The 224,686-nt window shown below is 38.2% G+C and overlaps 1 protein-coding gene across 1 annotated transcript; it reads left to right on the forward strand.

Moving 5' to 3' along the window:
- Positions 1 to 13,531: 13,531 nt before the first annotated feature.
- Positions 13,532 to 204,049, forward strand: LOC137023965 (thyrotropin-releasing hormone-degrading ectoenzyme-like). Its single transcript, XM_067391096.1, has 19 exons — positions 13,532 to 14,220; positions 18,555 to 18,828; positions 25,311 to 25,437; positions 105,310 to 105,464; positions 118,562 to 118,675; positions 136,053 to 136,190; positions 138,651 to 138,716; positions 153,195 to 153,260; positions 160,462 to 160,649; positions 170,523 to 170,611; positions 172,138 to 172,271; positions 172,427 to 172,482; positions 183,265 to 183,412; positions 185,792 to 185,889; positions 186,116 to 186,223; positions 192,067 to 192,234; positions 198,212 to 198,352; positions 198,582 to 198,663; positions 203,906 to 204,049. The coding sequence occupies exons 1-19, from the start codon at positions 13,532 to 13,534 to the stop codon at positions 204,047 to 204,049; spliced, it is 2,985 nt and encodes a 994-aa protein (XP_067247197.1).
- Positions 204,050 to 224,686: the final 20,637 nt, after the last annotated feature.

Here is a 224,686-nt window from a genome sequence, read left to right on the forward strand (position 1 = left end):
CTGCTCTCAATCAGATGCACCTCAATCTACTGGTGAACGAAAGCATTTGCATCAGCCTCACAGTCAGGTTGTATCATAGTAGCAGGTAAAAATACCAATTCCCTGCTGTCTTACTGTGTTATTCTCACTGCTGATATATGATATCATATCCAATTGACATATGAATTATGAATGAGTGTCAAATGTGTGTGTGACTGAAAGTGCTGACGGATGAATTCTAGACTGATGATAAAAAAAAAAAATAATAATTACCACCTCCCTGGACAGAATCAACTTCCCTTTAGCAAAACACTCACAATTACATTAATCACAGTTTTCAGGATATGTGTTATTCTGTCCATCAAATCTGACAATTCTTATTTTTTAATGGAATATTGCAGTATTTATTATGAATGATTGATCTGTGCGTATCATTATTATTATTATTATTATTGTTATTATTTTAATTAATGTGCCCTCATAATCTTTAATCAAAATAAACTGCAGTGACGTCTCTTCTCTGATGAAGCATTTACTGTCGTGAGGGTGGGACAATCTGTCACTCACATTTTGAAGGGGGGGGGGGGGGGCATTTTGAAGCAAAAAAAATAAAAGAAAGAAAGAAAAAGAAAATGCACCATGCATCATAAAAGTGATCCGTAATGCTCCAGTGGGTTAAAAAATTTTAATTTAAAATTGTATTAAATATAATAACTAGCTTTCAAAAATGGCCGTACATATGTATTTGTGGCGGAAGAGTAACTTCTGACCCGATGCATGATGTAATGATGAACACGGAAGCACAGAGGATAGAGCAAAACAAATCACCAGACGAAGTCTAAAATGATCATTTTTAAAGAGAAATTTCAGAAGATTTCGATATAAGAGAAGAGGAGCTTGAGTTTGCCCAGCCATAATTGTTTGAACCATGAGAGGTGTCTAAGCTTACGATACTCCTAAATCCTATATCATACATCGCGTCAGGGGTAACTCAGTTCGCGCAAGTCGACTTGCGCAGTATGCGTACGTCGTCCACCGGAAGCATGTTATTTGAATTTATAAAGTTTCAAATATGGATATTTTTCTTACAAAAATGCATTGCTTTGCTTCAATAGGCCTTCATTGACCACCTGGAGCCATATGGATTACTTTTATAATGGATGGATGGATTATTTTTGCAATGGTTGGATGAATTTTTTGGGCTTCAAAATCTGGCCCTCTCCTTCACTGCTATTATAAATCTTGGAGGACTAAGGATATTTTTTTTTATCTCCGATTGTGTTAGTCTGAAAGAAGATAGTCTAGGATTGCTTGAGGGTGAGTAAATCATGGGATCATTTGAATTTTGGGTGAATTATCCCTTTAAGGCCAGAAATAAGCACTACAAGTACGCAAACGTCACTGTGGTGCTTCAGTAACAAACCTCTGAAAGCAGTAGAGTTACCGCATTGGTATTAAAGGGTTAGTTCACCCAAAAATGAAAATAATGTCATTTATTACTCACCTTCATGCCGTTCCACACCCGTAAGACCTTCATTAATCTTTGGAACATAAATTAAGATATTTTTGTTGAAATCCGATGGCTCAGTGAGGCCTGCATAGGGAGCAATGGCATTTCCTCTCTCAAGATCCATTAATGTACTAAAAACATATTTAAATCAGTTCATGTGAGTACAGTGGTTCAATATTAATATTATAAAGCGACAAGAATATTTTTGGTGCGCCTTATATAGTGAAGGCCGATTTCAAAACACTGCTTCACGAAGCTTCAGAGCGTTATGAATCTTTTTTGTCGAATCATGATTCGGATCGCGTTTCAAACCGCCAAACTGCTGAAATCACGTGACTTTGGCGCTCCGAACCGCTGATTCGACACGCTGATTCATAATGCTCCAAAGCTTCCTGAAGGTGTGTTTTGAAATCGGCCATCACTATATAAGTCGTTATTTTGGTTTTTTTTGGTGCACCAAAAATATTCTCATCACTTTATGATATTAATATTGAACCACTGTACTCACATGAACTGATTTAAATATGTTTTAGTACATTAATGGATCTTGAGAGAGGAAATGTCATTGCTGGCTATGGAGGCCTCACTGAGCCATCGGATTTCAACTAAAATATCTTAATTTGTGTTCTGAAGATTAACAAAGATCTTACAGGTGTGGAACAGCATGAGGGTGAGTAATAAATGATATTATTTTCATTTTTGGGTGAACTAACCCTTTAAGGTGTGGTCATATTCACTGTTGTTTATTGAATTTCAATAGGAATCCACACAAAGGATTTTCGGGTGAGGGCAAAAGATTTTCCCATGTACATGTTTACAGCATATTCAAGTTCATGCGGAAAGCTGCTAAAAAGTGATTTCTGTGTGAGCTTTGCTCACTACACAATATTGACAATAGACAATGGAACTTTTTTTGCCTATGAGATTTCACTGAGATTTTGAGACCTCATGCAGGTAACTGGCTATAAATCCAGCAACAGTTACTTACCTTTAACTAAGATGTTCAGCTAGATTTTCTTCAAACTGTTGCTCCACCATGACAGCAATTTCCTGAAAAAGAAAAGAAATCATAGAAAAATACCTGCTACAGCACCTCTTGTGGCAAGGATGACATGCAGTGTGTACTTACCAACAGTTTTACTCCTACACCTTTAAACAGCTACAGTTTGTCACCAGTAGTCAAGCAGGTGTTTGAGGAACGATTCTCAATGGCTCTGCAGATGGGCTCATTCATTGCCTGAAACAGAACAGCTGTTTAAGTTTGTAGAAGTTCCACTGGACAAGGACAGCTGCCTGATCACTGAGATGATGAATAACTGCAAATTTTCACAGGTTTTACTTCACCTTGGATAAGGGACACTGCGCTTCAATAGAGCAGATCTGGAGACTTATTTCAAAGTTTTATTAGAAGCTTATATCTAGTGGTCTCAGCTAAAGTTAATTTGAGAGAGAACAAAGAATGTTTCATAACTTTATCATCACATTATTTGGTAATATCAGGTCCTGAGAACTGACACTTATGATGAAATCAGTCAGGTTATCAACTTCCATTGACTTTTATTGGCAAATTCTTCATGGTGTAATTTTTTTTTTATCCTCTTCCTCTGGTTCATAAAAATTAAGTATCATTTATGTGGCATTAGGAGCATACAACAGAATTGCATAAATGATGGTTTCCAAACAGGTATCTATTACCAACAAATATTTTAACATCAAGTTGTCAGGGATATTATCGTCGTTTAAAACTGTGTTGTGTTTATCTCTGTCCAGTGTTGATTGTGATACTCTAACGTTACTTACGGACCGCAGGGGGTGATGTGTCTCTGCTCTGCTTATATTTTCTCTCTCTGTGAGAGTGTTTCTCTTCATCTTTCTTCTCTGAAATGGCCCTCTATGTGCCAGCAATCACAGCTGCCCTCGAAGAAGTTTTTTTTATTTTATTTTTATTCAATTAGCACCTGTCACAGTCCCTATATGTATGTTTTCATTCAACTGGAGACTCATGGTTCACACACATTTCCAAAACCATGACACAGGCTTTTGTGTTCAGATGCCACCTTGAAATTGCTTATTTTTCTCTTTAAACGCACCTCCATTTTCATTTGATCCAAAGATCTCACAATCATTCTAGGACTTTCCATTTCTGCCCCATTATTTCATAAAATAGGTTTTAAATTCCACAGAGGTAGAGGAGCAAAATCTAAACGCATTTTCAAGTTTGGAGAATTTCAAATGTGAATAAAATCATTTGAACTAGAAGCCCCTGTTCTATTTTTCACTTTATCCTAATCATCTTTTCACCTCGTCTTTTCTCTCCTGGCTCCTTCAAGGGTCTCTTCACACGTTCATCGCTCTCCTCTCGCTGTGCTGTTTAACCAGCCATGCCAACGGCTGCAAATTGAGAGTGTTATTTGGTGTTTGGAGCCGTCACTGCGTTCAAAGATATGCCGCTGGTCTTCCTTTATGAAACAATGACAGATGTACTGAGACGAATGAGTGGCGGAAAAGATGGAGGTGGTTTGTGAAGGCAGAAGTGTTCACACTATAAATAAATCTACAGACAAGACAAAGTACAGGAAGTACAACAGGGATTCACATACTCTTAAAAATAAAAATGAAGAACCATTTACATCCATAGAACCTTTCCACTACACAAAAGTTCCTTTATAGTGGAAATGGGTTCTTTAGATTATTAAAATGTTCTTCATACTAAAAAAAAAAAAAAGTCCTGAGACTTTATTTTGAAGAATCTAAATGGTCACCCAACAACATGCCATTAAGCGTGTTAATGGTCTTCTCCAAAGCTTCGAAGGTGGTGTGGATGAATCCGTAGACTTTAGACCTTTTTTTATCAATGACAAACTTGATGAAAAGGTATTTGCACATGTAATTGACCCGCCACCCCTAGTTACTGTTGCTTTGTCTGACAAGCCATGGCACTGTCACGCCACACAGAGTGAAAAATACATTGCGGAGCAAAGAGGACACTGACAACAAGTCGACAGACAAGACAGAACAGGTTATTTATGATATTAAACAAAGTCCCAGCTTTCAAACTGTGTAATCTTTTAAGAAATTCGAACAATGAAAAACGTTTTGTGGCTCTTTAATGTGTCGTGTCAGATTGCTGTAGCGCCTCAGATCAAACGGTTCATGAACCGATCATCTCTTCTTACTAGTTAATTTATAGCATCAAATAAACATGAATGAACATGAGAAGGAATGTTGTTTAAAAGACGTAAATACACACCATTTTTCTAGTTCAAGTCCACCAAGGTTAATCTTCTAACTCCTGACTGCTTTGTCGGACAAAATTGCAGATTCGGCGTTATGATTGGTTAGATCGCTTGTCAATCAAACTCCCGGCGAAGGGTCAATTCACACAATATCGTCTCCTTGGAATTATAAGGTTCTATCTGCATTCTGAGCAGTTTTGAGATATTGAGCTTCAAAGTTTTTGCATTCCATTCAACTCTGTAGATAGAACCTTTTTGTTTTCTAAATAAAAAGTCCCAAAATGTTTAAAAAAAAAAAAAGTCACAGAATAAGAATATGTGAATAACTCAATTTTGACAAAAATGTCAGATATAAGCTTATAATTCCAAGGGGACAACATCTGCCATTGTGCAGCTATTACTTTGCATGACAAAACATATTTTCTAAAGACTGAGAAGATGTTGTAGAATTGAATGCAGATGATGCTCTTGGCCAGGATGAATGTCCCATGAACAAGAAGGCCAAGGAATCACAATACTAATTTCTTACTAGAGTCAACCCTAAGACATACATCTCGGAGATGTCTATTTGATGCGCCTGTTTGCATCTGGAAGACATATTTTTAAGAGTGTTTGCTCTATCTGTAATACGTCTATAGGACGTTTCCTGTCAGATGTAAAATAGACGTTTAGAAGATGACTTTAAGATGTTTATGATTTAGAATGTATGTAAAACTGACATCTTAAAGGTGCCCTAGATTCAAAAATTTCATTTATCTTGGCATAGTTGAATAACAAGAGTTCAGTACATACAGTGAGTACAGTGAGTCTCAAACTCCATTGTTTCCTCCTTCTTATATAAATCTCATTTGTTTAAAAGACCTCAGAAGAACAGGCGAATCTCAACATAACACTGACTGTTACGTAACAGTCGGGATCATTAATATGTATGACCCCAATATTTGCATATGCCAGCCCATGTTCCCAAATTATGAAAGGCATTACACAAGGGCAGAACGTCTGGATCTGTGCACAGCTGAATCATCAGACTAGGTAAGCAAGCAAGGACAATAGCAAAAAATGGCAGATGGAGCAATAATAACTGACATGATCCATGATTACATGATATTTTTTAGTGATATTTGTAAATTGTCTTTCTAAATGTTTCGTTAGCATGTTGCTAATGTACTGTTAAATGTGGTTAAAGTTACCATCGTTTCTTACTGTATTCACGGAGACAAGAGATCCATCGCTATTTTCATTATTAAACACTTGCAGTCTGTATAATTCATAAACACAACTTCATTCTTTATAAATCTCTCCAACAGTGTAGCATTAGCTGTTAGCCACAGAGCACAGCCTCAAATTCATTCAGAATCAAATGTAAACAATATAACAGTATACAATTCTCACATAATCCGACGCATGCATGACAAACACTTTGTAAAGATCCATTTGAGGGTTATATTAGCTGTGTAAACTTTGTTTAGGCACTGTTTAAGGCAAGTGCGAGCTCCGTGGGCGGGGAGCGTCAGCATTTAAAGGGGCCGCACAGCATAAATCGGCTCATATTTAATGATGCCCCAAAATAGGCAGTTAAAAAAAATGAATTAAAAAAAAAAATCTATGGGGTATTTTGAGCTGAAACTGCACAGACACATTCAGGGGACACCTTAAAGGTACAATTTGTGATATTTTTTTCCGCTAGAGGTCGCTAGAAGCCTATTCAAAACAAAGGCGTAGTTTGATGACGCCAAGTTTTAGAGAGGAAACTTGGGACATGTGGTCTCCATCTCAACGGACGGTGCAAAAGAATAGGGATTGGAGTCTGGAAGAACTCATGTTCGTGGATGCGATTATTAACGTTACTGTAGTATGAAGCAGAGCAGGACCGAGTGTTGCGGGAGCTGAACGAGGATCTGGAGCGATTGATCAACACACGCCTCACGAGCAGCGGGACTTTTATTATGAAACAGTCGCCGGCGCCGCTTCCGCTTTTCCGGTCATGAGTTTACGGGAGCTGTCCTTGTCGACAGAACCAGCGGCAGATGGTAAACAGTAATTATGTTCCATAAATAAGTAACACAATCCACCATAAAACGTGCAAGAAGTAAATAAGGAACTGCTTGAAGCAAGCTAGTGGTTTGCTGGACGCTAGACTCTACTTCCTCATTTGTCCACGCCACTGTTGTCATGTGGTTTCTACGTCAGTAAAGGCGGTAACAAAGGTAACTGACGTCATTGACAGGCGACTGCACTGCCCCGTGTCACTGTTTAGAATGGGGATTTTCTCATGATCTACAAGTTGAAAACATTAGAGATATTGTTAGTAATCAGCTGGACAAAATATATAACACTAGCCTAGTGGTTTTTGGATATTTTACTGCAAAAATTTTACATATTGTACCTTTAAACTTATATTACATCTTTTAAAAAAAAGTTCTAGGGCACCTTTAAAGATGTCTGTTAGATGTTTGTAAACAGCAGATACTTTCCAGATGAAGTGATCTTTAACAGACATCTTGCAGAAGGTACGTGTGTTAAAATGTGGAAAAAATGTACCTGATGTACACGTACTGAGTGCCAACTGCAGCTTTCAGGTGCTATTTTTGTCCTTTAGCTCAACTGTCATGGACCTGCACACACAGCAGTGGGATATTGTAGGTGGAGAAAGATAAATCTATGCTTCCTTCAAAAACTGATCAGATGGAAATATCTCAGCTGATGAGACATGACATGATCATTGGATTTGGACGTGCCTTGTTGCCTTCCTACCTCCATATGCTGCTTGCGGAGGTAGTATTTTTCAGTTTTCAAATTAAGAAAATATAAAAAATGCCAACGTCCTTATCACTGGAAATTTTTACCACAGTTGACGTGACATGTCCAAACAAGGCACGAGTTCATCCGTCAAATCTTAATTAACCTACAGCAGCTTTTATACGCGAGTCTACTACAGATTGCAGCGTTTGAATCCCACAGATCACACAACTGACGGAAGTGACTCCGGTGGATCAGTGACTGGATATAAATGTGTGTTCACAGCATGTCATTATTAACATAATTATACTGTCTTCAAGTGCACCAGGGAAAATGCGTACCTTCGAGTCAGGCATTCGTTATAATGGCAATTCACGCATTCAAGATACATAACAGCCAATACATAAGTTAAGTGATTATCTTTACAATTGTTATTAGCTGTTTTGTAGATCACACATTTAAAATAAGTGAAATACAGCATTAAAAATATATAGATTTATTATATGATACTATCTGTATTATATATCAGTGTTTAGCAATTTGTAAACCCAACATGCCCCTTCCAAAGTCACATCTCGGCAACTACTTTTCCCACTCGTGAATACAACTTTTGTTGGTCATTCATGTGCTCAGAACTCGTAATTATGATATTTCTGACACTTAAAGGGCACATTACTAGATGGCAACCTAGACATTCTACTCACAGCTGTTCACTTCCTCTGATTCTGAATTATTAAACAGAAATATTATGAGATAAACTCTTCACAACATTTTACTGCTGAAGTCGCTGCCATTTTGAGCATTTCTTCATGCAGTCAAGTTGTAATTATGAGTTCGACAAGAACCTTTTTACAAGTAATGTAAAACAGAGTGAATGTACCTTAAAACCTCAGATGATGCACAGATCATATAATTTAATGTAAATACTTTTGGTTTTAGGAGAAAACACAGCCTGTACGTTTTTCTAAATATCTTATTGCGCATGTTACTTCAAAGAAAAAAAATCTTTACAGGTTTGGACTGACATATGTCTGAGAGTTGATGACAGAGTCTTCATTTTTTGGCTGATCTAACCCTATAACGTGTCTAGTTTGACAACAAGGACTGTTTCTTCTGCAGAAATGACAGAGACATTGTGTTCCAGGATCTGCACAACCAAAGACTTCCTTCTGTGATATAAAGAATGTTTATCTAATGTGCTTTAAAATCAAGAAAAATATATAGGCATACATACAATCATTACAGAATTTAATCTAAACTGAATTTAGATCCTGGTCCTGGAGAGTTACTGAGTCAGTTAGGTTATCCCATTGGTTTTGACTGGCAAATACTAATGTTACTTTTGAACTGCAGGGGGCGATGTCTCTCTGCTCTGCTTCTAGTTATTTCCACACAAATCTCATGTATTTTTCTCTCTCTGTGAGAATGTTTCTCTTCATCTTTCTACTCTGAAATGACCCTCTATGTGCCGGCAATCACAGCTGCCCTCAAGGACGTTTTACGGACGTTTTTATTCATTTAGCCCCTGTCACAGTCTCTCCAGACTGATCTTGTGTTGCATGTTTTCATTCAGCTGGAGACCCATGGTTCACACATTTTCACACAATGACACAGGCTTTTGTGTTCAGATGCCACATTGAAATTGCTTGTTTTTCTCCATTTTCATTTGATCTAGAGATCTCCCAATCATTCAAGGACTTTCCATTTCTGCCCCATTATTTCATAAGAATAGATTTTAAATTCCAAAGGGGCAAAGAGGATCTTGATCGGATGGAATTGAAATGCATTTCTTGCCCGTTCTAGTTTGGAGAATTTCAACTGTGAATAAAATCAGTTGAACTAGAAGCCCCCGTTCTATTTTTCACTTTATCCTAATCATCTTTTCACCTCGTCTTTTCTCTCCTGGCTCTTTCAAGGGTCTCTTCACACGTTCATCGCTCTCCTCTCGCTGTGCTGTTTAACCAGCCATGCCAACGGCTGCAAATTGAGAGTGTTATTTGGTGTTTGGAGCCGTCACTGCGTTCAAAGAGCCGCCGCTGGTCTTCCTTTATGAAACAATGACAGATGTACTGAGACAAATGAGTGGTGGAAAATATGGAAGGGATGTGAAGGAGGAGTTAAGGTCACTCATAAAAAGCTTTTGAGAATGAAAGCTAAATGAATAGGTAGAAAATGTAAATAAAAGCTGTTTTACTTCCAATGGGTTCAACCATTTGGGACATAGAGTTTGTGGGAGAATTTAGGAAACCTTGTTGGGAAATGGTCCTATTTGATTCAGCACCATGGACAGCGGCTTTCAGTTTACAGCTGCAGAGCACTGTTACGTGTAGCTGGTAGAAGGATGAGGCAGATACGGATTTCCACAATTAGAGACGTACTTTAAAAAACACAAGCAAGGAACACCAATCATACACTAAGCAAAACAGAGAACGGACAAGGAGTGCAGGGAGTGAGTGCCATATAAAGGCAGTGAAGATAATCAAGTCCAGGTGCAGGTGATGAGTGATGATGAGGAGCTGACGAGGGAAGTGAGTGCAGGTGACGAAACAGGAGGATCATGGGAAATGGAGTCCAGGGGAACAAGGGATCTGTAACAGTACCTCCCCCTCCCGGTAGGCGCGTCCTCGCTCCGTAGATGGAACAACCGGGAGGGGGGTGGGCGCCCTGGAGACCTCAGCCGGAGCAGGGGGAGGAGTAGACTGGAGTGGAGGTCTCCAGGGCGGGTTCAAAAGCCATGGCGGGTCAGGGGCCGAAGGCAGCCATGGAGGGTCAGGGGCCGAAGCCTTCGAGCCGTTGAGCCCAGGCGGCGCTGAAGGACCGGCGGGAGATGGCGGAACCAGCGGCTCTGCCGACCGAAGCGCATCCAGGGCTCCAGAAGGCCGCAGTTGAACACAGACGACATACAACAAAGTGATCACCAGGGGGAGTGAGGAAGCCAACTGGAACGGAGGGACAGAGGGACGGAGCGAAGACGGAGGAGTGCAGTCCAGAAGTGAGGGCAGGCTGACGAGGGACCAAGGTGTGAACGGGGGCAGGATGGAGACTTGTGAGACTTGTGGACTGATGGACCATGGTGGAGACGAGGGAGGTTGGAGCCAGGGTGTAGGTAATCGCCCAGAGGTCCGAGGTGGAGATCTGGGCGAGGGGGCTTGAGGTGGTGGTTCAGTGAAGACGCAAATGGATGGAGGTGGGAGAGGGAGGCAGGGAGGGTAAACAGTTTTAGGGCTGGAGACTTCTATAACAGTTCATAATAGAAGTGGGCTCGGCAGTGGCTGGAGCGGCTGGCTCGGTGGTGGCGGCTGGAGCTGAGGGCTCGGAGAAAAAGTCTATAAGCCAGACCGCATCATCTGGCGGCTCGCACAGGGTTGGAGTGGCAGGCTCGGAGAGGGCTAGAGCGGGCTCTGAGTTCATTCCCTCAAATATAATTAAAATTCCCGTAGGAACGGGGGCGGGCTCGGCGGAGACTGGAGAGCTTGGCTCGGCGGAGACTGGAGAGCTTGGCTCGGCGGAGACTGGAGAACGTGGCTCGGGCTTTTTCTTCTTCCTCCGCCTTCTGGACCCAGCAGAGGAGTGTGGGTCCAGCATGGAACAGGCAGGAAGTTCGCTGGAGGAGTATGCAGAGGAAGACGGAGACTGACTGACTGGCCCGGCCAACCGTGTTTCTGGATGGACCAGAGATAAACACCTATCCTGAACCCAATCAACATAGAATTTGGAGTCATTTAACCATAAAATGGAGTTGATAGTTTCGCTTAAGGAGAAACGATAATCGGGTTCATCAAAAACGGATGGTTTCATCATCTAGTCCATCCAGAAACAAAGAGATCAAACATGCTTCAGGCCAGTCCGACAAAAAAGCGAGCTCAACGAACTCCTCCACATACCTCACCAGCGAACGACCCACCTGAAGAAGCCCAATGAGACGATCGCCAGCTGTTAGAGGTGTTGGAGGAGCGGAAGCTGGAGCCAGGGAACTAATCCAAGAGTCCATATTTCCTTTGTGGAAATCCAGGCGTTTTTTAAGGTCCGTTCTTCTGTTACGTGTAGCTGGTATAAGGATGAGGCAGATACGGATTTCCACAATTAGAGACGTACTTTAATGAACACAAGCAAGGAACACCAAACATACACTAAGCAAAACAGAGAACGGACAAGGAGTGCAGGGAGTGAGTGCCATATAAAGGGAGTGAAGATAATCAAGTCCAGGTGCAGGTGATGAGTGATGATGAGGAGCTGACAAGGGAAGTGAGTGCAGGTGACGAAACAGGAGGATCATGGGAAATGGAGTCCAGGGGAACAAGGGATCTGTAACACGCACGTTGTGAATATGCTTTATTATTTGGGTTTATAAAACTGAAACCATGCACCTTCTAGCGGGCGTAAAAATAATGACAGTGTTGCGTTACGTCTGTCGTCATGAAATGACGTATGACTGTCATTACCAATCAAAATGCGTGTTCATTTAAATGCAATGTGTGGACTTTTTACACCATTTGTACTTTTTCAATTTAGCAAAACTAATTTTTTTATTAACGACTACAGCCACCCCACCCCTAAACCTAACCTTAGTGATTTATAGTGCATATACACTTTATGAGCACATGCGTTCCCAACTTCCCTGGGATCGAACCCACGATCGCATGATCACATGATTGTATATTATTATTATTGCAATGCTCTGCCAATTGAGCTACGCAAAACCTGAAATATGATGCAGATAAAAGGGAACAATGCATTAAAATGAAAGTGTCCTGTTGTCGAAAGGGGCGCTACTTTAGTAAACGCTCCTATGGGTCGTATTTCAGGGAAGTGACAAAGACCTATATGGTCGTATTGGTTGGAGAACATGTTTGATTTCTGCACAGAATGCTATATTTTAAAGTGATATAGAGGAGATTAAGAGGAGAAATGGTTAGAGATTAGAAGGAAACTGAGGTTTTACCAAGCTCAACAGCTCTGGCCGAGCTGTGATATAAACAAAACGCTATTAGCTGTTCGATATATCCACCCCGCCTTCCTGTTTCAGTTGAAATTACGTCAACACATTGAATAATGCTGCAAGTTCCAAGACACTTTAGTGGGCCTTTAAATCCCCCTCTTGCTCATTCTGTCTCCTCGACCGTCATATGCCCCCTAATGTTGATTGGCTATGCGTTTGTTGTTGGTGTCCAACTAACTTCCAAACAGTGTTTTTGAAATATGACTTACCCCACCTTTAAAAGGAAGAAGGGCTCAATGCAATTGATTGAATTAATAATCACCTCCATTTCATGCTTTTGTTGTGAAAGTACACAACAGACATGCTCTATTTGTGTGATGAGTAATAAACACTGTGTTGAAAACACTGTCACAGCGTTGCTGTAAAATTTTGACATGCACAAGCCTTAAATGTGTGCCTAATTTTTCCATTTAATTTGTTCCATTATTCTGTTTAATATTCATGCAACTCAGCAATTTTGATTTGTGTGAAAGAGGAGAGTCACATCAGCCTGTCTGAATATTCCACTGTTTAATTAAATGTTGTTTGACAGAATTACTGGACTGAATTTCTGAGAGAGAGAGAGAGAGAGAGAGAGAGAGAGAGAGAGAGAGAGAGAGAGAGAGAGAGAGAGAGAGAGAGAGAGAGAGAGAGAGAGAGAGAGAGAGAGAGAGAGAGAGAGAGAGAGAGAGAGAGAGAGAGCGCACAGCCCACTGGCTGAAAGAGAGGATGCATCAGAGAGCGAGAGAAACTGTGATGATGATGGAGGAAGGAGAAATGAACAGAGAGAAGAGAGATTCACAACACTCTCGCGATTGACCAGAAAGCAGGTGTTGGACCTTCATCCACATCAGACTGAAGTCAGAGGAGAGATGGATGTGCGGTAAGACTCGATGAGCTCCAGCATCTGACCGACCGAACTTCTGATTCACCCGAATCTAGTCTCGAGATCATCGATCATCAGTTTTCCATTCTGTTCCAAGCTTTGCGTGTTTCTTTTCCTCATTTCTCGCCTTTAAATCAGTTTGAAGCGGCAGCGCGCGAACGGAGGCTGATCATGAATATAAAACACATCAGATTCGTCATATAATGGGGATCGAGGACGCGAGCATGAGGAACGGACGGGCTCTGTCCGATCAGTGGGCCGACAGCGTGGTGGTCCGGCCCCGGACGACCGAACAGCACATCACGGTGCATAAGAGGCTGGTGCTGGGCTTCGCCATCTCCATCCTCACCCTCATCATCGTCACGGCCATCGCCATCACGCTCAGCGTCAGCTTCGAGAGATGCGCCGCGGAGAGCAGCGGGGCTCTGGCCGCGAACGGGTCCAGCAACAGTAAGTGGAAACAGTCCCGGGACGGGAACATCAGTCACAGGGACACAGAGGACGGCCAGCAGCCCTGGAGACATCTGCGCTTACCGGCCACCCTGCGCCCTCGCCACTACGACCTCCGACTGTCCGTGTACATGGAGAACTTCACCTTCTCCGGCGAGGTGAACATTGAGTTTGAATGCGTCAACTCCACGAAGTTGATCGTGCTGCACACGGACCGGCTGGAGGTGGAGAAAGTGCTGGTGTATTCGGACAGTAAGAAAGCGGGCGCCATGAGGATCCAGCGCCGCTTCCACTACCAGCCCAAGCAGGTGTATGTGATCGCGCTGCACAGAGAGATGAAGCCGCTCAGAACATACAAGATCAACATCACTTTCCACGCGCACATCGAGCACGAGCTCCTGGGATTCTTTCGCAGCTCGTACTTGCTCAATGGAGAAAGAAGGTAAAGGCGGTTCAGTTCGTCTAAAAAAGTCTCTCATATGTCGATCAGGTGTTGATATAATGTTATGCTGTTGCCATGGGAACTACTGATGTTGCGTTACGTTCATATGCGCAATTAAACACAACTTTTTGGCTGAATTAATCAAAATACTAAAATAATACAGCAGTTAATACTAATGTTAAATCATAATAAATGAATATGGGAACTCATTCAAATAAGAATGTCATGTTTTAATTCCAAGTTACCCAAGTAGGCTAAATGTGTTATTTTACTAGAAATGGTTACACCCACATGGAAAAAAAAAAAAAAAAAAAAAAACTATAGTAATTTATAGTAAATACTATAGTGTTTTTGAACCACAGTGAAGTACTTGAATGAATTTGTTGTGGTAATTCTATAGTTGCTGTGGTAATATAACAACTATAGTAATATAAACAAAATACTCTACCCAATACAGTACTAAGTTTTCTACAGTTATAGGGTATATTATGCTACGATGCACTAGTTTAGTAAAAACTAAAGTATACTACAGTATTTATTACAGTTTATCAGTTCACTATAGTTAATACTACAGTATGCTGTAGCATTCATTAACAAAGTGTTAATGAATAATATATATATATATATATACAGTAGGCTATACTACAATTTACTATAATATGGTTCAAAAACACTATAGTATTTACTATAAATTACTACAGTATTTTTTCATGTCGGTTTTTAGGGGGTAAAAAGTTTAAACAACATGTTATAATCTTTAAAAAGTATATTTAGTACTGGTATGAGGTTTTATTGCAGTAATATTAAACATTAAAATATTTGTGTGGTTAAGTTATTAGCAGTATATTTTGTGAGGATTATTTGTTCTAATGCTTATCATACATGTTATGCACAGATGAGTGCCAGTAAACTGTCAAATACAACACAGAGGTGACATGTTACAAACAACCATCAAGATAGAACCATATGTGCCAAAAGAAACAAGATATAATCTCTGAATCTTCAAATCTCTTGAATCTTCGGTCTGAGACAGTAACTGTTCCTCAGTGTTCAGGGAGGTCAGAGGTCACAGATCTGAACGCTAGTCAAACCTCTGGGTACTGAAGTCACAGCTGTCTGTCGCTGCACTCAGTGACTCATTCACTGTCAGACACTGACTGACACTCACATAATCATGGGAAGTTTTCCAGCACAGTGATAAACGTTCATGAACCCACACAGAGTTAAATTTACATATATAAACTATTTATGCAGCTACTACCATAATACATCAATACTAGTGAGATTAGAGAGTTAGATTAAGGTGTTCAGTTCATATGTGCTCCTGTTTATGCTGAGAAAACCCATTGTTATGTTTGAAAATCTTCAGATCAGTAGTTATAATCTTATATAACTCTTTAAGATGCACCATTGATTATCAGAAGCTCATATATGTGTATTGACTGTAGTTTTACAGCCTCATATTCACAGTGATTTCAGTGAATATCAACTTCTTGCTCTTATTTTCTGGCTTCTGACTCTTTGTCCTCTGAGGGAAAAATGGCTCATGTCTGAATCTTTGCCCCAGGTTTTCTGTATTTGACACATGTTTAAGCCTTGTTTTACCCTGAAGGGTTCGCTTTCATGGACAGGGTTCACAAACTTTTAGTCAGTCCACCAGTTGCCTTCTTGTTTTTTCAATAACTGTTGAACCTTTTACTTCCTTTCAGCTGTAAACAGCATGTTAAGGGCTCAGGGCGATTCTTTCTTTTTTTAAACTGTATTGTGAGGTGGTAATTGAAGAGCACGTTTGAAATAAATTCAGTAGATGTTGATGTTGTTCAGACAGCGTTCTTCAGCAGCTCTCAGCTCCACAGGCTGTGAAGATCATTGAGTTTAGTGTAATCAGCGCCTGCTGGCTGCTCGTATATTCATGAACACTGAGCGGCGGGGATCTCGCAGGATTGAGAAAATAACTGTGTTTATGTAGTTTGACTTGGGCACATGGTCTAATCTTTTCAGAAATGTAACAGTTTTCCTTCAGCCTCACATTGCAGGTCAGTAATGTCACAATAAGCAGGTCTAAAACATCTCCAACAAACTCAAACACTGCAGGGATTTTCACTCTGACATCCCAGTCGAATCTCCTCCTTTGTGTCTGTTAGTTGTTTGATTTCTCATCACCTCCTGCCTGCATCCCAATTGTGATATTTAAATAGTGTGAAGATGTTTACATGGTACTAGCATCTATAAACGGTGAATGAAAGGTGGTAAACAGATGGGACATTATAGATTGTTACTGCATGAATGGCTGCTAACAAGAGTAAAAAGTTGTGACAGAAATGCAGGAGTGAGCAGAACACCCCTCCTCCCCCGTCTGCTGGTCATGCTGTGGGTGGCGAAGACAAAAATGCCTGTGAGGTTTGAAACTGGCTTTAATATCCGCTAATGCAGCTGTCTGGAATGCAGTTTACTCTTTCTTCTCCAGAACCGCTTTTCCTGCTCTCTAACTAGATTTTTACTTTGATATTCAACTCAGTTCTCATGTCCTCAATGTGTCTCAATGTAGATTATTAACGCTGCATTACTACATGTAAGATCAATTTGACAGCTTTTTATTATTTTTTTGCCATCTAAATTGGTTCACGCTGTCAATTTGTTGACGTTGCGCTGTCACAGATGGGTTTAATGTTTGCAGCTGTGACAAGCAGATATCAGATATATCATTATTTCTGTGTAGTGTATCTTATGATATGTTGACGTTTGATGTGATTTAGTTGCGGTGGTTAAAAAGCTCTAACAGTTTCGTCCATCTTCACTCCAGAAAGCTCATTAGTGTGTGTAACACAGTTCGTAAATGTGGGAAGAAGGAGGCGGGAACCGGCGAACATTCAACGTAACTTTTAATTCAAAATAAACATAGAACAAAACGAAAGTAGCCTAATGCCGGCAGACCCTCGCGGACGTCTGCCGGCCACACAAACATAATAAAACATAAAATAAAGTCCAGGCCTGGTCCTCTCTCGTCCTTCACTGATGTCGCTCCTCCTTTTATGCCTCCGGAGCTCCTCCGTGAGAGACTCGAGGCCGGCACGCCTCGCAGGTGACGCTCATTATCACTCGCGTCACCGGCCTCGCGCCGTTCCCTCACGGCTCTCGCCCGCCCTGCTCGTCACATACCCCCAACGCCCCTCGCAGGCCGGGGGGTACCTCCGAGACTGCGCTTTACTCCCCCCCGGGGCCTGTCTCGGCGGCCGCAGCACCTGGGGGTAAGGACAGACGAGACGAGAGAAAGGAGACGGAAGCAAGGGGAGCGACAGGACGAGAGAGGGAGAGAGGAAAAAGAAAGAAAAAAAAATGCTGGGTCCGGCTCCCAGACACACTGCCGCTCGGTCCTCAGCCTGCCAAGAGGCTCTTCTTCGCGGTGCCATGCGGTGGCACTGGACGCTCGGTGGACGGCCCGATCCTCGACCGCCTCCTGGCGGCCGGCGATGGCTCCTCCGACTGAGGGCAGCCGGCAGCGAGTCCCCCGTCCCCTGCTCCTCCCCTTCATGGCGGACGGCAGCAGGCTCCGGCCCACGGCAGACGGCGGCGACTCCTCCGCTCCCTCCAGGTCCAGGACGGCAGCCACCCCACCTCGTCCCAGGAGCACGGCATCCGGGTCTCCGTCCCACCTTTCACAAGGCTCCAGCACCACCGCCTCGGGCAGCCTTTCGCGGTCTTCACTTCCGCGCTGCCCGAACTCCGCAGCACCGCGATCCCCCTCAGCAGCGAGGGCTCTCCGACAGCATGTCCCTCCTTCCTCCCGGGTTTCGGCACCAATGTAACACAGTTCGTAAATGTGGGAAGAAGGAGGCGGGAACCGGCGAACATTCAACGTAACTTTTAATTCAAAAATAAACAAACAACAAAACGAAAGTAATGCCGGCAGACCCTCGCGGACGTCTGCCGGCCACACAAACATAATAAAACATAAAATAAAATCCAGGCCTGGTCCTCTCTCGTCCTTCACTGATGTCGCTCCTCCTTTTATGCCTCCGGAGCTCCTCCGTGAGAGACTCGAGGCCGGCACGCCTCGCAGGTGACGCTCATTATCACTCGCGTCACCGGCCTCGCGCCGTTCCCTCACGGCTCTCGCCCGCCCTGCTCGTCACAGTGTGATAAAAATGCACAGCGATGAGAACAGGGATGGCAGACAGAGCTAATTTACATTCAGGAAAGTCATGTGACAACCAATGTAATGAAGTTATGGTGAAATGACTTTCCACTGTGGACTAGTTCAATAGCATATATTTCAGCAGAGGTTTCATTTATCTTACCTCTCTTATGTTCTTATCCCTGCTGTTATTCTGCAGGTATCTTGCGGTGACGCAGTTCTCTCCGACTCACGCTAGAAAGGCCTTCCCGTGTTTCGACGAGCCCATCTATAAAGCCACATTCAGAGTGAGTCTGAAACACGAGAGCTCGTATCAGTCGCTGTCCAACATGCCAGTGGAGGCCTCAACATCTGACGAGGACGGATGGGTGACCAACCATTTCTCCAGGACGCCCCGCATGTCCACGTATTACCTGGCCTGGGCCGTGTGCAACTTCACCTACAGAGAAGCAGTTACAGACAATGGAGTCGTGGTGAGTCGCATTTTCAGTCTCAAAACTCAAAGTTAGAAACAGTATACTGAGATTTTATTATTTTATAACTCTTTTCTAAAACTTAGTGAGCAGAATTTTAAAGCATCATCACAGATGCACTTCTGAAGGCTGTTCCAGAAGATTTTCTGTCTGATTCTCCTAATTCTAAGGCAGCATCTCATGTATGCTTCAAAGTGAAGGCAATCCCAGAATGCATTGCACTGAGATCAGTAGATAAAGTCAATCCAATGTAAATGAGCAAAGAAACCAATGAAGAACATACATGACAGTAAAGACATTCGTAATGTTACAAAATATTTGTATTTCAAATAAATTCTGTTCTTTTGAACGTTCTACTCATCATATATATACCAAAAATTATCAGTATATATTTTTACTAGTGGGTTCAGGACACAATAGTTCATTTATGTAAGTGAGGATAGCAAAATAAAGTAAACTGTGACATATTATACCCAAAAATTATTCATACAGTGGACTACCAGTAAAATTTGGAATAAAAAATTATTCACACACTTTGACCTGACCATGTTATGTTTTGCTTAAGTGGTATCTGACATAATTAAGATTTTTTTTTTCTGACACAGTTTATCTATTTTATTAATTTTATTTTATTACCTATATATATATATATATATATATATATATATATATATATATATATATATATATATATATATATATATATATATATCATGTTTTCAACACTGATAATAATAAGAAATGTTTCTTGAGCACTAAATCATCATATTAGAAGGATTTCTGAAGGACACCTGCATGTGACACTGAAGTAATGGTTTTGAAAATCCAGCTTTGCCATCACAGGAATAAATTACAATTTTAATATATTAAAATAGAAAACAATTAAAAATTAATAATATTTCACAATATTACAATTTCCCTGCATTTTTTTTTCTTTCTTTTTTTTTTTTTTAAATCAAATCAGCATTGGAGCATAAGACACTTCTTTCGAAAACATTACAAAATATTACCAATCTCAAACTTATGAACAGCACTTTATAAGAAAATATATTTCATTAAATACTCAAAAGTAATGATAAAATAGTGTAATTTAATTAAAAAGGGACTACGCAATATTTGTGTGTGCTATGTAGTTCATTAGCGTATTGAATCATTAGCTTAGCCACAGACTAACATCAAAGTCAATTAATATCAATTGTGAGTCGAGTCTTGTGTGTATTGTATTGTGTGTATATATATAATGTAGCTGTGACCTGTGAGGTTAGGATGTTCCCTTAGAAGGCAGCTGCCAAGACATTAAGTTTTGAAACAGAGCTATTATCTTGCTCACAGTCGATATGCTTATGTTACTGTACATTTCTATAGTCAATATATAACGGTTACACAATGGATAATGGAAACGGTTGTCTCCACTAACATTAGTCCAGCATCCACAAAGTCACATACGTGCCTTTTAAAAGGTTATGAATCATGTGTGCAACTGGTGTCCACTTATGTCACTTATGTGTCCACAGGACTGTGTTCAGGTTTTATAAAACACACAGGAACATGTTTGATGTGAAGTTTAGCCATTAAGATATAGTGTGCGTTGTATCACTTTCATCACATGCACTTAAATGTTTTTTTGACACTGAATCCTCACATTCTAAGCAGCTTCATCTGTCTGCCATTAGAGAGATGCTGTTTATGAGTTGTGTTACTGATATCATGTTCAGTCAAAGTCCTGTTGTCAAATTAGACACTTCCTGACGGCTTCCTCAGTGTCTCCTGTTGTGTGCCCTTGGCCGGCCTCCTCCTCCTCATATTAGTGTAATTAATCTATCTCCTTGTGCATGACCGCGCTCTCCTTTATATCAAATCAGTGGAGTGTGCTTCTATCTGGGGCATTTATACCCACACTGTGGCTTGTAGCGGTTAGCCGTGCGCTAGCTTCCCCCATCAATCACATTAAAGCGGCAGGGTAGCCCCCTCGCTCCATTCATCATACAGATTCGGCTGTGCGGAGCGAGAGGAAAGATCGTGGGAGAGGAACGTTGGAGAGGAGAGTGGAGTTATTACTCTGGGTTTAGGGGAAACACTGATCTACCACACGCACGTGTGTAAAGATCACGACAGACCCAGTAGCAGTTGTTGGGCAATATGTATTACGGTTTTTAAGGCTCTAGTTGAGGGGTCTCAAACTCAAATTACCTGAGCCAGGTGGTGTTCCTCATTGGGGGCCGGTTGAATAGATTTACTTTGGGTTTTTACACAGTGAATTTTAATTATATACATTTATTGCCACAGTTATACAGTTATTGACGCATTTGATATTTCCCTCATATCTAGTTTAGTAGAGTAATGATGCCTGCGATTGTATTTCTTGAGAACTGCAGGCTTCTTGTTTGTTGTTGTCATTTAACCTACAGCTGTGCATTTATACTTGTTTATATATATATATATATATATATATATATATATATATATATATATATATATATATATATATATATATATATATATATATATATATATATATATATATATATATATATATATATATATATATGATTAGTGAGATGGGTTTAAAGATAAACTAATAACTTTAGAAGTGCTCTTTGGAGCTTTATATTAATGACAAAATGAAATACTCTTCACTTTACTTGCATATAATAATTGTGTAGGATTCATTAGTGCTTGTTTTTCTGAAGAAAAACAATTATTGTTATGATTTTTCTTCTAAATGATCATCTCTGCCTTTAAAATAGCTTTTTTTGTAATGTAAACAAGGTTGCATGATTGGAGAAAAATAGTATCCAATAATATCATAGTGTAACATGTTGCCATCCATGTTTTCAATCAAATCCTTAAAGATAAAATCAAGTTCCAGTTTTTTTTTTTTGTTTTTTTGTTTTTTTTAATTCTGTTTATTGCTTCTGTTTGCTTATTGATTCAATTTTTGTTTTCAGTTTATTAATTTGTTTCTGTTTGTTTAGATTTTATTTCTTTAATGGTTGCATGTGTGTTTTTGTTCTGTTTAGATGTTGGTTCTGTTTGTTTTATGGTTTTGTTTCTGCTTGAGTCTTTGGCATGTTTGTTATTGTGTTCTGTTTGGATGCAGGTTCTGTTTGTTTATTGGTTCTGTTTGCTTAATGTTTTTTTATCTTTGTTCTGTTAGTTTAAGTGTTCTGTTTGTTTGTTTGTTTGTTTTGTGGCTCTGCTTGAGTCATTGTCAGATTTGTTATTTGGTTTTGTTTGGATGTAGGTTCTGTTTTTGAATTGGTTCTGTTTCGATCTTGGCTCTGTTTGTTTAAAGGATTTGTTCAGATTTTCGTTCTGTTTATAGGTTTTTCTATAGTTATGTTTTTTTTTCTGCTCGGGTATTTGGTATGTTTGTTGATTCTGTTGGATAAATGTTTTTGTTAGGATGTTTGTTCTGTTTGAAGGTTTTATTTGTTTGTTTGTCTATGGTTGTTATGTATGTTTGTTATTAGGTTCTGTTTGGATGTAAGTTCAGTTTGTTGATTTTGTTTAGATTTTTGTTCTGTGAGTTTAGAAGTTTTGTTTTTTCTCTGCTTGGTATTTGATATGTTTGTTTATGGGTTCTGTTTGTTAAATTGTTTGTTTGGATATTTGTTCTCTTAATTTAAAGTTTTTTTTTGTTTGTTCTGATAGGGTGTTTTAGTTCTAATAGGATGTTTGGTATGTTCGTTTTTATTCTCTATGCTTGAATGTTTAGTATGTTTTTTATTGGTTCTGTTTGTTAATTGGTTCTGTTAGTTTATTGGTACTGTTTGAGTATCGGGCAGCTCATTCATTTTGATGGGAATTTAAGTGGTTCAGCTCATTGGTTTAAAGGTGCTTAATTTGTGCTACAGTCTTAAACAATCCCTCAGAAAACCTGTTCTATTAACATATAACTGCAAATTGTTGATTGTATTGGTTGTTCTGCTATAAAAGCAGATTGCAACTTGAATGCTCTCTTAAGACTAGTATAACTAGCAATTTTGAATGAATTCAATTTAACTTTAATGTTCCATATCTCACATTAATTTCAGTTATGACCAATCCATTTCAGATACAACCCTATATATTCTGCAGCCTCTGGGAGTGATGTCTAATGTACAATATCTGGAGAAAAATGTTTTTCCCAAACCAGACAGTAATTGATTGTTCCGTCTGTGGCCCGCTCTCCAAAATGATTTGAAGTCTGAGCTTGGATTGTTTGTTTCATCTGTCTTCACCAGCCTACATGGTTTAGTCAACCTGCTGCTGTGTGTGAATAATGCAGAGTCTTTGTCATCACACGCCTCTGTTTTGGTGAACGTGACCTTTGTTCCAGTTGTATTGACCAATGGACTCTCTAGTGCATCACATATTGCAATTTGACCCTCAGGGTCTTCAAACTCGTGATTTCTCAAACATACTGACACTCAACTGGATTTCCCTTTCTGACCATGCATAATTTTTACTTAATGTATTATATTAGTAAAAGTGCTAAAATGAGAGAAACTGGTTATTTGATTGTCTAAAAGCAGTATATTCCATTTATAACACTGTAGCAGCCATTATGAAATCCACTGGTTTAGTGTCCATTAGTTTTTATTTATCCTATCAAGAAAGATGACAAATGTTCTTGTAATATCTAATCAACATTCAATTACATATTCATGAAATTACTCAGCCTGATCAGAAAAGCATGTTTACTGCATTTAATGGACCAAATTATGGTTTTAGCAGTAGAATACAAATGCCTTGAAATGTCTAGGTTTCAAAGTTGAAAAACTGATTTATGCTGGTTTGGTGCTGGTCAAGCTGTTAAACCAGTCTAAACAACACAAGCTGGTGACTAGCCAGACTTTCTAAGAGGGAATCATGTTTTGTAAAATTAGAAGAAAATTTCACATATTATACACATTTTTGGCACAGTTTACTTTGGAAATTTATAGAAATTATTATTATTTTTTTTGCCTCAAGTATCTCTCACATACAGGCATATATTAGTGTAATAAGTCAACAAGTTGTTAATATCAAGTCAAGTGCTCCTTGTCATCTTAAGTGTGCTGACTAAACCTTCATCTTTTCATCAGAAAGAGCTTGTTAGCGGATAAAATGTTGAGCAGCCGCTCATTGAGAAACTCTCCAATAAAGTTTAATTAACCCCATTTAAGTCTCTGTCAAGCTGCCTTCATCAAAACCAAACAAACAAACAAATGAAGCAGTCAGACTAGAGTCAGATTGAACAATCTTCACACTGACTGATTAATGAAGCTTCTCTTAATTGTCAACTTGAGCGCTTTGTCTAATTACAGGTTGTTTTAAAATCACATTGATTTGATTGAGCTTTGAATCATTTCCACAGCCCTAAGTGCTGTCCATTCATCTTTATATCAGACATAGAGCTGATCGATACGGCAGCAACATGTGAGGTAAACAACACATAATTCAATGTGCATTGCTGCCAGGCTCTGAAACAAAGGCTTTCCTCCTGCTTGTTTTGCACGGTAACTCTGTTAGTGTAGGAGGACATTCATTCTGACTAGATGGATGCCCATTCAGAAAGCCGTGCCATGCATCAGCCTTCGGCTAAAAGAGACCAAGATCATTTTTGCTGTGAGAATACATTTCCCACAGAGCCACACCTCACACACTTTCTCTTTCACACTTGTTTTTATGCCCCCTCTCTCTCTTTCTCTCTCTCTCACACACACACACACACACACACACACATATAGTACTTCAGTGCTAACACAGAATAAAGGATCTCACAATAATGCAAATGTTTTGTCTGCTTTTTCCTGGAAATCTAATTTGTTTCCAACGACAAATATCTAAAAATGCTATTTTAATAAACTACAGCTTTACAATTGATTGAAATAAGCACAGATATTTAAAATTTTAAAGTATTTAAAGTTTTTCATAAGCTACAATCTAATAACATTATGGTTTATGAAAATGTAAACAATCCATTTAAAGGTGCCATAACTCAAAAACTGCCTACTTTTTCAATGGTCATGGTTCTAGAAGTCTAGAAGTACAAAATATTCATAAATATAAAAAGAATATATATTTAAAGTTAATTTTGTCAGCATATTATGTCATTCTCAATGCATTATGGAAGTAGATACCTCTTCAGGGTATTAGATAGTGTAGTTCTTCATTTGAGTGTAATTAAAAACACTGAATATGAGCTCATCTGCCTGCAGTCTACAGAAAATGAAAGGGTTTTTTACATGTGGAGTAGGTGACAGTAATACTTTTTATGCCTCACACACTGGATGAGGGATGGCAAAAAGTGCACTTGAAAGATAAATGCAAAATTCACCAGCCAGATGAAGGCATTTGGCAGATATATTCACCAAGGATTACTCTTTCAAGTCCATAACTGTTATCCTTGAGGGAATTGAGGTTAGGAATAAACCCAGAGCCGTACAAGAGTTCATTCAGCACCTGACACAATTTGACTTTTCTTCTCCCTCTCTTCCGATGTTGTGTTGATGTAGATTCGGCTGTATGCCAGGCCTGACGCCATCCAGAGCGGATCGGGGGACTACGCTCTGCACATCACCAAGAGACTCCTGCAGTTTTACCAGGATTACTTCAAAGTCAAATATTCCCTCCCAAAATTAGGTAAGATGGGCGGTGAAATGTCTTCAGCTTTGTCTGGCTTCAGTGAAACGGGCAATAAATGTTCATGGGAAACTGAGTGATTTTTTTATTGTTCCATTTGTACTGCCAACCGGTTCTGTGTGATTTAGTGTTTTGTACTTGTGTGAAGAGGTGAAAGAGAGTCAATAGCAACTCAGTTCTTGCATTTATTGATCCCAAAAGCGGTTTGGTCTTAGGAATTAGAGCACACACACCGTTTTTTTGTGTGGTAGTGTATGTAGTGTGGTTGTGGTGGACTGGCTCACATCAGACCGTGTCTCGCTCCAGCTCTCTGTATTCATTTGAATATAGCCATCAATCTCTCTGGGCGTCTATCCGTCACTCTCTTCCCCCGCTTGCCTACTTCCTCTCTAAATGTGTATGTTTGTATGTAAGGATGTGTATTTCAGAGCACATGTAATATTAATCATGTTCCTCTCTTAAACGCTCTCTGGGAAGCATTTGCTCTTTTTCCTAACAGGGTTAAGACCCTCTGAATATTCACACACAGACTACATTTCAATTATTTTCTTTCTGAATTTCTTTCATTCTCATTTCCACCTCTTAGTAAATCCAGCTTAAGCTATTAGCTGTGTTTGGGAACATGACTGTCGGTCTGCTAGTTTGGAGCAGCTAATGATCATCCTAGACCAGCTAATATGTTCCAAAACACAGTGACCAGCTTAAGATGGATTTTCCAGCAGGATTTTCTAGGACTTTAAGGGGTGGTTTCCTGGCCTGGGTTTAAATTAAGCCAGGAGTAAGTCTTAATCTAGAATAGTTAATCATGGTTTAAAAAATGGCTTTCTGAAACACATCTAAGTACAGATTACCAAAACCTGGACTATGGAGTCCTGAATTAAAATAAACCAGATTAATTTAAAAACCAACTGTGCTAATCTGAATTAGCATGAGAGAGGCTGCCTATAAAACATGTAATGAACCAAGAAAAGCTTAAAATTGCTTGGAACTGAGAAGCAAATCAAGGGGGAGGGGCAGTTCTTTTAAATCGAGCAAAAATACATCAGCTGTGAAAAAAAAAAAGTGCCTGGAAATCTGTTTGTAATGAATTCTATATATAATAATCCTATGATTATTAAGGCTTCTTGTTTTGTCCTGTGATTTACGCTGCAACAAACTAAACGTAACTATTTTTTTTACACATGTGATGTTTGGTGTTGGCAGTCTAGAAATGATACTGGCTTAATCCAAAACATAGCAGTTGATTTATTATTAAATCAAATTTTGTTAGCAGGTCCTCAACTCAAGCACAAGCTCAACACTTCACCACAACGGTAATCTCCAAAAAACCCTAACATAACAGAAACTTTTAAATAGCAACATAATAGAACATTAAACATAAAGAAGTCTCTCCATTTTCTCATCTTGCTAAAAATGCATGTAATGCCAAATATTGGCTCATTTTGGATTTCATGAGAGCTACACATTCCAAAAAAGTTGGGACAGGTAGCAATAAGAGGCCGGAAAAGTTAAATGTACATATAAGGAACAGCTGGAGGACCAATTTGCAACTTATTAGGTCAATTGGCAACATGATTGGGTATAAGAAGAGCCTCTCAGAGTGGCAGTGTCTCTCAGAAGTCAAGATGGGCAGAGGATCACCAATTCCTCCAATGCTGCAGTGAAAAATAGTGGAGCAATATCAGAAAGGAGTTTCTCAGAGAAAAACTGCAAAGAGTTTGAAGTTATCATCATCTACAGTGCATAATATCATCCAAAGATTCAGAGAATCTGGAACAATCTCTGTGCGTAAGGGTCAAGGCCGGAAAACCATACTGGATGCCCGTGATCTTCAGGCCCTTAGACGGCACTGCATCACATACAGGAATGCTACTGTAATGGAAATCACAACATGGGCTCAGGAATACTTCCAGAAAACGGTGAACACAATCCACCGTGCCATTTAGCCATTGCCGGCTAAAACGCTATAGGACAAAAAAGAAGCAATATCTAAACATGATCCAGAAGCGCAGGCGTTTTCTCTGTGCCAAGGCTCATTTAAAATGGACTGTAGCAAAGTGGAAAACTGTTCTGTGGTTAGACGAATCAAAATTTGAAGTTCTTTTTGGAAAACTGGGACGCCATGTCATCCGGACTAAAGAGGACAAGGACAACCCAAGTTCAGACGCTCAGTTCAGAGGCCTGCATCTCTGATGGTATGGGGTTGCATGAGTGCATGTGGCATGGGCAGCTTACACATCTGGAAAGGCACCATCAATGCTGAAAGGTATATCCAAGTTCTAGAACAACATATGCTCCCATCCAGATGTCGTCTCTTTCAGGGAAGACCTTGCATTTTCCAACATGACAATGCCAGACCACATACTGCATCAATTACAACATCATGGCTGCGTAGAAGAAGGATCCGGGTACTGAAATGGCCAGATCTTTCACCCATAGAAAACATTTGGCGTATCATAAAGAGGAAGATGCAACAAAGACCTAAGACAGTTGAGCAACTAGAAGCCTGTATTAGACAAGAATGGGACAACATTCCTATTCCTAAACTTGAGCAACTTGTCTCCTCAGTCCCCAGACATTTGCAGACTGTTATAAAAAGAGGAGGGGATGCCACACAGTGGTAAACATGGCCTTGTCCCAACTTTTTTGAGATGTGTTGAGGCCATGAAATTTAAAATCAACTTATTTTTCCCTTAAAATGATACATTTTCTCAGTTTAAACGTCATCTATGTTGTATTCTGGATAAAATATTGAAATTTGAAACTTCCACATCATTGCATTCTGTTTTTATTCACAATTTGTACAGTGTCCCAACTTTTTTGGAATCGGGTTTGTAAACCATGACAGAGAAAGCAGATTTCTGTTAATCTGGTTTAAAGGGCAATTTTATTCTAGGACTATATCTCTGTCCGTGAAACTGCCCCTAAATGTGTAACTAACTATATCTACAATTAAATCTAATTCTAATGAGGAAAATGTAGCACACTTGCTAGTACTTTCAGCATGTTTTTAACTGCTTAATTGTACTGCATGTGCACTTGTAGTGTACTTCAATCTTATAAGTATATTTTTTAAAGAAAAACAATTGCAGATAATATAATATTAATGAAATTAAAGGCAACTTGAATGTACCTAAAGAGAGTACACTTTAATAGCTGTTTCTTTTGTACACATTTATGATGTCAAATTAAAGGTTTTACTTTAAATTACATTTTAAATAATTATGCTTTAATAATCTTTTGTCGTGCTTTAAAGAAGTACACTTATTTCTATGTGTTGACTAAAATAGTAAAGTACATATAAAGTCCTTGATTATAACTATAGAGGGTTATTTTATATTAAATTTAAAGTTATTATATTGTAAATGTTCTAAATTGGAACTTCATCATTACAAATGTGTATTTACAAATATATTTAAATACATGACATACAAGTTTCAATAGAAATGGCATTAAAGTACAGTTTAGTTTACAATAAACACTTCTCAGTACATTCAGCAATTTTATAATTTTGAAATTACATATAAAGATGTATCTTAGTTCTACATCGAGTGGGGCAGAAAACTCTCTTAGGTTGAAATAATTGCATTCCTTATAAATTATTCTCATTTAATTGTAAATAAAATGCAATTAAGTATCTGAAAACATTACATTCAGTTAGTACTTAAGTATATTCTTTTAAAGCATATTATTTCCGTAATAAGTAATCTTTATAAAAATATGTTAAAGTGTTCTTTTTAAAAAGGTTAGCATATGACATACTGGCTCAATAGTCTCTGGTCTAACGCTTCCTACAGCTGGACGTTCTGTGCAGGATATGACATAATCATCAATAACTTATATACAGTATCAGAACAGGATTGGCATCTTTTAAAACCTTTCAACAACCCTCGTGCCACTAATGAGTTTTTTTCATTACTGTTGCTCTATTGATTGACGTCCTGCAGGATCGTTTCACTGAATCTTTTCAAACATGTTGAACCCTTTAATGAGGCTAGAGATTTTCACGACCTTCATTTTGTCACCTGCTAAAATGATCGTCACGTCTGGCTGTTAAAATGTCACATCAAGGATGCTGCTTGTGCAGAGAAACAGTTTGTTTTCAACTCAGTTGGTGACCTTAAGATACTTTTGATGTGTTAACGTTGCTTGTCACTGCTAAACTGAGGGGTGAGACGGTTTCAGCATGAAGTGTGGCTTCATATGAGAAATGATGTGGACATAATTAATGCGTCCGTTACGTAAAGACACCATCTGTGTGTTGAGTGTTGGAGCAGTTGTTGCCCCTCTGGTCTCGAAACAGGGACATTCTGTCTTTCTGCTCATGCAAACGAGAAAAATACAAAGAAATTAAATCAGAGCGTACAGGTTGAGGACGGCACGCTATAGTAGCAGATCAAATCTCGAGTCCATGAAGCCTTGTTTTAAAAGCTTGATATAGCTGTTGAAAGCATTTCCTAACACTCCTGTTCTTAAGGTTTATGTGGTCGGAAAGATTTTAGGCCGTTTGTTTGGTTCCTTCTTTGACTTAAAGACTAAAGTTCTTTGTATCTGTGGCTCTTGGCATGTGATTCGTCGCTAATGGCATAACGATTTCTCTCAGAAGAAACAACGGCACAAACCGCAACACGACCCATTCATCAAAGCGGCCCATTGTTCGCTCGCCGAATCCGTAGCAGAGTCCAATTAGAGCAACTTAATCAGAGCCGCCATTTACTGTGACTGGCAAATGAGAGACAAAGAGCCACTGCACACTTTCTTTCTTTCATTCACTCTCTCCCTTTCAAAGAGGGTGAAAAAAATGAATGACAGTAAAGGGATTTAAAGAATGATGCAAGCCAGAGGAGAAAATGGACTTGTTGTCGGGTAGCAGTTAATACCTTCATATGATGATCAGTAATCGGTTTCATGCCTTTGACGCAAAAGCTTCCAGAAGCTTCATCATCAGTGAAGAGTCACATACAGAATGATAATAAGATGAAGAATCAGAGCGGAGTGTGTTTGCATCCATGACACCCTTCATCCATTTAGCTTTCATTACATCAACAAGTGTCTTCAGCTGCAAGAATCAACCCGTCAGATGCTTTTGGGAGTTGGTCCCAATGAACTGAGAAATAAATAAATCTGTCGTAAGTGAGCATTTGCATCAGAGTCACTTTCACTGTCTGGTGCTCAAGCATTGAGTTTTTGTATATCAAATGAGATGTGCATACTTCACAGTACACATAAACATATGTGCAATGATAAACGTTCAAATATAGCATGTTACATGAGTGGCATCCAATTAAAAACTATTTTAAATATAATATTAATATATATTATTGTATAAATAATATCAAATAATCAATCAAATAAATACAGATTGAATAGGATATGGGATACCGGTTGCAGGTTTGCTGTATCCCAACATGGGTTGCTGGAGTGCTGGTGAACCAGCATAAGGAATGTTTTGCATGCTGGGACCAGCTTGGATGCTGGTGTGATGGTGAACTAGCATATGTTGTCTTTTGGGTGCTGGTATGATCCCAGCAAAATCACAACAAAACTTAAGCAATGTTGCAGTTAGTGAAATAAAGTAGATTCACTCTACAAGTGATGATTGAGCATTGGTGATGACACCTGCGGTTAACAAGCAGAATCACTGAAGATAAGATGAACAACAAGAACAGAAAAAAAAGAGATGAGCATAAACACAACAACTACAACTGATTTACAGCCACACAGCCTTAGATGGAATCAACTTCTAATAAAATCAATATCTGACCAGAGAATAATTAAACAACACCAAAAACAGCATTACTATATTCACTTATTACAAAGCAGTTTGGCTTTATTTCTTTTATGGTACATGTACAAAGGTTGTTGAACTCTGTTTGAAATCACTAAAATGGGGATTAGTGTTCTGTTTAGTTAGGCACACTCTAAAAAATGCTTGGTTAAAAACAACCCAAGTTGGGTTGAAAATGGACAAACCCAGCAATTGGTTTGCCCAATCTGATGGGTAGTTTTATTTAACTAAACTATTGTGTAAAAATTGCTGTATTGCTTGCTTAAAATGAACCCAACATATGTCGGAAATTAACATTGATTACTCTCTAAAAAATGCTGGGTTGTTTTAACCCAAATTTGGGTCAAATATGGACAAACCCAACCGTTGGGTTAAAAAATGCATTTAAAAATTTAACCCAATGGTTGGGTTCGTCCATTTTTGACCCATACTTGGGTTGAAACAACCCAGCATCTTTTAGAGTGTAATAAATGTTAATTCCCAACATATGTTGGAAATTAACATTTATTAAATATAATAATTAAACAATAAACATTTATTAAATTGTTTATTAATAAATGTTCACCTTTTGATTATTATTGTTGCCTCTAGTATGTGTCTGATTTTTAATTTCCAACTTATTTTGGGTTCATTTTAAGCCATATAGTAATTTTTAAACAATAGTTGAGTTAAATAAAACTACCCAGCAGGTTGGGCAAACATTTAACCCAACCACTGGGTTAAAACACCCCAATCGCTGAGTTTGTCCATTTCAACCCAACTTTGGTTGTTTTTGAACTTTCATTATCAAGTTTTTAACTCTCATTGAAAGAGCTCTTCTCATAACCCCTTTTATTGAACAAAATTCTAATGATTATGGTTTTAATGTAGTTCTAAACATAGGTTTGGGAGGAGCCTAAACATTCAGTCCTGTCAATCATCATTACGAGTATATAAAAGCAGCAGTCACTGCGTCATCCCAGCAATAGTTCTTCCACCATCCCTCCACCTCCCCATCTCCTTCTCTATTTCTCTCGTTCTCCCTCGGCACAGTACCGTCATGAGGGGTTCAGCTCGGAGCTAGAGCCGAGCCTCCTTTGAGGACAGCAAGCCAAGTTTGTTTAGGATTAAATATTAAGACTGAATGGGGAGGCGAACTTATGAATTAGACATTTTTCTTGGTTTTCATGTCTCTAAATGTTTTTGTTATGCAATGTACACAAGTTCTTTTTAACTGATTTGTATACAGATCTTTTGAAACAGGAGACCATTGATGGTGATTAGTGTTCCGTTTAGTTAGGCACTTGGCTATTGACTTTGGTAGAATTGATTCTCTTTCAGCAATTGTTAAAAGTGCATGCTATCACTGTTTTCAACAATATTTCATGCTCCTGACTGCACTGACATACCTTTTACTATGTGCACTTTTTGGAATCAGTGACTTACAGCTGAATTTTGACATATGTGACTTCCCAAATAAGTATGAAAGTCTTTAAATACAGCAACTTTTTGAACTTTTTTAGTAAGCTATTTAGAACATATTCTTGTTGTTAAATTTTACTTAATAAAAACATGCTTCACTGTCAAATTTATTTATTATTTAAAATTTGACTTGACAGCTGGTCAGTCAGTCAATATCAAAAGTTGAAGACTGTAATGGAGCACATCATCTGTTTGTCAGAATAAAGAGGCGTGTGAGCGTTTGAAGTAGCATTTAGCGCGTCCTTTGAGAGGGACGTGATCTTTCTTAGATATTGATCTACAGTAAGTGCTTCTCAGAGAAAGATCAATGATCTATCAAGATGAGGCCGAGTCACTCCAGACACTTCTTAAGTCTTGACAGCAGCATCTGAGTGACAAATATGGATGAATGAAAAAGGAAATCGAATGCATGACAAATGTGGACAGGGTTCATGTTCCTTAGCTGTTAAAACTGCAGAAGGATCAGCAGAGTGTGTGTGTGATGAGATGGACACTGGGAAGAGATCCAGTCCATCGCCATCTAATCAGACCAATCAAATCCCAGGCCCTGTTTCCATCTGGTATTAAGATGCGATTTGGTCCATCAGAACACAAGTGGATGAGGAAGACACATACCCATTTCCATCTGGTATTTTAATCCGTCTCTTTTGTCCACTTTCAACCACTTTTGTCCTGATTTCTTTAAAGGTGCCCTAGAATCAAAATTTAAATTTACCTCGGCATAGTTAAATAACAAGAGTTCAGTACATGGAAAAGACAGACATTGAGTTTCAAACCCCATTGCTTCCTCCTTCTTATGTAAATCTCATTTGTTTAAAAGACTTCCGGAAAACACGTGGATCTCAACATAACACCGACTGTTACATGATAGTCGGGATCATTAATATGTATGACCCCAATATTTGCATATAAGCCAGCCCATGTTCAAGGCATTACACAAGGAAAGGCAGTATTAACGTCTGGATCTGTGCACAGACAAGGTAAGCCAGCAAGAACAACAGCGAAAAATGGCAGATGGAGCAATAATAACTGACATGATCCATGATAACATGATATTTTTAGTGATATTTGTAAATTGTCTTTCTAAATGTTTCGTTAGCATGTTGCTAATGTACTGTTAAATGTGGTTAAAGTTACCATAGTTTATTACTGTATTCACGGAGACAAGAGCCGTCGCTATTTTCATTTTTAAACACTTGCAGTCTGTATAATTCATAAACACAACTTCATTCTTTATAAATCTCTCCAACAATGTAGCATTAGCCGTTAGCCACAGAGCATAGCCTCAGACTCATACAGAATCAATGTAAACATCAAAATAAACACTTTACTCACATAATTCGAAGCATGCATGACGAACATCTTGTAAAGATCCATTTGAGGGTTATATTAGCTGTGTGATCTTTGTAAATGCACTGTAATATAGTCGAGAGCTCATGTGGCAGGGAGCAGGCGAATTAAAGGGGTTGCGCGCTGCCAAAATCAGTGTATAGTTAATGATGCCCCAAAATAGGCAGTTAAAAAAAAATTATAAAAAAAAATCTATGGGGTATTTGGAGCTGAAACCTCACAGACACATTCAGGAGACACCTTAGACTTATATTACATCTTGTGAAAAAGCATTCTTGGGCACCTTTAAGGGGAGGGTCTATGGGCAGGTAAATGTATGGGTTTTTTCAGATCTTTCAATCTCATGGACAAAAATAAGCTAGCACAATTTACATAAGAATGCGACAAAAAACATACAGAGAACAGCAGCTTTCCTTTCTGCTCTGATAGACACAAGACCAACCGAAGGCTGTGAGTGCGTGTTAGAAATCAGGAATGGTGAGAGAACATTGTGCTTGGTACATTTTTCATCTTCAAATCAAACTTGGGTCTTCAGCCAGCAAAGTTTAAATCCAGTCTGGCTAGCGTGTTTCCCATAATGTATATGCATTAGGTCAGTATAGGTGGAGAGCAGGCGGTCTTTAGTGGCTGTTTGAACACATTCGACCACATGAGCGTTTCCACTACAAAGGCAATTTGTTCAAATGCATTTTCGACTACTTCTGTGGTTGAAAGTGGACAAGCTCAAAACGTTTTACACCCCATTTACACCTGTGTTTAGCATTGTCCACTTATGATTCGATTGACCAAAACGCATCTTAATACCAGATGTAAACAGGGCCCTAGTGTCATTGATTGGCTGTCATTCCTTTTGAACTTCCAGCATGTTGATCCAAGAACAAGTTCCTCTTGGCTGAATAGTGTAGAGCACAGGTTTCCAAAGATCAGATGCAGCTCAGAATCACACATGTGACCTTAAGATTTATTTGAACCCACTGCGTGATGGGAATGATGCCATTTATCACAATCACCCCTACTTTAAGAGATTACAGTGAGAAGAGAGCATTCTGGGTAATTTGCTCAGTCTTGGGAGATCAGTGACAGTGCCAAAGCTGTAGAGATCAAATTAATCTGAGAGAATGAGACATTAAAGACTGACAGCAGGACGTCTGAGGACATCTGATACACTTTCAGATGCTGCGTATACAATGTTTTCTGAGGTGAGTGATTGATTTTGAGGAGCATGAGAGCGTGTTTATTATTTCCTTGTTTTGAATGAGTCTACTTCTTCACTCATTTTTGCAGTTCATGTCCTCTGCAAGGTCACCTTTCACTGAACCATTCCGGCTCTATTCTAACCAGCATTATTATTTATCATCAATACAACTGTGACCGTCATTTCTCTTTTAGTTTAATCTCGCTCTTTTATTTCTTTCTTGCTCGCTCTTTCAGTCTCTTTCCTCCCCCAATCTTGGCATACAAAATCTACTCATCATTCCTCACTACTTCTTCAAAAATTGAAGCATAAGCTGCAGTTTTTAAATACCTGTTTTTTTGTGTGTGTGTCTCGATCGCTGTCTCTGCCCGTCTCTCTGTGTGAATGCTCTGGGTCGGGCCCTTAATACAAAAAATCCCAAGGATAATGGTAATCTCTTCTAGAATTCATTAAAACTAATCATCAAGGTCGGATGAGGGGCGTTTTGAAAGCGCCTCACCATCTATGTGAAAGTGACATAAAACTGAAGGGTATTTCACTAGAGATGAAAAATGAGGCACATTATAAAAGAATCACAAAGCCGCTGTATGTCTGATGAATGTTAACAGAGTGACGCTCTCCATCCCTCTTCGTTTACTGAGGAACAACTTGTATAGTGTTTGCCAAGTGTTTCTCAATCCTGACCTTTGACCCTTCAAGTTCTCTAAGGAAGAAATGGAATAATAGCATACTGCTAACCACATACTGTGCAGTATAGACTGCATACTGCCTGCCATTTAAAACATGCGTGAAGCAGTATACATTATGCACCAATAAACAATTAGTCATCCAAATATCACATAGATGCAGAAAATCTCCATACTGTACACAATACATGCACTGCACACTGCAAAAAGAAGTGTGTACTTACAGTACTAGTATGCTTTTCAAAAGAAGGAGGTTCAAATTCAATAATTCCAACATTACCATTATTTTAAAATGTGCCATTATGATTTATGAGCTCATTTTGTTTATCGATCGCTCCTTATTAGAGCACAAAATCATAATCCTCATCACAAGAATCAGAAATCTCCATTTCTCGATTCATCTGGTATAAAATGAAAAAATCCAACCATTATTAACTTCCTTTTTCTCTCATTTTAATGAATAACTTCCCAGCACTGACTGAGACCTTTATGTTTTTTCCATTACCAGCCTCTCAAAGCGAGAGCTCATTCACAATGCACTAATATGATAAGAGCGTGTGTGACTGGATCTGCTTTATGTTGCTGTTTATCATAGAAAGCTATTAAATCGCACAAGGTCACATGATCAAAGAAGACGTCTTGACACTGCTGGTGTCATAAACCACATGAGCTGTCACGTTCATTTTTGGATGGTGCTAAGAAACATACAGGTGTCTGCAGCTTCTCTATTAATAATAGATGAGCTTTTGTTTGCATTTCAGTACGAGCTAGAAGCCTTCATCATCTACATATAACAGCGAGAGTGTGAAAATGCTGCTACATTTACAGATATCATTGGCATATGAGAAATGTTTACTTATTTATTTAATAATAATACATTTATTTGATGATATTTGTCTTTTTGTTATATTATTTTTATATTTTATATCAACATTATTTTGCCTTTTTAGATTTTTTTTCCTAATATTGTATGTAACCTTCACAAAAAAGTAGAATCCTAAAATGCATTGCAACAGTTACAGTTTTCTTAATTAATATTTTGAATTCGTTTTATAAATATTGTTACCATATAAAGAGAAATGTTGACAGTGAATATACTTACTAATCTAAATAAAATACACTATTTTTGTCAATATTTGTGTATTTGTAATGCATGTTAAGTGCATAATGTCTTTAGCAACATGCTAAAGTGTATTGAGTTATTATTTAATTGATTAATTGACTCTAGTATGAAGAGTGATCCAACATTTCCACAATGTTGCAATATGTAATTTTTCTCACTTGTCATTTCTTGCGTTGACTTCTTCGGTCTTTATTTTCTGCTTTGAGAGCTCTAGCACCAGCAGTGCGGCTGTATTCAAGGAAACACACTAACCTTTAGTGTGTTTAATCATAGCTGTCTGTGTGTGTGAATTCGGCCCTGTCGAGGCATGATGAAAGCTGGAGCCGTGTTTTGCTCTTTCTGCTGAGTTTCACTCTTGCGATTTTTGGAGGCCGAAGACGATGTCACGGATCTCGTGTCTCTTCATCTATCAGCCTCTCTCTGAAATCTACAGCCCTCTGCTCTCTATCGATTCTGCCCATCATTTTTGTTCGCCTCCTGCTGAGACTGAAACCTGAAGCTGAGGCAGAGATGAAGACTCAGAACAGCAAGGAGGAACTCTGATGTTTCCTTTAAAAAGATTAAGAAGGAAGTTTGGGATCCAGACATCAGACTATACTGAAAACATACAGCAGGGGAACACGGCTGTGATGTTTCTGCCAGCTTGTGATGTCAGTTGAGTTTGTGTAATCTTTTCCCCAGTGTGAGCGTCTTTCCCATAATCCTCAGCTATGATTCTGGCCAGGCTGCAGGTGAGCTGTAGCTGCTCATCACTTGCTGTCTGACTCAAATTTACTGACCAGGTAGTTCAGACTGGTGTGTGTTAGTGCTGGTCTGGTGCTTTTCATAATGTATAAGTTCTTGCTGGCATCCAGTCCAATATTATTATTATTATTATTATTATTATTTTACACAAACTGTATGCAGATATGATTTTATTAGTGGACCTGGACCCCAGTTTGAAAACCCATATGGTAATCATTTATTACCATGATAAATATGACTCATAGAAGTGTGGTGGTAGTATAACCTGTCACTGCACAACTACCAACACAGAAATTTCAGTGAAAGAAGCTAAGGAAAATTAGCTGTATTGACTGCACACTAAAGAGCAAACACCCTACTGAGTGTGTGTTAATTATTTTGACCTCACAGTTAAACACAAACGTGCGTCACGCTGTTATGGCTCATGGTTCTGCCGTCACTCCAGACTTCTGCCACTGTTTTAAATCAGTTTTAATTTTTGTTCACTACCGTTCAAATGTTTGGGATTGGTAAGATTTTTAATATTTTAAAAGAAGTTTCGTCTGCTCACCAAGATTGCATTTATTTCATTAAAAATACAGTAAAAACAGTAATATTGTGAAATATTATTACAATCTAAAATAACTGTTTTCTATTGGAATATAATATAAAATGTAATTTATTTCTGTGTTGGAAAAGCTGAATTTTCAGCATCATTACTCCAGTCTTCAGTGTCACATGATCCTTTAGAAATCATTTTAATATGATGATTTGCTGCTCAAAAAACATTTATTATTATTATCAATGTTAAAAACTGTTGTATATGTTTTTTTTTTTTTTTCAGTATTCAATATTTTGTACACAATAAATGTTTCATGAGAAGCAAATCATCATATTAGAATGATTTCTGAAGGATCATGTGACACTGAAGACTGGAGTAATGATGCTGAAAATTCAGCTTTACCATCACAAGAGTAAATTACATTTTCAAATATTTTCAAATAGAAAACAGTTATTTAATAATATTTCACAATATTACAGATTTTACTGTATTTTTAATTAAATAAATGCAGCCTTGGTGAGCAGATGAAACTTCTTTTAAAGACATTAAAAATCTTACTGATCCCAAACTTTTAAACGGTAGTGTATGTGGTGTTCAATGTGTTTGGTGTTCAGTTTCACTCACTTTTGTGTCTGATTGCAGCATCCCGCATCATTCCTATTACAGGTTTAATTCAGCCTCAGTTTGTGCTGTAGATCAGAGTCATTTGTCTAAAAAAGCAACTCTGTCACTGGTTCAGTCAGAGCCGTACTGGAGACTCATTCATCACCTGTCGGACAGCCGGCGCCTCGTGCTGATTGGACATGTAGGATCAACTAGTAAAAAGAAACAGAGAAAAATATAGCTGCAAGCAGCAATTCGGGGCCAAGCCCCAGAAGGGGCAGTAGCGCAATACGGAGCAGGAAGAGCAGAAACAGCAGAAATTGAATGTACATGCTAAACAGCTCGTTCAGAAGGACAGGTGGAAATGAAATGAAAATCAATAGAAGTTCAGAGAATGAACACGGAATGAACTAAAAACACTTGTATCTCATTCAAGAGGAATAAAGATTAGTACAATGCTTATTTGGATAAAAAAGGTATCAAAATGACTCATTACACACAATTGTATAAAGGCACCCCACACGGGATTCGAACCCACAACCTCCGGGTCCAATGTCCATTTCTCAACTCATTGCGCCACTGTGCAGGTGAATGTTGGCACACCTGCCGAAGTTCATTAGTTCATGTGAAAATGAACTCAAAATGAAGAATTTTTATAAAACTGCACTGAATGTTATATTTAATAACTACTTTAGATCATTCTGCAGCTCATCATGCTGTAGCGCAATACAGAGCAGGAAGAGGAAAAACAGCAGAAAATGAACAAACATGAAACAGCTGGTTCAGAATTACGGGCGAAAATGAACTCAGAACTTATGTACATAAGCTTAGATGAAAATGAACACAGCATGAAACAAAAAGCATTTATTTCTAATCCAAGAGGCAGTAAAAGAATCAAAACACACTATTTCATAAAACCACTCCACCTGGGATTCGAACCCACTATCTTGGGGTGCAGAGCTCATCAGGTAACTGGCTTTACACATTGAGCTACTTAAGGATGCACATGCAACAATCTGTGGAAGAGAACTTTTAGTGTAAGAAAGAATTTACAAAAAAGCATTACTTAGCATGCTAACCATATTAGCATGCTAAGCTAACTTAATGCTAATGAAGCTCATGGTTAACTTGATAGCTGAAGAGCCACATTAAAGAGAATGACAACTGGTTAGCATGCTAAGCAATTAGCATGCTAAGCTAACTAGCATAAGACAACAAACACAAGCAAGGTCACATTCAGAGATGAATATCTTGGGAATGGTAGCGAATATCAAAAATCCATTCAGTCATTTCTGTGCGGCTCAGTCCAAAGATCACCTGAGCTGATTTTGGACAAAATTGGACAAAAATTGTAGGAGGAGTAGTGAAAAAATGGAATACTGTACTTTTCAAAATGGCCACTACTGTACTGGGTGGAGTCTTAATGTAAGATATTGAATGTGATCAGTATGAAGAGAGGAATCAGTTGTATTGACATTCATTTTTCTGGAACAAAGGGTTCAAAAGTTATAACCTTTACAAAAGTGAATATTTGAACTGGTGGTGGCGCTATAGACTTAGTCCTAGATACTCCAAAGTTGGTCAAATTACTTTTAATTACTATCACTACAAGCATGCCAAATTTGATAATTTTCCTTCTTATGGTTCATTGATTACCATACAGGGGGAAGAAGAATAACTACGAATTTGGACATAAAGGAATTGCATGTGATAGCTTCAGATTAGACCAGTTTTAGGCAGAATGCCTAGAACAGACACAAGTTCTGCATCTTTTCCTGCCACAGTACCTCATGCAGTCTGGGCATGTGTCACACTGAGTTTCGAACCCACGATGCAGAGCATTCGGGATCTGTGGCGTAACACATTGAGCTAATCAGCCATGCAAGTTCATCAGTATGCTAAGCAGAGGTTTCAGTGTGAGAAAGAGTTCACAAAAAAAAAAGCTTCATAGCATGTTAACCATATTATTATGCAAAGTTATTTAATGCCAACTAAGTTTTGGTTAACCTGTTGACTGAAGACCACATTAGAAAGAATAGCAATAGTTTAGCATGCTAAGCAATTACTGTGCTAAGCTAACTAGCATAAGACAACAAACACAAGCAAGGTCACATTCAGAGATGAATATCTCGGAAATGGTAGTGAATATCAAAAATCTGTTCAGTCATTTCTGTGCGGCTCGGTCCAAAGATCATCTGAGCTGATTTTGGACAAAATTGACCAAAATTTGTAGGAGGAGTAGCAAAAAAACTGTTTTTCATTTACTTCAATACAGCAGACAGGTACATTTAAGGAAAATGACAAATGATACATTGTCGGAATTGGCATAAGCCAGGGAATAAAATGACATGAAGCATACACATTTTGGAAAGTGTTTTCAAAAGTTATAAGCGTTTTTGAAATAATCATTACATCTGTGGAACAGTAGGTGGCGCTGTGCTGAAACTTCTCAGGTACCTTCACGACCTTCTAAAGGTCATACATACCAATTTTTGTGAAGATATGTCAAATTGTTTAAAAGATATCGCAATTTATGACAAAATTCAAAATGGCGGACACGTGATTCATCCAATATTGACAGAATCGGTATCGTCGGATTCGGCATGATCCAAGGAATCCATAGACATCTTGATTTTCTGACAAACTGTTCAAAAGTTATTGGCCAAAATAGCCATTTTTCATATCTCATGACCTGTAGGTGGCGCTGTTCCCAAGTTTGGCATAGACCCTCAGACCATGGTTCTGATGAAGCGTACCAATTTTTGTTTCGATTGCTCAAAGTTTGGCCGAGATACAGCCTCTATACTAATTTTGGGTCGACCTCGTTAACTTCGTGACATCATAACCTTTGAACAAAGATGAATAAAAAAAATCTGTTCAGTCATTTCTGTGCGGCTCAGTCCAAAGATAATCTGATCAAAGATTGGACAAAATTGGACAAATTTTGAAGGAGGAGAAGCGAAAAAAACAAATACTGTACTTTTCAAAATGGCCGCTACTGTAATGGGTGGAGACTTAATGTAAGAAGTTGAATAGCATCAGCATGAAGAGACGAATCAGATGAACTAAATTTAATTTTTCTATGACAAACAGTTCAAATGTTAAAACCGTTAGAATGTTGAAATTTTGAACTGGTGGTGGCGCTATAGAGTTGGTTCTAGAGACTCCAAATTTGGTCCAATCACTATTCATGAGCATCTCTACAACTGTGCCAAATTTCATCATTTTCTCATGTTCCGTTGATAGGGCTGCCATAGACTCCCATTCGGGAGGAAGAATAATAATAATAAAAGGGAAAACGTACAATTACAATAGGGGCTACAGCCCCTTCGGGGCTTGGCCCCTAAAAAAAAAATAAAAAATAAAAAATTATATATATATATATATATATATATATATATATATATATATATATATATATATATATATATATATATATATATATATATAAATACAGAGAGCTGTGCCTTTATAAATCCTTCATTTATCCACACATCATCTACCAATCATAAGAAGCTGCAGTTTAATAGCCATCAGTCTATTTGTGCTGAAATATTAAGCTCTATGGAAATGATGGAAGTTTTTAAGCATTTATGGTCTCTTCAAATGGTTTAAAGGATAAAGGCCCTCAAACGGACGGTGATGCTGCTCAAGAGGGATTTGAGGGGCTCAGTGAGCAGAGCAAAGTGAAAAACTCAAGAATCCTTCCTCTCACAAATAGCAGAAGGCATCTGATTTTATAATGCGGATTAGATCTGGACAAACTGGCTCTCAGAGGACTGTTCAATAAAGTGTGATGTAATCCTATAATTGGATTGATTATGACAGAGAGGCCAAATGACATGCCGGCCGTCACACTGTAGGAGCACGCAAACACAACACAGACAAATACATATGGCAGGCCTCACGATCTGACTACACTAAATGGACTATTTTAGATGAAACCTAATACTTCAATTTGTTGAATCTGACCAGCATTCTTTTTTAGACTAATTAAATAAAAGAAATATAAAAGTGAATTCATCATTGTTCATGTTGATAGGCCAAAGAGAAAGAAGTGTATCAACAATAAAAAAAATAAAAAATGGAAACATTTTTAAAAATCTATTCTTTATAAATGTTGCTTTTGAAAAGTTTCATTTTAATCACTATAAAAATGCCATGTGGTATAACCATCAAGTAATAATAAGTAGTAATATATTTGCATTATATTTGCATTGCATTTTTCTTTTTAAATGTCATTTACCCAGCAACAGTTTTAAGTAATGCATCAATTAAATGTTTGACTAAGGTGTCCACCCTTTTTTGAGCAATGATTCACACTATTTTCTAAGATTTTCCTCCTCTTCACACAAGATGCATCGTCTTTTGCTGATATCAGTTGAAACTGATTGACAGATGGAATATGTAGTGAAATGCTCCAGAGTGGCTCCTTAGTGTACTTCAGAATTCAAATCTCCTGATAATTTACTCAACGTCAAGTCATCCAAGATTATTATGCATTTCTTTCTTCAGTCAAAAAGAAATTAAGGTTTTTGAGGAAAACATTTAAGGATTTTTCTCCATATAGTGGACTTCAATTGCTACCAATGGGTTGAAGGTCCAAATTTTAGTTTAAATGCAGCTTCAAAGAGCTCTACACGATCCCAGCCGAGGGTCTTATCTAGCAAAACGATCTAAAAAATCAAAAAACAAATTCTATACTTTTTTTACCACAAATGCACGTCTTGCACTACGTTCGTGAAGCGCTACGCATTACGAATCACGTTCGAAAGGTTACTTGTGATGTAGGCGGAAGTACCGAGCAAGTGTTTACAAAGCGAACGTGAAAAGACTAAGTCAAATGGCCTTTACAAAAAAGAAAAAAAAAAAAAAGGCAAGACAACGATGTTGGACGATTTTGAAGTTGGAGGAGAAAATGAGATGGAGTTTTTCACCCTACCACGGTACTTCAGCCTATGACACGTGTGACCTTTCTTACATGATTACGTAATGCGTGCCGCATCGCAGAGCTAGTGCCAGATAGGATCCGTATTCCTAGTCTGGGATAATGTAGTGCCCTTTAAAGCTGCATTGAACTGCAATTTGGACCTTCGACCCATTGGTAGCCATTGAAGTCCACTATATGGAGAAAAATCCTGGAATGTTTTCCTCAAAAAACATAATTTATTTTCGACTGAAGGATGAAAGACATAAAAATCTTGGATGACATGGGGGTGAGTAAATTAACAGGAAATTTTAATTCCGAAGTGAACTAATCCTTTAAAGATGAACTACATCAGCAACTGCTTTTAATTAGTCTGGGTTTGAGAGTAATTTTCACAGTCTTCTCACTCTCTGTTGCTTGTCTAAAGTGTTTCCTTCACATCTGAGGTGGGTTGGAGTCTCATTGGATCTGCAGTGAAGTTACTGATTTCAATCACATCTCATTTACTCCAGATATGCCATGAAATGAGAGTTTGAGCAATAACATAATCAGCTCTTCTGTCTCGTCTGGGCTGGTTTTATTTGCCCAATGATTAAAACTTCATGAAAGCTCCCATTTTTCAAACAAGCAGTTTTTAGGTGAACATTTTCAACTGAGAGAGCGTTTAGTGATGGTTTTTTTTTTCTGTAAAAAGCAATTTTATGTTTAAACAAAGTTCCTCCCTGCAGAGTTTGTTCCTTGGGCTATTTCCTCAGGGTAAGTTGGTCGATTCTTTTATAAAATGATTAAAAAAGAGCAGCTTAGCATTACAGGATCTCTTATGTGTAAGTCACCTCCAGTTTTATTGATCTTACACTTTCTGCTCTGAATATCTTTGAACTGAACTCTCAGCTGAATGTTGAGTCTGGTTTATTGTGACAAATGGCTTGATTAGATGCTGGTTTATGCTGAACATGTTGTTTTATTCAGTCTGTAAAGGGTGTCATGATTGATGCTTTTGTGCTAGTTTAGATCTGAGATGCACAATACCTGATATACTTACTTATAACTATATTTATATATATATACACACAGTATAATCCTCTCAATGAACACTCAAGAGGTTCGCAGGAGAATAACTAACAATACTCACATACACCACAGACGATAACAGACAGTGAACTGAACAAAACAATGAGTACTCATACAGAGAACTAACCGAGACACAGGTGGGATTAATCAGTAACCTAGGGAGGAATTCGTAATTAAGGAGACAAGAGCTTTTTTCATGCTCGTTCAATGAACCATAAACAATTTTTGCACATGAACCTGTGGAACAGTCCTTAAGACGCTAACAGTTTACAAATGGTAGACTATTAATGTCACAGTTCCAATAACTTAGGACGCTAAAGAGATCTTCCTACTGACTCTGAAAAACACCAGAAGAAAGATGTCCAGGATCCCTGATCACCTGCGCCATAGTCCTACTGCAGGAGGCATGAGGACTGCAGATGTGAACAAAGCAATAAACTGCAATGTCTGTAATGTAAGACGCCTAATGCCTGGTACACACTGTATGATTTTGAGCTGTCCCAGGCGAAAGATGACCAATCGTGGCGATGTGGCAGAAGTTCAAAGACGGTCACGATCTTGCAATCAAAGATAGCCTTCAATAATTTTCTGACAGTGTCAGAAATTTAGCATGATCATCTCATAGGGCCCTATAATATATACCCCTTGCAATGCAGCAGCAGCTGTGGCGCAAGTGATTTTTTGTAAATGATTTGATCATTTACACGTCATGCTCCACATTGTTTAAATAGCAAATGCATTTGCGCCCCTTTGTGCACCCATGGGCGTGCTGGTCTGAAAACGAGGTGTGTTCAGGCGCATTGAGGGCGCGTTGTTATTTTGAGGCAACTGAAATAGACTGTGCCATTGACCAACTGAAACCTGGTCTAAAGTCAATGGCGCAATATTTGTTTTGTTATTTAAAGAGCGCGTTAGTAATATGCGGGTTCCTAGATGCAGGTGCGCAATGCGCGTACACTCTTTATTACACAGACACAGCACACAAACATGCCATATATTGAAAAGAAACGGATTACAATGTAAAGGATTATTATTGTGTGCATAAAGATAAAATTGCTTTGGTGCAATCCGGCTTGTCCCGCAGATGGTCTGCTCGCACGCTTTAACCTTGTGCACAAGCAGATCCGTTTCCTCGCTATAGAGAAGCGTACAGTTTTTTCGCTTGCAAATTCCGCCATGTAAATAGCAAAACCATCATGGCACAAGTGCCACTGGCTTTTAAAGGGAATGGGAGATGAGACTCTGAATGGTTTATTTAATGTTATGCCCAAAACACTCCCATTATTCATTAAGAGAATAGAGACAATCCTTTTAGATCATGTGCCGGGCTCACCAACCATTTTTCCCTTCGTTAAACTATAGCCAAAGTGTATTCGGACAGACCCTAAGCGCACTCGTGCCGTGTGCTTTAGATCATTAAAATAGGGCCCACAGTGTGTTTTCTGCCAGCCAATAAATATGCAACATGAAATTGTCAGGCTCTGTGAGAGAGGATCCAAATGCAGAATGAACAGAAACTGGATTTATTAACACAACAGACAGAGTACAAGAGTTTAGGTGAGGCGTGAAACAGTCCAACAACAGGGTACTCAGGAAACGTTGACAGGACACCTGAGGATGACTGGAACTAGCCCAGGATGACAACAGGTTGTTAAACTGCAGAGGAAGTAGCAGGGCAGGCAGAAGGTAACGGTGAAGACCAGGCAAGGCACAATGAAGCAGAGATCTTGGCACTTGATGAACACAGGCTCTGAACCAGACCAGCTGTCAGGCAGAGGGAACCAGTGGGTAAGGAAATCTCAGGTAGCAGGCCAGAACTTGAATGGGAAACACTCACAACATGATAGACCATAAGACACGACTCAACAAGAACACAGTCTACATATATGTCGTACCTAAGTTTATTAGATCCAAGTCGAACAGTGTGACTTGTAATGATCTTATAGGTTTGACAAAATCAAATCAGGCTACAGGGAGACAGGAAGGCCAGCTGATCGTCCTCGCAGTGCCAAACCACTTGTAACCATGTGTCCCCCCCATATGTGTTCGAAAGCTTGTAAGTGTCTTGGTTGAAAAGTGGAGAAACATCTCACAGCAAGAGCTGGCAGATCTGCTGTAGTCCATGAAAATGAGATGAACTGTATGACTTAAAGCAGCTGGTGGAAACACCACATACTGACTGCTACTTTTGATATCGACCGCCACTCTGTTCAGGGACTCATTGTTCCATTTTTTGTTTACCAATTGTCTGTGAAATTTGGTCTGTTTATGTCTCAGTTGTTGAATCTTTTTATGTTCATACAAATATTTACACCTAATAAGAAATTTGGTGGAAAAAAGCAGTTGAAAAAAGGAAGAACGTTTCTCTCTTTGCTGAATACATATACTTTATAGCACAGCCTTCAATACAATTATCCCTGACATTTATTTCAAACTAAGTCAGCTCTCTGTGCCAACTTCCATTTGCAGCTGGATCACTAACTTTCTCACTAACAGAGTGCAGCAGGTGAAACTGGGGGTATTTACATCCAGCACAAGCATCCTTAGTATTGGTGCCCCTCAAGGGTGCGTGCTTTCCCCCTTGTTATTTTCCATATACATGAATGACTGTACTTCTTCAGACTCCGCTGTCAAGTTCTTAAAATTTGCTAAATAAACTATAATAATTGGCCTTATTCAAGATGGAGATGAGTCAGTATACAGGCAGCAGATTAAATAATCTGCAATTAAACATCACTAAGTGTGTGGAGATGATTGTTGATTTTAAGAAGAGTCCTTCCTGTTTGTCTCCACTCATAATCAATGGTTATATAATGAACAGCATTGAATCTCACAAGTTCCTTGGCACTACCATCTGTAGTGATCTGACGTGGGAGAGTAATGTTGTCCATATTATCAAAAAAGCACAGCAGAGATACTTCCTCCATCAATGAAGGAAGTAGAATTTGTCAAGGGGAATCATGAGCAAATTTTACAGGGCTACGATTGAATCGGTCCTGTGTTTATCATTCACTATTTGGTACAGTTCTACCACTCGACGGGACAGGCATAGGCTTCAGAGAGAATGGCAGAACGCATTATTGAGACTGACTTACCCTCACTTCGGAATCTGCACTTGTCACATGCAGTGTTGGGGGTAACACATTACAAGTAACTTGAGTTATGGAAGTAATCAGTAATCAGATTACTACTTCAAGTAACTAGTAAAGGGGGTTTGTTTGAGCTGTGCCCACTACTGTACAGGCATAAATATGCATTTCCTTCAGCCTGAGTCTTATTCATTTCACTTTTGGTGTAAAAGGGCCTTAACATTTTTTGTTGTTATTAAAAAACAAACAATCAAGCCCAGCCCAGGTTAAAAAACGTAACGCAAAAGTAATGTAACACATTACTTTTCATAAAAAGTAACTAATGCAATTAGTTACTTTTTTAGGAAGTAACACAATATTGAAATGCATTTCTTTTAAAAGTAACTTTCCCCAACACTGGTCACATGACATGACACGGGCGGGGAAAATTGTCCGTGACTCTTCTCATCCTGCACACAATCTTTTCAGACTTTTACCTTCTGGAAGGCTTTAAGGGCCAGATATACTTCAAACAAAGTTCTTTTTCATTCTTCATTTAGGAGTTCACAAGTTTGTTTCCTCAAAATCTTTAAGCTAATAAGGTTAAAAGTATTTGGTGTCCGCTGTGGAGGGGCTCGAGGAAGCAGCTTCAACTCGAGCTTGGATATACCCCCCAGGGACTACTAGTGCCTGGAAGAGGAGTATGATGGATGAGATGCCTAAATTATGTGGTGGAGATGGGGAGGTGGAGGGATATCGAAACAACTGATGCCAGAGCAGGGTGAGTAGCTGCTTATATGCTCTGGATGTAATTGAAAGATTAGGGTTCCCTCCTCTTGAGATTATGTTTGAGTTTCACTGACTGAAAGATTAGATGGGTTCACTCCTCCTGAAATTACGTTGTGAACTTCACTAAAATGAAGTTCGAAATGTGTGAGCAGCGATATACTGTAATCTAACATCTGAGTCTGACGCCACCCACACTGCTGAGAGCGACGGTTAGATGAATATGTATACGTGCTGTACACTTTCTTCTCAGCAAAAATGAGAAAAAAGCAAGCATTTTTTTATAGAAAGCATAAGAAAACCGTCTTATCATAACAACATTGGTATGTTAGCACAAGCTCTGCAAATTAGCACTCCAGTCACGTCACGTTTATTTATATACTGTAGCACTTTATTTAATAGATTGCTTAAAAACAAGCAGCTTTACAGTATCAAACACGAAAAAAGTGTAATGTCCTCATTTCATCAGAAGCACAACTTCATTTTGTACTATAAAGCGGCTATCCAGTGTGTTCATGTTTTCACCCGCTGAGATCTTACCTCAACAAACTCAACAGATGAAATGAGTCAGAGAAGACTTCCTCGCGAATGAAGGCGGAGCCGCAGCGCACACCTCATATTACGTTATCGCCACAGACCAATGGTAGTACAAAGGTGTTTTGCAGCTGAAGCGAACTTTTCCTGATAGTTCGCTTTGGCAAGCTATTTCGAACTTCCAAAAAGAACACAAATCGAACTTCGTTTTGGCCTGATTTTGTTCAAAATGATGTCACATCAGTTCATTCTTCGATTTCGTTTGAAGTATACCGGGGCCTTTATAGTCTGGTTCAAATGAGAACTACTGTACCAGTTTTGTACCTGCAATTATTATACATTGCGTATACATGTGGGATGCCTTATCCTGGTGAAAAATTCATTGTATGCTAAGCATACTTGACCAATAAATGCTGACAGGTTGATTTATGTACATTATGACCCTTAAATATCAAACAAATTCATCCACAGTGCTGCTGCTACAATTCACTACCACCATTGTGGCTACATTTAATGAAAGACACAGAAATAAGAAGAACATAAACAAAAATAGATCTGGCCTGAAGTCGTGTCCTTCCCATCACAGCATGTGTTTTTGTTTTGCAGAAAGATTTGCTTGGACACAAAACCCTGCATGTCCAATTAAAAGCGTTTATTTTGTGTGTGTACATGTATGCATGTGTTTGTGCAGCGCACGTGTGTGCGTTTGTGTGTGTGTGCACGCATATGAGCAGAATCAATGAGGTATATTCCCAGAGCAGCGTCAGTCAGTCCAGCCTCATCTGTTGCTGTGTGGTGATGTAACAGCATCCAGGGAGCCACAGGCTGACAATGAGAGAGAGACAATGGTGCATGATTATGAACGATGGAGGGGAAAAAAGCGGGAATGTTTGGATGGACTCATGGTGAAAGCTCGAATGGATGGGGTGAATGAGCTCTGGTCTGGTGAGCAAGGAAGACTTTATAGTTTTAATTGTCTCGACCCTCAGAGGGCAAACGGCCGGCCTTGACCAATCACTGTGCTCTGTAAGCCAGTGGCTGCGGCCTGCGGCTACGGCAGCTAAATCTATAACATGCTTCTATAAAAAGCACATCACACACACTGAACTCTGACAAAACAATGAGAGAGCAATGCTGACCGCACCGTCATCCTCCCGAAGATTGATAAGACAAGCTTCAGCAAACTGTTCTGTTCAAAGTCTAATACTGTTTCTGCTAATGTTTTATTTGAATGAAATGCTTTGAAGTGTGAACGAACACCTGACAGAAAGATTTGAAGGGGAATTTATGTTTCTAATTGGCTGTGTGGTTGGACTGAATTAGCCAATCAGCAAGCAGTATGGGTGTTTTGTCAGCAGTGTAGTGCTGAACATATACAGCTATGGAAAAAAAATAAGAGACCACTTAACATTGATTTCTGATCTTGGAGTGGTCTCTTAATTTTTTCCATAGCTGTATATGTTTTGAATTGCTTTGAACCGAATGCTGCGATTTTAGATCTACAAAAGTTATCATGCAATTATTATTATTTTTTTTATCATGTTGTTTTCCCTTTTTACCTTTCAAAAGTAAATAAAACTTTTATTCAGCAAAGGTTCCATTAAATTGATCAAAAGTTTGCCATGATAAGAATAAATTCGACTTTAAAATATAAATTAATAAGTTATTTTAAATTGTAATAATATTTAAATTTTTTATTAAATAAATGCAGCCTTGGTGAGTGTTATACAGTTCGTAAATGTGGGAAGAAGGAGGCGTGAACCGGCGAACGTTCAACAAAAGTTTAATTCAAAATAAACAAAGAACAAAACGAAAGTAATGGCCATTAAAGCCGGCCACACAAACATAATAAAACATAAAATAAAGTCCAGGCCTGGTCCTCTCTCGTCCTTCACGGTCGTCGCTCCTCCTTTTATGCTCCCGGAGCTCCTCCATGAGAGACTCAAGGCCGGTGCGCCTCCCAGTTGATGCTCGTTATCACTCGCGTCACCGGCCTCGCGCTGTTCCCTCATGGCTCTCGCCCGCCCTGGTCGCCACATACCCCCATCGCCCCTGGCAGGCCGGGGGGTACTCCCGAGACTACGCTCCACTCCCCCCCAGGGCCTGTCTCGGCGGCCGCAGCACCTGGGGGTAAGGACAGATGAGACGAGAGAAAGGAGACGGAAGCAAGGGGAGCGACAGGACGAGAGAGGGGAGAGAGGAAAAAGAAAAAAAAAAATTCTTGGTCCAGTTCCCTGACACACTGCCGCTCGGTCCTCAGCCTGCCGAGAGGCTCTTCTTCGCGGTGCCATGCGGTGGCACTGGACGCTTGGTGGACGGCCCGATCCTCGACCGCCTCCTGGCGGCCGGCGATGGCTCCTCTGACTTAGGGCAGCCGGCAGCGATTCCCCCGTTTCCTGCTCCTCCTCTTTATGGCGGACAGCAGCAAGCTCCGGCCCACGGCGAATGGCGGCGACTCCTCCGCTTCCTCTTGGACGGCAGCCACCCCACCTCGTCCCAGGGGCACGGCCTCGAGCTCTCCGTCCCACCTGTCACTAGGCTCCAGCACCGCCGGTGGTGCTGGAGCCTAGGGTTTCGGCACCAATGTAACACAGTTCGTAAATGTGGGAAGACGGAGGCGGGAACCGGCGAACGTTCAACAAAAGTTTAATTCAAAATAAACCAAGAACAAAACGAAAGTAATGCCGGCAGACCCTTGCGGACGTCTGCCGGCCACACAAACATAATAAAACATAAAATAAAGTCCAGGCCTGGTCCTCTCTCTTGTCCTTCACGGTCGTTGGGGAACGTTTTATACTCCTTTTATACTCCCGGAGCTCCTCCATGAGAGACTCAAGGTCTCGCAACAGCGCGCCGTTCCCTCACGGCTCTCACCCGCCCTGGTCGCCACAGTGAGCATAAGAGCTTAGGTGATATTTGGGGATCCCTGACATGCAAATTCAGAGCTGTAGATAACTAAAAAGACAGATTAATAGAACGTGATTCATGAAAATCGTCACACTGACTCCAGCACAGCACATTAATCTCTTAACAGGCTAGGAATAATTAGCCCTTTAGCTTGTGTTTTGTGATTTATACACCAAACAGCTCATTGATTTATTCTGCTGAAAAATGCAAAAAGAAAGACCTTAAGGGCCCAAGCGTCAACACATATTTGTTGAATCACTCAGGAACTTGAAGCAAATAATCAGGCTGGTTAGATTTGAGAGTAATTATATTAATAATTTCATGTGTCCTGTGTTATTAGAATAAGCTTGCTGCTGGAAGTCAAAATAAACTGCTGTGCTGCTGTACCGAAATTATTTTATGAGGAGTTGTGATTTTATAACAGCTCAAAAAAACCTCAGAAACTGTGATAAATATATACATAATTGATGTTCGAAGTGTTGTCAAACAAAACAGAGGCTAGCTAGACCCTCCCTCCTCCCCCTCCCCCTCCCCTCCGTGCTTCCTGAAACAGTCATGAACGCGCATTTAAAATAATTCTTGTCGGTTATTGGCTGGAGCATGTTTATTATGTTTTGTGGTCTAGACTGCACCAGTTTGTTTTTATTGCCGTTTTCGGAGCTTGTGGCGACTACAGAGACCGCATTTTTTAACAGCGTGTTCAGGGGACAGGCAGCTAGCGGATAGTGAGGATATGTTTGCTGTATGTGACAAAAAATGTTTTGGCCTAAAATCGCGTGACATCATTTAGAGCACCTTTAACTAAACATTGTAGTTAAAATTGTGTGCGCTCAGAAAATAACATTTAAAAATATGTTACTAAAACACTGAAGGGGATTCTTTTCTAATCCGAGAAAGGTTTGAGATCAAGGAACACTGTTTCAAATGAAGTGTGGTGAAATTTGTCTTTATTAGTCACTTTACTTGTTATTATTTCTCTTTTTCTTCTAAATGTGTTGTTGTGCAATAAGAATTATTCAGTCTAATGAATCAGAAATTGAGTATAAATCAATATTTGGCTTCAGTTCTATGAACACACAAACACTTTCACACACACAGAAACTGTCTGATCAATAATTGACTCTGAACTGGTTTCCCAAATTGCTTTTTAATAAATAAGTGTCTTTTATAATTGCCAGATCAGTCTGGAGATTAAATCTCAGATTTAAAACCGGCTCCAATATCAAACACTCTCAGACTCCATCATTTCATATAAAGATCGTCATTAAGATATGATCAGAAATAGTCTTCTCTCGGATTAGCCCAAATAACACTTGACCTCTGCAGTTCTTGTCTAAACCGATGAATTCACATGTGGCATTGTGGTCATTCTCCCTGAGGGTCTTTTGTTTTGACTGTAATGAACTATTTCATACTTGCTTAGCTTGACTGTTGCCTTGAGCAATAAATATTATTATTATCATCCTCCCTGAAATCATATTAAGTGTCTGTAGTGCTTTATAATTCTCTCTAACAGAGCTATATATCTGTCCCTCCCGCTTTTCTCTGTCTGGCTCATAAATTGACACTCAGTGCACTGTGGCATTATTCTGGGAGTTAATTGCTAGTTTTGTGTTAATTCTGTCTCAGTCTCTCTGAGCATCCTGATCACTGTCTGTGTCCTCACTGACCTTTTTTCTTAAAATCTAATCTTGACGTGTCGTTTATAAGATGTCAGATTTGCACGACGATCTGCCAATCAGATTGCATTTAAGCAATGATAAAATGGCAATAAAATGGCCAACTCTTTTGTCTTGCTAAGGCTAATTTCAGAGCTAGCATTTTATATGTATCCTAAATATACACAAATAATATTTTCACACTTTTTCCCCACACAGTTTGATTAGAAAAGACACAAAAGAAATATATTCCACTCACAAGTGATATTTACCTTGATTTTTTTTCTCATATTCTCATATTTCATCTCAAGTTCTTCATAGAGTACCCCAGGGATGACGTGTTTTTTGGCCAACCCGGAAGTTAGCGGCGCACAGGTTCCCTCGATTGAAAGCCTATGCATTTTTCCCATAGACTTTTGGAAAATCGCAGAAAATAAGCTGTGTTTAACAAAGGGTTATGACACTTACACGTTTTGTCTATCAAGATAATCTTTACAAGTTAACACAACATTTATAGATTTTGAAGCCTAAATAAAGTCGTCAGATATTAAAGGCTAACAGTAGGCTATAAACGGACTACAGCACACCATGGATGCGGATCAACGTCATCACCACCAAACTTCCTCAAACTTTATTTAAAAACATGCTCTCTGTTTATGATCTACACTGAGTATGAATACTTATCCACTTTTTCATGAGAAATGCTGTCCAAATGTCCTGTTTGTCATGATGACGTCTAAAGTCCCCGCCAAAGGAAGTAGTCCCTTTTAACAATTTGTTAGCAACCACCGATTTTAAGACACAGTAAAAGTTTAAAAAATCACAAGTGGGTTATAACTGGTGTGTTTTATGTCATAGATCAAAACGTGAAAGTATTTAGAGGCTTTGTTAACCACAGACCTTATTTCAGGCGATTTAGCAAAAACCCATTAAAAAAACCCATAGACTTTACGGTGTTGGAACCGGAAGTCCTAAAATGCTAACTCGCTTCCGGGTTTTGCCTACAAAAATGCGTCATCCCTGAGGCACTCTATTGACACTGTTGTCTCCTTGTTAAAGAAGTACACAAACTACAAAGAAAAAAAATGGAAATTCAGTTTTTTCGTTAAAAAAGAAAGAAATATAAATTGTATAAATAATATATAGGATATAATCATCTAAATAAATATTCAAATATTTTGTTTATTTCTAGAGGTTATCATTGTTTTAAACGTGCAATAATTCATATATTTATAATGATTTTTCATAGTTAAATGACAAGATCTATAAATAAAATTCATTTGAAAAATGGCAAAAATAAATTAAGACATGATAAAGACCGTTCCAATGTAACAGATAAAGAAAAACTGTTAGTCTTTGTAAAAATCAAGAACTGGGATGTAAAACATCCAGAAATTGAAGTAACACCCCTTAACCATCTTCAAGAGGTGTTTCATTAGTATTTCATTAGTATTTTTTGAAAGTGTATGGCCTCTGTGTCCCAGGAGTCTAATTATTGCTGAAACACACGTAAGCAGATCGAACTTGCTTCTCTCTGTGTATGGCCGCATGTCTCTACCATCTGCGAGACTCTCCATATGTTTCTCTGTCTCACTTTTGCCTTTCTTCATTCTCTGTGTCCCTGTCTCTTCATTTGCATGTTCCTCTCAAACACTCTTGTCCTTTTCTCTCTTGAGTGCTCCTCTCGTCTTCCCTATTTTCTTTTCCTGAATCATTTTTTATGTGTTTTCATCTCCATCCTCCTTGTCAAGTCCTCTTGTCTTTGACCTGGCCTCTGTTCTCTGAGGAGAGCGGCTGTTGAGTTAGAACAGAAAGTTTTGTGGACTTCACTGTGGATTTCTCCGCCTGTCAGTTTCCAGGCTCAGGGTCATTGAAGGTCTCTAGGGGTCAGTGGGGTCAAACCTCTGTTGCGCTCCCGTGGCTTTTGACAGCTCTACTGCAGTCAACGCACATAGACGCCTTGGCTCGGCATGTTTAGGCTTGTGTCTTGTTTTCACTTGATGACAAAGACACTGATTCGAAGGAAACTCTTGTTTCTGTATATGTGTGTGTCGTCTAACCTCTTTCATGGTTGAAGTGTTGTTCGCTCCTTCTCAACAATAATAGACCTCTCCAGATCAGTCTTCACTCCAGGGGACTGTCAATACGTGCACTGAAAACATGCTTCTGTCTCAACCTGGCCATCAAATCTCATCTCTTGACTCTTCTTCCCCTCCTAAATCAGCATTTCACGAGTTCACACTTACAAATAATCATAAATAGTATGCGTATTTGGCATGCTGTCCGAGGAGTGAGCTCCAAGGTTGGTATTTGGCCCGAACCCAGAGTACTTCCCCCGTATTTCTGGTTAGGAATGTAACCAGGCGAGTGTGAGGAGACGGGGTGGTGGAGGGATGCTGAAAACTGTCGACAAACATAGGTGAGTTGACCGCATAAACATTTATAAGTCTCCACTCGTGCTGATTGTTGGTTGGAATGATGTGATGATTAACTCCCTCGGGTCGGCGGTCACGCCAACGTGATCACCGCGTTTTTTTTTTCTAACCAGTGTGAAAGAGACTCAAAATACTCTGTCAATGTTGCACAAACAATTAAGAATTATACTCCATTTTAATCTGTGGAATATCTTCTTTTATTTGTGTACACTCAGAGTAACAACAAAATGTTGTGCTTTAGTAAAATAAAGAAAACTAACATGATGCGTGATCTCTCGTCTCCCTCTGAACAAAGTCCAATCTGATAGTTCTCAGAAAATGAACTGTAACTTAGTGAATACTAATAACAAAAAATAGACTTATGTCTAAAAAAACGTTGAAATGTCAGGTTTTAAATTGTGTAAGTCAAATTGAAAACAAATATTCTGTGTTTATGTAATCTGTATGAAAAGAGAGCCATGTCAGAAGTCCGTGATTCAGCTCATTATCCGCTAATGCGGAGCCAGCGCTATTCAGACGCAAATTCAGTCAATACATGCAGACATCGTCTGAATCGTGTATTTATTGTCTTGAAAAGTGTTTTGAATAGCCATAGTTAGCGATCTCTGGTCTCTGTTAGTTCGGTTAGTTCCTGGATTGCCTATTCTTCTTTAGCAGGCATTTGTGGACTAAATGTGCACAGAACGCCCTCCGGCTGCAAGTATGAATTGAAAACACAGTATCCAGCACTCATAGTAATGACAATAAATCCTGAATAAATATTACTCCTCTGTATAGAAAATTGACAAACATATGAGAATCCATCAATATTTCTCCAAATGTGCATGCTTTTAAGCTAAAAGCCTATATGAAATGCCATAGAGGTAACAAAATTGTTCAGACACTTTGCATCACAGAAATACATTATATTTTAAAGAATAAAATAGAATACCATTATTTTAAATTGTAATAATATTTCACAGTATTGCTGTTTTTTCTGTATGTTTGATTTACACCATGATGAGCTGAGACATGATCAACAGAGGGTTTTTTCACAGCCTGACTGAAAGAGCTCATTATTTATGCAGGTCATTAGAGCTCTTTATGCGATTCTTTTGTCTTCCTAGGTGAGAATCATCCATTACTCATGATGATCCACGCCTCCACGCATACTGTGTTTCTTGACCAAAGATGTTTTAGAAAATTTAAATCTCTTTTTTATTGTTTTATATGAACAAGCAGGCAGCATAATTTTTACCTCATTTTGAGGCAAAAACTCTAGTCTATAACCTCAAATACCCAGAAGACTTGTGAACAAAGATTTAATATATATGTTTTGGCTTTATTTCAGTGACTTAAGTTTTTTGTTTTTTCAATAACCACGCATAAACGTTATTCCTTCAAAAACACAAACATGTACATACATGTTCCTCACATATTATTGTAGCCCAGTTTGTGCTGAATACAGTGTAATGACACTTTTTGTCAAAACTTCTCCAGGCCCCAAAAAACCTCAGACCCCTGAGGGTTAATCAGATCATTTGAATGTGTTCCTCCCAAAATTTGAATTAACAAATGAAACTTATTGTAAAGTGTTACCACAAATTCAACACAAATAAGAGGTTTGAACACACATGTAAGATACAGACAGCTGAAATGGAATTTGAAAATACTATATGTGACCCGTCACGGAAACCAGGGACACAAGTCGGCAGCACAACTCTCAAGCAAAAAGAGAAAGAAGCATTTTTTTTTCAAAATTGGTGATTTTTGTTTTTTGCAAAATCTGTTAGTTGACATCATGAAGAAGCCTTTCCATGTTTGAGATAGCAGTACTGGTATATTTTTTTTTTTTTTTTTTTTTTTTTCTTTTTTTTTAATGATTGAAAAGGTGACATAACATAACAAGGTGACATAACATAAGAAGTCTACATACAGAGAGAGATGGAAGATATAGAGAAAAGATAACAGAACAAACATATTGAGAAAAAGAAAAGAAAAGGAAAAAAAAAGAAAAAAAAAAAAAAATGATGACAATGAAAAATGATCTGGTAAGTATATCTAGTATAAATGTCATTTATCACATACTGAAGTGTGGAGGTTATTCCACAGAATATAGAAATGGTAAATGTATAACTATAACATACAAAAATACATACATATACACCAATATACATATATATACACATACAAACATATATTAGACTCATACATACATATATGCCAATATGCAGGGATACGGTATATATGTCTTCTTTATAACATCTATTGTTATTAACATGGTACATTCAGTCAGCTTTCTTTTTGAATATAATAGACAAAATTGAAGATATAGGCTATTTACTGATATAATAATGTAATAATAATAAGAAAAAATGTGTATATACTTCCATATATTTCTTTTTACATATCTATTTACAAAGGATATCTATTAATATGCAAATTCCTATTAATATCAAATACTATTAAGATATTTTCTCATTATATTGAGAATTATATAAGAAGAGAAGAGAGGTGAAAAAGAAGAAGAGGGAACAAATAATTAAATAAACAAACTAATTAAATAATTAAAAAAAAAAAAAAAAAAAAAAACTTTGGGTGGGAGCGGAGGAGAGAGAAGTACTAAGGGAGAAGATAGAAAGAAAAGTAGGAGTGAAATAGAGAAAATTAAAGAGAGAGAGAGAGAGAGAGAGAGAGAGAGAGAGAGAGAGAAAGAGTTGTTTCATTCTAAAAATAGAAAGTCACTGCGATATATCACTTGAGCACCGTTCTTACTCATTTGTAGGTCATTGGCAGGCCCTTTCTAAGCCACTGGAGTATGACCTGGTTACGGCCTCGCCTTAGTTGGTTGACACTACAACACCTTAGTTAATTTTTTAACAGTTCGTGGGTCAATGGCAGGCCCTTTCTAAGCCACTGGTACATGACGTAGTCACGGCCTCGCCTTCGTTGATTGACCTTACCACATGGTGCTCAATAGAAATGATACTGAAGTCTAAGCTTCAGCTAGGTGTCATCTTTTGACCAATCAGATCTTAATAACTTCTGCACATGGCAAGGCACTTTAGTATACTTTTTTCTCTCTTCGATTCGAAATAATAAGAAGGAATAGCAACATACAGATGAGAGGAAAAGGTAGAAGAGACAAAAAGATAAATAAGGAGATTGAAAAAGAGAGAAAGAGACAAAGATAGAGAGAGATAAAGAAGGTTATGAGAGGGAGAGAAAGAGGAGAGAGAGAGAAGAGGAAAAAAAAAAAAAAAAAAAAAAATAGATAAATAAACTAAAATAAATAAATAAATAAAATTAAGAAATTAGTGACAGCAGTGCTTGCACCTCTACTAGTTTATAGATACAGGTAGAAACTTTGGAGGGGAAGTAAGAAAGGAATTAGCAGAATATGCTTGAAAAGCAACATAGTACACTCAATGGTAAAGGAACAAGATATTATTATAATGATTATAATAATAATTAGGAATGATTATATATAGTATACTGTAGTAGTGATTATAGTAATAGTTATAATATTCAACAAAAGAGCATTCTATCCTTTTTACATAGTTACGAGAGGAGATAACGGGTTGAAAAAAGGAAAACAATTATTGTAACAGTAGTGCAATATTTGAGATATGGAGGGGTATAGGAATATAAACAGGTGATATAAAATAAATAAGATTGAGTGTGCATACATATTTATATACATATTTATATATTCATACACAAATATTCATACATATTTCCCCCTCTTTCATACATAGTAAAGAAATATATTATATGAGGGGCATTTGTTCACCAGTCAGGCTAGTTGGATGTTCAAGTGATAGGCAATAGTGCCATATTGTCGCGTGAATTCTGATACTTTATATTTGAGTATGGCTATCTGGTTTTCATTATTAATGTAGTCCTTTAATAGTTGTACCCATTGTGTAATTGAGATTTTGTTTTTGTTTTTCCAGTTGATTAATATTGTTTTCTTAGCGATAACTAGAGACAAAAGTATAGGTTGGATATATTCCGGTGAGGTTTTTATTTGTGAGTGATCACCTAAAAGACACAATAAGGGGGTTGTTGGAATTTCACAGTTAAAAAAAATAGAGAGATTGGCAGTAACGTCTTTCCAGAATGGAATGACTGTTGGACACGTCCAGAGTGCATGAAAATAATTATCTTGGGTATTGAGAGTGCAGTGGATGCATTGGTCAGACTCCGCTATACCCATTTTAAACATTTTATACTGTGTTAAGTGTGTTCTATGTATAATCTTGTACTGAATTAGTTGAATTTTGGTATTTCGACTTGTATTAAATGTGTTATTGCAAACCTGTCGCCAGAGATTATTATCTGTGTTTATGTTTAGGTCCTTGTCCCATTGCTTAATTGGAATTGTGTATATTGTATCTATAGATAAAATTAAGGTGTATAGTTTAGATAATAGCTGTCTTGAATTGCTTATTGTATTTATTTTCTCGATAAAGAATGGTGATTTTTGATAATTCTTATCAATTTTAGTTTCAATTACATTTTTAATTTGTAAATAGAACAAATATTGATCTTTGCCCAAGTTATATTTCTGCATTAATTCTGGAAAATTGAGCAGTCTGTTGTCTGTTACCAAATGATGTAAATGTGTAATTCCTGCGTTACTCCATTTTTTATTTCTAATCGGTGATTTATTGATGGTAAAGTCTGGATTATGCCATAAAGGAGAAAAATAATTTGGTATTAGCTGATTCTGGGTTATTTTATTTACACTCCACCATGCATCTAAGGTATTACGAATTACTGTATTTTTGTATAAGTCATGATGTTTAATTGAGTTTGTCATAAGGGGCAAATCGGCTAATAAGATGTTTTTACATTCGGACTGTTCTAATTGTAGCCAAGTGTTATGAAAGTGATTACCATTGATCCATTTGCAGAGGTATTGTAATTGTGCTGCTATATGGTAAAGATAAAAATTTGGAGCACCTAATCCACCCATTGCCTTACTTTTTTGGATAGTATTAATGCTTATTCTGGGGTTCTTATTTTTCCAATAGAATTTGTTAATTGTGCTATTTAACTTTTGAAACCATTTTTTAGTAGGTTGAATCGGAATCATGGTGAACAAGTAATTGATTCTGGGTAATACAGACATTTTCACTGTTGCAATTCGTCCTATGAGAGATAGCGGTAGATTCATCCAGCGATTTAAGTCTTCCTCGATTGCTTTAAGTAACGGGATAAAGTTAAGGTTAAATAATTCAGATAAGTGAGGGGATATATGTATTCCTAAGTAAGTGATATTACCCACTTCGAAATTATTTTTAATAGACCCTGTTCTTTGAAAAGATTTATTTATTGGTAAGATACTAGATTTGGACCAATTTATAGTATAATCCGATATTTTCGAAAATCTATTAATAAGGGTGATAACTTCTGTTAGTGATTTTTCTGGGTTTTGTAAATATAGTAAAATATCGTCTGCATACAATGATATTTTATGGGTAGTTGTGTTTATTGTGAAACCAGAAATACTATTATTTTGTCTTATTGCCGCTGCCAAAGGTTCTATAAATATGGCAAAAAGTAATGGAGAGAGTGGGCATCCCTGTCTGGTCCCGCGTTGTAATGTGAATGATGGAGAGATAATGTCGTTTGTGATTACGGACGCTTTGGGGTTGCTGTATAATGTTTTGATCCATTGAATAAATGATTCTCCAAATCCAAATTTTTGCAGTACTGTAAAGAGAAAGTTCCAATTTACTTTATCGAAAGCTTTTTCCGCATCTAGTGAAACAATAATTGTGGAGCTTTGTTTTTTACTGATATTCATAATGTTAAATAAGCGGCGTGTATTATTAGCTGCATGGCGTCCCTTTATAAAGCCTGTTTGGTCTGGGTGAATGATATCGGAAATAATGGTTTCTAAGCGTGTAGCTAAAGCTTTGCTAATTATTTTGATGTCTGTATTAATAAGTGATAATGGCCTGTAACTTGTGCATAATGAGGGATCTTTATTAGGTTTGAGCAATACGGAAATTAATGCGGTATTCATGTGATATGGAATAAAAGTTTTATTTTGGATTTCGTCTGTCATTTTTATGAACAGTGGTGATATGGTAGACCAGAAATGCTTATAGAATTCAGGTGGGTAACCATCTATACCTGGAGCTTTGTTGTTTGATAGGGATAATAGGGCTTTCTTGTAATCGTCACTAGTTAGTGGTTTATCTAAATCTTCTTTCTGCTTTTGATTCAATTTTGGTAAATTTATATCATTTAAGAATTGGTGGGTATCTATATTGTAATTTTCTCTATTATTGCTATATAAGTTTTTATAAAATGTTTGAAAGGTTTCATTTATTTCTTGTGAAGAATGAACTATCTTATTTTCAACATTTTTGATGACAGGTATCAGGGTTTTTTCCTTATTTCTTTTAAGCAAGTTAGCTAAATATTTTCCCGCTTTGTCATTATGTTCAAAGTGTTTGAGTCTAAGGCGTTGTTTTTGAAATTCTATTTTTTTATATGTAATATTATCATGTTGACTTTTAATTTGATTTATCTCTGTTAATATGGCTTCATTTGGTTGTTGCAAGTATGCCTGGTGCAACCTTTTTAATTTATCTTCAAGTTTTTTTTCTAGATCTTTTGTTTCTCTTTGTTTGTATGTGGAGTAAGATATTATCTTCCCTCTCATTACTACCTTTGCGGTTTCCCAAAGTGTTGTTGCGGATATGTTATGTGTGTTGTTTAATTCTATAAAGGATGCCCACTCTTTTTCAAAATATTCATTAAATTCTTGTTCTTTAAGTAAAGATAAATTCATTCGCCATCTATATGTGTTTTTTTCAGTATTTAAGTTAATACTAAGAGTAATTGGCGCATGATCTGAAATTATAATGGGTTCGATTGTAGTGTGTGAAACAGCCGAGTTAATAGAGTTACTTGTTAAAAAGAAATCGATGCGTGAATATGTTTTATGAACAGGAGAAAAATACGTATATTCTTTAATTGTAGGGTTTTTCTGTCTCCAGTTATCGCTAAGTCCATACTCTGTCATATATTGTTTAATGATATCTGTAGTATGTCGGGCTTTAGTTGAGTCTGGATTATTAGATTTGTCTAAAACTGGATCGATAACTGTATTAAAGTCTCCTCCTATGATTATTGCAGATTGTGAAAAATTAGATATTGACGAAAAAACATTGTGAAAAAAATTTCCATCGTCTTCATTTGGCCCATAAATATTGGCAATTGTAATATCTTTATTATTAATAGTGACATTGATGATAACATATCGTCCTTCTATGTCAGTTATTGTATTTTTAATAATAATTGGTTTGTTTTTTCTAATGAGGATAGCTACACCTCTTTTCTTTGAGTTGTAAGATGAAAAAACTATCTGTGCAAATTGTGAAGTTTGGAGTTTTTTGTGTTCAGAGTCTGTTAAGTGAGTTTCTTGTAGAAGACATATGTCAGCATTTAATTTTTTGAGGTGACTTAGTATTTTTGCCTTTTTGATTGGTGAATTAATGCCCCGTACATTCCAACTAACTAGTTTCATGCATTGGGTTAAACTTTCTTTTGTTAATGCCCTTTAGATCTGCCTTTCCTATATTCTTCAAACTTTTAGTACCATTATATGCTGTAGTAGACGAATTAGAATAATGACATTTAGTACATAACAAACACAGTTTAGACAGTTGAAAAAAAACAATGAGATAAGTGAAATATATAGAAAACATTTATTTGTGTAGTGTGACATGCGGACGTTGGCTTTTTTTTTCCCATGCACTTAATTTGGCAACATGTTGGTCTTACGCTGTCGATTTAAATCCGGGTAGTGTCAGTATCTCTGTAGAGTTGTCCATTTACATACAGTTTGTCTATATTGAGTGTTGCTCGTTTGCCTTCTTTCCGTAGCTGCTTCATTATTGGAATTAGTTTCTTACGTCGTTCTTGGATTTCTCGGGGGAACTGGTCATTCAGCCCGAACTGTGTGCCTCGTAATTCCCGTCCTTTGCTTTTCACCAGTTCTTTATGCTTGTAATGTTCAAACTTTACTATTATTGGACGAGGTCGTTTATGATCCGTGTTTATTTGACCAATCCGGTGTACACGATGAAAGGAGATTGTGTTTACAGTTGTCATGGGTAATTTTAATGTGGAATGTATAAATTCTTTAACAGTCTCTTCTGTTTTTTCTTGCGTTGTTTCGGGTATGCCTGAGAATATCAGATTGTCTCGCATGCTACGGCATTGGAGATCCAGGATAGTTTCTTTCATTTTGATATTCTCTGAGGTGAGGTTGTTGACTTTTGATGTTAACGTCGCAATCATAGTTTGTAATTCGTTGTTTTCTTTTTGAAGGGTTTCAATTTGAGATTGGCTGAATTCAAGGCTGGTCTTTAATTCCTTAATGTCCTGGTGTAACAATTCGAGAATAGCAAGTTTATTATTAATGGATTCCAGCAGGCTCACCTCTACTGTTGTAGTGTTGTCCTCGGCCTCTGCTGAATCCTCGCGACGCGGGTGCTTTTTCTGTGGTTGAGGCATGATGTTGTGTCCGTAAAAATAATAGTCTAAAAATTGTTCCAAGTTTTCGATGCTCTCCACAGTTACTGTGAACCGATTTCACTATATTTGGATCACTGATGAACTAAAAAAGGAGGGGGGAAAAGCGTTTATCCTGTGCTGCTTGAATGTTTGGATATTTACAACAGCGACGCCGCCATCTTTGATCTCGTCCGTAGTCACACGAGAATTACGGTTAGAGCGCCATCTCTCTGTAGTTCCCTGTAGTACTGGTATATTTAAAAGCGTACATTTTGAGGTTGAAATCGGCTTGTTTTTCGGCTTGTTTTTTGTAAGTCAAATCGAAAACAAACCTTCTGTGTTTATGTAATCTGTATGAAAAGAGAGCCATGTCAGATGATTCAGCTCATTATCCGCTAATGCGGCCACGCCCACAGAGCCAGCGCTATTCAGGTGCAAATTCAGTCAATACATGCATTCATCATCTCAATCGTGTATTTATTGTCTTGAAAAGTGTTTTGAATAGCCATAGTTAGCGATCTCTGGCCTCTGTTAGTTCAGTTAGTATCCTTTATTATTAATAGTATGCGGTCCATGCAGCTTTACAGGGGGTATGGCTTATCTAAATGAGATGTAAATGAGCCCTATTGTCACTCCCAGCATGTGAGAACAGGCGAGAACTGCAACTTTAGAGGCGTTTTTCTCCCTATAGAGCTTTTTTGAGTGCCTACCTTCAAATGGCCACAACTTCTCCAAATATTATCAGATTTTCATGTGTTACACATCGTTGGAAAGCTCGGAGACTACCCTTTCAGAATCTGTGAATAACTCAAAATGCCCCAGAACCGACTTGTGTCCCTACTTTCCGTGACTGGTCACATATATTGAATAAAGACTTCACTTGTTTCTGAAAGAATGATTCAGTGATAGATACATTTTTAACAGTAATATGTTGCCACCTAGTGGCATAACAATGCAATCGATACAGTAGTTATTTGAAGCACACAGTTACTTTCAAAAGGTGATTTATCCTATTTTGATAATATATTTTCGGTAATATAGGCATCAGCGTTTATATCTAAATAATAAACTTTTTTATACTTCTGTGATAATTGGAATATTTGTAACAGAGTTAATGATACTGTGTGTTTGAAAAAAAATTTTGGGAAGCTGTTTATATCTGATCATGACAACTGCTCTCTCTAGATCAGCAGCAGCGCGAACACATTTGAATGTCGCAATTTTATTTTTGTCAAAGGTTTTATATGCACGGGCGAATCGTTGCCATTTAGGAATTAGATCATGTGGTTGATGAAATTGAGAATGCGATCTTTTAAAGATTAATCATGCAGCTTTGTGCATCTCTCTCTCTCTCTCTCTCTCTCTCTCTCTCTTTCTCTCTCTTTCCCTAAATTATATCTGACATATATGAGTTCTGTGAGGGCTTTACAGCGCATTCATTGCTAAAATATTCATGAAGTGAGACGTCTCTATTAAAGGATGCGGTCCTCGCACTTCACCCACCCATCACACCAGAACCGTTTTCGGAACTGAAAACACGGTTCCATTACGTTTAAAAAAACACTACCATCATTACTGGACACAGCACAAGTTCCCTTTGAAAGGGAACATCTCAGGTTACGCATATAACTATGGTTCCCTGAGAGGGAAACAAGATGCTCTGTCCCCTTGCCATACTTCCAGCATGCATGGGAGTGGCTTGCTTGAGCCTATCAGAAGCTGATGTTGCTGTGATGCTGGGCTTCCCTTTGTAGCTTCCTCCTTACACCGTCACACAACATGAGGTGACGCAGAACCAATCAAAATTGGACTAGTTGCACATGTGCTTCAGACGCAGTCATGCAGAGGCATTCTGCAAAGCGTCGTCATTGCATACAGTGTCTCGTTCCCCTCTCAGGGAACCATGGTTAGGCTACATGCTATCATCCAAACTGAAATTGTTTTTGTGCTGGGTAAATATGCTAATGCTTTTATGCATTATATACATTTTATACTCTGACAACTGTATTAAATAAAGATTAATTTATATAAATAGCTTCAAGTTGCTTCTTTTTGTTTGTAAGAGAACAACTATAACTGAGCAGCAGACTGTAGTTAAATGTAAATCACGAGTAGTTTGTAGCTTGTCAAAAGTTTTAAAGCTCAGTTCATCACACACAAACACACATATGGACAGATGGACATACAACACACACACACACACACACACACACACACACACACACACACACACACACACACACACACACATACACACACTCTCTCTCTCTCTCTCTCTCTCTCTCTCTCATATAAAGATGAACTTGTAAATTGAATTTGCTGCTTGATTCCACAGGATTTTATGTGCTGGATTCAGTGTTTTAGACTAACAGCAGGTCCATGTCAAAGTTATTCAGTGTGAATTGTGACATTGGAGTCGCTCTAGAAGTCAAACAGCTAAAAAAGCTTTTTGCCTTCAAATTTCTAATACATATTTAACAAAGAGCCTGAAATTCACCAGTTTGGCTTACGCCAAACACGCCAGTTTTGGTCTTTTCTCCTTTCCTCACTCATTTCTTTACGTTTTTTCTTTTACAGTTTTTTCCAATTGCTAACACACAATTTTTCAAACTAGTCTGGTTTTATCAAAACACTTAACACAATTCACAAAACCACACACCCAAACTGCAAAATACCTCATATATCCTGCAAAATGAAGCACTGCAACCGAAACTACACAGAGCATTATCAAAATCAAACTTTTGCATGAAATGGCACACACTTCATTCATATTACCAGATTTTTGCCTAAGCACCTACACACTGTTGGGCATAATGAAAAGCACCCCCATCTTTAGTATGCTTTGCCATAATACTAAAATATGTATCAGATTGTTCACATGCACAGAAATATTTGCAGATACACACACATGCTGTTGCAACATTTTTTATTTTTTTTCCTTCACTACAGTAAACAAGTCAGTACAACATAAGCACAGCAGATATATTTACATGGGACTGAACAAAAATATTCTTACAAAAAAAGTAAACTGAAAAAGAAAATTTCTGAAAAAAAATATATTACAGTAAAAAAAACAAAAAAAAAAAGGCAAGAAAAATAATTAGGCAGCATCTTGCCGCACAGCCGGTTCTGGCCACAACGCCTCGTCAACATCACAGGCAATATCTTCCCTTGCCAGACATCGAGGGAAGAAGCGCCTTGAGTGCCTTATCCATCCCTGAATTGCACCCACATCAATCTCATCACATGCCTCTTCCATGGCCTGCACAAGAGGCATGCGCACAAAGGGCTGCCGGTCGTATACCTTCCACCGCCATGCCGAAAAGAATTCTTCTATGGGGTTCAGAAATGGTGAGTATGGTGGGAGGTATTGCACGAGAAATGTTGGGTGGTCAGCAAACCAGTTTTGGACTGGGGCTGCACGATGAAAGCTCACGTTGTCCCATACTACAACGTACCGGTTTCTTTGATGGTCTGCATCATTCATACGCTCTGGTGGTATGAGAATGTTGTGAAGTCTGTCCAGAAATGTGAGAATATGGGCTGTGTTGTATGGTCCAAGTTTGGCATGACGGTGGAGGACACCATGCATATTGGAGATGGCAGCGCACATTGTGATGTTCCCACCACGTTGGCCAGGAACATCTATAATGGCTCTGTGGCCAATGAGGTTTCTCCCTCTTCTTCTGGTCTTTGCTAGGTTGAACCCAGCCTCATCTATAAAGATGAACTCATGTGGGATTGCATGAGCATCCATTTCCAGTACTCCCTGAAAACAAAGAACAAAAATCACTCAATATGGTGTTATCCAGTACACTGGGAAACAATGTTGTGTGTAGTGTACTGCAGTCAATATAGTACTTACATCCACATATGCTCGTCTGAACTCTTTGTTTCTTTGAGAGTTTCTCTCAAACGGCACCTTATAAAGTTGTTTCATTCTGATTTGGTTTCGCTTGAGAATGCGAGCCAATGTGGACAGACTAACTCGTTGAATGTTGTTGAATAAGGTGTTGTCTTGGATGATGTGGCTTTGAATTTCTCGTAATCTGATTTCATTATTTTCCAAAACCAAGTTTACAATGGCAGCTTCCTGTACCCCGGTGAACATTTGGCCCCTTCCTCCACCATGGTGTCGTCTCTCAGTCCTTTAGAAAAAATAAAATAAAAATATATATAGGGCTTGGACAATGCAGCCTAAATATTTTCCCCCACAGTAGAGTACATTGTACAGGAAACTTGTACAGTTCATGAAAGGCTGATGTCATACACTAAGTAAACAGGTGTCACCCAACTGATACACTATGACATGGGGTATACTACATGTGTACTACATGAAATTTTGGTTACATACCTGTTCTCCAGTCTAAAGGTCCGGATGACAGAGGCGACAGTAAAACGGCTCAAGTTTGGCTGCACTCTCTGTCCAGCCTCACGCATTGTCAGCCCATGGTTGATGACATGATCTACTAAGGTTGCTCTGATTTCATTTGAAAGTGTTTTTCTTCTTTGGCCATGAACTCCTCTACCTGCTCTACCCCTACCTCTCACTCTTCCTCCCCCTCTTATTCTCAACCTCCCTCTTCCTCTTCCTCTTCCTCTCTCTGCAATGTCTTCCATTGTTGTTGTAAAAAAAAAGGTTCTCACCTGTGGTCTTTTCATAGTGCTTACATCCTGATTGAAGTGTTAACAATTAACCACTGAGGTGTTTGGCCAGGTGGCACATGTAATTGGCCAATTAGCTCATGTAGTGTCATTTTGAATGCCAGTGTTTTGAAATGGCAAACATGTGACTTTATGTCAGATTGTTGTGTCTTATGCAGAGAACTGTATTTAGTGAATTTAAAAAGTGCTATTTTGAAATGCAAAATGTGTGTAAAACAGAAAAGGTGTTTAGACTTTTGGAGACTTGAGAAGAAGTTTTGCTCTCTGTGTGTCAGTTTAAATAATTGTGCTGTGCATGTCATTTTAGTGTGTTAGCAATTGGAAAAAACTGTAACTTGTTCTTCCACACTCTTGCTCCATTTCACGCATAGTCAGCAGCCTTCTGGACCCACAATCCCTTAGGGCCTGAGAGTGCTCAAGCATGATGGGTGCACAGGTGCTCTGTGATCCATCCATCCATCCATCCATCCATCCATCCATCCATCCATCCATCCATCCATCCATCCATCCATCCATCCATCCATCCATCCATCCATCCATCCATCCATCCATCCATCCATCCATCCATCCATCCATCCATCCACATATTCTCTCTCTCTCTGTTTCTCTCTCTATATATATTTTCTTTTTGATTTTTTTCTTTATAAATCTTTTTTTTAAACTCCTGTTATATTTTAGTCAGATAGCGTCAATCTGTTTACATTGCCGAAGTGTCTGAACTCGTCAGTGTTTCACAAAGAGCAAATTCTCTTTTTTAAATGTTTTAGCAACACACGGTTGTTATGTTCTTAGCTCCGAGTTGAGGACCCTTTTTTCTCAGATTCCACACAAAAACAGCTGAAGTATCATGGTGATAGTCTGTTTTTGTCAAAGCGTCGGTGGGTTTGTCGCAGCGCAGTAGATTGATCCCCTTACTGTCAATGTGAAGTCAGTGAGGAGCTGTTGCAATGTGCTGCTAAAAGCAAACAGATTTCTGCCGATGACAGAATGACACATCCAAACAAGACAAAGAAAAGAGTTTCAAACCCATGGCTTGGGACAAGCAGAGATAGAGTTTGTTCATTCTGTCACAGTCTCAGTATGTATTATGTATGTAACATTAATATAATATAAGGCACTCATTTTAATTTCTTCAATCTCTTCAATCTGTTTTCACATTGTATTACTTGGTTTGAAGTGCATTACGTTTGTGTCATCAGTGGGAATGTCACTGTGAGTGCTAGCTGTTTAGTTACTGGAGCTAAGGAGCTACTCAAAAAGTAGTTGCACTTCACTTTTTACTCATGATTTTGTTCTTTTTGTTTTACTACCAAAACGTAGCAGGCACAGAATGACAATTGCGACAAAAAAACTCCTGCGGAGGTTTCAAGAGATGTGAAGAATGTGAGCTGCTGGCCAAAGACAATTTCTAAAAAGACAAACGGCAATGAATTAAACTACATTTGCATTTCCTGAAAGAAATACCAGGGATTGCAAAGCAGCAACACAGTTTGGTTACCAGTATTCTTCAAAGTATGAGGGTGAAACAACATGAGGGTGAGTCAATGTTGGAAGAATTTTAATTTTTGGGTGAACTATCCCTTTAAAGTTTTGGGTAAGTTTGGGTTTGAGGTTAAATGTTGGTTACAGTTGGAATGCTGTACAATCTACTAAACTTTTGTCATTTTAAAACTTTAATTTTAAATTTCTTAAAGTAATACATTTACAAAAAGGTTAATATTAATACTTATGAACTGCGTATTAGAAAAAAAAAAGTAAAATAAATTATATATAATTATATATGAGTTGTTTTTGCAGCTGACCTTATTGCATATGCATGTGTAGGAGTTTCCTTTTCAGATGCAAAATTTATGGGAGGAGTATTTAAATGAATCATGCAACAGTATTTACTAATGTTTGCGCTAGTCAATTTACTGATATTTACATCATTATTTACCACCCAAAAACAGCACGTTTTAACCCATTTCGCTAAATGGTCAGATATGGAGCTTGCGTGTCATCTAGTGAAAAAGTTTGGTACTGCGCCCAAACAAAATCTTACTGAAAGCTCATTTTTGAAATATTTCAACCTAAAATTTGGAATGTTTTATTTTCTTGCAGTTTGAGTAAAACATACAGTTCTTTGTAATATATTATTATAAAATGTAAACAACTATATATTTACATTTTCATAAACTTAAACTTATATAACTTTCATAATTTATTTCACTTCTACAATAATCTGACTAGTGTCTTCTTTAAAACAAGACCAACCTCAGGTCTATATTCCAAAGCATTCTTGAATTACAACCATTTAAGTTTGGATAGTGCATTTTCATGTCTATGCGAAAAAAGGGGGTGACAGTTATTTAAACCTGTTTTTCACAAAATTCCGTTCCTGAAAATCAGAGCGATCAGCTGACTTCAGATAACCTTAAGTTTGGTTACAGACAAGATATGAAAGAAGTAAAAACAGATTTGGAAAGGACTCGATTTCAAATTCAGGAAACCTGTGATAGGTAAAATTTCACCATGTGAAGGGTTTTCGCAGATCATATCACATACGTGTTTGTCAGATGTAACAAATGTGGCCATACCATTAACACAATTCATGTCGTTTTCACACAAAATGCAGTCAATTAACAAGTTTCTAAAATGCTTACATTTTCTTACCCCATACCAAAATCATGGATCTTTCTCATCTTATTTGAAAATGCTTAAACACAGCAAGTCATAAATAAAGACCCAATATTATTATATTGTTATATTGTTATTAAATATGGTTATGGTATAAAACCTATACTTTTGCAGCAACAGCAGTTTAAAAGTATTGAAAAAATGTATCAAACAAATACTGAAACAATTGATAAGCATCACAGTCAGGTGTTGAAGTTCTTTTCATTACATGGAGATACAGTAAAATAAAACTGGATTTGTTCAGTGTGAGAACAACACAGAGGAACAGAGAAAAAAAAAAAAAAGAATGTCTAGGTAAGAGAAAGGAACAGATGAAAGAGCAGTGGAGTAGTTGAATCAGGACAAGGGAGAGTCTTTTGTGTCTTTTTATCTCACAAGTCTGACTTTTTTTCTCAATTCCTATAGTTTATATTTCACAATTCTGAGAAAAAAGTCAGAATTGTGAGATGTAAACACACAATTGCAAAAAATAAAATAAATAAAACAATAAATAGAATTTTGAGTTAAAAAGTCACAATCACCTTTTATGCTTTTTTTAAATTCCGTGGTGGGTAAAAAAAGCTTCCATAATAACCAAAGGTCATGTGTGTTGGATTTGTTGTTGATCAATGGCAGCAATTTCATGTTTTCTTTTCAGTAAAAGCTTTATACAACAATTTTACTACAACGTTTCCACTACCACTGTTCCGTATGCAGAATATGTGGTCTGCGTAGGGCACTAGCTACCAAGGGGACACCATCCCACCCTCTATGGGATTACCATCAACACCACACCCCCAGGGACTCATTTGACAAAGTGGCTGCCTTGAGCAATTCTGTTAATTTCTATTTTTTTTCTACAGCACATTCTATAAAGTAATGACTCTTTCACTTTTAGATGCCAAGAACGCACACATTCAGCACTCAACCAAAAATATAGAATGGCTTACTTGTAAGGAAACTGAATTTTAAAAATTATGGATTCCATATTTTCTGCAGGTAGAACCGAAACATGACAAGTAATGCAGTTTTCGTAATGCTATCAACTGTTAGTATTTTGACAGTCATTGCAGTATGGTTGACTATATGTTCATGTTGGATAGAAAACCAGTGCTAGTGTTTTGACAGAATGACTTTATTATTAATCAAGTTAGTGCAAAGACCTTGTGTGAATTTGTAAGGCAATGTAAGAGAGGCTTAAGCAAAGCTGAGGGTGAAATGCTACATGCACAGTGGGAGAGCAGCAGGTAGCCACCAAATCCTGCTCACATCCCAGTCAATTAGCTGAGATTCATCCAGATCAAAGAGTCATAAGGTTTTCATTGGTACGCAGAGAGAAACAGCCGATGAGAGCCATTTGAATCAGATTCAATCCAACCATCATCCAGGATTCACAGATACATCACTCAAGCTGTGAACACTTTGAAAATCCTTCTGTGAAACAAACCCCCTGTTTCCCATCTTTAGCCCGTCCAGCCAAAGCAAGCGAAAATCTCGCGGCACTGATCTGAGAGCAACAGTTGTGACTGATGATGGCGGCTGATCAGTATTCACTTCACTCTCATCGTGCTGCAGATCCTCTGCTGACTGTGCTGTCTCCGTCCAAATGAACCAGCTTGTGTTTTAGGCCACGAATAAGCTCATTCAGCACTGAGCCGTGACGAACCTGCTGCGAATTACCCTCTGTGATCTGAGCATTCAGATTCAGTGACAGATTAGAAGATCCTCATGAATAAACCCACATAGACACAGATCCAATAAGGAACAGTGACAGTGTTTAATAGAAACATTATATAAACTCACTGAGTTTGTTTGAATGCGTCTTTATCCTAATGACACTCATCAGGTGCAAGAATTCAACAATAAGGTGCTTGTTCACGTCTGAAATGCCTCTTTCCCGACCCTCATGAACAAATTAGAGCGTCTGCCAATACCATCGACCGTCTGAAGCATCTGCCGTATGAACGCTGTAAACAAAAGACAGATTTCTTTATTGAATACGAGGATACGAGGAGAAGAAAAGAATGTGTCATAAATGGAGGATATTGATTGGATGGTTTGTTTACCAAGCATTTGTTCTGCTGCATGACAGAGAGTGAAAATCAGATGTTTCCCAATGTGTGTGTATGTGGAAGATTAGATATTTTTTAAGAAGCCTTTGTGTTTAAAAGTCCTAAAAATCATTAAAGGTGCCATCGAATTGAAAACTGAATTTATCTTGGCATAGTTAAATAACAAGAGTTCAGTACATGGAAATGACATACAGTGAGTCTCAAACTCCATTGTTTCCTCCTTATATAAATCTCATTTGTTTTAAAGACCTCCGAAGAACAGGTGAATCTCAACATAACACCGACTGTTACGTAACAGTCGGGATCATTAATATGTATGACCCCAATATTTACATATGCCAGCTCATGTTCAATGCATTACACAAGGGCAGCCAGTATTAACGTCTGGATCTGCACAGCTGAATCATCAGACTAGGTAAGCAAGCAAGGTCAACAGCGAAAAATGGCAGATGGAGCGATAATAACTAACATGATCCATGATATCATGATATTTTTAGTGATATTTGTGAATTGTCTTTCTAAATGTTTCGTTAGCATGTTGCTAATGTACTGTTAAATGTGGTTAAAGTTACCATCGTTTATAACTGTATACACCGTTGTTATTTTCATTTTTAAACACTTGCAGTCTAATTCATAATCACAACTTCATTCTTTATAAATCTCTCCAACAGTGTAGCATTAGCCATTAGCCACGGAGCATAACCTCAAACTCATTCAGAATCAAATGTAAACATCAAAATAAATACTATACTCACATGATCCAATGTATGCATGCAGCATGCATGATGAACACTTTGTAAAGATCCATTTTGAGGGTTATATTAGCTGTGTGAACTTTGTTTATGCAATGATAGAGTCGAGAGCTCTTGGGGGGCGGAGAGCGCGAGCAATTAAACCACAGCCTGAATCGGCGCATTTCTAATTATGCCTCAAAATAGGCAGTTAAAAAAATTTATTAAAAAAAATCTATGGGGTATTTTGAGCTGAAACTTCACTGACACATTCAGGAGACACCTTAGACTTATATTACATCTTATAAAAAAACGTTCGATGGCACCTTTAAGAGCAGCTCAAAGAGAAAATGTCCGTCACATTACTGCCCTTGTGTTCACCCCTGAATCCTTTGTCTAAACTTTTTTTTGTTCACTTGCCTTCAAACCGAATGAAACTGAAAAGTCCCTGATTAGCCGAAGCCTTTTATATACACCCTGATATTGTGTTTGTGCTTCAGTCTTTATCTAATGCTGGCCATTTCTTTTCATGTGCTTTTGAATATCGCCAAACAAAACAGAACAAAGGCAGCAAAGCCTGAAACTTGCCATTATAAATTTGCCAAGAAACATTCATATAAAAGCTTCACAAAAACAGCTCAAGACCTTTTTCTTTGTATTTCTCTTTAAATGTGCCTGTCATGGCCATTTTTGTGTACCGACTTTACAAAACTATGGTTTATTCATCCTGTTTTTATGTTATTCTGGTTTTTACTTTTAAGATTATTGTTAGTATACGTTAGTATAACAATGTTTATAAATAAAATGAAAAGCGGGTGAATGAAATCTGAAGTTTAAGGAAATAAAATCCCTAGGCGATGACCGGCCAAATTTCATCATAAACTGAATTATACTGTTTAAATTTTACAAGCATATTGCTCAATTTTCCATTATTAAATACATAACAAATATCTTTGAGCTTGTTATCATCTTCTGATTCGGTCATATATTTCATAATTATTTATTTATTTTTATTTGTTTATCCCAAAGTTAAATGTCCAATGGACAAAAAAATAGTTAAAGAAAATCAAGTTTTTAATGTTGTTTATACAGTACAGTCCAAAAGTTTGGAACCACTAAGATTTTTAATGTTTTGAAAAGAAGTTTCGTCTGCTCACCAAGGCTACATTTATTTAATTAAAAATACAGTAAAAAACAGTAATTGTAACGTAGCGGGACTCAGGCGGAGATCCATTTGCAAGCTTTTATTCAATGTGAGCATAGTCGTACAGGCTGGGTCGATCAGGGGCAAACAGGAACAGCAAGGAACAGGCAGAGTCGTAATCAGAGTACAGGCAGTAGATCGAGGACAGGCGGATATCATTCACAGAACAGTATAACAGGCAAGGGTCAGGACAGGCAGCAACAGGTCAAGAAACAGGAACAGGCAGTAACGGTAACAGACAGGCAGACAGGAATAATAATGCTCGGAAATGATACAGGAGTAATCAAGACTTCGCTATAATACTGTAATAATTATTATTACAATTTAACACAACTGTGTACTATTTAAATATATTTGACAAAGTAATTTATTCCTGTGATGCAAAGCTGAATTTTCAGCATCGTTACTCCAGTCTTCAGTGTCACATGATCCTTCAGAAATCATTCTAATATGCTGATTTGCTGCTCAATAAACATTTATGATTATTTTCAATGTTGAAAACAGTTGTATACTTTTTTTTTCAGGATTCCTTGATGAATAGAAAGTTCAAAAGAACAGCATTTATCTGAAATACAAAGCTTCTATAGCATTATACACTACCCTTCAAAAGTTTGGGGTCAGTAAGAATTTTTATTTTTATTTTTTTGAAAAGAAATTAAAGAAATGAATACTTTTATTCAGCAAGGATGCATTAAATCAATCAAAAGTGGCAGTAAAGACATTTATAATGTTACAAAAGATTAGATTTCAGATAAACACTGTTCTTTTGAACTTTCTATTCATCAAATAATCCTGAAAAAAAAATTGTACACAAATATTTTGTACAATTGTACACATTAAATGTTTCTTGAGCAGCAGATCAGCATATTAGAATGATTTCTGAAGGATCATGTGACACTGAAGACTGGAGTAATGATGCTGAAAATGCAGCTTTGCATCACAGGAATAAATGACTTTAAGTCAAGTCAAGTCAAATTTATTTATATAACGCTTTTACAATTGGTAATTGTTTCAAAGCAGCTTTACATATTAGAAGCACAGAAAAAAGGGAAGTGGTTAAAAATAAACTGTACAAACAAGCGTGGTAATATGTAACATATACAAGATGGTGCTACATTAAGCCAATGTCGGCTGACTTCCAGGGGTGGAAAAAAAACCCTAGGAGAAAAACCCAGCGTGCTAGCACTGGGAAAAAAGTCCTAGGAGGGAAAAAACCCCTTGGAAGATATATATAATATATGTAAATGTATATGGAGATCAAAATCTGAATTGTACATTTTTATTATAGAGATTAAAAATAGATTATATATAAATATATGTAAGCGGATATGGGGATTAAAAATCTGAATTGTAGATGCAGCCAGAATTGGATCTTTAGGCCCATTGTCTCCTGGGCTACGTTGTAGTCAGGTCCAGACGCAGGTTCTCCATCTGATCTGGATACGGCCTGGATCCAGCACCCGGCAAACCTCAGGATAAGCAGAGAGACAGATATTAGCGTAGATGCCATTCTTATTCTGATGTACAGGTATATCTAGTGTTATAGGAAATGTTCTCGGTTCCGGCCGACCTAATTATTGCAGCGTAACAATCCTTTAACGGATTTGAAAAATGTTAATATACTTTATGAGATATATTCAAATAGAAAACAGTTATTTTAAATTGTAATAATATTTCACAATATTACTGTTTTTACTGTATTTTTAATTAAATAAATGTAGCCTTGGTGAGCAGACAAAACTTCTTTTAAAAACATTAAAAATCTTAGTGTTTCCAAACTTTTGGACTGTACTGTATGTCTATGTGGTGTTTGTAATATGCTTTAAGACAAACAATGTGCAAATTCATCAGTCTGCAACATTGCGGAGTATCTTCTCCTTAAAACGGCAATGAACTAAAGCCAGTCTCAAAAACGCAGTTTGAAATCACTGGTGTTCCTTACATCACAAACTACCATGTAACCAATCACGTCAATATGCCTGTGGGCTTTAGCATATCATTAACTATGCTACAAACCAGGGGAGTCTCAAGAGAAGCTAGGTTATCCCAGTATATTTTTTTCTGTTGATATGAAAAATCATGTATATTTAGCAATATAGCGGGTGAATGATTTGATGTGTACATGATGTATATTACGATGTTATGATGAACTATATGCCTTTCTCCACTGATGTTCTGAGTTATTCAAAGCATTTAAACCAGCATTTCCACTTGCCATTGTGCAGCATTTACTACAGTAAAAGTGACCGAGTGGATCTCTGAGCTAGTGTGATTGAGTGGAGGCGGGGCTAATTAGCATATTCATGGTCCATGTATATTAAATGAAGCAAGGGTGTAAAGTTACATTCAAGCTATTTTAAAAGATTAGCTCACTTTTAAATAAACTTTTGCTGATAATTTACTGACCCCAACGTCATCCATGATGTCCATGTTTTTCTTTCTTCAGTCGAAAAGAAATTAAGGTTTTTGATGAAAACATTCCAGGATTTTTCGCCATATAATGGACTTCAATGGGCACCAAACAGTTCAAGGTCCAAATGACAGTTTCAGTGCAGCTTAAAAGGGCTATAAACGATACCAGATGAGGAATAAGGGTCTTATCTAGCAAAACGGTTGGTCATTTAAAAAAAAATAAGCACAAATGTTTGCCTTGCACTGTTCTGCGATGTGCATTCGTGACGTCACGTAATATGCAACTACGTTGAAAAGGTCACGCTTGACGTAGGCGGAAGTACCGAGTCAGTGTTTACAAGTTGAACGTGCAAATTCTAAGTCAAACGGCATTTACAGAAAGAAAGGTGAAACAACGATGTCAGACGATTTTGAACTTTGATGAGTTTTTTGCCCTGCCTTCCCTTTTTGAACCGGAATACACAGAGGAAGAAATTAGGCAGAGGGAAGAGATTGCTGCGGCGACACACACCTCTCAAGCATCGGGCAGACGTAGATCTAACGAGACATGGTGGTGCACATGTGGCAAATGCCAACCATTGCCAACAAAGGAAGAATCTCAGTGCTGCCTCGACTGGACCATTTCAATCCGGCCATTAGAATCAGTTGGTGAGTCCCTGTTTCCATCTTGTTGCATTACTGGACAAAATGGATTTCCACCGTTACTGAACAACAGTGTTTTAAGGGGGTCGCACACCGGACGCAAAGCTCAGCGCCGTGCCACATCTTTAAAATTCAAACGCATTGTTTTCTATGAGTGTACACACACCGGCGGTGACATTCGGCGCCTGTCCGCGGCGCCCAGCTATGACTCAGGAAGCTGTTCAAAATCCTGCCGCGCCACAGAGCACCATGTACATTGTTTTACATTAAATGTGTATTATATTTTTCTCAAATCGTCGTTAATGTACATACTGATTTCACCCTGTGCTGGTACTTCCGCCTATGTCAAGCGTGACCTTTTCAACGTAATTGCGTATTACGTGACGTCATGAACGCACATCGCAGAACAGAGCAAGGCGAGCATTTATGCTTATAAAACTTAAACTTTTTTTATTTTATTTTTTTAAATGACCGATCATTTCGCTAGATAAGACCCTTATTCATCGTCTGGTATCGTTTAAAGCCATTTGAAGCTGCACTGAAACTGTCATTTGGACCTGGAATGTTCTTTTCGACTGAAGAAAGAAAGACATGGACATCATGGATGACATGGGGATGAGTAAATTATCAGCAAAAGTTTATTTAAAAGTGAACTAATCCTTTAAGGCATGAAGATTTTTTTTTATCAAAAAAATCTTTAATGATGTCATTTTGGTGATCCAAGAGGGGATATAATTATTGACTACAGGTGGACTTTAATAGTTATTTTTTTTGATGTTTTGAAATTATTGTTATGCTTTACTGTGTCTGGACAGACAAATAACTGAACAATACAACAGTATGTTTACTATAGTTTTGGGTATTTTTGTCCTCGCCTAATTGTTGAAATTTATCCAAGAAGTATCCATGTGGGAAATAGAAGCATGAATACACATTTAGGATTTCAGTCAGTTGGCATTTCTCAAAGCTACTGAAATTTTAGTTGTGATTAAATCAGGAAGCAGCTAAGTTTACATTCAAATACATTTTAGTGAAGTGAAGTTTCCTCTCTGCTTTCACTCTCTGCTCTCAGTGCAGTGCTGAATGTGTCAGTTTGGCAGCGTCTGTTGGGAAAAGCATCTCAGTGCTGCATTTTGCTTTTCATTCTATTTTTAACAATGTGACATTTCTGAAAGATGTGACAAAACACGGAAACCAGAGCCCAATGACTGACCAGTCGGAAACTCTCTGGAAAATGACAGCTCTCGACTGGCAGAGGTCACGTCACAACTTCCCCTGAGACTGTAGATCTGAGGACAAAAATCAACACTGGCTAGTTCATTTGGGAGAGTGACTGAATTTAATGAAGAAAAGTCTAAAATCAACAACTATGACCAAAACACACCAAACTACTGAGAATTTCCTTAAACTTCTATATTTTCTATTTTAGAGAGAGAAAAGGAAGTTAAGGAAAATGTTTCTCACTATTTTTTATCTTTGACTTGAAAAAGTGACAGTTTAAGTTCATGATCAAACAGTCTCCGGAAAAGAGGAAAACTTTGTTTTTGGAGAGGAGGGTCTCTGCACTTATGATGTCAACTGAACACACACACGAACACAACACTGGGTGTGTGAGGACGGTATTGAAGCTTGTGCTTCATGCTCGGGAGTTTTCCCACAGCCAAATGTATTGAATCTGCTTCCACATGTACAAAATCAAAACAAAGTGAAGATTTCAGTATCTTTGAGACTCAGATACAGTGAGAATCTCCACTGGTGGATTTTGACATTCTGAACATTTGATAACTTCCTCAACTCCCCTGCTCTTATGCATACTGCATGGATGGGCAGGGAGTTCTTTCCCAAAATCATACCGCCAATCCAAACTCTATGCTAATTGTCAATCATGTTTGACGATAGTGGTCCTGACAGAATATGAGTTTGGGGTTAATGACCATAAAACCTCAGTTCATCAAGATCATTTATTGAAATGATGATTATCATTATGGCATCAAGATCATAAGCTCATTAGTGCATGACTGTCCAAATTTACATATTTTCTCTGATATACTGTATAACAGTGTGAACTACTGAATGAAAAAAATCACATCAGGACTTCATAGACTTCAGAGAAAACAAAATGCTAGAAAAGTGCAGAAAATGTCCCTTTAATGTTTTATGTGAAGAACTGATGATATATAAGCAAAATCTTCATCCATGAGCAGGTTATTATCAATGATCTTGTTTTTCAACATTAAAAATGTTTAACGTAAAGTATTTAATTTTTATATTTAACATATTGTTCACCCTGATGAGATGAAGACACTTTAACCTCTATACTTTAGCTCTCATAGTCGAGTGTTCATCTTTACTGAAGTGTTGTGGGTTTGAGAGTCTCTATAATGATGGATCTGATCTCAGACCTGCTTTTAAATGGAGCACCAGCAGACACTAAACTTAATGGCCATTGACATGCTCACATCCAATATCTCACTTGGTGGGATTAAATGCTAAGATGAATCAGCAATAGTTTCCAGAATCAAATCTGACATGGTTTCTGTGGAATAAACCAGCCGTATTATATGCTGCTGTAGATGTTGTTGTATGTTGTTTCCTCTAATATCAACACTGACATTTAACCAAAGGTCAATCGTGAGGTTAGAGTAGACACTGTGGAAACTAGTTACCTACCAAGTGCTAATGAGGTCTTTGTGTTGTTGTGGCCAAAATTTGTGTGCCAAAATTTAGGGTGTTGAAATCCCCAGAAACACCATCTCACCATCAAAACAAACATGACTTGGGTGCTGTTTGATAAGCTACTACAGAAATATGCTAACAAAATCTCAAAACACTATAGCAAATGCATAGCAAAATGCAGAACATATTAACAACCACAATGCAACATTCTAATCATTCAGGACAGTTTAGCTACTAGCATCATGGTTACACATTTAACTCATATATCACTAATTTTTCTTGAAAATGTAAAAATCTGTTTATAAAATGGATAGTTCTGGCCCTTGATTCTGATTGGTTGAGCCGCGTTCAAAGCCGTTGTAAAATTCCCGAAAACATACAGCTGACCGCATTACATAAGTATCGCTGTGCTACTGAATGTGTATGTTGCTGCGTCTGTCTTAGCAATCATTCTTAGCAACATAAACATATGTTTGTTCTCTATTGATTTTGTTCATTGAGGCTTACCGCATTATGTAGAAGAGTATTGTGAGAGAGATATCGAGTGTGTATTACCATTCAGATTTAGCATTTTCCTTCAGGTCAGTCCTATGTTCTTAATAAAAAATCTGTTTGAATGTCTGCTGCGATCTTGTCCTTTTAACATTTAATGGGTTTTTCCGTGCCCTGCTGACAATGACAGTGCTAGTCAAAGCATTTGTCAGTTGCGTCTTGTTTCATGTTCACAAAAAGTTTCAATATAAAAGTCTTTGTGACTGAGTGACTTGCTCATAAAGACAATCTTTGCCACCATCTTATCATGTAATAAATGTAACTTATGTTGCTGTTCATGGTCAGGGACTTTTTTTTTCTAGCGGAAGGAAGGCTTTTAATGATTTTACTTACATTGATACATATTTTTTTGGCTTTAATATTTGTATTGTGTGGTTACCGTTTTAAAAAAGCAATGAGCCCCGTGAAGCCGTGGTTTACAGTGAATTTATAACAGCTAAGTGGGTTTTAGGCACTCCGTGTCGCGCCTAACAACGCCCATTATCTGTTATAAATTCACTGTAAACCATGGCTTCACAGAGCTTATTGCTTTAATATATTGTGACTTGTGGTGGTCAGAGCAAAATAACAATCTGGCCTGTTTTCCTCTACATTTGCTACATTTATTTTGACGTGAGAATGTTTTGGGTGTATGAATGTTTTATAATCAATTCACCCTTCGCCTGGAGTTTGATTGACATGTGATCTGACCAATCTAAATGCCGAATCTGCCAACAATCCGCAAACAAAAGAGTTAATAGATTAACGCTGGTGGACTTGAACTTGAAAAATGGAGTGTATCGACATCTTTCCGTGGTTGAAACAACATACCTTCTGATGTTCATTCATGTTTATTTTGTGCTGTAACTAGTAAGAAGAGATGATCGATTCATATTCAGCTTGAACTGAGGTAGGGATGCACCAATACCATTTTTTAAGGACCGAGTACAAGTACCGATACTTTTTTCTGGTACTTGCCGATACCGATGCCTATATACATTTATTAATTTCTTTTTTTATTGTTTGATGTGGCAGTTTTCCAAGCACAACACAGTGAAACTAATGAATATCATGACAGCTTCTTAATTAAGTAATTATTTTTATGTGCTTGTCACAAACTTGATTCCGCCTATCCCGCCTTCATTTGCAGTTCGCAATGTGTGGGTTGTCATCATTAATTTTGAAGTATTTTCACACCCCTGAAGCTGACATTGTTTCTGTTGCTCCCGCCAGTGTCTCTGTGCACAGAAAATTCTGTAGTTACGTCACGTGAGGTATTGGTCTTTTATATCAGGGGTATTTTTTATGAGTACGAGTACAAGTACATGAGCTTGGTATCAGGCCTGATACCGGTGCATCCCTAAACTGAGGTGCTACCGTGATCTTTCACAACACATTAAAAAGACACAAAGCGGTATTTATTGTTCGAATTTCTTAAAAAAAAACATTTAAAAAGCTGAGACTTTGTTTCATACCAAAAGTAACCTGCTCTGTCCTGTCTGTTGGCGCAATGTCAGTGTCCTCTTTGCTGCGCATTGTATTTTCACTGCAGGAAAACATGATGTGTGGCGTGAGAGTGCCATGGCTTGTCGGACGTAGCAACAGTAACTAAGGGGGGCGAGTCTTTGTGAATTAAAACCAAGTTTGGCAGGAATAAAAGAAGAAAGGAAAATTCTGTGCCATGAGGAAGAGAAAAATGAAGCAGCCAAACTCGCGTTTTTAAACTAGCATGGTTTCTGTTCCATTTCAGCTTTTGACAAAACAGCATATTGTTTTTCATGGACTTTTCAGGAAGTACCTAAAGAAAAGCAACTATTAATTATCCCTACAATATGTTTCCTGTAGCACATTGTGTGTTTTCGTCTGAACACGCTGCTGTGGAAGCGCCTGACGATGCAGTTTAATAGTTTACTAGAACTGAGGGAATTTTCTCAGAGACACTGAGAAACTCTTACTTTCTGTTCAACAGTCCCTTGACGCTTTGCTAAATATGCTGTGTCTTCCCAGCAGTCTCTGCTGATAATTTCACAGTCGCACATATTAAAGTGCAAGTTCACGGTTTTGAATATTTTTTCGATTTCTGCCGCTCGTACACTTTCCATCCCGACGTCAGCAAAGAGACAAAAAGTCCAATAACAAGCAGCTTCGCCTTTCCTCCTCTTCCAATTACTGATAAAGACGAATAGCAAATGGAGAGCAGAAAACTGCTGGAGTGTTTCAGGACAATGTCTGAGGCTCACTGATCTGTGTCATAATAATTCCACCCGGCCTGTCTGAACACTCTCTCCCGGGAACCGAGAAGAAAAAAAAATGTTTGTGTCCCTCCGTTGTGCTCCGGTGCTGCTCTGATTTGTAGTGAGCACCTGAATTTGACCACTTCTCACTGTTATTGCCTCTCGCCTCTAAAGACTGATTTGTGGAAGAGCAAAATGGGCCGCAGACATCATTAGAGAGAGCTGATACTAGCGGGACGCTCCAGCTGGAGCCGTAATAGTGCTTATAGTGGCTCTCACTGGCTGAAATTGCGATTGATTGCGTTATCAGGTTAAGAACGGGAACGCTGTGGGTTTGATCCACTGTGAGGAGAGAGACCAGGAATGTGTTAGTGTGAGGAACGTCACAGGTGTTGAGTCTGGGAATGGCACGGGCACTAAATAAAAAAGGGTTATGAAACGGACAGGACATTATGTTACATAAATAACACAAACCTCAGTGACTGAGAGAAGACAAATCCTTACAGAAAACAAAGGTTTTCTTCAGTTTCCTGCTCTTCTTACGTTTTAGAAAAGATCTCAATAATGTCTCAAACTGTGCTCAGATTTGAGCAAAAATAGTGGCAGTCTGCAATCAAAAGTCAAAGATCTCAGTATGAACTCAAACATTTCTCGTTTAATAAGACCTAAGGATCAGAGCTGCTGTCCACATTCTTTTAATAGCGCTATACTCTTCTTTCACATCAACATTGTTTCATTTGTGTTTATTTTTTTTGAGGCTAGTCTAAATAAAACAGATCTAGTACTCCATTAGGACTCTTGAGGTATGAACGAGCAACTCTGAACCATAAAATTGTATAATACTATTGCTATAGTGTAGCAGTTTGACTCCAAACAGTTTTCAGAAATCTGATCTTGAATGTTTTATTGGTTGTCAGTATTAACAAAATAATTTACAGCAACAGCTGTCTTGTTAAAGGGGAGTAAATGTTCACATGCAGTTCTGATAGTTTGAGATAACAGAGGGAAAACACTGAATCTTTAGTGAATGATGAGCACAGAGCATCATGGAGAGGTGGAGTGAACTGTGTGGTAATGAGATGGGCTGAGAGCATCTGTTTGACCCTCTCTGGAGGCTTTTGTCCTCAGGCACCACTGCAGCTCCATGAAGGGCTGCTCTCTTCTGCCCCGCTGCCTGTGTTAAGAGCTCAGATGTGAGAGCAGACCGCAGGGCGTCAGGGGTGCTGTGGACCGAGAACGAGTCTCTCCACTTTACCATGAACACACACACAGAGACCCAAATGCTTCCCTCTCTCCTCGTATTCAGCTTCATATGCTCCTGAGCTTAATGAAAGTCAGTGGTAAATGAGGGTCGACATTCTGCTGTTCACTGTTTCAGGACATTTTAAAAGATAATTTTTGTTGGTTTCTGTGTAGTTTGAGTGTGTCTCTGAAGACTAAGAAATTCGTGTATTGACTTCTCTACACTGTGTTCCAAATTATTATGCAAGTGACATATCAGTAAGATTTCATACAATAAATATTAAGACTTTAGTTTTTCTAAGAAAATGTTTGTTTGTTTGTTTCTTTATCCATGTCTTTTTAGATAATTGGTATCAATCTCAGACAAAATAATTTGCCAGATCTATGGTAACCCTACTTAGAGGTTGTTCCACATTTTTAAGCAAGTCACAGTTCTCATGCAATATGGGGAGGAAGAAAGGGTTTCCATAGATCTGGCAAATTATTTTGTCTGAGATTGATACAAGTTATCTAAAAAGACATGGAAAAATAAACAAACATTTTCCTAGAAAAACTAAAATCTGAATGTTTATTGTACTGAAATCTTACTGATATGTCATTTGCATAATAATTTGGAGCACAGTGTATGCAGCATTGGGAGTTCAGTGCTGTTTGAACCAGGTGCAGGAAGTAAGAACAAAGATGACTTAGACTCCAGGTGAATGTAGGAAACACAAACTGTGCACAAATGAACACAACAAACCCACCTAAACCTTAACAAGGCTTCATCAGGAAGTCACAGTGTGTCTTTAATACGAGAAAAAGCCACAAGAGCACATATTTCATTTGTCTGAAATAAAAACAGTAATTTTAGGTCTGCTGCAATTTATTCAACAGCATGATTCAGTCAAACTGCTTCATACTGAACTGAAATGTGTGGCCCAATTAGCCAACAAAACTGCACCAATTACGGCAAACTGCAAACCGAGTCTCCACATGCAGAAACATCTAAAGAAAATCAATGCAAATTGGGCAGATAATTCTGAAAACTAATATCCAGGTGAGAGACTTTAAGGTCTGGAAACATTTCAGATCAAGCCTTCATGATTTACCTCAATAGAAACCACTGGAACACCTCAACATGAAAGTCTTTTTGATCAGCAACTGATGAAACTCTCTGAACCTGTTCTAAATGCAGACCAGAATCACACCAGCACCACTGACGAATAAAGCACAATTCTGTGTCCTAACATGAATAGAGCTGTACAAAATATGTAGAAATTATTGACATATCGTAAATGTACAAATAATGTGTGTGTGTGTGTTCTGATGATGTATCTGAAATGAGGCTGTTGTGACAGTCTTATAGTCTGTAAGCAAGTCACATGAGGAAAGACAATAATGCTACGTTCACACTGTCAGTCCAAATCTGAATATTTATGGGATTGGAATCTGATCTAAAATTATTGACTGTCCAAATGTTTATCGCAACTGTTCAAATCCGATTTGTGTGTCCATGCCTCTCTTTTGTTTTCCGGAATATACAGTGGGTACGGAAATTATTCAGACCCCCTTAAATTTTTCACTCTTTGTTATATCGCATACATTTGCTAAAATCATTTAAGTTCATTTTTTTCCTCATTAATGTATACACAGCAGCCCATATTGACAGAAAAACACAGAATTGTTCACATTTTTGCAACTTATTTAAAAAGAAAAACTGAAATAGCACATGGTCCTAAGTATTCAGACCCTTTGCTGTGACACTCATATATTTAACTCAGGTGCTGTCCATTTCTTCTGATCATCCTTGAGATGGTTCTACACCTGTATTTGAGTCCAGCTGTGTTTGATTATACTGATTGGACTTGATTAGGAAAGCCACACACCTGCCTATATAAGACCTTACAGCTCACAGTGCATGTCAGAGCAAATGAGAATCATGAGGTCAAAGGAACTGCCTGAAGAGCTCAGAGACAGAATTGTGGCAAGGCACAGATCTGGCCAAGGTTACAAAAAAATTTCTGCTGAACTTAAGGTTCCTAAGAACACAGTGGCCTCCATAATCCTTAAATGGAAGACGTCTGGGACGACCAGAACCCTTCCTAGAGCTGGCCGTCCGGCCAAACTGAGTTATCGGGGGAGAAGAGCCTTGGTGAGAGAGGTAAAGAAGAACCCAAAGATCACTGTGGCGGAGCTCCAGAGATGCAGTCGGGAGATGGGAGAAAGTTGTAGAAAGTCAACCATCACTGCAGCCCTCCACTAGTCTGGGCTTTATGGCAGAGTGGCCCGACGGATTCTCTGGTCTGATGAGACCAAGATAGAACTTGTTGGCCTTAATTCTAAGTGGTATGTGTGGAAAAAAACCAGGCACTGCTCATCACCTGTCCAATACAGTCCCAAAAGTGAAGCATGGCGGTGGGAGCATCATGCTGTGGGGGTGTTTTTTAGCTGCAGGGACAGGACAAATGGTTGCAATCGAGGGAAAGATGAATGCGGCCAAGTATATAGGGATATCCTGGACGAAAACCTTCTCCAGAGTGCTCAGGACCTCAGACTGGGCTGAAGGTTTACCTTCCAACAAGACAATGACCCCAAGCACACAGCTAAAATAACAAAGGAGTGGCTTCACAACAACTCTGTGACTGTTCTTGAATGGCCCAACCAGAGTCCTGACTTAAACCCAATTGAGCACTTCTGGAGTGACCTAAAAATGGCTGTCCACCAACGTTTACCATCCAACCTGACAGAACTGGAGAGGATCTGCAAGGAGGAATGGCAGAGGATCCTCAAATCCAGGTGTGAAAAACTTGTTGCATCTTTCCCAAAAAGACTCATGGCTGTATTAGATCAAAAGGGTGCTTCTACTAAATACTGAGCAAAGGGTCTGAATACTTAGGACCATGTGATATTTCAGTTTTTCTTTTTTAATAAATCTGCAAAAATGTCAACAATTCTGTGTTTTTCTGTCAATATGGGGTGCTGTATATGGGGTGCTGTATATATATATATATATATATATAATATGCGCCTTGGTTTCTATGGCAATGATGTTGCATTGGTAGGCATATGCCAAAAACAACAACCGCAACATGGAGGGGTTTGCAATAAAGATGTTGTCTTATTTATAACATGACAATTTATAACAAGACTACTGCTTGAGACTCTGGCAGAAATGAAGGAGACTGGTATTCATAGCTTTATTACGTGCTGTCTTCTCTGCTGGTCTCAAAATGTCACCATTATATTGTCATTTTTTGCTCGTCCAGCACTTTGCAACAACACAACCTTGTTTCTGAAGTGACTTTTAGCATGTCTCCTATAACAACGTCTGACGTTCATGTTTTCCATGGTGTGAGAAATTCACATAAACCACACGAAATCCGATCAGAGTTGTATTTCCCAAAACCATAGTTATCCAACTATGGTCGCAAGTTCCATTGAATCTATTGGTAACAACGGAACTTGCGACCATAGCTGGCTTTGGGAAACACACCACAGAGCAGTCAGACTGAAACAGATTTCCAGAAATGCAATTTGAATAGGATTTCAAACAACACATGAATGTAGCTTGAAACAGATTTGTAAAAACTGCATTTCATGTGGATTTCATTTCCACTTTTTTCACATTTGCTAAATCTGATGAGATCTCAATTGGATGTGCACAAAAATCAGTTTGAACGTAGCCTAAGAGGGAGACAAAGTGGTAATCTCAGTTTCTGGTGTTTTTGTTTAACTGGATGTTCTTTATGTTAAGTTTTCAGAATGATATAACAATACATTAACAAACTGAGCAAAGAGTTGGTTGATTTTTTTGTTTGTTCACATTGATGACACTGTAATGTTTTTAATGTTACAGTAAAGTAAGTTTTAGAAGCTTTCTATTCCCAGAAAGAATGTTTTTATAATTGCCATTATATAAAAATAATGTTGGTTATATAATTTTCTCTTTTTATTTTTAAATAAATATAATATATAAATATAATATACTTTCAACTGATTGTACTGAATCCGGTAAAACACATTTAATGTTTGCATAGTCCAATAAAGGAAAACTTAAGGAACTTTTAAGGAAATTTATTTTAGTATAACATATTATTAATACCTACTAGCCTGTAACTCAGTTCATTTTATGTATTTAGCAGACTGAATAGGTCCTGTGGAATAAATAACACTGTATCACTCGAATCTGGGGAAATTGGGCCAGTCAGAGAGCCTGTAAAATATATATTTAGTTAGTATAATGGTAATAAATGTATATTACCAGTTTCTGCCAATCTCATGTTAATCTTGAGTACCTACAGAGTAGTAGTGCATCCTTCATATCTCTGAAAATGTTTATAGTTTTATCATATTTATAAAAGATAGATACGCTGTACCGAGTCTGAAAAAAAAGCCGAGCTCCTAGAGGTGTGCCTGCCTTGGGCGGAGCTAAAGAGTCACAAGCGCACGCATTATATTTTGCGTAGAGATCGTCTGCAAGCTGCGACATCATTATAAATAAAAAGGGAACAAAAAAGTTCATGTTGTTTACATTTTACGCACTTGCGCGCCGATTGCCAACAAAACACAGACATCTAATGCAGCTTTACTCACTACCCACGATCAGCAAATCCAGAGCCGAACTGGGATTTGTTTACAAAGCATTCATCACTGAAATTCCGAGTACAAACAAACATACGTGCACAACTCCGTTGTTGCCCTGGAAAAAAAAAAACTTCATCCTCTGTTCCCTTGATGCTGGGTTCTTTGGGAAGCTGAAAAAGGTCATCTTTCCCTCACAACCAAAAACACACTCGCCCCGTCTCCTCACACTCGCCTTGTTACTATCCTATTACCAGAGATACAGAGTTGTCCCCTCGGACAGCACACCAAATACACATACTTTTATTCTATTGTTTTAGTGTGAACTCATAAAATCAGGCACAGACTTGAAAACCACAATTGAAAGCTGGATGTTTAAAAAACGCAGGCACAGAAAGTTCTGTAAAATCAAAGGAAAGATCTGTGGGAATTGCACTACAAGACAAGACTGAAACATCAAAATGTCAAATAGCAACTGAAACACTTTATACACTCATTTATCTCAGTTTAGTGCACTTTCATGTACATCTATTTGCTAATTGGTTTAATCCATTGATGAATGTTCTGTCAATACTGTAATCCTGTAACACTGTTGAAGGTGAAACTAGATGTATATGACGATAGAGTGTGTGAAAGTGAACAGCTGCTCTGTCAGTCGTCCCCACAGACCTTCATCACATCACATCAGTTCAACATGCTAAACAGACTCAAACTACAAGAGCCCAGCACTGCAGTCAGGCCAGTTAAACTCTTATCTGAGTTATAAAACAGAAGAAACAAGACACAGCTTATAGCATTAACAGCTGAAGTGTTTACAGCCTAAAGCGTTGACCGTGCTAATGCTGGATTGAATGTTTTCTATTGCTGTTTCGGGGCTATTGAGAACTTTTTGGCTGGTTTAATAGGAGAGATGCTATCCTGTCAGCCATGACTATTGGTATAAAGCAGGGGTGCAATATGAAATTCATCTTCTATTTAATTAAAAAATAAATAATAATGTTCAGCGTTGATATCATTAATTTTTTACACTAAAATCAAAACACCTACAGAACAAAAGATTACATTAGCCAGGGCATGTACCTTATTCTGATGACTTGCACTAAATGGAATCAGACAGTTTTGCATAATCTGGGCAGTAGCTGCTTGTAGCAGGCCTCAAAATTGTCATTAGTCATGGTGGACCGGTTGATTTAATAATCTTCATGTGAGAAAAGGCTGATTCACATAAGTAAGTTGGGCCAAACAGTGCAGTCAATAAGGTGGCATATTTTCTGGTATTTGGATACTTGTCTTCTGCAAGAAAGTTTAAAAACTGTCCATAAGATGCCCTCGCCCTCACCTGAATGTCAGTCTGCAGTACTAAAATATCCTTCTCCAATGCTGATGGGTTCATCTGAAACAGCTTTTCCATGTCCATTTATGCCTCATGTTCATCTCCAAATAGAAAGCACATGAATGTAGTGACTGGCCCTCAGCAAAGCAAAGTCAAAGTCAAACTTAACATGCTCAATAGCATTCACTGTTAAGTTGTGCAAGCTCCTTTCTTTGCTTATGCAGTTCAAATGCAAAGTTGTGGAAGTTCCCTAATTAGGGTGACCAGATTTCTCATGGTGGAATACGGGACGAGTGCGCAATATGACCATGATATAAGAAATTTTATTTCACTATATATATATATATATATATATATATATATATATATATATATATATATATATATATATATATATATATATACACACTGCCCTCCAAGAGTTTGAAAACACCCCTGGAAAAGTCTGGTTTTGGACGATATCAGCATAAATCCTTATAATTTTTTGGTGCAAATACATTACAGTAACGGCATTATCCAGCAATAATAATTTTCATGTGTTCATTTCATTTCATTACATAATAATGGCAGTATATACATGTCAAAGTCAGACATGCCCCTTTGCCAGCTGTGATGCCTGGTTTAAACTTGGCCCAGGTTTGTAAAAGATTTTTAGGTCAGCACACCTTAATAGCTTCAACAATTGATTGCCAATTAAGTTTAGAATACAATGAAATAATTAGAACCCAGTTTAGGTCAGATAGCTGCTAATGCTGGATATTTTGATGAATCAAAAATTTAAGTTTTTTTCTATGTATAAACTGTTTATGTAATAAAATGTGTTTTTATAATTTGTGTTGTCCCTTACCAGTGCAAAATTATCACAAATTAAAAAGGATTCATGCCAATATTGTCCAAAACCCCACTTTTCTAGGGCGTTTCCAAACTTTTGGAGGGCAGTGTAGATATAAATATTTGTTATATATTGTTATATAAAAAGAAATTTACAAACAAGTTACAAACAATACAACAAATACGACAGAGATTAAACTTGTTTTTTCACATTTGAATATACTGACAAATATTTAATTAGGCTACTGTCCCTTTAAGACCGAATCCATGGATGTAATATAGGCTACTGACACATTTCTTGTTTTTACCCACCTGTTTACGTCCACTTAACCGACTGTATTTATGTGAGATACTCCACACGATGGACATATTGAAAAACTATGTGTGCGTTTGACCATTCAGGCGCGAGGAGAACTGATCGCGCGAAAGAGAGAGAGAGAGTGCGTGAGAGAGAGGCTTCTGGTCTGTGTTATTCAGCGTGATTCCGCCTATCCCGCCTTCACTAATCGATAACGAATTGTGATTGAATGGTAACTTTGTTCTATGACGAATTGATTAGGCTGTTCTTGTGTGACAGAACTCCATCACCCAGTTGAAAGATGAAATACGGGACAAAACATTATTTTTTTCTTAATAAGTCGGGACACTAAAAATAGAGCTGAAATACGGGACTGTCCCGGGAAAAACGGGACGTCTGGTCACCCTATCCCTAATTCGTGGCACTGCAGGTGTGAGTAACTGTAGTTTTATTTGAAAGACCTTATCATGTTGACCACCATCTTCTCTTTCCCTTGGAGCTCTAAGAGCATTTTCACACTGGAAGTTTAGTCTGGAACAGGGCACGGTTCGCATGAAAAATTGGTGAAAGCTGTCATGCGGATATGGGTATGTACCGAACCCCAGACTATACCCGAAGGAGGTGGTCAAAGTTCGGTTGCGCTTGAACTATGTTAATGTGAAAGCAACACAAACTCAGGTACATGCCTGTTCAGGAAGTAAAGTAACCTGTGCATGCGTTTTAGCTGATTACAATGCATTTAGTTAAATAAAACATATGTAAAGGATGATAGTGTTGATGATTTACTTTAGATACAAGCGAGAGTGAGCCTGCAGTGTATTCATGCATAGCGAGTGCAATCAGGGCAACAAATTAATGGCAATCCACTGTACCGCAGTCATTTCGCAGCAAACGTGCCCAGTGTGAAAACGTCCTAAATTTAGCTCATGCAGCATGTTAGTCAGGTCAGTCAAAAAAGCCAAATCTAAATGCCTTTGCTCATCCTCAATTTGTTTGTATTTTGTTTTTTTTTTTGTTTTTTTGTATATAGAAGAAGCTCCTTTATCTCAGCCAGCAGCTTGCAAAATCTTTCAAGGAATTTTCCCCTGCTTAGCCATCTAACATCTACATATAGAGCTTGTTGGTGTGTAATACAATGATAATAAAGAAAATCTGGAAAAGCATGCTCCTCCTTGCACTTGGCAATGAATCTGTTTGAACGGTCGGCGTCAGTGGTGATTGACATCAATTTAGACATTGCTAGCTGTGTTTTGCCGATTGTCCTTAGGTGTCCGAAAAATGTCCCCAAGTGAGTTCTTTCTTAGGCAAAAGTGTTTCAGTATGTTAGCATGTTTAATGATGGAGTGACTCACCCAGAATGATGCTTCCATGGCCGCCTTTGCTTTTAGGCCTGAGCGAGAAAAAAGGTGATGTTTTTCAGTTTTTTTTTCACTTTTGATCTTCTAAATTTGCTTCTTTGCCAGGAAATCATTGTCATAGTTTTTGTGAAGTGTCCAATCCACATTTCCTTTCTTTGGAACAGCTATACTTGTTTGGAAGATCATAAAAATGCATTTAGAAAAGAACATAGTAAAAAAAAAAGTCTTCGTAAAACCACATGGCTGGAATTTATTTTAGATTTATGGTTTGGTCGTTTGTGTAAGCTACCGAATGCCGCATGCTTCGCAAGTTTGCGCTCCGTTCTCTGAAGACATTGGAAGGTGCAAAGTAGGCTACCTAGTTGTCATGGCAACTCAATAAACAAATACGTCGCCTGGCCAAAATTTATTTGTCAAGTGCAATTCAGACAGAAACTAAAAGGTGAAGGAAAGACAGTTTTTATTTTTATTTTTATTAAAATTTAACAGCAGCATATTTAAGTTTTGTGTACTCTACCAGCATCACCTTTGCGATCGACTGGTAGACTGCAATCAATCTACGGAGCACCCGTGGTAAAAAGCTTCTATTCCTTAACAAAAGTCAGATGGTGAAGCCAGATGTTTCTAATGATACACACATTTTTAAGATTTAATAAGGATATTTTGGCTATATAGTCCAGTGAATCAAAAAGATCAAAGCTATCATGTAGTGCAGTTAGCATTAGCATGGTTCCTCACTGAACGTGCCTGTACTGCAGCAGCTGGTTCAGGTGAAGTAAATCAGGATAAACAGAGTAAACAGGTTTATGTGTTTCTGTTTCTCATAGTGTATTTTCAGTGTGTTGATGGTAAATAAGGATGTTGCTAATGAACAGTCCTCAACCACTCACACATAGAACACTAGTGCTGCTCATGTTAATGGACAACTACTTCAAACACAGATGCTTGATAGTCATTAAGTGTAGTAATCTAATGAAGAAACTTTATTAAGTCTTTTCAGTGGTTTGGGATTCAGCGTTGCCCTCAGAGCTCTGCTTCCTCTGAGACAAATACAGTGTAATCATGGAATTATTAATGGAGTCTTAATTACATCAGGCGACATGTACAATAACTACAGTATGGAAATGTCTTCGCCCGAAGGGAGAGCTGCGCTCTAGATTCAAGGTGATATTTGTTAACAAGGCTTTGTGTGAACAGATTATGTGAAATATGGCAGTAATTTCTGCACTTCAACTGTTAAGAAACAAAAGCCTCATTTTTATTGATCTGAACAAACTTGGTGTATTGAATTGGAGTGTTTATCTCTTCCTGTACTATTTGTACATAAACGATGCCTCAATTCAAGTCTTGTTGAGGAGATTGTACTATTACTTTTCTAAACTATCAGAGAGAGAAAAAATATGCCCCTGTGATAGGAAATATTTTTGAAGATAGATAGATTGATGGACAGATAGATAGATAGATAGATAGATAGATAGATAGATAGATAGATAGATAGATAGATAGATAGATAGCCATCTCCAGCATCTTTTAATAGCAAATGTGAAACAGTGAAACAGCTAGACAATAGCTTTATATATCAATTTCAGGTCATACACCCGATTATCAGTGACCTAGGTGGCAGTGTCTGTTTTATGTGTGAATTTCATTTATCCAACCGATTCGTTCCAAAACACTCATTCATTCATGAACGAATCAAGTATGAATGAGTCATTGAATCACTCAGTTAACTGATTTGTTAAAAAACGCGATTCATTCAGGAATGCCACTACTAGATTCGTCCAAAGACTTTATATATAGCTATATTATATATGACTTGTCTTAAAGGGACTTTGGTGCGTCCCAATTTGCGTACTTATGTACTATTCTATGACCTTTTTTAAGTACAAATAGTGTGAGTAGTGCGTTTACACAGAAAATTCCAAAAAGAAAAGGTTTACTTTACATACCCGAAAGGTTGCAGTAAATTATGCACTAAACTAATGGAAAAAAATGAAGTGTAGAATGTTGGGCACTTCATGCAGGGAGAGTGGGTACAGACTCCGATGTTTAATGACAAAATAAACTTATAAAATTCATACACTACATGGATGGAGTACATAGTGCATAAGTATAATGTATTTAAGTGCATAGTGTATAGTGTGTCATTTGGGATGCAAATGCTGTGTGTTAAAAGCAGACACAACGTTCTGCTGCTTTGTTTGGAAATATTTTCGTTAATGTAGCAAAAACAGACAACGTACCAGACATTAAAGTGTCTACTCTGCAATGTAAAGGCCTGTACACATTGGGACGAATATCGTGCATGATAATAGCCAACGTTTAACGCCTCATGACTAAACAAAGGGCGCCAATGTCAGTGTGCACACCGACGTGAAAAACACAAGGCGTAAAAGCGTCATTCTTTAAAAAATGCCTCGGGTTCGTTTTTTTTTTTTTTGGTTTGACGCGCCGTGTTAAAAACTGCAGGACCAATGAGAGTGGTGCTTTTGTTCACGTGTGTGGAGATGCTGAAGTTACAGTAAAACACGACTTGGTGGCGCTCAAGCACACAACGGTCTTGCCGAGCACACACTGATACTAAGACAACGAAGAGAAAGTAAGTAGACGAGGAAGACCCCTATAAACTATGGCTGCATCCGAAAACCTAGGTAGCTGTCTTGCTGCCTCGCTGTCTTATAAGAGAATGACTTGTACGGCAGCGTTTGTGCATGAAGGTACCTCACGAAATTGATTTCGGACAGACTTCTGAGGCAGCGTAACAGTTTGATGATCTACAGCAATATAGCGCGAGCTTTGGTGAGAACTAAACAAAGATTTAATTATTACAGTAGTAATTTCTCGATAGAAATTATATCAAAATTGAAATATGTTGGTCAAAATCGTACATTTACAAACAAACTGAGCAGCAAACGCAAACTTCGGATGCCATCTTTATTTTTCTAGCTCAACTGTCACAGAATGGAAAGCACAGGATTGTAGGATATCAAAGGCAGCTAAGGATACATCTATGCTTCCTTCAAAAATCGATCTGAGGAAGGTATCTCTTGAGACAGGAAGTGAAGCTAACATTGGATTCGGACATGCCTTGATGCCTTACTACCTTGAAATGTGTCCTCAGAAGGCAGCATTTTCCAGTTTTCGGACGCAGCCTATCTCTGCGTCTCAAACAGCTCCCTAGCTTCCTAGGTCGTGTATCAGTATACCGTGTATGAATGTGGCTGACTCCCTGATCAGTGCCCTGACTAGTGAACCAGGGAGCTGATTGAGACGCACGCTATGGGTGCTCTGCCAGTTCTTGGCCACACCAATAGATGTGTATTATATATATATGTGTGTGTGCCATTTTATATCTGCATTTTTGTCTTCTTTAATTTTATTAATATTATAAATATGTTTATTTTCACTACCGTTAAGCACAAGCGCCACATACTGTCAGGGAGTGAACTTGCACATTCACTCTGAGTATCGCCAGTGAAAATTGCTTGGGTATGAACACAAAAAACGTCTCGAAAAACGCTAGCAATAAACGCGTGCGATATTCGTCCTGGTGTGTACAGGCCTTAAGTTTCTTGATATTACCTTAATGTTTACTAAACTTGTATAAAAGCAACCACTCTTGCTTGTGTGCTGTTTTTCCGGATATCATTATTCAGTAAACAAACGCTAGTTATTGTGATATTTATTAAAATTATGCATTACATGTGTTACAAAAGGTTAATATAACTTACAAGTCTAAAAAAAAAAAAAAAAGTGCTATATAGCACTAAAAGGGGTTCTTGGCTCGTAATCGTAAAAAATAGGGGAACCACTTTTGGTACTATGTAGCACCATATCTTTCCGAATATAATTATTCGGTAAACAAACGCTAGTTATTGTGATATTTATTAAAATTATGCATTACATGTGTTACAAAAGGTTAATATAACTTACAAGTCTAAAAAAAAAAAAAAGTGCTATATAGCACTAAAAGGGGTTCTTGGCTCGTAATCGTAAAAAATAGGGGAACCACTTTTGGTACTATGTAGCACCATATCTTTAAAGGTGCTATGTAGAAGCCATAAGAGGTGCCATCTCGCATTTTATTTCTTCAACAAAAATGATGCTAAACAGCACCAACAGTGGTTCTTTGGCTTGTAAAGAACCTTTAAAGGGGCTTAACAGGTTCTTTACATGGCAGTGGTGCTATATAGCACCTTAACCACTCTAAAGAACCACTGAAGAACCGCTGAAGAACCATACAGGGGCTTAACTGTAACAGTAGTGGTGCTATATAGCACCTCAGTCATCCCAAAGAACCGGCGAAGAACCACTGAAGCACCATTGGTGCTATACAGCACTAAAGTGGTTCCCCTATGATTATGAGCCAAATAACCAATTTTAGTACTATATAGCACCATTTTTTTTTCAGTGTACCTCAAGTTATAGTAAACATGTGTGTCCATATTTGCCTCAAAATCTCTTTGTTTCCTTTACAAAAAGTATTCTTAAGCCTACTTTGATAAGGATTATTATATTTACTTGGTTCTGGGCATTGAGGTATCTAGACGGGGGTATTGACCAGGCTTTCTTGAAAGTTCTAACGGAAGGTGGATGAGTTGAAGTACATCTCTGATTAACATGGTAGTTTTGTCTCTCTCTTCAAGACCATCACTCGTGTAATTGCCGTATGCGTCTGTATAAAAGCCCAATTAAAAGAGCATCAAGTCTCTCGCCCATAAAGAACATTAAAAATGCCCGATTAAACCTGCACTGTGTGCTTTTAATTTACTTTTGAAGTCATTTAATAGAGCAGCTCTTTCTGTCTCTCACCTTTGCGCTGCTGTTTTCATTGTTCTTTGCCTCTTGAATGAGCTCGCGCTCCATTATCTCTATTTAAAAGTGAAATATTAATCGTGTGTGAACGTACAGTCCAAATGGGGACTCGTCATTATCAGTAAAGCGTTTGAAAGCTGTTCACTTTTAACGCGGCTTTTTTCCCGCCGCAGCCCTGCAGCTCTATCTGTCGTCGTGACGATTGCAGCTTCCCTCCAAAACTCCGCAGCTGCTTTCATTCAGCCGAATTCATAAAACATGCAAATAAGGCAAACACGCACACCAGCCCGGCGGATAATCATGTTACAGCTTTCAACAGTTCCTCTTCCTCTGTGGCTGATTATAAGACGTGGATTTAACAGCGCCAGAGGTTTAACCGCTTCTCTTCTCGTTCTTGAGATGGGCTGATGGAGGTGGAGGAGGCGTATAAAACAGCTGATTAACTGCTGTCTGCTGTCTCACTGATACACTGACTTGAGTCAAGCTGTTTTAAATATGTTTGGGGATGATTATAGAGCTGTATATCTGTGTCTACGTTTGGGTTTAAAATTCAATGATATTGATTCTAGCAATTAGATGATAAAACCCTATGATTAAAGGCTAATCCACATCACTTGATAGACTATTTTGGATTAGAAATGCTGCCAGTTAAATAAGGTTGACCAGGTAGGCTACAGTTGGTACACTTTTTGCTTTTTTCATTACCACACCAAAACTAGGGACTGAAAAGAAGTGATTTTTCATATGACATTTCCTTTACTTGTCTACTAAAATATTAATAATTATTAGCATCAATAAGTAGGTCATATTTGCCAAAATTAGCTCTTAAACACAAGAAGCATTCGGAATGCTGTAAAGCTGCCTAACCATTCACTGCAAATGTATAATAGGCTACGAATGACAATTCAACAGTTTTTATTTTCATTTAGTATTTTATTTGATAATTTGTTTAGTTAAAGGTGCCGTAGAATGGAAAATTGAATTTATCTTGGCATAGTTGAATAACAAGAGTTCAGTACTTGGAAATGACATACAGTGAGTCTCAAACACCGTTGCTTCCTCCTTCTTATGTAAATCTCATTTGTTTAAAAGACCTCCGAAGAACAGGCGAATCTCAACATAACACCGACTGTTACGTAACAGTCGGGATCATTAATATGTACGCCCCCAATATTTGCATATGCCAGCTCATGTTCAAGGCATTACACAAGGGCAGCCAGTATTAACGTCTGGATCTGCACAGCTGAATCATCAGACTAGGTAAGCAATCTAGGACAATAGCGAAAAATGGCAGATTGGGGCAGAGAGCGCGAGATTTAAAGGGGCCGCGCGCTGAATCGGTGCATAGTTAATGATGCCCCAAAATAGGCAGTTAAAAAAATGTATTAAAAAAAAAAAAATCTATAGGGTATTTTAAAAGGTTAGTTCACCCAAAAATGAAAATTCTGTCAGTAATTACTCACCCTCATGTTGATACAACCATGTAAGTCTTTCTTTCATCTTCGGATCACAAATTATATTTTTGTGATTAAATATGAGCGGTGGAATACTCCTCCATTGGCTTTAAGGGGGCCCAAACTTGTCCGTCCAGAAAGTCAGTGAAGAAAATGTTTAACCGTACGTTTCTCAAGCGACGATAATACTTTTCGTGCGAAAAAAACAAACAAAAGAACGACTTTATTCAACTATTCATTTTCTCTCTTGTAGGCCTCTGACGTAGCTCCATGACGCATGCGCGAGAACTAAACTGACGACGGTCTTCTTCTACTACTACTTGTTACTGGCTGCTCACTCCTTAGGAGTATTACCGCCACCTAGTGTTCAAGATGAAGTGCTGGCATAGCCGCGCTAAACTTTGTTTACAAGCAGGTGAACGCGCACGCGCGCGACATTGATCGTGCTTTTGGTCTCGCTCTAAGTAATTGTTTACAATGGTTAGAAAGTGTGCATTTCCTGGATGTCCGAATCGTGAAAAACTAAGGAGTAAACGTAAAGGTGCCTTAACATTGCCACAAAATGAACGGCTTACCTTTCACCGTTTCCCATCAAATGATCGTGAGGGACTGAATCTATGGCTGCTGGCTGTTCAACGGGATGTTAATTTACCGATTAATTTCGTCAAGCACATGAAGTTGTGCAGTGAACATTTCTCCCCAGACGACTTCAAATCAGTTCAACAAAAAAGATTACTGAAATCAACAGCTGTGCCCAACTTGTTTATACAGACCAACAAGGTAAGTGGAAGCAGTATGTGGTAATTGTTAAAGTCATGATACACTCATTTAGTTTTGTCTTTATTTGTATCTGGCTATATATTAAATAAAAAAAAAAAAACAATACATGATACAGTGAATTATCTTTCGGAAGCTTGAGACTGTGGTTGTGTTGCAGCGGCAGCCTCTTCCATCTCTTGCATTTCAATGTCTGTGTATTCAGGTTCGAATAAGTAAGGTTGGTTAAAAAAATTAAAGTCTTCATCTACGTCAAAATCTGATATTTACAAATAATGGTTTTTACATACAGCGCGCGCGTTAACCTGCTTGTAAACAAAGTTTAGCGCGGCTATGCCAGCACTTCATCTTGAACACTAGGTGGCGGTAATACTCCTAAGGAGTGAGCAGCCAGTAACAAGTAGTAGTAGAAGAAGACCGTCGTCAGTTTAGTTCTCGCGCATGCGTCATGGAGCTACGTCAGAGGCCTACAAGAGAGAAAATGAATAGTTGAATAAAGTCGTTCTTTTGTTTGTTTTTTTCGCACGAAAAGTATTATTGTCGCTTGAGAAACGTACGGTTGAGCCACTGTAGTGGCATGGACTATTTAAACATTTTCTTCACTGACTTACTGGACGGACAAGTTTGGGCCCCCTTAAAGCCAATGGAGGAGTATTCCACCGCTCATATTTAATCACAAAAATATTAATTTGTGATCCGAAGATGAAAGAAAGACTTACATGGTTGTATCAACATGAGGGTGAGTAATTACTGACAGAATTTTCATTTTTGGGTGAACTAACCCTTTAAGCTGAAACTTCACTGACAGTGAAGTTTCCTACGCCCAATGAGGCCTTGCGTCAAACATGGGAGCGTCTTCCGGTTCGAACAAGCTGGACGTGACACTCATTCATTCAACAGTTGACAGTCATTCAAGATTTAATGATCCAAACTTGCGAACGTTTGTTTTTTTACTTAAAGATGTAAGATTCCGGCATCAATATTTGAACAATGTTTTACAATAAAAAAATGTTACAGTAATAGTAATGTATTAATTTATGTCAGGAGTGCACATCAATCATGCTAAATCTAACTGATCCTGGGACCCAGGAATAGACTTCTGTCCTCTGTAGTGGACATTATATTTTAGTGGTTTTCTCTGACATCATACATGTCACAATTTTAAGTCTGGATGTCCTGTAAAGAGCACATTCAGGGCTTTGCAGAGATACCAGATTTTTAGAGGTTTCCCCATTACAACAACAACTTCTTGGTCTTTAAATATGACTAAAAAAATGAAAATTAGCACTCTTATGGAAATATGATAATATTTTGTGATTATTTAAATCGGATTAATTTTCAAATTGTTTATTATAAATCAACATCTCAGGAAAATGTTATGGGGTTTCAAATCAAAATATTACTTTCTGTTATGAAACAGAACATTGATTTCATACATGTCCACTGTAGAGGACACCGGGACTTAAATCATGTTTATCAGGCATTTCAGGAGACACAACAAGTGAATATAGGGAAAGAAATTATATATCAATATTCCTATTAATTATTAGATATTATGAAAATGTTGCCAATTATTGCTCCCATTATTACACTTCTTTTTTCATTGCATATTGCTCCAAAGAACACATTAATATGCAAATTAGATACAGTGTATAGATACATTGTATTGAATGGGAAAACCCATGTATGGCCATTTTACCCTCATACTGCATAAAGTAAAATGGTATATCAATTAATTCCATTATATGTTTCATAACATAGTTGAGAATCATCTTTATACAAAGTTTGGTTAAAAACAATCCTGAAGCCTAAAAATTGATTGGTGATTAAAAAAAAAAATCCCATTGTTTTTGCCTATACATGTCATTTCATGTCATTTTATTTTTTAAACAACTTAGTCCTGGTGTCCACTACAGAGGACATAGCATAACATATGAATAAAATATAATTTTTTAAAAATGTTATTTTTTCATTTGTTTCTTATGCTCTAAACAATATAATGACGTGAAAAAATACTAAATAATAATAATAATAAAAAAAAAACATTTGGGGGTCTCAGGAGGTTAACATAAAAAGAAAACACAGACCTATTCAGTTGCGCATGCTTCCATTTATTTGCGATCACAAGAACGCAAAAAACAACTCCACTAAGGCTTTTAAATCCAAAGGCTTACACATTTAGAAATATATTGATAACATACGCTATGTTTACGTCACTTTTCTGAGCATTTCTATTTATTTTCCTCTAAATTATGCAATGATTGCTATCCGAGGATGTTTGCGCAATCTCTCCGTCTATCCAGAGCCGGCTCTGCGTCTATCTATCCTGATCCTTTCAGCCAGAGCAACAGAGGGAGCTCATGAGAAGACAGCAGGAGTTATGAGTTATACGAGTTAACAGGAGTGTGTGAATCTGTGAAAGATATGCATTTGTCAGGAATCAACAGGCACTGGGAACAGATAAAACATTAAACCAAATAAATACACGATTATAATCATATAAGAATTGTCTTCATTCCTCAAGCAGTCTGATATTTTCCATAAACGTGTGTATTTACTATCGCAATGGTTAACATAAGTAGCCTTTAGCATCGCATACAGTGGAAACGCGACTGGCTCAGGCACGCACGATACGTTAGGAGTAAAATATCACATCATCTGGCCTTGGTGCATCAGTGACAGGTGAAGTACAGACAGCAGGTTGTTCATGTATTCCAGGGTCAGGATGCTCTAGTCATGCAGCAGCACTTTTCTGGAAGGTCAGTAAAGTAAAGAGCAATTAAGGGCACGAAAACTGTTTGTATTGTGATATTATTAACTAGTAATGTAGTAAACTGAGATGTTGTCCCTGAGCACTGTAACGACATCTCTCATAAAGATTTGCAACTTTACAACGTAAATAATGATCCAAAAAAACACTTAGCCTCTTCGCTAATTAGCACACTAAATACCATTAGTATGCTGCTTCCGCCGCCTCACCGGAAGTTGTACCCACGTTCTCTTTTACAGTAGCGCCCCGCGGAAACAGGTGGATATCTTGTGAAAGAATGTTATAGGGCACGTTTAAAAGTAGTTAATTTGTTAAACATTGTACAGTAATGGCAAACAGAGATTTATTTAATTTCAGTTCATAATTTTATTATGAACAGTTGAAATGTTGAGTAACAGTAAAAAACATTAAACAATTGCAAACAGCAATAATAAAACAGATGAAATCTATTAATTTGTGATCTTACATTGTGCAACTAAACTACATGTGCCGCAATAGAGGTCTATGGTGTGGGTACATTTGACACATTACACTGTGTCTCAACTGTACCCCGCTGACCACCTTGAATATTTCTCTAGATTTTATGATGACCTTGCATGACACAAAGTCAGTTTTTAGAGCACAGATTAAGGTTTACGAAAATGTAAGGTAAGGATGAGAAGCTATTCAATGTGGAAGGGACGTGGTGAAGTGAAAAAAATACCTTAGAAAAAAAACTTTCGCCAATATCTTTGGACTGGAGAAGCGCATGTACTTCAAATTTCCCATGATCAAAGAGGGCGCTAATACACATGTGTGAAGCAAATTTCACGGATCAGACTTGTTGTGTACGCATGTTATTTAAGGTGTTTTTTAACTGTACGTGGTCTACCTACAGAAGAATTACTGAATGCAGCTTTAAACACATTAGTTTATTAATGGATGATGAAAATTCAACTTTACATCACAGGAATTGATTACATTTTAAAAATAGGCCTATATTGACATAGAAAACAGTAATAATATTTTACAGTATTACTGTTCTTACTGTATTTTTGATCAAATAAATGTAGCCTTGGTGAGCAGAAGAGACTTATTTTAAAAACATTACAAAATTTGAATTATTCCAAACTTTTGACCAGTAGTGTATATGCTTATAAGGACATTCTATGTAAATTGTTTCACAATCCTGTTTTCCTGTCGTTGAGCTTGAATCCTCCTCACTGTGTGCAGATCTCCTGGCAGTGCCGAAGCATCCGTATGCAGCTATGGAGAACTGGGGCCTGAGTGTGTTTGTGGAGCAGAAGATCTTGTTGGATCCTGACGTCTCCTCCTTCTCCTATCAGATGGAGCTCACCATGGTGGTGGTGCACGAGATCTGCCATCAGGTATAACACATTTATGGGAGTAACGGGAACATATCTGCTGTGTGGTTTCACTGCGGTCACGGTGCTGGTTTAAAGAAGTCAATACTTAATATATATGGGTGATCCTACAGAATTGGTGCAAACTTCTGTCCCACAACCAAAAAACAACACATTTTAAAAGTATTCAAATTTTAGACGTTTACTATTGAATCCCACAATAATATTTAAAATATCAGTAAGCTTAATATATACTGTATATAAAATCATCATTTATTGGGTACTTTAAATTGGGAGGTGACTGTCCCGAATCCTAACCCCTAAATTTCTACTTTTGGAAATCATATTAAAATAATATTTGCAATTTTTTTCCATTGTTTTTTTTTTTTAAATATATTTTTAGATTTTTGTTAAAACGTGAAGTTTGTATATTTAATTTTAAATCATAAAACTATAAAAAAAATGTGTCCCACATTTTCATGTCACTACTGAAACAGTGTACGTTTTAGTCCATTGGCTGAGACTGAGTTTAACCACACCCCTACATTTTTTATCAGGAAATATTCCAGTGTCCCTCCCTCTTTCATAGTAGGTAACATCATTTTGAGTTAATTGTGTTAAAAAAACTGAAAATCTGTGTGTAGCTTTAAAGGGTTAGTTCACCCAAAAACAAACCAAAATTAAAATAATGTAATTTATTACTCACCCTCATGTCGTTCTACACCCTTAAGACCTTCATTCATCTTCGGAACACAAATTAAAATATTTTTGATGAAATCCGAAAGCTTAGCGAGGCCTGCATAGACAGCAATGGTACTCCCTCTCTCAAGATCCATAAAAGTAACAACATATTTAAATTAGTTCATGTGAGTACATTGATTTTACCTAAATATTATAAAGCGATGAGAATATTTTTTTGTGTGCCAAATGTAAAATTCTCTGAATTTACAAATTCTTGGAAACATTTAGGGTAATGTAATTACACAATAGAACGAAATATATAACACTGTGCAAGTGGTTTTTGGTTTTTAATATAAAATCTTACATAATGTGCCTTTAATGAACGTCACAACCAAACACCTTTTTTCTGCAATTAAGCAGACTTTGGCTGTTATTTAATTTGTTTTATGTGTGTACAAATGTTCAGAACTGTGCTAGCTAGTAGCTAACCATGTGCTGATTATCATCTTTGAGCTAGGCTCAAAAGTATCTAAAATTGTCACTACCGAAACAGTCACGACCAAAATATGTGGTGAAGATTTGGTTATGACAACATTGTTCTATGAGTGTTATTCAAATTTAGGTTTTTTTTTTTTTTCCCTTCTCTCTGTGTACAACTGTTCAGAACTGTGCTAGCTAACCATGTGCTGATTAGCATCTTTGAGCTAGTATCAAAAGTATCTAAAATTGTCATTATCATGAATGAAACGTCATCGTTGTTTTGGTAATGACAAAAGGGAACAGATAATCTACAGTTATGCAAATCATTTGTATTTTAATATGTTTTACTAGTGTTTTAGTATGTGAGTTAACATTGTGACTGATGTGGTGGCTACCAAAACACTACTGCCACTACTGAAAATGTGCAGTCATGACCGAAACATGAGATATTTTGTCAAAAATATAATATATTGAATCATCAACTAAGATGTTATTATAGAGTTCAGTTTAAACTAATGAGTCCTTAACTTTGAAATCAGTATGATAAACTTTATGTCTTTAACAAAGAAAGATTGGATTCAAAATACAAGAAATCTCATAAATTGCACTTGAAATATTGTTAAAATTGTAATTGTTATTGATTTACCTTTGAAAACTATATATACTGAAGATAAGCAGTAACAGTATTAAATGTGTTAATAATAAATGGACTAATTTAGTCCTATTATATCAGCAGATCATTCAGGGTCACTTTTCTGACATCTTGTGTTGTTCATTTCATTACTGTCAAAGAGCTGCACCTCCATTTGAGAGGCACAACTTCAATCAGGCCTGAAAATTACCCATTCTGTTTGAGGCATCTCATCCACGCCTGTTCCAGCTGTGATTCAGATCATGATTCAGAAGATCTCTCTTTTAAAATATGATACGTTTCCTGTTTAACCATCACACACATTAAAAGCTCTTCTTGACTCAGCATGTCCCATCATTGCTGTTTAATGTCCTCTGAGAAACATAAAGCATCTTTCAGTCTTAGAAAAAAAGAGGTTCAGTGGGGTTCTATATAGAACCCTAGGGTTCTTGACTCAGTTTTAAAGAGAACACCGGATGCCAATTTTCCACATGTTAGTATGATTCTTTAGGGCAGGGTCTTCAAGAAAACATACTTTGATTAAAATTTCTTAATGGTTGTGTAAAAAACACCCACCTTGTCAAAAACATCTCTGTTCACAGCAAGCCATTTCGCTGCATGTCCCTTTAAATGATAATAAGCTATTGTTCACCCCACCCCTATCTTCCGGGGGACTGTAAACTATGGAAGCCCATTTCCACCTCTAAATAAAAAAATAATTGCGACTTTTTATCTCAGAATTCTGACTTTTTATCTTGCAATTGCGAGTTTATATCTCACAATTGCGAGGTATAAAGTCACAATTCTGAGATATAAACTCGCAACTGGGGATATAAAGTCACAATTCTGAGATATAAACTCGCAATTGCGAGAAAAAAAGTCAGAATTGTGAGAAAAGTCAGAATTCTGACTTTATATCACACAATTGCGAGTTTATATCTCGCAATTCTGACTTTATATCACGCAGTTGCGAGTTTATATCTCACAATTCTGACTTTATATCACACAATTGTGAGATATAAATTCGCAATTGTGAGATAAAAAGTCAGAATTCTGAGATAAAAAGTTGCAATTACTCTTTTTATTTTTTATTTAGTGGCGGAAACGCCCTTCCATAGTAAACACTATTTGGCAGGTATTGATCTCAGATCCCGTGAGAATTTGTTGCCGTTTGTTAGAAAATTATACCACAGATATATATCATATATATCATTTATCATATGCTCAGACATTCCCAACCCAACAAAAGCCGATTAAACATGTTCAGTCGGGTAAAAAAACAAACTCCGACGAACGGCAACAGATGCCGACAGGGGTATCACACTAGCTACATCTAATTTCGGTGGCTGCGTGCTGATCCAACAAACTCCAACAGACGTGTTTGTTGGCGTTTATCTGTGCAGTGTGAACTGACCTTTAACTTTAGCCGCATTCATCGTGGATCTTGCCAACTAGCGCATTATTAGTAACGGCAATTTGCAAAGATTCATTAAAAAAAATATATATATAGCGTTACTGAAGTCTTCTGGAGGTACTGATCCATCCTTCAGGAACTTTTTAATAAAACATCAACTTTTTAGCCCAGGCATAAACGCATATAGGTAGATCCGGTGTTCTGCCGAATTTCGACTACCTGCCAAATTATTACCCCCCTTGTTGAAGTCGCTATCTGATTGCCTAATCCTAACTCCACCCCTAATTCTAAACCCTCCCCCACACCGATATCCTAAACTTACCATTACTAGGGGGGGTAATAATGCTGCGTTCCAGGCAGGTTTTTGAGCCCGTAAGTCACAACTTTAAATCCCAACTCACGACTTTGTAGCGTTCCAGGAAAGTCACGCCAAACTGCATAAAAGTGTAAACAAACCAACATGGCGGACCGTACGGGGCTTATGCTCATTAGCAATTATTTCTATCGCCAAAGGCGCTTACTCCTTGCATATTTGAGGGAAACAGAAGAGGAAAACGGCGCATAAGGAAAAAGAAGCTGTTATACCCTTTATTTTACGTTATTTTACCATGCACTTGCATAAACATTGCATCTGTAGGGGTTTGCAGGCTATGTGATGTCAGAACCCGTAACTGGGAGTACATCTATCTAGTACGAGTTCATGGGTGGGAAGTCACGGGTTTGACTGCCGTTCCAGTGCACTCTCACGGGTAGAAGGTTGGAAAAACACGGGTTACGGGTTGCCTGGAACACTGCATAATATGGCGGGGGTAGGAATTCGGCACAACACCGGGGCGCATTCCCTTCAAAAACAAAATTAATCCACTGCGTCTTCAGCGGCTCAGATGTTGGAAGTAAATGATGACTGATATTTTCATTCCTATATCCAATAACAAAATGCCTCAGTTGTTTTGGAGACATTCTTGTCTACACCTGTGCGTTGTCAAAACATGGCAGTCTGTTTACAGCTCACTCAGGGTGGGTCTATGCTAAAATGGCAGTGTTGGTCAACAGTCGTGGGAGGGGCCTGTGCAAATTTACGTCACTTTGCCAAGAATCTGTGAACAGCTTGATCTGACAAATTGCTTATGATTTGTGGGGATTATAAAAAAAGCACTGGGTGGATTTTTATCATTATAGGGTGGTTGTGTAGACACACTGCCAACACACATTTATGTCCAAACACCATGTAAAAATGAATTTTGCATCTGATGTCCCCTTTAAAGAACGCTTAATGCCAAAATGGAGAAATGTCTTAAATGATTGCAGAAAATTTTCATGTTTAACACATTTAATTTTGCAACTTTGGATGCGTTTTGGCTGTTCATTTGCACAACAATGGCGTTTTGGTGGCCTGAAAATGCAAACTTTTGAAAAAGGGTTTCAAAGTGCAAGATTTTACAAAAAGGATACCATTGTCATCTCCGTGTATGCTGCAAAAATGCTAATCTGTGAAAACGGTGACGGCATGCACATGCGTATTACGTGTTTAGTCTATCCACCTTATTTGTCAATTAAGGTATTTCTGTGAATATGTGAGACATCTAATTTATTAGCTATTTTAGGGAAATAATGAGAAGAATATAAAAGTGCAGTGAACTATAAAAATAAGGTGGATATGCATACACGTTTGGCGCGAGTGCTCTGTATAAGAATGCATATGTGCAGGCGCATAATCTTTCTTTACAAAGTGACACCGCCAACTGTCTGGCATGCGTAATACACCGTTTTTAGTCATTTTCACGGATCCGTGTGAACGGGTATAGTTTTGATGACGTTGACATCTGTACAAAGAAAAAACTTTTCCGTTTTTAGTAAATTATTGTTCTGTAAACTTACCCTGAGTGAAGATTCATAATTATATCATTATGAATTATCTAATTGCAGAAGACAGAGAAAGAAAGGCAGAAAGAGTAAAGCTCCAGAAGTCAGAGAGTAACAGAGAGTGTGAAGATGGTCCGTTGTTGAGAAAAGTGCAGCAGATGTAATTGGACATCTGGAGAATTTGATATAAAAAGAGCTTCACACATCACCTCCATTGGGATTATGAAAGTAAAGATTCCTTTCCTTCATCCCTCTTTCTTTCTTTCTGTGTTTTGCATTTTCTCTTGAGTGTTTCCCTCATACACAAGTCTTTCTTGTGTTAAATAACCTATTTTTCGTGTCTTTGCATCATTGCAGACTATTAGATGCAGATCAAACAAGCAGTCTGGGTCAAAAAGTGTTTTTTTTTTTTTCTTTTGGCATTGAAAAAATGTTCAGTAAAGGACTTTAAGCCCACAAATGCATCATCGGCCTGATTTGTAAAGGAAACGTTGGAATAATTCATTGCATATGCTCATTTTTCACCAGCTTTTGTTTGCAGCTCTTGTATTCTGAGAACCTTGGATTTTAGTGCCTTTTGTTATGGAGGATTATTGATGAGCGTGTTGGAGATGTTCTGCACTCTCCAGTATTGTTCTGGATTCATAGTCTTCCTCATTTGCTGCTGAATCACAGCTTTGCATTATGTTCTAGCTCAAAGCTCAATGTGTGGAATGAAACAGCATGTCTGCAGTTCTTTCCTCTTTTCTTTTCATTTGTTTTTTGTTTTATTTTTAGGGAGAAGAAAACAATCCCCTCATCTCTCATTTCTGCACAGATAATACAGCTCTGTCTGAACTCAGTCTGAACCTTATACAGTAAAACACTCTCACAGGGAGCATGAAATCATGATATTATTTCAGAAACAGCAATAATGCGCATATTTGATAGTTTTAGAGCTGAAATTCATGAGAATAACCTAGATCAGGCTGTTCTTCACATATGTTTTATGATTCAAATAATTGAAAAGAAGCAGCAGTGGAGGCTGGAACTGTAATATTGACCAGTGATGATGTTTACAGGCACAAAACTGAAATACGTCCAATACTATCCTGCAGTACATTAACATCCCCACTGAATTCATCACACTGTAAAGCTGAAACCTAGTGTAGGACTTCAACTTAACAACATATACATTTGTACTGCACCCTACTGATTGTAAAAGCTGTGAAACAACAGAAAAGATTCTCTATATCTTTGAATTCAAACTCTATGTGCCCAGTCATACACCCGGTGCAATTCGGTGCCATGCATTTGCGCCAGTATGTCCACCCATGGGAGTGCAGGTCTGAAAACGAGGTGTGTTTAGGCGCATTGTTGGAGCATTACTATTTTGAGGCAACTGAAATAGACTGCACCATTTATAACTGAAACCTGGTCTAAAGTCAATGGCGCAATATTTGTTTTGTTATTTAAATAAGTTAGTAATATGCACCTATACGCGATATGCTTGCAAATTCCACCATTTAAATAGCAAATCCGCCATGGCGCGAGCGCAACTGGCTTTTAAAGGGAATGGGACATGAGACTGTTACACCCAAAACACACCCATTACTCATTAGGGACAACCCTTTTAAACCATTTTCCTGACGCGCCAACCATTTTTACTGTCCTTAAACTAGCAAAAGTGGATTTGGACATGCCCTAAGCGCACTTGTGCCATGTGCTTTAGACCATGCCCTTAGATCGTTAAAGAATTAGTCCAATTTTAAATACAATTTTCCTGATAATTTACTCACCCCCATGTCATCCAAGATGTTCATGTCTTTCATTCGTTAGTCGAAAAGAAATTAAGGTTTTTGATGAAAACATTCCAGGATTATTCTCCTTATAGTGGACTTCAATGGCGTCCAAATGGTTGAAGGTCAAAATTACAGTTTCATTGCAGCTTCAAAGGGCTTTAAACGATACCAGACGAGGAATAAGAGTCTTATCTAGCAAAACGATAAGTCATTTTTCGAAAAAAAATACAACTGTATATTCTTTATAAACACAAATTATCGCCTTGCACGTGCTTCCACTTTCTGTATTCTCCACAACGCTACGCTTTCCCTATTCTACTTACGGAACGAACGCAGCGCCAGTTTCGTTTTTTTCCCTAAGTAGAATAGGGAAGGCAGAGGACATACAGCGTAAGTGTTTTGGAGAATACAGAAATATAATTTAAAGCCCTTTGAAGCTGCACTGAAACTGTAATTTTGACCTTCAACAGTTTGGAGGCCATTGAAGTCCACTATAAGGAGAATAATCCTGGAATGTTTTCATCAAAAACCTTCATTTTTTTTCGACTGATGAAAAAAAAGACATCTTGGATGACATAGGGGTGAGTAAATCATCAGAAAAATTTTATTTAAAAGTGGACTAATCCTTTAAAATAACGCCCTATATGTTTGAAAGTGGACTATTTTATGATTGACACTGTATTCAAAAGATGGATGCAGTATACATACTGTGCATATGTGCATTCTACTAACTATAAGTAACTTTGCAACAACATGCTAACTAATTCTCATTAGAGTAGCCTATTAGTAGACTGACTGTTAGGTTAGGGTTACTGTATGTGTTAGGGTTCGGGTTTGTAGAAAAAGTTGACATGTTGCAAAGTTATTTATAGTCAGTAGAATGTCTAAATTGCACCATCGTAATCAAGTTTATATGTGTTGTGTACTGAATTGTACACTATTTCATAAAACTAGTATGCAGTATACACTATAAACTGATGTAGAATGCAGTAGGCTACAACAGAGCAAGTACAAAGTCTTATTAACGATGGAGTAACAACATTGGTTAGTCAAACAGATAGTTCAGATCCAATTTATAGTGAATAAACCAATAAAAAATTTGTAGTTAAGGTTCTCGTTTTAAGTGTTTAGTTGTGTCCCAAATGACACACTATACACTATGTACTCAACTGTGTAGTGTATGAATTTTATGAGGTTATTTTGTCATTCAGCATCAGAGTGTAACAGCCACTCCCCTCCTCCAATCTTCCAGACTTAATTTTTTCGGTTGATTAAGTGCATCATCCAAGTATTTAAACTGTACTTTAACTTTTTGGAATTTTCAGTGTGAACACACTTCCCACACTACACACAAAAGTGCGCACATTGGGACACGGCACTTCATATTATACATTTTATGTGTTCTGACAAATCTTGTACTCCATGTACTACAGTCCATGCTAACCAAATAGACCTCATGAGAAAGTAATTTTATCAGGTCGCAATTTCTCATAAATTTGTACGGTGTGATTTATATGGAAATGTACAAATTTTAGAAGAAAATAAATGTAAGCATGAAGGTCTATACCTAAACCTAACCATCACTAGGGCGTTAGCAGATGTACAAGAAGGCATGAAAAAGATTGTGCAAGTTCATACAAACTAACCACCATTTTGTCAAAACATGGTTACGAATTGGCATGAAAGTGTGTTGATGCTACATTTAAGTGTGTAGTCAATTCAAATTATTTTTAAGTGTGTGCATATGTGAGTAAGTGTGCTTACTTATGAATAAGAGAAAGAAGGATAGACAGAGAGAGTAAAAGACTAGATTAGCGTCACACATTTCTGAATTCACCGCAGGCTGTTTCACCCTTTTGTGTCGCATTTCTCTGGAGCTTCTGCTCATCTTTATGTTTTTAATTAAGACTTCCATTTTCTATTCAAAATTTTTTCTGTTTCAGTCTCATGCCCATCATATTTCATATAGAGTTAAATAGCACATTGCTAATTATTTTCCACTGTAAATTACCTCAGATCATAAGAGTGGGCGGAGCTTATGCTCATCTGATATATTGATTGGCTCCTTCATTTGAAAGCATTACATCAGTCCTCATCCAGCACATATTTTGTCATACATTAAAAAGTCTGTCTGCGTACTAATAACTCGAGCTGGTGGCAAAGTGCCGGCATCTTATAAATCACATTTGTATCTGTTGCTCATGCTGACTGCCTGCAGAGAATTGATTAGTGGACGACAGGCACTGTTTGCAATTGTATAGCTTTGTCCTGTGGACTCTGCTGGACTCATTTTAATGTCATATAGTGTAGCAGCAGATTGTTAGTAGATTTGCCGCCGCCAGCAATGGGGTTTATATGTCACAAAAGCTCAATCACTGTTCATTTCTCATCTCATTTCAGCTTCTCAGAATTAAATGATGCTGCCGCGGTCATTCATATGCAGTTATTCAGCCATAACATAAACCTAATAGAGGCCGATGCCGCTGATGTTGAGTTTCTTATTTTCCCACAGATTGGAGAGGTCACATACTGCCCTCTGGATATGAATTTGTTTGGAGAGTGAGGCTTCGGTTCTCATTCGTCACATACATCTTATCACAGTTGCTTCAAACATACAGACATTAAATATGAGTTACACATGAGGATAAATCTGTCAGTGAAACTGAGTCTTGTCTAAATGACTCATGTCTGTTGGCTGGTGTTTTACTCTCTGCTCATTTATAAAAGACAGCATCCATAAACACATGTGAAATTGGGGATTTCACACTCTCACTCTGAATTCGGACAAATAAATGAATTTTGTCACTGTAAACAGAGGTTTTCAAATTCTCTTATTGTGATTTAGAGCTAGTTTTATTTCAGATTTAACAGGATAAACAGTCATGTTTGTTTTATTAGTGCAGACAGGTACTGTAGTGTGATAACGGCTCTGTTCCAAAACCTAGTGAACTGACTTGCTGTCTACTGTCTACACAGGCAGCTGCTTTAAAGGATTAGTCCACTTTCAAATAAAATTTTGCTGATAATTTACTCACCCCCATGTTATCCAAGATGTTCATGTCTTTCTTTCTTCAGTTGAAAAGAAATGAAGGTTTTTGATGAAAACATTCCAGGATTTTTCTCCTTATAATGGACTTCAGTGGCCTCCAAATGGTTGAAGGTCAAAATTACAGTTTCAGTGCAGCTTCAAAGGGCTTTAAACGATACCAGACTAGGAATAAGAGTCTTATCTAGCGAAACGATCAGTCATTTTCTAAAAAAGATACAACTGTATATGCTTTATAAACACAAATGATCGCCCTTCTGCCTTTCCTATTCTACTTATGGAAAAAATTTAACTGGCGCTGCGTTCGTTCCGTAAGAAGAATAGGGAAGGTGTAGGACATACAGCGTAAACTTTTGAAGAATACGGAAATGCGGTTTTGGCGGAAGCACGTGCAAGGCGATCAATTGTTTTTATAAAGCATATACATTTAAATTTTTTTCAAAAATGACCGATTGTTTTACTAGATAAGATCCTTATTCCTCGTCTGGCCCTTTGAAGCTGCACTGAAACTGTAATTTTGACCTTCAACCGTCTGGAGGCCATTGAAGTCTTATATAAGGAGATATAAGGAGGATAATTATAAGGAGAATAATCCTGGAATGTTTTCATCAAAAACCTTCATTTCTTTTCAGCTGAAGAAAGAAAGACATGAACATCTTGGATGACATGAGGGTGAATAAATTATCAGGAAAATTTTATTTGAAAGTGAACTAATCCTCACACATCCTCACTGAAACTGACATTCATAAGTGACTGATTTGAAAGGCTGTACAGGCATTAACTCAGTTAAGGTAAAGAGCATGAGAAAGTTGATGTTCATGAAATATTCCAATAGACTGTGACGTTAACATGGTGTTAAGCTGATAACAAAATGCTGTACAAAAAATATCTTCACTCAAATAGTGGGTGAAATATATATTTTTAAGATATTTTGCAGTATTAAATTAGTTAAATATACAAAGTACACTTAAAAGTTAACTTTTATTAACTAAAAAGCCAATGTATCCCCAGTATTGAAAAAGTTCACTTAAATCTGTACTAGTAGTGCAATGATATTAGTATAATTACTACATAAAGTATACTTGCAAAACTTTGGCTAGTTGAACTTACTTAAATTTGTAAAACAAAAAAAAAAAATAATAAAACAAACCTAAAGTATACTTCCTTTTTTGTAATGGATTTTAGACTATGGTCCTTGTGCAGGAGATGCAGGTTTGATCCTATGGGCCATATAACATTTGAACTTCTACAACAATACAGCTTCAGGACTTCTTTCTTGTGGTTTTCCAGTTGAGAAGATAATGAACTTTGCCTTGCAGTCACAAACCTGATCCAGCAGGCAGACCTTGTCTGAACCTCTTCGTTAAATGTCTATGTAGGACATTTAAACTCAGTTATTCAGACGTTTACTTTAAGAACAAGACTACCAGTTTGGTTGAAGGTCTTTGGTCTTCATGTTGGTCTTGAAGGTTTTCTCCTGCCCCAAATATAATGAATATGCTGCGGTATCGAGGTACAGAGTGAACTCTTCCCTGCACGACTTCAGCCGCATCTGTTAATAAAGCAGGTGGGCTGCAGAATCCCTCTGTTTATGCTTTCATCTCTCAGACATTGTTGAATGCGCAATTGAGCGATGGTCTCACGTTTGGTACTGTTCATTGACATTCTTGCTTTGATGAACTGCTTAATCAGGCACAAACACAAAACGCAAGCTGTCAGACCCCCAGACGGATCTCTTACAATGCTTTTTGAACTATGTTCACGTTGCTATCATGGCTAATGTGCTGTCAGAATGTAATAGCAATATAACGATGTGAGCAGTAAAAAATATACTGAAGATTCTTCCAGCTTTTAAAGGGATAACACAATGATAAAAATGTATCATTTTTACACTTTTATGGGTTACTTTCTTCTGTGGAACACAAAAGATGAAGATTTTTTTCCCCCATATAATAAACATGTCTAATGGATCCATCCATCCATTTGTCCATCCATTTGTCCATCCATTTGTCCATCCATTTGTCCATCCATTTGTCCATCCATTTGTCCATCCATTTGTCCATCCATCCGTCCATCCATCCATCCATCCATCCATCCATCCATCCATCCATCCATCCATCCATCCATCCATCCATCCATCCATCCATCCATCCATCCATCCATCCATCCATCCATCCATCCATCCATCCATCCATCCATCCATCCAATCTGTATGCCTGTCTATCTCAATACATTTACTACATTTGCTCTGCAGCTTCTGTCACACAATAAATGACGTGATGTGACTCACCGTCCTGGTTCACTGTCATTAGCATCAAAACATCTGACAAATCAGAAGAGGGCAGAAAAAGTCACTAGACCTTTGGGAAGCCACTTGAAGTGTGACTAGCCGAGAGTTCCTTTGAGAGGAACACAGCTGTTTCTCTCCACGCTGTGCCTCTTCTATCAGTCCGTGTGTCTGAGTCACAGATGAACGTCCCATCATGTTCGGATGAAAGAGGCACGACTCCCACAGAGGTTTGTGTGCTGCAACAATGAGATCCGGCATTCAGTAGCACACCTGCTTGAGCCTGTGGAAAATATCCAGCCCATTCACAACTGCAGCGTTGCATCTTTTCCAGTCAATAGCCCTGTTTTGCACACTGTCATCTGCTCACAATGGCAAGGGTCATTTGAATACTTTCTACCTTCCAGATGGGACGTTTCATAATCGAATCCTTATTTTTCTCTTTTCTGTTCATTTACGGTGTCTTTGGCGGAGCGCCCAGATATGAATGCTGTGAAACAGAAAAATTTGTTTTTAATTGTGTAACTGTAGGTAATTGATTGTTTAGGCCGCTATTAATCATAGTTCAAAAGCTCTGCTGGTTTTCAATGTTCTGTGAAGCCATTTGTGAGCAACTTTTGTTGAGCCAGAGTGCAACTGTTTATTAGAAGTGTTTGTTTGTACTTCTGCTTCTGAAGGAAGAGAGTTATTTTTCCTGTATAATGGCCTTTTTCAAATAAAATGTGTTTGCCACTATGCTTTTGCAGATATTGGATGAATAGGAGATTGTATTTTTTTCTGATGGTTTGTCCAAATAACGTTTGTTTTCAGTTTAACCATAAGCACGTTTCTTGTTCAAAAGTTTGTTATAATTCTTCACCGGTGAACATGAAATCGATCTTTGTAATGGTCACTCTGTTTCTCGGTTGATGATTGATGGTTCATTTCTTCTCTTCTAGTGGTTTGGGGATCTAGTCACACCAGTTTGGTGGGAGGATGTTTGGCTGAAGGAAGGATTCGCTCATTACTTCGAGTACATCGGAACTGATTTCCTCTTCCCAAAGTGGAACATGGTGAGTCTGTTTGTTTATTTCATTTTTCTATTGATCTGAAGCAAGCACTGCAATAATCTTTTTTTTTTTTTTTCATTCAGTGTTTGTATAACTTGGATGAACATCTATAATGAAATGTAAATAGAAATTTCTGCTTTCTGTAATGTGAAAAAAAGATTTATATCATACTATATACACAAATAACAACACTATATAGAGTGAGTTTTGATGGTTTTCATGCTATTCAGATCTGAATCTCTTAAAATAAGAGCAAATCTGTAATGTTTTTCACACAAATGAGATCTTGAGCATTTCTTCTTATACCAAAATTGAGAGCAGAAAACAACAATCCTCTTGAAGTGCATTTGAGTGCTATAAATGCTGATAACACTCTGACACTGTTTTTAATTTGGTTCTGATTTCTTTAGCCTAGTGGTTAAATCATGACACTTATATTGGCAATGTGGGTTCAAATCTGGCTTGTTGCATTTCCTGATCCCCCTTTCCCCATGCCTTTTAAAATAAGCAAAAACAAAATGTTTGCATAAAAGTAAAATATCATACATACATACAGTCAAACCAAAAATTATTCAGATATTTCTGATATATTTTTACTAGTGGGTGCAGGACACTATAGTTCACTTATGTAAGTGTGGATAGCAAAATAAAGTAAACTGTGACATTATTTTACCCAAAATGTCTTCATACAGTGGATTACTTGTAAAACTGATAAAAAATTTGGAATAAAAAATTATTTGACCTGACCATGTTTTACTTAAGTGTTATCTGACATAATTAAGATTAATTCTGACACAGTTTAACTCTGAGATCTCGTCATATTTTATTACCATTTTTAAACTATAGCGAATAAACTGTATTAATGAATGAAATGTTCAAGGTGTCTGAATAAATTTTGGTTTGATTGTACATAAAAAGTGCTTTTTAGTTTACATGTAGAAATTTTCCAACACAAAATTAGCTCAGATGACATTAGTGGGCTAAATGGAGGCATGCAGAGACTGGTTCATTATGAGCTTGTAAAAACAAATTGTTCCAACAGTTGTAATGGTTATTATGAGCACAGTTTGAGTTTGAGTTCATGTGCAGAAAGAGTCATATCTAATAGTGTTGAGCTCTATTTTTCAGTCCTGATGCATTGCCACAGCAACCGGTGATTATGCCATCATATTTTGCTGTTTTAATGAAACTTCAGTCTATATGTAGTCTTCTCCAGATGTTCAATCATTTATCAGAAGAGAGCTGTGAAATGAAACCACAGTGCCACAGATTAAATTGGTGAGCTTCTGATCATAATGCATTGTGAACAACACGTTTAAACATTCTAGTTTGCTAAAATTATTTTAAAGTTTGCAAAAAATATATTCAGTGGGAAAAGACAAACTACATTATTAGTGTTACACACCTCTGTGTCAGTCTGATCAAAAACTGCTAATTTACTGCAGAGCTTCACAGAGCTGGAATCTGTGCCAAAGCTGCCATTGACAAAACACTTGAATTCAAGGCGACACAAAGAGACACAAAAGCACAAAATCCAAACGCCTATAAATAAATTGCAATAATAATAATAATAAAAAAAAAAGTTTAATGGTCTAATGATTCATCCACATCCATTTCCTCCATCCAGATGGGTTCACGTTTGGAGGACAGTCAATAGGTTCAGTGATGCTCTGAATGGTTGAGTAAAAGCCAAGAATTATGAGGCTATTTGACCAGACCAGGTGCGCCAAACACAATATCATCTCGTGATATTCCTGTATTATAGGATGATAAATAGATCCAGGAGTGTTTGTGAACACCAGGAGGAAGTCAAACACCTTCAAAGACATCTCGAGTCACTGAACATTATTAATATTTTATGAGAATTTCTAGAGTCATGATGATAACAGGACTTCCACCTTCTTCCCCTAAAAAAAATCCTTTTGAAGAATGATGCAATCCTACAGTTCTTCTGAAGGCCATTCTCGTCATGAGGAACTGCATATTAGTTATTTCAGGTGTATCCATGACCATCAGTTTAATTCATGTAGCATAAGTAGCATACATTATGATAACTAATTTCTTTGTTTGTTAACTGCTTCATGTTTGTGGATCGATTACATTCCATAGTAAAATCCACTTTTATGTGTTACTGAAAAAGCAGCCTGACAAAACTATACAAGTACAAGGTTTGTTTGAGCATAAAGCATAATTGAAAACAATTAGTATAGTGCTATTCCAGCTTTAGTGGTCTGTTGTGATACACTTGAAGTTTCACTCATAAAATGAAATAAGTTTGTAGATCATCAGCACAACAAAACATACCACAGTTTTCCAATGTTGACACTGTTGTTGACACACTGATGATCTCCAGTTAACAAAAATATGTTCTTAAAAACGTTTTGCCAATGCCATTGAGTTGTCAAAAGTACCGACTTCGGTACCAATTGGTACTGAAATTTTATAAATGTGAGGCTGTTGAGCGGATTCGTAAACACCTCTGATTGGCCATTGTGTTCATGCGCTCATTGGATATGTCATTGATTATCTTCAATGATCAACACACAGGAGTGTTTGAAAGCACATGGAAGTGTTTGAATTCGAAAGCGCGAGCATTTGAAAGCAGGCGTCTATCAGCGGTCTGGTGCTCGATAGAAGCCTGCTTTCAAACGTTCCCATGTGTATCTGTGTAAGCGCTCGGTGAAGAGCGTCATTGATGACTATTTACAACGTTTTTGAAACGTAGATCATTGAAGTCAATCACAGACGTCACCACAGTGGCCAATCAGAGGTGTTTACGAATCCGCTCAACAGCGCTCAAAGTGTCACAGTTTTGAAATTTCAGTAACGACGTGGTACCGAGGTCGGTAGTTTTGACAACTCTAGTTCCCAATATGAAAACACTGTTTTTAAATCCAATTTAAAAAAAAAAATGTTTTAATTAGCATAGCATTATAAATCCTTGCGAAAAGGGACGCGCTCTAGTTCACGTGCAACTGATTGCGCCGGCGCCCCATTATATTGTCTGCTTTATTTGTTTCTTATTTATTAAATCCAGGTAATTGGTTGATGAAACATTGATTAAAATTAAGATCCAATTTATACAAAATGAAAATCACTTTAACGAAAGGCTTTCTACAAAACAAACTTAATGAAGAGGTCAAAATCATGTCTGACCCACTCCATGTCTCTCGATATACTGCACATCTTATGATGTAGCTTTCCTATCTTACTCGTGCTGTTCACTTTTCATAATCAACATAGACTAAATAAAAATAACATTATACTATTTAAAGATAAATATCAAACTAAAACCATTTCCGCGCACATGCTCTGCTGTGCAGAGTCTTATCAGACGACATGATTTTACATGGCAGTAGCAGCTGCGCATGCTGCATCTTCTTCTGTTTTATGTCAGATGGCAGCGTTAAGGTGCAATACCGCCACTGTACTTTGGGATGTCTACCAGGTACTGGCGCTGGATTATTTACGTGTTATATTACTATATCATGTGTAGTATTCATTTTAAATATTACGGTTATCACGATATATTGTCAGACCCTGAATTAACACAATATCGATTTTTCATGTTTTAAATATCACGGTTATCGTCAATACCGGTATATTGCGACACCCCTATTTTGAATATTCTGAAACAAGCAGCAACATTTAAAAAATGTTATACAAACGTCCAACTAAAATGTTTCAGAAACAATGCTCCATGAACAATGTATAGATAACGTTTTGTGATAACATTTTGAGTAGACCAGATAACTTTGAACAAACATTCTATGAACGTTACTGGAAGAATGTTTGTTCATAACTTTGAAAGAAAATTGCCAAAACGTTAGGGAATTTTTGAGAGTGTCCCCTGTTAGCTCAGTCTTTGCTATGAATTAGCTAGTGTGAAGATTATTGTGCGTTCATCACTCTATGTCTTAGTCTGAACAAAGTGTACACTAAGGGTGGTATATTCTAAGTGTAAGTGCTGAAGACTAAAGCACCAAATTTTGCTCCTGTTGAGCCTTAATACTAAAGGTTTATTATTTTATTTTTTATTTTATTTTAAATGTTTATTTATTTGTTTAATTTGAGTAGGATAAATGCCAAAATATAACCCTTATTTAATACTTGTGTGCTTTCTGCTCACGCACTCACATTCTCATTCACATAATGACCTTCCTGTCTCGTCTGTCCCAGTATTTCATACCTCTCTGCTCCAAGCCACCTTGGTTATGGGGCATCAGCCAAGCAGAGAGACCATTTAGTGAACATCATTTCAGGGAGCAATTGGGTCTTTCTCATCCGATAAGTTTTGATGGAAACACTTCAGCACGCTGATAGGATGACGCTAAGCATTTCCTTCCCAATTTGGATAATATTGCACATTTCAAGGAGTCTAAACCAGGACTGAAAACTCACAAATGCACAGAGAAATGTGGGAATGGATTTGACAGGAGTCCTTAATAGGTCATTAAAACAGCCTATAGATCCTTCACCTGCTCATATACTGGACTGTTGGCTTTCCTCCTTTTTCTCACATCCGTCATGCTTCAGAAGCTCTTAGCGAGGTTTGGTTACCCACCATGCATTGCTCCAAAGCTGCTGACCTGAACGCTGCTGTGATCTCTGGCCTTAAAAAGGTTAATCAGTGAGAAACTTCAGGTGATGATGTTGAGACGTTAATAAGCAGGATCTAAATGAAGTATCATTGGATGTAAACACCTTGTTGAGAGGACAGATGGAAGCTCTTCTCATTGCACTCATTTTATAGTGCCCACTTACGTGACTTGCATAAAATCGACCAGCTGTTCTCTTTCTGTCTTTCTCTGTATTCACATTCCGCTTAATGTAGGTTGTGAATTAACATGACTGACTCATTCGCATATATTGATTCCGTCAAGGTACAGTATTTACATTAGCCTGTGAAGCTTATATTAGTCTAGACTTTAAAGCGCCTGTCCATCAGGAAATACTAATAAGACAAATGCCATACTCTGCTCTCTACAAGACCGCTTAAGTGATGATATAAATAGCCTGAGAAATTAGGACAGTAATTTCAAAAAGTAGCTACTTCCTCTAAGATCTTCTTTCTGAAGTTAAATATGAGGAATACATTATTGCAGCAGTCCATTAAGTGAAGCATGTTTCAGTTTTTATATATGACACAAATATCTAAAGATAATTATACTTCAGATGTAATTCTATTGTAGGAAATTTCACCCTTCATTAGCTGCTCAAAAAGAAAGAATTCATGTCAAAGCCATAAAAAATAGACTTTCTTTTTTTTTTTTTCAAATAAGTTTTTTTTATTCAGTCATCGAATAACTTTGCAATTATCACAAGTTCTAGGATTAGTTTTCTGATATGCACAAAAACTTACAAAAAAAAAGAAAAAAGAAAACAACACACATTAAATGTAACACCCCTTCCCTAGCCTGTAAATTTACAATACAGTGACAATCAAAACAGCTTTAAGTTACAATACATTGCGTTAAGGGATAGAATTCCTCTTGAGGTAACAGAAGAAAGGGTCCCAGATCTTGTGAAACTGTCCAATGTTGCCTTTTAAAAGGTATCTGGTTCGTTCCAGGTGCAGAGTAGATATCAGTTCCTCAAGCCATAGTTTAGCAGTAGAAGGATTAGAATGTCCTAATATAATGAGCACTGGGTTTGGGTCCAAGTATACATCAATGACATCTGAAAGCACTTTAAAAACCTCACACCAGAATCCCTGTATTTTATGACAGAAAATAAAACTATGAGCTAAATCGGCATCCTCTGATTTGCACTTATCACAAATAGGAGAGACATTGGGGAAAAAAGAAGTGTAATCTATGTAGGACCTTAAACTGAATAAGGCATAATCTAGTGTTGATCGATTGTTTATCAATATCCTCCAAGCCACTCTGCCAAATCTCTTCTGAGATTCCAATTCCAATCTCTCGCTCCCATTCCTCTCTGATCAACTTTGTAATGGGGGAAATAACTGTTAGTAACCTTTCATAAATTAAAGATAGCTGACATTTGTTTCCCCTGAATCAATGAATGAAGGTGGGATCTCGTCTAGGGAAACATTATGTGTACGCAAGTAATTCCTTATTTGTAAAAATCTGAAAAAATGTTGTTTTGGGAGGTTGTATTTCTGCTGTAATTGCGTAAAGGAAGCTAACGCCCCGTCCAGATAAAGATCCTTGACTGTGCAGATACCCAATTCCTTTCATTGATTAAAGGTTGTATCCAACCTTAAAGGGGGAAATAATGGGTTATTTGCAATTGGAATTAAGAGAGAGAGAGTGATTTTATCTTAAGGTATTCTCTTATCTGTCTCCAAACACGTAACTGATTCTTAATGACAATACTGCTGCTTGATCTAATATCACTGGGGAGAGTAACACTGCACCAATATCATAAGGATGGCAGTAATCTCGCTCTATCTGAAGCCAATCTGGGGCAATAGCCTATTGTTCCAACCATAGTGCAAAAACTTGTAAGTGAGTAGCCCAGTAGTAAAGGCGAAAAACCGACAAAGCCAAACCCCCATGTTTGGGTTTACAAAGATGATTTTTTTGATTCTGTGACTCTTATAATTCCATAGAAATGAAAGAATAATCAAGTGTAAATGTTTAAAGAAGGACTTGGGCAAAAGTATTGGAATATTACGAAATAAATATAATATTTGAGGAAGAAATATAATTTTTATCACATTTATTCTGCCAATTAGAGAGATTGGGAGAGTCCTCCAATAATGTATACAATTCTGTAACTTAGATAATAAGGGGTTGAAATTAGCTTTGAAGAGCAGAGAGTATTTACACGTAACCACAATTCCCAATTATAATTTTTTTTTCAGTGGAAAAAAAATGGGGAAGAATGTCTTACAGACAAATTCTTTAAACCAATGGGCATGAGTTCACTTTTTTTCTAAATTAACTTTAACCCTCTGGAGTCTGAGGCTGATTTGGGGCCTGGAGAAGTTTTGACATGCCCTGACATTTGTGCTTTTTTCAGTTGTTCATAAACATATTAATGGAAAAAGTGTCATTACACTGTATTCAGCACAAACTAGGCTACAATAATATGTGAGGATGAAGGAATATGTTTTTGAAGGAATAACATTTATGCGTGGTTATTGAAAAAACAAAAAAACTTAAGTCACTGAAATAAGGCCAAAAAAAGTATAGTAAATCTGTGTTTACAAGACTTCTGGGTATTGGAGGTTGTAAACTAGAGTTTTTCCTTCAAAATTATGTAAAAATTATGCTGCCTACTCCTTCATGTAAAACAATATATTGATTTAGTTTTTGTAAGACACTTTTTGCCAAGAAACACAGTATGCGAGGAGGCGTGAATCACCACTGAAAATGGGCCATTCTCAACTGAGAAGACAAAAGAATTGGATAGTAATGAGCTGAAATGACTTGCATATTAATGAGGCATTTCAGTCAGGTAGGCTGTGAAAAAACCTTCTGTGATGTCTCAAGCTCATTATGATACATGAAACATACAGAAAAATATTATTACAATATAAAGTAATGGTTTTATATTATACTTGAAAATATAATGTATTTCTGTGATGCAAAGAGTCTGAATATAGGCTTTTAGTTTAAAAGCATGCACATTTGGAGAAATATTGGATTCTCATATGCTTATGTCAATTTTCTAAACAGAGGAGTTATATTTATTTAATATTCATTGTCATTACTATGAGCGCTGGAGTTTTCAATTCATCCTTGAAGTCGGAGGGCGCTCTGTGCATTTTATTCCACAAATTCATCTAAAAGAAGAAGAGGCTATTCCATGAATGGAGTTTCCAATTCATACTGCAGCCGGAGGGCGCTAAAGAAACAAAAACTCGTCTAAAATTCATCTATAGAAGAAAAGAAAACAGGAACTAACTGCATGTGTTCTAGAGATCGCTAACCATGACTTTTACATCCAGATAAACACTTTTCAAGACAATAAATACACGATTGAGACGATGAATGCATGTATTGCCTCTGAATTTGCGTCTGAATAGCGCTGGCTCAGTCAGAAAATTTCCCAAAGGTAGTAATAGTCTTGAGTACCACAGGAACCTGTGGTTGAGTAATATAAAGCAAAATATCGTCCGCATACAGTGATATTTTATTAATGGTATTTGAAGTATTGAAGCCATGTATGCAAGAGTTAGATCGATTGGTTTCTGCAAGGGGCTCTACAGTTAACACAAACAAAAGAGGTGAGAGGGGACAACCCTGTCTAGTTCCTCTTTTAAGAAAGAAAGAGTCTGAAATAGTTTTATTTGTTAAAACACGTGCTGATGGACTACTGTATAAAATTTTAATCCAAGTTATAAACTCATCTCCCATATCAAATTTCTCAAGGACAGCAAACAAATAACGCCACTCCACTCGGTCGAATGCCTTTTCGACATCCAACGAGATTACAATCAAATTGTCTCGGCTTGCCTTATGGTGATAAATTATGTTAAATAGTCGTCTAATATTATGCATAGTGCTTCTTCCTGGAATGAATCCATTCTGATCTGTGTTAACCAATTTATTAATGGATTTACTGAGTCTATTTGCAAGTGTCTTGGATAATACTTTTTGATCAACGTTTAGAAGCGAGATAGGTCTGTATGCCTTCTGTCACGATCACCTGTGAGAGTGCCTTCAGCCTCTAGAGGGCACTCCTTCCCGGACTCATTGTTTCACTCATTTCATGAACTACATTTCCCATATACACTCCCTGGACTAATTACCATTTTCATTGCACCCAGCTGTTTTGTGTTTGTTAATTAGTGTTTGTCTATTTAATCTCAGTTGTGTCTGTCCCTGGTTGTGGTTCGTTGTTTCAGAGCCCGTTCCAGTCAGTGAGTCCACTCCAGAGCCCGTTCCAGTCAGTGAGTCCACTTCAGAGCCCGCTCCAGTTAGTGAGTCCACGTCAGAGCCCGTTCCAGTCAGTGAGTCCACTTCAGAGCCCGTTCCAGTCAGTGAGTCTACTTCAGAGCCCGCTCCAGTCAGTGAGTCCTCTCCAGTCAGTGAGTCCACTACAGAGCCCGCTCCAGTCAGTGAGTCCACTCCAGAGCCCGTTCCAGTCAGTGAGTCTACTTCAGAGCCCGTTCCAATCAGTGAGTCCACTTCAGAGCCTGTTCCAGTTAGTGAGTCCACTTCAGAGCCCGCTCCAGTTAGTGAGTCCACGTCAGAGCCCGTTCCAGTCAGTGAGTCCACTTCAGAGCCTGTTCCAGTCAGTGAGTCCACTTCAGAGCCCGTTCCAGTCAGTGAGTCTACTTCAGAGCCCGCTCCAGTCAGTGAGTCCGCTCCAGTTAGTGAGTCCACTTCAGAGCCCGTTCCAGTGAGTGAGTCATCTTCAGAGCCCGCTCCAGTCAGTGAGTCCACTTCAGAGCCCGCTCCAGTCAGTGAGTCTACTTCAGAGCCCGCTCCAGTCGGTGAGTCCACTTTAGAGCCCGCTCCAGTCAGTGAGTCCACTCCAGAACCCGTTCCAGTCAGTGAGTCCACTTCAGAGCCCGTTCCAGTCAGTAAGTCCGTTCCAGCTCGTGAGTCCGTTCTTGAGATCACTGAGGAGGTGGGCGCTGAATCTTCGCTTCCCACACGGAAGAGAAGGAAACGGAGGAGGAAGGCTCCAGCCAGTGAGTCCGCTCCAGCCAGTGAGTCCGCTCCAGCCAGTGAGTCCGCTCCAGCCAGTGAGTCCGCTCCAGCCAGTGAGTCCGCTCCAGCCAGTGAGTCCGCTCCAGTCAGTGAGTCCGCTCCAGCCAGTGGGTCTACTACAGAGGCCGCTCCAGCTAGTGAGTTCATTTTGGGTGTGCCACCGCCTCACCCTCATAAGCAGAGGAGGAGGAGAAGGGCTTCCTCCATCCTACAAGGCCTGGAGGCCACTCTAGAGGTTGTTCTTTGTTTCTCCAAGCGCCTTGCCCTGCCGGCGCCACCGAAGCGCCTTGCCCTGCCGGCGCCACCGAAGCGCCTTGCCCTGCCGGCGCCGCAGCCCCAGTCTGAGCACGCTGCCGTCCCAGAGCAGCCCCAGTCTGAGCACGCTGCCGTCCCAGAGCAGCCCCAGTCTGAGCACGCTGCCGTCCCAGAGCAGCCCCAGTCTGAGCACGCTGCCGTCCCAGAGCAGCCCCAGTCTGAGCACGCTGCCGTCCCAGAGCAGCCCCAGTCTGAGCACGCTGCCGTCCCAGAGCAGCCCCAGTCTGAGCACGCTGCCGTCCCAGAGCAGCCCCAGTCTGAGCACGCTGCCGTCCCAGAGCAGCCCCAGTCTGAGCACGCTGCCGTCCCAGAGCAGCCCCAGTCTGAGCACGCTGCCGTCCCAGAGCAGCCCCAGTCTGAGCACGCTGCCGTCCCAGAGCAGCCCCAGTCTGAGCACGCTGCCGTCCCAGAGCAGCCCCAGTCTGAGCACGCTGCCGTCCCAGAGCAGCTCCAGTCTGAACACGTTACCGTCCCTGAGCAGCTCCAGTCTGAACAAGTTGCCGTCCCAGAGCAGCTCCAGTCTGAACCCGCTGCCGTCCCTGAGTACTCCGCTCTCCCTGATACGGCCACGAAGCACCCTTGGCCAGCCCTGTCGCCATCGTCCAAGCCTTCTGCCCTGCTGCCGCCGTCCAAGCCTTCTGCCCTGCCGCCGCCGCCCAGATCTTCTGTCCTGCCGCCATCATCCAAGCCTTCTGCCCTATCGCCGCCGCCCAGGCTTTCTGCCCTGCCGCCACTGCCCAGGCCGTCTGAACCGTTGGAACCAGCCTGGTCAGTTCCTCCGCCACCACCCTGGCAATCAGCCAGGATTTCAGAACTGTTGGAACCAGCCTGGTCAGTTCCTCCGCCACCACCCTGGCAATCAGCCAGGACTCCAGAACCACTGGAACCAGCCTGGTTAGTTCCTCCAGCAACACCCTGGCTATCAGTTGGGCACCCTGGATCTGGCCCACCATCCCTCCCCCTGATCCTCCTCCTGTCCACCTCCCTCCTGAGTTTTTTTTTGTGTTTTTGTTTTTTGTCTGGTGGAGCGTCTGGTAGCCGCTCCTTTGAGGGGGGGTAATGTCACGATCACCTGTGAGAGTGCCTTCAGCCTCTAGAGGGCACTCCTTCCCGGACTCATTGTTTCACTCATTTCATGAACTACATTTCCCATATACACTCCCTGGACTAATTACCATTTTCATTGCACCCAGCTGTTTTGTGTTTGTTAATTAGTGTTTGTCTATTTAATCTCAGTTGTGTCTGTCCCTGGTTGTGGTTCGTTGTTTTTTTGTTACGTGCTCTTTGTTTCTCTGGCTTTTTGTTTTATGGACTGGGATTCTGGATTTTGACCCCTTGCCTGGCTTTGGATATATGTTTCTGGATTCCCCAATAAACAACCGCTGCAATTGGATCCTATCTTCTTGTTTTTTTATGTGCACCGTGACACCTTCACCTCTTCAGGATTTTTACCTTTTTTAGGAATTTCCGTGATAATAGCCTCAGAAAAAGTCAGTGGTAATCCAATTGTTAATGCTTGCTGAAAAGTTTTAAGAAAATATGGAGTAAGGATATCGCTGAATTTTTATATAGTTCGACTGGCAGCCCGTCAGGACCAGGAGTTTTCCCGCTCTTCAAAGTATTTATTGTGTTCTTTAATTCCTCTAAAGTAATGTCTTTATTAAGAGATGCCCGATCTTCTGGAGATAGCGTGGGGAGTTTACAATTATGTAAAAATGTGTCCATTACTTGTGGGTCCAACTCAGAGTCTGAAGAGTATAACTTTAAATAAAATTCCTTAAAACACTGGTTTATCTCTTTAGTTGCGATAGAGTGTGTCCCACCTTTGGTTTTTAGTTTATGAATTGTCCTTTCACTATCTATTTTACGCAAATGTCTGGCTAGTAATTTATGGGGCTTCTCTCCAAATTCAAAGTATTTCTGTTTAATGAAATTAAAAGTTATATTAATTTTAGTAGAGACTATATTATTGTATTTGTACCTTAACTGTAAAATGTTCTTACAAGTATCTAATGAGGGGTTTAGTGCATTTTCAATGTCTAGCTGATGAATTTGTTTCCCTAAATCAATTAATTTTGTTTTGTATAATTTATTCCGATACCCATGATATGATGAAACACAACCTCTTATAAATGCTTTTAACGTTTCCCAGAGCAGTCCTGATGATGTCTCTGGCTTATCGTTGCTATCGAATAACTCATGAAAATCAATGAACTTAGGATCATCGATTAATTGAGGATTCATCCTCCATAAAGGGTGGATAAGAGATGTTTGATCGAAAACAACTTCAAATGAAACTGAGGCGTGGTCTGAAATCAGTATATCATGAATTTTATAGTTTAGAATATTGGAAATAAGGTTGCTGTCCACTAAAAACAAAACAAAAAAACAATACGGGTGTATACGTTATGTACATGTGAGTGAAATGAATAATCTCTTTCGGTTGGGTACATAAGTCTCCATATGTCTACCAAATTAGAATTATTAATAAAAACATTCAAAAAATGTCTTTAATTAGACTGCAGATAAATTTTGAGCGATGATCTATCAAGATATTTGTCAAGGACGCAATTAAAGTCCCCACCTATAAAAAGATTTGTTTGAGACAATTTAGGGATGAGAGAAAAGACCTTTCTAAAAAATTCTGGTTTGTCATAATTTGGACCGTACACATTTATTAGCGTAATCGGGAAACCATAAATCTCACCAGATAATAATATAACGACCCTCCCTATCCGTTTTCAGAGTGTTTTGTTTAAATGGAACCCCTTTTTGAAATAAAATAGCAACCCCCCTAGATTTAACTGAAAAATTAGATTGATAGACCTGTCCTATCCAACTACCCTTTAGTTTATCTTTAGAGTCCTCTTTGAGATGAGTTTCCTGCAGAAAGATTATATCTGAGGAAAGAGATTTTAGATGTGATAATGTCTTGCTTCTCTTAACCAGATGATTTAATCCTTTAACATTCCACAAGATGAATTTGAGACCTTTTCTGTTACTTTGAGTTGTTATTTTTTGCTTGAATAGAAATCAGGCCAATCATCTTCACTGCATGTATACTACTTTGAGGTATTTTAAACAGGCCTCCATCCCACATTCCCCAAAACGTAAACATTAATCCCGTCATCTAACAGACCAACTAGAACTTGTGGCGCGATACGAAATTACACAAAAAGTAAAGAAAAAATATAATAACAAATGATATAAAAGATAGTCAAATAAATCAGATTACCTTCAAAAAGTGTCAAACCTTAAACTTCCAAAAAGCACAGCTCCATAATAAGGAGTTCAAGGGGAGCATCTCAACATAACATAACATAACATAACATAACATAACATAACATAACATAACACAAGTCAAGTCAAGTCAAGTCAAGTCAAGTCAAATTTATTTATATAGCGCTTTTACAATTGGTAATTGTTTCAAAGCAGCTTTACATATTAGAAGCATAGAAAAAAAGGGAAGTGGTTAAAAATAAGCTGTACAAACAAGCGTGGTAATATGTAATATATACAAGATGGTGCTACATTAAGCCAATGTCGGCTGACTCCCAGGGGTGGAAAAAAACCCCTAGGAGAAAAACCCAGCGTGCTAGCACTGGGAAAAAAGTCCTAGGAGGGAAAAAAACCCCTTGGAAGATATATATAATATATGTAAATGGATACAGCCACGATCGGATGATAAGAGTAGATCGTTTGTAACTCTAACGAGAGCAGTCTCAGTACTATGGTATGGTCTAAATCCTGACTGGAAATCCTCACAGATTCCATTTCTTTCTAAAAAGGAGGACAGTTGTGTTGAAACTGCCTTTTCTAGTATCTTTGACAGAAAAGGTAGATTCGAGATTGGCCTGTAATTTACTAAATCTCTCGGATCTAGTTGAGGTTTTTTAATAAGAGGTTTAATAATAGCCTGTTTAAAGGTTTTTGGCACGTATCCTAGTGTTAAAGATGAATTAATTATATCAAGAAGTGGACCTATGACCTCTGGAAGCATTTCTTTCAGTAGTTTAGTCGGCATTGGGTCTAACATACATGTTGTTGATTTTGATGATTTGATCAATTTAGATAATTCTTCCTCTCCTATAGCGGCGGATGATTCTAGTTTTACCTCAGGGACACTACAGTGCACTGTCTGAAGCAAAACTGTAGATGGTTGCATGTTTTTAATTTTCTCTATAATATTGTCAATCTTGCAAGTAAAGAAGTTCATAAAGTCATTACTGTTGTGCTATATGGAAACGTCAGCAGTTGAATCTCTGTTTCTAGTTAATTTAGCCACTGTGTCAAATAAATACCTAGGATTATGTTTGTTTTCTATTAAGAGATTTGAAAAATAAGTAGATCTAGCATTTCTTATAGCCGTTCTGAACTCAATCATTTTTTCTTTACACGAAAGGCGAAAAACTTCTAGTTTTGTTTTCTTCCAACTATGTTCAGCTTTTCTAACAGCTCGTTTTAGAGCCCGAGTGTGCTCATCATACCACGGCGTTGGATTAGTTTCCTTAATCTTCTTTAGACGTAAAGGAGCGACTGCATCTAATGTGCTGGAAAAGAGAGACATAACATAACATAACATAACATAACATAACATAACATAACATAACATAACATAACATAACATAACAGTGTCAAAGAGTCATGTAAAGAGTCAGTGTTTAAGATTAAAGTTCAGCAGTTACATTATCTTACTTGACTCAAAAGACATCCTTTACACTGGTCCTGAAACTTCAAAGTTGCTTTCAGCAAACCTGACTGCTTTATCTGGATCGGTAAAGTACAACTCTTTGCCGTTGTGCGAGACCCTCAGTTTAGCAGGGTATTGCAATCCGTATTTGACTCCGGGTTTATCCTTCAGCAACCCCCTTGTGCGTTTGAAAAGTGCATGTTGCTTTACCACAGGAGGTGGATAGTCCTAAACGATGTTGATTCTTTGGCCCCTGAAGACAATCTGCTGCATCCTGGCGGCCTTTTGCATTATTTCTTCCATCTCGTGGACATAATGCGAGTGCAGAATGAAGGCTGGAGGTGGTTCATCACTTCCAGGACGGGCGCGTAGAGCTCTGTGGGCTCCGTCCACTTGTGGAGGTTTCTCTAACGACAAGGCCTCTGTGAGGAGTTGGGCAACGAAATCTTTAGGCTTCACTCCAGATTCAGCGCCCTCTTTAATGTTGAGCATGTGAATATTTTGTCTTCTGCTGCGGCTTTCGAGATCTATGCATTTTTCAGTAAGTTGCTCCACGGTACGCTTTAGCTTTCCCAAATCTTGTTCCATCTTGACCACTGTGTCAGAAGAAGTAGAAGCGAATCGTAACCTCCGAAATTTCCGCGCTGGCCTCGTTTTTAAATTCTGACAGTTCTCTTCTGATAGTGACATCAAGCTGTTCGATCTTTGAGTCTATGATTTACCCAATGTCTGAATTGATTGAAAAAAGTTCAGAGCGAAGGGAAGAGATCGCGTTGAGGATGACAGAACTACCCGCCTCTGGAGCATCTTCTTCAGGTGTTTCTTTCACATTAGAATTAGAATGTAAGACTATAATTTTATCAGTACTCACATTAACTGAAAAGATGTTCTGACGAAGTTATATTAGATTTTTTACGGAGCCGTCGTGAAGTGCACGCCACTCTCTCATATCGAAACCAGAAGTCAAAATAGACTTTCATTTACAAATATGATAAAAAGCCACCCAACAATCACACATCAATCTTAGTTTGGCACTCAGATAAATATTCTCTGTATTGATTTGTGTTACAGTACCTATGGTGTATAAAGCACACGACAAGGAGATTATATCAAACAAGTCTTTTACTAGATCATCCAACTGGGGAATACAGGAACCGGACAGGAACATACACCAAAACATACACAAACGACACCCGACAACTAACTGAACCGATACAGGAACTTAAATAGACAGACTGATGAACTCAAATGACAAACAGCTGTGATGAATCGATTAGTGTCCATGGATTCTGATAGTGGCGGGAAACTAGAACAAAAGAACATGTGACAGATGACAACAAACAAACTGAAAGTCCATGTGACTGTGACAATTTGTATGACTTCTCACTTTTATCTGAGTCGGTTTTATGTCTCATGTCATTTCATTAATCTGCTTTTAGCAGGACATCTGAATATGAGATTGTGATTGTGGTTTTGAACACATTGCATGAAACCAGGAATCACTGGGTTAATAGAATATGCCTCATTATATTGACATGAAATGGTTTTGATGAACATTTGTTTCTGGACTTATTTCCATATGTTGTTTGTTTGAGCTTAAATCCCTTGATTAAAATATCCTGCTTTATTAATGTCTTCAACAGGATTTTTAACCAAGCTGCCAAAAGCTTTAATGGGTAAGAATTATTCATAATGATGGAGAATGAAGGTGTAATAAAGCATTCAGAGTATCAAAACCAGACATGTTTAAAACAGCTGGTAGTTTGGTGATTTCTCTTAGTCATGCACATTTAATAAATATATAGATGAGAATGAAAATAAAATAATAAAATGTTAATTTAATGTCAATTTGAATTTGATCAGTCAGCGCATTTTGCCAAAGGGCCCATTATGAAGATGTTCAGAATATGAGCATGCAGTGTAATGCTTTCATATATAATTCATGTGATTCGTATTTAATCCATTTTCATATACGGTAACTGGCAAACCGCCACTACTAAATGAGTAACAGGAAAACAGTGTCACATTTTACTGAAATGTATGTGGTTTTACATAGATGGTGTGTCTATTAAGCTGAACATCTTTTGAAAGTTGATCTACAAAACTGGAGCAAGTGATTATCAGTATATCCAAACATATAATAATATAAAAAAAAATACCGTAAAAAAACGTAAAAATACATTACCATGGCATTTTTATTGCTTCATCGTGATGTATTTTCTTATTATGTTACTTTTTAAACAGTTAAAAAATATTTGAGACTTCCTCCTATAAATAGGAAATAACCTGATATCAGAGTAACTTCCTCATGTGGCCCTGAACAACTGACTGTATTTGAGACTGAGACTCTCTGCTGATCCGCAGACACAGGGAATGATGAGGGTCTTCTTCAACTGACCCAAAACATCTACCTGTCTTTATAGTGAATCCTACAGAGAGACAGAGAGACTCAAACACACACACACACACACACTGAGTGTATTTTAGCTCAAGTAGCAGCAGTGAGTCGTGTTGGTGTGCGTGTGGCGGCAGTGAATATTCATCAGATCAATGAATTACGGAAGCTTCTGCAGGTATAAAGGCTTCGGTCATAAGAGATATGAGCTAGAAACCACTTTCTGATTTCATTTATAGAGCAGCTCAAAGTTATTTTTACTTTTGAAAATAAAACAAAAGCTTTTATGAGACAGGTTTATGTTTGATAATGTAAAAAACGAATAAAGTCTCTCTTTCTCATCCATAGGAGAAGCAGAGGTTTCTGACTGATGTTCTTCATGAGGTGATGTTATTGGACGGTTTGGCCAGTTCTCATCCGATCTCTCAGGAAGTGTTTGAAGCCACAGACATCGATAGAGTGTTTGACTGGATCGCATATAAGAAGGCAAGAAAATCACAAACTCCTACAGGCTTTATCTGCATGATGGAAAAGATTATAAACCTGTAATGTTGAGCTGAACTAAATGAACTGGGGCTGTATTCACAAAACATTTTATCTTAAAAGTTTTTAGCTAAGAGTTTTCTCTTAAAACCTATTCACAAAGCTGCTGAGACAAACTTTTACTAAGGAATAGACTGAAGTCTTAAGCTAAGAGTAAGGGCGGGGTTGACCTCGTTGCTATGGAGTAAACACACAGTGATTGGCTGATGGGGGAGGAGTCAGTGATTTAATCATAGAAATATTGTAGAATGAAAAATAAAGGTTTTAAAATACAAATGTTACCCTATTCAAATAAATATTTTTTTTATAAAAATGTTGCCAAAGTCAAAATAAAATGTTGCCATATTGTTGCCATAAAGGTTTTAGAATGTAGGCTAAGTGTCACTAATTAAACTAGTATATATGGTTAATTGTCTGCCTCTTGGATGCAGAATTCAAGTGACAAATTATGTTTTATAAACAAAGTTTGGGAGAAACACATTCAAACGGTCTTTCTAATCAGCACGAGAGGAGGAATATATACACAGACGGGAGCTGACTCACCTATAGTTACTTCAACAGTTTTCTGAATCCCTCCGCCACCCCGTCCCTCACTCTCGGATACGGAGATAACTTTGGGTTTGGTCTAAATTCCAAGCTCAGAGCCCTCGATCCCCTTGGACAGCACACCAAATACGCTTATTATATATATATATATTTTTTTTTTACTCTTTTCAATCGTTTGTAAATGTGAACTCATGAAAACCATTGTCACAGGTTATCAGACAATATTTTTTTATTTGTTACATTTTTTTTTTGGTGTTTCATCATAGATTCAAAGCTATAAATCAAAATGTATTGCATTTATGAAGAAAAGGTTCAGCATCTAAGGCTCTATCGCTATTGCCTCAGTGGTGTACAGTGTCTTTAGGTGGATTAGGATTGTTTGTGATTTGGTTTTAGTGACTTAGGAGTCCTCCTGACTACTCCTAATGTTTCACAGACTTAGGAGCTTGTATTAGTGCTAAAATGCTTTGTGAAATACTCTTAGAGCAAAAATTTAGGACTCCTAAAATTAGGACTGACACACACATTATTTTTAAGAGTTTCTCCTAAATCGGCAAGTTAGGAGCTACTTTTAGCCTTAAGATGTTTTGTGAATACGGCCCCTTGGTTTATACTCAAAAGTAAACATGAATAAACAAATTGCACTTCTCTTTTATACAGCAAGACAGTAGAAGAGAAACAATGACTTTGTAAAACAACAGTTTCGTCGGTCTAATCAGTCAATTAATTATGTGCAGACTTCACTGTTAACTTTATCTTTTATTAAGTACAGTAAACACCTCAGTTTGCTTTTTATTTTTCTCCCAAGTAAAGAATTCTCAGTTTATCTTTGTGAATTGTAAATTGAGTCGTGCTGTTATAAGCCTCTTCACATACACAAGAAAAACAGTTTAATTAAAAGCTTGTTTTGTAGTAAGTCGAGGACGGAAACTGTTACACCGAGAGATTGTGAGGTTTTGTGTCCTCTGGAGACTTATGTGGCACAATAAACATTTCATCTTAGACCATACAACATCTATTTAATTACCTCTTTCTCACTGGAACACACTTTACAGCACCCAAATATATCCTCTTATCCTGAACATCTGAAAGCCATTAAATCACAAAGAGCAATGAAGAAAAAATCTTTGTCCTCTATCAGAGTTCAATTGCAGATAAAATCATGAAGATTTCAGTTCTGCTTCAACTCTCCCTTGAGCTGTCAGTCAGCTCAAAGCTGGTTTGTGATTGGCTCTTGCTCTTTCTTAAGCCCCTCCCCCGTTTCCCCACAGGTTCTGTGATGTTATGAACTCTGTCAGTCACACTGCAGTGACCCTGACACCCGGCCGACCCTCGTCACTTCCTCCTCACACTCTAAGGACTCTGATATCCCACAACATCCCAGCGCTAACATGAAGTGACACTCATCACACAGATAGTGGAGGGAGGGATGGGAATTAGATGCTCTCAAATGAGCATGTCAAAGTCACTCAAAATCAAAAAAGATACAGACTCATAAAACAGCAGAAAAAAAGTGTCATGGAGTCCTTGTTTAGATGAACAAGCAGACCTGGAAAAAAAAAAACTTCAGTAGCTCATAACCATAAGTTCAGAAGATCATCCGCTTTGAACAGTCGCACCACTAGAATTATGATTTTGACAATTTTCCTGTTCAAAATTTAACACACATTTATGTACAGAATTCATATAAGTGCTTTGATAAAAATACAAACTTCACATTTCTGCGTTTAAACCCTACAGAATGTATATTTATATATGTATATTTATATTTACTATGTATATTTTGTTGGGTTTTGTATGTATGTGAACAGAAGCCGTGTGTTCTTTATTGAACGTGAGTTTATTGTGTGTCTGCAGGGAGCCGCTCTGATCCGTATGCTGGCGAACGTCATGGGACAGATGCTATTCCAGAGAGGCCTCAATGTAAGTCAATAGTTTTCTTTCATCTTCTCTCTTTGTGGACACGGATGATTTCACTCTCATGTTTTTACTCCTAAAATGTCTTGTGAATATGTATATAAGGCTCTACATTATGTATGAATTATACATTCAGCTTCATAACAGGATTGTGGCAAAATACCTATAAAACTTCTCTTTTTTTTCTCCATCGTCATTAAATCCTGTAAATCTCACCATTTAAAACTTGAAAATTGCAACAAATGTTCATTTCTCAAGCCACTTCAGGTTGTTCTGAGTGTCACATATGTTATTTCTACGAGCGTTTGGGAGATTATTCAACCAACCGTGACGGTTTTTACATGCGCTTCTTATCTTTAGAGCTACAACAGCTTGTTGTCGTGTCACTCGCTGCCAACACGCTTGAGGTGAAAGTGACACAATCAGACAAGTGTGTTTGTGTCAGAAATTAATTTCATATCTGAAATACTCACAATCAGAAGTTTCAGAATCATTCTCTGTGTTAAACTGGTTTACAGTCATAGATTCGTCAAGATGAAACACATCAGCTGTATTAAAGCACAAGTGTCTTGTATTGTATTTTCAAAACACCCATAACTTCTCATTTCATTTCTTTATGACTGAGTCGCTGTAAAAAATCTGTCAGTTTCTGAGTTTCTTTCTGGGTTATTTTTGACGCTGTGGTTTAATGTTGCTCTTAGTGGCTGGAAGCACAATCAGGTCATGTTTTCTGCAGAACTGCAGATTCAATGCTTCAGTTACAGATGTAAAAGCCACACATACAAGCTTTATATTGCAGCACAAACACACGTCTGACCAGTCGTTTCTAATGCACACGTGGTTTACATATCTTGGACTGGCTATAAATGTAATTAGTGTGTTTGGTTTTGTCCAGTAGGTCGTATCTACTGTAGTAAACCTGTGTTATCATTAGCAATGTCAATATACTGATTAGTGCAAAAGCAAAAAATTGTGCCAATCAATTCTGTTTAAATCTTGGTTAATCAGTAAACCAATATATGACATTGTGGGGTTTGGGGGTGGTCTGAAAAATATTCCCTTACCATTATTTTTTTTTTTCTATTTAAGTTTAATCTTGTATGTCTTTATTAAATTTGAAATAAATAGAACACAATAAAATAATCTATGATTAGTCTTACCAATGTGTAGAAAGAAGATTGAAACAGTTATCATTTTTAATTAAATGAATACATTTCAAAATATTATTTTTTATTATTATTATTGTTGTTATTCTGGATCCTGTTAATATTTTTAGTTCATTTATAAATCAATGATTGATTTATTGATTTGTTGTTTTATTTTCTCAAAATTTGTCTGTATTAATCAGCAATAATTTAAAATAAAATTACCATGTGCTGTATGTAAGTAGAAAGGTATTTATTTGGTATTATTTTGTTGTATTAACCATAGTTTCTGCTTGATGAACTCCTAAACCCCTCTAGATCTGCAAGTCTGTAGCCTGGATGCCAGCCGAACTTAGCCCCGCCCACAACATTTTGAGGTCGGGGATCCGTAGAGGAGTAATTATGCCCGAACAGAAACTGTTCGGACCACTCACATTTGTCAGGGCTATGATTGACAGATTATCACCAGAAACGTAATCAACCACATCATCAAAGAGCGCATGGGTTGAATTAGTTTACAACAATGATGGCTGTTGTTGAAGAACTGAGATGTGTAGATTCCGCCATCGCGTCCATTATAGAAGATATCGACAGCGCATTAATTGGCAAGTACTCTGTGTATACTTATTCTTTTTACAACACCAGCAAAGATTGTTTACGCTCATCTTCTACTAGTTCCAGCATGTGTGCAGTTGAGCTCTGTTGACAACTATGCGTCGCTCAACATACATCACTTACTCTGTAGCTCTGATTGGTTGTAGGTCTATCCAATTGAGGTCTTTCCTGGATCGGTTGAAATACGCCCCCATAATCAAAGCCCAATGGAGCAGTATCAGACTCATATTCTGACTAGAATTGAGTATGACCACGTCAGGCTAGCAAGTGTGTGTATTTAATTGGAAAAATACAACATTACACCTCTTCCAGGGATTCATCTCTCCTCTCTCATCTGCTGTCTGTGTTTCTCTGTTCACTGAAGCTCATTTCATTCTCTCGGTGTCTTTTGCTCTGTGTGGCATCTCTTCTCCTCCTCGTGTCTCTGCATAATTGAAGCAGCAGACAGCCGTGAATGCTGAACAGTTCAGAAGCAGCAGACGGGCTGGAGTCCCACCCGGATCAGCATTTACCATCCCTCCCTCTCTCTGTGAGGATGAGGGCGTCTTTATTGGTAAATGGCGGATGGACTGGTGAGGCCGTCGGATGAATGTCTCTTATAAAAGAATAGTGGGAGTCATAAATGAAGTCTGAATGGTTCTGTGGCTCATACAGCTACTGGAGTGATGAAGCGCTCCCGTCTCATTTACACACACTGCCCATCGCTTTTAAAGCCACTTTCAGATGGATCATATTATGGGATGTTGGAAATATTCATTCCGGCTAGAAAGCTGAAATGCTTGACCTATGAATAGCAGAGGACAAGTGCGCTACTGCCCTGGAGAAATAAACTTCAGCATATTACACTCCATCTTCATCCTCTGGATGTGATTTGGAACAGCGGGAAGCTTCTTCCCTGGATTCAGGGCTTCATAGTCCTGTTTTTCACTCTCAGTGGGATCCTGACTTGGAGAATGACAGTTCGTCAGATCCCTGTGGATATTATGGGCTAATAATTCGTTCTGAACACAGAAGAAATAGCCAGATACTCCTTGATTCAATTTCCCAACATTCTTGAACACAGAGAAGATCAATTTTTCCCATCTTCCTCTTCTTCTCCCAGCAGCCCCTTCTGGCTTGGCTGTTCCGCCTCATTATCACTGTTTTCTCTCTCTCTCATATGGGAACTTTCAGTATCTCTGTCTGTCTCTGTGTGATTGATGGGAAGAAGAGGTAAACACAACACCTCACCAAACAATCTACCTCCATTGCCTCAAAATTACTTTCATATGCAGAGAAATTGTAGACATATTTCTTCTTGTATTACTTTTGAGGGAACTCATTTAGAAGGATGAATAATGAATTATTTATGATCTGCTTTGACTGTTGTGATGAAGGCTCTCACAGAAAACTTGTGTTTTAGCTCCAGGGGATTTACATATCGAAAGCGATCAATCTTTTGTCTCCCTTGGTAAGTAATTTGCCTTAGCAGAATGAGGAACCAAAACTGAATGTGGTTATAATATCTGATGAAGGGACGTTCAGGATATTACGCTGTCCTGAAGAGTGTCAGAAGAGTAACTAGCCATTGCTAATTACATGAAATTACTTACACACACAACCATCCCAATTGAATCTGTTTAGTTATGAAGTACGCCTTTAGATCTGAACCCATCTAACTAGACAGACTTTTCGGCATCATAAGAACACTGTCGACATCAAGGCTTTTCCAGCATAATCTCACAACTAAAAAAAAAAAAAATACAAGACATTAAAGGGTTAATTCACCCAAATATAAAAAATTATGTCATAAATTACCCACCCTCATGTCATTCCACACCTGTAAGACCTTCATTCGTTTTTGTAACACAAATTAAGATATTTTTGATAAAATCTGATGGCTCAGTGAGGCCTCCATTGACAGCAAGATAATGAACACTTTCAGATGTCCAGAAAGCTTCTAAAGACATATTTAATACAGTTCATGTGACTACAGTGGTTCAACCTTAATGTTATGAAGCGACGAGAATACTTTTTGTGCGCCAAAAACACTAAATAACGACGTTATTCAACAATATCTAGTGAGGGGCGATTTCAAAACATTGCTTCATGAAGCTTTGAAGCTTTACAAATCTTTTGTTTTGAATCAGCGGTTCAGAGCGTGTATTAAATAATCTCAAACTGCCAAAGTCATGTGATTTCAGTAAATTTAAGCTTCGTTACATCAAAATTGTTTTGAAATTTCAATGGTTTACCACTGGGGGGTGTGACTTTGGCAGTTTGATACACGCTCCGAAAAACTGATTCGAAACAAAATATTCACAAGCTTCGAAGCTTCATGAAGCAGTGTTTTGAAATCTCGCATCACTAAATATTGTTGAATAAAGTCGTTATTTTATTTTTTATTTTATCTTGTCGCTTCATAACATTAAGGTTGTTTTAAATATGTCTTTAGTAGCTTTCCGGGCATCTGAATGTGTTAATTTTCTTGCTGTCAATGGAGGCCTCACTGAGCCATCGGATTTTATCAAAAATATCTTAATTTGTGTTCTGAAGATGATGGTCTTACAGGTGTGGAACGACATGAGGGTGAGTAATTAATGACATAATTTTCATTTTTTGGGTGAACTAACCCTTTAAAGACTATTTCACCCAATATTTTTATATGCTATGTATTATTTAGTCTTATTAGAGCATCGCTCAGTCTGTGTAGATAGTTGAAAGCTGTTATTTCTGAAAGCTGATTTCACTGTATGCGTGTTTTTCTCTTTTTCCTGTCTCTCTATAAGAGCTTTTGGTCACTAAACAGTGGTGGGTAGCAAAACAGTCATTAAAATACACACTTTTAAGTCAAGCAGACTGGAAAATGTCAACACAAACATCAAATGGCTCTTGGTGGTCCCTCGCTGCTATGCAAATGTATGCAAATGAGCAGAGTAGGTATTTCATACTACAAAAAAACTTCATTCAGTAGGCAATTTCTACCTGCTGAATGCAGGGACAATGGTCAAATATACAAGTTGGCATCTTTATACAATCACAAAAAAGCCACATTTAAGGCACAAGTTCAGTCTTATATTAGATAACGTCTCGGTTACAAAGGTAACCCTCGTTCCCTGAAGGAGGGAACGGAGACGTACGTCGGACAGACCGACGAATAGGAATCTCGCTAGAGAGGCCAATCTACTTCGAGTGTAACTAAACGAGCCAATGCACATTGGCATGCAATCATATGCATCAGCTGCTCGCCTCGCAGCGCGGGTATATAATGAGCAGCAGGTGCGTTGCATCTTCAGGTTTTCGCTGAGGAGCCGAACCGGATAGGCGGCAGCATCAGCGGGGTACAGCGACTGTGGCGACGGGACGTACGTCTCCGTTCCCTCCTTCAGGGAACGAGGGTTACCTTTGTAACCGAGACGTTCCCATTCAGTCGGTCACGTTCGACGTACGTCGGACAGACCGACGAATAGGAATCCCTACCAAAGCGCCACAGGAGCTGCCCCCTTCCAGCGCTCTGTTGCAAGCCACCTGAACCCCCTTGCCTGAGGATGGTGGGACAGGGCTAACACAGAGAGAGTCGATCACTGCTGTTCCCCAAAACCCATTCAGTGAGACTATTGGATAACGCTGGGAAAGCGTACCCTTCGCTGGGAAAGGAACGCTGCGGAAGCCACATCCTTCCCCGAAGGAGTTATGTGGAGAAGTACATATGGACTAACCCTGTAGGGCTGTGCTACATATGGAAGAGCTGGGGTGACTCCAACCCGATGAAGGGTAGGTTCTCCCAGAGGGAAAGACACGGGCTTCGTTTAGGAGCAACCGTGGAACCAACCATATGGGATCCCCGTAGGGTCACACATATGGAACCCAGCCTAAACCCGGTTCTCAAGGATACAACGGAGTATAGGCCTGGCGCCAGACGCTCCGCCACGTCGGCTGCCGAAGGGATATTGGAGGACTCGACAGGGTCTGCCTTGTAGGGACTCTCTGGAGAAAAGAAGCGCATGTAGCGCAGCAAGCCGACACTAAGCCGGGGCCTCTCCGTGCCTCTGACCTGTGGCGAGAACATGGGAGGAGACCGGCTCGACACGAAGGCTATAGTATCTAGCGAACGTGTTAGGTGTCGCCCAGCCCGCAGCTCTACAAATGTCTGTCAGCGAGGCGCCACGAGCCAGCGCCCAGGAGGATGCGACACCTCTCGTGGAGTGAGCATGCAACCTGAGCGGGCAGGGCACACCCTGAGCTTGGTAAGCCAGGGCGATGGCATCCACTATCCAGTGGGCCATCCTCTGCTTGGAGACAGCCTTTCCCTTCTGCTGGCCTCCATAACAGACAAGAGCTGGTCTGAGGTCCTGAGGCTTTAGGTTCTGTCTATGTACAGTCGCAAAGCGCGGACTGGACAGAGTAAAGCCAGGGCTGGGTCTGCCTCCTCCGAGGGCAGCGCTTGCAGGCTCACCACCTGGTCCCTGAAGGGAGTGGTAGGAACCTTGGGCACATAGCCAGGCCGGGGTCTTAGTACCACGTGGCTATCACCCGGCCCGAACTCCAGGCACGATTCGTCGACCGAAAATGACTGCAGGTCCCCTACCCTCTTGATGGAGTCCAATGCCACCAGCAGCAAAGTCTTCATAGACAGAATCTTTAAGTCTGCTGACAGCAAAGGCTCAAAGGGAGCAATCTGAAGTGCTCTCAGCACCAGAGTGAGGTCCCAAGAGGGTATGGAGAGGGGACGAGAAGGATTTAACCGTCTCGCCCCCTAAGGAACCTGATGACCAGGACGTGCTGACCAACAGATTTGCCATCTAAGTGGTCGTGGTAAGCGGATATAGCAGCAGTATGGACTTTTGAGGGTGGAGGGGGACAGCCTACACTCCAACCCTACTGCAAGAAGGAAAGCACGACTCTGATCGAGCATCTTCGGGGGTCTTCCCGGCGAGAAGGGCACCACTCGACGAACAGGTTCCACTTTGGAGGCGTAAGCACGTCTCGTAGACAGTGCACGTGCCGAAGTGATGGTGTTAAGTACCTCAGGGGGTAAGTCACCTAGAACCTCCGCATCCCGTCCAAGGGACCAGACATGGAGTTTCCAGAGGTCTGGACGCGGGTGCCAAAGAGTGCCCAGTCTCTGAGAAAGAAGGTCTTTCCTCAGAGGGATGGGCCAGGGAGGGGCTGTCGCGAGGAGTGAGAGTTCTGGGAACCAGGTCCGGTTGGGCCAGTAAGGCGCAACTAACAAGACCTGCTCCTCGTCCTCCCTGACTTTGCACAGGGTCTGTGCAAGTAGGCTCACTGGGGGAAACGCATATTTGCGCAGGCCCCGGGGCCAGCTGTGAGCCAGTGCATCTGTCCCGAGTGTCCCCTCGGTCAGAGAGTAAAACACTTGGCAGTGGGAGGTTTCTGGTGAGGCAAACAGGTCTACCTGAGCCTTTCCGAATTCTCTCCAGATCAGCTGAACCACCTGGGGGTGGAGTCGCCACTCTCCTGGCAGCGCAGCTCATGATAGCTCGTCGGCCACACGGTTGAGCACACCGGAGACATGAATGGCGCGAAGCGACCTCAGATGCTTCCGACTCCACAGGAGGAGATGGCGGGCGAGTTGTGACATGCGACGGGAGCGTAGACCACCTTGACGGTTGATGTTCGCAACGGTCGCAGTGTTGTCCATACGGACCAGTACATGCTTGCCCTGAAGCAGGCCTTTGAGGCGGCTCAGAGCAAGGCGTACTGCCAGCAACTCGAGGCAATTGATGTGCCAATGCAGATGGGGTCCCGTCCAAACCCCTGAGACTGCATGCCCGTATTACGTGGCACCCCAGCCGGTGGCAGAAGCATCTGTGAACACCACAGCATGCCGGGACACCTGTTCTAGGGGCACTCCTGCCTGAAGAAACAAGGGGTCCGACCACGGACTGAAGGTTCGGCGGCACTCCTGAGTGATTGGCACCCGGAATGTGCCGCGCTGCCACGCCCATCTCGGGACTCGGCCGTGAAGCCAGTGCTGAAGCGGTCTCATATGAAGCAGACCGAGCGGTGTTACAGCCGCAGCAGCCGCCATATGCCCCAGGAGCCTCTGAAAGAACTTCAGCCTCTTGGGTCAGTGGCGGAACAGAAACAAACCCAATAAAGGATTTACCACCTGGCCCTCCTCCAGGGGTGGAAGAGCAGCCCCACCCATCTCTGGGTCGCCCGTCTCAGGGGTGATTCTCACCAACCAGTTAAACAGCTGCAGAGACGGGAGGCGTCATCTCCCCGCAATGGATACAGCAGAGCCTGCTGGGCCGGAGTTTCTTGCAGGGGACGACACCCTTGGCGACGAGCAGACTGAGGGGCGGCCCAAGAGGAACTCAATGGTTTGTCATGGGAAGCTCCCCTATCCGCAACTAACTGAGGAGAACCGCTGGGCTCAGTCCTCGACAGTGTCACCGAAAGGCCACCTCGTAAGATGGGAGCATTGAGAAAGCATTTAGCTTGACAACCTCTCACACCTCACAAGGTAAGCCAGGGGGCACTTCTGGACCACGGAGGTGGACATCGTCTGGCTGAGGGCCTGCGCCGTGACTTTGATCACGGTTAGTCAACAAGCGCAGCTCAACCCCAGCACAGAACTACCCTCCTGCAAAAAGAGTGCCTTGGCCTCACATGCAGGGTGGGTGTGGTCTGTGTACAGCCACCCCATCCAAGAGGGTAGTGAGAGAGGAAAAACTTATGCAGATTGGCACCTTTGGCATTCCATATTTATGGCACCAATATACCCCCATACTGCCAAGTTTTCCATGCACATCTGGAAGACCCAGGAAAGCATGGCTGTAAACTCTGAATCTGAGTCAGCATAAGCACACACCATTACAGTGGGCAGCGTCACCCTAATTTCCAGAGCATAACAGCACTCTCTCCGATGCTGCAATCGACGTCTGTCCCTCAGCTGGAGCTCTGAATGAAATGCTAGGTTCCCCTATGAAAAGGACCAGCAATTCAATCCAGAAACTGCACAGCTTGCAATGCGCTAGAGAGGGAGGGGCCCTAGGGGGTTGGTTCCCCGAAGGAACCCGTCAACCTCATGTCACCCAAGCCATATCAGCAAAGTAGACCTCTTCTGGTGCACCAGAGAGGGCGCTACAATGGAGATTACGCAAGGGAACCGCGCATCTAGAGCGCCGAGCGAGCGCTGGGTTGCCGTGACAACCCGCGCTGCAGCCCGGCAGCTCGACGGCACACGACACGCAGAGGAGCGAGAGGTTTGCTCTCGCTGATCTCCGCGGTCTCCCAGAGTGTCGGGCAGAGCCGCGGCTGTGCTTTTACACACAAGCGGCAGCTGGCCAACAACAGAGGGGACTCAAGCTTCCCGGAGAAAGAAGAGTCACGACCGGCGTGTCGACGTGATCATGTTCTCATATGAAAACATGAACACCCACGAACATAATTTCAGCACGCGCCCAGACATGCGAAACTGTGATCGTGGCCGTCAGTGAGGACAGGAACGATCGCATCCAGAAACACAAGTAAGATGTCGTCTTTAAAAAGACGCGAATCTACTTGTGTAAGCTCTTTCAGGGACTTTACTCTTTTAGAAGTGCTGAAGCACGCAGGGGAACGGCCACCGCAACACAGACAGGGATTGTGTGCAGCCTGTCATGTGCTTTCTCTCTCTTTGAAGGCGCTCACTTTTACCAGCCGTAAAAACGGCTTTTCAGCGCTCAAAAGCGCACCGTACCGGCCGTGAGAACAGCCTTCTGACGCTGTCAAACAGCTATTTGCTCAAAAACGGCAAACGAAACAGAAAAAGAGAGGACGTCGACCCCGCTGCTGTGCTGTTCGCCCGCACTCGGAAAAAAAGAGAAGTTCAACCAAAAGCTTGACTCGTCTTCTAGCAGACACTCGCTTGTAGAGAACAGGAACATACACCGTTCGGCTCCGAAGCGAAAAGCTGAAGATGCAACGCACCTGCTGCTCATTATATACCCGCGCTGCGAGGCGAGCAGCTGATGCATATGATTGCATGCCAATGTGCATTGGCTCGTTTAGTTACACTCGAAGTAGATTGGCCTCTCTAGCGAGATTCCTATTCGTCGGTCTGTCCGACGTACGTCGAACGTGACCGACTGAATGGGAACCATAAATACATTATGTACATATTTCAATATAATTATATTCATTTTACATGACAAAAGTTTTATATTAAAATAAAAATATTATTCTCACTATGTAATAGCATTTTTTTGTTTCAAGTTATGAATCAAAAATTGCTTCAACAAATGGTATGATTATGCAGTTTTCCACGTATTTTATTCTTTTAAATCAATAAATTCAAACTGTCTTCTATATAATTAGAGATATTTAGAGTATGTATTCACACACACACACACACACACACACACACACACACACACACACACACGTTTGTTTTTGTGAACTGTGGGGACTTTCCATAGGCCGCAATACATTTTATACTGTACAAACCATACTTTCTATCCCCCTACCCTACCCCTAACCCTAAACCTAACATCACAGGAAACTGTGCACATCTTTATTTTCTCACAAAAACATCATTTAGTATTTTTATTAATTAATTTACATTGTGGGGACCGGTGGCTGGTCCCCACGATGTAGGTGAACTCAGGTTTATATTACATCGTGGGGACATTTGGTCCCCACAATGTAATATAAACAAACTCACACACACACACACACACACACACACACACACACACACACACACACACACACACACACACACACACACACACACACACACACACACACACACATGTTTGTTTTTGTGAATTGTGGGGACTTTCCATAGACTTCAATGCATTTTACACTGAACAAACTGTACATTCTATCCCCCTACCCTGCCCCTACCCCTAAACCTAACCCTCACAGGAAACTGTGCAAACTTTTACTTTTTCACAAAAACTCATTCTATATGATTTATAAACCCATTTACATTGTGGGGACCGCTGGCTGGTCCCCACGATGTAGGTGAACTCAGGTTTATATTACATCATGGGGACATTTGGTCCCCACAATGTAATATAAACAAAAGCACACACACACACACACACACACACACACACACACACACACACACACACACACACACACACACACACACACACACACACACACATTACTCATTGGCATCTGACTGACTGACTGACGTGGCAACTAGATTTATTTTTACTCTTGCTGTGGCCGTCAGCAGAACACTTCAGTGTCAAAATAATGACAACACACTGTGACGGCCCTATCAGAGGAGAGATTGGGCCACATGGTCATTTTGCTTCAGGGCGATAACTCTACTGGTGGAGGAGAAAGAGAGAAAGAGTAATTGCACTGGTTTAAAACAGATTCATCAGGGTGGTAACATGAATCTGGTTCAGCTCCAGACTCAAATCCCAGACTCTCTGAGAGCTCAGCAGAGCATGTAGAGAGATGGCGGCCAGCTGGATTGGGTCACACTTTCAGGATCCCAATGCAATTTGCTCAAACCTCTCAGCATGAAGCCTGTCCACATTTCAACAAGTGCCCATTTTGATTTGATTCATGAAGCAAAGGCTAAAATAATTACCTTATTAAAGGAATAGTTCACTCCAAAATAATAACCCTGCCATCATCTGCTCAAAGCCAGTAGTATTGAGTGCAGTGAGTGCTGGCATTTAACTGTGGAAATCTGCCTTGTTTTGTTCTTTTCATCACAGAAAGCTATATATAGTTATATAGTACAGAAGTTCATATATATATATATTTGTATGGACTACTATTATTTATTTATTTGTGGTACTTATTTGTATTTTTGAAGCTTGTCATCCACTAATTATTGTGTATTTGTGATGTAAAAAGAGCAGCCTGGGCTGGATTTCCCGATAACGTTGTCTCTAAGCGCGCTACGAAGACTCTAAAGGTTGACCTTAACTGAAGATATACCGTTTCTGTTCCCTGAACTATCCCTTAGGAGGTTGCTTAAGGTATATCTTCTTAAGTGTGACGTGACCAGATGCTGTGCATGGCGGCGGAGCTGAATTGTTTGATATCGATGGCTTGAGAATCAATAATTCACTCTATACAGGGGCTGCTTCACTGCATTATGTGAGAAATGTTCTTTATAAAAAGAAGCTCTTCAGAAGTAGAAATTGCATTTATCAGGACTAAAAGTAATCCAAATTGCAAACTAAATCTATATTGTAAATATTCTGGGGGCGCAGAGCCCTCATCAGCCTGACTTTAAGGCGAACGTTATTTTAGAACAAAGTCTTAATTCCTTGGAGACGCGTCATGCAGCTGACAGACATGTAGGTATCGCGTTTATATCTTTTAAAAAAATTTTTATTCAAAATATTCACAAACTTGTTAACTATAGCCTATCATGAATTTTATGATGTACTCCGATTGTAAAATATGTGGAAGTGAATATGTTTTGTCACACGATGAGTTTGCACGGCAAATCAGAGCTGTCGGATTTACGAAATCTTCCCCGAAATACATAAAAGTATGTGGCCGGAGAACTGGTAGAAGATTAAAGTAAATTTTTATTGTTTCATACACAATGTGTATCTGATATGAATAAAACACTTCATCAAATTATATAATTGAAAAGGTTATTGTTGCAGCTTCCGTAAACATCATTGTATGGAATTTAATGAACTATAAATGTCTTTTTTTATGCAGTAGCCTACTTAATTCAAATGTGTAATGTATTTAAAGGTGATACAGAGGATCTTTTCATCGACTGAGAAACCAAAGACTGTTACTGAGTTTTTGAAATGAGCGCATGCGTAAGAACAACCCCCCTCCTTCAAAGGAACGCCTCCCAAAACTCGTAAACACTCGTATTGGAACACGAGTGTTTACCACCGGCATTCGCTGTGTCGTGACTTTATGTCGGACTCACCGCAGGTAACTCATAATCTGCAGTTGTTATTCCTGTCTCCTGACAAAAACATTGCATGCGCCGCCTGTGGAGTGTGGGAAATTACTGGAGCGCGCATCCGCACTCGTCTCTCACAAGGAACGTCACGGCAGTGATTGACAAGCCAGAGGGCCAATCGTTTACGCGATGATCGCGTAAGCGATTGGCTGATGTTTTTAAGGCCCTACCTCGTGCACAGATGATGAATATTAATATTATTCCTTTCAGTGCACCTAATAAATAGTCTTTTATCAGTTAGTAAAGACAGTTTCAAGTAATATTGCAAAAATGTATAAAACAAAACATCCTCTTTAGCACCTTTAAATGTCTGAAACCTAAAATAAACCTGATGAGGTTAAAAACATCGAATAGTTGTGGTAAAGAACAGCGGTAAAGAACATTTGAATTTAGAAGTGAATCTTTGCATTTTATTTTTTGTCATTATCCTAATCGAACACTAGGTGTATTACAGCTTCAGGATTATATTCGTATAGACTGTCAGTAGTGATAAGGTAGCTAAGAGTGGTCCAGACCAACCTTACGAAAGTATGACTTACAGAAGGTATACTTAACTAAGAACGTTTCAGGAAACATGTATTAACGTTAAGGTACAGCTTAAGGTATAATTTAAGAATGATGTAGAGTTAAGAAGGTAAGCCCAGGACAATATCTCCATTTGTATTCATAAGTTTTGAGAGAATTATTCCTTTAAAACACATATGAAGGAAGTGTACTCTAACCAGTCTATTGTGCCCTAGAATTAACAGAAAACATGCTGTTTTTTGTCAGCATGTTTTCTTGACTCCAGCAACAGGAAGAGGATTACAGTTGACGGGTTTATCGCTCACGGTCACTCAGGGAAGTGCAGGGGAAAGGCTTCCCACCAGATGTTCTTATCAGATGAATGTAAATGTGCTCTCCAGGATCAGACTCCTTCTTCATGTCGCTCACCACCTGTATGACTGAGACTGCAGGGCAGAACAGACACACTGATAATGTAGCGTTTGCCAGATTAAAGGATGTTCACTTTCAAATACATTTTTTCTGATAATTTACTCGCCCCCATGTCATCCAAGATGTTCATGTCTTTCTTTCTTCAGTTGAAAAGAAATAAAGGTTTTTGATGAAAACATTCCAGGATTATTCTCCTTATAGTGGACTTCAATGACGTCCAAACGGTTGAAGGTCAAAATTACAGATTCAGTGCAGCTTCAAAGGGCTTTAAACGATACCAGACGAGGAATAAGAGTCTTATCTAGCGAATCGATCGGTCATTTTTGAAAAAAAATACAACTGTATATGCTTTATAAACACAAATTATCACCTTTCACGTAATAATAGGTAATAGCTAGTGGTGCATGGGAAGTACCTTGGAGCATCAAGTAAATACAACTATGGTATGGTGTGTGAATATGATTACCATATATTGTCAAAGTATTTTAGTTTTTAGTCACTGAATGAATGAATGATTTTTCCCCTCTTATTATTATTTTTTTTCTCAAAACTCAAGGTGTTTATTTCAATATGCATAATTTGACCATCATCTTGAAAGAAACTCCTGTAAAATCATGTTTCTGATTTGTATGTTACTCATTCTGTGACTCGCTGATGCAGCATCAACTTGAACAACATAATCAGCCTCTAATTGGCCTCCTTATGGTCCTCCTTGAACTGACAGCCAATCACACCCAAACATCTGCTGCTAATTTACATATGTTCAGCTTGAATTGAGCAGATTAGTAATGTTATTGTTTGGGCTTATTTGGTTTCCCAAGTTGACCGTTCCTGTCTGAGTCCATTTTATTTCTCTTCCAATATTGATCTGTCTCTGTCTGTTTGCAGGATTACTTGATGACGCACATGTATGGGAACGCGGCGAGAGATGACTTGTGGAACAAATTCTCTGAGGTAAGATCTTAAGCATCTTCTGGGCGTGAGACCTCCATCCATGAGCAGGAATCATTGCTGGGGTCAGTGAGTGGCGAGCTGACGAGTGAAATTGTTTGTGTTCAACCTACTTAAATTCACCCAGTGCGTCTCCTGCAGGCAGGTGCTCAGAGATTCATGTAGGTCAGAGGCCATTATATAACTTCACATCATCAGCGGTGCACAAATTCATGCCAATACACCACCTACTCACATCAACGCATGAGGGTTTTATGGAAATGCCACATGGGAAGGAGTTTGATGCGCAAGCTGGGTTGTGTTTGATAGTCTTGCTTTTACACTTGAGGTTTCACTTAAAGGAGACCTATTATGCTCCTTTTTACAAGATGTAATATAAGTCTCTTGTGTCCCCAAAATGTGTCTGAAGTTTCAGCTCAAAATACTCCACAGATAACTTATTATAGCATGTCCAATTTGCCCCTATTTGGGTGTGAGCAAAAACATGCCATTTCTGTGTGTGTACTTTTTAAAGCTGCTGCTCCCCGCCCCCTTTCCAGAAGAGGGCAGAGACTTTACAGCTCATGCTTCGGATTCTCTGCCAACAACAAAACTGGAGAATCTCACTTAGCCAAAATTGTCAGTAGCGGTGTTCAGCCTCATATGTTCGAACCGGAGTCAGTCACAGATGGAGAGACTCAGGAAAAAGTTACAACTTTTAGAATGCATTTGGACATTTCTGAATGGCTAGTTGATGAATGTGATGTCACAGTAGGAGGAAATTTTATCATTATAGGCTGGTTATTTACACACACTGTGGACACACAACAGTGTTCAGTGAATTTTGCGTAATATGTGCCCTTTAAAATGAAAACGTTTTCCAAAGGGGAGGGTCACATATTGATCTAGAAATCTGATCGCTGTAACCTGCTAAATGCAAATGTTCACAGATACTGATAATGAAGTCTTGCTGCTGCTGATTCTGGTGGTTTTAATTAACTTATAAATTACATGAGTCTTATCAGAACCGATTAGTGAAGTGTCACATAATTGCTGACAAGCCTGATGAGTCTCTCAGATTAAACATGAGCATCTACCCTTCAGCTCAGGTGTAGCCGAGAATAACCCAAGAAAAATCTAAAAATGATCTATTGCTGAAGGAAAGTTGACCTATTTAGGTGCGTTACTCGGGCATCAAAAATACAGTTTTATTGGGTGTGGCATGACTGCCCCCCTCCTGACAAAAACAATTTTTAGTACCACAAAGGTTTAGCAACCACATAGTTACTGTTGGACTTCATTTCCCATAATTCCTTCAGTTTAGCATTGCAGCTTTAGTTGCTCTGTAACTAATACAAAGCTCCTATATTAAATGACAATAAAACCTGTTTGATAAAACAATTTATTTATTATTATCACACACATGCAAAAAAATAAATAAAAAATGCTAGCATTGCCATTTTGTTTCTTATATGCAATTTTCATATTGACAGAGGTATCAAGTAAGGATATCCTACATCTAAATGATTAGGTGCAGCTTCAGATGTAATTGCTAAGATAACAATATAAATTAAAGGGTCTGTTTTAGCCTGGTTGTTCACACCCCTGAGCTGCAAAAACTCTGTTAAAACGGGCGTGTAAAGCTCTGGAAAAGTGGGAGTGTAGAGGGGGGAAAGAGGGGAGAGAACAACATGAAGCACAGACATAGAACACACTCATTATACAGAATAATGAATATTAATATATGAGCATGGAGAAAATGTCAGCAAACTCCCAAACAAGGGAGAAATGTGAAAGTATATTTAATAATAACTTTGATTACGTTTACGAGCACTGTAGTCTCAAAATCAGTCTTTGTCTATTCGAATAATCGTGTTGTCGCGTTCAGATAGGCTACACCACTGTATCAGTGTCCAGTTTGCACATATAATTCATTTGAAGAAGACTTGATGAAATATGTGTGCATAACTACACCGTGCTGGTTAATGTTTGGTGCAGGAGAATGTGTGAAATAAAAACTTTAAACACGGATACTTTATTCTGTATGAGCTATGTTCCACGTGGCTAGTGTTGTTAAACTCATCGCGGAGCTCCGCGCTGAAACCGATCATATGCGCGCTACGTGTCTATATCAGTCGTATCTTGCATGTGTTCGTATTCAAACTCCAGTTCTGACCGCATCGCGAGCAAAATACAAACAACACACGTGCTGTGCTGAAGGAAATGGCTCGCGTGTTTGAACGCAGCTAGAGCAGGCAGAGGTGAATGAACAGCACTTTTGTGACATTTGAATTCTCTGCTGTAATGCGATCTCATGTGAACATATTTTCCATTTGTGCTGGTAGATTACAGCAAAACAATCTACATGCACACAAACCTCTGCTCTGGTTTGACCATGCCCATACTTGGGCCGAAAGTACACGATTATGTCAGATTTTGTGACGTTGCTCCGACTCCGCTTTTCAAACCGGAAGACAGAAATCGCTCTGAAAAATGCAAAAATAACTATTTTTCACTTATGAATAACATTAATGAGTACCTTTAGTGTTTTCAATGATGTGCAGCCTATACATATCTGTTTACATCTCAAAAAAAGTGTTTTGGGGTTTCATGACCCTTTAAAGCTACGAGCAGCGATGAAAGGGCCCTCACACCCGGGGCCACAGCCACCCAGGGGCCTTAGGAAAACAGTGAACAGTGGCCAACATGCGTTTTAGCATATAAATATAGGAGAAATATGGCAAAGTCATCTTAATGTGCAACATTTCCTGCTACCAGAAGGTGACGCTTTGACTATAACTTCAGGCCATGACTATTATTAAACATATGAATTTTGGGAGCAGTTCAGACATTGTATGCCTGAGTTACAACAACTTCCTGTTTCATGGCGTTAATCACATACATTAGCACTTAGCCAAATGTTGCATGATTTAACATGTTTCTAGCATGTTTGGTACTTTGTGGCATATTGAAATGTGTTTCTGGGAGTGAATTACAGTGTAAAGCATGCCATTTCCTTTTTCCATTGGGTGGCGCTATGACTAACTGAATACTGGCATGTGGATGTCTTCAGGCCAGGACTCTTATCAAACGTGTGAAGTTTGGGGTAGATCAGACATTTTATTCCTGAGTTACACCAACTTCCTGTTTCATGGCGAAACATCGAACTTTGTCAGGCCGACGCGGACACGCCCTTCAGCGAAAACTCAAGATCTCCGCAATTTAACTTCGCAAAGGCCTTTAGATTAGACTGACCAAATATGATGTTTACCTGATAAAATCTCTAGGAGGTGTTCGTGAAAGTACAACGTCTGGAAATGGCAAAAACTGCAAAAGATTTACAGAGAAAATTCAAATTATCTCACTTCCTATTGGGTTTTCCGATTTTGCACCCAGTGACTTTTTTGTAGGTACTGGGCTGTTACATCGGTCTACCGAATTTCGTACTTGTATGAAAAACGTAGCGCAAAGGGCGTTTAATTGAAATTTTTTAGGTGGTGCTATTGAGCCATTTTGCCACACCTAATTCTGAAACCCATATGAAGAGGGCGGGCGAGAGCTGTGAGGGAACGGCACTAGGCCAGTGACGCGAGAGATAATGAGCTCCACCTGCGAGGCGCACCGGCCTTGAGTCTCTCATGGAGGAGTGAAGGACGAGAGAGGACCAGGCCTGGACTTTATTTTATGTTTTATTATGTTTGTGTGGCCGGCAGACATCCGCGAGGGTCTGCCGGCATTACTATCATTTTGTATTTGTTTATTTTGAATGAAAGTTTTGTTGAATGTTCACCGGTTCCCGCCTCCTTCTTCCCGTATCTACGAACTGTGTTACACCATATCAGATGTAAATTTTCACCACTTCTGACGCATATGCAGAGTTTTCAAGCATGTATAGGCCCTCAAAAATGCGATTTGTTTCGGAGAAGAAGAAGAATTGACCTTGCACCATCTGTGCTCGGGCCCTAATTAAGGCTAGATGTGCGGTGCTACATGATGCTAATATGTTAACTCACCTGTGCAGTGCAGTTGTAAATACAGAGTTAATATAAAAACTTAACTATCTAATATGTAAGATTTCAGCTTTTTAAGAGGACATAAAAAAGTTTAAGACACCGAGAGCAATGGGAACTGCTGGCCATTGTTAGGAAATATCGTAGCCAACATCCATAATCACAGTGAAGTCTAGCGTTGGGTTCAAGTTATCAGAGCAGATATGCACTTTTAACGTCAGATGACTCTCAGCAAGTCCTCTCAGTACTCATCTCACAAAGTGTCATGACTTTAATGAGATTACTTTCAAGCGTAATCTTGAGGTTATTATAGTTTGTAATGGAACAGCAGGACATTTAGCAGCTATCAGCACCGTATGAAGCGGTTTGTCATTCACATCACTCTCCTAAATGCCGGCTGATGGTCGACTGCTTCTTCATTTTCTCTTTCTGCACAGAAAGGATTTAAAGGTGTATTCATGTGAAGGGGCCAAACCAGGACCTCATATCCTCTCAGTGACCGTGTTTGTGAGGCACTGACGAATTTAGCTACGTTAACAGTCCATGACAGCCCATCATCTAATGAATACTGATATGTGCAGTGTTCATTAGCTATTCATGAAATCCAATTTGCTGCAATAATCTGGCAGTGCTTAGCACCCACAAAGCCCTTTGTCATGCTCACGACCCATCGCCGGACCGGCCTTCACTTCCTTTAATTATTTCTATCAGGGCAAAGGTACAGTAGCTTCCTGAAAGGGTCAAACAGAAAATGATTCATAATGTAGGGACATCAGCTGCCTCATCAGCAGAGCCTCTTCTTCTATATTCACATAAACAAACTGAGTCATTGACAGATGTGAGAAGTTGTCTAGTTTCACTTATCATTTTATATAATAGGCTATCCTAGACACTAATCAGTTAAAGTCATCTCATGCAAGCTTAGTTAGTCTCATATTTTAATACTCACAATGGTCATAATAAGTTGCTATAAGCAAGAGTGTCCCAGTTACCCTGGAAAAGGGAAGTTCACATGCTCGACTGATCTGGTCAAGCTGTAGTTTGCAGAATGCAAGAGAGCCTGACAGAGCACTTTGTTTCTGCCCGCCACATTTCTCTTCCAATCCCACGGGTCTCCACATCACACTGACTCTGTACTGCTGCAGCACTGTAGTTCTCCACCGGTTTACAACCAATTTCATACAAAATAACTCCAGTAAACTGCCTCCAGTAAATATGAAATACTTCACCTCTTTAGAATGCGGTGAATGGAGATTATTTGAGATATCTGTGGAGGCAATGACATTTGCTCTGAACCAAGACCTAGCATGTTGCCTCACTGTCCAGCTGAAATGAAACCTCAAAATACTGACTTTACAAAATACTGTCAGTGATACAGAAATACGTTTTATATAGAGCACACGGAAGACTCAACTACTGATTGAATCCAGTAGAGTTGCAACCAGTTCCGCTCGGCCCACTTAGATCAGAACTCAAATCAGCAACAGCCAACAGGAATTTGGGGTAAAGCCTGAAGCCTCAAGCATCAGTCACTAGTATGCCTCTGCTAGGGCAAAGGAGTGAGGTTTATCTGCACAAGCCTCAGATTCACTCACCCCCGAGCCTCATTTGCATCCGGGTCACGCCACCAATGTGAATGGTTTTACTCGCACTGTTCCAAGGAATTCGAACCAGCATCATCTGCCATATGACACAGGCCAGCTAACAACAACCTGGTCTCATGGGAGAGACGTACCAGTGGGCACGTTTTGGCGAAACAAAATTACGCACAGGCGAGTACGTCTCGCCGCAGTTTCCGACAGAAACGAACGCTAGAGGCCGGCAAAACGTCGATTTCACGCACGGTTTGGACGACGGCCGGGGTCGGATTATGGATTCGTAAAGACTCGTTTTGGCATCTACTCGCGCAATATCACGCCGCGGCTTCAAAACGATTCCGACCGGAGTGCCCGATTTGTAAATGAACGTACTTTGGACTCTCCGGCTCTACGCGTTTCGCTTTTTTTGAGCGTGACCAAGCTTGTTCGGTAGCTCAGCCGATACGGAGTCGGACTTAGGGCGAGGAGTCGACACCCCCTGCCTGCATGGGTACGAATCCCGTCGAAAGGCGACTGACGGCAAAAAAAAAAATAAGAGCTCAAAGAGGGATCTAAACGAGCTAAAAAACGGACGCTTCTTAAGTCACGTTTGCTTTTGTTAACATTATCGAGTAGGTTTAGGCGTGGCGTCGGTGGGAAGTTATTTTAAAACGAAACGGAGCACAAATGTCAAATCGAGAACCGCGGCGATTCGTCTAAAAAGCAACGTCATAAAAACGTACCGCATTCACCCTATTATCTGCTCCGGCAAAAAAAACAACAAAGAAAAACACGCTTTTGGCGCTGCTCAGTGGACATTTCAGAGCGAAACTGCAGCGATATGTACTCACTGGTACGTATTTCGCGACTCGCGAAAACGTGCCCACGGGTACGTTTTCGTCATGAGACCAGGTTGGCTAACAAGGATGTTAAAGACAGCAGTCTCTAGCACACCTCTTGAGGGCAGGGGAGTGAGGTTTACCTGCACAGCCCTTACTAGCTGGCCTCTGTTACACGCACCTCTCCCATCCGGGTCTCGGCACCAATGCAGCTGGTTCCACTTGGCCTGCTAGTTTTCATATAGAAAACTGCCACTTGTCCAGTGTGCTGAGTCATTTTCAAAGAATAAGTAGAAACAGTTTGCAATATATTTCCCCCATGGGCAAAACTCCCTTCTCCTCATTAATGAGCCGTGAGATCCAATTTTATGTTTTACTTCTATAAAATAGGAGGAGAAGCTTCCTCTGAAGAAATCAGACTTATAAATCTAATTCTGCTCCTTTACAAGCATCTCTCTTGTATAAAGAGGTTAGATAACTGGAAATTGCCATGTGATGTTCCTCCATTTGCAGTGTAAAAGAACAATGGATTTTAATTGTGTTTCTATTCACTGAGAGTTTTTAATTAAAAATCCTGGATGGATTTATCCGTTTTAGTTTTGCAAGACAAAAAAAAAACCTGTATCAGTCCAAATATGTGCATAAGAACCTATTAAAAACATCAAATCTGAATTAGTTTATAAATATGTTTCATTTTCATGTTTCATTATCAGACACAATCTATTCTACTCTGAGCTGTTAGATGCCACACATGGTGATCTGTGTATGATGTGTTTTGATATGATGTTTTGTGTCGCAGGCCATGCAGCGGGAGGGAAAGGACATCAACATCACGCAGGTCATGGACCGCTGGACCCTGCAGATGGGCTACCCTGTCGTCACCATCAGCAAGAACGACAGTCTTGACGACAGTGTCTCCGTCTCCCAAGAACACTTTGTCTATGACACGGACGCCAAGATCCAGAATCCTGAGCTGTTCAACAAAAGGTAGTGTGCTATATGTCAAATGCGACAGGTTGTTGCATGAAAATTAAACACCATCTGTAAACTGACCTCTTAATATTGATTTTCCATGAGCTTATACATCAGTGCAGAAAATACACCATAATACGCAGAGGCCTGTATGTTTGCTGAACACTGCAATGCTGAATAATGTAATGATCCCACACTGTAAGTGAATCTCCTCCCAGAATGCTCTGATAGTTTCCTGTGATCAGATCAAGTTCAGAGAGGAAAAGATCCTACAGTTGTTCTGCATCTGAAGAGAAAAATAAACCATTTTGATTAAAAATGAGATCAAACTTTAAGATATTTTGGAAGAAATACAGAAGAATAGACCATCTGGAGATTATAAGCAGAGCTAGACAGCTAAAGACTATCATAGCGCCCCAAAAAAGCATGAAGACCCAAAGGATTTCCTCACTTATCCAAAGGATGTGAACAGTTTACTACTTAGCACGTCTTTAGATGTCTGCCTTTACCACTGCTGTTAAAAGAAACAGCTTAAACCAGCCTAAAATGGTTTGCTGGTTTTCACTGGCCAGCAAACTATTTTACAACACAACACTGTTTGTATGAATTAGATCTCACATCATATTCATACACACAAGCTGTCAAGCTGCTATTAACTGAGCGTTTCATTTATTATTAGCGATTTATGCTAACCCATCACCGTCACTTGCCACATGCTGTTTGGCACCCGTCTGCGTCGTCACAGAAAACTGCGTGTGTCACTGGCAGATAGATTAGTTTAATTTTTTGTTAGAGTGAAATGAATAATTCAGTACTGCCTCTGATCCGTTTTCAAAATCCTCCTTTTGTTTTGGATCAGACACTGTTAGTAGCACAAGAATTGACTTAAGAAATGAATTTTAATGCTGAACTGTCAGTTTGAGTGTGTGTAGTGAGGGTTGTTAAGCAGTATTGCCATTTAGATTGTAGTAATAAAGTTTCTCAAGTTGAGAACAATATCAGTGTCAAACATCTGCAATTTCAGAACATGAGAAAAAAAGTCCTGAGCTTGTAGCTTGTTGCTTGTTTTTTGACTAAAGATGTTTAAAAACTAAATCTATCCATTAGAAATGGGAGAAAATATTAATTCCAGAGAGATTAAAGCATCATTTCTGTCATCATAAACAGAAAATCAAAGGCATTTTGTTTTTGCGCGGCTAGGCTAGCTCTCAACGTGTCATCTGATTTCAGAAATATGAAACATACAGGTAGAAATCTGTTAGTCCGCCTTTTTCCTGAGATCATTTGTTCAGAGCAGACAAAGCCACGGTCTTTTGAACGTCTCCTCCTACATGAACGTGTTTTCTGAGTGCTGCGGTCTTCTGCAGAGGCGTTCAGAAGCAGAGCCTCTCCAGGAATCAATAGCAAAGCTGTGTTGTGAGTAGGGGGCGTCTCTTTCCTGTTTTGCCCCTCAGGCGGGTTTTCAGCTGAGCACTAGACAACCTGCCAGAATGCAGGGGGATTTGGCACCTTTGTAAATGCAGTGTAACACCTCACTTGAGGCTTTAGGCCAGCCTAGCAAAATGTGCTGACAGAAACATTGGCTGCAACAAAAGGAAAACAGAGAAGGTCAGTTTGAATGTATTTCACACTCCTTCTGTGTGTTTCATGTCCACTGCCATCTCATTAAAGTTCATAGAGGGTCCAGAGTCTGTTTGGAGGTGTCCAAATGTCCACAGAAAAATACTTTTTTTTTTTTTCTCCACACTGTACTCAAAACACATGCAGACTTTAATGCTACACTTTGATATTCTCTTGAAGCAGCTCCATAATCTGGCTAGCAAAGAGCCACACACTTGATATGCTAATCCACGTCTTCTTTCAAATTATTACACTTACATTATAGGAATTTTATTTTGGGTTAAATACAGTGTCAGCTCTATTGACATCATATTTGGTCTGTTATTTATTACCACAGTTATTCATTTTGACTTGCCCTTGAGTGGAAGTCTAGCATGCTAGCATTCTAAAAGTTGATAACTAAACATTTTTTGCTTATTTTTATAAAGTTAGGGTTTTGTATAGATCTTGTAGTAGTCAGTCTGGTTATTGTAGTATTGTACAATTGTATTGCAGGTTTTATAGTAGCTAATCTGGGGTACATTTCCCAATGCGAACTATGGTCGCAAGTTCCGTTGTTACCAATAAAGTTCAATGGGACTTACGACCATAGTTGGCAAACAATGCTTTCGGGAAACGCACCCCTGATTGTTAGCTTGTTAGCATATTAGCAATTAGCTTATAGGCCACAGTTTTCCTCTCCATTATAAAACCTCAGTATTAAAGGTAGAGTAGGCAATTTCAGAGAGGCTAGAAAAAACAAGCTAGCTTTGAAAGAATAAGATCCCACCCTCCCTTCAGAGCCACACCTCCTCCACAAGTCATGAACGCGCACAGCCAGAGCAGAGTCTGGTAAGCATCAAGAGACATGGATGAAAATTTTTTGGTCCTGAGACTACCACAAAAGATGTGGTATGTATGTATATTTTGTAATGTTTAGAACACTTCTATTATTGATTGCTGTCAGCATGTGAAGAAGGTTTCAACCAGAATAACAACAAGTGTTTATAAAATAAATTGCCTACCCTACTTTTAATCTAGTAAGATCAAATAAGTCATTAGAAAGTGGCCTTAAGTGTGAATATTAGAGAGAAGTGAAGTTTATAGCTTCAAGTTGTGATGCTGTACTTCAACACACCTCATCTGAAATCATCAAAGGACCATTTGGCACGTCCAAGATATTTTTCAGATGCTGTGCTTATTTTCACAAGTGTAAAAAGTCTGGAGCTGAAACGTTCCTTCATTAACACTCGTATCTTACCTGACTTCTGTTTGGATTTTCACAGTACATATTTTGTGCTGAGGCGATGTCACAGAGAAAATAAACATCTTATTAGCACTTAAATGCACAAATTAATTTTCTCATTGCAGGTTTGACTGTATTGGATAAGTGAAGTGAATTATTATACAGTCCCCAGGTGGATCTGAGCTTTATAGAGTGTAGGTTTATGTGAGGTTGGTTTGTAACTTTGTAACACGTCTTAAAACGTATTTCGTAAAACTGCATAAAAAATATTGCTCAAGTTAGATACTTCAGTCATCCTTGGGGGGAAAATTAGCATTACTGCAATAATTCAAAGCATAAAACACAGAAACAGTATATATACTGCTCAAAAAACTTAAAGGAACACGTTTTAATCAGAGAATAGCATCAAGTTAAACTCCTGGGATATTGATCTGGTCAGTTCAGTAGCAGAGGGGGTTGTTAATCAGTTTCAGCTGCTTTGGTGTTAATGAAATTAACAACAGGTACACTAGATGGGCAAAAATGAGACGACCCCCAAAACAGGAATGGTTTTACAAGTGGAGGCGACTGACATTTTTTCCCTACTCATCTTTTCTGACTGTTACTAGTTTTGCATTTGGCTAGGGTCAGTGTCACTACTGATAGCATGAGGTGATACCTGGACCCTACAGAGGTTGCACAGGCAGTCCAACTCCTCCAGGATGGCACAGCAATACGTGCCATTGCCAGAAGGTTTGCTGCGTCTCCCAGCACAGTCTCAAGAACATGGAGGAGATTCCAGGAGACAAGCAGTTACTCTAGGAGATCTGGAAAGGGCCGTAGAAGGTCCTTAACCCATCAGCAGGACCGGTATCTGCTCCTTTGTGCAAGGAGGAAGAGGATGAGCACTGCCAGAGCCCTACAAAATGACCTCCAGCAGGCCACTGGTGTGAATGTTTCTCACCAAACAATCAGAAACAGACTTGATGAGGGTGGCCTGAGGGCCTGACATCCTCTACTGGACCCTGCGCTCACAGCCGGCACCGTGGAGCTTGATTGGTATTTGCCTTTGAACACCAGAATTGGCAGGTCTGCCACTGGCGCCCTGTGCTTTTCACAGATGAGAGCAGGTTCACCCTGAGCACGTGACAGACGTGAAAGTGTCTGGAAAAGCCGTGAAGAACTTTATGCTGCCTGTAACATCGTTCAGCATGACCGGTTTGGTGGTGGGTCAGTGATGGTTTGGGAAGGCATTTCCATGAAGGGACGCACAGACCTCTACAGGCTAGATAATTGCACTCTGACTGCCATTAGGACAATGTATGTAGTATGCAGGCATTTCCTGGAGGATGAAGGAATTGATACCATTGAATGACCCCCACGCTCTCCTTACCTAAATCCAATAGAACACCTCTGGTGTTCCAATAGAACATTATGCCAGGTTGCACCTCAGACTGTGATGCACTGGTCCAGATCTGGGAGGAAATACCCCAGGACACCATCCGTCATCTCATTAGGAGCATGCCCCGATGTCGTCAGGCATGCATACAAGCACATGGGGGCCATACAAACTACTGAGTACCATTTTGAGTTGCTGCAATGAAATTTCAGCAAAATGGACTAGCCTGCTGCATCATTTTTTCACTTTGATTTTCGAGGTGTCTTTGAACCTCTGTAGGTTGATAATTTTCATTTTCATCAAATTATGTGGCATCCTTCTGTTCCTAACACATTACCCAGTCCATATCAGTATAGATGTACAGCATGATATTTTTCCCCATTGAGATCTGATGTGTTCAAAGTGTTCCTTTAATTTTTTGAGCAGTGTATAATGCAATCATGTAATGCAATCATGCAACATCACTGGAATGTGTCTAGACAGTTAACAGTGCAAAACATACATATACACATCTGAAATGCAATTAAACATTTTTTGTGAACATGCAACAGCTGGAATGCTTCTGGGCATGTGAAAAAAGTAAAAAAAAAAAAAAAAAGTAGTATTTAAAATCTATATTGTGCTAAACAATGACTTTTGAAAAAAAAAATGTGTTCTGTGAAACTAAATGTTTTCTCAATTTTCTTTTTTTTCCTGATGAAAAAAAAAATACAAAGTTCTGTCATGACACAGATGCAGGCTGATAGGTCCTTAACTCAATCTGCTTTTACGTGCAATTACATTGTTCTCTATAGAGCACAGCTGAATGTTTCCTGCTGTATAGCTAATGAGCTCACTGCTCAACATTCAAACACTTGCTCAGCATCTGCTATAGCAGTTTGCAGTGTGCTTTCAGAAACCCTCCTTCTTCCCCAGCTCCACCTGTATATCTGCTATGGGTAAATCATGTATTTTATTGTACAGCAGCAGTATGTCACATCAGCGTGTAGTGTATAAATTGGCAGTAGCAAGTCCGTACTTGCTCTGCAGCAGCAGCGCAGCAGATCTATTCCGCCAAGACCAAACACATTAACGTTTTCATATCCATTACCATGCCAAACACTCCGAGAGTTGTCATAAAGAAATGATGGGGAGATAGGAGAGATATTTAGCTATTAAAAGGATTTTAAATTGTTAAAATGTATTTGCATTTTCTTTAAATAATTTACCAATACAAATACTAAATCTAATAAGCACAAAATAACATCATATTTATTTATTAGTCTTTGGTTTTGTGACTATAAGTCTCTTAATACATTAATGTGTCACTGAATGTTGATGCCTTGATTTGGCACTTTAAGTGTTCAGAGAGAAGACGATTCTTCAAAATATTCACACTGCATCAAGACACATTAACGTTTATGCTACAAATGCAATGTGTGATCATATTAAATCCTGTTTACCTGTATTCATATCTGACCACTTGTGACTGGATCACTTAATGGTATTAGCAGGTGTAAATATGTCTGTTCGGGTGAATTATTAGACTTTACTACCTCCATGTTCTCCAACTGAATGAATCCCTGGACTTCCAGAAATCCATCTCAAACGTCAGCAGATGTTTAGCTGCATGTTGCTCTCTGCGGGGTGAATAGTTTTCCTCAATATCCAACACATCCCAGTCTTTGTTCTCTAACCCACCCAGCAAAACATTCTCATCTTCTTTTGTCCAGTTCCTCACGGTCTCAGTGGTTTCAAACCGCCGCTAGATCTACAAAACATAAATGAACACAACAGCTCAAGCTCAACACAAACTCCAGGCTGTGTGGACATCCATGGAAGCTTTCAAATGAAAAAAACTTGTATTTTTTTCTTCTCTTCAGTGCGGCTGGTGTTGAATAAAAATGTTTTGCAGTTTTACAGTATCACATGTTGAGCCACAAAACCCCCCAGTGACTAATTATAGACTGCAAAAGAAAGCGGTCCCTGAGCCTCACAACCTCACAACCCATGAGCAGAGAAAGAGAAAGAGAGGATGGTGGTTAATCACTGTGAATTTTAAATGTAGGCACATCCAGACCACAGCTGTTACTGTTTTATAGTGTTGAAGGCTCAAGCATTTCTCAGTCATTTACTGCAAATTCTAAATTGCCTAAATTTTTAATCTCTTGAATTTTATAATAATGGAAAAAAAGAAAAAAATCCTGCTCTGGTAAGGGAAGAAATCCCTATCAACTAGTTGTGAGGTTTATACAGACACGCACTGCACATTTTCTTCATAAAATGTCTCTTACTAATTATTAGATTGTACATTTTTTCAGATTTATTCCTTTATTGGAAACAGTGGTTGAAGTAAGCACATGATGAAGACAAAAAGTTACAAAATTGAGGCCTGGTTTCACAAACAGGGTGATTCTTGGAAATAACATATGGAAGTCACTGAAAGTCGAACATTCAACCTGTGAACTCAGGGTACATTAATCAACCCCAACCAGTGTCATTTGATGTCACTTCCAAGAAGTCCTGCTTCCAAAGAGCATAAACGTAAAAACAAACTTTAAATCAATAAGTTTATGTAATAATACCTTAGTTTTTGCTTTTTGACAGTTGCTTTATGCTATTTAATGTTGTTGTTGTTTTTTTTTGTTTGTTTTTTTTGCCATAATTGACACAAAAACATGATATGCTCTCATTGTGTCATCTTGACATCATGTGGTCAACATGTGAACGTGACATCTCGTTGCCTGGAACTCACCAAGGTTTGAAGTGGGACGTTTCATTTAGAATATTCCCATGTCCAACCTCATCTGCAACGCAGCATTAGGAAACTAAAACTAAGCAAAGCGGAGAAACAGGAACTAAAGGAATCAGAACAGAATGTCAAAATACAACATAAACCTGACATTTTTAGCACTTATAACTTTTTTTGACCGTGATAAAATAACTATAATGCATTTAATGACTCTTGTGGCTTGTTGCTTTCATTTATATATTATTGTCTATTAAGAGCAAGTGAATAATATCTACAACTGCAGGTAACAAAAACATGAGTTTGTTCCATAAACATTATATGATGCCCACATTTCTCATCTCACACACACTTTATTCGTCTGCTGCAAAGTTTGAACTCTTCATTCGTGCTTTAGCTAAAGCTCTGGGCCATAACACAAACTTCCTGAGGGATGTAAATAACGATGACGATAACAGACGCTTCCGTAAATGAACATAAACATGAGCCACCAAATTACCAGCCTGTGGAGAACTTTAATTTTCTTTTGCTTTCTTCTCTTGTTCAATCCCACTGATGAACACAGTTTTATGTAAATGTATCAGTGTGTGATTTCATTTGAGCACACACAGATGCTTCTATTATCACTGGAATTCATAAGTATTGTTATCAGCTCTCATCTACCACAGAATCTCTCTCTATAGTCTCCTTACAAACATATGCGTTTAAATACTGTTTCCCAGCAGGCTTCATATTGCTTCATCTTATGCAAAATGTCTTCTCAACTGTGCTACAGTTATATTCTCTGTGATATAAACTTTCATCCCAGCATCTGCTGTTTACAGCTGTTTCTGCTGCCCCTAAAGGGTTTGTTCACCCAAAAATGAAAATTCTTTTGTTAATTACTCACCCTCATGTCGTTCCAAAGCCGTAAGACCTTCGTTCATCTTCGGAACACAAATTAAGATATTTTTGATGAACTCCAAGAGCTTTCCGATCCCTCCATAGACAGCAATTCGACCACCACTGTCAAGGTTCAGAAAAGTACTAAAAACTTGTTAAAACAGTCCATGTGACTAAAGTGGTTCAAACTTAATGCTATGAAGCGACGAGAATATTTTTTTGCGGGCAAAAACAACAACTTTATTCATAATGTTTTTATAATACATTATAATAATTATGTTACACCTTTGGAAACTATAATACATGACAAACAACCAATTTCAGGTGTATCAAGGAATCTGCAAATATTATAATGCCTATTAAATTTGGTTACAGTTATTTATGAAAAGACAATGCATTATATCATACATTATAAATGTGTGTGTGTGTGTGTGTGTATATATATATATATATATATATATATATATATATATATATATATATATATATATATATATATATATATATATATATATATATATATATATATATATATATATATATATATATATATATATATATATATATGCATTAAACACAAAGGCTTTAAGTAAAGTGTTACCATATTGTTTTATAACAGGTTTCAGTCAGTCTTTTCACAGAATATATTCATTGAGGCTTATTCAGACATAATTCAGACACATAAATCATCTTACTGAATGAATGGAGGTGAGTCACCAGCATCCTGAAAATAATTTTGTCCATTCCTTTCGGTTTCCTAACACAAATCCTTAATGATCAAACCATTTCCCCACAGCCAAGACTGACATCATTCTCATATTAGATGACAAAATGTTGGCATTTATGAAGAATATGTGGTGCGTGCCTGTGTAAAGTTCACTGCCACAATGCAAGGCTGCTGCGACAGTTTCCAGGGTGTTGCTATATGGTTGTCAGGGTGTTCTGAGTGTTTTTTAGCATGTTGCCTCAATATAAAAGACAAGTTACCGTGATCTGTTGTTCTAGCTAATGAAAAGAGCTTTTCTTAAGAAGTTAGTGGCATGCTAACATAGATGCTAACCTTGCTAAAAACATGCTAACCAAAGGAAGGGATGGTGTTTTTAAATATTCTTCTGTTATTCATTCATTTAATTACTTTGAGCAAAACTGAAGATCATTAACAAGACTTTCATGTCCAAGTATATTTGATAATTTTTCAAATAAATCTATAAAATTTGAAATAAGCAATATAATAAATATAAATATATGTATTTATTTAATTATAAATAGCAATATAACATTAAACCTATAGCACAGAATTGACTGTTGCTGCCCATGATTGCATCAATGATCAGCTGAATTTCCCAGAGCGCCTATAAAAAGTTCTCTCAGCCAATAGAATGGCTTTGCTGAGGAAGAGGAAAATTGTTAAAGTTCAAATACTTTGTTTGGAGGGTGTTCAAATTCATTCTTACATTAGACTTCATAAGTATTTATGGCGTTCTTGTTGTCTGGGGTAATTTACGCTGGCAGACAGCAGACCTCGTCCACCTGTGTGTCAGCCATTTTGACAGGCTGAAAGAGGGGCGGCCATCCAGTGTGACAGCTGTCAGACAGGGTTTGACTGGATGTGCTTTCATACCTAGAGATGTTCATACACACACTCAAAAGCACATGAAAGCACAAACTCACAGATGATTCGACATCAAAATGAGGTGGCGACACGGAACATGACAGCGATCGGGTGACGAGTGATACACAGCTGTGTGTGTGTGTGACAAGAGAGAAATACAGGCAGAGCAAAGCACTCTGGGATAGAATGAAAGCTGATTTCTTTGAGCTTTGACACTGCTGGGCTTTCTTTGAGCTTCACAATCATCTGATACTCCTGATTTTGCCTGCTGGTGCTGAGAGAGAATATCGCTCGAACGTATCCCACAATCCCATTAAGTCGTGGGCGTCCATATGTGTCACATTATGCACGTCATACAGTATGTATCTGTGGCAGTGACATTTAAACCCCTGAGATCAAACAGAAGTGTTTCATCTGTTATTTCTCTCTTTGTCTCATTTCAGCTTCCAGTGGCAAATCCCGCTGACACTCGCAGTGGGAAACTCCAGTCACATATCAACAGACACCATCATCTGGGTCTCCAATAAAACAGGTACCAGTTAATCACAGTGCTTTTATTAGCATATGGACACAGACAGTCACAATTTGACTTTTTTGAGATTTTATTTTAAAGAATTGTATTATTATAATGAGGATTTTCCTTCATTATGATATCAGGACAGTTCACTTTTGACTTACCAAAAAATGAACTGAATTTACATTATTAACCACTTAGGGGTTAAATTTGACTACTTCAGCTCTGAAGACCTGCATTTATGTAAATTCCTTTATACTAAACTCCTCAATGTTATGATTCTCACACTGTTGCAGCAGCCACACGTCTACCATCATTATATTCAATTCCATTCCTCTCCTTTGGGAGAACCACACAGCAAAATCTCCAGAGTTAAATGAACTCTGCTCAGAGTACATATGGTCCCTCTCTAAATAGTGTTAAAATAACACTAAAGCAGAGTTAAAGTTAATGAGATAATTAAGCAATTATTTAAGTGATGATTGAGCATTAGTGATGAACACCTGCTGTTAACAAGCAGAATCACTGAAGAAAAGAGAAACCATTGAACTACAACTGACTTCAGTCACAGCCTTGTTAATTGCTTAATTATCTCATTAACTTTAACTCTGCTTCAGTGTTACTTTAACACTATTTAGAGAGGGACCAAATGTACTCTGAGCAGAGTTGATTTGACTCTGGAGATTTTACTGTGCAGGCAGATTTTTTTTGGAAGGAGCCACAGCGAGTCAAATTCCAAGTCCCAGAATTGAATTTGCTCTGCGAGTGATCCGTTTGGCTCAGAGCTCAAAGTTCCCCTGATCATGAGACCATTTAACAGCCTCCATTTTCTGCTCACCTTCCCTGAAAAACAGCCCTCATCAGGACTACAATGCAGATTACACAGAGTCGGAGACAATGACTCTTGAAGGAAACACAGACTGTAACTTTAAGACCCCATTTATATGCATTAACTCACCGCATGACTCTTACAATCTGTCCGCTGATGGTTGGATGCTTCCTGGATCACGATACACTGCAAATCCATTGAGTCCATGAGCGCTCGAAAACACTTAACCGGTGCATTTGTTACCCATGAAAAAACACAAGGTCTGGCTGGAATTTTACAGGATGAGAACGTGGCAAACACATTCGTTTACAGATGTTGTACATACAAAACACTGAATGCATCATCTCTTCATGTATATTTCTATGCAGGACTGCTTTTATGACTTCATTCTAAAGATGATAAATTTAAACACTGATATCCATAAAAAGCTTTGCAAGTTCACAGTCAGGTAGAATATATCAGTCCATATACACTGACTGGTTTAATTTTCAGTTATATTTCATTAGAAATGAAATGATTTTATGTTTTATATACATTTTGTTTATTTTATTATTATGAACCCTGTTATCTGAATATATTCACATCTGTCTGTGAGCGTCTAGGCATCATTTAACGTTGTGTGTTTCTGTTTATATGCATGTGAGTTGAGCTACAGTGACTGTCAGAAGTGTCATTAAACATGTTTCATGTTCTTTTTTTTCTGCTGTATTTATAGAGACTCACAGAGTGGGTCACATGGGCGGCGAGACGTGGTTGCTGGGGAACATCAATCAAACGGGCTACTTCAGAGTAAACTACGACCTCCACAACTGGAGACTTCTCATTCAACAGCTGATGACCAACCCAACGGTATTTCTTTCTTCCACCTCTGTCAGTCGTTCTGACTCTTTCCATTTCATCCAAAGCATTTCCAAGTTTTTCTTTTGTCACGATTCTTCCGTTTTCTCATTCTTCTCATCACTTCCTGCTGCATTCTAAATGTCTGTGCTGTTCTCTCACGACAGATCATCTCTGTGGGCAACAGGGCCGGTCTGATTGATGACGTCTTCAACCTGGCGAGGTGGGTTCAGTTTGTTATACGACCCCTCTGGAAACATGCAGAGTCATTCAGAGAGTCTGATACCTGCACTAGAGATCAATTTAACAGCCTTCAAACCCCTGCAGAGACTCCTGGATGTTTCCGGCTAATTGTGTCCTGCTTTTTACTGTCACAGTAACTGTCACATTATTTCAGGAGGTCGTTCACCTACAGTGAGAAAGTACAAAGTGACAGTGGCGAGGAAAAACTCTTGGAGTATAAAGGCCTATTGAGTCAGAGTCTGGGTTTCAGCACAAAAAAAAGAAAAAAAGAAAAAACATTAAGATTTTAAAATAAAACAACACATCTTTTTGAACTTCACTATGGTGAAATTAATTAAATCTAAATATAATTAAATAAATTCATAATAAGCAGCACCAATTTATTTTGTTATTCTATGAAAACACAATAATTAATGTTTAAAACACGTCATTATATCCTTTCACCAATCTAGACCTGCATTTAAATCATTTTCAAAATAAAAATTAGTATTTAAAAAAAAAAAAAGAAAAAAATGTTTTTGATAACAATAGGCTTCATTTCTGAATGACACTCTGATGAGTCTGATTCACCTGATTTCCCTAAAGAGCTCTTGATAATACTGGAAGATTGTTCACGTCAATCAACAGAAAGATGCTTGCAATGGCTAAAAGTTGCAACAGGGGAAAGTGCAAATGGATCTTCATCTTCCTGGGATTTCAGAAGGTTACATCATGATTAACAGGTTGAATGCAAGTGTTGCAAAACTGTGTTTAAAACTGTGGTTTCACATCTATAACATTTTCCAAGCTGATTAAAATAGCATTACCAGACATACTGTATTCTATTTGATCTGATGATGCTAGAAGAATCACATTTTACATGATTCAATCTTGTCATATTCACCAGCTGCAGAAATGCGTAGTATGTAAAATCTATAGATGTTACTCATCTTTACGGCATGCATTAAAGGATTAGTTCACTTTAAAATGAAAATTACCCCATGATTTACTCACCCTCAAGCCAACCTAGGTGTATATGACTTTCCTCTTTCTGATGAACACTGTGGGATATATATTAATAAATATCCTGCTGCATCCAAGCTTTATAATGGAAGTGAACTGGACCAATGAATATGAAGATCAAGAAAGTGCATCCATCCATCATAAACATTTTTTCCGTAATTTGAATATGGAAGGCGTAGGACATAGCGTAAGCATTTTGAACTTCAAGACTTTACACTTTCTTCGTAAGTAGAATATGGAATGCGGTCTAGCAGAAGCTAGATATTGTACTTTATAACTTATTATTTTTCTTACACAAATGCTTCAGAAAGCCTTTATTAACCCCCCGGAGCCGTGTGGAGTACGTTTATGATGGATGGATGCACTTTCTTCAGCTTCATACTCGTTACTGGTCCCGTTCACTGCCATTATAAAGCTTGGATAACACAGATTCTGTTCATCAGAAAGAAGAAAGTCATATACACCTAGGATGGCTTGAGGGTGAGTAAATCTTTGGGTAGTTTTCAATTTAAAGGTGCCATCGAACGTTTTTTTACAAGATGTAATATAAGTCTAAGGTGTCCCCTGAATGTGTCTGAAGTTTCAGCTCAAAATACCCCATAGATTTTTTTTAATTAATTTTTTTAACTGCCTATTTTGGGGCATCATTAACTATGCACCGATTCAGGGGCTGCTGGCCCTTTAAATCTTGTGCTCCCTGCCCATCGAGCTCTCGACTATAATACAGTGGATTTACAAAGTTCACACAGCTAATATAACCCTCAAATGGATCTTTACAAGATGTTCGTCGTGTATGCTGCATGCATGCTTCGGGTCATGTGAGTATAGTATTTATTTAGATGTTTAATTTTGATTCTGAAAGAGTTTGATAGTGCTTCATGGCTAAAGCTAACATTACAAACTGTTGGAGAGATTTATAAAGAATGAAATTGTGTTTATGAATTATACAGACTGCAAGTGTTTAAAAATGAAAATAGCGACGGCTCTTGTCTCCGTGAATACAGTAAGAAACGATGGTAACTTCAACCAACAGTATAGCCTACATTAGCAACATGCTAACAAAACATTTAGAAAGACAATTTACAAATATCACTAAAAATATCATGTTATCATGGATCATGTCAGTTATTATTGCTCCATCTGCCATTTTTCGCTGTTGTTCTTGCTTACCTATTCTGATGATTCAACTGTGCACATCCAGACGTTAAATACTGCCCTTGTGTAATGTTGGGAACATGAGCTGGCATATGCAAATATTGGGGCGTACACCCCGACTGTTACGTAACAGTCGGTGTTATGTTGAGATTCGCCTGTTCTTCTGAGGTCTTTTAAACAAATGAGATTTATATAAGAAGGAGGAAACAATGGAGTTTGAAACTCACTGTATGTCATTTCCATGTACTGAACTCTTGTTATTTAACTATGCCGAGGTAAATTCAATTTTTAATTTTAGGGCACCTTTAAAGTGCACTGATCCTTTAAGTTTTGCGTAATTGTACCTGCAGTTAAACCTACTCAATCAGAAACGATTAGCCAGACTTGTATGAAAAAGCTCTTTTAGGTTAATTGATGTTCTGAAAATAATGATTCATCCACTTTCTGTCATTCAAAAATGAAGCATGTTATTATTATTAAAATTATCATTAAATATGACATTTGCAAATACTTGATTTCTTTGTCTTTTAGAGAAAGACAGAAAATTGGCACCAAGCCTTTGGAAAGACTTCAGTTTCAAAGCTAACATCCATTTTCCTCTGGTCAACCTGAAAGCCGTCCATCACAATAGAAAGAACAGTCAGATCCAGTCAACTACAGCTGGACCTTCATAACTGAGAGATGCAGCTCTTGTTCTGTACTGTACTCTTGATCTTCTTTTCTCCTTTAGTCGGGAAGGGGTTATTGAAGTAAAAGCCTTTAGCTCATCAAGATGAGATCTGCGGTGAGACTACTGAGTCGTTACTGCCATAGAGGATAATAAGAAAGTGAGGGAAAACCTCTGATTACCCGCCTTTGCACTGCTGTCTCATCGTGTAGATCCTTCAGAGCTTCATCATTAGCTGGAAACTCACACATGTCCATTTATGTGAGAGGAGGAAAGACAAAACAGTGACGGTAGATAGAAAGCCACAGGCTGCCAAGCTGCCATTAGTCCCTTTAGCAATGACTGCTCCCCCTACGCTTCTCTCTGTTTGATACAAAGACTCACTAATTCTGCTTAATGAAGGAAATATTCACTCACTGGCAGCTACTCTTGATGATACAAACCAATTGATTCATTTCTCAAGCCAAATCAGTGTTTGGGTTTCACTGGTGGACTTTTTTAAACATTGAATGTTGTTGTTTTGTACAGATTGTACAATTCATTCATTTTGGACAGTCATTTTTATTCTTCCACCAAACTAAATGAGGAAGCTGCCAGATGCTCTGCTAGCATTAGCACCGCTGTTCATCATAGTGAAACGACAGGCTCATCTGCCAGCGCTGTGCGGCTCATGTTGATCTAGACAGGGCTTTAACAGGCATGTGGAGAGTTGTGTTTTTGACCACAGATGTTTCCCAACCACGACGATTCAGTCAACTGACAACAAACCCGCAGGGAAACTTGTGTTTATTGCGTCACATTATTGCCGAGAAAGGAAGTCTGTTCCTCCTGCATTGTAGTACGTCATGTTCATTCAGCCTGTTTATTCGGCTCGGCCTTGTTTACCGAAGAGCTTGATAATTGAAACTTAACAGGACTGAAGGCAAATCCTTTTGTTCCTGATTTTAGTCTGGTTAGTACATATTGTTTGTCTCTTTTGTTCACAGCTACTCTTAATAAAAATGAGCAGATGTTAATAGGATGTCTTATTCAACCTCAGGGCTCAGATCTGTGGAGGTGGTTATTGGCTCTTATGTTCTCGAGAAGCGAAAATGCCAACCTGCATATTAAAAACAGCATCATCGTTAATCACAATGTGTAAAATGTCTCATTTCTCGGTAAATTACTGGGATGATAAAGGGTGTTCATATGACTGAGGAAACTGAATGGGCGCCGCTGCCTTGAGTGATGTTACCTAATTAAATGCCCCTTGTGCTGATGGGAATCACTCACACAGATCAATACTGCCTCACAAAGCCTTTATTGTGATTATGAATTACTGGATCAATTGAGAAGAAGAAAGCTGGTGTTAGTGAAGAATACTTTGAGACTGAAGATCATATTTAATGTGCATTAAAAAATATCTAGGTCATATAAGCCTATGTTTAAAATAAATTAAATTAATCATATATAATGTAATGTAATGTAATGTAATAGTCATGAGTGGTAGGAAGAATACCAGAATTCATTCTTAATCATATTTCATTCCAACAACAGAAATACTTAAGAGAATCTCAAGAGAAACATTAACACTTTCCAAACGTAATGTTAACAAAACGCCAACAAAACAGGAGGTACCTATACACAGAGGTAGGGAACTAATCAAACGACAGGTGAATGTAATACATAATTATATCAATACATAATAATGAGAAACCAAGAAAAGTATAAACACGAAACCAAAACACATAAACAAGAACACAATGAAAATGAACATAACTCTGACAATAATATAATATAAGTAAGCAAGAAAGTAAGAAATCAGTCTTTACTGAATAGCTTTTGTAACTTCAATAATGTTTCATCTTTATTTAACTATTCAAAGAAGTTTATATGCAGTGTTATTTTATATTTCATTACTTTATTCAATTTCTGTACCTGAAAACTACTGTTAGATACCTGAAAAACCTGTAAAGCATTGTTTATTTTCTTTATCTTTATTTGACAATTGTCCTATTTTTTACTGAACATAGCACATATCGAACTGTACCGAAACCGTGACACTAAAACTGTGATACAAACCGAACCGTGAGAAATCTGAACCGTCCCACCCCTAATGAACAGCAACAGAAGTTACAATTATTACAGCATTAGATGGCGGCAAAGACTGTCTTTATGAGTGTGTCAGTCACTAGCGAAGACTTTTACATTGAAAAGACTGAATTGTTGTGAACACGGAACAAGACACAACTGACAAATGCTTTGACTAGCGCTGTCAGTCACGGGAAAACCCCTTAACTGTTAAAAAGACAAGATATTGCAACGGACATTTAAACAGATTTTTTATTATGAACATAGGACTGACCTGAAGGAAAATGCTCAATCTGAATAAAGGTAATAAACTCGCTCTCTCGATCTCTTTCTCACAATACTCTTCTACATAATACAGGAAGCTTCAATGAACAATATCAATTGAGAACATACAGTTTACGTTGCTAAGAGTGGTTGCTAAGGGTGTTATGTAGTGATACACAGAACTGTTGGGTGAAGCAGTCATTTTATCTTGAATAAAACGCAGCTATTGATCAGAATCAAGGACAGGAACTGTTTTATAATATAATATAATATGATACATATAATGTGAACATAAAATTCACATCAAAATACATTGTATTTACAATACACAATCTTTTTTCTTTTTCTTTTTTTTGCAACACATGGTGTTAAAACAACAGTTTATTTTGGGTATTTGCCTCTAACTAGATATTTTTAAGAAATGAACAGTTGCTGTTAACAGCTCACAGTCATTACTGTGATCACCAGCTACTTGTCTTGACACAGCGTTTTGAACTTCCGTAAAAACGCTGATCTGTTCCTAACCCGACATTAGCATCTTCAGCATCTTTTTGCCATAAAGACAGAAGGTTGTTTTGTTTGTGACAAACATCTCAACACCTGTCCACAATTGTCATTTACGCAAAAAGACTTCAAGAACCGTGCCAGGAGAATATTCTTTTCCTTTGACACAATATTTTTTTGTGCACAGAGCGAGCTTTCATTTGTCTCTCAGTGATGGAGCTTCTTAATAGGCCTGCCTTAAATGCTCTGCTCAAGCTTCGTCTAAATGAGCAACAATTACAGGCCAATTTAGAAGTCAATGATTTATTTAAGAGTCTGTTATGTTACTCTTTATATACTCGTTAATTAAAAATCTGTTTGAATTTCTGAGTTTATTTCAATTCCCCAAAGGTCGCAGACGATCATGCTGCCAGACAACACCAGCTCTCTTTAAAAATGAATCAATGATGTCAGGCAATTTTAAAGAGCCACACACTCTCCTTGCTGTTCTTTTGGAGTGCTATTATCAATTGATATATGGCCTTCATGCAATGTAACATGTTTCCCTGAGGTTGTATGTGCGTATTGGCACATTCCTGAAGCGTGAGAGTGATCAGCTCGTTTATTACTGTGCTCACTAACAGCAGGGGAAACTTCAATGCCTCATGACACTTTTATGGTAATGTTGCGTTCATATTTAATGAACATTTTCCCTCCGACCTTCGATCAGAAAGCTGAATAATTCAGAAATACAAGAAAGAAAGGAAAGTTTTATGAAATGGAGAAACTGATTTTCATGGGGTAACAATGGAAGTGTCTCTAAATATAAATGATAACCATAATAATTCCTTATTTTCCCTCTAAAGAATGACCACATTTTTAGGAAAGAAAAAATATGTATATATAATAGAAACATTAACTTTGAATGAACATTAAAATATAAGACTATTACATAAAAATTCATACTTATATATTTATAATGAGCAACAATTACAGACTGTATGTTCATTAATTACCGCTGTTTAACCAGTGTCACTTTCTAGAGGTCAATGTGACCAAACGAGATGTGATTTGTGCCATCATTCACTTCCCCTTTAATGTGACGTGACAGGTGAAGTCATTGCAGTAATTAATGTGCTACAGTGTCTTTAAGCGCATGAACTTAATGAGAAACACAACATAATTAATGCACATACGAAGTGATTAAGCTCTTGACTGCATCCTTCATGTCTTGTGTGCACATCAATCCTGAGAATATACATTGAATATTTCCATGTAATCAGTGTGAAAGAATGACAGCCGATGAGTGTTTCAAGTGCCTTGGCGTCATTATAGACTGATTAATTGTTTATTTTAATACAATTATTGCTCATTAGACCACAATTTATTGCTTTATTCTGTTTGGTTGACACAATGGTTTTGATTTATTTTCTATAACTGCACAGCTGTGAAGTAGTTCCAGGTTTTTTTTAAGAAGATAACATAATCAGTTCTGTACGAAAGTCATTTAGACATGCTTTAAAATGTTTTGAGCTAAAGAGCATTATTGACTCCAGGCTGTTGAATTATTGAAAATTAATACATATGAGGTAAGGTGTTAAAGCCAATGCAAACCTTAAGCCAGTTAAGGTTTGCATTAACTTTAAATAATTTAACAGTCTAGAGTTTATTGCTCCTGACTCCAATAAATCTGTAAGAAATGTTAGTGTCAGTCAAATAAAGCATTTCTGAGCTCTCATTTTTTAATATTTTGGACATTTTTACATAAAACTGAGCATAAATGTTTCAATACCTTCCATTACCATATATAAAATGAACATTTGACTTCATATTGAAGCCCATTGATCCCTGAACTTCAAATATTAAATGCAGTTTGCAAACTCTCCATTCTTCTCTAATGTATTTACAGGCTGTTCAAAGGAATAAGAACATAGTTCTTGATCTTAATTAGACACAAATAAATTCACCTTTGCTTGACACTATAAACACATTTGCTGCTTTTTTTCCCCATGGAGATGTTGAAATAGTTTTTAATTCATAACATCCTCAATTGTCTCCTGCTATGCAAATCAGTTTTTCTGGAAATGTTAAAAACCTCCTTGGGTAACAGTGGGTGTCTGTGAGTAACTGTGATTAATGTCCCAATTAAGTGTGTGTTGGGTGAATCTGTCCTCTGGATTTTAATGAGTCCGTTTTCAAGTCTGATCCCTTCCTTTTTCGCCTGACCTCCGATTCAGAGCACTTATGTGCATGAAATTATAAGAAACTGAAGGAGGTATCATAGTTTCAAACACGAAAGGGCATTAACCTTTAAAGGGGACCCTTTTTACAAGATGTAATATAAGTCTCAGGTGTCCCCAGAATGTATCTGTGAATTTTCAGCTCAAAATACCCCAGAGATCATTTATTATACTGTGTTGTAAATGCCCGTTTTTGAGTGACATGCCATTTTCGTGCATGTGTCTTTAAAAGCAAATGAGCTGCTGCTCCCCACCCCACTTTCCAGAAGTGGGCGGAACCTGTACAACTCGTGCCTCGGATACTCTGACAAAAACTAACAAAACATCTATTTGGTTTTGATTATCATCTCTAAAAAGACCACGTTCACGTGACATTGCAGTTCTTCATCTTCATGAAAGTTAATTATCTGCAAGCCATAACAGTTTAAACTTCTGCTATATGGTTTTCATATCCGAAGCACGCGCACAGAAAGCTGTCTGTCAGATGGAGTGTTAAACTCTTTGGCCCGGTTTCACAGACAGGGCTTAGCTTAAGCCAGGATTATGCCTTAGTTCAATTAGGATATTTAAGTAGCTTTTATAAACGTACACTAGAAAAAAACATAACTTGTGTGCATTTTGAGAAAAAACAATGGCAGGGACATATTTTAAGATATGTCAGTGCAAGTTGCTTTCAGTTAAAACAGCTCAAACATGCATTTTAGTCTAGGACTAGCTTAAGCCTTGTCTGTGAAACCAGGGGTATAATATTAATTAAACTCTTTAACTCTAAAAGATAATGTTTGTGTCTTTTTGTACTTAAACTGTCAAATACACACAAGGTTATGTCAAAAACACACAAAGTTCACGTAAACACAGACAGTTATGTATGTAAATGTAAACATCAGGGAAAGAAATTGCAGGTGTATATTAGATCTGTGTATTAAAGTGACAGCAGCATAATAATACAGTAGGCTACCTACTGCTATATGCTATTAACAACCCGGTCTCATAGGAAAGACGTACGTGTGGGAACGTTTTTGCGAGTCGCCAAAATGCGTACCAATGTATACATATCACTGCAGTTTCGAACAGAAATGAATGCTAGAGGCATTAAAACAGCAAGCGCTTTTAATCAATTTCATACACAGTTACGATTATGGGGTCAAATTATGGATTAATAAAGACTCGTTTTCACGTCTCCTTGCACAATATTATATTATGACTTCAAAATGCTTTTTTTTACCAGAGTGCACGATTTGTAAACAAATATATTTTGGACTTTGCATCTCTTAACCAGCTCCATATGTTTCGCTTTTCTATCATAACAAGCTTGCTCGGTAGCTCAGCTGATACTGAGTTGTACTTAAGACAAAAAAGCCATGGGTACGAATCCCGTGGAAGGCGAGTCACAGTAAAAGAACTCAGAGAGATCTAAACAAGCTAAAACGGTGTGATTACGGATGCTTTTTATGTCACATTTGCTTTTGTTGACACTATCGGGTAGGTTTAGGTGTAGTGTTGGTGGTATGTTATTTTAAAACTCAATGGAGAGCAAATTTCAAATCTACGGAAGAGGATTAGGGCCAAGCAATAATAAAAAAATAAAACCACCTCGAGATTAAAGTTGTTAAATTTCGAGAAAAAACTCATTAAATTTCAAGAAAAAGTCAAGATAAAATGTTGAGAATAAAGTCATTAAATTACGAGAAAAAAGTCGTTAAATTACGAGAACAAATTCGTTAAATTATGAGAAAAATGTCAAATTTCGAGAAAAAAGTCGAGATAAAATGTTGAGAATAAAGTCATTAAATTACGAGAAAAAAGTCGTTAAATTATGAGAACAAATTTGTTAAATTATGAGAAAAATGTCGTTAAATTTCGAGAAAAAAGTCGAGATAAAATGTTGAGAATAAAGTCATTAAATTACGAGAAAAAAGTCGTTAAATTACGAGAACAAATTTGTTAAATTACTCTCAATTATTCTCTAAATTATTCTCAACATTTTATCTCAACTTTTTTCTCGTAATTTAACGAGTTTATTCTCAACATTTTATCTTGACTTTTTCCTTGAAATTTAACGAGTTTTTTCTCGAAATTTAACAACTTTAATCTCGAGATGGTTTTATTTTTTTATTATTGCTTGGCCCTAACCCTTTTCCGTACAAATCAGAAATGCAGTGATTTGTATAAAAACCAACGTCATAAAACGTACCATAATCAACTGATTTCGAATGCTCTTTCCATGTGGCACGCAAATTATGTGAAGTGCACTCAATTGATTCCAATTGAGTTTGGCATTAGCTGTTTTGTTGTTGCTAAGCTAACGTCAAAACACACTAATGAACAAAAAACTACATAGCACACAAAAATGATGTACTATGAATCTGAAAAAGATGCTAGGGACTATATTCAACTGTTCGAAAATGTGGTTGCTTGTGTGTACCAGGCGGTTAATGTAATAGTGTCACTATGCTTGCTAGCAAACATTTTATTTAGATTTAAGGACTCGTGGAAAGTCTTGTCTTTCTTGTGTTTTTGGTCTAAGGATATTGGCCACCTATCTGTTGTTCCACTCTCATGGGAGGGTTGTAGGCGTTTCTGAAAAGACCGACAGGAAAAAGGAGAAGACATTTGAAGCTTTTAGAAGAGATCTTATGTTTTATGGATTTATGCAAATTGAACACGAATGTAGCCGTACAGGAGAAGCTGTTTTTTTTTGTTGTTTTTTTTTTACAGCGCATTATGACTCCCCACGCAGAGCACAATGCCTGGCAGTTATTCTAAACGAATGATGATGAACAAAATGAACTGTTTGTAATCAAATGATAACGATGTGTCTACCGAAGGGAAATATGCTTAAAATGTGCTGTTATCCTCTTCCACTCTTTCTTCTCTCTAGAGCGGGGTATTTGCCCCAAAACGTCCCCCTGCAGATGATCTCATATTTGTCTCAGGAGACTGAGTTTCTGCCCTGGCACGCTGCTAGTCGAGCTCTTTACCAGCTGGACAAACTCCTGGACCGCACTGAAGACCACAGCCTGTTCAGCGTGAGTCTTTTGTTGTCTGGTGTATTTTAACCTTGACTAGCAAATAAGAAAGTCACAGAAGATATCTAGCAGCACGTCTCAGATGACTCGACAGATCGAACTTCAGACTTCCTCTGATGCTCATACAAAACAACAGTTCACAATGTTTCCAGACACAATGTCTGTTTTAGAAACTCGTACATACGAAAAACAGTGAAATCTCCAGCATTGGTTGTGATTTATTGGCTTATGTTCAGAATAGCATACTACCATACTACTTATGCAATTTCTGCAGTAAACAGTATGCATGTTGTGATGAGTATGCAAATTTTCTGCATGTGTGGATTTTCCATATGAGCTAAGTATATAATGAGGGCACACTGTATGCAGAAAATATTTGTTGTCATTTTTATCTGCTTTTAATAGATACATTTTTTTGAGAAAGACTGAGAAATATTAATAATTGTTACAAAATAAGCATTTTTCTGTTTTTTAAATAGTATGCAGTGTTTACTGTTCAGTGTGCAGTATGCTAGTATTTCATTCTGAACACAGCCTAACATGACAGTGTCAGACGGTCTCTCTGTTTCTCCAGCTTCTGTTTTACCTGTCCACCTGCATTCATATTCATTTATCACTTTGTTATTCAGAATAGCACTCACACGCCTACCCACAATCCCTCAGTGCGCATGAGTCATTTCTGCCCCTCCTCTGTAATGGACGACCATTTAGTGTCAGCAGTGAGTGTGTGATGAATTTAATAGCATCTTCTCTCTGCAACTCTCCTTTATTGTGTTACTGTGAGACAGAGCAGATGTTTAGCATGTAATGCAAGACAGGAAACAGCTGGAGCAAATTAGTCAGGTGCCTTCAAATCATGTGACCAGGTGTCTCAACCTTCAACCTGCGCGCGTTTTTGTGATTTATGAGGACATAAATTTGTATAATGACATGGAGTCCTCATATTTAAAATAGCTTTAAAAACATACTAAACAATGTTTTATTAAACATAAAAATGCAGAATGTTTTCTTTTTTCTGTAGGGAGATAAAATGTACAGTTGGTACAGTATAAAAACCATTATGCCTATGGAATGTCCTCACTAAGATAGCAAAGCAAACGTGTGTGTGTGTGTGTACATATCACTAAATTTTTGTAGTAAAAGCTTGACAGACACACCTGATCAGCTGTATGGTCCACCACAACATGGTGGACCACCACAACACCACAACAAAACAACGTCCTCTACTGCTGCACCAGTGTTTATGTGCTTTTCTCCGTGTAAGTGTGTGTTAAGAATTGAATCGTGCATAGCAGGGTCTAATTGTGATCATTCACTCGTCTCAGTAAAAGGGCATGAAGGAGAGCAGTCATGCTAAATTAGCCATGCCATTACCTGCTGTGACATTTCCCTCAACCGTATGGCGAGTTAAAACACACACACACACACACACACACACACACACACACACACACACACACACACACACACACACACACACACACACACACACACACACACACACACACATGTTTGTTTTTGTGAATTGTGGGGACTTTCCATAGACTTCAATGCATTTTACACTGAACAAACTGTACATTCTATCCCCCTACCCTGCCCCTACCCCTAAACCTAACCCTCACAGGAAACTGTGCAAACTTTTACTTTTTCACAAAAACTCATTCTATATGATTTATAAACCCATTTACATTGTGGGGACCGCTGGCTGGTCCCCACGATGTAGGTGAACTCAGGTTTATATTACATCATGGGGACATTTGGTCCCCACAATGTAATATAAACAAAAGCACACACACACACACACACACACACACACACACACACTCACTCACTCAGTCTTATACTGAATATAATACAAAACAACATAATATAACTTTTAAGCAACATTATGTACAACATTAAGCAAAAGTTTTAAGCAACATTGTCTCATGCTTTTTTAACAAGGACTCAAAGCTTCTGTTTGTCAAATCTTGTATAATTATTTGTCCAGAAAGTTACATACTGTACATATATATATATATATATATATATATATATATATATATATATATATATATATATATATATATATATATATATATATATATATATATATAATTTAAAACATGAATTCATAAAATATTAATAATTTCTGAATGACCCATTTTTGCAGCTTAGTTTTCATAAATAGTCTGGGTGTAAGCTTTGCATATTTACAAAGTATAAAACACATTAATGTAAGTTATATAAATGTAAATCCTAGTCTCAACATGGTAACCATACTGACTAATTTTCTGTCTTTTGTTTTGTACTTTTGTTTGCTTTTGCATTTTTTTTTTTGTGTTGTATTTTTTATTTTTTTATTTTGCTTTACTGTTTTTGTTTTGTTTTGTTCATCAGGACTATGTTCTAAGGCAGGTGGAACCAAAGTATCACAAGTTGGGCTGGCCAACCACTTCCCCTGACGGCTCCTTCATGCAGGCGGCTTATCAGGCCGAGTGAGTCTTGAATTTCATCCTTCTTGAATTATATATTACAGTTATAAACTTATATGTAGTCTAAGTAAGGACACCAAATAGCAAAGTGTAAGCCAGATATTTTCCACCTCAGAGATGGGAATGACCTCAGTAGACATGCATTTAATTTTTCATTTTCCTCTTCCTCCATCTTTAACTTCCTGCTGCTGTACTTCCCTGCTGGTATCCTTCCCTCTTTCCTCCTCAGAGAGCTACAGAGAGAGGTGATCATGCTGGCCTGCAGTTTTGGAAGCAAACACTGTCACCGCCAAGCTGTGTCTCTCATTTCAGACTGGATTTCCAGCAACAAGAACAGGTGAGCAAATTTACAGAGTGACAACCATAACAGTTTTTATTCAAGTCCAGTGTTTCTCATCTCTTGACACAAAAGCAAACAAATAGCAAAACACCATAATGAAGTTTGAGGTTTTAATTAATTGCTGTTATGAGGTAGCTCTTTTTCATGAACTCTTTCTCTAGTCTGTCTAAATAATGGATTAACTCAGATTCACTGAATCGACCCAAAATACTAACAGTTAACACCTGACTTGGTCCTTAACAACTCACTTAACTAAATCAGATTGAAATGCTACTAACAGAAAGCTTATATGTGTGATGTGTAGTTAAAATTGCACATTCAAAAGATTTTTGTTTTAAAGGTGCCCTAGAAGGTTTTTTACAAGATGTAATATAAGTCTAAGGTGTCCCCTGAATGTGTCTGTGAAGCTTCAGCTCAAAATACCCCATAGATTTTTTTTTATTTTATTTTTTTTGTTTTGGGGCATAATTAAATATGCACTGATTCAGGCTGTGGCCCCTTTAAATCCTTGCGCTCCCTGCCCCCCGAGCTCTTGACTATAATACAGTGCATAAACAAAGTTCACACAGCTAATATAACCCTCAAATGGATCTTTACAAAATGTTCGTCATGCATGCTCTATGCATGCTTCGGATCATGTGAGTATAGTATTTATTTGAATGTTTACATTTGATTCTGAATGAGTTTGGTAGTGCTCCATGGCTAAAGCTAAAATTACACACTGTTGGAGAGATTTATAAAGAATGAAGTTGTGTTTATGAATTATACAGACTGCAAGTGTTTAAAAATGAAAATAGCGACAGCTCTTGTCTCTGTGAATACAGTAAGAAACGATGGTAACTTTAACCACATTTAACAGTACATTAGCAAAATGCTAACAACACATTTAGAAAGACAATTTACAAATATCACTAAAAATATAATGATATCATGAATCATGTCAGTTATTATTGCTCCATCTGCCATTTTTCGCTGTTGTTCTTTGCTTGCTTACCTAGTCTGATGATTCAGCTGTGCACATCCAGACGTTAATACTGGCTGCCCTTGTGTAATGCTTTGGACATGAGCTGGCATATGCAAAAGTTGGGGGTGTACATATTAATGATCCCGAGTGTTATAACAGTCGGTGTTATGTTGAGATTCGCCTGTTCTTCAGAGGTCTTTTAAACAAATGAGATTTACATAAGAAGGAGGAAACAATGGTGTCTGAGACTCACTGTATGTCATTTCCATGTACTGAACTCTTGTTATTCAACTATGCCAAGGTAAATTCAATTTTAAATTCTATGGCACCTTTAAAAATACCATTTAAATGTAAAATACTTACAAATATCTTGCAAAAATAGTATATTTAGCATGTTGTTTGGCCTTTTTTGTGATTCGGTGCACCGCTGCATAAACACAGTCCTGCAGGAAACCTGGTGTGGCCTCAATTTAGCATTTGCTTTTTAACCTAAGAAAAAGTACATGGAAAAAAAATCTAAACACATTGATCATTGAGAAACCATACTACAACAGTGACAGCCACATTTCTACAATAATATTGAGGCACAGCGCTGAATAGAGTGTGGCGTGATGGTGTGTAGTGTGTGTGGACGCTTTGAGGTCTGATCAATATGTCCTGCTCATCAACCCAACATTTATACCGTAGAAGCTTTATTTCAAGTGTCCATGGAAACACACATTAGAATTTGTTTTCCCTGCTGCCCACAGCAATGTTCACATTGCATGTATGCAGTATCACACTGTCAAACACACCAAGCCACCGGCAGGCACTAATGACCATAATGGAGAATAAACAAGATTGTGGGTGTGTGTGTCTAAAAAAATTGTCTTACCCTGCACAAGATATTGTGTTTGCCCAGTTTTTAGGAAAATATTTTTGTCTTTGAGCCAAACAGTTGGCCGTATGCCTACAAGCACATGAAAGACCACGCACACAGTTCATCACACGTTGGCAACCCCAAATACATTGGATATTTGCTTGCCGGCTTCAAATTGTGCCCTAAAATTGACAGATAGACCTTAAAAACACACACATATGCTTTATTACACATGTAATGTGTCACATATTGACCTTGGCTTTACGAAATGTGCATTTAATGACTTGTTGTTAAGGTCTCTAACATGACTTGAGCTTCCCCAATAGCAGCAGGTTGCTCTGTTTAAAGTTTTTTTTTCAATATTCTTGCTTTTAACATGTGCAAGGGCGTAGTTTGCAAGATGATGTATTATTTTGTATTATTTTCTTTACTTTTTTGTTTATGTGGCTGTTTTAGATCATGTATGACTTTCTCCATATTGTTTTAAGTAAATTCTCAATAGAATTCAAATGGTTTGCACATTTTATCATCGTTGTCACAATAGGAAAGGCAAATCTTATTAAACTTTTGGAGCACGCTGGTAAATGCATGAACAGTACGCATACGATGATTCGCACGCCACTTATGCATGATTAAATAAACCGGGCTTCAGTCATGTTGTGCTGACAATTGGTCCATTCAGTTTAGATAATAACTTAGTGTTATAAAAGCTCCAAATGCACAATCTTTACAAATAATAGTCTAATTTTAACCAGTTTTGGTTACTGGGGAGGGAGTAACCAAACTACGCCCCTGTGTGAAATACACACACAATGGGATTCAGCCAGTATTTCATCTGCTCAGTCAAAGATTTTCCACTCTTTTGCCCTGACTGGCTCAATTGCTCCGTGGAGTCCAGTGTGAGGTTTCTGATCATGTCTGAACAGACAGGAAGTCTCTATTCTGAACACAATCCCTCCTGCTAAACGTATCATCACGTGTTCGTTTAATTTGCTGACAGACAGTTAGAGCTCATGAAAGTACACCTAAAATGCTTTAGTTTCTCGTCAGCTAGAGTTGTTTTTCTTCTCGACTGCTTCATGTTATTAGTTTTAGCATTCTTTGATACTTTTTATTTGATAAAATTATCATTTTTACTACTTTTTGCATTGTATTGAACATGCCTGCACTGTTCTTAATTGGCTTTCAAATTGTGCCATTTTCTTCTGACCTGACAGCAGACGTTTGGATCTGCCAGATGTGTCCTTCATTCTCCTTTCTTTGAAAATGACCTCTAGTCCTGCTGGGATAATAAAGAGAATCTGGTCAGTTTGATATTCAGGGATGAGCAGCACATAAAAGAGGAATGTGTTTGACCTTTATGTCTTTTTATGGTTTAGGTGATGATAATGTCACAGGAATGACCCAGCAGTGTTTATGAGCTGCAAAGAAAGGCTTCAGATCACTGTACAGCCAAAGACAAACACTGACAAAACCTCCTTGTGTGCTTTATTGATTAAAAACAAGATACCACAGACTGAAAAATAAATAAATAAATAAATAAATAAAACAGGGCTGAAATTAAAGTCAGACGTTTCAAGAGAAACTGCACCAGCTTTTTTTTTTTTTTTTTTGTATAGTGCATCAGATCATTTTAGCCTCTATTTAAAACAATAAATAAATGTTTTTAAAAAAACTTGTGTTCTTAAATGTTTTAAGAACACAAGTTTTACCAGAAAGACTCAGAGGGCAGGTGAATGTTTACATGGCATTTATTCCATAAAGTATTAACAGATGGTAGTGAGCTAAAGTAATTCATGTCTAGTTTTATAGAAAAGTTATTTGGCTTAGGCCCCGTCATTAGTCCAATTCCTGGGGCATGCAGATTCGGCTGATCCTGCCTGAAGATGAAGGTGGGGCAGGGCTTACCCAGGAAGAATGGGAAGGGGAGGAGGGGAACGTCAGCATCATCAGCTGTGAATGTAAAACAGAGAGTTCAGTGCTTATATACTCCAAGTGTCAAGCAGTGATTGACTAGAGCTATTATTATGAATGTATGCCATTGTAATCTTCCTGTATGCTACAAGCTATTATTGTCTCACAGACATATAAGTTGTAGAGTTATATAAAATCTCATAATAACCATTTGTTATAAATGTGTTGCCTGCACACAGCCAAATATTACAGCAAATCAAACCATTATATTCAGGTTATAATATAAGAAGTAAGAACTGGATTTATGGTCAGTTTCAAAAAAAAAAAAAAAAAATCTTATAAAAGTCATGAATTTTTCAGATATAATGGCAGCTAACGGAATATCACGGATATTATTCGTTAACTGTGTTTCTGAATTCACTCAGACTTCCTGTCAGTGGCAGTCATAAACAAGACATCACCTTCACAGGTGCGGAAATTTCAGTCTATATGCTTCAATTGGATGTGACATGACATGATATCTCTGTATTGCTACATTGAAAACTCCCAGAAGCTCCGACGGCTCATCCAGAATCAGCAGGTCTTTATTGCGCTTTGTTTGAGCAAACCAAAAGTTCAGTCATTGTATCGCCACAGCTCCTTCAGAAGTTTAATGTTATTTCTTCTTCCTGTACAAATATTACATGCATCGCCTCACAGCCTGAGATACTTTTCTCTCTGTGTTGCTTGACTGTAGACTGTTATTCGTTTCTAAGATTTATAACCAGATGATATCCTGGGTCCATTGAGAGCTCTTACTTATGACCCGTATATCACTAGTCTATATATATTGCACTGTGATTCATTTTGGGAGGCCTGCAGTGATGATTCGGTTCAAATTTTCCCCACTTAAATATGACCTCAGAAAATATCATCAAATAAGATCAGCTGGTGTTATTATGAACATTTCTCGCTGTGACAGAATTCAAGTGATTCAAATTAACTGCAGACAGCAGAAGACCACTTGAACCAAAGTGGTCCATTTTAAATCTAAAAGTGTCTTTTCATTTAAAATTATAGACAATGGAAAACTTGAGTGAAAAGAAGAAACCGCAAAATTTTTATTTCTCACATAAGCGTACAAACAAAAATACACTCACACTGTTTTTTTATTATTCTTCTGGAGGTGAAACGTTGATTTGTGAACAACCCTGAGGAGTGAGGATTCCTCACACTCGGGGCCACCGCCACATGATATGCATGTAAGCAAGTAAATACAGAAGAAATATGGCAAAGTCATTTTGGAGTGCCACACTTCCTGCTGCCAACAGGTGGCGCTATGACTATAACCGAAAATTGCCATGTAAATGTCTTTAGGCCAGGACTTTTATCAAACATGTGAAGTTTGGAGCAGATCGGACATTGTATGCCCAAGTTACAACAACTTCCTGTTTCATGGCGAAACTTTGTCAGGCTGACACGGACACGCCCTTGAACAAAAACTCAAGATCTTCACAATTTAACTTCGCAAAGGCCTTTAGATTAGACTGACTAAATATGATGTTTACCTGATAAAATCTCTAGGAGGAGTTCGTTACAGTACAACGTCTGGAAATGGCAAAAACTGCAAAAATTTTGCAGAGAAAATTCAAAATATCTCACTTCCTGTTGGGTTTTCAGATTTTGCACCAGGTACTTTTTTGTAGGTATTGGCTATTACATGTGTCTACCAAATTTCATACCTGTATGTGAGAAACAGCGCGAAGGGCGCTTAATTGAAATTTTGTAAGTGCCGCTATCAAGCCATTTTGCCACACCTAATTCTGAAACCTATATCAGATAACATATTTCACCGCTTCTGTTGCGTGTGCAAAATTTCATGAGTTTTCAAGCATGTTTAGGCCCTCAAAAATGTGATTCATTTCGAAGAATGATTGACTGAGCAATTACAATAGGGTCCTCACACCATCAGTGCTCAGGCCCTAATTAAAGTTTTTACTCCACCAATACAGTTGTAAATGTTAAATGTATTTAAATGCTAACGATATCATTTACTAGCTGTTCATCTCAATATATCAAACCATAAATGTGAATTCAGCTTTCGGTCAATCTTCTGTCCCACAGGATTCCACCTAATGTTCGGGACATTGTGTACTGCACAGGTGTGTCTCTGATGGATGAGGACGTGTGGGAGTTTATCTGGATGAAGTTTCACTCCTCTACAGCCATCTCTGAGAAGAAGGTTCTTCTGGAAGCCTTGACCTGCAGTGACAACATCTTCCTGCTCAACAGGTCAATCAACACTCTTTCCCTTCATTGACAATGACATGATGAGGCAAAGAAAGTCAAATACCAAGTTACTGTAGCATAACACACTGATCAATCAGTCTTAGCTGAAAGGTTTAGCATTTAAAACAAATCTTTCAAATTGCCATTTTATTGATAGCAAGAAGTATCTGGAAGTCTCTGGACCATGTGTGGCACTCCTCTGACTATAACTCACTTCATAGTTGCTGTACCTCATGAAGTAATCTGATTCAATCCCTTCCACCACATCATGTTGCTCACACCAGCAGAGCTGCACTCACTCCTCTGACAGGGCAGTAAAAACAATGACTGCCATTGAAGCTTTTCCCAAAAGTCTCCACGGTGCCCTAAATCCTCTCCCGATTCAATAGCAGGATGAGGACAGTGACGGATTACACCCTGTCCAGGCCAGACGAGGATCTCAGAGCCCACACATATTCTGAAGCAGTTCCCTCAGGATTCACTTCGGGTTTGACATCTCCATTTATTGAGTTGCATTTGGTCATTGTTTTATAGATGCACTGAGAGAAAGAAACTTGCCCATATAAAGAGACCCACCATGACCCCTCTCTGCTGTGAGTGTTCAGCACTCAACAGGTTCATTCCTGTGGGAATCTTCAGCATGAGTCTGTTAAGAGGGATGTGGGTTACCTCGCTATAGGAAGAAGATAAATAGCACTGCGCTTAACAAGCACACATTTATATGCACTACATCCAAACATCTTCAACTTCATGTTGAGATACCATTCATCAAATTACAGACAGCAAGGAACCTTTTCATTTTTTTGTATTGTGGTAATTACATTACTTGAAGGTAAAATCAAGTCTTTCAAGTGATCCATCAGTGATCCATGACTTGGCTGTCATACACAATACACCTAGATACAAAATCTCAAAGTCAGACAGCTGAACCATGAATACAAAATCTTCTGCAGGAACCTCTAACATTATCCTACAATACAAACACTTGAAGGATATGTGATTCTGATGGTAACTTATCAAGTAGCACTCTCTGTGTTTCTGTATCAACATTCATTTCAACCAATATGATTGAAGGGTTTGGTTTAGATATTAGATATAGACATAGGGTTGACATTGAAGCTTGAAATATAATACACCAAAATTCCTTCTGATTTAATGGTAGTTATTGGCAGTCATAGTTGAGAACAGATCATTTAAGTCTGAGTCAAGACCAAGATCAGAAGAGGGTTGAGTCTGAGACAAGACTGATTCCACATTCTCCTGAATCCATAACAAGACCAAGAAAATGAAAATGTGGTCTTCTCATTGACTTGGGAGCATGCTGACTCTGACTCCACTATAGCACTGGTTATTGGTTAGGACTGTGTATTTGGACTGTGTAAATCTTCCTACTTAGCAAAATCATAGTCACTTTCTGAGGGAAGAAAAAGTTCAGTGTTGATTCAGTTCCATTTAATAACTGTAAAGTTCATCAAATATGTAATGAGTTCAATTCATCTAGAAAGCAGCTCTAGAGACAACAATGATGTCATCATCCAGCTCAGTTCAGTTCTCATCCAATATTGTCAGTACAGTCAAATCAATAATACTGCTGAATATTATGTGTCCACAACTAAGTGTGACAGTGGAAAGGAACCCAAACTCCATTGGTTACAGAAATGTAGAAAAAAAAACAGGTTTAGTCCATAGGGGTCTGTTCAGAGGATTTGTCTGGTTTTTCTGGTCTTTGCTGAGGATTTGTGCTGATGGCTGTCATGTCAACAAGGGCTTCACAGGGGATCTGTCTCTAGGGCTTGTCTAGTTGTCATGGTCTCTGCTGATATTTTAGTCTGTTGTGGTCATCACTGGGTGCAGGTCCACCATCTGTTCTGGATACGGACTGGATCTGCTTGACTGTGGAAACTCAGGATAAGAAGAAACAGATATATAAATATCAGCGTAGAAGCCATTCTTCTTATGTTGTAACAAGTACATTGGGTATTATGGGAAGAGTTCCTGGTTCCGCTTGACCCAATTTATGTAGCCTAATAATCCTTTAACAGATTTGAATTATAGAAATGTAATAGTGTGTTATGTGTATGCTATGGGTCTTTAATCTAGATTTAAACTGATAGAGCATGTCTGCCTCTCAAACAACGCTAGGAAGGACTGTTTCGGAGTTTGGCTGCTAAAAAGAAAAAGGATCTACCACCCACAGTTGGTTTTGATATTCTAGGTATTATTAACTAAGTGCACTGTCTGATGCAATACTGTAGTAGACGGATGCATGGTTATAATTTTGTCTCTGATCTTTCAAGTTAAGTCATTGCTCTTGTGTTGTTGGGAAATGTCTGAACTTGTTGAAGCTCTATTTCTTGTTAATTTAGTCACCGTTTCATATAAACACCTAGGGTTGTTTTTGTTTTCTTCTAAGACAGTCACAAAGTAAACCAATTATCAGTTATTACGGCCTTTCCATAGACAGAAACACTATCCTTCCACGCATTGCAAAATACCCAAGTTTTGTTTTGTTCCAGCTGCGTTTCCATTTTCCTGACTGCTCTTTTAAGGGTGCAAGTTTGCTTGTTATACCACAATGTCAGACTATTCTCCTTAATCTTCTTTTAAGCGCTAAGGAGCAACCATGTCTAAAGTGCTATGAAAAGAGAGAGTCTCTAGTTTCTTTTGCAACATCGAGTTCTTCTAATCTATCTGGTATGCTGATGAGTTGAGACGAGTCAGGAAGATTATTTATAAAGCAATCTTTAGTGGAATAAGTGAAAGTTCTACCTCATTTGTAACATGGAGTTGTTTTTGCAGCTTTTGTTAAATGGAGTATACACAAGACTAGATAATATTCTGAGATGTCATTGCTCTGCTGCAGTATTTCAACGCATCAATATTGAAAGTATGATTACGGCAATGAGTGGATCCTGACATGTGTTGTCTAACTCCAAAATAGTAGCAATAGATTTGCAATCCCAATCTGTCTTTTTCATTATCTACATGGATAATAAGATCACCAACAATTAAGACCTTTTTCTGCAACCAGTACTAACTCCAAGTCTGGTTTAAAAAAAATAAAAAAAATAAAGTTTTTTGCATTTACTAGTTCAGGGAACAGACACAGATTCTATATTGTCTGCTGTCTATCCTGACATGGTCCCCGGTTTGTCAAGTACCAACTCTAAGACTTTGCGCCACATTACTAGAGAGAAGATTGGCACCACCCTAGGAGGGATGAAAACCATCTCTTTTCAACAGGTCAGGTCTGTCCCAAAAACTTGTCAAATTACCTATAAAACCTATGTTATTCTACAGACACCACTTAGACTTTGAGTGACGACAGTCTGCTATATATCTCGTCAACATGGTAAGCAGGGAGGGGGCCAGAGCATATTACAGTGTCTGACATTGTACTCGCTAGTTCACAGACCTCTTTAATGTTATTTTTAGTGATCTCTGACTGATGAAGTTGGACATCATTAGTGCTGGCTTGCATAATAATCTAAAAGAGTATTTAGATTTTGCATTAGCCAGCACTTTTAAATTTGCTTTGATGTCAGGCACTCTAGCACCTAGCAAACATTTCACTATGGTTGTTGGTGTCTCTATTTTCATGATCTGCCTCAAGGTCCACTTTCCTTTAGAGTTTAGCTCCAACCTTGATCCAGCTTACCTGCCTGGAACTTCCCAGAAATCCTGAACACCTTGATCAGTTTTGTTCAAGTGTGTTTTATTAGGACTGGAGTTTATAACTCTGCAGGAAAGTGGACAATAAGGGTAAAAATTAGGAACCTATGTGCTAGACCATCATGACACCATATTTATTTTATTTTTGCTATATAGTGTCAGAAACAAGCTTCCATATGTAACAATGTTTGCAGCTGCAGCCGGGAGATACAAATATTGCGGGTGCAGGCAGGAGTGGAACACACACATGCGGGAACAGGCAGTAATGATCAGAAATTCAGTGGGAGTTAAGTAAACAGTCTCGTGCAGTGCTGTAGTGGGGTGAGAGCAGTAGTAGGGATGTGGGGGTATTGGAAGTGCCAGACATCATTGTTAGAAAAACACAGGCACTAGCAACACTCACATGCTAATTAGAAACTGGCACCTAGTGCTATATTGCATGGCATAAGCATGATACTGATGTGTGAAGAACCTGTAGCTGAGTTTATAGAAAAAACTGCATCTCTTGAATGTCCTCCGAGAGTTTTTAACAGTATTGATATCCGGAGCTCTGCACTTCTTTTTTCTTCAGTTTTATTAATGAATTCCCATGAAATAGAGGTGTTTGCCATCTCTGTTCATTGTGCAAGTAGCACCTTATTAGTCATTGTTGCCTAGAGAGGATTTGGTGTTGCTTTATGTGCTTCAAATATCTCTCATTAATGAGATTTATTTTAGTGTCATATAGGATATATGTAATATTAAATGACTGCAGCATTCAGACATCCACCTTTGCTCTAGTGTTGGACTTAAAAGAGAAGACCTCTAGCTGCAGTTCACTGATTTTAGACTCACTTAAATTTCACACAGCATGCACAAGCAAAGCCCCCCGTCCCAGATGAGTTCTGTGTGAGAGTGTGTGTTTGTGATATTTAATCTACCGCAGAGAAAACTGCCCTGTGTTTGGAGTGAGCTAGTAAATGTGCTTCAATCACTGAGTCTGAAGGATGGGGTGTATGAACTTTGTTTAGTATTGATTTCAATGGCATGAAGTATATTTTTTGATGATGATGATGATGTGTGTTGTGATCTAGTGGACTGAACATAATTCCTCTCTGCTGCGGTATTGTGTGTGTGTGTGTGTGTGTGTGTGTGTGTGCGCACGTTTTTGTGATTTATGAGGACACTAATTTGTATAATGACATGGGTATTACACTGGTATTACGTCATAAACATGAAATATGAGGACATTTCATGAGTTCTCATATTTAAAATAGCTTTAAAAACATACTAAACAAAGTTTTATTGAAAATGTAAAAATGCAGAATGTTTTCTGTGATGGGTAGGTATAGGAGTAGGGGTAGGGGGATAAAATCTGTCCGCACACAGATGTGAGTTGGTCACCATGGCAATAATCTCCAGGGTTTTTGTGAAAAGGTGCTACAAAATGACTCGATAATGTCAAAAAGCCCAAAAGAGCAGTTGAACTGAAAGAAGAGACCAAACCACAGTGAAGCAATTACCCCACTTGTTATTGCAAATTGAAAACTTGTGCACCGTGGCAGCATTTTTATGTGTAACATCTCATTTCCTATTTCTTTCTTTTTAATCTACTTGACATTTTGCACCAATTTGAATCGAATGGGTCTGTCTGCATTTGATTTGGGCTTTTCAGGTTAATTACTTTTTGAAGATGCTGAATCACAGTATTGAAAACATATTTGAATAATTGTGTTTCGCCGGCCTGTCAGTGGCTGTCTTTAATGAAAACAGGGAAGAATAATGTGTTTTGTATCTTAGATTTACCCAAGCTTAAAACTAGCATAGAAATGATAGCAAAATTGATTAAAATGACTTAATTAGAACAGACACGATAATGTTCATGATAATAGCTGTATTTGTCAAATAGCAGCAATTAATAAGGCAAGTTTTATATTTCAGACTATAAGTTCTTCCAAGCATAAGAGCGCCACTAATGAAGTATATAATTTATTTTCAGTTTCATTCTGATCGTTTTGGTTGAAACACATTCAAGGGTGTTGATTATAACCAAAGTAGTTCAATGTTTATTGATGACATTACTGTTATCACTCAACCACATTCTTTTCAAATTAACCCTCTTCTAAGCTCCGCCCACTTCATTTTTTATGCGCCACAGGAATGAATTGGAGTGCAATTTTCTTAAAGCTCATAAAGTGGTAAAAATTGTGTTTAAAGTCACTTAATAAAGTTTTGCAGCCCGCACAATCTCCACATTACCAGTTAATTTTAAATAACTCAGGGGCCGTTGTTAATTATTCCTCACTTATAGTCTTTCTCACATTTATAGGCTCCTGAATCTGTCTCTCGCCTCTGACCTGGTGCCGGATCAGGACGTGATCGATGTCATCATACATGTGGGCCGCAATCCGCTGGGAAGACATTTAGCATGGAGATATTTCCGCGAGAAGTGGGACATATTGAATTCCAGGTGAATGTAGCTTCATTCATCTCTGTTTATCAGTGACTTTAACCTTCCTCTCAGTCCCTGATAAGTATTTCACATTCGCACTCTCATAAGATATTGATTGGTGAATGTTATTTCTTGTTTGTGGTTGAAGGCCCAGAGAGCATTATGGGAAATATCTATTGGTGCTCATTAAAACGGTGCTCCAGTGTTTTTAATTACACTGCTTGAGCTCTGTGTCTCTCATCCGTAGGTATGGAGAAGCTTTATTTATGAACTCAAAATTAATCAGCGGCGTGACAGAGTTTCTCAACACTGAGGCGGAGTTGAGTGAGGTGAGTCTGGACTTATACACCATCCTGAGGCTCTTACACCTCCAGTCAATCTAAAACACTAATGAACTATTGACCAATCTTTGTGGAACAATAATACTTACAAAAAACATTGGTCAGCAAATTATTGAGATGGAGAAAATGAGCAAAAGTAAACTTTGAAGCCTGCAGAAATGTGCTCTGGTCTGTTTCATTGGGTTATTTCCTCATTGTAACTGCTTAACCTTATTATAGGAAATGGAACGTATATTCACTTATTCAAATTCATTCAGCTTCAGTCCCAGAGGACACAGACTGCTGATGCTTCTCACTGCAGCGCAGCACTTTCTCATCCGGCTGACTTCACCTTCCACAATTTATCATTCATACAGAGATAATACGAACCCCCTCAGTATTTTCTTAAACAGAGCATTAGCATACTGTCATTGACAATCAGCTCCTGCCAGAGCACTTCATCCACAGATTCACCGTTAGAGCAGTGCTAAACACTGTACATTGCGAATGATTGTTTTATTTCTTTTGAAATTTTCTATGAACAAACAGCAATTTTGAAATAGTTCAAGACCAAATTAGTAGCTTAAAGGATTAGTTCACTTTAAAAAGAAAAACACCCCAATGATTTATTCACCCTCAAGCTTTATAATGCTAGTGTATGGAAACCATTTGTTTGAAACTCAACAAAATGCATCCATCCATCATAAACGTACTCTACACAGCTCCGGGGGTTTAATAAAGGCCTTCTGAACAGAAGCGATGCAATTGTGTAACAAAAATATCCATATTTAACTAGCCTCCTCCAGACCGCCTTCTGTATTCAACTTACGAAGAAAGTGTAACTCCTCTTGCAGTTCAAAATGCTTACGCTACGTCCTACACCTTCCATATTTAACTTATGAAACAAGCGCTGTCAGTTAAATTTTTTGCTTAAGTAAAGAATAAGAATTCTTTTTGCTTAAGAATACAGAAGGCGGTCTGGCGGAAGCTAGTTATTTTACTTTGGGTAACACTTTAGAATACTGATCCTTCATTAATGAATAACTACACAGGAACAAATGATTAATGCATTATTAACACTCTAGTAACTACTATTAACTAACAATAAACTCTGATTAATTACAGTGACTTCACTAGTTACCAGAGAGTTATCATGCTTTTCACCTTAGAATACTGATCCAAATAATTAGTAATTCCTTCTTAGGTATTTGGTAATACTTCAGTCATTACTAGTGGGTTACCAAGGCCTTTACTCTAGAATTAATTATACATTATTCATTATTCACATTAATTACGAACCTGTATATAGTAGTTCTTAGTAGTTCTCTGGGAGGTATGAAAAAAACAGTAGTTATTGATTAGTTAATAGTGAACTACCACCTTCAACTGAGCACTATTACTTACTAATTCATTCATCAGAGATACTTGTTAGTTAATAGTAGTTACTAGAGTGTTAATAATGCATTACTCATTTTTTCCTGTGTAGTTATTCATTAATGAAGGATCAGTATTCTAAAGTGTTACCTTACTTTGTGATGTGTTAAATATAGGGGTGTCCCCAACTACGGATTTACATAGTCGAATCAGATTTGTATCAGATTTCTTAAAGTCGAATGATAGTCAAATCGTATATGTGTGAGTGGGAGTGGGGGAGGGGTGCTTGAAAAACAGTAGTCCACTACATAGTGCGCACAAACTCTTTCCGCGCTCAAGTATCGCTTTTCAAATAGTGTACTTGTTAGCTCGTTAACGTTGGCCGGCAGAAGCGCGCCGCAATGTTTGTCGTTGTTGAGTGGAAGGACATGAGCTGCATCTTGCATCTTACTTTTTTGGATCATCTTTTACCATTTCAAAGTGCATCCAATTCTACACTTTAGATTTTCTTATCCCACATCAGTGGTGTAATGTAACGAAGTAATAATACTTTGTTACAGTACTTAAGTATTTTTTGTGAGAATCTGTACTTTACTTGAGTTTTTATATTTCTGTCAACTTTTACTCCACTACATTTCCTAAATAAAATGTATACTTTTACTCCAATATATTTTCCCAAAGCAGTTTCATTTCTAACTACAAAATAAAGTCAGAAGAACACAGACTGCAAGCAGGCATGTGCAAGCAAGTACTCGCACAACCGCGGTTGATTTAATTTTCTGGGTTGTGTCCGTTGCTGGGGCGGCTGAGAAGAGTGCGCTGTCATTATACAGTACGATAGCGGCCTCTAGAGGCGAAATAAAAACTATCACTGATGCCTCGTAGAGTTTGTTTTGACACGTGACATGAGGCTGCGCGCTGCACAAAACGGGACACTTCAAAAACGGATTTAAAATGGACAACAAAACTGTATGTTATACAGTGTACACTACAGTACATGTTTTCATATCATTATAAAATAATTAGTTTGTTGACTAGATGCTGCATTAGTGGAGAACAGCAGTATGCTCGCCAACAAGGCTGAGAGGATGCTAACATTAGTAGTACCTCAAGCGGTTAAAACAATGTGATGAAAACAGCAACTGTTTAATGTCACGATTGTTACCATTCATTTGCAGTAGTTTATATCCATATGTTCGCTGTTATGCATTCATTATCCAGCGAAGTTGCATATTTAAACTGTATCCTCATCATGTAGCGACAGAAACATAACAAATCAGAAATGTATTCGATTTCGTCTACTTTTTTATTGGCACTGTAACACATATTTTGATAAGATAATCATCAACCATTTTTTTTTTTTAAATAGAGGCAATTAACGTGTGAAAGTACACATATAATAGACCCATGCAATGCCTTTGTGTGTAAAGATGGCCATTTTTAAGCATAACTGTTTGGATTTATATGAAATGGTAACACTTTGAGTCAATTTGTAACATTAAATAAGGTTAATAAAAGTATTGTTAATTTTTAATTTCAACATTTACATTTTTACAGTTTAAAGTTGTCTCTCATTTCTGATAGAAATGCAAAATCAATCGGTAGTTATTCATAGAATAACGAGACACAAACCTTTACATTCAATCGCGTTTGGTCCCATTTATTTGTGATCACAGTGCATACACCCAAACTTTAAGTCCAAAAGTGCGCACATTTGGAGAAATGCACATTTACCTCATATTTCATTAGATAGATTATAAGCCGGGCCGTACGCATGGTTTCTTAATTACCTAGGTCAGAAAATGTTGTTTGCTAATTTTTCGGAGTTTTACCGACATAGCATGACAACATCTCATCTGAGTTTACTGTTGTTCAACTGAAGCTCCCTTGTCGTCACCTAACGTTACCTTTTCCGCGCTCGTTTGACTTGCGTTTGGCGAGTCAGAATGCGCGTCTGAAAAGTGTCCTGTTTGTTGTGGTCATAAAGAGACAGTTCTATATAAATGCAGCGTTTTACTTGGTGATGTTGTAAAAAAAGATTTTTATTTTTGCTATTTGATATGCTCTGTTGGTGGTTTGTGGAGTAGCATAACCCGGGAGGGATATTTTTTTTAAGCCGTGTGGAGTATGTTTAAGATGGTTGGACACACTTTTTTGAGTTTCAGGTGGTTTACGTGCACTGCCAATATAAATCTTAGGAGCTTCAGGGTGATTATTAATATAACACCGATTGTATTTGTCTAAAAGAAGAAAGTCATGTACACCTAGGATGGCTTGAGGGTAAGTAAATAATAGGGTGATTTTCATTTTAAAGTGAACTAATCCTTTAAATACTTAATCCCCTGCACATGTTCGTTCATGTAGATCTCAAGGAGCTGGGAATCGTTTTCATAACGTGTTATTTAGTAAATGTGACCCGTGCTGGCAAAATGTAATTTGTTTTGTATTGTTGCAATAAGCAAATTTACAAAAAATGGGTTTTCGTTATTTTCACAATCTCTGTTAGAAACCTTAAAAATGATGTATGATTTGTTTGTGACCAGAGAACAAATGAATGAGCAACACCTGTTTGAAGTCGATAAAGTCAGCAAAGTCAGTTTCGAGAAAAATCTAAGTTTTCCTGAAGGTTCCAAAAAAAAAATAAAAAAAAAATCACCTAGCAACCATACCTTAAAATCCCTGTTAATAACACCTAATTTGGCACACACCTCATCAAAACGTCTTTTGTTACTGATGTAACCCTTGTTCCCTGAGTAAGGGAACGAGACGCTACGTCAATGACGAGATGGGAACTCATCATGTCATTGACGTAGCGTCGATAATTCCCATGAAAGGGAACTTCTCAGGTTACTGATGTAACCCTTGTTCCCTGAGTAAGGGAATGAGACACTACGTCAATGACGTGATGGGAACTCATCATGTCATTGACGTAGCGTCGATAATTCCCATGAAAGGGAACGTCTCAGGTTACTGATGTAACCCTTGTACCCTGTAGCGTCGATAGTTCCCACGAAAGGGAACCAAATATCTTTAGGAAAAATATATATTCAACTTTTTTTTTTTTTTTTTATATTTAACTTCAATATTTTGAATTACTGTAATTCTGTTTATATGTATCGGGATCGCACAATGTCTGAGGCAACTTTGTGAGCGTGCTTCGGATCTGTCAGTCAGAGCAAGTAAGATCATTTAGTTTATATCAGAATGAGTTTGAAAATCACATTTCATTGGTTCAGACTCATGCCATCGAGAATTTGCTATCAATATTCACAAAGTTAGAGTGCTGCTTTAAAACGATACCAAACTTGTGCTGAGGGAAAGTGTGGGTGGTGAAGCAGAGCATAAGCAAAACACAATTTTTTGACAAAGGAAAGGTACTCCCCTCAGAAAACAGATCATTTTAGATGTTTAATTGCCATTTGGATTGCTAGATGAGGGCTTAATGAACTCACTTTCATGAAAACCTCAAATTCGGACCAAAATCAACATTTCTGACTTGTTTTGCCTGTAGCCCGTAGTTAGCCCGTGTACATTCCGACTCATTTTGCCAGCACGGGTCACAAATGGAAATTTTTGATGAGGTTTTTATGCCTTTAATTGGTATTAGAGGCTTTTTTTTCTTGACAAACACCCAAGTGTCTTTCTGTTTCATAATTCTGTTTACTTCAAATGCATTCCCACTCCTCATTATCATAAACATCACTGTTATCTGCTAAATTACATGTCAGGCATTTGCATGTAAATGCATTGTATATTCTGAAGCTGATTAACAGAGATGAATCTGCCACTTACACACATAAACACAAACTCTCTATATCTGATACATCAGAAACAATATGCTGATAATGTTAATGAAAATTGTTTATCTTCTCCACAGCTGAAAGAGTTCATCCTAACCAGCGGGGGAGAGTCGGCACCTGCGTTCGCTCGAGCTGTTGAGATCGTTCAAGCTAATGTAAAATGGCACATCCTGTTCCAGCAGCAGTTTTACCGATGGCTGCGAAAAGCTCCGGATGGTTAACACAACATTAAGCATGGAGCGCTCTGTTAGCATGAAAACTCGTGGCCAGTGATGTGGGGAGATTTAAGTGAAATTAAAAAAAAAAATCTGAAAAACTATTCTGGACAATGAGAATCAGAAAAATTGAGCTTTTATTTCCCTGCTCTTTTTTAAAAGACAAGGCACTCACAGACCAGGAAGAAAGGAATGGGTGGAAAAAACAGGTATCAACGTTGGAAATTGCATGGTGGCGTACGTTGGTAGCAACAGCCGATTTACAATCCATTTCCCCTTGTATTTTGCATGAAAGTCATTTCCTTCTTCCAGTCATTCTGTGTGCTGAAGTTTGACCTAAGAATATCGGATTTGTTTTGAAGACCAGACGGCACTGCAAAGAGATTGCTCTTCGGTATATACAAACACAGTTTAGATTAAGCACAAAGAAGTGACAATCATCAGTGTTTTGATTGGAACAGGACGAGGAGGACAAAGAGGAGAAATATTCATGTAGCCTTTTCTCTCTCTAAAGCCATAAAAGGGGAACAGACTGAATTTTATCTCTTGTACAGATGACGTTTATTGTTTGATCAATTGACGGCACTCAACGGTCGTTGGAAGACGGAATCTTCTATTGAGCGTTTGGAGGGCTTTCAGCGGGTTCCATCTGAAGCGGTGATGGTTTAACCGCTGGTGTCCAGGATCGTTTGCATTCTCATAGTGTTACTCTTTGCTCTCCTGTTTTTGGAGGGTTTGTCCTTGAATGTGGTGTGTTTGTTTGAGTGGAAAAAAATGATCAATGTGTCGATATTTTCATGTATAATTCATTGATTCTCTGGAGGGAGGTCAATGCAGTGCTGAGATGTGTTATCTTGAAATTGTGGATAGTGTGGTGTTCTGAATGGACGGTAATGATGGAGACCAGTTATGAAGGTTTCCATAGTTTTATCTTTTTTTCTTCTTTGTATTTTCTTTCTTTTTTTAATGAACATGAATGGAGCATTCCTACTGAAAATAGCATAGTGGTTGACTGATATTGGGGAGTTATGTATTTTTGACTTGTTTTCCAGTAAGAATATTCAGAAATATCTGTTAAGCAAGACAAAACTACATTTGAAGCAAAATTGCATAAAATTATGCTTTTCAGAGAATATATCTTGAATTTATTTTTTCTTACTCAGATTGTTTCTTTTGATTTTTAAGCATCTACATGTGCAATTTTTGTTTTTCAGGCAAATTAATCTTGTTTTAATGATGCCCGGTGACCAGTCTAATAACTGTAATAAAATGTAATGACGCCAAAAACAGTTGTATAGAAATTTGCTGAAATGTCAAGGACACTTATTTTATACTTCTACTCGAAATTAACCATAAATCACATATTATCCATTAACAATCAGAATGTATATTAACGCACATTAATTGGCCAATCGACCAACAACCGCTAATCTGAAATTGATCAATTATCAGCCAATCAGGCGTCCTGGTCGATATATCGGTCCATCACTAATATATGTGACTCTCGGGCTTGGGCAAAATTCAGAATTGAAGAACTGTCTCTTGGCTGGAATGTACTGAAATACAAAGACACAGTTACATAACAGAGGAATTCCATTAGTGTGATACAAGGTTTGTGACAAAATATAAATAATTACATCATTAATTTTGAATATTCAGTGTTTATACATTTTCTCAACCGATTAGACCATTTCTCGAAATTAAGTTCAATACTATCAATATAGTTAACATAGCTAACATCAAAATCTGACACTAATAATTATATAATAAAATAATTTATGCAGTGAAGATTTTTTGCTGTACTGAATATAATATAATATAATATAATATAATATAATATAATATAATATAATATAATATAATATAATATAATATAATATAATATAATATAATATAATATAATATAATATAATATAATATAATATAATATGTGACACTGGACCACAAAACCAGTCATAAGTCGCACTGATATATTTGTAGCAATAGCCAACAAAACATTGAATGAGTCAAAATTATTGATTTTTCTTTTATGCCAAAAATCTTTAGGATATTAAGTAAAAATCATGTTCCATGAAGATATTTTGTAAATTTCCTACCATAAATATTGCTAACAACTTCATTTGGACAACTTTAAAGGTGATTTTCTCAATATTTTGATTTTTTTTTTTTTTTTTTTTTTTTTTGCACCCTCAGATTCCAGATTTGCAAATAGTTGCATCTTGGGCAAATATTGTCCTAAAAAAAAAACATACATAAGTGGAAATCTTATTCAGCTTTCAGCTGATGTATAAATCTCAATTTCAAAAAATTGACCCTTATGACTGGTTTTGTGGTCCAGGGTCACAAATAATCTAATCTAATATAATCTAATCTAATCTAATCTAATCTAATCTAATCTAATCTAATATAATATAATATAATATAATATAATATAATATAATATAATATAATATAATTAATATAATATAATATAATATAATATAATATAATATAATATAATATAATATAATATAATATAATATAATATAATATAATGAACGACATATGGGAAGCCATACTTAACCATTTGTTTCTGGGAATACCTCATATACAGTGTGTATGGCAATATTTACATCATATTTACACTTTTGTTTTAGGTCATTTATACTGGAAAAAATATATTTTTTAGAAACTACAGTACCTGAAAGCTCTTATGTCCATTTTAATTCTGCATCTTCTTTGCTACCTCAGTTCAATTCAGTTTAATTTCAGGAGTCGTAAGGCATTCTCAATTCAGTTCTGAACGGTGCACAACCCTGGTGACTTCAGAGACCATTAATAATACCTTGTGGATCTCTCAAGGAACATAGGCCACTTTTTAAATGACTGGCTGGGTATTTAATAAAATCCCCAAACAAGACCCTTTAGTCGGATATTATAAAGTTGTAAGTCGCCTGTGTAATATCAGAATGATCCAATATACATTTCCAGCCTTTTTATTTCCCTCCTTTCATGTGTTTGACGTAAAGCTCTCTTTTGTTTCTAAATTAGAGATAATATCCTCTGTGTTTTGAGCAGAGCTGCTTAGAGATTTTAATGCTTACAAATAAATTCTTTTGTACAGTAATGCATCTTCGTCTAACTGTGCCTGTTATTGCGAGCTACCTCGATCCAGAGATACTCTATGCCTACGCTGCTTCAGCGCTCGTGCTATTACAGGAAATGTCTGTCTCTGGGGCCAAGCATCAAAGGTGTTTGTTAGTTTTGGGGTTAGGCCAAACTTTATAGTGCCTCCAACAGCTCAATTTTCAATCATTTATCTGCTGATACCTTTTCAACCTTTTAGATTAGACACAAAATTTTACCCAGAAGATTGGCAGTCATCTTGGATTGATGGTTTTTCACTACTTCTCCTATAAACATTTTCCAATCATCACAAGACCAACTGATGTTCTGTCCAAAATATTGGTTTAAACTTTTTTGATTCAATTTTGAACCCATCTATTGTGTTTGGCCATATTTGACCCAAACATGGGTTGAAACAGCATTTTTAGGGATGCACCAATATAGAAATCTTGGCTGATATCAGTGTGCTGATTATTTCCATGTTATGGCTTTTAGCCAATAAATGTCTGATATTATAAATCTACACTACTTTGTTACAAAATAAATAAATAAAACAGTAAATAATTGAAATAAATTATTTTTAATTAATATAATAGTGCTGCAAGTGAATTACAACATGATAATATACAGTGTTAATGATGGATAAATATTCCATTTGTAAAAATATCCTGGATGGATGGATCTAAATAATAAGATGGGTATTATACAAGGATTTGTTTTCAGTTTTGAGTGACTGGCCCTCAAAATGTCCTGCTTTCAGGTACATTTGTATCTCTGTTGTTTATGCTTTACCTCTCAGAGATATAATAAATTCTGTGATCTGTAAAACTTCAAAAATCCTTAGAATATAAATAAATAATTCACCAGACAACGGCAAACTTTCCAATTGTGCTGACATTTCAGAACAAAGCACTACAAGAGACCATAAATCCTCTTTGTGCCGCCAATGCAAATTAATATTTTGCCATTTCCACAATACCTACAAATCAGAGTGCTTTCACATTGAAATCAATGGCGGGATTTGGATTGGAATTTCTCTTATCACAGGGCTTTGTTCCCTGTAGAGTCAGAAAAAAAGGGAGAAAGAAGCAAGAGCGGAAAATAACTCTAGCTTCCTTATAGCCAGACAAATCACAGAAAGCCTTTATTTGTATGATAAACTTTGTCTAAGTATTTCAACAAAGTCAATGCCCTCAAACCATTTTTGGAAAAATCGCTACTACTTACGTGTAATACTACCACACACTTGTGAAAATTCGGATATTTACTTTTTTTTTTTTGTACTTTATATATATATAGAAAATCCATCGATCCATGTCTGCCGGTTCGCAAGGATGCTGGAACCAACTTCTAGAAAGTAATGATCTTTTATATTTAAATTGCACACAGTAATTTTGTCACATTAGTGAAATTTCACAGGCAAAAAGGCTCTTCGTCCATTGGCAGTAGTGTAGCAATGCATAAATCACCACTAGCATAGAAGTCACTTTCAAACCAAGCTGCTTTCTGTTGTTCAACGTGGTGAACCTGATGTGAAATCTGAGTGAGAATTTTTTGCCATCATGAAAAAATTCCAGAACATGCGGATTCCAATTGAAATGACTGGATTTTGTGCTTAAAATTCCACCAAGCAATGGGAAATGTAACCACACCTTTCTACTGACACCTCACACAAATTGCAGAAATACAGGTGCTGGTCATATAATTAGAATATCTTGAAAAAGTTCATTTTTTAATTGTAAATTATTTTAAAAAATGAAACTTTCATTTATACTAGATTCCCTACATGTAAAGTAAAACATTTCAAAAGTTTTTTTATTTATTTTTTTTTTTAATTTGTTGATTAGAGCGTACAGCTAATGAAAGTCCAAAATCCAGTATCTCAAAATATTGGAATATTTACATTTGAGTTTCATTAAATGACCATTCCTACAGTATAAATTCCAAGTATCTCTTGTTCTTTGAAACCACACTAATGGGGAAGACTGCTGACATGGCAATGGTCCAGTAGACAATCATTGACACCCTCCACAAAGAGAGTAAGTCACAGATGGTCATTACTGAATGTGGTGGCTGTTTACAGAGTGATGTATCAAATTGAATGCAAAGTTGACTAGAAGGAAGAAACTGGGTAGGCAAAGGTGCACAAGCAACAGGGATGACCACAAGCTTGAGAATACTGTCAAGTAAAGCCGATTCAGACACTTGGGAGAGCTTCACAATGAGTCAAATGAAGCCCGGAGTCAGTGCATCAAGAGTCACCACACTCAGACATCTTCAGGAAAAGGACTACCAAGCCACTTCTGAAACAGAAACAACGTCAGAAGCATCTTACCTGGGCTAAGGAGAAAAAGAACTAGACAGTGAACAGTGGTCGAAAGTCCTCTTTTCAGATAAAAGTAAATTTTGCATTTCATGTTGAAATCATGGTCCCAGAGTCTGAAGGAAAACTGGAGAGGCACAGAATCCAAGCTGCTTGAAGTCTAGTGGGAATTTTCTGAAGTTAGTAATGATTTGGGGGGCCGTGACATCTGCTGGTGTTGGACTATTGTGTTTTATCAAGTGCAAAGTCAATGCAGCCATCTTCCAGGAGATTTTGGAGCACTTTATGCTTCCATCTGCTGACAAGCTTTATGGAGATGCTGATTTCCTTTTCCAGCAGGACTTTAGCACCTGCCCACAGTGCAAAAACCACTTCCAAGAACTTGAAAATCCATTTTTTTAATTGATCTTAGGAAATATTCTAATATTTTGAGATACTGGATTTTGGACTTTCATGAGCTGTACGCTCTAATCATCAAAATAAAAAATAAAAAAAATAAATAAAAAACTTTTGAAATGTTTTACTTTACATGTAGCGAATCTAGAATATATGAAAGTTTCATTTTTAAACTTTTTCACGATATTCTAATTATATGACCAGCACCTGTATATATAATTAAAGACTGTCCTGAAACTATCTCAGCACACCCTTTACACCAGGCCCTACAATTCCACCCATCCAATCACAATCACCTGAATACTGACCAGCCCCACCTGTCACTCATTATTATGAACTGGTTAAAATTAGACTCACCTGCCTTTTTTTCCTATTCAGTTTCAACAACCTGTGAACAAAATATTCCTGCTGAATGTGTCTTCCTGTTATGTCCTCCTGACTACCAGAGTTTGTGAATTTATTAATTTTTTAATCACCAATCAATTTTTAGGGTCAGGGTTTTTTATTCCAAACTTTGTATAAAGATGATTCTCCAGCTATGTTATTAAAGATAAAACATAATGATTTGATACCATTTTGCTTTATGCAGTATGTGTGTAAAATAGCCATTAGCAGGTTTTTCCATTATATACAATGTATCTATACACTTTCTGATTTGCATATTAATGTGTTTTTGGGGAAACATATAATAAAAAGAAGTGTAATAATGTGAGTAATAATTTTCTTAATAATATCTAATATTTCACAGGAATATTGATGTATAATTTCTTTCCCTATTCACTTGTTGTGTCTCCCAAAATGCATAATAAACATGCTTTAAGTTCTGTTGTCCTCTACAGTGGATATGAAATCGTTTTCCTGTTTCAAGTCATATTTTGATTTCCTGAGATGTTGATTCATGACAAACAATTGGAAAATTAGTCAGATTTAAATGATAATTACTAAATATGATCATATTTCCATAAGGATGCTAATTTAATCACTAAATTAATTTCAGCCATATTTAAAGTCCAAGGAGAGGGAGTGCTCATGATGAAACTAGTAACATTTGGTATCTCTGAAAAGCCCTGAATTTGCTCTTTACAGGACATCCAGACTTATAAATGTGTCATGTAAGGTCTCTGAGAAATTTGCTAAAATATAACGTCCTCTACAGAGGACAAAACTCCATAGCTGGGTGTCAGGAGGATATATTGCAATAAAAATTATTCAACCCCCTTGACCTGCAAGACATTTTGCTGCTGAGAACAACATTTTATGAAAACAATTCAGCAAAGGCATCAGTAAACTATCCTATAAATATTATATATATATATCCTATAATATTTGAGTAATTCTGAGAACATAAAGTTGATGAAAAATAAAAGAAATCAAATTGGCTCTAAACATTCATGTACACGTTATTCAACCCAAAAGTCAAATTTTGTGCAGAATCTTTTATTCTTTGTAACCTCCAATAAATGCTGCCTGTAATTGCTTAGAAGCTTCTGTCACCTCTCTACTGCACTCTTGGCCCATTCCTCACTTTTAAAAGCTTCCAGATCACTGATAATCTTTCATTTTCATGTTACCAATGCTATCTTCAAATTCCACTGAATATTTTCAATGAGATTTCAATCTGAATACTGTACAAGCCACTCAAAAACATTCTACGACTGATCCCTGAACCTAGATTAAGTAGATTTGTATGCATACTTGGGTTGACTGTCCCGCAGGTAAGTCCAATTGATAATTAACTTCAGTCTCTCTACCGAAGGCATCACCATATTTGCCAAAATGGCTTGATACTTCATGATGTCCTTCATACAGTCAAGATTTGCACTTCCTGCAACAGCAAAGATCCCCCATAACATGACTGGACCATCTTCATGTTTGACCATGGAGATGGTGTTCTTCTGCTCATAAGCTTTTCCTTTGTTGCACCAGATATAGCGCTGATCCATTGGTCCAAAAAGTTCCAATTTGGTCACATCACTCCATAAAACATTCCACAGGTCTATCCAAATTAATTTTAGCATATTCATTTCAGCCTTTTATGTTATCTTGGTCAAGAGTGGCATTCGACAAGATGTCCCAACACCCAGCTGTGTCTTTAGGAACTTTTAATGTTTCGGAAATCTTCTTGTAGACAGACTTTCTAATGTAATAAAACAATTTCTTCTCTATAGCTTTTGTGAGAGTTCTTTTGACTTGACCGTATTTGTGACCATATTTGATAAGGGTCCATTTTTTTGAAATTGAGATTTATACATATTTCCCATTGATGTATGGTTTGCTAGGATAGGACAATATTTGGCTGAGATACAACTATTTGAACATCTGGAATCTGAGGGTACAAAAAAAATCAAAATATTAAAAAAGACACCTTTAAAGTTGTCCAAATGAAGTCCTTAGCAACACATATCCACTCACAAAAATATTTTTTGATATATTTATGGTAGGAAAATTTATGTAATGTGAATTGAATGCGACAATTAACATGAGAATGTTATGTTATGTAATGGTGGATATTTTTCAAATGATTTTGGTTTTACATTCTGCTTGTTTTTTAATAAATAAGACAGAAATATACAGTAACTGTTCACATACAGAAAGATCAATAAAACATGTGCTTGTGCTAAATCAGTGTCTTTCAAATAGAAAGGAATCTTTTATGTGTCACAAAGCAAACATATAAGTCAACTCCCTAGTGGTGACACCACCAAAATGCAGCAAATTTTCAAATAAATATACAGTACACGGGGGAAGCTTGTACAAGACCAATAGAATCCACTGAGGACAAGACAGAGGCAAAGACTGGCAAAGAAAGCAGCCACATTTGCTGCAGGGGAGGATGTGAGGGCATATGTTTGATCTTTAAAGGCCAATCCTCCTGTGGCACAGGAATCAATAGCAATCTGCCGACAGTAAAAGCAGCACCAGCGACCACTGTTTTCCTGTGTACAGCACATAGAGTCTAATAGTTTCCCAAACCAGCCTGTTCCGAAATGTTTGAGTGCTCATAATGTTCATTTTGATGACAAAACTGCATCATCATACCTCTTAAAGGATGTATTCGCCCCTCTACCCTTTGTTTCTGTGTTTGCTGTCAGATTATGTGTGTTCCCAGTGTTTGTTTTCGGGTTTATGGACTTCTGCCGTACTGTTTAAACCCTGTACTTGTCACTAGAGTATTTACTCCTGATTTGTTGTGGATTTGCAATGTTTACTGTCAGTCAAGGTCATTGTACGTTTAATTCATTATTGAGTCTTTTAAGCCAGCGTAACATTCATTTCAAATGCTATTCCACTGTTTACTTGCTCTTTCTGTCCTTGAAACCAGTGTGAGGTTATTGAAATGCTATGCACAAGAGGTACGCTGTGATCCCAGATCAAGTGAGCGGCCTCTGTTAGCTCTAAAGGTGCAGTCACATTTACTGTTGTCCGACGAGTTTTTGCTGGCAAAATCCAGTCATCACAATCAAATCTGCTTGGTTTGAATGTGACTTCTGTGTGAGCTGTGCTTCATGGTTAACACTTTACAATGAGGTTCTATTTGTTAACATTAGTATATAGGTTTAGGTTAAAGGTACAATTTGTGATATTTTTTCTGCTAGAGGTCGCTAGAAGCCTATTCAAAACAAAGGCGTAGTTTGATGACGCCAAGTTACAGAGCGGAAACTTGGGACACGTGGTCTCCATCTCAATGGATGGTGCAAAATCATAGGGATTGGAGTCTGGAAGAACTCGTGTTCGTGGATGCGATTATTAACGTTACTGTAGTATGAAGCAGAGCAGGACCGAGTGTTGCAGGAGCTGAACGAGGATCTGGAGCGATTGATCAACACACGCCTCACGAGCAGCGGGACTTTTATTATGACACAGTCGCCGGCGCCGCTTCCGCTTTTCCGGTCATGAGTTTACGGGAGCTGTCCTTGTCGACAGAACCAGCGGCAGATGGTAAGCAGTAATTATGTTCCATAAATAAGTAACGCAATCTACCATAAAACGTGCAAGAAGTAAATAAGGAACTGCTTGAAGCGAGCTAGTGGTTTGCTGGACGCTAGACTCTATTTCCGCATTTGTCCACGGCACTGTTGTCATGTGGTTTCTACGTCAGTAAAGGCGGTAACAAAGGTAACTGACGTCATTGACAGGCGACTGCACTGCCCCGTGTCACTGTTAAGAATGGGGATTTTCTCATGATTTACAAGTAGTTGAAAACCTTAGAGATATTGTTAGTAATCAGCTGGACAAAATATATAACACTAGCCTAGTGGTTTTTGGATATTTTACTGCAAAAATTTTACATATTGTACCTTTAACATGAACAATGAAAAATACTTCTTAAGCATTAAAGGGTTAGTTCACCCAGAAATGAAAATAATGTAATTTATTACTCACCCTCATGTCGTTCTACAGCCGTAAGACCTTCATTCATCTTCGGAGCACAAATTGAGATATTTTTGATTAAATCCAATGGCTCAGTGAGGCCTGCATAGACAGCAATGTCATTTCCTCTCTCAAGATCCATAAAGGTACTAAAAACATATTCAGTTCATGAGAGTACAGTGGTTCAATATTAATATTATAAAGCGACAATAATATTTTTTGTGTGCCAAAAAAACAAAATAACGACTTTTTAACAATATCTAGTGATGGTCGATTTCAAAACACTGCTTCATGAAGCTTCGGAGCTTTACGAATCGAATCAGTGGTTCGGAGCGCCAGAGTCACGTGATTTCAGCAGTTTGGTGGTTTGATACGTGATCCAAATCACTGATTCGACACAAAAGATTCTTAAAGCTCAGTGTTTTGAAATCGGACCTCTCTAGATATTGTTAAAAAGTCATTATTTTGTTTTTTTGGTGCACAAAAAATATTCTCGTCGCTTTATAATATTAAGGTTGAACTACTGAACTCACATGAACTGATTTAAATATGTTTTCGTACCTTTATGGATCTTGAGAGAGGAAGTAGCATTGCTGTCTATGCCGGGGATTTCATCAGAAATACTTTAATTTGTGTTCCGAAGATGAACGAAGGTCTAACAGGTGTAGAACGACATGAGGGTGAGTAATAAATTACATTATTTTCATTTTTGGGTGAACTAACTAAGCCTAATATTAATTAGTTTTAGCCTACTAATATATCAGTAAAATCAAAAGTTGCATATTATTTACTAGACCTTAGCTGACATGAACTACAATGAACAATTTTTATTAACTAACATTAACTAAATTTAGTAAATAGTATATAGTAACAAATGTATGTGAACATATGTGTGTTAAACGAAGCGCATGAGAGGAATAGTCAAAGTTAATAGTATTTAATAAACCAATCCAGATAAGTGCACAACCGCATAAAACCAAAAGGTAGACGAGAATGGACACCAACTGAAAGAAACAAAGAATAAATACTAGAACACATGAGGGAGCTGATGAGATAATTAACAAAGCACTGTTAACTAATGACTAATTAACTACATAAAGAAACTAGGGCTGTGTCCAAAATCGCCCCCATACCCTTAAATACGACACTGTTTGAGGGGACAGCCATTTGTAGTGGTGTCTGAAACCATAGTAGACATTATCGAGTGCACTCCCACAATAGAGTGCCTCAGGGATGAAGTGTTTTTGTAGGAAAAACCTGGAAGCGAGTTAGCATTTTCCGTTTCCATCACCCCGAAGTCAAGGGTTTTTTTGAATGGGTTTTTGCTAAATCGCCTGAAATAAGGTCTGTGGTTAATAAAGACTCTAAATACTTTCACGTTTTGATCGATGACATAAAACACACCAGTTATAACCCACTTGTGATTTTTTTAAACCTTTATTGTGTCTTAAAAACGGCGGTTGCTAACAAGTTGCTAAAAGGGACAGTTAAAGGTACAATTTGTGATATTTTTTTCCGCTAGAGGTCGCTAGAAGCCTATTCAAAACAAAGGCGTAGTTTGATGACGCCAAGTTTTAGAGCGGAAACTTGGGACATGTGGTCTCCATCTCAACGGACGGTGCAAAAGAATAGGGATTGGAGTCTGGAAGAACTCATGTTCGTGGATGCGATTATTAACGTTACTGTAGTATGAAGCAGAGCAGGACCGAGTGTTGCGGGAGCTGAACGAGGATCTGGAGCGATTGATCAACACACGCCTCACGAGCAGCGGGACTTTTATTATGACACAGTCGCCGGTGCCGCTTCTGCTTTTCCGGTCATGAGTTTACGGGAGCTGTCCTTGTCGACAGAACCAGCGGCAGATGGTAAACAGTAATTATGTTCCATAAATAAGTAACATAATCCACCATAAAACGTGCAAGAAGTAAATAAGGAACTGCTTGAAGCGAGCTAGTGGTTTGCTGGACGCTAGACTCTACTTCCGCATTTGTCCACGGCACTGTTGTCATGTGGTTTCTACGTCAGTAAAGGCGGTAACAAAGGTAACTGACGTCATTGACAGGCGACTGCACTGCCTCGTGTCACTGTTTAGAATGGGAATTTTCTCATGATTTACAAGTAGTTGAAAACCTTAGAGATATTGTTTGTAATCAGCTGGACAAAATATATAACACTAGCCTAGTGGTTTTTGGATATTTTACTGCAAAAAATTTACATATTGTACCTGTAATACCGTCCTTAATACTTCCTTTGGAGGGGACTTTAGAAGTCATCACGACAAACAGGACATTCGGACAGCATTTCTCATGAAAAAGTGGATAAGTATTCATACACAGAGCAGATCATAATCAGCGAGCATGTTTTTTTAAAAGTTGTTAATAAATAAAGCTTGGTGGTGGCGACGTTGATCCACGACCATGGTGTGCTGTAGTCCGTTTATAGCCTACTGTTAGCCTTTTATATCTGACGACTTTATTTAGGCTTCAAAATGTATAAATGTTGTGTTAACTTGTAAAGATTATCTTGATAGACAAAACGTGTAAGTGTCATAACCCTTTGTTAAACACAGAGCTTATTTTTTGCGATTTTCAAAAGTCTATGGTAAAAATGCATAGGCTTTCGATCGAGGGAACCTGTGGGCCGCTAACTTCCGGGTTGGCCTACAAAAACACGTCATCCCACTACCGATATAGAGTGCCCCAGGGATGACGTGTTTTTGCAGGCCAACCCGGAAGTTAGCAGCGCACGGGTTCCCTCGACTGAAAGCCTATTCATTTTTCCCATAGACTTTTGGAAAATCGCAGAAAATAAGCTCTGGGTTTAACAAAGGGTTATGACACTTACATGTTTTGTCTATCAAGATAATCTTTACAGGTTAACACAACATTTATAGATTTTGAAGCCTAAATAAAGTCGTCAGATATAAAAGGCTAACAGTAGGCTATAAACGGACTACAGCACACCATGGTCGCGGATCAACGTCATCACCACCAAACTTTCTCAAACTTTATTTAGAAAACATGCTCTCTGTTTATGATCTACACTGTGTATGAATACTTATCCACTTTTTCATGAGAAATGCTGTCCAAATGTCCTGTTTGTCATGATGACGTCTAAAGTCCCCGCCAAAGGAAGTAGTCCCTTTTAGCAATTTGTTAGCAACCACCGATTTCAAGACACAGTAAAAGTTTAAAAAATCACAAGTGGGTTATAACTGGTGTGTTTTATGTCATAGATCAAAACGTGAAAGTATTTGGCTTTGTTTACCACAGACCTTATTTCAGGCGATTTAGCAAAAACCCATTCAAAAACCCATAGACTTTACGGTGTTGGAACCGGAAGTCCTAAAATGCTAACTCGCTTCCGGGTTTTGCCTACAAAAACGCGTCATCCCTGGGGCACTCTATACACTCAATGGCTAGAGAATACCCATAATGCACTGTGAGAGTCACGCCGTACACCAAATGAATTCCCGCGTCTGACCAGAGGATGGCGCCCGCTGATGAATCTACCATCCATCCACTTCCCAATGTGGCTACAGCGTAATATCATACAGGTATAAATTCATTTTACTTGATTATTAAATTGTTTAATTAAGGTTTATACATGCTAGTGTTCATGACAGCAAGCACAAACTATGCAAAAGTGTCCGAATTCACTAACTCGTTTTCATTCACTTTTTTTTTTTTTTCAGTTTTATTTTGATAAACATGACACAATATAACATTGTGATTAAATGAAATGAGCTTTTACTGTTATAAAAATACAGATTTGTGAGCATTAATGGAACTGAATAAACACATTGTCGTTGTCATGAGGTGAACCCAGCCAATCGTCGATGTGTCACCTCTGATCGACCTCAAAGTACCGGCAGAATGATTCAAAAGCATATTTACCAAAGCTAATGGCCTAATGGTTCAATAATGCATAAAATAGCTCACATATATATATATATATATATATATATATATATATATATATATATATATATATATATACATATATATATATATATACACACAAATATTGGTGATTTTTTTTTTTTTTAATAAAATCTGCATTCTGGTATTGCCTTTTGCATTGTTATTACCGATTCTCACCAAAATGCTGTAAAAGACAGGAAATGTTTTTGCCTACCTTTTAAACAACTTTCACATCATCTCAACATCCATGCCCAGTCACCAAAGAGATTCCACAGGGACCTTGTTCTCATTTCTCTCCACTCCCTCTGGAGCGATGCAGGTGATCAATGGCTGTCGGCTACAGTTGGCCCTGTGGGACGTGCTCGGTAGGCAACAGATACTCTGTCTGAGAGTCGTCAGACAGACCTCAGATCGGTCTCATTCATCTAAGGTGATTATGTGACTCTGGAGCCGAGATGGTATTGATCAGGGGTCAGAGAGCCACAAGACGGAGATATACATTATCTAACCGTCTTTGATACCTCACTGTAATTCATATGGCTGGGAGTAATCTCCTGTGCTGATGCTCTGATTTAGTCCAAGATGGAGAAGGAGAACATGGCAGATGATTTATAGGAACAAAGCCCATATAATATGGAGACAAAGAAGAATCGAAAGACGGTACAGCCCGAGACAGATAGGACAAAGGTGCAGCCATTAGTGGGTGAAGAGAAACTGGCAGCAGAGAGAAAATTCAGTAGCAGTCAGAAAATAGATGGCAGGAAAGAAGCTCTTTAACAAGAACTGTTTTCTTTCCCAACTCTCTAATAATCTTTCTCAACCTAAGCTAGTTATTAGTGGTCAGCTTGTTTGTTGACTGATTTTTCGAGAGAGCACTTTTCATCTGGCTGTACTCTTTTGATAATTAAGTGTGCTTAATTGCATTAAACATGCACTTGCAGTGTACTTTAAGAAACTGTGCTAGAAGAAAATATAACCTTAATGAAATAAAAGACCACTTTGTTTACGTACACTTTCATGACTGTTTCTTCACACAGTTAATTCCGCTTTTAAAAAAAGTGCACTTTGTAAAAATGTCAAATTAAATGTGGAATTACAAAATACATCATATACAAGTTGCAATAGAAATTACACCAATGTATATTTTAGTTTACCACAATTGCTTGTAAGTATATTCGGCAGTACTCTTTAACCATTTTTCAAAGACAATATAAGTCATTATGAAATGACATATAAAGATGTACTTAAGTCCAGTTTGTCAAAACGCTCTAAAATTTAGCTAATTGCATTTAATTTAAATTTAAACTATAATACAGTTTCATTTATTTGCAATCAGCATGCAATTAAGTGTCATTCCGTTCACACTTAAAGCTGCAGTCTGTAACTTTTTTTGGTTAAAAATGATCCAAAACCAATTTTTTAGCACATACATAACTAGCCAATGTTCAAAACTATCTCCATACCTTAGCCCAATTCACAACGGTAAGCTTGTAATAATGTTTTATAATAAAATTATATGGTACTGGTGGGTTTCCACGGGAAATTCGAGCATGGAGCCGTTTTGTCTTTGCGTCATTACGTCATGTCTGTAAACAGAAAGAACGAGTTCCAGCTAGTATATGTGAGGATGCTATACTGGAAGCGGATCATTTATAGCGTTTTCTCACAGCAGCTGAAACAATTAAACTTTTCATTTTGATGGTGGATTATCTAGAAAAGTCCAAATGACAATCATCAGTGACAACTGAAGATTCACCCTCAGTCAAAAGCAAAGACTTCGAATTGTGAAGTGGCTACAGAAATTGAAATCTACAGGTAACGCTAATACACACTAAATAGTCACGCAATGCTGGTGTTATTAACATTAAAAATTTGAGAACGTCGTTAGATTTAATCACCATTGGCAGTGCAATTTTTGGCTTTTTTCTCAGTTGGTCAGAACAAAAGTGTCAGACATGTCACTTGTTCAGATGACATTTTCTGGTGAAAATTCTTATTTTGATCATACTTCCAAGACTACAATCTGTGATTCTGAAGTACAGTATCCACACCGGTGTGGTGACTGACAGCAAACATTAGATTCATCTGCGCTGAGGAGCTGTGCCGATGAACAACCCAATTAAAAATGATAATTCCGCAAACAACTGCAATTGCAGGTTTTAAACAGAGATGGCAACAGAGGCAAAACTTACGGACTGCAGTTTTAAGTAAATTTTTTTAAAGTAGGCTATATTGTTTCCATAATAAATATACTAATTTAGAAATATTTTTTCACAAACGTATAGGCTGGAAGACCATTAAATCTAAACATCAGGTTTAGGATGTTATGTTTCAATAAAACTGTATTTATATATCTAAACAAGCTTAAAATAATTAAAAATGGACAGTTATACCCAATATTGGTGGGGCATGTACTGTATTTATTTTTGTATCATTATGTGAAGTTCACAACGTTATTTCGGGAGGAGTGAACCCATCTAATCTTTCAATTAGTGAAATTCAAACATATAGCATAGAGCATATAAGCAGCTACTCACCTTGCTCTGGCATCAGTTGTTTCGATATCCCTAAACCTCCCCAACTCCGCCACATAATTTAGGCATCTCATCCATCGTACTCCTCTTCCAGGTACTAGTAGTCCCTGGGGGGTATATCCAAGCTCGAGTTGAAGCTGCTTCCTCGAGCCCCTCCACAGCGGACACCAAATACGCTTAACCTTATTAGCTTAAAGATTTTGAGGAAACAAACTTGTGAAACACTATTATGCTGTTAGCTTAGCATTTGAAATCTAAACAAATGAAAAAGTGGACTTTGTTTAACCAATGTTTGTGAGCTCTCTGTACTTTCGCTTAAACAATGTTAGCTTAGCAACATGCTAACAACAACTTCTGCTGAAATCAATTGTTAGTCATCTAAGGAGAGCTATTTGTGGCTGCCTATGTAGAGTCACTATCATTTTATTTTAAAGTTAGGATTCATTTAGGATGTTGCTTTAGAAGGCAGCTGCCTATTTAGACAGTAGGTAACAAGGGATCTCACTAGATCTCGGTGCTAATGAGAAGGAAGCAGGAACAGCAGGTGATTTTCTAACTGTTAAATGTTAAGTAGTGTCTCTTGCCCCCACTGAGTCAACTATTAAAACCCCAGGCCTTTTGATAAAGGTAATTAGATATTGATTACATTGCAAATCCAATATCCGTCCGCATCTTCAAAAGGAGGTCTGCTCTCACAGGAAATGCACACATTGGGTTGTTTACAAAGAAGAGAAATGGGTGTGATCACATTGAGTATTTTGTATCTCACCTTCCATGTCAAACACCTTACTTATCTTCAGACCATTACCGATTGGATTTAAAAAAAAAAAAAAAAAAAATCGAGTTAAATCTAGGCATAATGAAATCCAAGCAAATATTTTAAAACAATTATTGGAAAAGAAAATAAGGAATGGAGCACTGATAAGAGTAATGGAGCTTTTGAAAGACAACCTCAAAGTCTCTATGTTGGTATAGAGATTAGATTTGTCTCCAATTCAGACACATTTTAGGTAAAAGTCAACAGAGCTTCTGGGTGGTTATTATTTATTTATTCAAGCAGATATTAGAAATGTAAGATGTAATATAAGTCTAAGGTGTCCCCTGAACATGTCTGTGAAGTTTCAGCTCAAAATACCCCATAGATTTGTTTTTAAATAAATTTTTTAACTGCCTATTTTGAGCCATAATTACATATGCACCGATTAAGCGTGCAGCCCCTTTAAATCTCCCACTCCCCGCCCCCGCAAGCTCTCGAAAGCCTTAAACAGCAAACACAAAGTTCACACAGCTAATATAACCCTCAAAATGATCTTTACAAAGTGTTCGTCATCCATACATCGATTCCTGTGAGTATATTTGGATGTTTACATTTGATTCTGAATGAGTTTGATAGTGTTCTGTGGCTAACAGCTAATGCTACATTGTTGGAGAGATTTATAAAGAATGAAGTTGTGTTTATGCATTATACAGACTGCAAGTGTTTAAAAATGAAAATAACGACGGCTCTTGTCTCCGTGAATACAGTAAGAAACGATGGTAATTTTTTAACCACATTTAACAGTACATTAGCAACATGCTAACGAAACATTTAGAAAGACAATTTACAAATATCACTAAAAATATCATGTTATCATGGATCATGTCAGTTATTATTGCTCCATCTGCCATTTTTCGCTATTATCCTTGCTTGCTTAACTAGTCTGATGATTCAGCTGTGCTCATCCAGACGTTTTGCCCTTGTCTAATGCCTAGAATATGGGCTAGCATATGCAAATATTGGAGGCGTACACCCCAACTGTTACGTAACAGTCGGTGTTATGTTGAGATTCGCTTGTTCTTCTGAGGTCGTTTAAACAAAAGAGTTTTATATAAGGAGGGGGAAACAATGGAGTTTGAGACTCACTGTATGTCATTTCCATGTACTGAACTCTTGTTATTCATCTGTAAATTACATTTTTCATTCGATGGCACCTTTAAGAGATTTTGATGAAATCCGAGAGTTTTTTTTTTTAACCTCTATTGAAAGCAACGAAATTACCACATTCAAGGTGCTTCTGTGTTAACGTCCGAACATAACGCACAGAGCTTCTGTGTTTACATCGGCGCCTCAGTATTGGCCGGCTCCTGCGTCAGCATCACTCCCATCATCGTCCAGTACTGAGCCACCATTTGGACATAAACACAGAAACTCTGCAATGTAAATAGCTTAGCAGAATGATAGGGGAGAGACTAACTTGTTGAATAAAGTCTTTATATTTGTTTTTGCGCACAAAAAGTATTCTCGTCGCTTCATAACCTTAAGGTTGAAACTGTAGTCCCGTTGACTATTTTAACAATGTCTTTACAAATTTTCTGGACCTTAATTTTGTTGTTTTCAATAGAGGATAAAAAACCTCTCAGATTTCATCCATTTTTGGGTGAACTAACCCTTTAAAGATACATCTTCATTGTCAAGTCTTTATGACAGTTTGAATAAACCTCAAGTCACTGTGAAATGTCTATTGTACATCTATAACACTCATAAACAATGCTGGGTTAAAAACAACCCAAGGTGGGTTGAAAATGGACAAACCCAGCAATTGGGTTGTTTTAACCCAACAGTTGGGTTTAATGTTTGCCCAACCTGCTGGGTAGTTTTATTTAATTCAACTATTGTGTAAAAATTGCTGTATTTCTTGCTTAAAACGAACCCAAAATATGTTGGAAATGAACATTTATTAATATTAAATATAATAATTAAACAATAAACATTTATTACACTCTAAAAAATGCTGGCTTAAAAACAACCCAAGCTGGGTAAAATATGGACAAACCCAGCAGGTTGGATTAAAAGGCACCTATTAGGCCCTCTTTCACATGATGTAATATAATTCTCTGGTCAAGTTTCAGCTTAAAATACCCCACAAATTTGGCCCTATTTGGGGGTGAGCAAGAACATGCCTTTTACTATATTACTATATTGCTGGCTAAAAAAATAAATCCAAAAATGGTTGAAAAAATGGCTGGGTGAAAACAACCCAATCCCTGGTTTTGTCCATATTTAACCCAGCAGGTTTTAGGGTGTAAAGTGATTATTAATAAATGTTCACCTTTTGATTTTCATTGTTGCCTCTAATTTCCGACATATTTTGGGTTCATTTAATGCCAGCTATATAATAATTTTTAAACAATAGTTGGGTTAAATAAAACTACCTAGCAGGTTGGGCAAACATTTAACCCAATCGCTGGGTTTGTCCATTTTCAACCCAATTTGGGTTGTTTTTAACCCAGCATTTTTAGAGTAAATATAGATTATATGACTTTAGAGGACTTGGAATACAGCACAAGACGTATATGGTGTATTTTCATAGTTCTTGAATGTTTTTTGTCATTGTCAGTCCTATAGTCTCCTGTCACTTTCCTTTATAAGAAAAAAGAGCAGCATGAACAACCTTCAATTCTTCAATCTACTAAAATTGTGTTTTTACCCTACACACCCACTTAAGCAAACATTTTCAGAACAACAGAAAAGTGGATATAAAAGAATAATTCTGCCCTCTGAACACAATCTCCACTGAAATTTGTTTCAGATGAGATGTCCGCTTTGCGTTTTAGCACACGCTGTCAGAGCTCAGAGAGTACACTGTGAATGCTGTTTTCCCCTAAGATGTTCAGTCAACCCACTGTTTCTTTATTTTCCCCTTTGATTCATTAAACTGAAACATCAAAGCCATTTCCTCTTCCAAACATGTCAAATGCTCTGAATTCATTTAGATTTGATGTAAAAGGACTATTTTCCCCAAATTCATTGTAGTACTCCTTGGTAATTAATGTTGCAGTTGAGTGATACACAATAGATTTGCTTTGATTGATCATTAGCAAAGCTATTGTTTGATAATGTGAAAATACAAGGGATTTGCATACATACTACTAATGTGTGCCTGTGTGAGTGAGAAGAAAAAATTGTGAAATTATTCAGACGCTTTTATCTTTTTGAAAAGGTTACACTAAT

The sequence above is a fragment of the Chanodichthys erythropterus genome, chromosome 8 (assembly GCF_024489055.1).
Source record: "Chanodichthys erythropterus isolate Z2021 chromosome 8, ASM2448905v1, whole genome shotgun sequence".
Taxonomy (NCBI): Eukaryota; Metazoa; Chordata; class Actinopteri; order Cypriniformes; family Xenocyprididae; genus Chanodichthys; species Chanodichthys erythropterus.

Coding starts and splice junctions, on each gene's coding strand:
- LOC137023965 (XM_067391096.1), top strand. CDS start 13,532: ATGGGGATCGAGGACGCGAGCATGAGGAACGGACGGGCTCTGTCCGAT. Junction 14,221..18,554: donor TTGCTCAATGGAGAAAGAAG/GTAAAGGCGGTT, acceptor GTTATTCTGCAG/GTATCTTGCGGTGACGCAGT. Junction 198,353..198,581: donor TGGGACATATTGAATTCCAG/GTGAATGTAGCT, acceptor TCTCATCCGTAG/GTATGGAGAAGCTTTATTTA.